This window comes from Trachinotus anak, unplaced genomic scaffold, assembly GCF_046630095.1.
Source record: "Trachinotus anak isolate AG129_WGS33_773 ecotype Australia unplaced genomic scaffold, CSIRO_AGI_Tana_v1 ptg000019l, whole genome shotgun sequence".
Lineage (NCBI taxonomy): Eukaryota > Metazoa > Chordata > Actinopteri > Carangiformes > Carangidae > Trachinotus > Trachinotus anak.
This window is the reverse complement of record NW_027273870.1, coordinates 16,273,271-16,537,697: the sequence shown is the minus strand read 5'-3', so window position 1 is coordinate 16,537,697 and position 264,427 is coordinate 16,273,271. Positions and strand designations below refer to the sequence as shown.

General features: G+C 40.2%; 19 protein-coding genes, 1 long non-coding RNA gene and 1 other non-coding gene across 48 annotated transcripts; 8 read left to right on the top strand and 13 right to left on the bottom strand.

Annotated features, from left to right (window-relative positions):
* Positions 1-11,136: 11,136 nt before the first annotated feature.
* LOC139636601 (D(1B) dopamine receptor-like) lies at positions 11,137-12,788 on the bottom strand. Its single transcript, XM_071504817.1, has 2 exons — positions 12,169-12,788; positions 11,137-12,081 (listed from the first exon to the last, which is right to left on the bottom strand). Exons 1-2 carry the CDS (start codon positions 12,670-12,672, stop codon positions 11,524-11,526), a joined length of 1,062 nt encoding a protein of 353 aa, XP_071360918.1. The 5' UTR covers positions 12,673-12,788; the 3' UTR covers positions 11,137-11,523.
* Positions 12,789-14,137: 1,349 nt separating this feature from the next.
* On the bottom strand, positions 14,138-16,518 carry LOC139636389 (glutamine synthetase-like). Its single transcript, XM_071504442.1, has 5 exons — positions 16,367-16,518; positions 16,102-16,248; positions 15,801-15,922; positions 14,735-14,934; positions 14,138-14,629 (listed from the first exon to the last, which is right to left on the bottom strand). The coding sequence occupies exons 1-5, from the start codon at positions 16,443-16,445 to the stop codon at positions 14,296-14,298; spliced, it is 882 nt and encodes a 293-aa protein (XP_071360543.1). The 5' UTR covers positions 16,446-16,518; the 3' UTR covers positions 14,138-14,295.
* Positions 16,519-18,506: 1,988 nt separating this feature from the next.
* Positions 18,507-20,673, bottom strand: LOC139636058 (GTPase IMAP family member 4-like). Its single transcript, XM_071503731.1, has 2 exons — positions 20,631-20,673; positions 18,507-20,524 (listed from the first exon to the last, which is right to left on the bottom strand). The coding sequence occupies exons 1-2, from the start codon at positions 20,671-20,673 to the stop codon at positions 18,927-18,929; spliced, it is 1,641 nt and encodes a 546-aa protein (XP_071359832.1). The 3' UTR covers positions 18,507-18,926.
* Positions 20,674-22,759: 2,086 nt separating this feature from the next.
* chrna9a (cholinergic receptor, nicotinic, alpha 9a) lies at positions 22,760-29,156 on the bottom strand. 2 transcript variants are annotated; one of them, XR_011694493.1, is made up of 8 exons: positions 28,320-29,156; positions 27,977-28,122; positions 26,417-26,571; positions 26,070-26,250; positions 25,146-25,497; positions 23,969-24,579; positions 23,517-23,852; positions 22,760-23,358 (listed from the first exon to the last, which is right to left on the bottom strand). XR_011694493.1 is itself a non-coding variant. In XM_071505406.1 (7 exons), exons 1-7 carry the CDS (start codon positions 28,363-28,365, stop codon positions 23,682-23,684), a joined length of 1,662 nt encoding a protein of 553 aa, XP_071361507.1. In that variant the 5' UTR covers positions 28,366-29,156; the 3' UTR covers positions 22,760-23,681. The 2 variants fall into 2 exon arrangements, 1 of the variants encoding a protein (XP_071361507.1); XM_071505406.1 differs by having other exon boundaries at positions 22,760-23,852.
* A 4,285-nt stretch (positions 29,157-33,441) lies between these two features.
* On the bottom strand, positions 33,442-37,901 carry rhoh (ras homolog family member H). 2 transcript variants are annotated; one of them, XM_071504320.1, is made up of 2 exons: positions 37,762-37,901; positions 33,442-36,494 (listed from the first exon to the last, which is right to left on the bottom strand). In XM_071504320.1, the coding sequence occupies exon 2, from the start codon at positions 35,987-35,989 to the stop codon at positions 35,402-35,404; it is 588 nt and encodes a 195-aa protein (XP_071360421.1). In that variant the 5' UTR covers positions 35,990-36,494; positions 37,762-37,901; the 3' UTR covers positions 33,442-35,401. The 2 variants fall into 2 exon arrangements, with proteins under 2 accessions (XP_071360421.1, XP_071360420.1); XM_071504319.1 differs by having other exon boundaries at positions 33,442-36,491.
* A 1,360-nt stretch (positions 37,902-39,261) lies between these two features.
* n4bp2 (NEDD4 binding protein 2) lies at positions 39,262-51,049 on the bottom strand. Its single transcript, XM_071504318.1, has 16 exons — positions 50,581-51,049; positions 48,905-49,940; positions 48,585-48,709; positions 48,302-48,390; positions 47,824-47,900; positions 47,539-47,679; positions 44,329-47,069; positions 43,777-43,862; positions 43,591-43,636; positions 43,050-43,267; positions 42,810-42,934; positions 42,413-42,539; positions 41,993-42,169; positions 41,565-41,733; positions 40,635-40,758; positions 39,262-40,547 (listed from the first exon to the last, which is right to left on the bottom strand). Exons 1-16 carry the CDS (start codon positions 50,831-50,833, stop codon positions 40,502-40,504), a joined length of 5,580 nt encoding a protein of 1,859 aa, XP_071360419.1. The 5' UTR covers positions 50,834-51,049; the 3' UTR covers positions 39,262-40,501.
* Positions 51,050-52,710: 1,661 nt separating this feature from the next.
* Positions 52,711-78,411, top strand: pds5a (PDS5 cohesin associated factor A). Of its 12 annotated transcripts, none has more exons than XM_071505312.1 (34): positions 52,711-52,846; positions 53,765-53,917; positions 61,731-61,934; positions 62,540-62,626; positions 63,123-63,220; positions 63,911-64,037; positions 65,658-65,738; positions 65,929-66,069; positions 66,283-66,398; positions 67,065-67,159; positions 67,295-67,440; positions 67,813-67,964; positions 68,335-68,448; positions 68,887-68,968; positions 69,087-69,135; positions 69,289-69,428; positions 70,118-70,233; positions 70,801-70,906; positions 71,128-71,288; positions 71,609-71,732; positions 71,928-72,086; positions 72,297-72,365; positions 72,580-72,716; positions 73,063-73,186; positions 73,321-73,525; positions 74,012-74,126; positions 74,318-74,450; positions 74,770-74,889; positions 75,113-75,175; positions 75,561-75,712; positions 75,800-75,887; positions 75,986-76,245; positions 76,474-76,789; positions 77,214-77,438. In XM_071505312.1, exons 2-34 carry the CDS (start codon positions 53,804-53,806, stop codon positions 77,250-77,252), a joined length of 4,233 nt encoding a protein of 1,410 aa, XP_071361413.1. In that variant the 5' UTR covers positions 52,711-52,846; positions 53,765-53,803; the 3' UTR covers positions 77,253-77,438. The 12 variants fall into 12 exon arrangements, with proteins under 12 accessions (XP_071361413.1, XP_071361411.1, XP_071361412.1 ...); XM_071505310.1 differs by having other exon boundaries at positions 75,558-75,712; XM_071505311.1 differs by having other exon boundaries at positions 75,110-75,175.
* Positions 78,412-79,189: 778 nt separating this feature from the next.
* On the bottom strand, positions 79,190-84,592 carry ube2kb (ubiquitin-conjugating enzyme E2Kb (UBC1 homolog, yeast)). Its single transcript, XM_071505320.1, has 7 exons — positions 84,268-84,592; positions 83,283-83,376; positions 83,121-83,179; positions 82,031-82,113; positions 81,835-81,934; positions 81,451-81,579; positions 79,190-80,904 (listed from the first exon to the last, which is right to left on the bottom strand). The coding sequence occupies exons 1-7, from the start codon at positions 84,328-84,330 to the stop codon at positions 80,830-80,832; spliced, it is 603 nt and encodes a 200-aa protein (XP_071361421.1). The 5' UTR covers positions 84,331-84,592; the 3' UTR covers positions 79,190-80,829.
* smim14 (small integral membrane protein 14) lies at positions 84,020-91,980 on the top strand. 3 transcript variants are annotated; one of them, XM_071505323.1, is made up of 5 exons: positions 84,020-84,156; positions 89,600-89,698; positions 90,631-90,679; positions 90,838-90,992; positions 91,671-91,980. In XM_071505323.1, exons 2-5 carry the CDS (start codon positions 89,624-89,626, stop codon positions 91,707-91,709), a joined length of 318 nt encoding a protein of 105 aa, XP_071361424.1. In that variant the 5' UTR covers positions 84,020-84,156; positions 89,600-89,623; the 3' UTR covers positions 91,710-91,980. The 3 variants fall into 3 exon arrangements, with proteins under 3 accessions (XP_071361424.1, XP_071361422.1, XP_071361423.1); XM_071505321.1 differs by lacking the exon at positions 84,020-84,156 and adding an exon at positions 87,254-87,422; XM_071505322.1 differs by lacking the exon at positions 84,020-84,156 and having other exon boundaries at positions 89,495-89,698.
* A 3,569-nt stretch (positions 91,981-95,549) lies between these two features.
* On the top strand, positions 95,550-102,051 carry map9 (microtubule-associated protein 9). The gene is made up of 13 exons (XM_071505319.1): positions 95,550-95,892; positions 96,029-96,119; positions 97,826-98,353; positions 98,445-98,638; positions 98,726-98,834; positions 98,927-98,994; positions 99,111-99,184; positions 99,286-99,448; positions 100,235-100,321; positions 100,438-100,599; positions 100,696-100,841; positions 101,404-101,539; positions 101,787-102,051. The coding sequence occupies exons 1-13, from the start codon at positions 95,821-95,823 to the stop codon at positions 101,904-101,906; spliced, it is 1,950 nt and encodes a 649-aa protein (XP_071361420.1). The 5' UTR covers positions 95,550-95,820; the 3' UTR covers positions 101,907-102,051.
* Positions 102,052-103,475: 1,424 nt separating this feature from the next.
* Positions 103,476-110,088, top strand: ugdh (UDP-glucose 6-dehydrogenase). The gene is made up of 12 exons (XM_071503533.1): positions 103,476-103,671; positions 105,298-105,459; positions 105,949-106,050; positions 106,164-106,364; positions 106,439-106,636; positions 107,171-107,318; positions 107,419-107,513; positions 107,609-107,739; positions 108,061-108,200; positions 109,063-109,154; positions 109,258-109,368; positions 109,507-110,088. Exons 2-12 carry the CDS (start codon positions 105,298-105,300, stop codon positions 109,615-109,617), a joined length of 1,491 nt encoding a protein of 496 aa, XP_071359634.1. The 5' UTR covers positions 103,476-103,671; the 3' UTR covers positions 109,618-110,088.
* rpl9 (ribosomal protein L9) lies at positions 105,196-123,519 on the top strand. 3 transcript variants are annotated; one of them, XM_071503537.1, is made up of 8 exons: positions 105,196-105,206; positions 118,331-118,377; positions 118,506-118,621; positions 119,277-119,372; positions 119,594-119,726; positions 120,510-120,590; positions 122,305-122,430; positions 123,359-123,519. In XM_071503537.1, exons 2-7 carry the CDS (start codon positions 118,332-118,334, stop codon positions 122,409-122,411), a joined length of 579 nt encoding a protein of 192 aa, XP_071359638.1. In that variant the 5' UTR covers positions 105,196-105,206; position 118,331; the 3' UTR covers positions 122,412-122,430; positions 123,359-123,519. The 3 variants fall into 3 exon arrangements, with proteins under 3 accessions (XP_071359638.1, XP_071359636.1, XP_071359637.1); XM_071503535.1 differs by lacking the exon at positions 105,196-105,206 and adding an exon at positions 117,684-117,707; XM_071503536.1 differs by lacking the exon at positions 105,196-105,206 and adding an exon at positions 117,715-117,792.
* Positions 110,149-117,035, bottom strand: lias (lipoic acid synthetase). Its single transcript, XM_071503534.1, has 11 exons — positions 116,875-117,035; positions 116,439-116,614; positions 115,267-115,360; positions 114,460-114,540; positions 114,151-114,307; positions 113,787-113,844; positions 113,563-113,691; positions 112,600-112,745; positions 112,438-112,508; positions 112,232-112,343; positions 110,149-111,119 (listed from the first exon to the last, which is right to left on the bottom strand). Exons 1-11 carry the CDS (start codon positions 116,956-116,958, stop codon positions 111,058-111,060), a joined length of 1,170 nt encoding a protein of 389 aa, XP_071359635.1. The 5' UTR covers positions 116,959-117,035; the 3' UTR covers positions 110,149-111,057.
* A 4,758-nt stretch (positions 123,520-128,277) lies between the features above and the next one.
* rfc1 (replication factor C (activator 1) 1) lies at positions 128,278-141,564 on the top strand. The gene is made up of 23 exons (XM_071504327.1): positions 128,278-128,448; positions 128,760-128,897; positions 129,536-129,611; positions 130,165-130,278; positions 130,710-131,005; positions 131,175-131,249; positions 131,847-131,924; positions 132,008-132,370; positions 132,538-132,651; positions 132,758-132,937; positions 133,739-133,843; positions 134,172-134,583; positions 134,709-134,821; positions 134,976-135,090; positions 135,960-136,048; positions 136,425-136,562; positions 136,879-136,974; positions 137,076-137,329; positions 137,434-137,551; positions 139,281-139,426; positions 139,546-139,759; positions 140,660-140,863; positions 140,952-141,564. Exons 1-23 carry the CDS (start codon positions 128,293-128,295, stop codon positions 141,039-141,041), a joined length of 3,684 nt encoding a protein of 1,227 aa, XP_071360428.1. The 5' UTR covers positions 128,278-128,292; the 3' UTR covers positions 141,042-141,564.
* Positions 141,565-142,649: 1,085 nt separating this feature from the next.
* Positions 142,650-157,987, bottom strand: LOC139636335 (WD repeat-containing protein 19-like). Of its 2 annotated transcripts, none has more exons than XM_071504325.1 (36): positions 157,865-157,987; positions 156,804-156,895; positions 156,648-156,713; positions 156,401-156,526; positions 156,065-156,180; positions 155,841-155,956; positions 155,559-155,639; positions 155,061-155,173; positions 154,794-154,967; positions 154,635-154,705; positions 154,369-154,541; positions 153,690-153,810; positions 153,441-153,547; positions 153,203-153,319; positions 151,022-151,177; positions 150,124-150,271; positions 149,573-149,783; positions 148,921-149,080; positions 148,687-148,797; positions 147,983-148,092; positions 147,843-147,900; positions 147,373-147,519; positions 147,156-147,238; positions 146,963-147,046; positions 146,729-146,875; positions 146,523-146,647; positions 146,258-146,367; positions 146,051-146,119; positions 145,834-145,911; positions 145,112-145,208; positions 144,874-144,998; positions 144,494-144,575; positions 144,223-144,373; positions 143,926-144,049; positions 143,725-143,801; positions 142,650-143,060 (listed from the first exon to the last, which is right to left on the bottom strand). In XM_071504325.1, exons 1-36 carry the CDS (start codon positions 157,871-157,873, stop codon positions 142,946-142,948), a joined length of 4,050 nt encoding a protein of 1,349 aa, XP_071360426.1. In that variant the 5' UTR covers positions 157,874-157,987; the 3' UTR covers positions 142,650-142,945. The 2 variants fall into 2 exon arrangements, with proteins under 2 accessions (XP_071360426.1, XP_071360427.1); XM_071504326.1 differs by lacking the exon at positions 157,865-157,987 and adding an exon at positions 157,512-157,538.
* A 5,771-nt stretch (positions 157,988-163,758) lies between these two features.
* klhl5 (kelch-like family member 5) lies at positions 163,759-214,628 on the bottom strand. Of its 9 annotated transcripts, none has more exons than XR_011694273.1 (14): positions 191,325-192,195; positions 186,587-186,775; positions 180,951-181,087; positions 179,764-179,960; positions 177,877-178,089; positions 173,433-173,619; positions 172,988-173,212; positions 172,220-172,295; positions 171,602-171,688; positions 170,099-170,173; positions 169,584-169,721; positions 168,572-168,743; positions 164,553-166,260; positions 163,759-164,522 (listed from the first exon to the last, which is right to left on the bottom strand). XR_011694273.1 is itself a non-coding variant. In XM_071503116.1 (14 exons), exons 1-14 carry the CDS (start codon positions 214,552-214,554, stop codon positions 166,183-166,185), a joined length of 1,881 nt encoding a protein of 626 aa, XP_071359217.1. In that variant the 5' UTR covers positions 214,555-214,628; the 3' UTR covers positions 163,759-166,182. The 9 variants fall into 9 exon arrangements, 4 of the variants coding, with proteins under 4 accessions (XP_071359217.1, XP_071359218.1, XP_071359215.1 ...); XR_011694274.1 differs by having other exon boundaries at positions 164,557-166,260; XM_071503116.1 differs by lacking the exon at positions 191,325-192,195 and adding exons at positions 211,566-211,629; positions 214,512-214,628 and having other exon boundaries at positions 163,759-166,260.
* Positions 214,629-214,796: 168 nt separating this feature from the next.
* Positions 214,797-222,726, top strand: LOC139635724 (uncharacterized). The gene is made up of 10 exons (XM_071503120.1): positions 214,797-214,937; positions 215,573-215,869; positions 218,356-218,676; positions 219,609-219,719; positions 219,800-219,850; positions 220,422-220,457; positions 220,541-220,579; positions 220,669-220,701; positions 220,845-220,889; positions 222,584-222,726. The coding sequence occupies exons 1-10, from the start codon at positions 214,850-214,852 to the stop codon at positions 222,664-222,666; spliced, it is 1,104 nt and encodes a 367-aa protein (XP_071359221.1). The 5' UTR covers positions 214,797-214,849; the 3' UTR covers positions 222,667-222,726.
* Positions 217,652-222,577, bottom strand: LOC139635725 (uncharacterized). The gene is made up of 4 exons (XR_011694278.1): positions 221,719-222,577; positions 221,561-221,620; positions 218,573-218,738; positions 217,652-218,472 (listed from the first exon to the last, which is right to left on the bottom strand). It is a non-coding gene; the product is annotated as an uncharacterized lncRNA (long non-coding RNA).
* A 2-nt stretch (positions 222,727-222,728) lies between the features above and the next one.
* Positions 222,729-235,634, bottom strand: fam114a1 (family with sequence similarity 114 member A1). 2 transcript variants are annotated; one of them, XM_071503118.1, is made up of 13 exons: positions 235,482-235,634; positions 233,013-233,348; positions 232,410-232,494; positions 232,043-232,272; positions 230,654-230,788; positions 230,294-230,446; positions 230,028-230,214; positions 228,285-228,370; positions 226,895-227,110; positions 226,604-226,743; positions 226,437-226,509; positions 224,915-224,968; positions 222,729-224,247 (listed from the first exon to the last, which is right to left on the bottom strand). In XM_071503118.1, the coding sequence occupies exons 1-13, from the start codon at positions 235,617-235,619 to the stop codon at positions 224,122-224,124; spliced, it is 1,959 nt and encodes a 652-aa protein (XP_071359219.1). In that variant the 5' UTR covers positions 235,620-235,634; the 3' UTR covers positions 222,729-224,121. The 2 variants fall into 2 exon arrangements, with proteins under 2 accessions (XP_071359219.1, XP_071359220.1); XM_071503119.1 differs by having other exon boundaries at positions 230,067-230,214.
* Positions 235,635-236,539: 905 nt separating this feature from the next.
* trnap-agg (transfer RNA proline (anticodon AGG)) lies at positions 236,540-236,611 on the top strand. Its single transcript has one exon. It is a non-coding gene; the product is annotated as a tRNA-Pro (tRNA).
* Positions 236,612-237,736: 1,125 nt separating this feature from the next.
* On the bottom strand, positions 237,737-253,975 carry klf3 (Kruppel like factor 3 (basic)). The gene is made up of 6 exons (XM_071504323.1): positions 253,703-253,975; positions 245,492-245,552; positions 244,454-245,000; positions 243,351-243,498; positions 240,035-240,201; positions 237,737-239,927 (listed from the first exon to the last, which is right to left on the bottom strand). The coding sequence occupies exons 2-6, from the start codon at positions 245,531-245,533 to the stop codon at positions 239,746-239,748; spliced, it is 1,086 nt and encodes a 361-aa protein (XP_071360424.1). The 5' UTR covers positions 245,534-245,552; positions 253,703-253,975; the 3' UTR covers positions 237,737-239,745.
* Positions 253,976-264,427: the final 10,452 nt, after the last annotated feature.

The window sequence follows — 264,427 nt, the reverse complement described above, 5'->3', positions numbered from 1 at the left end:
GTGTTAGAGTAACATTTCCTAAAGGTCACAGTACTCAGCGGTTCCAGGAAATTATGGTGGGAAAGTTCAAATCCACTGAGAGAGAGAGACTAACATATTGTTCATTTAGTCTTTTCATGGGAATCATTTACAATTTAAAATATACATGTATATTTTTTTATTATTATTTTGTGTTGGTGCTCAATCTTAAATAACAAACTATATTTATGTAAATCTATACCCAAAATAATAAAAATGTATCATTTTCAGGATAAATGTACATGAAAAAGCCTCTAAAACTTAGACCATTGTGGACAACTAAAGCCATATTTCAAAGCATTTAAATATGTTTTCACTATATAAAAAAGTCATTGGTCTTGGTAGAAACATCATCATGCCTAGCTGATATTTAATAACAACCTATAATAGATGGACGTGCCCCTAATATTATGGACAAAACTTGCTGTACTGTAAATCCTAAAATTATTTTGAAACGGAAAAAAACTGTAGTGAACACACAAGCCTTTTTATTTCAGGCTTGCCCAGCGAAGTTCAGATCTTTGTGGGTCACTCACAGAAGAGATCAGAGGTCAGACAGCCACAGTCCACATGCAGGAGATAACTATACTCTCAGCTAAGATACCATTCAACAAACAGTCCTTTCAGAGGTTAAGATGGCGACCAGGAACTGCAACATCCCAGGTCCATGTCTGGCCAGAGACCGGTTTTACCCCTCTGTCTTCCACATTTCATACCATCTTTCTATTGTCCTCAAAAATACATAGAAAAACTAAACCCTCTAACAACCCCAGTATTTTATGTGACTATGCAGTTCAATGATGCCACCTGCTGTTGTGCATCTTAATTACAAATGACACTTTCATTGTAATATCACTTCAGTTCTTTATGATCAACCACAAAGGCAGAAGCCAATTTCTCTGTAGCATGCTGTAATAAAGAACCACCCAAGTAAACCTGAACTGGTATCTAGATGGCTACAACTGGGATCCCTGAGTAGACTGTCATGATGTTTAGTGTAAACTACATGTTAATAAATAAACCTCTCAGTGGTAGAACAGTAAAGCAGCACCATCAGTCATCTCCTTGGAGGCACTCCAGCCTTGTGACCTTTGCATCCAGTTGGCTTGACCCCAGAGCAGATAGCCATGACTACAAATTTTAACTCTGAATATGATGACACCTGGTGAAATTCCAGTTTCAGAAAAAAAAAAAACATAATAACATCTTCAGAACTACCTTGATAACAACAGAATGAATTTTAGTTTTGCTGATATTGTTGCATCTTCCAATAATAAATTCACCTGTTTCATCTTCTAATCTAATCTGGATTTGCAGTAAATTTATATACAGTATAAATGTCTTCGAAAATGTAATTCATAATTACATATTAATGGCCCCAGGCACCAATCCAATTGATATCCACATCCATTCATGATGCTGAAAACCTTTTATTATCTCCATTTCCCTCTTGCCACATTTTACCTCTTGAATTGGGTCCATAAACAGAAGGTTTCTGGTAGACTCTGTCTCCATGGTCATACACAATGGGAATAGCTGACCTCTGTTGCTGCACGAGCCAACATTGTGTCTCACTGGATATTGCTGGAGGAATGTATGGATTATTGTTATTCCGTACCTTATACTGTATATGTGTTAATTAAGTTATGCAACTAAGTTACCCTGAAGCGCTGAAAGAGGTTCCCCCTGTACAGACAGAGAAAGCAGTTGTCATTGTGGTAGCAGAGAATGGCCACCAGCTTCCAGTGGGAAGTTGTTGGGAACGTGCCACACAGACATTTCTTCTGCTACTATATCATAGTAACCTGGATTCTGTAAAAGTACACACACCATTGCCATGACTTTAACTGTGATTTAGATCACAGTTCAGTCAATGACCCAAACAGGCAGCGCTCAATTTTCCATCTTGAGACTTGTTATAAAATAAAATGATAATCATCATTTGAGCAATAAAAAGTATGCAGTTCTTCTTACTACCCGCTGCCAACTTTAGGGAAGTTATCAAAGGCTCTGCGTATCCACGCAGGAAAGAGCTGGGCACTGACCAAGCACAGTATGTTTGTTTGTATGTTGTTTTCTGCCCAGCTATTGACTTATGATCACAAAAAGTTTTTTCTTTTTTGATCTGTAGGCATTGCAGGGGTGTTAAGAGAAGAAAATGATTACTCTTGCAAAGTACCTTGCATCTACAGTACCTGCAGATAGATTAAAGGCTGAATTTCTTTCTCAGTGAAAGCATGGAGCCAAAACTGCTCTGGCTTTACCAATGTTAAACTTTGCCACCGCTTGGCTCCAAACCAGTAGCAGTAGTCAGCTGGCAAGTTATTTAGCTGGAAACTGGTTTTCGGTCCAGCTCTGCTGAGAAAGAGGAGTCCAAGCAGCATTGAGTTCCTGGCTTTTCAGCACTAGCTTAAGCTTATCTAGACATTTTTTACTGACAAACTGTAGTTCACGTATTTTTTACTGTGGCCTCAAAAAGCAGACGGTACCTTGTCACTCAGACACATGATAGAGATATACTTCTCAAAACCACTTCACCCACAGGTTACCCACAAGGCCCCTGCCCCTAAAGGGGAAAGCTGGGTCGGTAACACCGAGATGGAGAAGCGTACCAGCTGCTAAAGGGCTCTAGCTTAACTTAGAAGTGGCTTTCTTCTCCTCCATGTGTAAATAACTTGATGGCTTCATTGTGTTACATATCTGTTTTCATTAGTGGCCGGCTACAGAAGGCATGATGATGTAGCTAACTTGCTGTTACCAATGTCATGAATGTGTTTGGGAAAATGTTGCTATCGCTGGCTGTCAGCACTGCTATCGTGGGCTAATGGTTGTGTGCTAGATTGTTTTTATTGGCTCCCTTGTCCACAGGGCAACTTTATTCAGTGTTGTGTGTCAACCTAGTCAAGCTCTCACTAACGATATACCAGGCCTTGGTAGTTGAGTAAGAAGTGAGGTGTAAGTTATTTATTCACCGGTGTTTCTTGAGAATGATACTGTAGATAGTTTTCAGAATTTCATTTCATTTCATTACAGAAAAAACTATGGCAGTGAAAACAGTGAATAATCAATATGAACCAATGAAAACGCATTCCAACACATTGAGAAAGACATTAAACACATTAAGAAAAATATTTATCCTGCCTCAGTAACCGGTCTCTGATCTGGGTGAGGCCAGAGATTCTCATCAACATTACACACAGTAAGGCAGTCGGGGAAAGAAACCCTTGTATGCCTTATCCACACGTAATATCTGTCACCGTTATATCTGAACAATTCTCCTCCATGGCCTGGAGGAGGTGAACGCAGATTTAGGGGTCTCGGTCAATGACCAGTCTGACCAACAGTGATAGACGTTCTTCTCCCTTCCTGTCTTTTTCTTTTGATAATATAAATCCTGCTTTATCAACAAAGGTCACACAGTTCACAAGTCTACTCTAAAACAAGAAAACCTGAACAAAGTTTAGATGTTAAAAAAAATATTTCATCCTTAGTGTTACCTCAATAGTATAGCAAAATGTAACCCTGTGGTAAAATCTGTCCTGGGTTAGAAGATGTTTGCTTTGCAGTTGGAAAAAATATTTTGAAGTAGTGGTCATGTGACACAGCAAAGTTTACAGTTTAAGCCAGGCTGACAGCAAGACCTAAACACTGAAAGTGCCTGCCATTGGTTGTTAACATCAACTTCAGTTTGTTATTTTACTGTTGCCAGATTTTGGACTCCTTGGTGGGATGCTACTGTGTCCAGTGTTGGAGAGTAATGAACAACATGTAATTAAACTAGTAGTTTAACTGCATTTTGTAGTAGCCTGCTGGTAATTCAGCTCCATTCGTATGTGCATAGTGATTCAGGTAGTTAAGTTGAGGTTTTGTTTTTTTTTTTTTTGGTTGTTAACTACAGAAACTACAAACAATTTGGGGCCATAAAAGGAAAGGAATGATTTTTTTTTTATTTTACCACACACTAGATCATTGTGTAGTGCATGTGCAAAATCCAAGGGCTGGCGTTGCTCAGTGGTCACACAGTTACAACGTCATCATAGATAAACCTCCTGAATCTAAGCCTGAGAAAGAATCACCATGGCCATACTAAAGCAATTATTGTTTACGAAACCAAAACCAACATTTCTTCCACTTTCCCATGAATAGTGAAGTATATTTTGGTTTATGTATGACCCATGAACAAGTAGGCAATTTTTGCAATAAATTCAATCGGACATTTTGAAATACTTTTTCTAAGTAGTGTTAGCTGACCAAACTACATTTCTCCCTAGCGAAGCTTTGCTGTCGTTCAGCTTCTTCTAGTGTGAAGTAATTGGTAACTTGCAAAGCTATGCTTTCAAAGGAGCTTCCACAGCATTGGCTCTGATGTGATTCAGTGTGAGTTCAGTCGTGACTCTGTGTCAAAGTTTGTGACAAATCTTATACTCTTTGACTGAGACACTGTTTTATTGATTTAGTCAAGGCTGCACAGTCACATTCTTTGCAGTTTTGTTTTCTCAAAAGGTGCACTTGCAAACACACAGGTTTTTGTGTTGTTGAACTTTATTGACCTAAATCCTCTAATACAACTTAAAGCATGTAATATCTAACCTTTGCCACTAGATTTCACTGTCCTCTTTAACATAACTGGTACTTTAACATAACCATTTTCTGACCAGTAAGAAACAAACCATGATAACTCTTTTCCTCTCTGTCTCCTTTACCACTCTGATCTATTTTTAGAGGGTAGAGGGACACTGAGAGTGGAGTGGCAGGCTTTCTGACGCCTCACACTAATAATTCAGCTGCTTCATGCAGCAGCAGGAATGAAAACCAGCTGCCAGCTGTGCTCTCCCAGGAGAACCAGCCACATGTGCCCATCTGATGGAATATTCACTTCTTATTAATAAAGTATTTTGATAATTAACTGTAACTTTTTCTTGCCCTTTCACATGTGTTTCTCCACCTCTTTTTTCAGAGCTACTTATTTACGCTCAGTTTTGTCTTTGCCTTACCCCATGTAGATGTTTTTCCAATGATGGTTGTTTCGTCCATGCATATGTTAATATAAAATGGATCTGTCCAGGCCTACAATGTGTTTGTTATTTTGAAACAACAAAACTTTAGCTGATTTGTCTATACATTTGTATTTTGTAGCTGTTTTAAGGTTGATTAGAGCTCTGAAGTCTGCCAAGTAGAGTATCTTGAAGTCAAAGCTACAAAGTTTCTTGGAGTCAAATTTTAAACCCTGCTTTTTTAGTGGATGAGAGCCATGAATATCGATGTCCATAAAAGCAGACACTGGGTTTGAAAGGGTTAATTACTGTGTAACTTTTTTTGTCTTATTTTATATTTAACTGTAGCCTTTGTATGAACCTGCCTTTCCTCTGACCCTAAAAATCTCCATATTTCACTTTTGAATTCTCATGTATCCTCTGTCCTCTTTTATAGTTCGCAGTCTCTCTAACACACATACACACACTCACTCACTCACACACTCTGTCTCTCTCCCACCTCTCATCTTTCCTTTCTCAGTCTTGTCCGGTTTGCTCATCTTATCTGACCTAATTCATTTTTCTGCCAGAAATAATTCCGATTCATTGACTTGAATACACAGACTCATATATAAAACATACAACACAAAGTGTTCAATTATCTGACATGCTCTTACTGTTCCTAAACATAAAGGATATAAAGGATTTCATCATTTATATAAGAGGAGTAAATCTGTGTATAAATGTTCATATATCTGCAGTAATGCTGAGACCAGGGATGTCTCCCTCTGGAGAACCAGGATTATTGCACGAAACACAGCAATGACCTGATCCCATGTCCCCAAAGAGACCAGAGGGGATTATAAGGTCTTTCAGATGGAAAGATTTCACAAACTGGATCAAAGGAGAAAAGACAGTCTGTGTGAAGTAAAGCAAATACATTTGCCAATATCTATGTGTACTGTATATCATATAAACGTACATTCACACCCATTACAATACCTACAAGGATATATGTTCTTTAAACAACCTTTATATTTGTTCAGTCAAATTACCCTTTCCAAAATCTGTCTTTCCAGTCTCATTGAAAAGGTAGGAAGAACCATTCTGCGCTTTGTAAACCTATAAACTAATCAGATTTTCCAGTGATTCGCTTTTATATACAACAAACAATTAAAGTGCCTGATGTGTTGATATTACTTTACCCTGTATTCATATGAACGTACATGAATGTACAGAAACATTTTTCGCTAAAGCAGCTTTTTCCAAATTCCAATGGGTCTATAAGATGAATAGGTTATGTGCAGTCACAAGATAAAAAGAAGAAAATATATTATTCTGCAACAAGAAATTGTATTAATTTTTTTTTGTTTGTTTTCATCTCTTTAGCTTTGTAACAGGCTTTCAAGTGAGACGATTAGAGAAGTTTAGAGGGGAAAAATGAGTCATCTCACAACTCATTATACAACCTGTGAGGGGACACTGCTTCATGTTAAGAGGACGGGAAGTTTGGGAAACACTGCCCTGAAAAATGGAAAAACAAATCAGAGGGTCATCAAGATGAGAACAATAACAGTCTGCAACAGAAAGTTAATTATTTCCCCTATTACTCCCCTATTCTTGCTTTTTTTATGCCTCCATGCTGGAGACAGCCAGAGCCGGAGGCATATTGTTTTTGGGTTGTCCGTTCATCCCATTCTAATCGACACAATATCTCAGTAACGCCTCAACAGAACTTCTTCAAATTTGACACAAATGTTCATTTGGATGCAAGGATGAAATGATTAGATTTTGGTGGTCAAAGGTCAGGTGCTATGTGAGGTCAGTGTTACCTCACATCACACTTATTAGACATTACTCAAGACTTCAGAAAGCCATTATGACGAAATTTCACATGAATGGTTAATCTTTTACAAAGTATATGACTCTGGATAAACAGGGACATAATCTGAAATTAAAGTCTGATTCATGGAGGCATATAACCACAAGGCGTTAATTCTAGTTGCTTGTGAAACATTGGATAGTTTCACTACCTCAGGTCTCCAAAAATCATTCAAACAATGCAGTCTGAAGAGCAAATATCCTGAGTTCAAAGTCTTTGGCTGACCTGCTCACAAATCATTGACCTTTAACCTGTGACGAGGGGTCACAACTAGCTGGCACTTCAAGGATCACAAGCCAGAAAGACTGTTGTTAAATAAACCTATAATGTAAAAAAAAAAAAAATAGACACACTAAAGTGTGACATAGTTTACTCCTCATGATTCTGTCCTGTCAAGAAAAACAACAGCATCATCCATGTATGAAAATGCCTAAAAATGTCCTATGATAAAAATTTACTGCATAAGAACATCTTTGCTAGATGACTGCTGTCTGAGGAGCCAGAGTGGAAGTAGTGTGACTTTGTTATAAACAGGTGGGTGAATGGATGTAAAGTTGAGGTTATTTTAACCCAAAATATGATGTTTCTCTAACACTTACGAAGCTGCTTTTGTTCCTAAACAGTGTCAGACCAGAAAAACAGTCATATAAATAATTTCTGTATCTGTGATTTGTAATGATTTTGGGAGGCACTGATATCAGATCAGAACACGATGTGTTTTGTCATAGTCATATTTTGTCATTTACTGTATATAGGAGGACATCTTTTCCCATTATGTATACAATTGGTTTGTTCTGTCACTGAACTACATAAATAAGCCACAAGTCCTCCAAATGAATGACAACATATGCAAGCATTTTCTGATCTATCACTAGGATGACATTAAAAACTAAACTGTTGACTGATCTTACAATGCTATGGTTAGAGTTTGGTTTAAGTTAGGGAAGCATCATGGTTTGTGTTAAAATAACAAATTCGTTCAGGTTAGGGAACAACCATGGTCACGATTAAAAGAAACCAATGTTGACTGCTGGCGTTAAATAAACAGCATTCTGCAACTTTTGGTTGATATATCTAACCTGAAACAACTGATACTTTTGTTTCTCTTGGCATACAGTCTCTCAAATAGGTTATCATACACTCCAAACATGTGGTGTGATGATGACTTTTTTTCTGCTATTGTTGACTGTTGGTCTTGTTAAAATGGTATGAATATATAAAAACTTTTCTTGAAAGTCTGTGTATGCTGAGGCCTCACAGCAGTAGTTACAGTACCTTTGTAAAAATGTGTTTCTCCACCTGAAGTATACACATCAACAGCTCTTTCTGAAACTCCATCTCTCTCTCTCTGTGTTACCTACAGCCTTGAGGGCTCATTTGACTCTCACACATTCAGCAGACACAGCTTCCCTGGGAGACACATTAATGCAGTGAGCTCCTTTTGGACGACATGAGAATGAAATGGAAACAGAAGGAAATAAAGGAAGTCATTAGTCAGTCAACATTAATATATGTAATCACTTTTTCATTCCTGAGAGAAAGAACCCCTGCACACTTCTCTCTGAACTGCGCTCCAGTCAGGCCTGTAATGACTTTCCTCACTCAGTAAGCTACATGCAACTTCTGCAAATGGGAGACACATTTTAAAAAATTCATTTGACCTCTGTTTTATTAATCTTCTTTGGTATGGTGACTGTTCTTACATACAGTTGGAGACGCCTACAGCTGATGGATGTTCTATGTAGGTTACAAGCCCATTACACAGCGGATACCATAAGGCTGCACACACACTTCCCATCTGGAAACAGTTATACAGTATATTGAACCATCTCTGTGTCTTCTGACTGTCTAATGAGAATAACACAGACACAAACATGTTATCACTGGTGCCTAATATAGATCATACATGTGTTAACTGTATACGTTTACAGTGAAAATGGAAATGAGGACTTTTTATTTTTTCTCTGCACTGATCCTTAATAAGTGTAATTTAAGGAAATAGTTTGATATTTTGGGAATATGATTATTTGTTTTCTTGCCAAGAGTTAGATGGTAACAAAACACCACTAAACAACCTCTAAAGTTTCTCTAATTAATAGAACGTGGAGTCTCTGCCAATTGCTTGGCAAGTGCTCTTAATAGCTGCGCACCTAACCCCCTGTAAAGCCAAAAATGATATAATGAATGGATGAATTTTGTGCAGAGCCATGATAACTATTTCTCCCTGCTTCCTGTGTTTGTGCTAGGCTAATTATTGTACAGATATGATATTGGTATCAAGCTTCTCAACTAATTCTTCTGCTTCTGAAAATCTATGCAAAGAAGGGCGTTATGGGTAACAATAGTGGCTCTTAGAGGAGCCAAAGCACACACCTCCCAAATCTCATAAACACACTGTGCAGACCTGTGTGTTAAACAAGCTCATTGTTTGATTCAACTCCTGTCAAAAGATGGGATCAAAACGCAGATGATGTAATTGTATGTAGTTGGTTTATGCTGAAAGAAGCAGTGATGTGAACATATGTAAATGATGCCTGTGTATGTTTGCATAGGTGTAGCCTGGACACGTATAATTCTAATTTTACTCTTGGCATCAAAGCAAATAAGCGTAGTTTCCTGCTTTCTCTGCTGTGTGGTTACTTGCCTGGAGCGGGTGGTGGTTCTGGTGGTAATGGTCGCTTGCCAAGAGCTTCAACCATTGTTGAGTTAACAAGACCAGATTTTAGAATACGCCCTCTGATCAGCATTACTACTGAGGACAGACTGAATGCTCGGTGACTTTTAATGGTAGGGCAGGGTTAGGGTAGGGCTAGTTAGCATGCTAACATCAGAAGAAGGAAAGAAGAGATAGAAATGGAAGCAAAATAAGAGTTAACATTGGTGTTGCTCTCCAACACTGGAGACAGCTCTTGGTCTGTAAAGGAATTAAGTTTGATGCTTACTCGCAACGTTTTAGCACCTTTTTAAAAGTGAAGCTACAGCTAGTAGCTTTTCAGCTTAGCAGCTATGACAACGACAGTCTTGCTCTGTCCAAAGGTAACAAAATCTGCCTGCAGATTATAATTAGGACATTGTATCTTGTTTGAACAAAAAACAAAGTGTAAAAATGGCAATTTGCTGCTTTACTGGGGGTTATATGCCAAACTAATTCCTTACCTTCAACAGAGCCAGGCTAGCTGTGTCCCCTTTTTCCATACTTTACACTAAACTAAGATAGCCAGCTGCCAGCTGTAGCTTCATATTTAGCATATAGGAATGAAAGGAACATCAGTCTTCTCATCTAACTCTCAACAAAAACGCAAAAAAAGTGTATTTACCAAAAGACCGATTTATCTCAGTCTTAATGTAATCACAACCACCAACAAAATATTCTGCAGCTCAGGATGAGCTCATAATTCTTCTTGACTCCATTAAGGCTTGTGGCTCCTTGAGGTTATAACACACTTTAACGCTTTCATTTTTAACACTAACAAGGAGGTCTCATTAAACAACAATGAACAGATGTTAATCTGTAGAAAGTTCGTCAAAGAGCAGGATATGAGGCTGCGTATCTGGTCCCTGTTTCTGCATCAGCCCCACTGAATAATCACATCCTGTGTTTTTGAGGGTTGTCACCATAAAAGCTTCTGTGTTCTCACTGGTCAGGGCATCTTTCACAGGAACAACCTTTACAAATTATTCATGTTTGTTTCTTTCAGGAGATAGAGGGGGGGGGAAGCAGAGTGCACACTGCATTTACCAAGATGCACAGCTGACGGGTGCTAATGTGAGTTACTTACATAATCCCATTTCTAGAGATTCAGAGAAATCCTGACCTCTGGTAACTCTCTCTCTCTCTCTATGGGAAAGAGAGAGTGAAGCGCACAGTTTGGCCTTTAATGGCTGCACTGCAAAATCCCCATCCTCACTGGCAGATCTAAAGTTCAGTGCTTTTCGTGTAAAAATGAGATCATTTCATTTGCTTGGTGTTAAATTTCATCTGAGAGTTTTCGTTAAATTACTTTAGCAATGTGAATTTAGGGTGTTTTATCAACCATGTACAACAGCTATACTAATCTAACACAGAGTGAGAAAACTGTACACTTGCCCCAGCTCGCTTGAAGACCATATAGGCGTCTGCCTGATTCTCAGATAAGTAGCACATACAGGAAAAGTGAAGGTGCTCTTCCCCTTGATTTAACTGAGGCTACAGAAAAATAATTGTAAAACCTGCAAAATCTTAATGGCTGTGGGGCCATTTACCCAGATCTCATCTGTCCATCTTCTAAGGAAAAAGAGAGGTAGTCCTCACTGAATATTTCAAACTCCGAATAAATAATAATGCACATTTGTAGGGTAAGCAAAAATGAAGTTATAAAAATAAAAAAGGAACTCTCAGCTCCACCTACAATTATCCCAAATTATGGCTATGCTCATGAAAACACATCCTCAAGAGAGAAAGGGGCATTATGTGTTTTTCATATGCAATGTAAAATATAAATAATAGGTGTTATTTCAGGAGACCTAAGGTGGAGCTGTCATTTTTGTCTGTATTGCCTTTTATTTTTTTAGCCCCTGAACTACACCCGAGGGTTGGATGTGCACACTGTCCACCTTCTTTGCGTATTTGACCTGCTCCCCTTCTCATATGGAAGTCCTAAATTGTGTCCCTTATATCGGTATCTGTGTCAGTCTGTCTTTGTCCTTGCTTTCCTCAGTGTCCGTCACCTGCTCCGAGGTTGTCCCTCTGTGGTAACACACAGTCACCGTGGTGTTCCCGCTGTCCTGACTTCCCCTGGTGTTCATGGCGCAAGAGACGCCCAGCTTCACATTCAGCGGGCTCTCTTGCCTCAGGTTCCCGGCCTCGTTGCTCGCCACCACCGTCTCCACCGCTGCGCTCACAGCGGCCCAGCAGCCTCGTCCGCGGCAGCGCAACAGGCGCAGAAAGGCGTCTCTAAAATCCGCGTTAAACGCGTAGATGACCGGGTTTAGGGATGAATTGCTCCAGCCGATCCACACGAAGACATCGAAGGTTTTTTCACTGACGCAGTGAGGGCCCCTCTGCGCCCCCGGGGCCTCTGGTCCAGGACAGAAGGGCAGAGCGCAGTTCAGGATAAAGAATGGCAACCAGCAGCAGACAAAAACACCCATGATGATGCTCAGAGTTTTGAGGACTTTTGTCTCTTTTCTGATGGAGACTTTGAGCTCCCGGTGTGACTGATTAGAGCCCTGAGAAACGGAATGTAGACCCATAGGAGACTGGTATGAGTTGGCACTGATTTCCGTGCACAGGTGAGGGAACAGTTCAGGGCTTACATCCGACCGGCAACTCTGTGCGTGCTCCGCCGCACGCTCCAGGGAGGATATCATCCGGATCTGTATCTGGGCTATCCGGTAGATGCGGGTGTATGTGACAATCATGATAGCCACAGGGATGTAGAAGCTGATGAGGGAGGAGGAGATGGCATACGTGCGGCTCAGGCTGGAGTCACAGCTTCCATCAATGCTCTTACCGTCGAGCGCCAAATCCCCCCCAGTCGGGTCACCGATCTCCGCCCTGTGCCAGTTCAGCTGCACGGGAACGAAGGAGATGACGACGGACACCGTCCAGGTCACGCCGATCATCACAGAAGCCACTTTCTTGTTCATGCTCCTCTCGTAGCGGAAAGGGCTGGAGATGGCCCAGTATCTGTCCACACTTATGACGCACAGGTTGAGGATGGAGGCCGTGGAGCACATGATGTCGCAGGCCAGCCAGGTCTTACAGAACCCTCCAAACGGCCAGAAACCGGCCACTTCGGCCACAGCCTTCCACGGCATCACAAGCACGGCGACCAGGAGGTCTGACAGAGCCAGGGACACGATGAAGATGTTGGTCACTTTGGCGCGCAGGTGCCGGTAGCGATAAACGGCTGCGCACACAGTGAAGTTGCCTAAAAGCGTCCAAATGATAAGCAGCGCCAGGACACAGCCCGTGAGAGCTCGGTGTGCCGGTAACTCCTCCCGGCTGCCGGCTCCTACCAGTGCCACGCCGGTTGTGTTATTCATCGCCTGGTCCTGCGCTCGACCATAAGTCAAACTGAAAGGACAAGAATTCCACCCATTCCTGCCATTAACAAAAAAAAAAAAAATACAAGAGGCTGAATAGCGTGGACCGCGCGTCCTGACTGCTCCGTGCTACCGCCCTGAGTGCAGAGCAGATTTACTGGGGACCACATGCACCGCCAGCTGCTGCTCACGGCTGACAACACAGCGCAGAGACGCACAGGGCAGAGAGAAGTTCGCCATCTGCGAGGAGGCAAACGTGTCAAGCCATGATCTCTGTATTAATTTACTTTCATTCTGCATTACTGTTTTATGTTCCCTCTCTCATCCCGATGTTTTTGTCCCATTTCTCCTAATTCCCACTCTGCACGGGAATAGACATGCCATTAGTGGTTCTGTTGCAATTGCGGACTGACTTGCTCTAAGTGAGAAAGTGCTGTTAACACAGCGACATCCCAGTACAATAATGAGTCAATTTCATTAATACTGGATGTTCAGAGCAAAGTTACAAGGTACTTTACATTTCAGCACTTTAATTAAATAATAAAGTTAAGTACAAGTGGGCCTACTGAAAAAGAAACAATAAAAGATGATAGAAAGGGCAAATAAAGCAAATAATACTTAAGGGAAACATTGGACAGAATAAGAAAAAAAAAAAGGGAGGGCAAAAATAAATACAATCTACCCCTATATCTAAAATTAACTGAATATAAATGGCACATTCTGTGTAGCAGTGTCTGACAAAAAGTCTATATTTCATGTGATTCCTTGAACTTAGCTTGACTTAATACTGGACAGGGTATTGGACTCTGATAATGCCACTTTTGCATTATAATCTGCTTGTCATACACGGTTTTGTATGTCTAACTTTCTAACTTCTATAATTGCAATTTTCTAAACTTAAATTTGAATGCATCATCCATCCATCCTTTCTTGAGCACATAATATGCCACAGGTCTTTCTTGTTATTGATTATAGTATGGCTTCATATGTGTGCACAATCATCCAGGATGATTTCGTTTGAGACGTTTGTTTGCTTCATTGCCACTAAATCCATATATCACATCTACAACAGTTCATCAGGATTACTGCCAGAAATACAGATGTAGTAAGGCACGTGTGTTTGCTCTTACTTTGCATTCTCAAGTTGCTTTGGGGTGTACAAATAAACTTGACTAGACCCAGTGTATTTGTGGAAAAAACAGGTCTGATGTTGGCTTAATTTATAATTCATTCTGTTTTTAATTTTTTACTTCATTCATGCAACACAAACTTTCTGCATTTGAACTTGCAAATGTGTCAGATTTCTTTAAAATTTCACAAGGGCACTTAACTACATGCCTGTGTGTTTAATGCATTATTGCACTTTGTGGTGTCTTGGATGCCTTTTCTCCCTTTTCAGGAAGGCACGGTCTCCTTTTCCTCATCATCATCATCTTCTCCAGTGGCTCCCAGCAGACAGGTCTCAACCAGGGCCCTTATCACTGTGTAGGGGTCACAGTTGGCAGAAGGGCGTCTGTCCTCAAGGTACCCGCAGCCCTTGCGGCTGACATGGCCAGGGATGCGAACGCTAACATTACGACTGGCTGTGGCTGTGGAGAAGACATGAAAACTGGAGGTGCAGCGGTGGCTCATGAGGCGAACCATGTTGTCAGCGCCACCATGTGGATCGTAGACACGGAGGTGCTGAGCATGACGCTCGCTCAGTCTTCCGATCGCTTCTTCTATGTACCTGTAACATCCCAGAGAAGAGAATCTATGTATGCATGTATTTCTATTTTTATTTTTTATTATTTGCATGTCTGTGAGAGTGTGTGACTCAGTGTTTTAAAGTTACTTAAGTCCCCCTTCGCTCCTCATCTCCTTGGTGCTGAAGTTGATGTGACAGCCTGATGTGTTAATGTTTCCCTCAATGGGTTTAGCATCCAAGGAGGCAACAACCCCCAGGTCTTCACAAACTCGATGTAGAATGTAGCGGGCCATCCACAGATGATCCCCCATTTCAGTCCCCTCACATGGGCCAACCTGGAACTCCCACTGCAAAGGACACATCTGAGGATTTGTAATTACACTGTCCATCACTGTGGTTTCACCTATAATCAGACAACAGTGTACTGGAGTGTAAATTGTGTGATGCCTTGAAATAATGTTTTTATTTATTTATGTACTTGGCATTTTTTTTCTCTTCATTTGACCCCTGAAAGTGTAGATACAGACAGGGAACATGGGGGTAGGGAAATTGTGCTGTTTTTGAGCTGCAGCAGGTAGCTATTTTCAGTGTTAAAAGATGCAAAAACTCACTGTTCAGTACCTGTGCAGACAGACACAGCTGAAAATAGTGGAGCATTCAGATATTTCCCTCAGGAGTTGGTAGACACCAAAAACAGAGTTAAGCGAGAATGTGTAATGGACTGCTGGTTGTGCAAGGATGCAAACATGGAGTCATGTTTCACTTTTTACCTCTGTTTTGGTCTCTACCAAATAGTGAATGTAATATCTGGCTTGTTCTCCACTATGTTCAGCAGCTAGTTGCCAAAATTTGTTTGTATGCAGTTTGGTGCACCACAGCTTTTTGACTAAAAAAGGTACCTGTAGCACCTAGAAAATAGGATGATTAGAGTAACAAGATAGACTCAAAACAGTAAAGTTGTGAACTTCAAAACCATAACAATGAATAGGGAGATGCTAAAAACAGCAGAGTGGGGTGATTATCTCAGTGGACCCATATTCACAAGCAGACCTCATTCTCATAAAAAATATTGATAGTGCAGCTTTACATATAAAAAAAAGTAGTAAAATATCTTCTAACAAATTAATTTTGCTATTATCAAATATAGGCCCTGGGCTTACTTAATATATGACAATATCATCATATAAAAACGAGTCAGACAACCTGTTCATACCTGGGAGGCTAATTGTTCTGCATTGGTGCCATCGATCTTTACACCAGCATATAGGCAGGCTCTGTAGTGAGAGATACTAATGTCTCTTCCATACACTTTGTTAATGCCCACAGCACAAGACACTGAGAGTAGAACCAACACAAAACAAGATTTGATGAAGAAACAATTGCAATTAAAAAGCACCATAAGAATTTGAACCATTACCGCTAATACTGCATTATAAACTGTAAAAATTCATTTATAACACTCTCAGCATACAATATGTTTTTCTAGTTCAAATCCATTATATTTTCAATCACACCTGCTGTTAGTGGAGGTCCCTGAGGGGGCCAACCAAAGGGCTTTCCATCCAAACCAAAGAGCATGTACTCCTGCTCCACCCCAAACCAGGGCTGAAACTGTTTCACCTTTTCCATGACACGAACACACTGTGAACGCTGATTCCCTTCTGTGTTAAAAAGTGAAACACAAGGCTCAAACACAACATGAGCAGCACACTAAACTATCAGCTTCATTTCTGTTCTGCTCAAACTATACATAGCTGAAACTTTTGAGTGATTTCTTACCTATGGGAACGTGTTTGCCATCAAACACTTCACACAGCACCAGTTTATTGGGGTCAAGAGTGAAAGGATCTCGAAACATTCTGACCGGGACCAAAGTGACTTCAGTGAAATCCACAGACCAGATACAATTCCACTCTGGTATATCTGTCAATGATGAACATTTTGAAAATAACAGTTAACATGTAGACACATAAAACAGAATAACAGTTAACATGTAGTCAGGCAGCCTATTTATAAACTGTGCAAGACATTGCAACCCAAAGTCCTTTAAAAAATGACTACAGGGACTACTAATTGAAAAGTGTCCATTCTTCCACCTTACCTCTGATTCCAACTGGCTCATTGTTCAGGGTCCTGGTTTTACATTTTAGATTTTCTTTATTTTCATCAATCCATACATATGTGACCAGGCACTCTGCACCATTGGCAAGCGACAGATAGTGCTTCCTTGCTATCTTCTGAAGACCGAGGCTCTCGGAGAGGACAGACATGATGATTTTCTTTGAAAACAGCACTACTGCTTACCAGTACATATGTTGCTAATGCACTTTGGCTCCTTCCAAAATATCTAGCTATTCAAAAACATATAAACCTGCTCAACAGCCCTCCTATCTAAATATTGCTGTTGGGCCCCATTTTATTTACCCAGGTGTGTCCATCTTCTTCCTGCCAATGGAAAAGAGATGTAGTCCTCACACTGAATTTTGCAAACTCCCAATAAATTTCCTTAAATTTTCTTTTGTCTGTGTGGCCATGAGGATACAAGGGCATTAGAGTATAGTAGAGGCCTTTCCTTAGTATCCAACACCTGCTCTGAGTTTGTCCCTCTGTGGTAACTCACATTCACCGCGTTGTGTTAATCCACTGGTGTTCAAGGTGACTCTTTGCTCACTATCACCACGGCACAGCAGCACGACAGACACAGAAAGGCATCCCGAAATTAAAAACACATTAAATGACAGGGTTGATGGATGAATTGCTACGAAAAGAGATCAAAGCGTTTTTCGCCGATGCAGTGAGGACCCTGCTGGGCAACCCGGGCCCCTGGTCCAGGTCAGAAGGACAGAGTGCTTTTTTGGATAAGGCATGGCAATGATGCCGCTCAGCATTTTGAGAACTTTTGTTTCTTTTTCTGACCGAGACTTTGAGTGCCTGGTGTGATTGGTTGGAGCGTTGAGAGTCCCTCCCCCATTTCTCTTCTCTAAACCTAACCATGAGTCCAGTTCTGTTAGGGATTTCTTCTTGGTAATGGGGAGTTTTTCCTCTTCCCATAGTCACAACGCGCTTGCTTATGGCAGGAACTGTTGTTTTGGGTCTATGATATTGTGAGGGGTTGACCTTACTCTGTAAAATGTCCTAAGATTAAGAATGTTATGATTCAGCACTTTTAAATAAAATTGAATTGAAGTGAATTGCTATTTCCCTCAGTTGGTAGAGTTGGCAGGAGCTAAAAACAGAGCTAAAAGAGAGTAAATATTGGATTTACATTTTCCCCAAAGCACCTGTACAGATCAAAGTAGAGGCATCATATGCTTATTTGGGGTCAAATGACAGACTAGTACCAGTAACTTGTTGTAACGTGAGTCTCGCCATCACAGAGTCTTGCAAGACAAGCAGCAGAGACTCCACAAGCCACCTCTGGAACAGAGCGGGGCCGGTTTCCCTCTGTTTCTAGTGTTTCTGCTAAGCTAAGCTAACCAGCTGCTAGCTGTAGCTTTATATTTATCGTACATGAGGGTTGGTATCAATCTTCCCATCTAACTCATGACAGGAACACAAAAAAGCATATTTTACAAATTGTCAAACTATTCCTTAAGTTGTTGTGTTACCTAGTACAGTATGTTGTGATATGACTGCGTCGCCCCTCCTCTACCTGCTGCCTTTAAGCGGTATTGTTTAGACAACATACTGCCGTGACAGTGCACTCCATATTTAATACCCCTGCTTTCAGAGCTCTCGCTCTCCCTCTGTCTCTCTTACAAACACACACACACACACACACACACACACACACACACACACACTGAAATACACACAGGGCACTGCTGTGGATAAAAGCAGACTTTCTGGCCGGGAACATAACCAGATGGCGCTGCTGAAGTTGGAGCATCGGTGAGGAACACTGAAATAGCACTCAAGCAATATTTGATCTTTATTAATGGCAACAGGGTTTTGTTTGAATACAGATTTAGATGATGGAGACAGAGACAGACAGTCTGAAGCAGAGGGCGGGAGCTGATAATCAGATTATCTCCATCCTTTTTGAGAATTTGTACTATTTTTGTGCATTTAGGACACGCTGGAATTACATCCATTTGTTGAAATTGAAATAGCTTTCACGTGGACATTAATTTCCTTTCTTCTCCTAACTGTGAATTAATGATTATATCAAATAATAACGATAATTAAAAAGTCACGACATATTTTGCCATTACATTCCTGAAACATGACAAGTAATTAAGGTCACAGCACAAGCATGTGTGAAAAAGACAGTTATAACAAGTTTATTTTTCCTGATAGTAAATGTAAAATAAAAAATAGACTAGAAATGTCCATGCTGTCACTGTATACAACAGGGAGCTCCGATAGTTTCCAAAGCTGCGTTCAGCCCCACCAGTCCCATCTCTTGCGCATATCCAGCCACAGTTGTCACTATGCTGTGTTTCTCTGCAGACCTCATCTTGGTCGTTTCCGAACACGTCTTGTCGCACTGCTTTTTCAACGTGGTGATTTCTCTGTCGCACTTTTCTCTCTCCCTGCGTTGGTTCTCCACCAGCTGTCTCTTGAGGCTTTCCTCTCTTGCTTTCTGTTGCTCTATCTTCAGTTGGAGGTCTTTTAGCTCCTGCCTCAGGGCCTCCGTTCTCCTCTTCTCTGCTCTCTGATTCTCCATTTGTATGTCCCTTTCTCTCTGATTCTCATCCCTCTCACGTCTGAGCATGTCCTCCATCTGCTTTTTCCTCTCCTCCTCCCTCCTGCTCTGCTCCTCCAAGAGTTTATCCAGCTCTTTCTGCAAAGCGTCTCTCTTCATCTCCTCCCTCTGCCTGATGGCCTGCTCCTTCTGTATTTGCTGAAGTTCCCTCTCTCTCTCTTTCTTCTGGTTTTCCACTTGATCCTTTTGCATCTTCGCCTCCATTGCTCTTCTTCTTTTCTCCTCAGACTCAGCCTGCTCCTCCAACATTTTAGTAACTTTGTCAAGCTTTTCTTGAAGCGCTTCCCTCTTCTCCTCCTCCTCTCTATGTATCTCCATCACTCTCACCATCTCTTGTATCTTCCGCTCCTTCTCCTTCTTGTCATTCTCTTCCATCTGATGTTTAAGGGCCTCCTCTCGAAATCTTGCCACTTTCTCCTCATTCTGCTTCTCTAGCTCCAGTTTTTTCTTCAGCTCCTCCATCTCCATCTTGCTTTTTTGCTGAACAGTCTCCAGCTCTTTTTCATACCACTCTTTTATTGCAGCCTCCTGCTTCTTTTTTAACAGCTCCTCCTTCTCATTCAGAAGCCTCCTCTCCTCCTGCAGCTCCTGAGCCAGATCCTCCTCTGCTTTCTGGAGAATCTTGCTGGTGTAGTAGCGTCCTTCGTTACCCTGAATTGTGCTGTCCATGAGGGCAAGCAGCTCAGACACCTGCTCCTTGTTCTTGGAGCTATAGTTGCTGAAGACACAGTACCTGCCCCCACATTCTGCTATCAGCTCCGCCAGATCCCTGCACTCGTCTATCAGACACTGCTTCACAGACGTCCCTTCCTCCAGATGGTCTCCATGGGTAAAAACCACCACTGAGAACCTCAAAGCTTGAGAGCCCATCGCTCGCTTGATCTGCCGCACTGCCTCCTTCTCCTCCTGAGTGAACCTCCCAATCTGAACAACAAGGAGGAACACATGGGGCCCTGGGTACAGGAGGCTTACACTCCTCCTTAACTCATTCTGCACCTCCTGTGGAGTCTGATGAGTGTCCAGCAGCCCTGGGGTGTCCAGGAGTGTCAGGTGTCGCCCACGAACGTCTCCACTGGCCCTGCGACAACGCTGAGTACCGGAGGAGCTGCTGACCTTTGAGTCAAAGACCTTACGCCCCAAGATGGAGTTGGCAGTGGAGCTTTTCCCGCTGCCAGTCTTCCCAAGCAAAACTAGTCTAATCTCAGTGAAGGAGGGAGATGGCCTCCTGCCTGAAGAGACAAGAAAAGAGAAAGGCTAGGTTGTATTGGAAAGAAAAAGAAAGAAAGAAAGAAAGAAAGAAAGAAAGAAAGAAAGGACATATAAGTCATAACTTACCTGCACAGCTGATGGAAGACAGCTGCTTGCTAATAGATGACATGTTGTTTCTGCTCACTATCTTCCACAAACTAAGAACAGATGAGAGCGGTGCATCTCTATATATATCCCAACATTGTGTTTCTGCCCCTATGACACATCAGTCCCCTCTGAACTCTAACCGTCGTCATCTCTTGTTTGTAATGTCAGTCTGGAGAAAGCGTGGCCCAATAGTCTGTCTCTGTAACACTCAGCACAGCAGACCTTATCTTATATACGCTCCAGCACGGGGGCATTGTCCAGCAAAGTCAAAGATCCAAGCCTGAGACTTAGGAGGGGGGGTTATATAAATAAGTTGGGGCCAATGTGATCAACGTCCAACAGACTGGTCATTTGATTGTTGTGTTGCTTTATCTTAAAAGCAGATTAGTTGCTGTTTACAAACTACCAGGAATCAATAAACGAGCCACTTTCCTGTCAGCGTTGAGTCATTTCATCCAGAATTTAGAGAAACTTTCAAATGAATGTAAGGATTTGTAGGTGTACTTTCATGTCTTCTCACCGGGTACTTTTTTAACTTAAGTGGCATCAGATTTCACGCAGCTCCCACTGAAGACATGAGATGCATTTCTTTCACATAAGCAGTGCCCTTCCAAAACCTGTAAATAGACTTTCAAGTGTGAAGTTGGTGGCATCCCCGCTTTAAACCAGGAGTTAATACAGGGGTGTGTACTGCTGTGCATTTGTTTACAAATTCCACTAGATGGAGGCAGAGCTTAGTCCACCTGATGTGACAAGTCAGACAAACTATTGACAGTTCTTTTCATGGCTTGGCACTGACATTACAGACAGCCTGGTGTCAACACTTTGGTACCACAAGGACAAAGTGACTAAAGATCATGAGAGTGACTTTTAAATGGATTCCACTTTCTTTAAAGATTGTGTTAGTATTTATTCTGTTTTTCGGGGACTTTATGAATTTAATCTATTTGAATTCTGTCTGAAGAAAGCTATTCAGTGAATGTAGGAGGGTATCTATTTGTAGTCTGTAAATGGGAACAACCATTTATAGAAATATAAATAATGATGTGAGCTTCAGCTTGAGCCTGGAACATCAATGTATCTGTTATTTATCACATTATAAATAATCATGAAAGCAGTAAGATTTTATTTACTGTAACAGGCTTTGGAATTTTTATTTAATTTGCATAATCATTTTTGCATCACATTCTGCCTGTTTATTGTTTCAAATCATAGTCAGAATATACTTCACTTGTGGGGGGAAATAATGTCGCACTGATTTCGCACTGGAAATATTATGTTAAAGCAATGAACCTAACAAACTCTGTCCTGAGTTAATGTGTTAATGTAGTTAATGTATCTTTGAAATCAGTTTTTGAAATATATAGCTGCCTTTGGCCCTTTAGGAGGATGAGCTGATGACCTACAGATTCTGTCTTTTATGTCCTTTGGTGTCATTGAGTCATTTCTGATATAATTTGAGTCATTTCTGATTATATGTACTTACATCTTCATTTCGTTACGCATGGATTTCATTCATTCATGCATTCATTCATTCATTTATGCATGCATTCCTTCAGTCATTTATACCATCATCTATTAATTTATTCAGTCATTCAGTAGTGGAGTACCATGTTGCATATCTGCCCTCTAGAGGCTATTTTGGTAATGGACACAAAACCAGCTTCATTCATTCGCCTGCACTTGGGGATATATACTCACTTATACTCCTTTGCCAGTTTGCTGGGTACATCTAGTTCAAACTGATGCAGTCTAGTACAGTAGTCCTACAATAACTCACAATGCACCTCAACAGCACCACAAACTACAACCTCCAAAGTGACCATAGAGTCAAATCAACACCTTTCTAAAGGGCATTAGTTACAGCTAGGTGTACCTAATAAACTGGCAACTGGCATGCACAAGTCTTAATAATCATTAAAACTGGATATTTGTTCATCTTTCTAATCAAATCAGGGGAAATGACACCCTGTAAAAAAAATATGTTTTTGCAGAAAAAAGTATGAAGCAATGAAATAACATTGTATATGCAAAAAATAAAAATAAAAATTTTCAAAATGTGTACATACATTGTGTAAAACGAATTATGTTTGTACTACGACACAAACTGCTGGAACAATGAGTAAAATCTGTTTTAATAACAAGGTATCAAAGGTTTATTTTTTACTGGACCAATAACCAAAGTGTCAACAGGTAGTCAACAGGGAAAACTGACCACCCTTCAATCTCTTGAGGTAAGCTCCAAGGTCCGAATGTTGTATTAAAAAGTGACAAAAGAAAAGTAAACATTCATCCTTTCACTTAAAGTCTCGAATTCAAGTATTCATAACTTATGTAAACTGATCTCTGACATCTAAAAAACACACTTCACCTGTTTCTCCTGGCTTCAGTGTCTTAACCTTAAACTCATCTCGACCAGTGACAATCATTATGAGGACATGTGTGATTCACCATATACTGTAGTTACTGCCTATTTTTAATCGCGCATAAGGCTGTTTCATAGGTATTTAAGGTTATTCTGCTGACCGACTCTGGACAACAGCATCATCTGGTTGCTTAAAATGTAATGCAAGTAATGTAATGCCTATAGCTGGATGTCTGGCTGTTAGTTCATCAATAATGGAGAGCCCCTGCATGTTCAAGGCGAGGTCTAGATTGTCTTACCGCTCCACTGCTCTGTGACACATGCAAGCACACCTGACGTTAACTAACCGAGAGGCTTTGATGAATTCCATTGAGTGTGTGTGTGTGTGTGTGTGTGTGTGTGTGTGTGTGTGGTTAAATGGACGATTTGTGTGCAGTGACCTTGTGTTCTTTATGTCACAGCAAAAAAAAACAACAACAATTAACCCCACACAAACCGACACACACACCACACAATACTGACGTATCAAATGTCTCCTTGTGGACAAAACTGTTTTGATTCATCTGATGTCGCATTAAAGTAGAAATGAGGCGACTCTGCAGAGTAACACGGCAGTGATGGAGGATGAATGTTACAGTGGGGGTGAAAAGATGAGGAGGAAGCTGTCAGGAGGCCTTGGCGATAATGAGAATGCTCATGAGGAAGACCATGACGAAGAAGATCCACATGAAAAACCTATCCATCACCTTGGCAACCTTCTTCCACTCTGCTGCCTTGACACACGTAGCTCTCTGCTCGCGGAAGCAGTTGGCGATGTACTGGATATTCTTCACCACCTGAAGAAGAGACAGATAGTTAAACTAAAGCAAGCACTTAAAGAAACTTTAGAAGAGGAACAGTAATCAGGTAAGTGGGTAAAGTGAGTAAAGGAAGAAACAGCGTGGTGATGCACCTGTTTATGTTGGAGGCAGGGGCAGCAGCAGGGGCAGGCTGGGACTTGATGTTTCTCTGTGGGATAGAGGAGCTGTTCCTTCGGCCCACCATTGAGATGCTGGAGGTGTTGTGCATGAGGAGGGGCCTGGTAGTCCAGTTCATCCCGCCTGATGTGGTGGTAGTGTTGTGTGGGCTCTCGCTTTGCCTCACCCCTCTCCAGTCTGGAAGCGTGGCTGTTATGGTTGTTAAAATGATGATTCCTGCTGTTGGCAGTGCCGTTCGCCTGGCTTTTGTGATGCTTGTTGCTATGGTGCACGCTGTGGCCGTTACTGTACTTGTACGGGTCACTGTCGTGATGGTAGATGCTGTCGTGAAAATGGTCACCGTGGTAGCAGCCCTTATCGCTCATGGGTTCCTCGGGGTACAGCGGGGTCTTCTCGCTCTCTGGTGTAGTGCAGTTCTCCCCCACCTCGTAGACGAAGAAGATTTTGGACATGTAGTCGATGATGAGCACCTTAGCCCAGTGAGGGACTGGCTTGGCCTCAGCACCACAGAAATGAATATTCATGATGAAGATGGTGAGAGAGGTGGAGGCTGTGATCATAGTCATGGTGGCTATATAGTATTTCCCTTGGGAGGAAAACGGAGAAAAGGACAATCTTATGAAGGGGGAACATCTACACAGAAATGCTAATATGTAGAACACAGGGTTGCACATTTACATACAACTTCCTCACTTCATCAGCAGTGATCTGGAAATGTATTGTCCCATTGATATCATGATTCAAAGACATATCCACCTATCTTAACCTGCCTATTTAGAGGTTTTGTCTCAAAATTGCATAACTGAGCTTTAAATCGAAGCCGATTTCCACAGAAATTCTGACTCACTGAATCAAAATGACAACATTATGAGATCTATCCATTATGGCAATTACAGGCAATTTGGAGTCACCAGTTAACCTAACCTCCATGTTTTCCATTAAACCGGAGCACCCAGAGAAAAGCTGCAGGTACAGAGAGAACATGTAAACGCTGCACCACCTTGCTGCCCAACATTATGAGATATTAAGTCAAAATTGTGTCAACGTCCTGACCCTGTATCACATAATTTTTTTAAAAACTTTTCATCCATTTAATTCTCTGCCCGGTGGAAATTGGCTTTTATAGTTTCAATAGTGTAAAATAATTCAAACCTATATAGGGCATGCTTTCTGCAGGAGGCATGCTCTCAGCCACCAGCAACTGGAACACGGTCAGCGCCAGAAGCACCGTGACCCCGAGAGAAACCTTCTCCCCGGAGTCAGCCGGCAGGTAGAAACCCAGCGGGGCAAGAAATGAGATGAGGAAGCAGGGCAGGAGCAGGTTGAAGATGTAGAAAGAGGAGCGGCGCTTCAGGAGCAGAGTGTAGGTGATTTCAGTGTAAGGGTCGGAGCAGCATCCATACATCATGACATTTCTCACTGCGGGCATGCCATGGCACTCCCACTCCACATTCTCCACAAAGTCAGACAGGTCTCCGCTGTCCATGCCCAAACTGATGTCCACCTGTGCAGAGGACACGCAGACAGTAAAGGTTGTTGGTATAATACAGATGCAAACATGCCATGTGGACCAAAACCAACAATGCTGAATGATGAATATTTTTTAAATCTGAAATATTGTACATATTGTTTAAAATAAGGAATTATAAGAAAAATATTGAAGAGACTATAGCGGACAAGAGGATGGTGCTTGCCCTGTACTGATGCCCAGGCCTAATAGAGAAACAGGCACTGTACCTACTACATAAGCAAGTTAGAGAACATGGAAACCAAGACATAGATAAGAAAAATATGCTAATCAGACAAAAGCTCTTTCTCTGTAATCTTATTTGCATATTTGCGCCTTAAGATGTTGTTTCACTCAAATTATAAAATATAACATATTGAAAAAGTGAGAGGTTTTTTTGTCATTTGGCCAATCCTTTACCGCTTCCTTGTTACACTATTGCTTTTCTTGAAAATCCTTCTTGAAACTTAAAAGCACCCAAGTATTTACCAGTTTTTCAGAGTAGCATATGTGTTTAAATACTGGACATACAAATGCATGGCAGAGAAGTAGAAACAGTTAATACGTACCTGGTTGCCATTGTAGGTCCAGGAACCAAAGGTGAGGTTGCACTGCTGCCAGTCAAAGGGGAAGTAAGAGACGTCCACCACACATGTGCTCTTTGTGATGGCGGGAGAGTCCCAGATGATCTCTCCGTTATAACGCAGCTTTACATTAGTACTAGATGCACCTGATGACTCCTCATCTGCCCTGCATGGGCATCAAGTGGAAAGTACACATTTGTACATGCTTACACTCAACACTGCTCTCACTTTATTTTACTTTCATTTACTCTCTCTCTCTCTCACTCTCTCTCTCTCAGTTTCTGTCTTTCTTTTCTTTGTTCCCTGTTTTGTATCTGTCTCTTGTTACTGACTTGTTGTAGAGGACGATGTCTGGCTTCCAAACCAGGTCGCTGGGGATATTGATCATCTCTAGGTCGTCATACTCCTCCTTCTCCCACTTCAGGTAGGCATCATACCAGACCTGCCTGATCCACAGGTATGTTGTTAGAACCTGGTTCCTCTCATCCTGCACACACACACACACGCACAAACAGAAACATTCACAGATGGAGATCCGGTTGTAACATGAAAAAAAAAAAGGTCGAACCCCTGAATGTGATGAAGACAGACGAAATGTCCAAGAGGTTTACAGAGGTGTAAGTTAAACTTGCAGGTGGTTACTGAACATCATTTCCAGTGCAGTGCTATTTAGTGCTGACCTCTGGTGGTCTCTACAGGAACAGTAGATTAAGTGGCTGTCTGCCTTGATGTCTAACAAAACAGGCTATAGAGTTGCATAATGTGAAGTGAGGCACACAGTGTTTTTGAAGCTTCACCTACAGAATATTAGACACGAAAATCATTCGCTGGATCAGTTTTGACCTTTTCTTTTTTATATATTTCTTTAGAAAGTTCCCTGCCTTTATGAAAGTGCAATACTTGATTATTTTAATACTTTGATACTTGCTTTTCTTGGACATAGAGCTGCAATTAGCTATACCTAGAGTCTGATGTTAAATGACAATCTAGCGGCATTTGTAGAAATGTGTAGATTCATTTACATGTTTATTACTTACTTACTGTTTTTTGTCCTCCCTATTTACATACATGAGGGGTGGGCAGGATATTAGAAACACCCTCTGAATATAATGCAACACTATCACTATGACCTATATTCTTTGTCAAAAAAAAGCTGAACAGTGTAGGCATTATAAAAGTCGACTTTAGGGCAGAACAAGTGTATTGAATTGCATTAGACTGTACAACAACTAAGCGGACACTGAGTGTATATGCCTAATATACGTGATTCTTTGATACATCCTGGAAGGAAATAGCTATATCTATCTCTACTGTTTGGGAGCTTCTTCACCTCAGAACGATTCCTTACTTTATGATAAATCTTTCCTGATTGTTTATTTATCTGAATTACTTTCATTCTTATTTTCACTCTTACTCTTATGATAATTCTTCATAGCACGCGGGCCTTTTTAGCACAGCCACAAGAATATGCCTGTCTGCATTTTATTTCACATAGTAAACGAGCATGTAACAAATACAACCTTTAAAAGAGCCATGAGTAACAACCGATCTTGATCTCTGTCTTCATAATCACCTTCATCATTTGGCAAATTGAGGTTTATCGTCTTAAAATATGAAACAAATATATTTGGCTGATTCCTCTGGTAGTTTTTACACTGTATGTAATTATTTCACAAAATATAATCTATTTTTTCCACGTAACGTTAATGGTGTAGCCATGAAACATATGCTGTCTTGGATTTGAATATAGTTTCCTATAACTTTAATGAAATGTTGACAAGAGAAGATATAGAATATATATAGGTTAAATTGGTTGTATCTGTGGCTGGGGTGTGCAGTTGCAGTTGTATCTCCAAATCTATGTTGGGTATTTGAGTTTCCTCTCTACTCACCATATCTTTGATCTGTGACAGTGTGATCTGTAGCGAGACATTAAGGGCTTTGTCTGTGTCCTCCACAGGTCTCAGAGCGTTGGAGTAGTCCTCCATCAGGTCATTCAGAAGTTTGCGGGCAAAATGACCCTGGGCACCATGGGACACTGAGCACAACAGAGGGTGGGTACAACACACAAAGAGGAAAGAATAGGTCACAACAGACAGAGAAAAAGGTGAGGACAAAGCAAAGAGACAAGCAAAGTAGCAGATAAACAAGGCAGAGTAGGCTGTAAAGAGACAAAACAAACTCATAGAGTCATAAAGTCATGAAAATAAAACTGATCCATCATGCAGAACCGACCTTGCACCAAAAGGCTGATCCAAACCATCAGCGCTGCCTTCTTCATCTTCAACCAGTCACAAGCCAAGGGATTAATTATTCAGCAAAGCACTCTCTGAGACAGCCTGGGTCCAAATTCAGAGCGTCACTCTACCCTGATCTCCATGTTCCCCTGCTCAGGCAGAGCGAGCCGAGACCACAGAAAATTCTCGAAATCTTACATCCTGTCAGAAGCTCTGAATGCTTCACTGGTTGTTAGTCGCAGGTCGCCTCTGTCACTGTCTCTGTGTGTGATCGCTGCTCTGGAACAGGACCTGGGGGCTATCATTCACACACACACGCACGCACACACACACACACGCACACACATACAGGTACACTGCAGTATCACATAGCACACAGGCAATTGGTGAAATGTGACACCTGCAGCCTTATCCACTTGTGTACATGACCACAACCAGGTGTACGACACACAGGCACACACACGCAAACGTACACACTGAACCTTACTGCATTACACAGCTAATGACATGTGTCAGTTGCACACATACAGTGACACTTTCTTACCCATGCTCAGGTCATTCAAGATGAATACACTCACACATGTCAGTGACGATGTGACACATGTCATACATGCTGCATGGCATGAACTTAACACAGATCCAGGATCAGGTTTCCCCCCTGTAAAAAGGAATCTTTAACATAAGGTCAGTAAAGCTGTACACTGGCTGTAGATCAGTGATAAGAGTAGATTTCATCCTCTCTTTGTCTGTAGTTGTTATAGAGATCAGTAACCAGAGATTGACACCAAATAATTGACCTTTGTAATATTGCCCAGCAGTCATAACATATTTAAGGTTTAGAAGTATCTTAACATGGTGATATCCCCTGTCTGTCTTTAAGAATCTCTTCCATCCACACTACTACATTTTAGTTTTAAAACTAATACGCAAAAGTGATGCATTTTAAAACTAAAACGTAGTAGCGTGGATGTTGCCTGCTCTCCTAAAACCTCAAACATGACTAACTAGCACTTATGACGCACTGTCATAAAATGCATAAAAAATCTAAATCAAATCATGAATAATACTACTAAAGTACTACTAAAAGCTAATACTAAGGAGAAAAAGAAGAAGAAAATATTTAAGAGTATCACTATCGGAGGAAAATGTAGAAATGCGCACGTGCAAACCCTTAAGCCTCCATCCACCAAGAGAAAAAGACGTGCAGGGAGAGGAATGGATGTGGGTGAAGTTAATTAGCTATAAAAATGAGAGGGAAGCAGTTAGTGTACATCCAATAATTATTTATAAAAAAATATTGCATTTAGAAAAGCAGGCAAGTAAACCAAAAGGTTTTCGACTCTCCCTTCCCTCAACAAGTACTGTCATGACAAATTTGCCTCAAGGGGCTTACCAATCTGTACAGCATTACGACACCCTCTGTCCTTAGACCCTCGAATCGAAGCTCAGAGCATGCGGTGGAGTATAAGGTGTAAGGAGATCAGAAAGACGAAAAAAATCATTTAGAATTTTGTATGTTATTAGAAGCACCTTAAAAGTCTGATCTGATATGGAAAGGGAGCCTATGAGAGGAAGCTAAAACTGGTGTAATGTGGTCAAATTTTCTGGACTTAATGTGCTAATCAAAACGGTGATTTGCTTGTGTGTATTTTGCAGCACATGTGTTGTAAAATTTATGAAGATGTTTTTTTAATTTGCTTGTGTTTTGTCTATTTGCATGTGCTTTCTCAAGTTGCAGTGCGCCGAGTTCTGTCGGCCAACTTTAAGTTTTAGAATCTGTATAGAATGTGGATACATAGAAATAGTATTCATCTTTAAATTGAAATAAATGCACGTATAAATATGAAATATATCTTCAGAGGCCAGAGAAATACTATTGTTGTCACTGATGATTTAGAGTAGAATTTGGACATGATTTATAATGTATGTCTTTAACATGAGGACCAAGACAGTTGTACTAAAAACCTGAAAAACAAAAAACTTTGCTCATGTTCAGTAGTCTTTTTTTTTTTTTTTTTTTTTATCATGATCTAAGTTGCATCAGAAGTGGGATTAAACCACTTCAAAAGGAGCAGATGGTGTCCTCGTAGTTTACAGTAAATTTACAGTTTTGTCTCATAAAGTTACTGTTTCAGTAAGAAATGTTAACTGACATTGTTCCACTTATTCTGCAGAGTAAGGCACATGTGATGTGATGTGTTAATGTGTCACTGAGTTTCTGTGGTACTGAGCTCGCATAGGACAGGTGTTTCCTGTGCATGTGTGTGTGTGTGTAGTGTGTGTGTGTAGTGTGTGTGTGTGTGTGTGTGTGTGTGTGAGGGAAGAAAGTGAGAAATAGTTTCATTGTACAAGTGTAAGAGATGAAGATGAGTTTTTGTAAACCATGGTTTGTTTTTGGGCTTTTTGTAAATCTGTTTGAAGGGTTCAATATGTGTTGGTGGTGTGTGTGTGTCTGTGTGTGTTTGTGTGTGTGTGTGTGTGCGTGTGTGTATGTGAGTGCGAAAGAGAGAGAGAGAGAAAGAGAGACAGATAATGTGTTTATATGCTAAATACTGAAAAACAATATAATGTATGCTCCGTACAAACTGTGAGCTTGTGATTAATAATGATGGCACGGATCTGTGGTGTGTGTCTGTGTGTGTGTGTGTGTGTGTGTGTGCTAAGGAAGTGTGTTTGTGTAGTCCCATGATTGCCACCCTCCCACAATGATCAGTAATGTCTGCTGAACATTGATCGCCTGTAGTATAGAAGTCATTTTACCTATACTGTAGTTATCTTGAGCAGGGTGAGCAACACGAGTGCGGTTGACTTGACAGTTGGAGGACAAGTCTGGTGATATTCTATATTTTTCTTATGGTCATCAAATTCTGTGAAAACAAACAAAACCAACAATGAACGGATCCTACCAACAAGTGTTGTCTGTGTTGCCTGATGTATCTTATTCCTCTTTGCCATAGAGCCCCATTGTTTTGTAGAAACTATTAAAAATACATCAGTTAGCCACACTGTTGCACTAAGTCACGTGTTCCTTTTTGCCACGTTACAGCAGGGAAAGCACACGTTAATAATATGATAAATAGACAAATTCATGGGATTCAGTCATGGTTTACTTGGACTCTTGAACAGAACAAAGCCATCATCAGTGTTATTAATAACAAGTCGAAATGCCTGCTGTTAAAAAAAAAAAAAAAAAAAAAAAAAAGGCCCTATGCAGGGAACTCTGCAAGTGTAGCCTGAGTGACACAAACTAAAACTAAAAGTACTACGAGAAGAAACAACACCTTGTTGGTTCTGCTAATCTCCTGTGGTGTCCTTTGACGTCAGGCAATCATATCATATTGAAATACTGGCAATGCTAAAATTAGCACTGCTGTTTTGGTAATAAGATAATCCATGTGTAAAGATGTACATGCAACACAGACTAGTCGGTAAGTTCTTGTTGCCACTGTTGTGGAGAGGCAGACATGTTTACCGATTATAGCAGGGAAAGCACAGGTGCAGCGGGGAACATTGACGATGGCTCTCTTCAGTTTAGCTGTAGCAGTGAAAACCAAGTCAGTGATCCAGCCTGCACCAGTGCCAGAGCCTTGAATGAACAACGCGTTCACCAAAAGCGGCCATTAATAATGTTATTAGTCAGACCTGTGCCTCCTCTGCTACAGCGTGTCAAAATGTCTGCTGTGAAAAAAAGTATTTACCACCTCATCAACCAGCTCAACGCATCAGGGGCCCTTGAGAAGTGAGTGCAACCACTACAACACTGACTGTGAGGTGGCTCTGTGGTGTATACCTTTGTCTACCCGCTATGCAGTGTGTGTGTGTGTGTGTGTGTGTGAAAGAGAGAGAGCAAGCGAGGGGGATAAGGCATTGTGGTAGTTGTGGGAGAGAGCACAACGACAGACGAATGATTGGACCACAGCAGGCAGTCAAACATGCTGAAGTTCTAAATCAAAACTTAAATTTGATCTTTTACCTTTGGTTTCTTGAACAAGAGAGCTGTTTTGCAAGTAAATTTGTACATATTCAGGATGTCCAATTTCTTGCCTTGTGTGTCTGGTGATACAGTCCTTCGAGCCCTAAACCAACAACTTATAAGAGAATAATAATTTGAGGTTAATGATAGTAAAATCAAAAGTGTTTAAGTTTATTTCTCTTAATACATTTTTTTCATGTAATACTACATCAAGTAATAATTGTTCATAATCTGTTCAGGTGATCTGAGTGCCCTGTGTATGTGATATACATATACATGTATGTGAGTGAATACACATCTAAGTGTACGCGTACATGCGTATGTATGCGTATTGCTGTGTGTGTGTTTGCACAATTGTACAATGATTGTATAATGTACATGTTTGTGTGTGTGCTGGGATGTGGTTAGGTGTTTTTCAGCATATCCTTGAAAAGCCTGTGCTGCACGTCTCATCCTCAGCAGCTCTAAACACCACGAGACAGATATGTAGAGGAAGAGCGGGAGAAAGCACGTGGGGAAAGGAACAGCTTCTCAGAGCTTTTTTTTCTTCTGGTTGTTTGCTGTTCCTGGTCCTCTTTTTTTACACTTTCATTATCTTTGTGTAGTGCAGAGTTTTCTAAAACAATCCTTAATTCCTCACGTTGTGCTCTGACATGCATGCTCAAATGCTCGTACAATGCACATACAATGCAAACTGACACGCAAAGTACATATATTTGAAAGTAAAAGGCTGTTAAGTATTGGAGTCTCTTATTATCTGGACTGGGTCTCTGGGGATAGATTGTGTAATGTGTTGTCAGTCAGTCCTAAAATGCTTTAAGGCAAATTTCTTAATTTGGACTAAATAATTAAAACTGACTTGATTAGGATAGATACAAAGGTTTAAAGTCTCATCTGTGATCTGAAAATCACTTTACATCTCCACCCCTTATCACTTTATGTGTGTGTATGAGATCAAGACCAAGCTGTCTCTTGAAATCCTCATGAAATGACCTTCATAAAAAAGAAACAAAGATCATTTTATTCATCTATGTATACAACCATTTAATTTTTTCATTTTTCATGGTTCATTCTTTGCCACTCATCTCTCGGAGTTAAGCTTTTATAAATACTGTATCACAGACATACAACACACATGTCTGAAAGCAATGTTTGATGGCTTTATGCAATTTTATTTCACCCTACCATTTTTCAAGAAATAGCCTGGAACGATCTAGTCAAAGTCAATTTTCTTGCAGCTTTAACACCTCCAAAAAATCAGTTTGAATCATATGTATAATTTAAATTAACTGTATATAAACATACAATGTAATGTGTTTTCTAATACAGATTTCATACTATAGGCTTGGCAGATGGTAACAAAAATACTCCATTCTGTATATGTTTTGTATAAAACATATATGAGATAAACATGTATCACATTAAGTATGTACATCAGACATATAGTATAATAAAATCTGTTGAAATTTGCCATGAAAGTATAAGACAATAACCACAAAGTAGACCATTTGTTCACATACAAAGTGTATAAATAGGGGGAAATCAATGGGAAAAATGACTGGATACATTTCAAAAACCATGTTTTAGATGTTTTGCTCTCCTCTTATATTCAGTCGTCATTAACGATAGACGGTAAAATTAGTCGTTCCAGTAAAAAATAACGATAGGGACAGTTTACAAGATACACAGGTAGCAGGTCATGCCTTAATACTTTTTCTTATATATTTTAAAGGAGGTATACAGTTTGATAAAAAAAAAAAAAAAAATCAATGCACAAAAATGTTAAATGTCAAAATTTCATATGTTGATGTCTAATGTCCCTTTGTTTTATTTTAGAACATGTTTTAAATGTATGGTTTTCCTAGGAATATAAAATTAATTTAGTCAATTATACCATTACATTACAGAATTTTTGGTTCATTACCTCCACCAAGAAGGTCATGTTTTTGACCAGTTTTGTTTATTTGTCAGTAGAATTACACAAAAATAACCAATTTGCACCAAACTTGGTGTAGGGATGGTGAGTTATCATTACTCTTTTTCATGACTTTTTTTTCTGTTGTAGCCTATGATGTTTGACATTGGCCTGGGCAGAGGCCTGCACTATACTGAGCGCATTCTGTAGTTTCCAGTCATGTAAGAGTTCATTTCAATAGAACTGATGTCTGACTAAACATTTCAAACAAAACAAATACAGGTATCTTTTAAACACACACATACATACATACATACATCTAATTGATCTATTAACAGTCATTGCTAGTCATGTCTAGTATGAAAGGAAAATATAAAGAACATGCTGTATGTCGAGCCCGATACAGCAAAATTGTCCCTTTGAGATCTCGGAGCGGACGTCCACATTATCTTATTCCTAAAAGTTGACAAATATCAGCGCATACACACCCCTATTTACTGATTCAGCTAATAAAAGGTTTTAGGAGCATATGACTAGAGTTGTCTTCATTTGATGCAAATGTGCAAATCACACTATAAAAGCTCCATGCAACTGTTACATACAATACTTGGTTGTATAATTTTATTTGTGATAGTAAAGGCACTTGTTATGTTTATGCTGCAATTTAAAAGTTCATTGTTGATGCAGTCCCAAACTTATATATTAATATACTTTCCTCTCTGCATCAGTTATTTGTAAAATAATTAGAAAAAGAATTTGCTGAGTATGTCACCATTAAAGCTTTACATGGTTTAATTTAGGTAAAAGTCTTAAGAAACTCCTCTGATGGGCTATTTGAAATACCTCCATGTAATGTCATGTGGTTCACTTAAAAAAGCAGATCAGAAGAATCAAAGATAAACTCTTTTCTTTACACAGCTTGCAGGATCAAACAAAAGTATAACTTCCATCTGTACATTTGCATGTGGGTGTAATAGGTCTGTGATGAAGTCAATGTATTCTCTTTTTTAAACATGGGTTAAATTGAGTCTTGGGTCGGGGGCCAGGTAGGACACCCTGTTAGTGAAAAAGAACCCAACATATGTGACAGGAACCCAACTTTGGCTTGTATCTTTACAAGCCTTGACTGAGTTTGAACAGCACACTAGCATGCATTATTGGACAAGTCAATCCACCAGGTCAAGGTCGTAGGTCAAAAGACTTTGCACTGGTTTATACTGAACATGCGTCTCCTGGATTGCTTCCTAGCCTGGTTAACGGCTGTCCGCACGGCGTACTCAAACACCTGTTGCACGCCTCGGTTGCTTAAGGAGGAGCACTCCAGATAGCCTTTAGCGTGGATGTCATGAGCCAAACGTCTCCCCTCTGCTGCTGTGATGCAGTTGCCCCGATGTGCCCCCATCTCCCGCAGGTCTGTCTGAGTGGCCACAACCAGCACTGGAATCCTGGGCAGGTTCTCTCGAACCTCAGCAATCCACTTGTGCTGGACGTTGGCAAGGGAGCTTGGGTTGGCCACAGAGTAGCAAATAAGGACGACGTCGGCCTGCTGGTACGATCGCGGTCGGATTTGTCTAAAGTTGTCATTACCTGCCGTGTCCCACAACCCCAGGCTGATCTGAACCCCATCCATGTACACCTCCACCCCTGTGTTGTCAAACACTGTGGGCTTATAGGTGTCTGGGAAGGTCTCTGAGGTGAAGCGGACCAGCAAGGCTGTCTTGCCGACCGCACTGTCCCCAACTAGGACGCACTTCACCGACATCTCTGTTAGGCCGTTCATGGTTACCAATGGTAATCTCACTCCTCTAGATGTTTGTTGTTCTTTTGAAATAGTCTTAGAGGTGGTTTTTCTGTGACTTGTTGATTCACAAGGTAGTCAAGACCAGTAATCACTCTGGTTGTAATCGTGTGTGCCGTACTTCCGTGTGCAGGTTGCAGTTTTCATAGCAGACAATTTGCAGCGCTGCCTTGTGGTAATTCCATTCCCAGAGATTTCAGTGCTCACTTATCTCGTTAAACTGACCTATGACATCTCTGTTTTCTGAGCAAACATCTCTCATACACCTTACCCTAACCCTAGGTTTGTACAGTCTGCAGTCCTCCAGCTGTGAGCTTTATATATCCTTCACATAACCTCTTCGTTCTTTATGCCCTCTCGGCTTGCTGCACTTCCGGTTGATCTCTGCAGCGTGGTGGTCAGGTTCTGTTCTTTCTCTCTGATGATCTTGAAGACCATCATTCTGTCCAGACAGGTCTAACCTCTCAGCACTGAAGAGGGAAATCTACTGAGGCACAGAGATGAAGGGACGTTATGAACATGAGGTATCAGTAAACACTTTAAGTCGTCTTAAAAGGACAGAACGGTTGGACAGTGAAATCCTTCAGCAAATTCTTCATTTCACTGAACCCTTATTTCTACGTGTCTCCAGACAGTCAACAGATTTTTTTCCTACAACATGAGGCCTACTGTGGCAGATGACAGCAGCACAGCTCTCAATACAGTTCATATTGTGCGACAAATCAGAAATATCTGCTTAAACAATATAGATGTAGTCAACTGTTAGAGTACTGCATGTGGCAGATGGCATCAGCGTTTCATTTTCTAACAGCAAAAACCTATATTCACAGAGAAATATAAGAGAACAAAGCATTAGATATATGACAAAGTACTGATTAAATACGGAAGTAAAGATTCGTATGATTGGGTGTGACCCAGAATTCACAGCTTGGTTCTGAAGACATTAACAGATGCTCTGTAACGACACATATTTGTGTGTTGTATTATCAAGCTCTTACATATAACATGTCTGCCTCCCACAACTTTAATATATATAGTCTACCTTATGAAGAACCAGTCCTGATTCTGCAGTTTACACCATCAATGAACATCTGATAATGGATGAAGATTTCTCCATGTGTTATTGTTTGAAACGGTGACACAAATAAATCTTGATGGCTCATATTGCTATGATAAACCAAATTCTACTCGTGGTTTCGTATCATTTTCTGACAGTTTGACAATTGTATTAACGGAGACAATAAGTCATAACCTCAAAACCACCTGCCATTTCACACACAGTCATCTAAATGGAAAGACCCCTGTAAAATAGCTGGATGGGACATTTTAATCATTGGTTTTTCCACATCTGACCTTTCTAAATTATGTCACAAGAAGAAGCCTTAGTTCTATATTCTCACTTTACCATCTAAATAAACTAAGAAAATAAGGATCAAATCCTTAGTTCGACTGGTTTAACTATTAAAGTCGTCACTTGGGCCTACAAATCACACGTTTATCTTGTAGTTGACAATGAAATGTCATTTCACACATTCATAATTATGTTTTTATACTAACGAGAGAGTAAGAATATATCCTTTAGATCACACTTGCGCATTTTAAAGTTTTAATTTTGAAACATGTTTAGGTGTTTGCCCATATCGTGTCTTATTCTTATTACACATTTTCAACGAGTATAAAACAGAAAGGAATAGTAACCAAGCGGTAACACCCTGTAGTATCTTACAAAGAAAGAAAGAAAGAAAAAAAATTACCTTTCTTGTCCTCCTCAGTCTTGAACGGGCGGATGCTGACTGCCGCTTCTGAAGACTTCACGGCGGCGACACAAACAGCCTTCAAACCCCACTGACGGTGCGTTATGAACTACAACCCGCTGAACCGGAGACCCCGGGACGCCGGAGCTACCGCAGGTTATCCACGAACTGGACCAGCACACACACAGGCGAAATATCTGGGCACCTGCCCGACAGCGCCGAAGTTGCGTCAAGTAGAGGAGGGAAGTGAGAAAAAAAAAAACGAGGGCAAAGGCGAGTGCAACGCATCCGCTTGTTGAAAGTGTGGAGGTGTGACTGACTGAGGCTTCAGCTCGCCTCCCCCACAGCAGCTGTGCTTTAAACTATGGCTGGTTTTTTTTTTTTTTTTTGGTTTTTTTTCCTGTTGTGCATCTGTACCATTTGGTTTGCAGCTTTTACGCAGCTGCGCAAGTAAAGGATTTACAGTTATCTTTTAATGCGCTTGTCACTTTTAAAAACTCACTCGGCAAACTTCATGGTAAGCGTTCTGATAAAGGAAACTCTCTTACGCCGATGAGACTGGCGTCAAAACAGGTCTTGATCTAATGTCTACTCTGACACAGCTTCGACACTGGCGACAAAGTGGGACCGGGGATATTATGTCGAGTGGGACGTTCAAGGATCAGAAACTACTAAAAGCAGCGAATTAAATGGCCTACAACAGTGATAATGATTGTTCCGTTTATTTTTTAATAATTTATGTAAATATTTAACTGTACAAATATATATAAGAAATATATGTGAAAAAATATTACATGTATATGTGTATACATTTCTTTCTAACAAATATCTTCATCTAATTTACAGTAATAATCAGAGGGGAAAATTATTCCCTAAGTTTATCAAAGTATCTTGCAGGAAAAGGTCAGGGGCAGTTATCCACCTGCTGAAGCTCAGTCAATGGGTGATGCAGCAGGACAGTGAGCCTAAACACTAAAACTAAGTAAATCTATTATAGAATTACTTCAAAGAAAGAAAATCTACCAAATTTTGAATTACTTTTTACCTTTTACTTTCCATTTCTATCCAACGCTTGTGTTGACTCATGAATCATGACTCAAGGTAGAAGTTGAAATAGAAAGCAAGATTGTTAATAGGATCAATTCTGCTTTTCCTCTTTTATCAGCATCATTACCACTTTAAAGGCATAATATACTATGGGATATCACAAACTGGCAGCTCTTTTGATACATAGACCAATATTAAATGTCTGAATCTAGTTATCAGTGTTTTGTGATGGTTTGTTTTTTTAATAACACAGCACTAACACAGGCTTGTATTTTTCCATTATAATCAGTTGACAGATACAAACATTCTCAATTTCATGTAGAGTCCAAACTCTTCGGTTATGCGAATGAATAAAACTGTAATTGATATGGTCTAAATCAGATCAGTCCTAAATGACTATTAAAGCTGCATTCCCTCAAGAGAAATACGAATGTAAAGCCACACAACCACGCGTTTAACCGTAAACAAATATAATTTTATTCCACAGTGTAATATTCTCTGTAAAACCATTTGAACAAATGAATAAAAAATACAATATTCTCTTTATAATTCATGTGTTCACAATATTATGTACAATAGGTAAAATCTGTCAACACTGTTGTAGTACCTTTGTGAAAAACATTCCACAGATAGAAAAACAGAAGCGATTTTAAACCTACAAAATTAGTGTAGCTAACTGATTAATACAACTGCTACAAAGTTTTGGCACAACATGTTAAAGAAAAGCTAACAGGAAATGATCAATTGTCATCTTAAATAAAATTAAATTCAACGGTGTTGAATCTTTACCTGAGTTTGAATATGAATAAATTAGCAGCTAATCTTGGCCTGGACTTACGTTAAAGTACGTGAACAGTTGCAGTTTATGCTGCAGAGGCAGCTGCTAAGACAAAATGATTCCTGCAGAACGTACAGTGGAGATTGTTCAAACTATTTAATGATTTAATGTCGAGCATGATGCACTGTAATGGAATAACCAAGGGAAAAAACTTCCTTCTAAGCATTTGAACTTGTTATAACATCTCAGAGGACAGAATGTGACTATTGTGCTCAGTAAATGTAAAATTTGCACCAAATACAATGCTTGAGCTGTATTTCAAAAAGAGTGTCTTATTATTTAAAAACCGAGAACAACCTCCACGAAGTAAGATTGTGATCATGATTCAAATAAAGTTTCATAAAATACTTACATTATGTCTCAAACATGACTCCAAATTAGTAAATGTTTAAACTAGTAAAGAACACCTTATCCAACATGGAGCCTTCCAAACAGGAATTTTTTGTATTCTTTAAAAGGCATTAAGGCAAACAGAAGCAAAATACAGCTTACTATAAAACATTTTAAATATAAAATATACAGTACATACATTCTTTACAGATGCATAGAAATACCTTATTTGTCTTTCATGCCAACTATTCTGATTATCATCTGAATTTAGGTTAAGATCTTAACTAAAATTAACCTCAATTTAACCAAGATTAAGATAAAATTTCTGATGGCTAAATGACTGATGGAGAACAAGTGGATGAGCATAAAAAAGTACGAGACCTGAATGTCAGAAGTAAGAAACAAGCAGGCTGAGTGTATCATACTGTATATACTGTGATAACTGTATATGTGGATGAGATAAAGAGAGAGAGTGTGTTGTCCTCCATAGCTGCTTTAGTTTCAATCCTATAAACCAGGTTCCTTTCACTTCAAAGAGACCAACACGAGACCTGGCTTTGGCTCAGTGAACCTGAGAGATAAAGAGATAGAAGAAAAGGTGGGTGACAATGAACACGACTGTGTGTGTGTGTGTGTGTGTGTGTGTGTGTGTGTGTACCTGTAGTGTTTGTTACTGAGGTAGTCTATAACGGCGGGGCGGATGCGGGCCACGCCCCCCTGACTGTGGTTCCCTCTTCCTGTGATGACGGAGAGCTGAGGTCGACAAAGACCCTGCTCATACTCTATACAGAAAAGAGACCAAAGAAGAACAAAACACACACAGAAACACAGAAGAGTTAACAGGAGGGTACATGCAAACTGTGAAAGTGGTGCTTGCTGGCTATCCTGATTGTACATATGGTTCAGATGATCAATATCTTCTGTCTCTCTGGAGGAAGCCTTGGAAAGTTTGACAATATAACCCTAATGATGTGTAGGATCAAGCCTTTCTGGAGCTTGATCCATACTAAGGATGAGACATCTGGAAAAAGTGACCCAAGATGCCAGTGTCTCTCCAATCTTCCCTTTTTTGTACACACAAGTCAGTATCAGACATGGAATACTAACATTGCTTTTTCATCTCTCTGTTTAAGTGATGGCTTTTTGTCATTCAGACATAAGGGGCTGTTACGTTAATAGTTAATAAGCTTCATGGCTTGACTCAGACATGAATGATAGCACATTTATGGAAAGAGAAACAATCCTCGTGCAGTATTTGGCACCTGGTGCATGAGAGGGAGCAGAAGAGAGAGAGATGAGATGAAGATTGAGATAATAAATGTTTTACAGTGATCGTGGTGATGCACATTTACTCTCATCTCGCTGCATATTTTCCTTTGTGCTGCAGCAGCCTTCAGCTTAATCTGATGAAATCTAACTGTTGCAGAAATGTAACTAAGTCCAACTAAATAAGATCAATGTCTTGACTTTTACGTAAAGTGACCACAGTGCTTGCTGAGAGCGACATGTTTAATTGCCATCAGATTAACATAAGAGGTGCAAGTCTGGAAGCGACTATCCTGAGTGTATACAGTACATTGTCACATACCCGTGATTTTGTCCTGTAAGACCTCGGCCAGGTGCTCCAGGGCTTCATCCACATGCAGCCCATGGAGGTCCAGAATATTCTGGGGCAGTAGCGACGAGTTAACCCTCTCGAAAATCTGAACCGCTGCACGGTGATTAGCCTCACGCATTCGCTGGCCGTGCATGTGTCCCTAAGAAAAGAGTTGATGCAAATCATTTTACTCTTCAGAGGAGCATTTATCACCATGAATAAATGAAAAGCTACAAATTCAAAACAAACAAGGAGGAAATGTGAATAACAAAGTGAGAGATGTTACCTCTAATACAAAAATCTTTCACATAAAAACTTAATATAACACTTAAAAAAAAACTCACAGCGCTTCACAGATGAAAATAGAGCTGGCATGGAAACAAAATATTGGAGTAAAACATTCTGCTTCAGCCACTTGCCTGCTGTGCGTAAAATGAAGCCACTTCTTTGCGTCCTTGCTTGTAGGCCTCAGCAGCCTTGGCAAAACTCTCCAGCTGTCGGCTCCTCTGCAGGCTGGCCTCGGCCCGGAAGTCATCATATTCTGGGTCCTCAACATCCTGATAGTCAGGTATGGATGACTCTAGGGCCTTCTGCCTCTGACAAATTAAAAGGACAGGGTGACAGTGACTCCTAATTAAGGGTGGAATGTAATAAATAACTTGTATATTGTGGTCTCTCTCTTGTTTGTAGTGATTTATTTATTTGAAAAATACTATTCTGCTGAAGGGGAAAAATGGAGTAAACTCCAGCTTACAGATGAAAATATAAAATAATTATTGCACACGTAAATGTGTTCTGTTCCACTGTTTGTTTCTCTCTGTGCCTGTGTTTGTAAATACCTTTTCCCTCTCCTTGCTGCCTGCTCTGTGGTGGTCAGACCGAGGGGCCTCTGGGGCCACAACCGTCTTGACAGGTTCCTCGTCCAGTAAGGAGTGAAGAAACAGCTCAGTCTGGGTCAGGCTGTAACTGCACAAGTGTGAGCCCACAGAAATTAGTCTGGTGCAAAAATGGTTCTTATCACTGAAGACAATGGTCTTTTAACCTGCTATTAAAAGAACAGAAACTGACTTCAGAGCATTTTAGAGCCTGTTGCATTAATTATCTTAGAATGGCAAATGACCTATTAAATGTATTTTATTTCTGTTGCATCCAGATTAATCCACTACTTCTCTTGTGAGTAAATGAGGGTGAAGAGTGTCAGACAGAAACAGCCTTAAAGATATGCTTGTGTCTTACTTGTGGTCTCTGAGAATGTCCTGGAGGAAATGTCTGTCAATGGTGGGGAAGAGGGAGAACAGTTGCTTCTCTTTCAACACGGTGGCTCCATCTCGCCGGTCGAGGTCTGCACGACTTTGTCTGGTCTGAAACAAAGAGGGTTGGAAAGTGGTTAGGATGAGGGTAACAGAGAACAACCCAGGATAATATGATACAGGATGCTTGTGTAACATCTGCAGATACAGTAGATTTGTGCGACACCTTTTGCACGTTCTCCTGCAAAGCCTGCTCCTCTTTTATAATATCTCTAAGAGAGACATGTGGACGAGACACGTTCCAGTGGTCCATGAATGGAATATGACCACGGGCCTCTGGTTGGCTGTCCACTGACGTGTAACCATCTGCACTAATGAGGAAATGTGGCGTTCGCTCTTGTGGCCCAGGTTTGGTCGCCTGTGATTCCCCCCAGTGTGATGAACCTAAACATCCAAAGCCAACATTTAATGGTTGTGAAACAAAACAGTTATGTCTGAAAAATGTTGTTCCCCAAACTAATCTCACAAATTCATACTTTATTTACTTTACATATTGTTTGATTGGGACAATATAGGCCACACTTTCACATGGGATTACTGGTTAGGCAGCCGTATGGATAAGAGATTTTAGGGCTGTGTGTTTGTAATGTATATGCATGTATTGCACTATTAATCATATACAGAGTAAAATGCTGCTGTTACGATTCCATGTTGCTCTGTGAATTTTAAGTTTGTGTTTTTTAGTGTGTGTGACTGTATGAACTTACTTTCTTGAAGCAACTGGAAGGAAAGATTTGCTTGTCTCTGCCTTTCCTGTAATATACCATTTGCAGTCAGATTAAGCAGCAAAGACCCATTAAAGGTCACATACAGTGAATCAGAGTATCAGAGTGGATTAAGGGTTGATGAACTGATCCTGTTAAAATATCTCTGACGAATGTTAAAGAACTCGCCTGGATTGTTTCCTTCCACTTCTGGTGGAGCAGTTTAGCCAGGTTCAGGTCCATCTGTACTGCGTAGTCATCAGAGGAGCATGTGCCTGAATACAGTGAACCAGAGAGAACAGATACATCAGTTCAGAGGAGCAGAGTACAAAGACCATTATTGTTATTGGTTCAGGAAGTGACTAATGTACACCAGTATGTTTCAAGTGCTTGTCAGATCATCTGACAGTGTACTTTTGGAGATATCTGACACCTATGCCCATGTTATGCAGCAGCTGATCAATTGTGTGGAGCTGTGAAAGACTTTGAAGCTCTCACACAACTACTTTCATCGTTTTTGGTGTGTACAGCCTGTAAAGGAGACACTGTCCCAAAGTGTGTGCCATTACCCCAATTTGGACAAAAACCACATCTCATCCCCTTTCCATTTGTGACCTATCAGATTAGGTATACAGCACACTTCATTTCAAGCATATTAACACCTTGAGGCTTGCATATTCGTTTGAACATTAAGTGTACTGCTTACAGAGATTATCAGCGTGATACCTGTGTGTTAGTTACCTGGGTCTATTCCCACAGGGCCAAACAGTTCAGTGAGCTGTAGCGCCAGCTCAGTGGGTAGTTTCAGCTCCACACTCTGAATGTCCAGGTGTCCGCTCCTTCTCTCCTCCATGTGCCTCCTTTCAGTCCTCCTCTCCTTCCTCCGTTTCTCCTCTATCTCTAGCTCCCTTAGCTCAGCCTGGAGCAGCCGGTGAACCTCGTCCATGCTGGCAATCTCATCCTCGATCTCAGTCCTTGACTCTTCAATTATCACTCCGTCATCTAAGAACCCACCCCAAGCACCACCTTCTAGGTCAGGTTCTGATATGACTTTGTCTTCAGTGTCATCTCTTTCTTGTGTTGCTGTAGGCAGACTTTGTTCTGTTCGAGGGTTTTTTTCAGAGTCTGAGGTTGTATCAGGATGATCCTTGTTTCCAACTGGAGCAGCTACATCTTGAAAACTTGGCAAGTCAGTATTGCTGGAGCTCTCATTTGACTCACTAACTGTCCCAGTGATTGACTTCTGAGTTGCCTCCTCAAACCCAGCTGGCCCTCCCTTTGGCAAATCTTCAGAGTGGCTCTCATCTAACACATTAGGACACAAGCTGGTTTCTACAACCTCGCCTGAAGTTCCACACAGACTGGATGTGTTCTGGTCACCTTCACCCCCAGCACCATCCTTGTCTTTTTCCTCCTCACTCTCCTCCTCACCATCCTCATCTTTAAAGAACCTCTCTCCAGAGTCCAGCAGCAGGTTGGTTGTCCATTCTAGGTCCTGATTGCATTTGTCATACAGATCTTCTAACATATCAAAACTAACTAGTTTAAAATGACGGCTGAGAATGCACAAGCTCTCAAGTCGGTCTTGAGTTTCCCCAAGCTCCTTTTCCTCCACCTGGGTGCCTTTCTCATGCACCACACGGTAGGGAACCTCTTTGTGGCCAGAAGGGTGAACTGCAACCGCTGCAGACACTGCAGAGGACAGCTCCGGCACAAAGCGAGACGAGTCGCCATACAGGACTGTGAAGTCACTGGAGTGGCTGCAGGCAGTGACAACGGTATCACCTGGGCTGTCTTGACGACTGAGGCGCCAAAGAAGGGCAAAGTCTTGAGGTTCTGTCTGGGTGAAGCAGCATGTGTTTACCAGAGAAGGAGGGGGAGAAGGAGGCTGCAGGTGTGCCTCAGATTTGGACTCGGGGAACAGGTCAACATTCGGTTTAAAATTAAGACTGGTGCTACTGTTAAAGCTAGGTTCGACATCTGTGTTAAAACTACTCTGACTACTGTCTATGTTTTCAACTGTGGTATTTGGGGATTCAAGAGTATTCCGTGAAGAACCAGGGCAGTTTTGAGTGAAGGTAAGGGCTAGCTTGCACTGCTTCCCTGATCTGCGACCCTGACGCTGCTTTCTCTCCTGACTGCCTCCACTGAAAGCACTGCCCTCTGCTTCCACAGAGCCCTCACACATAGGACTCTGACACACCTCACTAACGTGGCTGCCATCAGCTTCAGTTCTAGTGTCTTTGCCATCCTCTGCGCAGCTATTAGTGTCCATATCACCAGGCTCTGTACCAACCTCCCCTTCAATACTGTGGCTTCCTGACCCATCATGCCATATACTTGTCTCTTCAGTGTTGGAGACACCTAGTGAATCAGCAGTGATATCTGAGAGATGATTTGTACTGTTGGTTGTTTCTCTGCCAATTTCTGTTGCACTACTTGCTTCATTCTCAGTTTTAAGTTCCTCCCAGTTATCAATTTTGGACTCCTTGTCCCTACAAGAGTCAGCTGCCTTCCAGTCTAGCACACAGTCAGGTAATTCACCTCTGCTATTGTTCACCCTGTTCATGTTTTGCTCTCTCTCTTCATTGTTAGATTTACTGCTACAGGATTCCTCAGTCCTGGCACCTGTCTCCTCTTCTTTCAGTAATTCGTCTCCAGAGTTAGGGGAAAGGGAGGAAGAACGGGAAGAACCGGTTTGAATGGCACCTACACCTGTCTGAATGAGATCAAGAACCTTCTGAAACTCTGTTACATCAGGTCCAGGCTGCACTTTCATTTCATTTTTTTCAACTTCTTGAGACACACCTTCATCTTCCTTTCCATTCCTTTCTTTATGCCTTTCTCTTCTCCTCACCTGTCGCTGCTGGAGGGACCCTTCAGAAGGCCAGTCCCCTACAAAATCCAACATTTGAGGCATTCCTTTTTCTTCATCATCCCTCACTACGTCAACCCTTTGTGCTTCCTCCTCCTTTGTTCTTTCTTTCTCCTTTGCCTCGCTCTCTGATTGGTTAGCATCTTTCACCAGATCTGCGGGCTCCATCCTGTCAAAATCTGATCTCCTGCTTGGCCTTTCTCTCCTTGCCCTCTGTCTGATAGACTCAGAGAAAGCCACAGGTATTTCATCCCCACGGTGATCTTCCTTCATCACCGATTCTACAATACAGTCTGGGATTCTCTGATCTCCTTCTGAATGATTCAGCTGTAACTGAGCATCCAACTCAGAATCTAACTCCCCTAAATCCATGTCATCATCCCCATCGGAAATTTCAGGGTTCTCCGTGGGACTTCCAGTGGGCTGGAAATTGAGTGACTCAGTAGATTTGTGGGTGCCGTCTTCTAGCTTTCCCTCCTCACTAGAATGACCAATAGACGACACGTCAGGGAGAGAGGAAAACAGCTGAGGGCGGGATTTCTTACATTCCTCAGTTAATCCAGGCTGCTCTACCAGATCAGGACAAGGTGTTTCAGAGGAGACCAGCCTAGAGAAAAAAAGTATTATTGGTACAGATACAATAATCAAGCAGAGCTGTGCAATATGTAGGTTTATAGTGGACAATAATTTCATAGAAATATGTAATGGTATTGGAACAGATAAACATTATCATACATCAAGGAAATTAGATATTTTCAGAATTATTGGTCATTACATGTGTATTAATGATCACTTTTACTATGAAATTAAAATCAATAATGTAAAGATCAAATAATAGTACTATGTGCATTTCTGAAAACATCTGTGATAACAGAATGGAGCAGAATTCTCTCAATTAATGTTTACAAAAATGATTTTCACTAAGTCTACAGTGTGACAAAAGAGCTCTATTCTGCAGAGGTAAAAATGTAAGAGGAAAGATATTTTAAAATATGACACAATAAACTTTACACGTTTTACATGAATACAATTTGACATGGACCTTGTCAAGACAAGTGTTTGTTAGTTAAACTTACTGAGAGCTCCTGTTCTCCAGAAGGAGGCGCTGTTTTCTCTCAGGCATGTGTGAAGCCATAATAGACTGAACTGTGACGAAGCGCTCGTATCCATTAAGCATGCGGCGGATTATTTCCCCTGGCACATTATGTGTTGTGCGTCTGCATGTGCACATAGACACACAGAAACAAATAGATTAAAGACACAAAACTGGAATATATAAAGTTTAGGTTCTAAACAAAAAAATTGTTTATTTAATATTTTAGATTAAAAACAGATACTACTATGATTGCTCTCGCTCTCACCTCTCCAGTTCCCTGGGCTTGTTCTTCCACCAAGTGTCTGGCTCTCGGAACAGCACTTTATATCCATGTTTCAGCGCCTAGAACAGATATGACGACCAATCATTTTTTGCAATTCATAACAAAGTTATGTGAACAATGTCCAGTAAAATTCCTCAAAAGGCAAGTTATCATGAATAAGTATTATATTTTTCATTGAGATGATCATAAGGTAAATCTTCTTTTCTGCATCATGACCCTGCATGTTTTTGCCAGAGCCCCCTGTGTTGGCACTCTTACATTGCCAGAGAGGTTCTGTTAAATCAATGAGAAGGCTGTGTTTTTTCACGCAGGGCTTATGTCCGTCTGAGTGCTGCCAAACCCATTTCCAGTATCATAAATTTGATAGATTAGCTCTTCTCCAGAGCAATTAGTTCAACAGCAAAATTGGTCACAAGAGATTTGTTACTGTACTGGATGAATTACTGGCAAGCTGACTGACCTGAACCACATAAGGTTTCATCTCCCAGCCCTGCATGTTGGTATTGTCAATGATGATGGGGTTAGTGCCCCTCTCAAAAGCTTCCTTGGCTATGGGATAACATTTGCATAAGAGACAACACAAGAGACAAACAGAATTTGTTGTTTTAGTACAGTTTAGTTTGGATGGAAACAATAGCAATCAATTACAGAGATAACAAATCAAAAACAAAGAGGTTGCACAGCAATGTTTACTTGCTACTGCTGCATGTGAGTGTGTGCGTGTATGTGAGTGTATTATTAACCTCGTTTGTGATTCCACTCATGGGCCTCCCCCAGAGCCGTGGGGTCAAACTGATATTCTCCGTTGCGAGTGAAATAGTCATCAGTACTCAGTATAACTCCACCTGGGTTATGTTCTAAAAAAGCTCTATGGGGAGAGAGACACACACAAAGACAAGTTTCAAGTGATGGATCATAGGTTGTGATTGCTGACGTATAGGTAACTGACACACAACCAAGTCTCCATTCTGCTGGCTGCAGACACCACTGCAAACTATATTTCTAAAGAACAGCCATAACTAGAAAGCATAGTGTATTGCTATTTAGATTATCCCAACCTTACCTTGCCAAAGTTGACTTGCCAGATCCTGGAGCACCACGTAGCAGCACGAGCACCTTCCCTTCCAAACGAAGCCTGCTGGACCTGGCAGGAAACTGTGGAGCAGCAGGCAGGGCCCAGGACTTTGGGATAGTTGCGGAAGGTTTGAGAGGTGCTTGACTGACAGGAGCGTGACTCAGCCAAGGAGAGGGATGCCTGGGTTGGCTGGGCCAGATGGGAGGCGTTTGAGCCACAGGGGTAATGAAGACTGGCCCCTGGTTTCCATGGATACGGGGAGAAAACACCGGTGCCTCCAGATTCCAGGGTGCTGACAGGTAGCTAAGCGGTTCCTGATTCAACATGCTCACCTTAGATCTCGCTCCTCCAACTATCGCATCAGAGGGCATGACTCCAGCCTGTTCTGAAAGACTGTGTGACGGGTCTTTCTTTTTATACACCTGGAAAGCCGAGGGACGTCCTGAAGCTGCCAGGTCCAAAGGAGGTTTCGGCTTGTCTGCAGGTGTCTCTGTCAACAGATGTGCGAAATCCCCTACTGACTGCTGCCCCTCAGAAGTCTCATCATCCCAAGAGCTGAGCTGGTCGAGTGGAGAGGAGGCTCCAGACATATGCTCTACCAAGTGCTCCCCTGGGCATGCTTGCTCAGCAGAAGCCCCTGTAGATCCAGGCTTCAAACTGGACTGAAGTAGCTCAGGAAGGGGCTGCTTTTGAAATGGCGGTGGAGGGAAAGAGGAGAAGGATGCACCAGTAGATAAATACTGGCTGCTGTGTTCCTCTTCCTTAACATCTTTCTGTGTGGTCAGTGTCTCTAGCTCCTGATCAACTAACAGGTCCAGCTCTTCGGTCAGGAGGGTGGTGGAGTGAGGAGAGGGGGGCCGCTGTGATGGTTTGGAGGTATTTGAGTCTGGTCTAGGTTCAGAAAAGTGTTGCGGGCTGAGCAAGGCTGCAGCAGTGCGCTCAAAGCCAGAAACAGGAGAGGGAATAGGGGCTACAACTTCAGCAGCCACAGACAGCTCCAGGAGGGAGTCCATTGCATTTTCAACTAAAACACAAAAGCACCGAGAAAAAGAAGAGAGTGAGATTCAATTTTATGATATTTAACTTTTACAAAATTTGCTGTACTTGCAGTATCAACGTCCAACTATGATGAATACTTTTTAAACATGCCATTACAGTGTCTTTAAGGACAAGGTTAATACATCATTCATTTAAAGACAGAAGATTGAAGCTTATTTTATATTTCTCTCTTGAGAAATATTCACTCACGACTCAGTTTCAGATGACCTTGCTTGGTCTTGTTCACTATTTTGTATTTTTCCTGATTAGAGAGGCACTTGGTGGCACTTATATATGTCTACATGAATTAACTTTAAATCATAGATACAGTACACAATATCTGTTATTTAAACATACTGGGAATGCGGGGACTGGCATTTTCATAGCTGATCCAAACACGCACAACAGGTATAAGAAAATGAGCGATTTGGTGCAGTTCTAAAGGACTGCAGATACTGTCAATAATACACATGGGACCTCCACTGTGAGGTAATCTCGTGGTGAAATGCTTCAACTGTCAGAGAGTCACTGCTAACAAGCTACCCAGCTAACCGGCTAGCCAAGTCAAAGCATTCCCTAGAGTCCCACGGCAGTTTGGACAACCTGGTTTCCGTGTTTTGTGGTACCTTTAAAATCACACTCAGACAGCACGATGTATATAACTTCGGGGTCCAGGTGCGAGAACATCTCCTGCATGCTTTTAACGATATTCTCCTTGGCTGAGCTGGAGAGCGGGTCACTGGATGGAAAGTCGTTCGCCACGGCACCGTGAAATCCCTGAGGTGGTCGGTAACCCGCGTTGTGGCCGAGGCTTCCCCCCTCTGACGGTCCACCGGGGACTCTGGCCGGGCTTTGGCCGTTTTTCTTTCTCCGAGGCATTCTGTGGCCCAGGTGTCACCGCCGGTTGCTATCATTAGCGGCTACACGGAGCTAACTAAGCAGCCCAGGAGCTACAAAAGGGTGTCCCGGAGCTGATAACATGCTACTGTAGTATCGGTTAGAGTTGTGAAAGTACAGCAACTCAAGGTTATGATATATAACAGCACTCCAAGTGGTGAAAATACATTTGAAACACAAACTGTGCAAACTCCAACACGAACTCGTAACACCGGAAATCGTGGTGATTTCAAAATAAAAGACATGGTCGCTGGATTTCAAAATAAAAGACATGGTCGCTGGATTTTCTGAACAATGACTGAGCTGTCGAAGATTAAACAATGTAACATATGAAATAAAAAATATTCCAAAAATTTGTCTTGGAGGCTTGATCCTCACCGTGAACACGTATGTACATGTAGAGTTTCACATCCAGAAGGCTGTTTTCACACTGATCTGCTGAAGAGAGAAAGTGTTTTTGTGCTCACCCTAAATCTCATGAGTTTAGGCATGTATTCACAAACATGGTTTTGTGACATAACTATCTTTGAAGTCGATCCTGGTCTAAAATGCAGCTTATAACACTAGTTTGAAGTGGAAACTTGAAGCTTCCAATGCACAAACTTATGAGTCAAGTAAGAGGAATGTTACATCTAACAAATAAAAGTTCTAAAATTAATATCTGCATATTCATATATTGTGGATTTGGAAACATGCACAAATTATTATTCAAAGAATATTTTTACATGTCTCAAGAAACATGCCTGGGGGAAATCTAAATAAAGGCAACAGTGAAGAAATACTCTTTCTACTGTACTATGAGCAAAATGTATCAAAAGTATCAAAAGTAAAACTACTTATGGCACCTGTTTTTTTGAACATACATTTTTTAACTTGATCATATACAATTATACTGCATTATTATAGTGATACATCAACATATAAGCAGTATTTTAATACTGTAGTTGGTCGAAGTAGAGGTAATTTTAACTACTTTATGCATTGTCGGATTGTTTGATTATAACAATATATTTTACAATGTGATCATATTGTACTTAAGAGGCATTTACAGTACTGGAGTAAATGTACTTGGTTAGGTCCTTGTGAATAGCTTGCAGTAAAGTTTTTGTCAAATACTACTTCAACATTGAGAAACAATTTTGTGATTTAAAATGGAATATATAGCACACATATAACTGTACCTCTTTGAAATTACAAATATAGATATGACATATACTGTGATGCCTCACCTCAGCCATATCTTATTTTCTTTCTTTCTTTCTTTTCTAATTTTGTCCCTGATTTTGGGAACTTAGTCCATTTTTCAGGTCAAGTAAAGCCTATTATCACTGCCGCGTATAATCAAATGCACACTATATCATATATGATATGATATAATGAAAAAAAAAGATAAAATAGCAGTTAGTCCCCTTGCAGAAAATCAACTTATTACAACAAAAGTAGACTGTTTTAAAGTTTAATCACTTTTTTCCAATTGTTATTTACCAATTGACCACTAGGTGTCACTACTCTCACCAATTTACCATTTCATCTCGAAAGTTAAGGTGCTCAATTTGTTGCTGTCGCTAGTAGCTCTAGTATTAGCAGTGGTGAGTAGTGACAAGAAATAGCAATGTCAGTAAAAGGATGGGTAGCAGAAATAAATGTTGGAAGACTCACTTTAGCCCTAATATATAATCTTGCAGTGGCAACAACTACTACAATCGTGGTGATGATAAAAATGATGATTAATATTAGTAGTGGGGCGGGGTTTGACAGGGTGATGATTTAGGAAATTAACCCCATATGTTGGTGAAGAAACAGAAAGTCAAGGGAGGCTGTTTGTGCTTGACTCCCGCCATGTATTTGGTGGTGCAGTACTCGTGTGGGACCGAGGGGGGCGCTCTGCACCCAGCCTTCACACAGACAGCACTGACTGAACGGACAGGGAGCTTTGTGCCGAAAACTAAACCCAACCTGTGTCAGACTAATGAATTAAAACGGCCCACTTGAGAGGTAAATACTAACGAGGAATCGCTTGGCAAACATCCTGGGGGTTTTAGCCTTAGTTGTATATTTGAAAACAGATGCATTTCGCATTTGTTGGGGTGTTCAAAATCCTTCGTGGGGGCAAGTTAGTGGTGAGATAGGAGGGCTCAGGGCGACGGTAGCAGCAGCCCTTCTTCGCCTGTGAACTAGCGGCAGTACGGAGCGATGCGTTGAAGTTGAAAAAAGACAGTAACAAGTAAATAAGCTTCATTTTTAAACTTCACAAAGTAGTTGCATTTGTCGGAAACCACAGGAACTGATCACGAGCAAGGCTGTTTGAGGCAGAGATGATTAGGTACTTCACTTCCTCTGTGATTGTCTGTAGCTGGAGATGTGATGGGTACCTGAGTAGTTTGCGGCCTAGGCTAACTAGTTAGCTTGAACGGCTAACGTGTATTAGCCGCTCGCTGCTAACACGACTTCCTTCCCGCAAAATGCTAGCCGCTAGCCAATGATGTTTGCACTGCAACTAGCTAGCTCGTTTGATAACCTGTATGACAGTAGCCACACACTAGCGGGTCCCCTGCTGTTTTTAAAGTGGGTTTCCAACAACTAAGTAGTTTAATAGCTGTAAGGTTACCGAAATAGCAGTTAAGCTAGTTTCTGTAGCTGTACGGTGTTTGGTGAGAAATTTACGGAAAATATGGAGCTGATGTTTAGCCGGGGCATTTTAGCATGCAAGCTAATAATATGCACAGTGCTGGTTTAATGTTGGCTTTCTGTTTGAAAAGTTCTCAGGATTAGGATATTGTTAAATATATACGCACGGTTTTGTCAATTTAAACTGGGAAAATGGATGATTAGCAAATGAGAATGATGCTTTAAATGAGGTTTTTGTAAGTGCGGTAGCATGGTTGTGTTGAACTTTTGTTTTCTGACCCATAGAGGCCAGTAGAAGACCGTGTGGATCATACATCAACAAGCATGGAGTTCCCGCAACAGCAGAAACCGGCGGGGGAAGGAAAGATCGTCTATCCTCCAGGAGTGAAAGAGATCACGGACAAAATCAGCAACGATGAGGTGGTCAAACGATTGAAGGTATGCTGATGAGGTTTCTTAGTGCCAAGATACGTTTGCTGCAAGTCCTATCCTCATGTATCAGTGTCCAGCCCTTGGCACAATACCAAAGCCCGTCTAACTTTGTAAACTACTGGATATTAAGTAATAAGTGGGCTCTCACTTATGGCAGGCTATTTTCCCAATCCTCTGTCCTTTCTCATTCTGTACCACAACACTCATCATCATGTCATCATAGAGTATTATGATGATGTTGAACTTCAGTGTGACATAATACAAAACAGAAGATAGTGCTGTTCAGAAGTGCTGAAGGCTCCAACTTTTCCAACCCTTCATCCTATCCCCTTAAGCTTGGAAAAATGGGATGATCCCAAAATGTGAACACAAGAAAAACAAACATTACATACTGAAGATATTTTTACTGCAGGGGAACAAAACAGTGACTCATGTTTAAGGGAGACTGAAGAAAACAGCTGCAGTAATGGAACAGATAATTCCGTTGACCTTTTTGAATATCAGTAAGACTCAAGTAGTCAGAGGGGGACTAAGTGCAGTATACCAGGATGTTCAATATTAAAACGTACAAAATTTGCATTATATTATAAGCGAGTGCCCTCAAATTTGAATCTAAACTTGCAAAAGCAAAGTGGAGATATGCAAAACATTTAAGAGCCACTGATCTATTTGTCAGTTTTGTAGCAATTTTGGAGGTAGCTTTATTCCATACCTGAGTTTACTTTAAGGTAAGATTGGTTATAATTGGATTTTGTCAGATTTGTCATAAGGCAAGATATATAGATAATGCAATCTTGATCTCAACCATACCAGTCTATACCATGTCACCACTTATTTGAATCTGCAATGGCTACTTATTTACTCTCTTTTAAGCTCTGTTTTTGGTCTCTACCAACTCTTGAGGAAAATATCAGGCTTTTAAATGATGAATGGTCCACCGTGTTCATCAGCTAGTCATTACTGAGTCTGTCTTCTGTTTGGCTGCAGCCTGCTGTGTCTGGAAATGACACTATTCGAGCAAGGGGAACTGTTGAGTTCAGTGATAATTCTCTGTAGGTTCATCACTACCAACGACTCCTTTCAAAATGTTTTCGCCCTGTCATCATTGTTTTTATAGAAGTATTGATTAAAGCCACTTCAGACGCAGGGTTTAAACTTTCTTATATTTCATGCCGATATTGAGGGTTTGAAGTTTGAATGGTACTTCAACCCTCACAGCAGTTTCAAAGTTGGTGTGTGCACTGCTGTGTTTATGAGATCCTGTGACACTTCTTAATCACATTAGATTGTTTACTACACCAATACAGAAATGTTTCTTTACATGCTGGAACTGTTTTTATAGTGTACCATAGCAACCATAAAGTATACAATCCTTGGTCTTAACACAATGGACAAATATGCTAAATAGCACGTTGTTGACTATTGTTGTTTATGTATATGTTTACAGATATATTAAATCTCTGCTGTGTGTTGTTTGAAAGTTAAAAAGGCTGGTACTAACAACGTGCAGTAATCTAGCTGATCATTTTGTGGAAGGGACGCAAGTTTTGTGTTGTACAGCCAGCAGAGCAAATAGTGAGTAGACAGCTTATTTGATCAGGTTAATGACCCAGTTATTTTAATCTACAGTCAGCCTCTAATATAAGTCCTTCTATAGTTTAGTCAAATGCCTAACTTCATTGCCACGTCACATTGCATGTTTTCATTTCTGAGAGTTTGTTTAGCACAGAATATATATCTTAGCTGCTTTGTTGTCAGTGTATTTGTAGGCATAGGTTTTGCACCTCAATGTCTGTTTTGTAGAGACTGTCCATCGATTATGGGCCTCACCCTGTCCTGTGTTGTGTTGGCCTTGTTCCTGGATTCCCTGCATTAAGTTAAGGAAGAATTATATGGAGTCTCGGACTTGCATTGTTATTTAAAAAAACATTGCTTTGACTTTTCCTTGGCTGTCATTGGATGTACCACTCTCATTTATCTTTTAGACATAGCTATTCACTTTATGTGCTGCAATGTGTAGAGTTGTGTTTCCCTCAGAATTAGATTGTATTTGTGGTGGTAGCTGACCACCAAATGAATTATTGAATAATACTGTATGAATGGTGCTTGGCTGCAAATATTTTAATTGCCAAGTACTTTGTTACAAATAAATTATGAACAGTATATACTGCTCTGTTTATTCACATTGTGTCAAACAAATAACAACCCTCAATGCCTCAGATTGGGTTAGTGAGTGTTAGTTACATATTGTGAGTGGCCTGTGAACTCCCGGCACACACATGCAGCACACTCTTCACCCCTCGATTGACAGGCACATAGAGAGGGCCGGTAAAGAAATAGAGAGGGATGGTAGGAACTATATGGATTTTTTTCAGAGTCCACCAGCCCACTGATGTGGCTGGATTTTGGATTTTTTGCTCCCAATGGCCAGCCCAACAATGAGAGACGGTTTTGTTGCCAATGTGGTGGTATTGAAAGGGCATTGCGTGGCTCAGGTCTGTTTAGCTAGTTAGTTCTTAGTGTGTGTTTATATGCTAGTTATAATGTTGTCATCATGGTTGTCCAAAGTATAAATCTACCATGTTGCTGTATTCTGCAGACACAAGATCTATTGCATGTCTGTCTGTCCTGGAAGGGATTTCTCCTCTGCTCTTGAGGTTTCTACTTATTTTTTTCCCCTGTTAAAGGGGTTATTTTGGAGAGTTTTTCCTTAACCAATTCAAGGGTTTAAGGACAGAGGGTGCTGTATGCTGAACAGAGTTTTAAGCCCCCTGGCAAATTTGGGATTTTAGAGATATTAGGCCATATAAATAAAATTGACCTTTTTAGTGTCTGTTGTGGTGGCAATTTCTGTTCAATAAAGCACAAAGTCAATACTTGTCTTTCTGCTAGCTTAATTCAGCATCTGCAGATAGACTCACTGCGCGTATGAGGTGCACGAGTGTCAGTCCTTTCTACTTTGAGGGTTACATTATCAGAACAGCATGTTCTATGGTGTCATGTCTTTTGTACGGAAACCAACATCACAGAGGATAATACAGAGTTTATCTTGTCTCTGAACATTGATTAATATTTTATTGCAGAAAGTAGTAGTATTGAAAGTTACATGTGTGCTTGGTATGCATTAGCTTTGGGAACCAAATGGCTTTTAATACCATTTGATAATATGCACCCCTCATGGCCACTTTAGGAACATTTTACCTACTCAGCCCAAGTCAAACACTGCCAACTGTCTGATTATTAATGTTGATGACTTGATTGGTCTAAGAGATTAGTGGGTCCACCCACCTACTCTTAATGACACAGGAATAGGGGTGGTGGAAAATTGATTCACTGAAGAATTGCAATTATTATACTCTATGATTCAGAATTGATTCACAAATGCTACAAATCTATTTTTGTATGTCATTAATAACATAATGTTGATGGAATGAAACAAGCAAAACCCTCCCATGACGGCACAGTGCTGCACCCACACGGTTTGTAGCAAACACATACTGGAAGTATCTTGTAGTTTGACTTAATAATTGGCTTTGCAAAAAGAAGGTGGCGTATTTTGTGAATACTTTGTACCTCATCACCCAGATATTAGCAAAGTGGAGCACTGAACTCAAAGTAGCAAGCAAGTAGGCTAAGTAACACACACTGCCACACTTTGATTGTGATAACTGAATCTACAGCCAATTTCATTTGAAAAGCTACAGATGGGGACCTTCATCAAGAACGAAAGCTTAACTGCCATTTAAGTTTCATTTTGCATTTCTCTGGAGTTCTTGGATGTAGTGTCCACCTATTGAATCGAGAATCAACTTTGAATGCATTCTCAACACAACAAATCAGAATTTAGTCGAAATGTATTTTTATCGTTTATTGTTGCAGGAACGGCGCACAATTAAAAGTAATTGTACCAGTGTTACCTAGCAGCTAATTTGCATTCCCTGGGCAGAGATCACCACCACTATTTGAAATTCACTGATGATTATGCACCTAAACATCTAGTTCCTCTTAATAATGCAATGAATACAGATTATGAATATCATTTCAATTCTTCGGATAATAATCTGAATGACTCTCTGTATATTTGTTGTGGGTCATGGATCATGACAGAAGTGTATAGAGAGTAACACAGTCATTTCTACCCTAAATTCAAATAATGTAATTGTGAAGATTGTTTCAGGCATTTACACAGATATGAGCTGTTAACATCATGCTATCATCAGACCTCACATTATTGGTGAAATAGGCCAAATAAGGATGTTTATAGTTTTGAAGGGGTAACAGCTGAGCCTACCCAGTGGCAAAGTATTTTTTACCAGCAAAGACTGGTCATGCTCTCTTTGATTTATCAAAGAAAACCTCTGTTTACAGGGAAAGAAGGGAGGATGCAGAACCAGGACACAACATCCGCTTGATCTGACTGTGTATCATAGAGATGGCTGTTTCAAGCCACATTTTTTCTCAGGGGGAAAAACAAAAAAAAACGGTTTCTGTAGCTTTCAGTATTTTGAGAAACACCCCCACCTGTGCCCCACATAACCCCCTGTTAGTTAATTAGTGAGCTGTAGAGGTACTGGTAGGAATATTTTGTAACTTTTTAAATAAAGCCAGAATAGTGGTTTCCCCCTCTTCTTGGTCTTAATGCTAAGCCAAGCTAAACTGCCACTGGCTGTGGCTTCATATCTACTGTACAGACATGAAAGTGGTATCAATCTTTTCATCTAACTCTGGGAGAGAAACCTAATAAAGGTATTTCACACACACACATGTTGAAATATTTCCTGAAGACTATAATTTGTGTGGAAAGATGCTCCTTTAACATACAACTTAATTCAGTTTCATATTATTGTAGATACTTTCATTGTACATTATAGTGATTGCATTAACAAAACAGTGTGTTTGTTGGTATGTTTTTTTGCTCTGTGTACCAGTTACACAATGAAATACAATCCAGGAGGAGTGAGTAATAGATCAGTTTATATTAAGGGGAACACATTTCCAATTCTGAAAAGTTAGTTGACAGGAAAAACACTAATACATGGTTTACAACATAGCCGGACAGATACAGGAATTTTGAATTTGGAACCAGTTCTCAACGGAAACCAGTTCTTGATTACCATCACTATTAGCAGGAAGGGAAGTTCAGAGGTCAACTTATCACAGATCCTGATATTTTTGCAATATGCAAATACCAGCCAATTCTGGAAAGTTATCACAATAACCATTTTATCCTCTGTGTTGATGATTGCGTGGTAAACAGAAAAATTGCCCTGTGCATTAACCAAAGTAATCTACCAGGAATACTTGCTTGCATGTATTCAATTAGCCCACAAGCAGCATTACCAGATACAACACTACATTGCATAGTGGCAAGATTTGAGCCAGGTCTTGCTCTTTGCCAGAAAACTGTGTTGTTTTGCCCTGGCCCGCTGTGCTAACGCTCCACTGTGCTGGTCATGTAGAAATGATTGAGGGACTGCATTTTTTTCCCCATGTCTGTTTAAACACAGCCAAAAGGTTCAATACCGTTGCTAACCTGTTTGAAAGACATCAAGGAGGGGAGGGGTATGTTTTTGACTCCACCCTGTGGAAGGAAATGGTTGTCGCTTTACAGTTTATCAGATGCTATCAGAGCTGCTTGCATGAATTACATGATTAAATTGTGGGTTCATTTCAGTTTAACATTTTGCAGAAACAGCACAACTGTTAAGGAGTCCCAGTCTTTGCATTGAAAACGTGTCACTCATGTTTTCAGACAAAGCTAAAATTCTGTCCAAATAAACAACAATAATTTAAGTGTTCAGAGACAAACACATACTATGCAGGTCACCAGGCCCGCACACTCGTCTTTGTGTAGAGTCCTCACCGGCTGGGTTGTGACTGTTTCTGATAAGGCCAGCAGAGGGTTGGAGAGAGAGAGAGAGAGAGAGAGTGTAGGAGTGAGTGTGGTGCTCTGCAGGTTGCTGTTGCCCATCCCCCACCCCAGCTGGCTGCCTGGCTGTTCAGTGAGCTCCACTGCTCTGCTTCATACACACACACACACTCTCGTAGAGGAAATGGCAGGTTAAAGCACAGCGTCCTAGTTCCTATCCATAAGAATGTTTAAGATTGGTGTGCATACAAGCTCCTCATATACAAGCATTCATGTTTACCAGGAAAAAAATGTCTGTCTATTTAACCTTTGTTATGAGATAATTGAAATAGGAAAAGGCAAATTAAATGTCAACCCCCATAATACACTGTTAAAATCTTTTATTTAGGTGATTTAGTGTTCTAAAAGTCAAAGCTCTCTGTGATATAGCAAGTGGAAAGTGTTCCTTACTTGGGATGTCATGTGAACCGATACTTTGGTACCAAGTTGATGGCAAATTTCTGAAAAAAGTTATGGTGCTTGTTTTCTGCAGTATTGAAGGTACTGAAGATGTTGCTTACTGGAGATGTAATTCTTCTGGTACTGTCAAAGGCAATATAATAACTATCATTGTTCTAGACTGACATCAAACTTGAGGAGAAGATGAAGGTAGGCACAGAAAACAAAAAACAACATGTGGAATGGCAATGGCAAGTGCAGGTGCATCACCAGGTCCGCTGTGGCATATGGGGGGGAAAAAACACGCCAAGACTGGTGTATGAAGATGTTTTGTATTTGATGTGGTTTTCCATCAGGCAAAAGTTGCGGAGAGTACCTGGTACTTGTTTTTTTGTGTCAACTGCGCTGAGGCTCCAAGTGAGCTGAGGCCATACCAAAAGGAGGTACAGATGTTTCTCTGTTTGGTATCCTTTTGATATCCTTCATTGGTCATGTGGGTGTGTTGTGTTGAAGATGATGAAAGGTTTGTGCATTGTCGCTATGATAATGAGTTTGCATTGAGAGGGTATATTATATGCAGTGGAAAAACCAAGTACCTGGTACCAAAAGTGAGTAGAGTAGAGTTGAGTTGGTATCATGCAGTGATTGGAAAAACACTAATACATGGTTTACAATGTAGCTGGACGGTTGCAGGAGTTTTGAGTTTATAACTGGTTCTAAACTGAAATCAATTCTCGATTCCCATCCCTTATAGCGGGAAGTTCAGGAGCAAACTTGTCACTGATCCCGATATTTTTGCAATACACAAATATCAGCCTGGCCAATTTATCTGTCCAGCATTCGTTGAAAATAATGTAATGATAAAGCTGTTGAGGTTTTTGTTTGTTTTTTTTTTTTATTGGTTCTAGTGGCTAAAATTGTAGTAAACTGAAGTCAGTTCAGAGCCTTTGTACTTCTCTCTTCACAGGCAATATACAAAACACTAAGTGGAGTTGAAATCTTGTGAGCTGAAGAAAAAGACCATCACCAAGAGTTCAAATGTCTCAGGAAGAATTTGTTTATTGTAAGCTTGGCGCCAAAGAGAAAGTGATGAGCAGTACAGAGCCAGCATGTGAATCAGAGTAGTGCCATGGCAATTTCTGACAATGTCTTGTCCAGCAGGGCATCTATAACCCGGATATCACATGCTATGTGTGTCTTGCCTTTTGTCCTTCTTCACTCATACTTGTCTGGAACTGGATTTGGGCAGTCTCCTCTAAGTTGTGCTTCTCCCTACATTCTTATCTATAAGACCTTGGTTACCATAACTATGGAGGATAAAGATGGGTAAAGAACAAGCTAAACATTGAATCATTGTCTGACAATGTGAGGTCATTATGATCTGAACGCTTGGGAGTGTTAGTGAGGCCTACAAAATAAGGAAAGAAGCCTAAAAGTGAGAAACTCATTTTAATTTGGGCCAATCAAGGTCCCTCCCATCTCACCCTCTTTTCTTGTTGGTCTGTTTCACAGATGGTGGTGAAGACCTACATGGACATGGATCAAGACTCTGAAGAGGAGAAGCAGCAGTATCTCAGCCTGGCACTTCACCTTGCCTCTGAGTTCTTCCTCAGGAACCCCAATAAAGATGTACGGCTACTGGTGGCCTGCTGTCTGGCTGACATCTTTAGGATCTATGCTCCCGAGGCTCCCTACACCTCCCATGACAAACTCAAGGTTAGGAACTGACCCTGGGCAACTGTATGACTAAGCCATAACCCCAAGGAAATAGTATTTTAAAAGAAGTCAAAGCTTTGCAGACTTGCTGATTACACCATTTGCAATAACAGCTGTCCTTTTTTATTTTATGAGCTGTAGTTATTTTACACTAAAATGAGCAAAATTAAATTCTTTGCAGCTGTTGTTTTTAATCTGAGTCACTCACACTATTCTGTTATGTTTGAAAATAATTTTACATAATATGGCCGGGAAGGAGGGCCCTGACTTCCTCTCTAAGTCATTAATCATCTTCAATTAAACAATATGTGCTTAGAACTGATTTTATTGTAACATTTTGGGCTGAACTTGTGACATTAAAACAATATTTACAAATGCATTAGGAGTTTGCAGCAGGATTAGCCTGTCAAGGTGCTATCCAGATTGAACAAGTGTTTCCTGCAAAACCATAGAGATCAGCTTTGTCTCTGCTTCCTCTGAACTAATCTGCTATGTCTTGAACTTGCAAGAAAACATCTTTTCTTTTTTGAGTTATCATCAATATTAACATCAAAACTGGTTAGCCGAATCACATGCTCAAGTGTTTTTTCTGTCTTTTTCTCCAGGACATCTTCCTGTTCATCACCAGACAGCTAAAGGGGCTAGAAGACACCAAGAGCCCTCAGTTCAACAGATACTTCTACCTGCTGGAGGTAAGGCGCTTATTTGGTTGAAAACATGAAGAGCTAAAGAGGGATGAGCTACTTGTGTTTAGAGCTGAAATGATTAGCTATTTAATTAGGTGAATAATCTGCAACTACTTTGACAGTCCATGAATTGTTTGTCATTTTTCAAACAAAAAATAATTTAATGCGAAAGGTTCTCACATTCCAGCTTCTCAAATGGCAGGATTTGCTGCTTCTATCTGTCATATAACAAAGTAGAGTGTATGTCTTTCAAGAAGTCACCTTGGGCTCTGTGAAGTTATCATTGGCAGTATTTGACAAGTTTTTGACATTTATAGGCCAAACAATTAATCAAATAATCAAAGAAAAAAATCTGCATATTCATCGCCAATGAAAATAATAATTAGTTGCTGTCCTACTTGTGTTTTATAGATTGGAGTTCAAAGAGAAAGTACACTGTTGAATTATTGGCTGTTGATGAAGGAATAACATTCCTGTGGATTTTTGTGATGCGTTTCTATAGAACCTGGCATGGGTGAAGTCATACAACATATGCTTTGAACTGGAGGACTGCAACGAGATCTTCATCCAGCTTTTCAAAACACTCTTCTCTGTCATCAAGTAAGGCCCTTGTTATTTGCTGCTGTGTCCTTTTGTGTTTTCCTCTTCATCTGGTCGCCCCTTACTCTGTCTTTTTACACTTCATATTAAAGTGTTTCACTTATTTAGAAACATGAGGATGTATTAGAGCTAGGTAATATAACTTAAAATGTATATCACAATTAATTGTCCTCACTAACAACACTAAACAATATATGGTTGTGTACACTGGTGCACAAGATTTGCCATTTAAGTATTATTTAAGTATTTGTTTGCTAAAATAGGAAAATCTAACTAAAATGTGCTGTATTTCACATGTGTTGCGACTATAAAAATCATTCATGTTCTCAATAGGCTTAAAACATTAATGGCTTCTGTTATTCCATCGGTGGGATGTTTTAGGGCATGGAGTGACATTATTTTAACAAATACTTGTATGATAGACTGCTGCATCTGAAATGACCTGCTCCAGCCGTAGCTGACCTATGTTATAGTGGACACGCATGGTTAATTACATCACTTAACCTTCAGTTATCATTAGAGCCGTTTTAATACCATGTGTAGGACGGGGTTATTATTGATAACTGTTCTTTATGTTCAATTTATCATTATTCTCTTTTTCCTTCATTGTAGTTCTTCCAGGTTTCATCAGGAACCACATAAGGGCAAAATGTCCATGTCTCAGTCTCTCCTGTCCATCTTTGTCCACAGTAACAGCCATAACCAGAAGGTTCAGATGCACATGATGGACCTGATGAGTTCTATCATCATGGAGGGAGATGGAGTCACACAGGAGCTGCTGGATACCATCCTCATCAACCTCATCCCTGCACACAAGGCAAGATACACACACATGCACACACACGTATATTATAATATACAGTGCATCCGGAAAGTATTCACAGCGCTTCACTTTTTCCACTTTTTGTTTTGTTATTCCAAAATGGATTAAATTCATTTTTTACCTCAAAATTCTACACACAATATCCTATAATGACAAAGTGAAAAAAATTTGCTTGAAATTATTGCAAATATATTAAAAATAAAAAACAGAAAAAAATCACATGTACATAAGTATTTACAGCCATTGCCATGACACCCAAAATTGAGCTCAGGTGGATCCTGTTTCCACTGATCATCCTTCAGATGTTTCTACAACTTGATTGGAGTCCACCTGTGGTAAATTCAATTTGGAAAGGCACACTCCTGTCTATATAAGGTCCCATAGTTGACAGTGCATGTCAGGGCACAAACCAAGCCATGATGCCATGGTGGTGGCAGCACCATGCTGTGGGGATGTTTTTCTGCAGCAGGAACTGAGAGACTTGTCAGGGTTGAGGGAAAGATGAATGCAGATGAATGTACAGAGACATCCTTGATGATAACCTGCTCCAGAGCGCTCTGGACCTCAGACTGGGGCGAAGGTTCATCTTCCAACAGGACAATGACCCCAAGCACATGGCCAAGATAACAAAGGAGTGGCTTCGGGACAACTCTGTGAATGTCCTCGAGTGGCCCAGCCAGAGCCCAGACTTGAACCTGATTGAACATCTCTGGAGAGATGTGAAAATGGCTGTGCACCGACGCTCCCCATCCAACCTGATGGAGCTTGAGAGGTTCTGCAAAGAATGGGAGAAACTGCCCAAAAATAATTGTGCCAAGCTTGTAACATCATACTCAAAAAGACTTGAGGCTGTAATTGCTGCCAAAGGCGCTTCAAGTATTGAGCAAAGGTTGTGAATACTTATGTACATGTTATATTTTAGTTTTTTATTTTTAATAAATTTGCAAAAGTTTCAAGCCAACTTTTTTCACTTTGTCATTATGGGGTATTGTGTGTAGAATTTTGAGGTAAAAAATGAATTCAATCCATTGTGGAATCAGGCTGTAACATAACAAAATGTGGAAAAAGTGAAGCGCTGTGAATACTTTCTGGATGCACTGTAATTTACTTGTATTAATTTTGCATTGTTTAGAGTAATTTTTTTATGCCTTTTTGATTTTCAAAATAAAATCAGGGTATTTATTTTGAATATTACAGAATAGGTGAAAATTGGAAAGTAAAATATCACATAACGGAATTAAAATCAGATCATAAAATTATGATGTTCAGCGCACAAGATCATTTTATTATTTCTTTAAATACTATGTGTGAAAATCAACAACTTGTATGAGATATCTTTCCATTTTTCTCTTTGCTTTCTGTTGATAGAAACCTACTCTAAGATGAGGACCCCATGACTCTAAACTTTAATGAATAGTGTATTTTTGGAGCAAGAAACACAGCTGTGTTTAGAAAAATGACAACAATGAGCGTTACGTTTTTTTCAACTGCTGTCAGCTGACATCATATTTGACACTAAACAAAAGCTGTGTGATGTTCAGTGAACCTGTGAATGTTTGGGTAAAATGTGGATAATTTAACAAACTAATCAGTGTTTAACTTTCCTTGGAACAGAATTTGAACAAGCAAGCGTACGATCTTGCCAAGACTCTGCTTAAGAGGACCGTCCAGACCATAGAGACGTGCATCGCAAATGTGAGTAGCATCCTGCAGTCCATTATGTTTATTTTCCCTTCACGTCTCAGTTATCTATTCTCAGTTTGACTGGGTTTTTTTTATTCTTGTCCTCAGAATCTGTCGACATAAATTTCTTTCTGTATCTGCCTTATGTCTTGTTAGACTAAGTCTTTATCTCATACACTCTGTTTTTCTTTTCCTTCCTCAGTTCTTCAATCAGGTTTTAGTGATGGGCAAGTCATCAGTCAGTGACCTATCAGAGCACGTCTTTGACCTTATCCAGGAACTGTTTGCCATCGACCCTATGCTGCTTACCTCTGTCATGCCACAGCTGGAGTTCAAACTTAAGGTAAACACACACACACACACACACACACGGTTGAGTCCTAATAGTACACATAATATCAGACCAGATCTGAGCACAAGATGGAGATGGTTCACAGTTTTTCACCGTTTTGTTTGTATTAAGAGTGTAACCATGAACAAAATTAATATTGGTTTAAATAGGAGCTCAAAAAATGTTCAACCTGTTACAAGAGAATTTTATGTGTTGTGTTTTCAGAGCAATGATGGTGAGGAGCGTCTAGCTGTTGTACGGTTGCTAGCTAAGTTGTTTGGGGCCAAAGACTCAGAGCTGGCCTCACAGAACAGACCACTGTGGCAGTGCTTCTTAGGGCGGTGAGTTACACATACACACATATAGTGATACTTTAATCTGATCCAGTTCAATCAGGACAAACAAATATAAAGAAAAGTGAGTTCATACACACTTTCCCATTCAGTTTTTTTCCATAAACACCCCATCATTATTATTTTCAAGGGTTGGTAAACTCATGGAGCCAGGGTAGAAAAATCCCCCCATGGAGTCTTGGTATCTTGAGATGATTTACTAAGTCAGGAGACACCTTTTTTAAGGTGGCTTAAGAGGTGGATGGTGTGTAGTGAAGTACTTAAATTTTCAATGGAAAAATAAGCGCAGGAGTCAGATCTGAATTTAATATCATTTGAGGGACAAAAGTTGGTGAAAATCACAACAGAAATCCCGGTGAAGAAAAGTTTTAATTTCTGTCAGTCAACCAAACAAGACGATTGCCTAATTGAGCATTGGTTGAGGTAAATCATAGGAACTCTCATAATCTCTTGACTGAGTTAATAGTGCAAGGAATGTGCATATTCAATAAGAGAGCAAGCAAATGAAGTGAATGAGTAGTTTCCTTGGTAAAACAGTTGTTTAGTTTTTTTTGCATTTCATCCATCAATCACTTTCTCCTTCACTTGCTTTATCAAAGTATGATATATAACCCAGTTGAATTTATTTAATCTGAAACTGATGGTTTTCTCCAGGTTCAATGACATCCACGTTCCAGTGAGGCTAGAGTGTGTAAAGTTTGCCAGCCACTGCCTCATGAACCACCCAGACCTGGCCAGAGACCTGACAGGTGTGCTTGTGTTTTTGTTTCTCTGACTCAGTGTGCCTTCTTCACTCCTCTCTTCTCTTTAATTCAGCCCTTTCTTTCACATCATTCTCTGAACAATAGTGTTATTACATGTCTTTCTCTCCTTTATCCAATCAGAGTATTTGAAGGTGCGTTCCCATGACCCAGAGGAAGCCATCCGTCATGATGTCATAGTCACCATCATTAACGCCGGGAAGAAAGACCTCAACTTGGTCAATGACCAGCTGTTGGGCTTCGTACGGGAAAGGACTTTGGACAAGAGGGTGAGACAAATGTGCACTCACATATGGTGCATCAGTGGTGCAGATATTGTTATAGCCATGTAGGAAATTATTCAGATGGTATTTTAGGTATTAGTAACGCAGTTAATAAATATTATGTTGCCTAATTCTGATTATCAGCAGTCATGGGCCTTGGAGACATTGGAAAAAAAAATTCTTTAAGCACATCTCACCCACATTATCATGTACATTCTCATTAAATTCTGCTTTGGTCTGAGTACAAACACTACAGGAATTTCCCCCAACACCAGATTACTTCTTTGATAAAACAAGACAAGTAAATTGACTTTCGGCATCTAAATTTAATACTGCCCTCCCTGATCTGTTTTTCCCCTGTTCTCCCTCCTCATATAGTGGCGTGTGCGCAAGGAGGCCATGATGGGCCTGGCTCAGCTTTATAAGAAATACTGTCTGCACCATGAGGCTGGGAAGGAGTCTGCCCAGAAGATCAGTTGGATCAAAGACAAGCTGCTGCACATATACTATCAGAACAGCATTGATGACAAGTGAGAACAGTCATACTGTACAAATCAGCTCAACTGCATGTATACATGGATGATTTAATGCTGCAAAGAACAACACAGCCTATGTCCAGCATGCAATTTGTGGCTGTTGCCATGAGAAACGGCTTTAACTTTTAGGGATCAGCCGACAGAATCTGATGTGTAGTAGATTTTCTTTTTCTGTGAGCGGCCAGTGGGAAAGATACAAGGAGTTGCAGTAGATCAGTTAAGACTAGTGACACAGACTCAGATCTTTATTGATCTTCATAAATTACAAGTTTATTTGTGCAATGAAATTAATATGGACTCCTTACTAGTTTCATTCTCTCTGTTTTCACATAACTCGCAGTGAACTCTCTCCTCCTTTTTACAGGTTATTAGTAGAGAAGATCTTTGCCCAGTACATGGTCCCTCACAGTCTTGACACAGAGGAGAAGATGAAGTGTCTGTACTACCTGTACGCCTGCCTGGACACAAATGCTGTCAAGTCAGTAAACCTGCTATATTGACACCTTTCAGCACACACGCAGCCACACATTTTAGATTGTACACAGTAATTATGGCCTGTTTGTCTTAATGTATGTTTGCTATAAACATTATTGATTTTTTTTTTTTTATAAAATACACAATGGCAGCAAACCCAACCCAGTTTCTATATTACAATATATTATTACTATAATACAATTCACTGTTGCTGATCAATTGCACCAATCACCAGAAAAAATTCCTTGTATGTGAAAACATACTTGGCAATAAAACTGATTCTGATTCTGATTCTGATATACAGCATGAAATCAAACATCACACTAATGTGTCAACCAAGTACATATCCCAAGGACTGCATATCAATTGCTCCCTGTATTTTTGACACATCTCCTCTCACTTATTTCTCCTCTGTCTTTTTGTAATTGATCTTTGCTTTCAGGGCTCTGAATGAGATGTGGAAGTGTCAGAACATGCTCAGAGGCCTCGTCAAAGAGCTGCTGGACCTGCACAAGCTGCCAGTGGTGCGCTGACACATGCACACAATTACACACAAAACTGACCATCTCCTCCATGTGTTTTTAGGCTAATTTCTCTACATATCCATGACTTGTTTCTCTCTCTCTCTCTTTCCTTTGGTAGTCTGAGTCCAATAACACAGCCATGTTTGGAAAGCTGATGAGTATTGCCAGTAAGTTGGAAACCCACTAACACAAACAGCATTTCAACTCTTGCACTGAGTCACTTTTTTCAATTGGAAAAGGTACATTTTTCCCAATAATGTGTGTGGCATTCTAATAATTTAATCTTAACGCTTAATCCTAACTCTGCTTGGTGTTTCCAGAGAACCTGCCAGATGCAGGAAAGGCCCAGGACTTCATGAAAAAGTTCAATCAGGTTCTCGGAGAGGACGAGAAGCTCAGGGTCCAGCTGGAGATGCTCATCAGTCCGACCTGCTCCTGCAAACAGGCTGAGATCTGTGTGGTGAGAGGATACTGAACACTCTTCGATCTAGCATATACACACTCACAGACTGACTGCCAGTGTTATGCCTCTTTTTGGCACATATGCACAAGTGTTAACATTGCACACACATCAACCGCAAAAACATGATTAGGCTCAATGGTGTGAGTTTGTTTTTGAGCCCCAGTTGGAAATTAATCACTGCAGCTTTAAATCCCAGGAGACTATGTGGTTGCTCAGAGAAAGAGGGAAGTTGTGTTATAGACTGAAAATAGTTCATTCTTTCTCTGTTTTCAAGTTGTGGTCACATAGACACTACCATTCAAACTTATGTAAGTTTTTAAGTGTCTAAAAGTAGAGCATTTATTCACGAATGATCAATACTTAATCGCTGGTTCATGATGACAAAGCAAATCTTGCAGCATCTTATTTTTGTTTTTATTCTTATGTTAATCGACTCTCACATTATTATTGTGAATGACTTGGTGAGATCAGCTCTCATGGCGAAGTGGGTTGATCTTAAACTATGTACAGAGATACAATAACAGATGTACCTGTTGTGTTTAAATTTTAGTTAGATTAATATGAAACTGCATTATGATCAAAAGGGAAGGTTGTCCCACATGTAGGAATAAAACCCTGATGCAGATACACAAGCACAAATCCATGAATGTTGGCATTAACAGTCTTGCTATTTGTACTTTGTGCAGAGGGAGATCACTCGGAAGTTGACGTTCCCCAAACAGCCCACCAACCCCTTCCTGGAGATGGTCAAGTTCCTGCTGGAGCGTATCGCTCCTGTCCACATCGACTCTGAGGCCATCAGGTCTTAAAAATTCATAATACATTCAACACAACAAATATTTTGGTTCGGTTTTATTCTCTAAATTTCTCAAGTTCAAGTCTAAATTCTAATCCCAATTAAATTGATTGCGGTAAATTTGGATTATAATTGAAAGTCATGAGGTTGCAATTGTGAATCCTGTTTCATTAGATTTGACTGGCTTTTTGTACAATACACCAAAACACAGGACAACCACGAGTGTGTGTTCCCCTGTCTCTGATAAAGTGCCTCATGTACTCCTGTCTGTGCTATTGTGTAATACCATTACCAGGCTTTTCTCATTCACTGAGACACCTGGTGGGGGTGAGGTGTAACTGCAGGCCTCAGTCAGGGCACATATTAACCCTTTCTGCTTTATGGAAAAACACCATAAGAGAGGAAGCACTGGAACTGATTAATTTTAGTAGATAAGTTACGCAGCACAATACTTTTTTTAATGTTTAATTCTTGCTATGATGTTGTCCCAGGAGAACTAAAAGTGCTTTATTTTGTCTGAAAACACGCAGGTTTAGATAAGGTTAACTTAAGGATGGTAATTTTTTGTTTTAGTGCTCTGGTGAAGCTGCTTAACAAGTCCATTGAAGGCACAGCTGATGATGATGAGGAGGGTGTTACCCCTGATACAGCCATCCGCTCAGGCCTGGAGCTACTCAAGGTACATGACATGGACCAAGCACGGTGGTTTCAAGTCTGCAAAAGTTCATTTTCATATTGCAAAGTGCATGATTTGTAGTAAATAGGGTGGCTTTTAACATAAAGGAAACACTGCCACTGTCTTCTTAAGGCTTGAGTATATATTTCTAGGTAAGTAATATTAATATCTAATTAATGAATTTAAGAAAGTAAATTATGTCCACCCTATTTCATTCCTTCTAGGTCCTGTCATTCACCCACCCCACAGCGTTCCACTCAGCAGAGACCTACGAGTCTCTGCTCCAGTGTTTGAAGATGGAGGATGACAAAGTGGCAGAGGCAGCCATCCAGATTTTCAGAAACACTGGGCAAAAAATCGAGACGGAATTACAACAGATAAGATCGTAAGAGAAATGAATATGAAGTGAATTCTTAATTGATTAATTCAGCCTGTACGTTGCACCTGTGTTGAACATCTTTCCAGGGCAGTAGTTTATATACAGTAAAGTTTAATCAGACTCAGTCTAAAAAGGTTTCTTCTTTTTGATCTATGAAGGAGTCAGTCTTTGTTACTACAGACGAGGGGAATTGTGCTTAAATGTTGAAACTGCACAATAAAGGCAAGCTGGCCTGAATGACTGCATCCACACCAGTCCACATGGAGACTGAATAAAAGGAAGAGTTTACTTTGTGTAAGTCCTGTAATATCTGCTCTGTCCATCAGGACCCTGATTCCCATCCTGCATCAGAAAGCTAAGCGCGGCACACCACACCAGGCCAAGCAGGCCGTCCACTGTATCCATGCCATCTTTAACAACAAGGAAGTGCAGCTGGCACAGATTTTTGAGGTGGGAGACCATTTCCTAACTTACTGAACCTGCAAGGATCCACCTTGTGTTACAGATGGAAGAGTATTTTTATTTATGTCCGCTTGCATTGCACATTTTGTTCTCTCCTATTTTTCCACTGTGTATATCATTATTTATTGCAGAGACATTTTTTTTGTTCAGATGGCCTTACTATGTGTTTTGCTTCACCTCCAGCCTCTGTCACGCAGTCTGAATGCAGACGTCCCGGAACAGCTCATCACTCCCCTTGTGTCATTGGGCCACATCTCCATGCTGGCCCCAGATCAGTTTGCCTCACCAATGAAGTCCATTGTGGCTAACTTCATCGTGAAGGACTTGCTAATGAATGACAGAGTATGAGTAGATCAAACTATACACTTAAACAGACACATGATACCAAGCATATATAACTACACACTTTGTATTGTTTTGTATTTTCATAGCATTGTCACGGAGATTGTTTATAAATTATGACTTCTAACCAACATGCCCAGTCATGAATAAACACAGGATTGTTGTCATTGGGTAGCATGTGTATAAGCAAAGATCCCTTTGTCTCTCCAGTCAGTGGGAAACAAGAATGGCAAGCTGTGGACCACTGATGAGGAAGTCTCACCTGAGGTTCTAGCTAAGGTAAGAGGCAGGCACTGCTGGGATTTATTTCACTTAAGTCCAATCACATTATTCTTTTTTACTTCATGAATGCACATCCACAACCACAAAGATTTCCATTTTGTGTGGTGGTGTTTTTTTAAAAAAAAAAAAAAAAAAAAAAAAAAGGGACAGTCAATTGCAAAAGATCAAGGCCCCCACTTTCTCTAATTATATGCTCTTCCTGTTCCCACAGGTGCAGGCCATCAAGCTGTTGGTGCGTTGGTTACTAGGAATGAAGAACAACCAATCCAAGTCCGCAAACTCCACCCTGCGCCTGCTGTCAGCCATGCTGGTCAGCGAGGGAGACCTCACAGAGCAGAAGAAGATCAGGTAGCTGTGGGGTTGAGGGTCACTGTGCTGGGTCAGAGTAGAGCTGTTAGAGCAATGAGGGTATGTGGGAGAGTTCAAAAACAGCAAACTTTAGATGCAGGTCTCAGTGTGTGACTATGATCCTACGCAACAATAGTTTTAATTCTTCTAAAAAAATGGAGCTGTAGGAGTTATACTACAGCCAACAGCTCCTTAGGAAAAAAACAAGCTAATGTCCATAAAGCTTATTGATTTATTACAAATTCCAATTTAAATTAATGGAACACATTTGCAAGTTACAAATGTATTTTAATTTTTACATTTTTGTTTTCTTTTTCCCCCTTGTTTTTTTCCTTCCTCCTTGCAGTAAATCAGACATGTCTCGTCTGAGGCTGGCTGCAGGTGGAGCCATAATGAAGTTGGCCCAGGAGCCCTGTTACCATGACATCATCACACCTGAACAGTTTCAGCTCTGCGGCCTTGTTATCAATGTCAGTCTCACCTTAACATCCTTTTTTTCCAGGCCTAATGAGAAGAAAACTTTTCCATTAGTCAGTACAAAAAAAAAAATCTTTACTTTAATTGAGTTTGTTTTAACCCTGAGTTTCTTCCCTCCTGCGTACAGGATGAGTGCTACCAGGTTCGTCAGATCTTTGCTCAGAAGTTGCACCTGGCTCTTGTCAAACTGCTGCTGCCCCTGGAGTACCTGGCTGTCTTCGCCCTGTGTGCCAAGGACCCAGTGAAGGAGCGCCGCGCCCACGCCCGACAGTGCCTCCTCAAAAACATCTCCGTCCGCAGAGAGTACATCAAACAAAACCCACTCGCTCAGGGTCGGTGTTCATCCTGAAACTTCATTTGCTCCATGATTACACATGGCAGCTCTTGTCAGTTCAGAGAGCATAACATAAGATAGGAGAACACAACATATCTCAAGTTTTTCACATGGTCTTTATTGGACACCAGTAAAGACTAGGAAAGAAACAGTTACTGGTGCTAATTCTCCAGTCAGAGATCATTAAACCACCGCAGGAGAAGAATTCACAGTGAGATGATGTAATTAAAAGAGCATCAGTCAAACCTAAATTGAAAAAAAAAAATGATGTGGAAAGTATGATGGAAGTATGGCATTTAAATTTATTTCATGTATGTCATTTTAATACGCTAAGTTAGGTTTGTTAAGGTTTATATCACAAAGTATAGGACAAACTACTTTTTATTCCTAAAGGCGTTGGCATGTCACATTCAGACACATGAGGATGGCTGGATGGAAACACACTTATGAACATTAAAATTAGATATACTCTCTCTCCCCACAGAAAAACTTGTCTCCCTCCTTCCTGAGTATGTCGTTCCCTATATGATCCACCTGCTGGCTCATGACCCAGACTTCACAAAACCACATGAATATGAACAGCTCAAAGACATCAAAGAGTGAGTGTTCACATACATACACACACACTGTCCCTGACTCCCAAGATACAGCTTAGAATTTGTCTTGTAAGAGGTGTCCTCATTTTTCAATTTTAAAGAGAACATTTTATAGTCATAACGTTAAAAATCCACAAATAAAAATGATAGTGATTACATTGTGTTTATTATGTGTGTGTGCTTATGTTGTGTAGGTGCCTGTGGTTCATGCTGGAAGTGCTGATGACCAAGAATGAGAACAACAGTCATGCCTTTCTTAGAAAGATGGTAGAGAACATCAAACAGACAAAGGATGCACAGTGTCCTGATGATGCAAAGGCCAATGAGGTACACACACACACACACACACTTTTATTCATGAATAAGTTAAAACATAAAAGGGGATGAACTAACAAACCTGAAGCAGTGAAATAGAAATGGTTTTGTAAGTCTATTGAACAGACTTTCAGGTTGGCATACAATTAGATGCACATGTATAGAATATATGGTCAAGATGTAATTCATTTAAATAGTAACTGTGGTGCAACCATCAGGAAAATTGTGTCTGTTATGTTAATGGAAAAGTAGTATTTCTAAAAAGAAACGAAGCACAAACTATTGTAATCAGATTATCCTAACAGTGTTTCTGGTGTTGTTGTGGTTACAGAAACTGTATATTGTCTGTGATGTTGCTCTCTTCGTGATCGCCAACAAGAGCACTGCATGTCACCTGGACTCTCCGAAAGACCCCGTCTTACCTTCCAAGTTCTTCCTCATACAGGACAAGGCAATACACACACTCGAATATACACACCATCATATGTGTAGATACTGAATTCAATCTTGTGGGATCTTGTTTGTGGCTCTTCTCAAACAACACTTTCCACCACTCAGTGATGGATAAATACTGGACATACACTTTGAAGATTAAAAAAATTTAAAAATCATGACCTTTGTAGTTGATATATGTGGTTTATGCCAATCAAATTTTCTGTTACTTATTTCAGCAGGACTTCAAAAATGATAAAGAGTATCTGTTGGCAGATATGAGACAAATGCTGCTCACTGGGAAGGTAAATACAAAATACTTCATGCTTTCATAACCACTGTAAACAGTACCATACAGTCAGGTGAGTGCTGAGTATCAGAGTGTGTAATGCTTGATTATAAGACGTGTGTTTGTTTAACTGGGTGGAGGGCTGTAGCATAAAATGGCATCATCACCTTTTTAGCATGAATTAATTGGGAAACTGGAGTTCGTTATGATGTCGAGCTAAAAAAGGAAAACTACATCATTTTAAGTTTTCAACCATCCAAATGAAGATATTTGTATTCTGAGTATACAAGTATAACGCTTGAGTCTGACAGAGGGCCACATATAGGGCATTAATATAGACTCCAGTGATACATTGAAGCCTGATCACTACACCTCACTGCTCCTTTCTTTTCTTTAAGCAGCCTAAACCAGCTCCAGTGTTGGGAGCTGTGAACAAGCCTCTGACTGTACCAGGAAGACGGATCTTCACCAAGACCACCCCAGCCTCAGACACAGCCAGTAACACCAGCACCAACTCCTCTCCACTGAGCTCCTCAACCATCAACAAGAACAGGTAATCACACACTCGCTCCCATGTGCACATAGACTGAGAATAATGTATAACAACTGAGTGATTTTTAAAAAAAAATGTGTCTTGTAGTAACAGCAACGCAGCCACCGAGGCATCAGAGAGCCGAGCGCAGGAAAACAATGAGAACCCAGTGATCAAGATCGATGAGGTGAAGAAGGTAAGCTCAGAGAGGAGAAACAGATGTGAAGTGGAACTACACACACTCAAACTTAAAGCTGTGTTTTCTTGACTGGGCTTTCTGTTACTGTCTTTTAGGATGAGCCAAGTCTAAATATGACCCCTGATGCCGGGACAGAAGCGTCGCCTGTCAAGCGACGTGGCCGTCCACCGAAAACAGCTGCTGCTCCTGTAGCGGCTGAGAAAGAGGGAGCAGCGGCACCAACAGGAGGTGGAGCTGGCAGAGGCAGGAAGAGGGCAGCTGACTCCAACTCGTCTGCAGAGTCAATCACCATCAAGATGTCCAAACAGCAGTCGCAAAATGATGAGGGGACGAAGAGACAGATTGACTTACAGAGGTATGGAGCCAAGGAAAGAGAAAAGGCACAACAAAAAGTAAAGTAGTCATGTGGGCAGATAAATAATAAGCCAGAAGAAACTGATAGGCCAAAGGGAAAGGCTTCACAATGGTGCTTTTAACTTTTTAGTCCCAGTTTGTGTCTCTTAAACCAATAGATAATGAACATAACTTAATCCTGTTACACAGAAGTCCCACCATCCTTCAGATTTCAACTTTTTTTTCTCAGCAGGGGGCCGTTTGTGAGCAGAGAGAAGGAAAAAGTGAGGATGAGGGAGCCTGGAGAGGAGACAGGGAGAGCTGTAGGGACAGTTGTCGTCCTCCTAGGCAGTGAGGGGGAAACTGAGATAGAGCTAGAGTCTAGCCCAGAGGGCGTTATCTGTGACAGGAAGGACAAAGAGCGATACTCCCTCACACAAGGACAGACCAGCTGTGCAGCCATGGCCAACAGAAATAGCCAGGGAGATACCAAGTCCACAAGGAGGAGAGTTCTCTTTGGCAGGCAGGGAGAGAACAACAGTGGAGAGAAGGCAGGCGGACTGGCCGTGAGTTGGTTTCGTACAGGATGTCTCTAAACATGGCATGTCTCGCTACGGGGCCTTGCAGAATTTTCCAGCTCTTGTGTCTTGTATAAAACAAACAACCCACTGAACTACAATGAATTTGTGTTTCAGAGAAATAATTTACTATTTTGAGAAATACATTTAGTTGCTTTCTTCTGAGACTTAAATGAAGAGATATTTTTTTCATTGAGCTGGCACTGGGAGGTGATCAGATTAGCTTAGCATAGAAAACTGGAAACAGCTAGCCTGGCTCTGTGCAAAGTTCAAAAAGATACTTAACAGAACCTCAAAAGCTCATTAAGTTACACATTTATTTAGTTTGTTTAACCTGCAAACATTCTGCATGATATGGCATGGTATTTTAAATCACCAAGACTGACACTGAGTTCAAACTTTTGTCTTTCAGGTAAAGAGAAAACCTGTAAAGGTGAAATCCAGACTGTAGAGAATGGGCCAGATTCCTCCTCATAACCTTCCCAACCCTTCGCACATGCTCCTCTGACTCTTAAAGCTTTCCTGGACACATTATGGACCTTTCGTAAAACACACACATAAAGGATGCATATGCACACACACACACACACACACACACACACACACACACACACACACACACACACACATACACACATCCTAGAAGGTTTTAAACACCTTGTAGACATGATTTGAAGCTCATTGTATGTAGGTCTTACTCAAAAAACATGTTATTTTTTTCCTTTGTGTTTGTTGCTCTTTGCTTCTTTTGTGGAGCTGTTTTTAAGAAAAAAACAGGATGGACATTTTACAAACATTTTAATCTGATTATGATTGTTGCTTATTAAATTCCCTGGGAAAAATCCTACTGTATGTCTCCTGACCTCTTCCTCCTTGTGTCTTCTGTTGCACATTAGTTTTATTTGAGTTCACCCGTCTTACTTATAACACAGTTATATTTTGTAAATACCCATGTGCAACTTTACAGTTAAACTTTTTCAATATCCAAGACAGTTAAAAATTGCAGCAAATGGCTAAAATATGGGAACATCGATGCATTTAACAGATGTACCGACACCAAAATTTTATAAACTTTGGTATGTTTAGGTTTCTAACTTTGGTATGTTTAGGTGCTTTAGTTTGGTCATAGCGTTACAAGGCCAAGTAGAAACTCTCAGTGGCTTCTTAACTGCCACCTGTAATGCGTTTAAAGGCCTTTTGATTCATTTCCAGTGTGTTCATGGACAAATTTAAGCTGTCAAACTTTTCTGAATACTGTGTTCCAAGCTCTGTTTGCCTCCTCATCCCCTAGACTGGTCAGGGGCTCGGGCTGGGTTTGAATTACCTTTTTGTTTTTTTACTGCTGAAGTATGTAACAGTACTTTGGAATGCATAAATGATATATTGCTATACAAGTATGTGTTCAAGGTTTTTGTTCATCTTTTACAATTAAATATTTTTTGTACTTTTGTCAGTTTTCTGTTGGGTTAAAGCCTGGTGTTAGGCATTGAGTGAGTGGAAATCTTGCAGGTTGTGTTGATGACAACTTATTTTTGATGTAGTTAAAGTATGCCTATTCTCATGATCATATTTAATTTTTTTTTCCAGAAAATAAATGCTTTTAGATGTTATTGTGTAGCGCATTTGTCTTGATCACCATCCTTTGAAGTGCTGCACTTGTGGAAGTAAGAGACACAACACAGGCAAACGGTTTTTTCACTTTTTTTTAATCAAAGAAACATGACACTGTCACAATAAATAACCATGCTTTTTATACTGCTGATGCTTGCTTCCAAGGAAACAAAAGAGGAAAATAAGTCTCAATCCAAATGGAGAAACCGAGATGCAACAGCCCCGTTTTTTTTTTGTTTTTTTTTTTTTAATGCTTTGTCATCGTGCAATATTGTACATAGTGAGAACACCAGGAGGAGGGGGGGGGGCTCTTTACTTTTTTTGTCCTTTCTTTTTCTTACAAAATATAGATCCAGCCATCAATGGTGCACTCTAGTGATAACAAGACAGCTCATTATCAAGGACCTGACTATTTACAAGTAAAGGAGATCGTGTGTGCATTCTGTCCCGACTATGAACTTATTTTATTTGGCTCTGGCTGGAAACTCGTTCAATGTCAGCAGAGATGGTTGCATGATTACTCCATGTAGTACTGTAATATGCCACTGTGTTGGTAGGGACTGAGCTAGAGGGCAAGCAAAAGGAAGATTGTGTCTTTTTAAAGAAAAAAAGGCCATGTGTGAGGATGTACCAACACCCCACTTCTCTATATACTAAGCATTTCTTTACAGTTCATGTACCTCAAATCAGAATGTGTGAAAACACTGTACAGGCCTGCTACCTGCTTCATAGAATAGCAGAGGAGTTCCAGCCTCTTTAACGACTCAAAAGACATCATTCAAAGACAACCTCGATGAGCACTTTATTTGGCTGTATAGTAAAGCATGCCTGGGAATATAGGACGTCACCTATATTACCTGTATATATGGCCAAGGTTTTGATTGAGTACTGCTGCACTACTGCAGTGATAAAGCTTCCCCTCAGGACTGAGGGGGTGAGCAAATCCTTATCTGTGCCTATTGTTGAAAATGATTGCTCTGAAATGAGTACAAAAAAAAAAATAAATAAATAAAACCACTGCATTGCAAACTCAAATCCTTAATAACTTTTCAGAACCACTCATTTCTTCTTGAGGTGTGCCAGACATCTGTTCAGAGCAGAGGAGTAATTTTTCCAGCGAGATACTCGTAAAATCAACAGAAAAGGCTTTGGTTCCCTACTGATTTCACGCCAAACTGGGTGTGCTTGAGTGGTTTATCGAGCAGAAGTTCCAGGTGTCTCTTTCCACAGATTAGAAAGAGTCTTGCGAGCTCCACAAGTCTGAAGGGATGTTGAATCAAACAGACACCCCCATCACCACATCATTTAGCCAAACAAAATATAAAGGCAGCGTAGAACATGCAAGGACAATAAAAGACACACGAAAAGGTTGGATTGTGGTTTAGCAGAGAAGGTGGCATGTAATGACCTTCAGGGGCCAGAGCTGGCTGTCACCTCCTGTGCCATTAAGGCCAGGATGTTGGCTGTGCCACCTATAAACAACAACCTTAAAGAGACAACACAACAGGACATTCCCATCAGGAGGGGTTCTCATGGGTCACAAAAGCATAAAAAGATCTCCTCCATATTGTTGTAAACTAGGCATAGTTTATATTTAAAATAATTTGTTTTACAATGCCATGTAAGAAAAAAAGTATATCCCCATTGTATTTTCAAATTTACACGCATCTATTTACAGATAACCTTTTTCTTCTGTGTATGTGTGCAGATGTCTGAGGATGTCTGTGGGATCTTTTCTACTTTTACAGACAGAAAGAAAAGCATTTGTACATCCAAACCTCTGCAGATGATTGAAGCATCTCTGATTAACTGTTGAGGAAGAATCCGTGACACTGCTCATACAGGACACTATCCAGTCAAGTAAATGTAAATCCAGCCAGACCTTTTACAGTATTAAATGTCCATACGAGAGAGAATAATCTAACACAAGGTCCAACTTCCTGCTGAAAGAGTACATGGTGATGTGCTGTGAGAGCAGTATGCAGGATTTCCTTTCAAATTTTACCCTGGAAAATCCACCAGGCGTTGGCAGTTACGTTTGATTCTTTGCAATATTAAGGAACACGAATTTGTGAAAAAAGTTCCAGAGCCAATATGTTTAAAAGGCATGGAAGACAAGATGCATGGCTGAAAGTTTTCAGGGCTTATTACAAGGATACACTTTTTTGATTTTCTGAGACTCAGCAATAAGGGACATATGGGATCAGACAGGCCACAGTGTAGTGTGCATATTGGTGATTGTGGTGCTACCAGTGTTTAGTTTGTAGCAAATGAACGTTGTTATAAAAAGAAGACTCAGACTGCTGTGGTGGATGGGGTGTTGTCTGTGAAACAAAAGGCAAAGGCGGAATGTGCCGGGGAGGAGCTGATGCTGTGATGAAGGGAGTCGGTTTGGGATCCTCACACCTGGCTGGCTCTCAGTTACTGAGGAGCAGCTCTGTCGCCGTTTCCACATCCCAGGATTTTGAAGACAAGGCCGCTATTACTGCATTCTGTATGTGAGTGGAAAGACGAATAAAAAAATAATCGTAATCTGTCATTTGTAAATGTCAAGCTCGTAAAAACTGAAAGAACGACTTAAAGGAAATAAGTTGTATGTACTTACAAACACCAACTGTGAATCTTATGATACAAGTGAGAGAAACACTTGAAATGGTAATTAGGTCTGAATAAAATGGGCCTTGTTATGAGTACATCTTTTGATATTTACTTCAAGGAGCCTACACAATGCCTTTTCACTCTGACTAGCATGCTGTCAAATATGGCAGCAACTAACATTTATTTTTAGTAGTAGATTAGTCTATAAAATGTCAGAAAACTGTCGAAAAGAGTTTATCTTAAGTAGATAAAATCCAAGTCCAAAGTGACATCTGAACAAAGGGTCCAAAACCCCCAAATTTTCAGGTTTACTATCACAGAAGACGAAAATAAATAAATTGTTCAAATGATTCATCAGTTATCAAAACTGCTGCCAATTAATTTTCTGACAATCAACTGATCATTACGTCTCTACAATGAAAAAAGAATATGGTTCTGACCTTATCAAAGCCCATGGCACAGAGTTTGTCTATTTTACGTGTGTAGTCGGGACTGGAGACAGGAGCGCCAGCATAGACGTGAGACCACAGCCTCGCGGTCTGTTTGAACATTTCTGGGTTCTGCTTATACTGAGGATGCAGAGAGAGAGAGACCTCAGTAAGCATGGTTAAATTTTTTTTTTTTTTAAATCAGCAACAAGTGAAGGAACAGAGAGACAGACTGTGTGTTTAGATGCCTCTGACCGTTCACAGAACAACACTGACAAAAACATGACAGCACCAGACATTGTTGCAGGAATATGATCCTACCAAAAGTTCCTTTGTTGTACTCGGGCTGCGCTTGGCAGTATTACTGTATCAAACAACACAAAGTGTCTCTCTCACCTGGTTGGCTACTACTGCATCCTGTGGATCATCTGGTTCTGCTGCAGCAAGGAGAGCCTGTAGAGACAAGAGCACTGTCCGCAGTGTCATAGCTGCTGCCCTGGGTGACACAGATCAAAAGTTGGGTTTTTTTACTTGTCTAAATGCTGGAACACTGAGCACTATAGGTCAGAGGGTTCAAACATGTCTCACTCACCACTGGTCTTTTAAAATGTCCAGACATATTGCTCCTGTCACAGAACTTATATTAGGGTGCCAGATCTTAGTGATGAAACGTACCTAAGGAAGACAGATTTCAGAGGTTATGTAGAAACTAGGAGTGAGGCAACAGCAAAAAGGAAGCAAGTGTTGGTTACACCGGACACATTTACACATTTAAAGTATCGTCATTTGTCAGGTATTTCTTTCACTGGAGAAGACAGAAACAGACATTCTTCCCTGGTTATTTTATCCATAAACAGCTTCAATAGATTTTCAAGGAACTTTATTATATCTTTTGCATATATATTGCACTATAAAATATCAAATGCTGTCATAGAGGATTTCAGAATCCTGGTCTTCCAGCTTCCTGGATATATATATATATATATATATATATATATATATATATATATATATATATATATATATATATATATATATATATATATATATTTATATTTATATTTATTTTTTTTTTGCAGTGTCCAGGTTTATGTTCATCTATGTAGAGGTGTGTCTTTGATTCCTCAAGATCTCAAACACTATCTGTTCTGTCCCTTTTAAGTTATCGCTACAGTGAAGGATAAATCAGTTTATTTTTCTATTGCGAGGACTCTGATTGATTTGGCTTCTACATTTGATCACCAGTAATTCCCTAATACTGGAGAAAAAAATACTGTTTCGCCCCCACATTGTTAGTATCAGACTCTCATCTTTCATCGTAGCATGCAGATTCTCACTGTATAATATATTACTATAGTATTTCTTTTACCAACAAATTATTGTGTAACTTGAGTTAGAAACCTGTGCAAATGCCAGACAGTGATAAGAAACTTGAATAACATGTTTACAAGCCAGAGTATTCTGCTTTCTACCACAGTAATTCAATTGGCATATTTAGGTTTTTCAAAACCAGATTAAAATATCAAGGTTTATGAGACCAGAATATGATGTTTACTCCAAAACCATGATTCTAACAAGGACAACAGTGTGTGTAAAGGCAAGAGTGAGAGAAGGAGGCAAAGGATATACAGCAAGTACTCAAGTTTCACAGAGGACTACATGAAAGATACTGAAGCATATACCTTTGGTGGGTTAAAAGGATAGGTTTCTGGGATTTTTATTTCAAGCTGATACCTGCCACCTGGAAAAAGAAAGAAAAACAACAAAAATGTTTTATCATGAGAATTAATAACATTTAAATCTTGCTGCGAATATCTAAGCAAGCAAAAGGCATGTGGTAATACCTTCATATGGTGTGTCTGGAGGACCTGCTATCTCCCCCCTCAGCTCTGTGAAGTTCTCATCCACCAAATCTACTTTTATCTGGTTTTTACTTGTCTGTAAATTGGGACAAATGAGAGGGACACAATGACATACCCTGGTATTTATGAACTCACAGGTCTCAGCCTGTGTCCTGACATGTCTCTGTCAAGTATGAATTCACACACAAATGTGGAACTACAGACATGCTGGCTGTTAAAAGAAAAGTAATTGTCATGTTCTATATTAAAAAATAATAATAACAAAGTCTGTTTGCCACAGAGTTTCACAGAAAGCATTAGGACACTTGCGTTAGCAACAGAGATAGCTTGCTAGTAGAGCCAATCTAACAAAAGTTAACTACAAACCCATAATAACGAGGCTTGGCAGACAAAACACACACTTTGAATATCCACAACCCCTCCACGTTGAAACCAACAGCTGATTAATGTTTAATAAGTCTGTGAAGTTGGTAAACATTATAACACAACACCGCAAGCTAATGCTAACTGTGGAGGAGGTGTCAAAATAACGTTAGCAAGCTAAAGGCTGCTCAACCATGTTGACAGTAACTGAATTGACGTTAGTAAACAGATACCGTATCGTGGATGAGGCGTGTGCTGTGGCCCACATACGCCAGGTTTATTTTAGTTAAGTAATTAGCCAAAGGTATGCGGTATTGTATGTTAGACACAGAGGGCCTGTCAAATTGATCCCCGGTGTTTCCTGAACACACCCACCTGACATAACCGGAGAGCCTCGGCCAGATACTGATAATCAAGCTAAAGCTATAGCTGAAGTTCTCCTGCTGAGGCCTGACCTACTGCTACACAGGACTGGGACCCGACGTTAGCAAAGGTAATTCAGGTCTGCTGACACACTACATTGTAATAGAATTGAAACAATAAAAAAAAAAAAGACGGAGTTGCACTTCAGTAAAGAAAAAAAAAGCCTGTAACGTTACCGCACCTCTTCGCTTTTGAGAACTTCTTTGAACTCCCGCTTGATCCTTTGAACCGCGATGTTAGCCATGGCTGTGTCCGCTGCTGCTGCTGCCGCCGCTGCTGCCTGGAAGCGATAGACCCGGGGCCTCTCTCCCTGTGTTGTCTGTCTGTATGGGGACTGTGTGCGCGGTGCTTTCCACAGTTATGTAGCCCTCCTTTCACTTTCACCGTCTACTGCTTCTTTTCACTTCAGAGGCAGCTCACCGTTGCCGTCGGACTGCCTGCTGCCTGCCTGCCTGCCTGCCAGCGGACAGCGTCAGTCAGTCAGTCCAGAACATGCACACACAGTGCGGCTAAATACAGTACAAGCTGGAACTTTCATTAATGAACTCCGGGGGTAGAGTAACATGGGTGTATGTTCTTTTCAAACCTGCCCTCTGGACATTTTTCATCATGTGCTGAACACATCTGATTTCCAGCGCTGTTACCAGTCAGTATTTATAAATCTGACTGTGATCTCTTGTGGGTATTTTATTTATTGTTTTATGAATTAGAATTAGTGGCAAAAAATAAAATTTAGCAAAGGAAGATCACAGATTAGTACCACTCTCTGATAAGGCACAATTGATCAAATGGTTATAAGCTGTAATAAATGCTTTATTCACCGTTAATGCATCATTTACTTCTGCTTTATAGACCTGTTATAAACCATTGCTAAGGACAACTTTTGGGTTGCCAGATTGTGGAAAATCCTCCTCCAACATAGCACATGTCATTTTAGTTCTTTAATTCATTAGGGAGACGTTTCCAGTGGAAAATATGATACAACTACGCAACAAGATTATCTCCTCCTCGAGATGACACAGCATGATAATTCTGCTTACACATTAATGGATAAGTGATAATGATCCAATAATATTATATAATATGAAATATGAAATTGTGTAAACCATTTCTCACTTTACATGATATGGAAATGTTTATTGACCATCACATCCAATAGCATACTTTTGACGGACTGACAGACAGGCTGGTCAAAAGGCATGGCTACAGTTTAATGTAATTAACCTTCAGCAAAACAATCTAATTATATATTTGTATAATTGACAGTGATGGAGGATGTATTCTGATCATCAACTTGAGAAAAAAAAATAGCCATAGTACAATTAAAATACACAAACACACAAACTCTCTGCGATCTCATTGCTCATTGGCCTCCAGCTATGATGTCATCTTTTAATAAGATGTCTAAGGATGGCCATCTGTGAAGTGATTAACAGTCTTCCACTTGTGTTTTAGACCCTATCCCAACCGAGCTGTTTAAACCCTGCTACCATAGCCTCTCCCAAGAAACAATGAGAATAATAAACTCCTCTTTCTTCCCCATTGCTTTTAAAACATCAATGATCAAACCTTCCCGCAAGAAATCCAGTCAGGGCTACTCTGAGTAGAATAAGTGTAGACCCATTTCTAATCTCACCTTGCTTGATAATCTTTTAGAGAAACTAGTTTTTAACCAAACTTGATATTAAACCAATAACAACATTTTAGAAAAGCTCCAGTTCAATTGTCAAGCAAGCCACAGCACAGAGACTGCCCTACTGAAAGTTGTGAATGACCTAAGAATTACCATGGATTCTAACAATGTGTTTGTCCTCCTTGTTTTAGATCAGTGCTGCATTCCAAACTATGCACCATAAAATTTCAACTGATAGAACGGAGAAATTGGCAGGTCTCTCTGACCATGTTTTAGCTTGGTTTTACTCTTGTTTAACTGAAAAACTTTTTTACCAGTCTGGGTCTTTACATTTCAGAGACCCATAGTATTCAATATGGTTTTCCACAAGGAAGCATTCTCGGCCCAATATTGTTATTACTATGCTGCCACGTGGACACATTATTAACCATCACCATGACAATTACCATTTTCATGCCGATGATACACAATTGTTCATCTTTGTTTCCCCAAATCACCCCAGTCCACTGCTTGCTCGTTTGTTTTCACTGACATTAATATATGGATGGATAAATGGATTTTTTTTTTTTTTAAATTAAGGAAATAAATTATTTTTAATAGGAACAAAAGCAGCAATAGAAAATCTGTAATGCATGATATCTCAGAAAACAAAGCACAAATCACAAATTTGGGGGTGATCAGATCTTAACTCTGACTTGCATTTTGATAAAGTCATAAAACCAAAAAACCATCCTTTATTCATCTTCAAAATATTAGCAAAGTTAGATCTTCTTTTTTTTTTTTTAATGCTCATTCTTGCTTTTTACTGAATTACCTAAAAGAAAACAATCTTAACAAAATCAAAGAAAATAAATCACATTACACCTCTTCTTAAGACACTGCACTGGCTACATGTACCTTTTAGAATTGATTTTTAAAATTCTTTTACTTGTTTATAAATCTATGGTACATCCAGATCACTAAAGTCATCCTCTGCCTTTCTTTTAAATGTTCTGTTGTATGTTATGTGTTCCATAGAAATACCAGTGAAGCAGCTTTTTGTTTTTATGTGAAGCACTTTGTGCTACATGTTTGTATGTAAGTTGCTATATAAATAAAGTTGAGTTGGGTTGAGGTAAAAAAATAAATAAATAAAACAATGGTTCCTCTGATGGACTTTGAACACTTTTGGAAATTGGCTGCATGACATCTGAACCAAAGTTCATTTATAAACAGTTTATTAACATTTACAACCGCAGACTTAATTTTGTATAACCATTTATTAATTTATACATAGAGTTTGACTGGCTGTTTATATGAGTTCAGTTTCATTTTACCACCCTATATGTGGTTAAACTGCTGTACAGATGTTGGAACTCTTCATCTGCCTCTGTATGATGACAGACAGCTGGACTGTTTGTTTACAATGCAGACGTGACAATCGTTCCTTGCTGTGATTGGCCCAAAGGCCCGCTCGTCAAACTTCTGGCCCAACAAGAAACGTTTGACCCGCCCACCGCGGAAGGTCCCGGATGTGCGTCGTGAAGAATAGCTGGCTGGTTCACGTGTATTAAACAAAACACAGACGGTCGGTTGACATGTCTGAAATTTAACGGTGTCGGTGGAGAGTAGCAGTGCAGCAGCGGCGGCGGCGGCAGCAGCACCTCCACCTCCCGGGGCCCTTCAACGACAGGAGACGTTTACTGAACATCGACGAAGCTCGAGTGAGTGATTTGTGTTTCGGTGCCGCACGCTGTCACATCTGTCTCCAATCATATGTTCATGAGAAGGACATGGCTGTGAGTTTTCTCCGGGTGTATTAGCTAGGTTAGCAAGCAGCTAGTCCAGCGTTGGCGGAATCGGGTCGAGAGCAAGATGCTGAACTCGTGGGTTGGTTCGGGAAGAAGTGTTGGGGGCTGCCTTTGACTGGATTTCTGCAGGGTCGAGTTAAACTGGCCGCCTGGTTTGTTCGTCACTATAGAAATATGCAGGCGGCCACCCACGGAAAATATAACGTGTATATGCTCATATGGCAGCTGCAACTGTCTGTAACTGAGTCAAATGTGTGTAAGATAAACGCATGCATACTGTGTGTGTTTACATTTGAGCATTTTGGGGTCGAGCAGAGTGATCGATACTTAATCGTTCGACCACTGACCTTAGAAATGCACTGGTTAAATTGGTAGGCTTACATGATTTTTCATGTTATTGTTTCATCGTTCAGCTAGACAGTGGCCGGACCGATATAACAACCGATATTGGCATATTGTTGTGGGTACAAATGTTTACCAGAATATAACAAGAAGCTGCTAAACAAAAAAATGCTTAAGATATGTTTAAGGTTATGTAGAAACAGTGACTCACAACTGAACATAACTTTATTGTCAGTTCGTTAATATACAGACCTGTGCAAAGGTTTTAGGCACTATAAGTAAAGAGAAGACGCTTTCAAAAATATTGCTGTGGATAGTTAACTTCATACAAAGTGCAGTAAACAGAAAACCCTAAATTAAATCAATATTTTGTGTGAACACCTTTTCCTTTAAAACAGCAACAATTCTCCCAGGTACACTGGCACGCAGATACTTTTCAAAGGTGCTTGGCAGAGAGGTTATTCCAAACATCTCTGAGAACTCGCCACACCTCCTCTGTGACTTCACGGCTGTCTCAGTGTCTTCTGTCACTTCATGTGATCCCAGACCATCTGTTTCAGGACTCATTGTCCTTCTTGCGTCTGAAGATAGTTCTTTATAACTCTAGCTGTATGTTTGGGATCGTTGCTATAAATTTGGGACCAATTAGACGCTTCCCTGATGGAACTGTGTGATGGCTAAGACTGTAGACAGTACTGTACATTTTTCAATAAATGAGAAGAAACTGCAGAACAGAAATGCTAAAGATATGTTTAAGGTTATGTAGAATCAGTGAGTCAAGACAACTTTATTGTCAATCCATCCATATGTAAGGACACAGTACGGAAGACATTTAGTTTCTCCAGACAGAACAATGCATAAACCTGTTAATGTACAATATAGTTTGTAATAGAAACAGTTTATTTTTAAAAAGAAAATGTATTGCTCTGTATGTATCATGGTCACTATTCTTAAACAGCTCTTATGCTGGGTTGGAGTTATGATCATTTAGATTTTCTGACTTGTAGCAGTCATGTCAACTTTGAAGTTGTAATTATGACTGGGAAACAGATTTTTCTGAAAACTCAGACTTTAGTCCTATTTGGCACAGCCTAATACAGAAAAGCCAGAAAACAAGAAAAATGGATGCCTTACATGAGCCAAAGACTCCTGTTCACTGTATTCAAATTCATATTTGATGGATACAATTTTTTTTATATTATCAGTGCTCAGTATTTTAATCCTCACACGCCAACTTCATAATCATACAACCATCTGGATGATGTGAAGGCTTGCAAATGTGAAAATCTTTCCCATCTCTTCTATCCATCTCAGAGGATGTGAACACATCATTAGCCTATAATGGGACTCCTAACTAGTGTTATGTTGAAGGCAGGTATACAATAAAGGCATTTATGTATTTATTTCCTAGTTCTACTTTCAACTTTTAAGGTAGTCTCTATGAAATTACATTGCTGCAGAGCAAAAATGCAATGACGTTTCGTGTTACCTGGCAGTTTATGGTTGAGCTTGGCATGTCCTGTTACAGCTAGAAAACATAAATACAGAGAGAATTGTGACAGCCTTCATCTAGACTGCATGAGCTCACAGAATCTGCAGACTGTCCTAACTGAGCAGTCTCCTCCCCCTAATCTGCGTGTTCCTGTGAAACGACAATAGAGCACAGCACTGACAACAGGCAGCATTAGGTTTCTCTCACTTGTTCATGCACATCCTAGTTAAATACAGTACTTTTGTTTTGTTCCAAGGTGGACAACACTGTCTGTTGAGAGATGGCAGAGGGAGGCTTTGACCCCTGTGAGTGCATCTGCACCCAAGAGTATGCTATGAGGCGTCTCATCAACCTGGTAAGTACTGGAACTGAGGGGCTTTCACTGTGCCTTGAAATCTAGGTGACAGACTCCATTATGACATTATGAGTTGAGGTGCAGGGACAAGTCAAAGTTTTTCCAAGTTTGCAGCGTGAAGTGAAAATATCTCCTGCTGATGTCGAGTGAAGGAATCAAAGAGATTAACAACGGTGAGGTAAATGAAAGTATCTAGAGAAGCAGGGTAGAAGGAAATGAAAAGCCACCCAGTGACACTGAGCCAACATATCCTGGTTCCTGCTCAGTGTTTATCTTGAGAACCGATCAGCTCTGCCACGCAGGGACGTTTTCACTCTCTTGCACTGTCTGTCTGGTTTGCTCAATGCAAACCTGACAACAGACAGTGTTCTGGCTCCTCTTAATGAAAAGTGTGCTGTAAAAGATGAAGTAAAAACTGTTTCTGAGGGGTATTAAAGAGTACCGCTTGTAGTTAAGTTGTGTCACTGTTCATGTGACCTCATTGGCTCTTTGTGCACAGGTGTAACTTGCATGGCAAGCTGTAGTTGGCTCAGAGCTTGAAACCACCCTGGGGGTTGTCTGATTTGCTTACAGCAGGAAAGGGTGTTGTCCAAATAATGAAAGAATTTGCACAGCTTTTTTTTTCAGTCAGAAAGCTGCAGTATTAGAAAGCAGGCAAACCTCAGATGGTTGATTCGCACCATCCACATGTGAATGTGTGCCGTTGGGAACAGCTGTGAGTGGGTCATATGTTTGCATACCTGATGTAATGAGGAACTCGCAAAGTTTTATTAGCATTGTCTCTAACCATGTTTCTCTCCCCCCAAATGAGGGCAGTGGTAACCAGAGTAAATAATGCAGTCATTAAAGTCACAGAGTAGGAAAATGTATGACATTATATTTCCTTCTCTTCGCTCACATCTACTTTATTTCTTCCGTATTTTGTCTTTCAGCTGAGGCAATCTCAGTCCTACTGCACAGACACAGAGTGCCCTCAGGAATGTATGTATGACCACTTCTTCACGTAGCTCACGTTAGACCTTCTGTTTTTCATAACATGTGATAGCATGTGGAAGCATGGCCGCACTCAAACATGTTTTCAAATCAGAATTGTTAGTGTAGGTTATGTGTGTGACGTACAAAGATGTGCATGTGTTCAGTGCCAGGTCCTAGTGGGCAAGTGGGCGGAGGAGGTGACCTGACCCTCCCCATGGTTCTGATGGGATGGGTGGTGGTGGCTCTGGTCCTGTTCCTGCTGCGCCCCTCCAGTCTCAGGGGTCCCCGTCCCACAGGCAAACCCACTGGACCCCGCAATGTCAGTACTGACCACACATATTTTATATCACAAACAATGTCATCTCACATGTAGTCACTGCACTGTCTTGGTTTGCCTGGTCAAGAATCCCGTGGACAATGACTCACAATGTAAGAGAGAATGAGAATCTGCTTCTCATGAAACTGAATATGACATCATTTGTGGATTTAAAGAGTCCAAATGCAAATTCAATTTAATAAATACTAACACTGGGGAAAAAAAAGAAATGAAATGTATAAATTATATAATAGTATAATATTGAAGGCTGTTTGGTACTTAAATTGCTATATGCTAGTTATCATTTCTGTTCTGCAGTTATTTAGGCATTGACTACATTTATAGATCTTATATATAGTTATTTTGGCATACAAAAGCCTAAAAAGAGAAAAAAAACTTTGTGCACAGCGTGGACTTCACAGAATGCTAGTGCTGGCAAAAAAATAACTTTAGTATTTGAGTATTTTTCATCAGATGTTTTCCACGCTGTAAGTTACAGCTAGCACCAATTTTAAATGTAGTCGAGTATTTTACAGTTGCTTGTTTTACAGTTCCAGGTTGTGAGGTCATTATTTTTAAAGATGAGCAAAACAAGGAACCAGAAGCTATATGTTTATTCTGTGAGACAAAACTAGAGTTATATTTGTAACAGTGATAATATCTTCCTGTCTTGGGTTACAGAGCGATGGAAGAGAGCCCCCAGCTCCTCCTGTTGACTAGCAGCGGAGCCAGACTACCAGCACTCTTCCACCTGCTCTGACTGGAGCTGCACAGTTAGCTAGTAACTATGACCAAGACAGCATAACCTCCCTGTCAACCTTCATACATATATATTGTGCTTTTTTTCTTTTTCTAATAACACAGCATTGTTGGGTAGATCTGTCTTTGATTCTTCTTACTAGAGCCCAGCTGATGCTGGATTGATGAGGCCAATGCAGACATGATATTTGAGTGTTTCAAAATGTTCTTTTTTTTTTTTTTTTTTTTTTTTTTTTTTTTTTTTTTTTTTACACAAACACACAACATAAACAGTGGTGGCAGTTTTTGTAATAACCACAAACAAACATACATTAAAAAATCTCTGCCAACATATATGCTGATATAATGTACCTGTGATAAGGCCATTCGGGCCGGCAATATCGGCATGTTGATGCATCAGTTGGGCTTTACATTTTACTTCGCCACATCTTTAATCCAGAGGTGTGGCATCCTTCTGAGTCAGTTCCTTTTCTCAGCTCTGGTGCAGACAGATCTTCAGGGGCTCAGACATGAGTTCAAAATGAAAGAATGTGTCACATGGTCGAAGGAGAAGGGAGAGGGGCACCAGAGAATTTTTTTCAGGGCAGTTAAATTGTTGTTCTGGTTTTTGCTGAGTAATGAAGTGTGGCAGGTTCTTTAGACTCTTTGAAACATTCCTCTCTTTCCACTTTACAGTTACAACTCTTAACAGTGCCAGTAATGATGACATATCACATTTAATAGCATATTCAAACCAGCACAACGACTGACTTTAATAGATTTATTTGCTTAAATTGAAGTCTGAGTTAGTATTTCATGCACAATAAGATGGCATATTGATTTTAATGCGGTGGATTCATATTCTGTGTTTACATCCAGATTACATATTCTCCTGAGCCAGCAAATAGTCAGATCTCTCATATACTATAAACTATATTTCCAAGAGCATACTTGTCCCTTTATATTGATTTTGTTTTTTGGCCAAGTCAGAACATGTTTTGAACACAACAATGACCTTATAACGTTGATATGGCAAACAGTTGCTTATTTAAACATCCAGCAGTCACGGAGCAACATGAGCATTCATTCGGAGTCGTGTCTGTATCCACCTGATGAATATAAGTCCGATATTTACTTTTCTTTTCGCTCTGTTTTTGGTCTCTGTTAACCCCTGAGGGAAATATCGGGATCTTAGCTGCTAAATGCTCCACTGTATTCACCAGCCAAGTATCTAACTGGGTTAGTGCTGAGCAGGTAGTGCTCAGCGGGTTTTTAGAGCCTTTCTCTGAAAACAGCTGCCCAGTGTGTCTGAAAACACTGCGAGAGCGGTGAGGGTGTACCAAAACAATAAGGTTTTTAGCGAGACAGCTAAACAATGAGCTGAAACTTGCTATAAAACTCTGTAAATTTGGAGCTGCAGATTCAGGTGATAAATCTCTGTATGTTCATCACTACCAGCAACCCCTTTTACATAGTTTTCACATTGTTTTCACATTTCCGTTTGATACATTTTCATCCTGAAAATATGGATTATATCCACTTTAAATATCAGATGGTTTGGTTACTGTAGTATAAGTGATGAAGTGGGTAATTCATTTCCAATAGGTTATTGGTTATTGTATAAAATGTGAACAAAATATTTGATGCACAAAACAGATGACAATTCTTCCCCTCGGTCAAGAGTCTCTTTGAAAGATTATATGAAATAAACTCCAAGCAAACAGGGTTACATAGGTCTGGTCATTTTAAAACAGTATACTCAGCACAGACAATAAGTTTTAATCATTTTAAGATGATTGTGTGTACTGTAATTATTTTGTGATTGAAATTGTTATTGTATACTGACTTAGCAGTCGAGAATCATATTTTATTAGCACTTTTGTTGTGGTATGTTGATTCATTTGGATGGTGTGTTGATGTAGCTGTCTTAAAATGGTGGCCTCGTGGGGGTGAGGGCCTGTTCTTCTCTTGCTGAGAATCACAGCAGTCTGATTAATGGGAGCAATCCAAAGTTTATACTTCACAACTAATGTGTCAAACCAATGAAAAGGAAAGAAATGAAAAGGTGCATTTTCAAACATTGCCAGGGTAGTTTTATGGCTCTAGTTTCAGTACTGATAGAGAACAACATTTTGTGAAAGAACAGCAATATCTGAGGCCATTTTTATTTTAGGTTTACGTTGGGGAAAGGACGATGGAAACATCTGCAGTAAAAGTTTTATGATGTTTCCTTATGATTAGCACAAGATTTTCTCACATCTGCTTAATAAGTTATTGATTTTACATCTAAATAAGGTTACAGAAGGTGGTCCAGCTACATTAAATGTTGAAATGCAGTTAGAGAACAGATAAATGGAAACCCCAGTGGTGAAAGACGTTTGTGTGTACATGTGGATGGATATTTGTAACACAGTGCAACACCGCCACATACCACAGCCTCAGTTACAGAGGGGAATCACTCTGACACAATCTCAAGATAGAATTAGAAGATATTTTTCTGGTGACTGACTGTATTTTGTCAAGATCTTTGTCGTGCCCCTATGAAGGAAACATGGTTATTAAAGTGTATCTAGGTTTTGTGTTACTTTCTAAGGTATCTGTGATTTCAGATTTGATATAGTCTTACAATTGAAGAATATCTGCAACAGCTGTGTACTGAGTTCACACTAACTGTCTTCAGTGGCTGGCTACTCTTCATTTCCATATCAGCAAATGCCCTCTTCATTTTTTTTTTAATACATCTAGTAGACTTGCTTCGGATATGGCAGGGAGGAGATATAGGAAGAAAAATATTGGGCAAACCATAAGTAGTTGTAAATAATGAAGGGGAAGCCATACTAGATTGTAAAGATGAACAGCTGGACTATCTAGTACCACAGGAGACCTCGATTTACACTGTTACTGTTTAAGAGTAAAAGGGCTTCAACTATGCACTTTTCCAATAACAAAACAAAAAATAAAAAGAATTCAGTCTTACTTCCTGGCTGTGTTTGTGCTTGTTGGAACATTCCTCATTTCACTCATGCAGATATATACACACGCCTTCAGCGTTGTTAGTGAAAAAGCCAGCTCTTTTTCCAGCTCAAACTCAACACATACAGCTGCAGCAATGCCAACTGAGTGTTTTATTATTTGTCAAAGCAATATGCATGAAAGGTAACTAAGAATATTTACTAATGTTACTGTACTTACTGTAAGTACAGTTTTTCCATTTTAAGGCACTTTATACTTACTCCACCAGATTTTTAGGAAAATATACTTTTTAATCTACATTTATTTTAAAATGTAGCCTAAATATAGCCTGGCTTTGTTACACGTTGAACATATTGCCCAGCCACAACGTTGTGTGTATTTACACATGTATCAATATTAGCAATCCACTAATGCGGCACATAATAGTAGCACTGACATGGAGGGTACTTGTACACATTAGTGCGTGAATAATTATTACACAATACAATACAGTATTCTGAAATGAGCCATAATGCCTAATGAGTTATTTTACTTGTGGTACTTTGATCTATTTTGATGCTAATACTTTTGCTGAAGTAAACTCTTTTACACTGTATTTCTTCCGTGTGATATCGCTATTTTATTAAAATAGAAGATCTGAGTATTTCTTCCACCATTGATCCGGGGGCCAGATACATGTAAAGAAGCGAGTTTATAAACAATAAACAAAGCCCATTTACAGCGTATAAACCATTTATAAGTGGCCCCTTGTCGGAAAATGGCATGCCAAAATATAGCCGCACATACAAAAAATCAGTCGACTAAAGCCCAACTTGTTCTGGTATTGTTTGAGCATGCGCAGTGTGAAGCGGGTTTCCCTGGGTTACCATCAACAAGTTAGCTAGTCCTCTGTAGCTATGTCAGTGGGCCTTTAGATAACACCTTTTATGTAGCTGTATGGCGTGTTATAAACCAGACAACAATCATGTGGCAATCAGGATTTTGTACAATTGCACTATAGCCACAAAGGACGCACGGGAAGATCATTAGCTATCCACGCATTACAGTAAACTTAGCGAGCAGTAGCTAGCATGCTAATGTCAGTAAACGCAATCAGAGGGACGTGTTTACAGTGTTCAGGATGACAAGCCAGCAGTTCAACAAACTGGCTTACATGAAAAGCCCCAAAACATCGAAAAGAACAACATTTCAGGTAAGAAAAATGATCGTATGCGCTTTGGATATTCTACTAAAAGAGAAATGGAGAAGGTGGTGGATTAGTTAAGCCGACAGCCCTCTGAAGCTTTTTTTATGAGGTGTCATGTCAACCTGAAATGATGTCTTTGTAGGATGAACTTCAGGCTGCTGTCTCTGCCAGGGCAAGCAAAACGAAAACAGATCTCTACTCCTACTCCGATGACTTCAATGAGGACGACGATGGTAAGATGTCAGAGCATCAAAATATCTAGCTAACGCTGGATTGTACACAAGATCAAGATTCAGGGTTGTTTATTGTCTCTTCCTTTTAAGCAGCCCCCCCCCCGTGGGAAGGTTTGAGACACTAACACTAAAGTGAGGATGCTTTCAAAAATAATGCCATGAATAGTTATCTTCATACAAAGTGCAGTGCAGTACAATTAAATCAACATTTCATGTGATCGGCCTTTTCTTTTAAAACAGCACCAATTCCCCCTGGTGCGCTTGCAAACAGGTACTTTTCAAAGGTACTTGACAGGAAGGTTGTTCCAAACATCTTGGTGAACTTGCCACAGTTCCTCTGTGGATTTAGGCTGTCTCAAAATCTTCCGTCTCCCCAACTGACTCCATGATGTTGAGATCAGGGCGCTTTGGGGGCCAGACCATCTGTTTCTGGGCTCTTTGTTCTAGTCTTTGAAGATAGTTCTTTATTACCCTGGCTGCATGTTTTTGATTGTTGTCATGCTGCAGAATGAGTTTGGGTCCAATCAGATGCCTCCCTGATTGGATTGTGTGACGGATAAGACCCTAACCATCCGAAGTGTTTGCACAGTACTGCACAGTACTGTACATTGGCCAATCAATAACAAGAAACTGCAGCAAAAAACAAAAAGAAACATAGAAATTATGATATGGTAAGAGAATGACGTTAGAATATATAGCTAAAACTAATGGATGAATGGTTGAACAGTCCAGCCTCTGCCACATCAAGTGGTAGTAGTACAAATGCAAACTTGACTGAACTTGCTGAAAAAATTGACAAGTACTCCAACTCAGCGTTATTTTTCTTTATATATTGAAATAGCTTGTTCTATTTGACCAGCGGAGGACCAGAAAAGCGTCACCTCTCCATATATGATTCCCCAAGATGGGATGAAGGATATTTTAGGCATTTCTGCTCGAAAAATGAATAAAACAATTATTTGATTATCAAATCCTGCTCTTCACAGGAAAATGACAGATGGCAACAAGAATAGCAGCAGAACATCAGTAGAACAGACCATATGCCTAAAGCAGGCACCATTACTGTACTCCATCTATCCGGGTTTGTATTCCAATGTCAAGGTTTGAACACCTTAAGCTTAAATTTTGAGGAGGAAAGTAGAAGTACTCATTTGACTGAGAAATCTTAGCCCAGTGTCATATACGTCTGTAGTTTTCATCCACATCTGTCAGTCTTGCTCAGTTGACCAGCAACCACCTGCTTTAGGAGGGAAGTTGTGATGCGGTTGAAAGCTCCAGAAATAACTAGCAATAGGACTTTAAGTTACAATTATCTTGTCTATTTATCTTAGGCTACAACTAACTGTTGTTTTAATTATCAATTAATCTGTCGATTACTTACTCCGTTAAAATGTCAAAAAATAGTCAAAGAGGCCTCTTAAAACTTTGCAGGGGCTAAGGAGGCGTCTTCAAGTGTCTTGTTTTGTCCAACCAACAGTCCAAAACCCAAAAATATCAATTTTATAGTTAATAATGTATAATAAAGAAAAGCATAAAATCTTCACATTTGAGAAGCTGCAACCACCAAATGTTGATGTTTTCTCTGTAAAGCTGACTAAAACTGTCATCAAAATAGTTGTAGATTAATTTTCTATTGATCAATTGTTGCACATCTACATCTGTTTTGTCATTTAATAAATTTCGAATTACATTTCTACATTTCACAGATTTTTTGAATGAACTCCTCAAATCAAGAAAAAAGAGAACCGATGCTTTTAAGGCAGGGAAGAGTAAAGCCAAAATCAACGACTTTCAACTTTCAGATGATGAAGGCAAACACGAGAGAACAAAGAAAGTTTCATTCCTGAAAACCCAAAGAATCCGCTCTCCCTTGGAAGACACAACAGCATCAGAGTCACGTGAAAACGAGCCACCAGACTCCTCCATTGTTGGACACAACAATAATAACAGCTCATTTTCCTCACAACACTCCACAAATGTCAGTGAAGATGACACAGAGTTTAAAAACAGTGTTGTGGAGTCTGTCGATCCCCAAATTACAAGAGAGAGCTCAAGTAAATCTCTGTCATACCAAACCTCGGATGATACCCTTCTGGACATGCCTTTGCCTTTACCATCTGACAGCAGTGTGGTGGAAACTCCAGGTCCTGAGGAGAAGAGCAACCCTGTTATGGAAGAAAGCTCTCAGACTCCACATCTATCAGGATCTGACCTCAACCACATGCCAGCAGCGGGTCTGTTTACACTGTTTTACAACTATCTCTTACTATCAATGCCAATTTTGTATATCATGTACATATATTTCCACAACTGTTATTATTTCAGACAGTGCTACTGAGAGGGAGCCACCCAGACCCAAACCAAGACAACGGACTCTGGGATTGAGCCTTCACGCTGCAGAGAAGCTGGCTGAAGAAACTGAGTCTCAGGACCTCAGCAGGCCCCAGACTTCCTCTGCATCCATTCCCCTCTCCGCTGACACATCCAGCAACACTGCCATGAGGAGCTACAGTCCACAAGTATGTGTCATTGCTTGATTATTCTGCATTTTCAGTTTCAGAACGGTTCTCTAATAAGAGCACGTTTGTTGTGTTGTGTCATCGTAGTGGGCAGATGGGGATCACGCAGTTTCATACAGCCTCAGCAAATCCTCTACATTTAAAAGTGAGCAGTCACAGCTCTTCTCCAAGTCCACAGTTGATTCTGGATCCAGAGGTAATAATTGGCCTGTTCAACACAATAACCTTATTTTTTTAAGTTGTATTTTTAACTGATTAATCTTCTTGATATATAATTTCTCATTTTAGATGACTTCATTTCTGATGACGGCAAAGAGCATGGGACAAAGTACTCTACGTCATTTGAAGAATTTCATGTAAGACATTCTTCAAAGTGCCCTTTGCCCTTTTAGTTAGCCTCATATTACATGGACTATGTCTCTTATTCTTATTATTTTCAGTTTCATAAAATCTGTTCATTGTTTTCATTCAGGAAAGCTCAGGAGATCACTCAGATCATTCTGTTGCTCAACTCTCCCACACCCAGGAAAAGTCATTTGACACCAGGTAGGTCATTCTCTCCAAGCTCGACCAATAGGTACCAAGATCATCATGGATCAATCACGATAATAACTTGAATGGCCATAATTTTACTTTATTTAAATTAGGACTTCAAGCTCTCAGTCAAAGACCACCCACAGATCTCAGAGTGCATGCTCCAGAAAAGTGGAATCAAAGTATTTGGGAACTCTCAAAGTTCTGGACTGTAAAGTGTCACTACAAGAGTCTCAGCCACACGCAGCAGATTCACTCAGAGCGGCCATTTACCAGGTCAGTGTGATAACAAGCCAGTGTTTTCTTTTCTAGTTGTATGTTGGATGTAAACAATGTGAAGGAGCAAAGCATACATAAGAGTTCAGACTGCTGTGGTTGAAAATCTAGACCGCGTGTTTTCTGTGTTTTATGTTTTATGGTGCAGAACATTGCACAATCAGTGTGTCATCTTTTATATATATATATATATATATATATATATATATATATATATGTATATATATTTATGTATGTATGTATGTATGTATGTATGTGTATATATATATATATGTATATATATGTGTATATATATATATATATATGTATATATATGTGTATATATATATATATATATGTATGTATATATATATATATATATGTATGTATATATATATATATATATATATATATATATATATATATATATATATATATATATATATGTATGTATATAGTGTATACTGTATTTCTTTGCAAGTAGACTGTAATTTCTGCTATCCAAGGATTTGATCCATTTATAATTTCTATTTTATCACATTTATTATTACATTACTCTCAGGTAACAGGTACAGAATTTGGCTTTGAAATATTGTACTTTACCTGATATAATGAAATGAAAAAATAAAGGGAACATTTACCAGTCTTGCAAGTCCAGGGAGGCAGAAATCAAAGTTACAGTTTTTGGACTCCTGGACAAGAAAGATGTGTACGAGTTTTGCACACTGATTATTTATGTCAATAGAGGGCATCCCAGTATCTACACTGCATTCTCAGTCAACAAAAATCACTGTCTACTCTTACCAGGAATGGCTTAAAAAGAAAAAGGAAAAGTCAAGAGAGAACATGCAACTGAAGAAGAAAGAGGAAATGCTCAAAGAAAAAAAGAAAAGGGTGAATAATCTGTTTTGTGGACAGAAATTACGGTACAACATATCTAAAGATTACAAGGCACACATGGTTATTAGAGATATATGCATACTCCTCACCAACTTTCTGAAAACAAACAGGAAGAAGAAGCGAAAAAGGAAGATGCTGTTGCATCATATGAGGCTTGGAAAGAAAAGAAAGCAGAAACTCTCAAAGCAAAAGCCAAAGAAAAGCAAGATATGCTGAGAAAAGAACAGAGAGCGATTGAAGATAAAGAAGAAAAAAGACAGTCTGCTAAACAGGTATATCGCTGATCTATTCTGCATTACTCTGAAAGATATCACAAGCCTTTCTGTGTGTCGGAGGAAAGTTTATTGATAACTTAATTACCATTACAGGTGTTTGAAAAATGGAAACATGAGAACGATCATCTACTCAAAGAGAAGTTAAGAAAACAAAGAGAAGCTGAGAATAAACTGAAGCTAAAAGAGCAAGAAAAAGAGGAAGAAAGAAAGAAAGAGAGCAAATCTGCTTTTTCAGACTGGTGAGTGTAAATCATTGACTTTGTCATTTATTATTTATATATTTCTCTTATTTAAAGAATGATGAAATATTCAGTCTTTTTATAGCAATATAGCACTTTTGCATTGACGTCTACTGATAGAAGGGTTCATGTCTGTTGCAGTTCTGGCCAGAGGTGTGTGTTGTTCAAAGTAATTTCAAAAGAAAAAGGCCCTAAAGAAGCAAGCACCTGCTGAAATGTTTTAACTGTAAAGCCAAACCAGTCTCACAGCTGCAGCACCATTAGGTGCAACTTTTGGTTAGAAGTCACTGTCATTTTGTTGTAATGCTGACATGCATGCATCACATCGCTTTATTAATCTTGGTTTTAAACATTTTACTGGGCTCTGAAAGTAAACATTCCAGCTCTCACAGGGTCAAAAATAGTGCTGTTCCATCACACTCAAATCTGTTTGGGTATGAAAATTATCAGCCACTAGATGGCAGCCATGTGTCATCAACAAATCTCTATAATAAAAACAAGAACGGTGAAGTGGTCCTCTTCAAAAACGAATAACTATTACCTTTTTCTTTAAATGATTAAGGTGTGAAAAGAAGAAAGATGATCTCCACGAAAAAGCCATGAGGGAGTGCAAAGAAATCAAAAATAAAGCAGAGGAGGAAGGATACATGAAAGAAGAGAGAGATAAAATGGCCTTGGAAATGTATGAAAACTGGCTGGTAAGTGTAATTACATGGGATACCATTGATTAAGGGCACCCAAGGTGCCGCTGCTTGCTTATTTGTTTTTGAGGCAGATGGTTTCATAAGCAGTCACCACTAGCCTGCAGTGTTACCTCTTGAGGGTGATTCCTTACATAATGCTGACAGTTTTCTTAGATCTGCCAGTACTCAGAGGTGCTTGTGGTGGTGGTGTATGGAACTGTTTCTAGTTCTTATTATCTTATTATTTTATTTTTCCCTTCAGGCAAGAAAAGATCTAGAACAGAAGAGAAAGAGAGAAGAAAGACGGATAAAAGCGATACTCGGAGACAGTCCACCTCCACCATGGAGCCCTCCTAATAAAACTATACCGTTTCGGAAATAACATTTGAAATGTAACATGGCATCTCTTGAATATCTGCAGGTGCTGTGTTATATTCTTCTTCTTATTATTATCATTATTAGTTACAGCAGTTATAGTTATATATATAATAATATTATATATATAACTATATAATATTCAAAAGTCTGCATTTAAATATAGTTGACAGTTGTCATTTTATATTTTTGTCAGGGTTTTGTATTCACCAGCAGATCTAGTGCAAGGTTATATTTTTTGTATTTTATATTTATATGTTTTTTGATGAAATGTTACAATATTTTTTAGAAAGGTGGAGAAATTTTATGTATGTGACAAGGTGACATATCAATATGAAAGGAAACCTAATGTGATTGTTTGCAATAACACAACTCTTTTTACAAATGTGTTGGTCTTTTATTACCATGTTGCACATGAGTAAGTTAAGCAGCAATAAGAAAACACTGATGTAAAAGGTCCGCTGATTTCTCTGATAATGCTTGATGATGAGCTGTTGTTTACTTTAGGATTAAAAAAAAAAAGTCTTTAATAATGTATAAGGTGACGCAACAATACAATAAACAAAATGCCTGACTCTTAGCATGGAGTTGACACTTTAAACAAGTCTCAATAGAAAGAAGTATTTTGGGTTTACAACTTAAACACAGTGAATCCTAATAGTCTTAAGGAATGAGCAGGGCAGGGTATTTGTTCATGACCTCCTTTCAAGTCTGCTCCTATTCTCTTATCTGGCAAAAGACTCCCACAAAACTTGGAAATGTTCACATCTGTGCCAGTTCTGTTTGACTCAGATGAAAACAATGCATGTTGAAATGTAAGACACTTGTGTTGTTTTTTTTTTAAAAAGTAGAAAGATAACTGAATATTAAGCCCTATGTTATTAATATCAGCTTTCATGTGGAGTTGCCATCTTTGCTGCTACAACAGCGCCTCCTCTGCTGAGAAGACAGAATTCCTAAGTCATTGAAATAGTTTATCAGAGGCAAATATGAGGCCTCAACCAGCCAAATTAGTTTAATCAAGAAAATATGTGTCAAAGTTCGAGCCTTTCTTGTGTAAAATGCCCTTTTTTTTGTTGCTGTTCCTCCAGTGTAGCGCAACAGGGAAACACGGGGGAATTTTTTAACTAAAAAGAACCGGGACTGGGAACAAGGGCTAGGGAATTTTGTTCACTGTCACTCACATAGAAATCACAGTACTGAGAAACCCGTCCATGGCCAGGATGAACAGGGGGGAAGATTACAGCAGGCAAAACCTATTTCATTATTCATACGGGCAGCTGACCATTGTTTTAGGACAGACTAGAAAAAACTGAATCTTCGATCTTATAGATGGCATGGGACATAATCAGAAGGTGGGGGGGGGGGGACATTATAACAGTACATTATAACAGTAATGGAGGAAGGATTTATCGCAGAACCGCGTTTAGCTAGCTGTATCTCATAAAACTACTACTAGCAATTTTATTATTTATAAGTCAGAATAATTATTTGCTTTTACTTTGAAAATATCACGCCGGAAGCACCTCTGCCGCGGTGTTATGAAGAATGTAGTTAGCCCTGACAAAAGTGCCTCAGTGTGGAGGGAGGTGGTGCTTTAAAAAGTTATAAGAAGAGTTAGTTGCTCTTTGGCTCTTCCAGCTTAAAGACATTTACCGTGTGGAACAGAACAGCTGCTCCGGAGTCCACGTCTGTCTCGGCAAGGCACACTGAGGAGAGGAGAAAACATAACCTGCGCTTTTCTGAAGTTACCAATTGTCGAGTTGGCAGAGGTAATGTAACGTTAGCTAACGGTTGCTAGCTAAGTCAGCTAGCTGATTCAACATAGACGTCCATTCATTTGTTTCATGTGTTGAGCTCCTTTACTCCGCGTCAAGAAAAAGGGGGTAAGCTAGCTTAATTATGATCCTGTTCATGTTTAATGTCACTCCGCAGGCGGTGACACTCGCTCTGTAGCACAGCAAACGTTAACTAGCTGAAAGGTAAATGGGATAAAAGGTCGTTCCTCATCTGTGCTAGACGTGGCTGAGCTGCAATGAAAGGCTCTTTATCTTCTACCAGGCTGTAACGGTGCGACTGGTACTATGTAGCACTGGTCAGCGATTACACATGGACAGGTCGAAAGGAAAATCACAGCGTTATAAAGACACCAAGCTCAATTTTTATGGTAGAGCTTTGCTTGTTGTAGTAATTCAGCTCTCTGTAGCTTAAATTCATTAAGTTTAGACATCTGTTAGCAGTGAAATACACTCTGTTGGCAGTTTATTAGGGATACTTAGCTAAAAGCAATGTAGAATAATACAGCAGTCCTGCAATAAATCCTACCATCATGAAGATTGTGATGTAAGAGGAAGAGAAGGAGTGTTGATCCGACTTTATGGTCAATTTTGGAGTCTGTCCTTTGTGGTGCATTCGAAGTGTTACATTAACACATGTTTCTATTATTTTGTCCGCCCTATTTATGTCAATGAGTGTATGCTAAATAACAGAAACACCTCTCTGAATAATGTAATCATGCTGCTGAACACAGCCTCCACAATAATCACAAAGTTTAACCAATGTTTCTGTGAAACAGTCTCAACACAAACTGAATAATGTAGGACAATGAACTGCCAACTGGTTGTGTATGGACAGAATGGACACACGCTGTACAGTGCGGCGGAGAGCTGTAACTAATCAATGTTTCAATATCAATCAATGAACAAATTGTTTTCATAATCACAAATTCCTAAAGCCCAAGGTGATGTGTTTAAATTGCTTTTGATCAACCAACAAAAACCTAAAGATATTAAGTTACCTGTCACATAAGATACATAAAAGACTGATTGTAAAAGCTGTAAAGTCTTGGCAAGTTAATTGGTGAACCATGTTAACTGATTAGAGCAGAACTATTCAAAATGGAAACTGTTGAAACCAAGCCAACTTTTCTGATGCATGCTTGCCTTTAGAAGTAGATCAGCCCATGGAGGTGGAGGTTAAATTGTTAAAAGCCAATTAATCAATTATAGTTACCCAACAGAAGATGAATCTTTTGGACAACAGATTTATCATTTGTGTCATTTTTGAGTGACATGTCAAACATTCTCTAGTTTCAACTTCTCAAATGTGAGAATTTGCTGGTTTTCTTTGATATATCATTGTAAATTGAAAACCTTTGGTTTTTGGACAAAAGAAGTAACTTGTGGAGGTCGCCTAAGCTTTTTTCATTATTTCCGATGAAAAAAATGATCAAAAAAAACAATTAGAAGATTAATGGGTGATGAATGTAATCATTAGTTGTGGTTCTTGTAAAATGTAGGTACTCGTGGTTTTTACCAAAAAACAGAAAAATTCTTTATTAAAACATTTATCTTGTTTCTAATGTGTTATGTTATTTTTTTATCCTGTCTTTATGTCAGATGTTTCAGATAAAAAGAATCTGTTGCATTGGTGCTGGATATGTAGGAGGCCCAACATGCAGTGTGATCGCCCAGATGTGTCCAGAGATCACAGTGACTGTCGTGGATGTCAATGAGTCCCGCATCAAAGCTTGGAACTCAGACACTCTGCCCATATATGAGGTAGCATTTAAATGTTATTCAAAAAAATCTGAGCCATGGGTATTATAACAGGATTAAGTGTGTAATTAATTGTAAAACTGTAACAAGATGTGAGTCATAATTTATTAGGAGCAGTGCCATGTGTGTTTTTTTTACCTACATTCTTATCTCACCTTTGAGATTTCTGGATCTTTTAAAGAGCTGTTGTTTCATGAGTTGAGGCTTTGCCTAGACGTTGCTAGGCAAAGCCAGTGTTTTTGTACAATATTACTCCATCATGGGCTAAAATGAAACATAAATTAGTTCCAGATTGTGTTGTAACTTCTCTACGTCAACCTTAACCACAAGGTATTACATCATCATGAATGACTAGTGTAAATTACAGTTCAGGACGAGTCACTGTGAACTTTTTTTTTAACTTGTAACCACTTGTGCCATGTTTTTTCCACGTTTCTACATATTCACTGACACACCCTCCATGTCTTGTTTTCCCACTTCCCCCCACTTCAGCCGGGTCTGAAAGAGGTGGTTGAATCATGCAGAGGGAGAAATTTGTTTTTCTCTACGGACATAGACTCAGCCATCAAGGAAGCTGACCTCGTCTTTATCTCTGTGAGTTCATTGCTTCCCCCTGACAACACACGCCAATACTGTTTCCGCTGTTTGGACAACTAATGAAATAAATCTGACATTTCTAACACACCATGGTTGCACGTGCTCCACAGGTGAACACCCCAACAAAGACCTATGGGATGGGGAAGGGTCGTGCGGCTGACCTCAAGTTCATCGAGGCATGTGCTCGGCGGATTGTGGAGATGTCTGATGGCTACAAGATTGTCACAGAGAAGAGCACAGTCCCAGTTCGAGCTGCTGAGAGCATTCGGCGGATATTTGATGCCAACACCAAGCCCAGCCTCAACCTACAAGTGTGTAATTTGACACATACAAAACTCTCTGAGATCTGTTGTTGCACATTTCTAAAATCATGTCCCTGCTTTAGGTGTTGTCCAACCCAGAGTTCCTTGCAGAGGGGACGGCGGTGAGGGATTTAAAGGAACCAGACCGTGTCCTGATTGGTGGAGATGAAACAGCTGAAGGCCAAAGAGCAATCAGAGCTCTGTGTGCCGTCTATGAACACTGGGTTCCCAAAGCACGAATCATCACCACTAACACATGGTCGTCTGAGCTGTCCAAACTGGTGAGTGTAGGACTGCAACTAATGATTATTTTATCAGTTATCAGATAATTGTCTCCATTACTCGGTGAATCTTTTTGTCAGTGAAGTCAGTTTAACTGAAAAATGCTCGTTCTAGTTTCTCAGACCCCAAGATGTCTGTTTTAAATTGCTTGTTTTATCCTAACAACTGTGCATAACTCAAAGATATTCAGCTTACTATCATATATGATTGTGGTTGCAAATAATCTGCCATCTGATGTGAACCCATCAAATGCTTGAAAAATATCAATTTTCAGAATAACTGGTAGTTAATTTTCTTTCAAACAACTTATTGACTAAGTGTTGCAGCTCTATATATGACAAAGGAAAGTGTCAAATACTCACATTTTTGCTTGAAGAATGACTGAAACAATGAATCGGTTGTTTTGATGGTTGACTTTTTTTCCTGTTGATTACTTGCCTGACCGTTGCAGCTCTAAACAAATGTTCCTTTGAGCGGACTTTTGTATTTTTTCGTTGTACAATCTAAAAAAAACATGGTGTCTGTGCGTGTAGGCAGCCAATGCATTCCTGGCACAGCGAATCAGCAGCATCAACAGTATCAGTGCTCTGTGTGAGGCCACCGGAGCTGACGTGGAGGAGGTTGCCAAGGCGATTGGCATGGACCAGAGAATAGGCAGCAAGTTTCTCAAAGCCAGCGTAGGTGAGAGACATGGCCATAAGCTGGTTAAAGCGAACTTCTGTGTAAAGAGATGGGTACATTTTTGTCTTTCATATCTGTGCCTCTGTAACACCCTGACCAGGTTTTGGTGGAAGCTGTTTCCAGAAGGACGTGCTGAATCTGGTGTATCTGTGTGAAGCCCTCAACCTTCCCGAGGTTGCTTCCTACTGGCAGCAGGTGATACACAGCCTAGCACCTCACTTTTAACTTTTCTGGAGGTGTTTTCTCTCTGTATTCACCTTATTCTCAATGTCTGTCTTTATTTTTCTCAGGTGATAGACATGAATGAGTACCAGAGGCGGCGGTTTGCCTGCAGGATTATTGATTGCCTCTTCAACACTGTTACTGGCAAAAAGATTGCTCTTCTTGGTTTCTCCTTCAAAAAAGATACAGGTGACACAAGGTGAGTCTCTCCTCATGTTGTTTGTTTTTTATATTTCCCTCTCACACCCTTGTAGATGTATGTTATCTTTGAGTTATTTGGTTTTCTCTGATATTTCTTTCCTATCAACTTTGTCTGTTTAAACATTAACTTATTAGCATTGTTTTTATGAAAAGCCTCAATCAACCCCTGTGTATAGCCTTTGTACATACAAAACATGCAGAGTCACTGTTGATCATACTTTAATCCGCACGCACACCTGCCAGTATACTGTGGTGAACTATGGCCCTGGTCAACTTTACACACACCGTACTAGAGCTTGTGCTTGTGTCGCAACTCCAGGGAGTCGTCCAGTATCTACATCTCTAAGTATCTGATGGACGAGGGAGCCAAGCTGTTCATCTACGACCCCAAAGTTCTTAAAGAACAAATCATTCATGACCTCTCCCAGCCCAACATCTCAGAGGACAACCCAGAAAGAGGTGTGTTTGTGTTTATTGTTTTAATACAGCTCTGAAAAGGCTTGTAAAACCCTTCTGGTAATAATTTTCTGTCTTTATTACATAAGATAGAGCAGAATGTTAAAGGAGGTGAGAGAAGAGAAAAAGAGGGGATGCAACATAGGCTGGACTTGCATGGTGTCTTACAGTGTCTTCAATCCCTAGGTCACTTCTAGTCCCATCCCCACCACCAGCTTGCAGCATGTTGTGTTTTCAATCTTTGGGGTCTCCAGGAAAATAGTTTCATAACTACCACAAATTAAAAGACATAAAAAATAACCAATATCACCCTTTGCCATATCACACATATTCAGCAACCAAATTCTTCAAATTGGTTCACAATAAGAGTATATTATATAGAAATTAAAGTCAAATATGAAATGTGTGAATCAACCTCAAAATACCCTGTTCAGCTTAGAGAGAGTATGGGTTGTTATGGATAAGCATGCATAGCTACAGGTGATTGGTTGACTGACAAAAGAGCCATTGTTATTTATTTGGTAATTGTCAATTGTTTCAGTCACTTTAACCAAAAATGCTGAAAAAACAGTTTGTCAAATGCTGAGTATTTGCTGGGCTTTTGAGCCTTCTGTGACGCTAAATTCAGTGTCTTTGGTTTAGGCTTTTTTTTTTACTATTTTTCTATTTTATAGACCCAATGACCTAACATGAATAAAAATATGCAACAACCTTAGATGTAACTTATCTTGATTGATTAACTTTATGGTTACACATTATCATTGGTACTATATTTTAACAAGAAATTCCAGAAATTGAAATCAGCTTATAGATGTGATGTTCAGAATTCAAATATTTCAGTCATTTATTTTGGATATTTTCGTAGTGTCGGAGCTGGTGACTGTAACCTCAGACCCTTATGAGGCTTGCCAGAGTGCACATGCTCTGGTCATCTGCACTGAATGGGACATGTTTAAGGTCAGAATATCACTTTTTTTTTTCTCCATCTTATAAACTGCTTCATCTTGGAGGAATCTGTGAGCATAAAGTTTAAACTGATACCCCCTTAATTCCACCATAGGAACTGGACTATGAGAAGATCTACAAGAAAATGCTGAAGCCAGCCTTTATATTTGATGGTCGCAGAGTGCTGGACCACCTCCACCCTCACCTCCAGAACATCGGCTTCCAGGTAGGACAGAAAACACACCTCACACATGCACTTCTCATTTAAAAAAAAAAAAGAAAAGAAAAAAAGTCAGCTGATGAGCTGACTCCCACAAGTAACATCTATCAATCAGCTTATTTTTCTGCCTTTTTCTCTCCGCAGATCGAGACCATCGGTAAGAAGGTGACGGCGACAAGAATCCCCTACACCCCGGCAGCTGTTTGTCCTCGCATCAGTGCCACTGAACCTCCCACCAAGAAAGCCAAAGTCTAAACCTCACCCCACCCCCTCAGCAGTCACACACAACACATTCCCCTCTCAGCCTTTTTGTTGGTTCATTGTTGGTGAACTGTAAGTACACGCCTACTGCTCAAGGGGAGGATGTTTTTTAAGCCTTCAGTATGAAATTGTGTGGAAGAAATTTTGTGATAAATCATTCCAGACACAAACGGTTAATTTTATACATTTCCTATTAAATAGCATTTATCAACCAAACATTTCAGATGCAGTTACTGTGTCCACAGTCTGTTGTTGTCAGTTTTAAAGGAACACTATTAGTGTGAGTCTACTTTCTTACAGTATTTACTATATAATCAATTATTATTGCTAAATTGCAAATTTTTATACTATATTTTAAAATATTTTTATAAATCATCTTACTGTATGTTAATCAGTATGTGTCCTCTATATCAGTGACTGTTTACTAAAGGGGCCAATGCAATAAAATGTGATGTGTGTCCTTAATTTGTGCCTGTTTACTTTTTCTACACTGAAAAAAAAAAGTGACACAGAAGTGAAAACAAGTGAATGTAGACTGAGGAGTTTTAATTCTTTAAATATAAATGCACATTTTAAAGATTTGTTTTGTCTTCACAGTCAGTTTGCAAAATAAACATACATCTCTGTTGTCCAGGAGTAAAATTAAAATTTTAGTACATTGGAAAAAGCACTGTTTGAGCCCTAATTGCTGCTTATTTAGATACAGAGGCATCAAGAGTCCCTCTTTTGATACTGTGTACCTGACAAAAGGCCAATTGTTCTTTTTCTAGTGTAATAAAATATAAGTTTTAAAGAGTCCTTGCAGGCATAATGTAATTTTACCTCGGAGTTGCTGCAAGAACCCTCAGACCAACAACAAAAAAAAACCTCTTGCTTGATTAAATCATTGGTCCTGAAACGGCAGACATCAAAGCACTAATAAACAGTTCGCTGTGAAAGGTCAGTAGCTCATTAGCTGAAGTCCAGGGCCCCTGAGGGGAGGGAGCTGGTGGTGAATGTGATTTAGGGGCCCCTGAGGTGCAGAGATGGCAAATTACAGCTACTGCTCACACCAGGTTGTATTTTCTCCTGGCAGGGTCACATGGACAGAGAATGCACCCAGGTTATCTACATATCTGCAGGCATCTCACTGCTCTTTGCTCTCTTTGATCTCCTCCTTAAATGTACTGTTGACCTCTGGGTTGCCACAGGTGGACCGTACCAAGTCTTGTTAATGTCACTGCTCTACCCTTATTTACTGCCACCTGCCTTTTTTTTTTTTTTTATTGCACAGGTTGTTACTACTCATTATGATAGATGCGTTTCCTGTGCTATGGTTTACAACAATGTGCTGTGGTGCTGCAAGTATAAAGCTGATTTTGTAACTGTAAATGTGTGTAGTTAATGGTATATATAAACGTAATATGCAGGGCAGACTGAAGAAGCTGCTGGTTTTCATTCTGCTACAGTGACTTCTGCTTTTCTCTTCTTCAGTAGATTCTTCAGGAAGAACTCACCTGTAAAAAGAGAAAAAAAAAACATGAAAAAGATGTACTCGTTCCTTATCGACTCTTATTCTGCTTTTTAGTTTTACATTATCCTTATGTCCTCATCACACCTCGACTTTGTAAGGATGTAAAGGGGCAGTTTGACCACTTAATGCGAGTGTTGTCATATATATAGAGATATATAGAGACTATTTTATAATTATTATTTAGTGCAATAATTACTTCCCAAAGACACCACAACGTCTATGCCTCTTATCCCCATTCCCCCCGTACGTCCCTGCATCACCTTTCAAAATAAAAGAGAAGATTTACCTCATATAAAAAGATGTACAAACTTACACCTCTTGTATTGTGCACCCTCTTCTCTACATCCACAAAACAAATGAAAGTCTTGATTATCAGACCCCAGTGTGTACTCCCAATTCTCAGTGTATAATGTTTCTTTTTCTTACCTCATCTTAATTTCACTAAATTAACTGGATTCCCAACCCTGTTGTTTTTAGCAGCTTGTCTCTGAGATTTCTGATGCTGCCACAGTACAATGAACATCAATGGATTTATATTTGAAGTGCTCAAAGCATTGAAGCATCACATTAAAAAAAATTAACAACTGCATGTACTTGCAGGAACAATCTCTTCATTACTATGATAATGCACAAACCTTACTGTGAAATATTTTTCATCTGAACAACTTGCTTTGCAGAAATAATCTTTAAATATCGCTGTGGATTATCCAGTCACGTAGAGTCTTTTTGGAAAGACATTTCTGTCAATGCTTTCACTGCTGTTAGGAGCATAAAGTAAACTACTCTATTCACATACATTCAATTATTGTGGCTGAAAAAAAAAAAAACTTGAAAACCTGAGCAAAAACACCCAAACTATCTGCACATGTAGATACTACTGTACATTAAGAAAGAAAAATATTTTTGTTCCAGTTTGGGTGAATTGACCCTTTAAGCTGCTTCTGTACTCTTAGTCATGGGTTTCAGCTCACAATATAAAATATCCTGTGATTGCAGAATAAAGTAGATATTAAATAAGGCAGTCCTATATGTCACTGGACTGGACTCTCTTTAACTTGCGCGTGTATGATGTGCGTGCTATGTAAAGTCTCTCACCAGCTTTGTAGGAGGATCGCACCAGTGGCCCGCTGGCTGTGTAAACAAAGCCCATATCATTCCCAACTTTCTCCCAGTGGGCGAACCTCTCTGGAGTGATGTATTCTTCCACCTAAACCCAAACACATGTTGACATTTTACCCATGGTGCTTTCTCCCTGCTGCTGGAGTAAATTGAGAATCCCATACAGAGTATAATGACCTTACCTTCAGGTGGCGTTTAGTGGGCTGCATGTACTGCCCAAGTGTTAGACAGTCCACCGCTGCCTCTCGCAGCTCTGCAACATCAGCACAACAGTGTGACCAGGAAATCGTTGTTTACATCAGAATGCGTGTCTGTGTGTGTGTGTAACTAATGAGCGTACGTACCGGTCAAGGTGTCGAGTATCTGTTGGTCAGTCTCCCCCAGTCCCAGCATGATGGAAGTCTTGGTGAGCACAGTGGGTTTGACCTTTTTAGCGTGCTTCAGGACACTCAGAGACTGGTCAAAGTTCGCTCTGGGGTCACGCACATGCCTGGAAACAGATGGGACAGAGAAACATCCTGAGCCATTAAAATACATTATCAAAAAGGTAAATATACTGTATACCCCTACTCTGAAAAACATATACCAAGTTATCAAACCCCCACAGTGCGTGTTCCCCGTGATTACAATTCTGCAGTTCATCTAGTATTTATGATAACAGCAGGGAAATGGCTCTTTTGTGTCACCTGCTGGCCATTGTGTGCACTACCATCTCTGTGACTGATGTCCCTCTTGTGGCAGATCTGTAACCAACACTATGCAACTTTTTATTTATACACTTAGACTAAGACAACTACACAAAAGTCTCAACTTAAACTTAAACAATTGGAATGTGAGACCTTGAAAGGTCCAGTTCACATACAATGAGAATGGACTTTTCATCAAAGTAGGAAACATCTCGTGTCCAATAGTTAAACATTTGAAATGAATATTTACATATTCATAAATTCTAGATATTACAGTGAGGGAAAAATAGCAGATCAAATTTTAATTATTTTTTTTTTTTTTATAATTTACTCAACCTTTTGTGGAAAAACATATCAGACACAATTATTCTAATCTAAGCACTGTTTTTATCTTTCTTGAAACATCTCTGGAGGACACCAAAAGACTCATTATTCTCATGTTCTCATTATTCAAATGAATTTGATTCATTTCACTAAAATCAGACTGAAGAGCTGATGGATTTAAGATTTACATTAAGGCTTTAATCACATATTAGATTCTTAGCTTCTAACTCTGTGCATTTATCATATCATAAAAACACAGGAACTACAAGCTGGTAAAATACAGAAGCGATATGTTACCTTTGCAGCTCACGCACTGTCTCCACGTTGTGGGCATACACATCTAACCCCGACAGAGCGATCTTCTCTACAGCTGACAGGTCACCACGAAAATCAGGGGTCAAACATTCAACCAGGATCTGAGAATTTCTGGATGAAGATGACAACGGTGGTAATTTATTCATTTTTGCACAAATATCAAGATACAAATGCCCAATAAATTCAAAAGAGATGGGTGATTTTACCTCTCCTTCAGGTTAGAGACAGTTTTAGCAAAGTGCTCTGCCCCTCCATCAGCAATATCTGCACAAACAGGAAAAAGTTGCATTACAACAGGCAATTATTGTTATTATTTTGAGTTTGTGGATTTCTATTTTTTGGAAACCAGAAAGAACCTCAGATTCCATCCTGATCAAGATATTGTATGTAGAAAAAAAAATAGGGAAATAAAGCATGGTGTGCCAGACAGGACTGATGCTCTGAGTTTACTTTGCTAAGAAAAACCCAGAATACATAATATATTACATCAGCTACGTATGATGTAAAGTAGCAGTAACTGTAGGTAAGAGTTCAGTAGATACACTGATGCAGGAGATCAGAGGTCATTACCATCTCTGTCCACTGAGGTGAGAACCACGTAGTCCAGCCCCCAGGCAGCGATGGCCTTGGCTGTATTGTAGGGCTCGTTTGGGTCCAGAGGTGGGGGTTTACGGGCCGTCTTCACCGAGCAGAACCTGCATCCACGGGTACATGTGTCTCCCATCAACTATATATACACAGAGAGAGAGAGAGAGAGAGAGAGAAAATACAGGAAATTATATCAAAGTGATCCTTTGTTGAAACTCTGAAGGCTCTTTCTGTAACTGGTAGTGAATTCAGCTGCACATCAAGAGTCACAGTCACAGACTAGAAACTGACCATGATGGTGGCTGTGGCTGTGGCGTACTCTCCGCCTCCCCAGCATTCCCCAATGTTTGGACACCTGGCCTCCTCACACACCTGAGGAAACGGACATAGACACATGTCTTCAAATGACCAAGAACTGAATTTTTCAGTTTTCACCAATGACCAATTTAATACAGCAGAGAATGTCATTCATACTCTTTTCACAGCCATACCAGTCGAAGAATGACAAAACAAATAATAAGGTCTACAATTGTTCACCTTTTTATTGTTATTTCCCTGTTCTGTCTACCATAAGGAACAACCCCAGGAGCCTAAGGGATGAACGGCCCCTGGGCTGAAGTGGCAGTTAGTATTTCTTGTTTGAAAGTCACAGAGGTTAACTAAAAGACTACAAACACAGACAAAACTATAAATGAGAGACTCAAAACGACCACACAGATGTAAAACGACAGCAAACGACACACAAAACAACTTCAAAACCCATGTTTCCAGACCTGCAGATACCCTGTGGACCTCAGTGTCAGAACTATAAATTTTATATTGAGACATTTTATATGTTGATAAATTGTAAAACGCTTATGCTTTTCAATTTTGATAAGTATATCACAAACTGTTAACTGTATTTTAAAGGCAAGTAGGTTTGTCACAGTAACACTTATGCAGTGCTAATGGGAATCACCTAACCTCTCGCACTCCAAGGTCACATTTGACCCGCCTCAATATCTCTGTGCGCAGCATTAGTTGTATTTATTTCCAAGCGAGCTCAGCTGGGGGCCTTGACAACGCTGACATTTGTGCGCTCACAGACATGAAACTTACTGTGTGCAGGTTGAGGTCTCTCAGCGTGTTCTTCAGCCTGTTGTAGTTCTTTCCAATGGGGATCTCTGTCTTGAGCCACGGAGGAAGCCGTAGCCTGAAATCACAGCACAGCCGGTCACAAAATGTGCAAGAGTGGTCTCGTCTCAGTGTAGGTGTGGACGATATCTGCTATCATAGTATATGTCACTAAGCATTGTGATAGAGTGACTTTTGTGGAAATTCAACTGAAAAAAATATTTAAGGATAAAATAACCAGATGGGAATGTCACCTGAAAAATCACCATGTAAATCAATGAGGATTTTTTTTTAAATACTGATTCAAAAATCTTTTGTATCCATACTGCCATGCAGCAGTCCTACTGAAACATTAAAATAGTAACAAAGATGCTCTAGAAACAAGATGCCACAGGGTGAGAAAACAAGCATGACATCTACTCTCTCTCATGAAAACAATGACAATCTCTTTAAAGCAAAACCTCAAAACTACATTTCACTTTAACAAACAGATGCTAGAGATCCTCTGTCATGTGTAGTGCAAATCGAATACATAACTTGCATTGGATTTCATCACCCGAATACAGAACACATCCGCTAGTTTAACTGCCCTTCATTCAAAAGTCCCTTAAAAAAATTGATTTTTTTTATATATTCAAAAATGTTAACACTTAATTAGACTTTACCTATAAATCTGGTATAAACATGAATGAATATGCAGTATATAAACATATTTCTCACTGTTTGTCTTTTTTTACTAATACTAATATTTCTTATCTTTATATTATTGTTCTGCATGCTAATAAATGATTGCATTAATCTACTGTTATATTCTGTTTTAGGGTGACTTCGTAACATCTGTCCTGTTGAAAAATATTCTCTGGAACATTTACAGTAACCTTTATTAATGAGCACTGTCTCTGTTAAATAAACTACTAAATAAATAAATAAATGAGGATCTGGGCTGCCACAAATAATTTCTCTAAAAACTTATGACTTCAAGGACACTTAACCTTCATGTTAATTCAGCTCAAGGCAGCCTAGGAAAAGGTTTTGTCTGATCTGGTCTTTGAACCCTTCTGATAACAAACACACCACACTTTCCAGAGAGTTTTCTTGAACCTGCAAGAGCTGGAAATCCCAGCTTTCTCTCAGCCGCGGTGTCTCTGCCGTCTTACCTCTCTCCTTTCTGTCTCTTCAGGTTGCCTCTGTATTCAACCCATTTGCTTTTCTCAGACAGTTCCCCTGAAATAAAGTCTTGCAGATCAGGCCCGTCGTCGCTCAGAAGCTCCTTCTTTCTGTCAGCCCGGTCTGGGGAGGACCTGGCCACAGTTGTCAGACTGCTGGTATAAATCTGGAGAGACAGGACCAGGGGGGTTAGTTGAGGGACCTCTGCTTCACTGAGTCTCATCACACAATCACACACTGTCGTGGTGTTGACGGCCACTGATTTTTGTTATAAACACTCACTACAGCTGAGTTGCAAAACATACACCCCTGCAGGTTGTACTTCCAGGCCTGTGACACAGGCTTCACCACCGACGGCTCCCGTTAACAGACCACCCACACCGTCACTGTTCGTGAACTGGGTAGTATCCGAGTGGAAATACTCACATGTGGGATGCATCTGGGACTCAGCCACAGGTGGCTTGTGGAGAAACGACCGGCAACACAACAACTTTGTTTGAGCAACGCCATGACTTTAGTTAGCAGGTGACTGTCATTAGCCACAAATCCTCGACAAGCGGCTGCTTTGGTCTGGTGCTACATTCACGTGATGTCGGCAGAGTGGGACAATATGAAACCCTCCCGGCTCACCTCGTAAAATCTGGTGAAATCTGGTTACTTGGTGTGGCGGAATCGATGTCAGTACCGATATCGATACGTTTAACCAAAACAGCAGCATAAAAGTTGCACAAAAAATTGTAGGTGACAGATTAAACAAGAAAACGTATGGTAGTCTAACAATTGAAAGTGGTTATTTGGCCGAATTAGTCATATCAATGATAATATTGAATTACATATCAATATAACTGCCAGCAAGGGTGGCTTTAGAGCTATTTCACTAACCGTTTAATTGCACTCCTGTGGTTTATTTCACAGACTGAGGGAGCAGTGGCAATTTCAGGATTCCTCCGATGAGAGTGAAGTTGGTTTTTCCCACTCAATTTGCAGTTAGTCTGAGATGGCCTGAACGCCGCACAGCTGAGCGGAAGAAAATTTAGATAATAACTAGAACTAAATACACGATGTCTCTATTTTTATTTGGCTCCCCGTTTTACTGCTAAAACGTTTGGCTACACTTTTGACAGGAGTATTATATATCCTTACTCCGACAATTCGTGATCGGCAATAAGATCGTCTGGTAATGCCTGATGACGACACGTACGTGCTCTACAACAACGTCGTGACGTCCTTCCTTCTTCCTTTCCTCTGCTACCGGCGAGGTGAGGATATCCAAGAAATTATCTGTGGGCTTTTATCTAACTCCATCTGTGGCAATTAAACATGTTTTTGCTGAAATTCTAAATCGTAAGACACGGGGAGCTTTGTGTTTCACGACACATGCTGCATTTCGGCTGTAGTTTAGGTTTGTGAGGAAATATATTAGTTGTTTTTCCCGCTGTCTGGTACAGGCCCGACGCTGCTGAGGGCCTCGGCGCCCTGATCAATATTATTTATAATAGATGACCCTCGGGTGGCTGCAGTTTGTACTACGGTCCATTAACGTGTTTGGGGAGTTTAATTTTTTTTTTGCAGTAACCACACTTGTGAAACACTGGTCTGACTGCCTTATGTAGCTCCACGTTAGCATCAGCGCTAGTTGAGATATGCCAGTGTGGCTGTGGCTGTGACACCGAGCACATTTCAATCAGAAATTGGTGTAAACATGAGGCCACACTTCATATACCAACTATTAGGGGTCTAGCATACCTCTCCACACATGCGTAACCTGGCTGCACACTTTTAACTGGATCTTAAACATTATAGTTAGTAAGATGTAGTTGTCACATGTGAAGTGTGTGAACGGGCTTCAGAGCATTAAACGTCCTGTGTTGTCTCTTTACAGAATGAAGACCATTCTCAGCAGTCAGACTGTCGACATCCCCGACAATGGTAAGACACTGATGATCTCTACAGAGTGTTGGGATGATGCGAAGGCTCTGTTTATAATCTTTTATTTGTATGAAGAGTGGCTTCTTATTCATTGTGTGTTTTCTTATTGCTGCTGTGTGGCGGTGCAGTCGAGGTGAGGTTGAAGGGCCGGACAGTGATTGTCAAGGGGCCTCGTGGCAAACTCGTCAGGGAGTTCAACCACATCAACCTGGAGCTCAGCCTGCTGGGCAAGAAACAGAAAAAGGTAAGGAGGACCAAGAACGGATTTCATGACATGAGGCGTAACACGGTGTAAAACACTGCACTTGAGATGAAATGATGTGAAAGGAATCCCTCATAGTGACGAATCATCGCCTGAATCACCATCTCGCCTCAGCTTCACAGAGCTTTATAGTGATTTTCAGGTCATTGTTTAGTTGTCGGGCTTGCAGCTTTACTGATTTGTTTCGCTCTTACCGCTCTCAGCTTCGTTTTCAGACGGAGCAGAGAGTTATTTCAGTGTAAAAGCCACTGTACACTATCTGTTCAGCACCAAAAGACACGGATTAGCTGCTGAACACGGCGTGTTCACAGCCAGATGTCTCTCTCTGGAGTTGGTAGAGACCTAAAACAGTTGAGTGAATATTGGACTTAAATTGGCCAAGTGCTCAGAAACAGTGTGTTCACAGTGTGCATCATAACATCTCAGATGTTGCTGTCATCCTCAAAATGTTAGTGGTTTTACACAGAAAATAGAAATTAAAATTTAAAAAAAGCTTTTTTGCTTGACAAATGATTGATTAAATTATTTTATGAAATTGTTGCCAATGAGTTTCCTGTTAATCTGTTAATTGACTAACAGATGAATTGTGTAAGCACTAGTACGTTTTAGTGAAGAGTCCCTGTGGTGTCCTCCTCAGCTTCGTGTGGATAAATGGTGGGGTAACAGGAAGGAGCTGGCCACAGTGCGCACCATCTGCAGCCACGTCCAGAACATGATCAAGGGAGTCACTTTGGTGAGATTTCAGTGCAACTTGTCTGATGGAGTCTTGACTGTGCCCAGTGTCATACTGGTATAATAAGCTCTGAGCTTTGATGGTGGAGTCGGTATAATTTTGTTGTCAGTATTTCTGTTGTGTAGTTGTAAAGCCACATGTTCGCCTTTGTTGGAGAACAATTTGTTTTGTTAGCCTTTACAGTCCGGCTCAGTGGCTCCTTCTCTTCTGTCTGACTGCAGGGTTTCCGGTACAAAATGCGTTCTGTGTACGCCCATTTCCCCATTAACGTCGTCATCCAGGAGAATGGCACTCTGGTGGAGATCAGGAACTTCCTGGGAGAGAAGTACATCCGCCGTGTCAGAATGAGGGCTGGTGAGTCTGGTTTGTAGTTTTGACAAGGACACATCTGTAAGGTCTGATTTTTCTTAGATGTGGCATAATTGGGGATGTAAATTTGACTTAATCTTTTGTTCATCAATAATTTGATTGTTGCAGAATTAAATACTTGACAAATCAGGTAATTAAAGCAAATTAGATTTAGAAATTAAAGCATGGCTGCTCACTGATTTGCAACACTGCCCACAAATATTTGATAAAATCGTCATACTGAAGTGGTAGCTGACTTTTTTTTTTTTTTTTTTTTTTTAGAACCAGTGCAGCCAAATGTAAACGGTAGAATCAGTCTTGGTTGTCTTGGGACATTTTGCCACTTCACTGAACCTGAGCTGTGAGTGGTAAAACATGTTTCGCTGCTGACCTCCCATATAAACAAGTAGTATAGACAGATGTCTCTGGTGCACAGATTACCCGTCACGTGTAAACAGCCGTTTCTGACCACTCAAGAAATATTTTGTAAAGCAGTCAATTTCTTTATTTTAAGACAAAGAATGAACTTACAGTGTAGTGGAGTGACTGAATATGCCGTTCACTAACTGGATTTAAGTTACTCTCTAAATTCTTATCATTCCTGTGTGGTGTCTGTGGCTCAGATTTTAGGGTTAGAGCCTTAGTGCATCCTGTCCACATGTTGAGGTGTCTTTTAGCAACTCATTGATTTGTTCTCGGGTTGAAAGGTGCGTGGTATAAGTCCATTGCAGCACTTCCTATATTTGATGTGATCGTGTGTGACCATGGTGTCTCCTGTCTGTCTCTCAGGTGTGGTCTGCTCAGTCTCAGCTGCCCAGAAGGACGAGCTGGTGCTGGAGGGCAACGACGTTGAGCTGGTGTCAAACTCATGTACGTTGTTCACCTTTTTTCCTCAGCAGCTGTTCCACATGGCACAGTAGTATCTCTGCACATTAGAACAAGAATAATTTGCATCTCTACCCCCTGGTGACATCCTTCCTGATATTTGAGTCCACAGAGTCTTACTTTACTCATCTTAATAAAATGCTGCAGATTAATTATCAATGTTCTTCAAGCAGGATACCTGATGTAATCGCTTCAGTTCAGGCAGCTTGATGTAGAATACTACGTCTATCAAATGAGATCACAGGAAATCTGTTGGTGGCATGTGATTGGCAGAGTGATTTCACATCATTTCTGTGGTGTAGTAATTGATCCCGTCAGATGCTGTATATATGTATAGCCTTCCCTCCTCCTGTTTTGCAGAATAGATTATTCCCCTGAACTGTCCCCTGAGTTTGACTTTTCAGCTATTATACAGCAGGAGCTTATTACTTTTCCTGACAAAATAGAGTAATCTTTATCCAACCGCAGAAGTGCACTGATTTCATTTTTTAAAAATAATTAATAACATGAAAAATGTTGCTGTAGAAAATTGCAGTCTGTTCTTTGCGTGCAGTAAAGTTTATCAGTGAATTCCAGCAGGATTAGTATTCATCAAAGTGTTGACTGATTGCAAATATGCCCAAAGTCAATGGTTCCCAAACGGTTCTGGCATATGACTGTTAATAATAAAGTCAATCAACTTATGACTCTTTGTCAAAGGTCATACATGAGCTGTAGTTGTAAACACTTCAAGAAAAAGTGGTTTGAATCATGTTAAGAGCCTTGAACAGACAAAATGAATTATTCACTAGGCAAAAGTAAAGATAAATGTCTAAAAAATTAACCAAACAAATTTGACTTGGTTAAATTGTTTATCATCTCACAATGCCTCACATCTATCTTGCAGCCCCTTTGAGGATGGGATCCTGAATCCCTGGTTGAAATACTGAATGCAGTTATCAGTGATGAATCATGTCCATTTATTGTCTACATTGGAACATATTGTTTTAAAAAAAACACCATCAGTGGGCACCAGTTCAGTTTTTCTTGCCTAGTCAGGAACATTTCCTTGTATAAATCCAACACCTTCATTCTGACAAGTGATGTAGATGTTGAAATGAACCCACTCCCTCCACCCTCTCCCTCCATGCCCACTGGTATACAGTATAGTGCTGTTTGTAAATAGGACCGTGACACATTTCTTTGCTGTTGGCTCTGTACTCCAGCACATTGAACTTGAAATAAAACAGTTGTTTTGTGGTTCAAGTGCTAGCTTTCAGCTTTATAGGTGCTGTAGGTCAAAAGAGTAGGAGAATGCAACAGCACAATGATTCTAAACAAAGACACTAAGACCAAACTTCAGTGTCACCTGTGTGCATTTCATTTGCTGAAGCCCTTGGAACAAGCAGTGGCTGTCCTGTAGAAGCCTGTTAGAGCATCACCAGGAAAGAAACTGAGAACTGATTCTAAGATATTACACATGATGATAAACTTGTATTAGTTATTCCCTCTGAATGAACAGCCTCCCAGCTGAATCTTGAACCTTAAAGCTGTTTCATTTCTAACAGTGCACTGGATAACGGAGCCTAAACAACCAGACTGCCACCAAGTACCTCCTGACTGCATTGTGTCTCTCCTCCACTTGTCCCCTCAACCCTCCCCTGTAATTATTGTGATCCCTGTGTTGTGTTGTGCTCATCGCCCCTTCTCTCTGTTCCAGCTGCTCTGATCCAGCAGGCCACCACAGTCAAAAATAAGGATATCAGAAAGTTCTTGGACGGTATTTACGTGTCTGAGAAGGGAACAGTAGTGGAACCGGATCAGTAAAAGTTCTGCAGTCGTAGAGGTTAGATAATGCCGTCGAATCCTCCCTTGTGGCCTCCAGGGGAGCCCTCCTCTTTTTTTTTTTTTTTTTTTTTTTGCATGTTCCTCACAGTCTCTTTGTTAAAGCATGTTTCTTTTCTTTCTCGTCTGTTTCCAGAGATGTCTGCAATGTCAAGTTTTTATGTAAAGTTGTTGTGACTAAGTACTTGGTTTTTCAAAGAAACTTTTTATTTTAATGTTGTTTGGGCAGAGCAATGTGATTTTAAAAACAATATGTTGATGCAGTTTTCCGTAGTCTGTTAATCTTACAATTTAAAAAAAATAAAAAATAATAATAATAATAATTTGGTCAGAAATTGACATTATTTTTTATAATTTCCCAAAGCCAAAGATGTCAAAACAAATTTTTGAACAACCATCAATCCAAAAGTCAAAGATGATTAGTTGGTTCATATTACAAAGAAAAGTGTTAAAACCTCACATTTGAGAAACAAGAACCAGCAAATGTTTAGCATTTGGTTGAACAATTGGTGTTATTTCTGTTGGATGGAATTTTAAAATTTACTAATCATTTCAGCTGTTACACAAGGTAGCAGCTGTAGGTGAAGAAATTTAAGTGCAGTTAACTCTTTAATCTTTTATTATTGTATTCTGCGCATGTACTTAAAGTGCGATTGCAAATGTTGACCTATTGCAAAGTATGCATTTGTGTCATACCTCATTGTTTTTGACATTTAGTTCATCAACCACAGCATGCATCTAAAATCTAACTTAATAAATTAAATTGATTTTTCCTAAAGAAACGATCTCTGTAATAGTGCTTATCTCATATAGCCTGTCAGGCTTTGGTAAATTTTGCATATTGTGGTAATACAACCTTTTCATTAAACCACCTACCTGTTAGCTACATGTGATTTATTTCTCTCACACTTGGCTATTATGTTTTTCAGCGGCCTTGATCCAACAGGCCACCACGGTCAGAAAGAAGGACATCAGGAAGTTCCTGGATGGCATCTACATCAGCGAGAAGACCACTGTGGTGGAGCCAGAAGCCGAATAAATGTTCACCATGTTCTCTTATGACCAATAAATTACCAACTTTTCCAATTAATCTCTTGTCTGGTTGTTCTTCACTTTTATTTTACTCGCTCAGCTGTGTGTCAGAGTGGGTTTAGTTTTGCAAGAACAACTGTGACATCAAACCAAAACTATTAATAGGAAAAATTGTTAAAATGTGAACAACGGACATTTGAATCTGCAGCCAAAAATCACAGTTTAGGGTAACTGAACCTGTTGATTCACTGATGCTTACATATGTAGTTTTTTAGACTAGAATAAACTGAAAAATTCATACAACTTTGGTCATTTACTTTCCTAATAGTATCTTTCACCCAAATGTAAAACAATATAACTGGCAATTTTTCAAACCAAATGAGATTTAGTTGAACCTTCAGTCAGATTTAAATCCCTCTAATCCCAGTGTCCCCTCTCTTCTGCCTGTTATTTTGAGGTTATGTCCGCAAGGATGATTTTACAGGTTTTTTGTTTTTTGCTTTAGAAATGGCAACGTTGGTCAGTTCATCAGCTGCCAACCACTTTAGTCCAGGCTGAACTATATCAACAAGTAGTAAATGAATTGACATGAAACAATTGTGGCCCTCAGGTGGTCATTCTAGTTACTTTGATGGTCCCCAGACTTTTCTTCCAGCACCACTGCAAGGTTCACATTTTGGTTTTGAATGTCTTGGCTGCCATTGGACAGGTTGCCATTACATTCACATGATGTTCATGTTCCTCTCGGGATGATTTTTATCTAGCACGTCATCACGTCAAAATTTGAAAATGTCCAATATTTTACTTCATGACAAAACACCTGGTACATTTGAGTATGGTAAACATTTCACCTGCTATACATTAGCATATTAACTCTGTCGTTGTGACCATCTTAGCATGAAATGTCATGTCATTGAAAAGTAAGAAAAGTAGTTTAATGAATGTCTCGGTGTCAGCTCAGGAATCATCAGGTGTCATGGTCCCAGCATCTGCATCTCAGACTTTACCACCTTTAAACACCAAACACACAGGAGTCAGTCAACATAACACCAACCAACACACTGAAGCTATGTAATGAGGCCACGGTCACATGATGAATGAATTCACTTGTAGGAATTCACTGCCATCGCACATCAAATCAAATGCATCGATCTACACTTTAATTCCCATTTTCTTATTGATACTATTCTGCATCTCTAGCTAACATAAATTACAAAAATCATGAATAATTTACAGTTAGTTTAAAATGTTCCAACACTTATTTTACAGGGTAAATTCAATGTAAAGCATCGAATGATGGGCTACATCTTTAACTATGACTAATGCAGTATTTATTTCATAGTATAACAACCCTATTTTTAATGCTATATCAGCCGGATTAGAAGGATCTGCAGTAAATGTAACATATGATAGTTCAATTCATAATTCATAAATTATTTGTATGCTACTGCACAGTTTATTCCAATAATCAGTATCTCCAATGAAAATGTGAATAGAGCTAACAACATTAGTCTCTGAGATTACATTTCCTTAAAAATGGAAGAGCATGGTGTTTAATTAGTCCCAAAAGTTGCACACATAAAAACCACGCAGAAGATCACAAACTATACTGCTGACTTGTCTACCTATAACAGATAAATTGTGTAAACTCAGCTTGATATTACCCAAATCCCCCACCATAACAGGGGGAACACATCCTGACAGCTGGGGATGTTGCTGTCAGATACCGTTCCCCCTGAGTTTAATACGATGGGAAGATCACAAATCTGTCAAATTCAAACTGCTGACGACCTACAACAGGTAAGTTGTGTAAATTTCAGCCTGATATAACAGTGGGCGGTGAGAGTCAAAGAGCAGGTACTGGTCTGTGTGGGTGGGTTTCCCGTATATTCGAATGTGGAGGCTCCTGCCGTCTTCAATGTGTTTGGCACAGTTTTAAAAAGGCAAGCTGTGTCTGACTTCCTCTTGTTTAAACATGATGTTACAGTCAACTGAGTTGATATGTTGTGTGAAGGCTTTCACTTCCTGAGTTTTAATTTTCACCCATGTGTCGTCCACAAATCTGGACCAGAGGCTCAGTGCTGTTCCTCTGAAAGAGTTAAGGCCTTGGTTTCTACTTCTTCAGTATACAGGTTTACCACAATGGGATATACTGGCGAACCCATAGCACTGTAGGACCCCCCCCCCCCCCCCCCCCCCCGGAAATAGGTGGTATTTAGGCAGAAGTCCGGCAGTTTGCAGATCTGGTATGGGTTGAGGTTGGTTCTATTGTGAAGGGTGTTGTCGTGTAGCAGGTTTTGCCTTACGGTTTCCACCACCTTCGTAGCTGGTATGTATGCAAACAAGTTTTGTGTGCAGGCTGTTGCCAATAAACTTTGAAGTTGAGTGAGTGAAATGAGATTTACAGTGCAGGCGATTCACGAGGCAGTGGAGCTCAGTTTCTCTCAGTGTACTTCATCTCACTTTCTCTGTTCCACCAGTGCCATCTTGCTCACGATTCTCACCATGATAGCTTTGTGTGTGTGCTCCATGCTTTACATGATCTTGCACTCGCTGAGTGACGAGCCAAAAGTGGTGTACTCCTGCAGCTCTGAGCATGAAGCTGATCTGTGTTAGTTAAGATCAAAGTAGACTTTTCTGGATGGGTGCATCCTTGAGAGTGGAGTGTGACATTTCAGTGTTATCAAATGATTACAGGTCTTTCTGTAAGTCGCTTTGGATAAAAGCGTCTGCTAAATGACTAAATGTAAATGTAAATTTGTTTTCTGATCACTGAAGTGAAGAATGGATGATTACTTCATCCTTTTTGTGTCTCTTTCTGTCTGTTTCTACCCAGCTGACAGAAGAAGAGTGCGATTTCTACTCTTCATCTGGCACTCATGCCCACCGACCATCATGTTTGGACACTGAGTTGGAATGACTCAATGCTCTGCTACAGAATAAGATTGGCGAGTCAATCCTCGGAAAGGCAAGAAAACACAATATTTTGGATTATTTTCATAATAATCAGCTAACTGAGTCTTAACTTGTCTTGTGCAATTTTAAATCCATCTGTTGCTGCAACTCATTGGTTTCTAAGACAATAGTTTTTTGTGTTGAATATATTCTGGATTTCCTTCCAGGTCCACCTGGCGATGGTTTGGTACCATGAGGCGGGTTGTTTCTGCGAGAATGATGAGCAGTGGGATCAGGACTTCGCCATGTTCCACCCGGAGAGAGGAGCCCTGTGTGGGGATCTGGAGGCTACTGTTGCCTTTGGACAGTGCTTCCTGTAGCTGCCTCCTCACATACGGCCAGACATGGAGACAATTATCTTCTGCTGGCTGCTGAGGCTGGTGACAGATCTTCTATGATTATAGTGGACAGAGCCTGTGATACGGGAGTCAATCCACTAGCTGACAGATCAGCGAAGGTTGTTTTGAGTTAAAACAATTAGTCCTGGTCCAGTAGCAATGATATTACTGCCCCTGTGTGGGGTTTTTAGGACATGGTTAATTTGAAGCTGAAGCATTCTTCTTAGTGTTTCTGTTTTTGTTAAATGTAGATTTGTGAAATCTTGCTTTTACCTTTAACCAAAAAGCAGGATTGGGAAGAAGCAATTTGCTGGTACGACAGTGCATTGAACATGACAGACTGTGACCAGGGGGGAGAGTTTGATGGGACGCAGGATTAGCCCCGCTACTTGCTGCACCCAGTGTGGGTTCGGGAGGCAGACACCCTCTCTACCTTTAAGATCAGGCTTAAAACTGTCCTCTTTGATAAAGCTTATAGTTAGGGCTGGCTCGGGTATGTCCTGAACCATCCCTTATTTATCCTGCTATAGAGCTAGACTGGATTCCCATGATGCATTGGTCTCTCTCTCTCTCTCTCTCTCTCTCTCTCTCTCTCTCTCTCAACTACTTTATGCCATTAACTTTGTTTTTTTTTTCTCTCCTGTAGTTTGTGCTTCTCATTGGCTCCAATGTTAAATGAATACTGAGGAAAACAGGGAGAGGGGCATTTTCAATATCACTGCACCTCCCACATTTTTGACACCACAGACAAATATCTAATATTGTTGCATTCAACTGTATTATTTTAAAGGCTGCTGTTGAACTGTATTGCAATACAGAGAGGTGTGCAGTTCAACAGCAGCACGGACTGCATCCTTTAAATGATCTCAAAGCTAAATCAATACCTTTTTAACAGTTTCAACAAAAACTGAACATTGGAACCTTCATGAATGAGGATTTATTGCAGGACTGTTGTATTAAACTGACTTAGTGTAGGTGTTCCTAATAAACTGTCAACCACACTGTATGTAGGTATTTACTATTTATATTGGTTTTGTAAAGTATGCTGCTTGGAATTATTAAGTGTGTTTAAGAATGATGATGCCTGTTCATTTGAAACTGTTTAATAAAGATTTTTTTTTTAAAATATATAATATATATATATATATATATATATATATATATATATATATATATATATATATATATATATATATATAATATCTCTTCTAACTATCGATATTCTAAGTAACTGAAGATTAAACTCTACACAGCGTTGACTCGTACCTTTGCAAACGCACAGTGAATCATTATCTTTTTTAATTTCTTAATTTCGCTGTATGAGATAATATTGATGCTGACTTTTCTCCTCTTTCTCTTAAGATTAAACAATTGATGCATATATTAACTGACGCAGTCCAAGAAATTAAATGACTTTGTAAATTTATTGGTAAATTTATTGGGACACATGACAATGACATTCACTGATCTAGAGATTCCTTGTTTTGTTTATTTTATTTTATTTTATTTTATAAAAAAAAAACCAAAACACACGCTGAATGACGCACACGACGCACACCGACCAGCTCCCGGTTGTTCGTCATCTCCAGGCGACCACAGAGTCCCGCTTCGCGCCAAGCGGCTGCAGACAGGCTCCTCTGACTTTTCTGATAAATAACCTGAAACTAAAACTGCGAGAAAACGTCTTCACAATGGTACGTTACGGATTTTAAAATGTGTCATCGCTCTGACGGTGAGCCGTACATGTAAGGAGGGTGGTTAAATAAAGTGAAAACGATGCTGCGCAATGTTAGCTGCAGCTAAAGAGGATAAACTTAAGAACCTGTTTTTAAGTTTATCCAGGAACACATCATGACCGTTTTCCTTCGTGATATCCTTGATATTTTGCGTGATGTTTAGCTCATTTAAATGCTGCATGTTTTCCCTCCACAAAAGCATGGATGTAGTTAGCTGTGTGCTTGATTTCATGATGACTGTATCATTCATGTTGTCTGTGTGCACACAGGACATCAGGCGGTACTTTGGGTCGACTGCCGGGAAGGCTGCGGTGCAGAAACCAGCCCCAAATGGAAATGGAAAGAAGAACAGCAAGCCCCTGTCTCCAGACGAGGGGGTGAAACAGAAAAAGAAAGAGACCAACAAGGCAAGAAAATAATATTGACTTATGACGCTTCCACAAATGTATGTTATGCAGATCAGGTCCAGATTTGAGCATGAAGAAGTCTTAGTGTAGTGGTTTTTGATCCTGACCTGGTCTGATGTGAAAAAGCTGTAAAATTGTGTTTTCCCGAATATTTGTTCCACAAATCTGAAAATGTCTTTTATAGACTTGTTATCTTGTCTTGGAGAATCTAAACCAGATTTATCAAATGAAGCAGTTTTTAATTTGGATCTGGTCTGATATGTTTTCCAAATGGAACAAAATCACACATCTGAAACAGCTTTAAACAGTTACTGGAGTCTACTTGTTTTTCACGTCCAGGTCTAAAGTGTAAATGTAGGTTTTTTTTTTTGGTTTTTTTTTAAAGCAAGACGAGGTCTGTTGTTATTAAAACTTGAACTAGGATTTGTAAGAAAATTTCACAACAATAGGTGGGTAAAAAAAATAAAACAAAAATAGAATCCGCGCCTCCATATGGTTTTTAGTGTCCTTTGACTTTCCCATTAACTCCAACATCATGAGTTAACTTCTGCATCATTATCTTCTGCCTTCCTTTATATTAATGATTCCTCTGTGCCATTGTTGTATTCATCAGGGCTAATTTTGGTTTATGTTTTTAGGTCAAAAGCTCCAAAACTGAGGAGAAACACAAGGATAGTGAGAAAAAACGAAAGAAGCGTGCAGTCATCGAGTCAGGTAAGAAAGACTTTGAGCTGCTACAAGATTCTCCTTAGGACTGCCACTAACGATTATTTTCCTTATCAAATTATCCTCTTTTTATTTCTCACAGCCAAGGTGAAGTATTCACATGGCTCGTGTTTGACCTGCAGCTGAAATGATTAGCTGATTAGTCGATCTACAAGAAAATGGTTGGAAATTACTTTGATAACTGATTAATCCATAAAATATATTTTATGCAAAAATTGCCAAAAAAAAATGCTGTTTTCATCCTCTCAAAGATAAATTCCTGCTACATTACAGATCATCATCTTTACATTGTAAAAATGATCAAGGAGATGTATCATTTCTAGCTTGTTTAGAATTATAACCTGGGAAACAAGTTAAAAAATTATCTTGTTGCACAGCAATAGGGTTTTTTTAAAATTGTCAGGGATTTGTTCTTAAAGAAAAAACTGCAAATGTAGCCCACATAGTGGACTATTTTTTTCATCGGCATTGATTTACACCGGCATCAGCTTGATACTTTGCTTGTCTTTTCTTCACCACATGTCTTTGTTTTTCTGTCCAGACTCGGAGGAGGAGCCAGTGAGGAAGTCAAAGAAATCCCCCAAAGAGAAGCAGAAGGCCAGGAAGACATCACCACCTCCCAAAAAAGATCCTGTGCAGTATGTCTCAGAAACAGGTGATGGCTTATCATAATACTTCAGACATACTGTACCTGCTGGCGCTGTTGTGATTAATTCTCATATTTTCCTGGCTAAGAATAAATTAAAACGTATCTTCTCAAATACATCTGCACTCAAGGTTTTCCTGTCCTCGTAATGGATATTTAGGTAATTAGTTGTCAAATCCACCATCTTATTTGTAGAGCACATACAAAGATAAAACATGTTAATGAGTTTATAAAGACATTTCAAACAGCTTTTAAAAACTGAACATAAGTCATCGAAGAACTGTAATGAACAAAATAAAATCATTCATATAGTCATGTTAAAAACTGGGGAGACTCGAGCATTTGTAATTAGAGGAATCCATTTTTAAGTTGAGGAATGATGTTTCGTGAATTTAGAAAAAGTTATGTTTTAATAGGATATTTCTCTTTTTCGATTGTAGACTCAGACAGTGAAGACTTTCAATCCTTGAAGAAGGTTTCCAAGACCAAACAGAATGACAAGTCCAAACCGGCAAAGTCAGATGCAGGAAGTCCTCACTCAGGGACCAAGCTTCCTGTCAAGCCCTCCTCCACACAGGGGAAAACTGGGGTGAAGACTCCTCCCAAGCCTGTCACCCCTAAGTCGGCCCCGCCTCCTCAGCCCAAAAAAACCCCTACCTCAGTATTTGACTACTTCGGCAGTGGGACTGTCCAGCGCTCAGACAAGAAGCTGGTAGCCAGCACCAAACGGAAGGCTGTGAGTACTGACAAATGATTCTTCTCATGCACTGCTTTTATATGACTCTCTCTGAATCTTACCCACTGATCCCTTCATTGAGTCGTTTTTGTCAGTCTCTCATTACTGTTTCACAACAAATGATCATTTTACAACAAACTGACTTTGTAAAAACTCATCTCCTCCACAGCCAACTCAGGATGCAGATGATCTGATCAGTGATGAGGAAATTGCCAGACAGCTGCAGATGGAAGAGGACATGGAGGTAGGCTGATCGACATAACAGCTGGTCGTTCATTAAGCCAGTAATCAGAGCTGAAACGAGCAGTCAATTAATCAAGAAGTGGACTGTCAGGAAATTAATCTGCAACTGTTCTCACGATCAATTCATCTTTTCAAATCATTTTTTATGTAAAAATGTGAGAATTTAATGCTTTTTTCTTTTTCGACTGTTAATTGTTTAAAAAAGCAACTTGATGAAGTCACTTTGGACAAATTTTCATAATTTTATAGACAGAAAGAATTATCTGAAAAAAATATTTTGCAAATTATTTAATAATAATAATAATCGATAGTGAAAAGAAGTCCTGTGTCTTACCCATTGTGCTTGCCTGTTGGAGTATGAGGGCTGATGGAGTCATTGTTTCCCAAGCCTGAGAATGTTTGTGAAAGTTTACAAGGTGTATGAATCATTGGGAGAAATCCTCAAATCCAAAATAAAGATATAATGTTAAATACTTGAAAGTAAAAATCTGAAGAATGTGATTGTTAAGTTAAAACTTCTTACTTCCGCTGCTACTCGTAGTTGAACTTGGCCTCTGCTTATCCTTTCTCATGCCTTTGTTTTCTTCCTATCACGCAGCTGGAAAAGCAGGTCCATGAGGACGAGGAGTTCGCTAGAACATTGGCCATGTTGGATGAGGAGCCACAGGCAAAGAAGGTAATGAACACATTGATAGAAAGGCACACTCACTACTGATGTTAGTGGTTGTTAGATACAAACTTGTGTGTGTCCTCATCCAGGCTCGTAAAGGCTCTGATGAAAAACAAGCACCTGCCACAATTCCCAAAAAGAACTGCACAGACTCTGCTGCTGGCAGCACGAGCAGCCCATCGAAGACCAACCGCAGCGTGTCGGAGGATGTGATCAGTCCGTCTCCTAAGAAGAACCGTACCCCTGTCAAAGCTAGTTCCAAACTGGCCATGATGAAGAAAAAGGATGAAGAGAAAGATGTAGGGTCAAAGAGCAAAACCCCCATTTCTCCCACAAAAATGAAAACCTCTCCCAGAAAGGAGCCCCTCACTTCATCGAGCTCAGACATGAAGTTCACACCCAAAACAGGAACGACACCCACTGCACTTAAAACTTCTCCCAAGAAACCAGAGGTGAGCTTTGCAGATCCCTTATCTGTCAACTGAAATTTATCAAATGTATCATGTAACTGTATCATATCCAGATCATAATGGACATAATCTATCAATAAATGAAATGTATTTGTCCCCAAAGGCCAATTGGCTGTGCAGCACTGAAATACATCTTTGTCTCTCATCAGAGCACAAGCACGAGTCCTGATGACGCTGAGAAGAAGAAAGTCAACTCTTCAGCTTACAGGAACTTCCTCAACAGAGATGGACCGCGAGCTCTGGGCTCCAAGGAAATCCCACAGGTAACAACACACACATCAGCCTTCACACACTTGCGGAAGAAGAGCTGCTGATCACCATCTCTGTCTTGGTTTTAATCTCTGACTGTGTGCTGCATGTGTTTTCCAGGGAGCAGAGAACTGTTTGGAGGGCTGTGTGTTTGTGTTGACGGGGGTCCTGGAGTCCATAGAGAGAGATGAAGCCAAAGCCCTCATCGAGCGTTACGGAGGCAAGGTGACAGGCAACGTCAGCAAAAAGACCACCTACCTGGTGCAGGGCAGGGACAGCGGAGTCTCGAAGCTGGAGAAGGTGACCAACCTGGCTTCAACAAACAAATGAATTTCCTGATGAAACTGTGTGTAATAGCTGCGAGCACTGTTACTGACTGGCGTGATTGTGTATGCCTGCACGCCGATGAGGCATTATGTTTTCAGGTTTTCTGTCGGTACATACTGTACGTCCCATTCTCTTGAACTCGATATCTCAGGAACACCTTTAGGGAATTTCTAACAAATTTTAAATTTGGCACAAACATTCACGTGGACTTAAAGTTGAACTGATTAGATTTTGGTGGTGCTGAGGACTGATTATTTTTGAAATTTGAATCTAGTTTTTCCTGAACACAAGTGATGTGTTTGTAAATATAGTGAATGGGTACGGGATTGTTTTTAAAACTGAAAAGCTCAAAGCAGTTATTAATTTTGAAATGTTGTGATAACAGTCCCAAAAGAATTATAGCACAGTCTGATACATCAATCACCTTGGTGGCATTGAAACTGTGGCGAAGCTGCATATGAAAAAACATGGTTTTCATTACTAGAACGTTAGTGTGCAAATATACGCAAATTCTGTTAAAATGAATTAACAAATATTTTATATAGCATCAATGTTCCCAGACAATAAAATGATAGAAATATACAAGCAGCAGCAATCACACCAATTTGAGACTTTGTTTCCTTTTCCTATCTCTTTCCTGTACTATTTCCCTGTATAAGATATGATAGCCTTTATTAGTCCCACAGTGGGGAAATTCACAATTATATTTGAATTCTGTCCTCCAAATACACGGTTACAGCTTGTCTTCATACTCTGTTGTCTTGCTCTGCTCAGGCGGAGAGTTTTGGCACCAAGATCCTGGACGAGGATGGTCTGTTGGAGCTGATCAGAACCAAACCAGGAAAGAAGTCCAAGTATGAGATTGCTGCAGAGGCAGAGGTCAGCACTCTACTGAAATATAGTATATCATGCTGTTTATAGAGTCATTTCATTTGTGGTGTCAAACGGTGTTATGGTCAAACTTAAAACAGAATTAGTCATCCCTTTTTCCAGCCAAAACATTTAGAACTTTTTGCTTGAAAAATGACTGAAACAATTATTATTATTATTATTATTATTATTATGGAAACAGTTGTTTTGATTATGTTATTATCATTTTTCTGTGATTTTATTAAATTATTTTAGCTCTACATGCAAGGATGGATTTTATTTGGACATGCTGTAACTGTTTTGGGATGTTTTCTTTTTTCCCACCTCTGTTAATTAGAGCAAAGCCTCAAAGACCAGGACTCCGCCCAGTCAGACTTCAAAGAGTACCCCCAAATCCCAGAAGATCTCTCCCTCCAAGGGTAATTCCAGGTCCCCTCACACCCCGAGCCCGTCAAAGACCGGCCTGGCACAAGGTCGCGGTAGCAGGACTCGAGCTGGCGGCACTCCACCTGGGAGAGGCTCAGGTCACACGGCCCGGAGGGAGCTCGGCCTTTCCTCCTCCACCTGTTCATCAACCTCCCCATCAACGACTGGGGAGGATGCCAGTCTGCTATGGGTGGACAAGTACCGCCCACGCTCTCTGAAGACTGTGATTGGCCAGCAGGGTGACCAAAGCTGTGCCAATAAGCTGCTGCGCTGGCTGCAGAACTGGCACAAAAACCAGAGCGGCCCTGCTTCCAAACCAGCAGGTAGCAGACAGTTCAGCTTGTTTGCATCAGTTATACAAACTAAAAACCAAAGCTCCCTTTGTTTTGGTGAAAAATGTACCTGTGCTGAAGACTATGTGCTTTGTGCTATTTTTTATGTACATTAGCAAGGTTTGGTAAGTTTGGAGGAGGAAAAGATGATGGATCAGGATATAAAGCAGCTCTGCTCTCTGGACCTCCGGGGGTTGGGAAGACCACCACTGCTGCCCTGGTCTGTGAGGTCAGTCTGAAAACAGGCATATTTATGGGCTTTTGAAGTATTTCTGCGACCACGACTCCGAGCTGGGTCAAATAATGTTTTAAACTTGGAAATTTTTTGCTCTGATCTCAGCCTTCTTTTCACTGTGTCTGTGTGCCTCCTTGTGTGTCTGCAGGAGTTGGGCTTCAGCTACGTGGAGATGAACGCCAGTTGTACTCGCAGCAAAAACAGCCTGAAGGAAGTCGTCGCAGAGTCACTTAACAACACTAGTATCGAGAACTTCTACAAAGGTCGACCTTCTCTCTGTATTTCTCATGTCTTTTTTTCACATTTCAAACTACATCAGCCTTTATAGATACACATACAAATGACCAGCTATGTTTTCAAAAGACAGTATGGATGAAAACATGTTTATGTTTGAAGTGGACACAAATTGTGCAGGAAACAAATATTGACTCATAAACATTTTAATGTCAAAATCAATGTATTATCTGTCAATTTTTCATTAAGCTATCCTACTCTACATAGCCATATTGTTTGTGCTTGTTTCACAAGAAAAAAAAATTAATTGAAACATTTTTATTGTGAAGCAGCGTCATGTAGTCTTTGTGTTTGATATGATCGCACACTAAACATTGCAACAGAAACCTGCTGGCTGCTACTCCTGCACAGCATCGTCTTGTCCCTGTGATGCATTGTGCTATTTCCCTCAAGTTTTTTAAAGAGGAAAAATAACAACCTCCCATGAATTATAGTTAGGTCCCAGCTACGTTTATGCTTACAAGTATAAAAAAAATCAGTGGTCTATTATGTGTTAAAGACAAAGAGCAACCAAGAATATTTCTGAAATGGAAGGTCTTCAAAAAGAGTGTGATTATAGTGGCTTGTTGCATTAAATAAAAGGAGTCTGATTTCTGCAAGAGGAGGTGTTACTTTAAACTGACAGTACCTTAATATAGCACAGCACATTTACTGTTTTAGTGTTTCAATCTGCTGAGAAAGTGTAAACATTTGCAGAAATTTGTCTTATTCATATCTTTGTTTTTTTTCCTGCAGAGGTTAAATTCCTTTCTCCTTGAGAATTAACGTAACATGTAATTCATCCAGAAGTGAAGTGCACACTGTGTGGTGTATGTAACTGTTGGTGTGTGCTTTGCAGGCACGTCTCAGACAGTGAGCAGTAAACACGTCCTGATCATGGACGAGGTTGATGGCATGGCTGGTAATGAGGATCGTGGAGGAATCCAGGTACATTTTCTCTAATAGTCAGACCAGAATTTTGTGGAAGTTAGAGGGGTGGTTGATCTTATTCAATCTAACAAAAGATTAGAAAAACAGATTAGAAATAGATAAGAAAAATCTTATCCAGATGTTGCAGTCCAGTGCACCTGCAGAAACAGTAATCAGCATGTTTCATTTAAGTTACCTGTGTTTAGTTTGAAATAATTACTTTCTCCAAACAGAAAACCACTAACATTAGGACACCATCAGCCTGAATGATGAAGTGACACAAAATAGAAATTCAGTCTGATCCGTCCACTCCAACTGTCCTTTAGATTCACTGGTTATTGGTTCCTTCACCACATGTTCTCGATACTGATCTCTGATCTCCTGCCTCCTGTAGGAGATGATCGGCCTGATCAGAAGTTCAAAGATTCCCATCATCTGCATGTGCAACGATCGTAACCACCAGAAGATACGGTCACTGGCCAACTACTGCTTCGATCTGCGCTTCCAGAGGCCGCGAGTGGAACAGATAAAGGTACGTACAAACACACACACACACAGGCACACACATTCTGTCCAATATCAGTCAATTCAGCTAAAATGCTGAAAACCTTGATACAGACACTGAGTGAATCCAACGAGTGCATTTAATGACAGGTGAGCAATTGGATAACAGCATAAAACAGGCTATAGAATAATAATGTTAATGGGTTGTGAAGATGGATGCAGACAGTTGAGATCAGGTGTCCCCTGACACTTTGATGTTTGCTTGATAGAGAGTAAGTGCTGTGTGTGCTGTTACTTTTGAATATTTTTAAGTAAGCTTTTAAATGTAAATATCTACTCTTCAGGGAGCCATGATGTCCCTCGCTTTCAAAGAGGGAATCAAGATCCCACCCCCAGCTCTTAACGAAATTATCCTCGCTTCCAATCAGGATGTCCGACAGGTAAAGAAGACAAAGTATCATAAAAGTCCATTTATACCAAGGTTACGTCCTCATTCCTGAGTCTGCTTTTTTTTTCACCATGCTGGCTGTTTTTTCTCCAGGTGATACACAACCTGAGCATGTGGTCGGCTAAAGACAAGGTGATGACGTACGACCAGTGCAAGTCTGACGCAGCCAGCGCCCGCAAGGACATGAAACTGGGGCCGTTTGACGTTTGCAGGAAGGTGTTTACTATGGGGGAGGAGACTGCCCACATGAGCCTCATCGACAAGTCTGGCCTCTTCTTCCACGACTACTCGCTAGCACCGCTTTTCGTCCAAGAGAACTACCTGCACGTTCGTCCAGCTGCTGCTGGGTGAGAAAGGCTAGCTGTTTCCATCTTCGATGAATTATCAGTTCACAAAATATTGAACTATTCCTTTAATATTCCTGTATTTTCTTGTCTGTCTCTTGGCATAGGGGAGATCTGAAGTCCCACCTGGTCTTACTCAGCAAGACAGCGGACTCCATCTCTGAAGGAGACCTGGTGGACAGACGGATCCGCTCTGGGCAGAACTGGTCACTGCTGCCTACCCAGGTAGCACACACACACTATTGTTGTGCAGTTAGTAGCCAAAGTAATAGTGTTTTCATTCTTTGATTCACTGTAGTGGAGAGCGACTGTGGCAGTGAGCAGAACAGCAGCTTCAGTCCTGCGGCCCGGGCCACATATTTCTGTCAGAACCTGACCTGAGTCTGAAAGAGTAGTAACCGAGTCTGACCCAAAACCCGATTGGTACTCTCTTTATGTCCTAACCAAGGACCACTTAATCATTAAAATAATACTCACTGACCACCTAACTCCCCAAATGCCCCCAAAACCCACAGCGCCTACTACTTTAATAGTATTATGACGAGTGTGTGCAGAATGAATGTCACCTGCCACAGAGTTTTAATTATCAACCATCTGCATCAAGTCGTTACACTTTGCCTGCTCTGTGTCTGTTGTGTTGGAGGTTTCACTTGATTCTCTTTTTAATGACCCATTCTTAAGCCACCAGTCCATGATCTTGTCTGTTGTTTGTGTTTGATAGTTAACAGGCTGCTTATAACTGGTGCAATTTAGCACAGTCCCAGGGCAGGCTAACCGTAGCTATGTGAGAAGGCAGTGTTGCAAAACAGTTGGCTGCTTTGCTGTGTTGTTGGACTTCAGTGCAACCAATATAAAAAAAAAAGTTTGAAATTACATATGAGTTGATTTAATATTGAGAACAACACTTGCTACTCTACTCGCTAATAGGCTGTGTGGTTACTCACAGACAGTTTGAGAAACACTAGATGTCACTCACGGATCACTCTTTGAGAAAGGATGGTGTATGCTGACACACTGAGTTGTTACCATGGTCACAGCTTGTCTGTTTATGCTGATTACAGGAGTGGGCACCTTGTATATGACCATCAAAAGGACAATGAGACTGAACCTGAACACCATTTCTAAGTTTTCATCTAAACCCATTGGACCCCATCGGGCTCTGTTCAGAGACCCATCCTTTAACACAGGATGGATTAAGGCACAACTCTGAGTGTAGCTCTCAGAGCCCGAAACACGGCCACTGTAGCTACACATGTAAAACATGATATAATAGACTTGAAGTGTAAAAAATATGCCTGGGGTCCAAACTATGTCCATATTGCACGAGTGAAACTCGAGCTATTGCACAGCCTGTGTAGACAGCCGCATTGATTACAAACAGGCATGAAATAGAAGACTGAATAATGTGGTTGAAAAGCTCCTGACATGTCTTGACCCATTAAGATCTGATGCAACGTACACGTTTATCTTGCCAAGCTGACCAGTCACGGTTCTCCATGTGGTATCTGCATGGCCGCCGTAGCCCTGAAGAGCAGGTTCTGTTTTGCGGTCCATATAACCTGTAGCTGTTTGCATATATGTTGCATGTTGACATGCGACATGTCATGTTTGACACAGTCAACCAACCAAAGAACCAGATATAGGCTCTTTATGTATAGCATGCTCTCTAAGGACAGGTTGCTGTATTATAATCTTTGCAGTTTTTTAACCAGTGTGAGGCTGACATGTGAGGTTTGGCATTTACTTGTTGGAAAATGGCTTTTTTTTTTTTTTTTTTTTTAAACAAACACTGAAAGAAATTATAACTTTTCTTATTGTGAACACACACATTTACCTTATCACGAGCTTATTCTTGCAATGACCAGATGACCTTGCAGTAACATTTAAACAGACACAAGCTCATGTGTTGGGACACCAGAGCTTCATCACTGTGCTGGTCTGTGTGTGTTCGTAGGCCATCTATGCCAGTGTGTTACCAGGCGAGCTCATGAGAGGCTACATGAGTCAGTTCCCCACATTCCCCAGCTGGCTCGGCAAGAATTCCTCCACCAGTAAACATTCCCGTATCGTACAGGAGCTGGCCTCACACATGAGTTTAAAGTGAGTAAAAGCTGGACCACTGTTTTTTTTTTTTTTTTCTTTTTTTTTCTTTTCGTAACTGTTTATACATCATCAATAACAAAATCACACTAAGTGTTTTACTTGTTTGGCTCCTGCAGGACGTTGAGCAGCAGACGGGCGGTGAACCTGGACTACCTGCACTACCTGCGGCAGGCGCTGCTGAGCCCACTTCAGAGGCACGGAGCAGAGGGCGCCGGTCAAGCTGTGCAGCTGCTGGACGACTACCAGCTGATCAAGGAGGATGTGGACAGCATCATGGAGATCAGTGTATGGGGTGGACAGCCTGACCCCTACTCCAGACTGGACTCTAAGGTCAGTACAAGGTCGTGGGGTGGGGGGGTATTCTGGGGATTGGATTGGAGACAGTGATTGAAAATGAAATGCAAGAAATGACAACAGAGTTAGTTCAGGCTGTTCTGATTGGCTGGCAGTACAGCTGCAGCAATTTGTGGACTAATTGATTACTGTTTTGATAATTGAATAATCATTATAGTCATTTTTTTTAAACAAATGTTTGGAATCTGCTTTTTTCAATTTGTCAGATGTGAGGATTTGATATTTTTCTTTGACATATATGATAATAAACTGAATATCTCTATGTTCTGCTGGTCAGACAAAACAAGACCTTTGAAGAGATCACCATGGGCTGTGGAGAATCATAACGAGCGTTTGTCACTATCTTCTGAAATTTTTTTTTAGACAGAACAATTCTTCAGTTTATCAAAAAAGCAGATTAACGGGGCGACTCGATAGCTGAATGGTTAGGACGCATACCAGATGAGCGCAAAAGTCACCAGTTCGACTCCCAACCGGCCCGACTCTTTCCTGCATGTCATTCCCCTCTCTCTGCCCCTTTCCTGTAAGTCTCCACTGTCCTACCAAATAAAGGCACAAAAGCCCAAAAAAATAAAAACCCAGGATATGACAGTGAACAGCTGCATGTGTCGCAAAGTAAGATGCAGTGTGATTCCACTGACACTGACATGCTGATTTTCAGTGTAGCACTCCTCTTTGTGTTGTAGAATTCATATTCATGTCGCTTGACCCACATGTCTGATGATTATGTTTTCAATCATCTGCCTTCAACAGATCCCACGGCTTCTAATGTACTTAAAAACATAAAATACACTGTTTTTGTCTTTTCCCAGGTCGATCCTAAGTATGTCAAACAAACAGTGAATTCTGACATCTGTGTTGTCATTGTGCTCCCAGGTGAAGGCAGCTTTCACGCGCGCGTACAACAAAGAAGTTCACCTGACGCCGTACTCCTTGCAAGCTGTGACAAAGGGCCGCCGTGGTGGTGGTGGTGGTGGTGGAGGTGGTGGGGAGTCAGAGCTGGGAGGAGAGGACATGGACAATGAAGTTCAGGAGTCTGATGATGAAAAGGAGGGTCTCAAAGCTGACGCTATGATCAAAGTAAGAGCATTCAACCTGCGATAAGCATGCAATGTCTTTGTTATCTTTCTCTGTTTATATCTCGTCTGTCTCTTGTCACTCCCTGCAGCAGAAGAAGGCCAAGGCCACCAAGGAGTCAAAGACAGAGAAGAAGGAAAACTCTGGGAAGGGCAAGGGGAAAGGCAAAGCCAAGAAATGACCAGGGGAGAAAAACAAACTGTCCCCGTCTGCCTCCAACTGCCCCCACAGACTGTAATATTTTTCTCTGCACTTACAATGATCCTCTAATGAGCATCAGAACGTAGTGAAACTGGCCTTAAACTCTGCAGGTAACTCATCTGTCCCTCAGCCAAAATACTCGTCTCTCACCACACTGGCTGAGAAACGTCCTTCCTGTTTTTATCAACTTCCTGTTGTGTTTCCATCAGAGCATCTTCATACAAATGATGCATATTATCTGCTCGTTCCACCCATTACCATCATGTCTGTACACCTCTGTAGTAACACGCATCTCATCAGGAGCGTTGTGCATTTCATGTCATTGGTTTCTGGTCCAGGTGTCAAGGCTGTAAATAATGTGACTGATGTAAAAGACTGTTACCTTTTGCTACGACGACAGTACAGTAATACTCTTGCTTTTGGTCTGCGGTTAGCACTGATGACCCTGTAAATGTTGATTTTGTAAAGATTTCATGAGGATTAATAGAGAAATATGTCGCTCATGAGTGTCAGTGCTTGTTTTTCTTTTTCTCCAAATGAGAGAAAGCAGTGATGTTTCAGAAAGTTTTTATAAAGTGGTTTCAGATTTGTTTTTTTAAATTAGAATTCGATGTTTAGCTCACACATTTATTTTGAAAAATCCAGCCAGTCAGAAAAAACAATTTGCAGACTGCAGCAAAACAAATCTAGAACTATCACTAAATAATAGATTACCAGATAAAATCTTTCAGTCGATTCACTGTCTTCATCAGCAGATGGAGTTCCCCAGTTGTCACGGAAATGTTCTTTCAAACTTTAAACCAGCACGGACGAGGGGTCCTTAAACTTACCAGAAAAACAGACATTTTAACATCTACAATTCTATGACAACTTAGTCCCAGGAAGATTGTGTGACATTTTAGCTCCACAATGGCTAATTAATGGCTCTGTGGTGGTAAAGTAAACTACACCACGTCACTACAGTAAGAGCAAAAAGGTGTAAGACTGGTTCTTGAGATGAGTGCATGAAAGTGAAAAGCAACAAAACAATAACAGTAAACAAGTTAAGAAACATCAGACTGCTTGATAGTACATGTGCCAAAAACCCTGAAGAGAAGAACTAAGGTTGTAATGAAGGAAAAACAAAGTAAGAATGTGTCTCAAAAGACCCAAAAGTTATATTTAGATGAGTCTTCAATGCAACAAAAGCTGACAAACCACTTCAGATGAATCATGTTTGGAGCTGAGACTGATGAACCCAACAGCCTTTATCAGCATTTTCACACTGCGTAGAGTTGAAACAATAATTCGACAGAAAATGAATTCCTCAGCAATTTCTATTTCAAAAGTTTTCAGCCTCTAAAATGTTAATATTTGTTTCCTTAGTCGTCTGCCATAGTAAATTGAATATTGTTGCTCAGGTAAAATAAGACATTTAAATATGTCAGCTTGGGCTTTAGGAATGTATGATAGCCATTTTATGCTTTTTTTTTCATGTCATAGTCCAACTGATTAATTGAAAAAAAAGGCAAATCCTTTGCTGTTAGTTGCAGAACTGACTGACAAAGTTAAAACTGAAAAAAGGTTTATCATTCTAATATTACAAATATCAACCAGTACAGAATTATCTCTTTATTCATGATACATCGTCAGCCACTCAGTTTACAATGATTATTCAAAAGCCAAGTGAGCTAAAAAAAAAAAAGTTGAATTTTTACAAATATGAATAGAGAATATTGTAAAAGCGTAACAAAAAGATTTTATTATACATAATTGCACCTAAATATACATATATTTTTAAATTTGCTTTATGTATTATTTGGTTGATATCAAATGTCTGTTATGTCATACAGAACTATCCATCCAAAATACATAATTTATGTATTTAAAAAAAAAAAAAAATCTTCACTGATCCAGTTCATCAGTCTGCAGGTATTTGGAACAATCAGAGATCTTCTTCACCTGGTTGACACTCAGAGTCTCAGAACACATGGGACACACTGTCTCTGTCTCCAGCAAACTGAAAAAACAGTTCAGAGTAGATTTGTCAATGTGACAATGAAGAAGACAAAGAAGAGACTCACCTGCTTATACTGAAACAGTGTGATGTTTAAGGAAATATACTAACCACGGAGAGTTAAGAAGATTGGTACAACCTTTACATCTGAATGGTAAGCCTAAAGCAGCAGCCAGGAGATGCTTAGATTAGCCTATCTTAGCATAATGACTGTAAACGGGGAAATTGCTGGCATGGCTCTGTCCAACGGTGTATGGAAATTTTTTTTTCTTACTCTCTGCAAATAAGCATATTTACCAAAATGCCAAGCTAGTCCTTTCATTTGGAGTATAATAGGTGTGTTAAACCAGCCACTGCTACTGTCAGATTTGATCAACCAAATTTGACACTTCCAAAATTTCTTTTGATAAAAATGCTCTGAATTAAGTGCCTAAACCTCTGTATTTTACAGTACAATGGTATTGTTAGATGAGTATATTAATATGTCATTATGTATGTGTACAATAATATATCCCGTCCACAGTCTAAGATGTATGCGCAGCAGGAGGTAGAAAATTCATTTTCATATAACACACTGCTGTGTCTATAATTGAATTTGTTATAGGTTCGCCCAACTACCTGGAAACCACAAGTGGTGTATGTTAAAGCATTCTTGTGTGTCACTTACAGAGTGAACTGTGAGTAGAGGGCAGGAAATTCACAGTGAGGACACACAGACCAGTCTTCTTTCAACATATGACGACCCTGAGAAAAATTAAAAGGAATCAAAGATCAAATGATAAAAATGATTTTAAAAAAGTGTAGTGCTGACTTTTTTTTTTTTTTTTAAACCACATTCAAGTCTTAAAGTGTAATCTGGTGTTTGCACCGTGGCAATGCAGTAGGGCAGGTTGTTCTTGCACGAAATACACAGCAGTTCATTCTGTGGTAGCTGGAAGCCACAGAAGGGACATGGAGTGGTTTCCTCCTCTAGCTCCGATGTATCTGGACGTCTGTGGGGCGAACACATGGAGTGAAGACAAGGATTTAGAAGCAGTGTAGGGCAGGTAGGTGAAAAGTACACAAATGGATATGGAGGGAGGTCAGGAAGAGCGGGAGAGGGAGCCAGAAAAATTTTAGCACGGGGCAAAATTGTGGAGAAAAGATGTGGATATTTGTCACCCACCGAACCATAGCCTCAATCTTCTTCCTGTACTTTGGGTCGATCTTGTTTCGGTATTCTGGTCTCATCAGCATGGCACCAAAGCTGAAGGCCGAGTTCTTCAGTCCGGCACGGTGGCATTCAATGACCGCTGACGTCAGAATAGGAACAACATCTGCACACCCACACACACACAGATCAGGCTTCTAGTGGACATTTCTTAAGATGCACACACTTGTGTGTACTTCACAACTGATTACTGTTGGGAAGAGGTGATTTATCTGTGTTGACTCACGTGCAGGAAACTTGCTGATATTGTTGCTGACACGAATGAGCATGCGCGCTCCTTTCAGGTGGTCTCCTCTCTTCACATGGACCTACGTAAAAAACACAGCACACAAAGTCGCACCACTCTCACATATGTAATATGTGATTTTAAAATTAAGATGGAGAACAATTGTCATTTAAAATTTAAACTGACAGCCCATAATGCTTGAGAAACCCTTTAACAACATTGCAGCTACTTTAAGACATCAGTATCATTGTTTTGTTGCACTAGTCCAGTCGCCAGCATCAGTCTGACTGATGGCTTCATGTTGATAATTACAAGATAATTATAGATGACAAATGTCATTTCTTTTATGTAGGACTTCTATTGCTGATAGCTGTTCTGACCTTCACCAGCAGGTAGGAGTGGAGGATCATCAGATTGGTGGCCATCTCAGCAGGGATCTTAATCTTTTGGGCCTGAAGCTCTGTGTACATGCTGAACAGCACATCGTGGGCATTACGGTAGTTCCCTGTAGGAGCAACAGACACACTCAAAAAAAATACATGGGCAAGAAAAACGTGATTGCAGATGTATCACTTGCGTCATGTAGTTGAAAGTGCTACAGAGTTTGAATGTTTGTACCTGCACACTGCTCCTCTCTGGCGATGATGATGGCGGTGCGAGCAGCCTCCCTGTACTGCTGCAGTGCCATATAAAGACGGAAGAGGTACTTGGCATCCTGGGAAGAGGATCAACGACAACAACATTTTACAACAACATTTTAGACGACCGTGTCACTGTCACTCTCTCAGGGCCAGATTCACATACATGAATGCATGAGGTAAAACAGTGCTGCTGCTTTGTTCACTTTCTGCTTATGATCTATGTCTAATTAGTGTCTGATTTAAGGCAACAGGTAATGACACACTGTGGGACTAGTGATCCTGTAGTGTTTTCTGCAAGTCGGGAGTGTAAATTGCAGCTCTGTGTCTGAAATTGGAAAAAAATCTGTTCTAACTTTGGCAGAAAACTGTGTTGATTTATGACACCATTGCTCAGAGCATGAAACTTTCAGGGCCTTTAAATGCATATTTAGAGTACAAAACTTAAGTGATAATATGCAAATAATAGTTCAGTCATCTAACAAATACAACCAACTGTTCCTATTCCTTCCCTTTGGGGAATATAGGCCACTCGCTGAGACACTACACAAGCACCAGACAAGGAGGAGAGACAGCGAGAGGGAGACTAAGTGATAAATACACCAAAAAATAAACGTATAAATAAATCACGTAGCAAGGAAAGTCACAGTCAGTGAGCTGAATGAAAGAGAGAAGGCTCCAATGTTCCAGTATACTGATTACCTTGGGCATACCGTCACTCTCCCCCATCAGGTAATCTATCAGCTGACCGGTCAAAGAGCTGTCTTTGGCCTGACCCACCTGGAGTATACACACACACACACACACACACACACACACACACACACACACACACACACACACACAGAAAACACTTAAGTTAATGCCCTTTTCATTTTCTATATGCACAGTCCCATTCAGTTTAACACACAGCTCTCACCGTCTCAATAGCCATCTCGACTGCCAGGTTGTCATCTGTGTTGGGACACTTCAGGAAGTGTTTCAAGGCCTGAGAGATGGAAAGAAAGAAATGAACTGTCAAAGAGAGTCAGTGTCTCAGTCATTAACTATTGAATCAGACAAATGATAAAATTCACAGAAAATGACTGTTGAGTGAATAAATAAACTAATAACAGAGAGCTCTTACTCTGCTGTACTGTCCACACTTCTGGAAGAATTTGCCAGCCTGCAGGTGTTTCTTCTCTCCCTCAAAGTACAGAGCAATGCTCTGGTAATCCTCCTGTGTCGCCTCAGAGCCTGATGAACACACACAAAGGCAGTTATGCAATTAACATTCAACTTATAGACCATTTATTTGGAATTACACTGATAGAAAACATCTCAGCCACTAGCAAATAGTGTTTATATGTGTCTGTAGGATCTATTGCACACATATTCCCACACAGACTGACCGATGATGTCTGCATAGACCTCCATCTGTCCATGCTGCTGTGCCAGCTGGAAAGCTTCATCGTTGCACTGAGACAGAACCAGGAAGTGGATGGCTGAGCCGTAGTCGTTCAACCGCAGAAAGAATCTGAGACACACAAACATATGCTTAAATATATATAACAGAAACTGTGTTCTGTGTGTATGCCTGTGCTCTCCTTTGTGCTACCTAGCAACCATCTTCGCTCCATCGATGCTCTGTGTCTCCCTGACGATGCGAACAGCATCCTCAGGGTTGTTCAGGTGGTCCAGCTGCACTCGGATCACGTTGTCCCAGTCTTTTGCGCTCTCATAGGCCTGTGCTGCATCCTTATACCTGGTGAACACAGCACACAATACATCAGCTTCTCTCTCAATGATTTAACTTTCTTCAATGGCGACCCGTTCAGAGTAGCGACCTTACTTGCCATCCGCCTCTTTGGCCTTGGCATACTGCAGGTGGATCTTGGGAGAGGAAACGTGTGGGAGCAGCTCTCCAACCTTCGCCCTGTGTATGGAGTAAAATAACATAAATAAAATAGAATAACATAGAATAGCACAAAGGAAGAGAGAAACTTGCAGGTCTGTGTGTTGGTGTATCTTCGAGTTTGCCTCACCAGTTCTTGCAACGAATGTAGACTGACGCAGCCTTGTCATAATACTGCCCTTTCTCATAGAGCTGAGCAGCTTCAGAGAATTGCTGTGAGAAAAAAAACAAAACAAAAAAAAAACAAAGAAAAAGATACTTGAAGCACTGCTCAAGAAACGCACTGTATAAAACACATAGATAAACACATAAGATGAATGAGAAGAAAGATGAAGCTGTCTCTCTACCTTCATGCTCTCCAGTATTGCTCCACATTCCTTCTTGAGGACTCTGCTTGGGTGCTGAATAGCCTGGGCGGCTCCTCTCCTGATGTCACCCATCCTGATGGACATCCTGGCTACACCTGCTTGACACGCCTCGTCATGCTCCTGGAACTGCACAGCAAAGGAAAGACAGTTGAAGGTGAGGGCAATCAAGGGAGGAAACTGCAAAGTAAGTAAAAGCTATTTAATTTTCATCACCTTTGATCTGCTTTCTACAAATCCACAAATCCTAAGAAGCGAATCTGAAAGGCTGATACACAGCAAATCTAGATACTTGATAGGACTAGTGTTCTTTGTCCTACAGCTGCAGGGTGTATGAAAACTAACTTTCAAAACACTAACTATCATAGTATCGGTCCAAAAATGAACATTTATTAACTTCTTGTTATTATTATTGCTGACAGATGAGCTCAAATGCAGTATATTGCACTTACTTTATTATTGTGTGTCATGCCTTTTTCATAATGTGCCAGTGCATTCACATAGTCTCCACTACAAAGAGAGAAAAAGAGGTTTAGATAGATGAAGTCTACTGAATGGTATATGTGTGTGTATGCTGTGTGTAAACACTTACATAAACTCCAGGTGAACAGCATATTCTTTGGATATAAAAGGAATCTGATCTTCAGCTAGCCTCTTCGCTAACATAAGAGCGCTGTCCCAGTGCAACAGGTCTCTTCTCATCTAAAACACACACACACACACACACACACACACACACACACACACACACACACACACACACACACACACACACACAAAATATGACATTAACAATGTTTAGCTTACATTTCATACACACAATTGTTCCCAACCTTTTCCTACTCAGGGCCCACAAGAAAATCTCAGAAATACTGGCGGCCCACATTCAACCCCATAACAATATGGAGGCCAAATAATGTGTTCTAAGAGCCCTTTTTATTTAAATGGTAACTATGGAACATTCAGAACTGAACTGAAAGCAGGGGAAACATATAGGAAGGAGGGCTGGTGGTGGTGCGGATGTTCCATGTTTATTCCCCATCTGTCTCTTTATTCTCTTTCCTTTTTATTCCTTCTGTTGCTGTATCAATTTTGGTACTCCAGTTATTGCCATGGATGTAATCTTTTATCTTGCAATCAGACTGAGATTGCAAGTAAGTATACGATGTGGTCCAGCAGCAAAGTGGTCCAACTTTGCAAATTATTTGTCAGTGAATTTGCAATTCCTTAGTTGGTAATCACATTTTATCACAGGAGATACCCAAATAAAGCACAAGAAGTCAGACACACACACACCTCCAGGGCAGTGACTGGGCAGTTTGAGGACAGATAGAGGTCCTGAGCCAGGTTGTAGTCACCTAGAAACATGGCCAAATGTCCTGCCAGTAAATTCATGTCCTCTGTACCCTGGACAGAGAGAGACACCAAGAGAAACAGATAAGGAGAGAGGAAGAATGTGGTGTCAAAATAGACAGAAACATTGTCTTTTATGGGGAGTGTGTAACATATAAACCATTCTGTGTTTTGTACCTGGATGCTCTGCAGTGAGAGGACCATGCCCACATTGCCACTCATACGGTAGACCTGGATAGCCAGATCGACCTCCATGTGGACCAGACAGGCTTTGCCTAATTCTGCCCAGTCTGCCTCAGTGCCTGCAGACTTGCAAAGAGCCAAGGCTTCATGGAACCTGGAAAGGAATACACACACACACACGCGCACACACACACGCACAGACACACACACAAACACACACACACAAAGTGAAATTTTGTTCCTATTCTCACTGACCTAACCCAAAGAGAAAAAGACAATGAAACCGAATCCAAAAACAAAATTACTAAAAACTATTTATTACTTTTGTTTATATATATTTTATATATGGCATTGGTGCTAAAATGTCTAAAATTAAGTTTGACATAATATACTTTAATAATTGCAGTCTTGTTTTTTTCTCCAATTACATACAGTATATCAAAAGTTTGTAGGCAGACATATTCTTCTCAACACATTACAGCTGAATTTGTTCTTTGATGATTCAGTAATTGGAAGTGATCAGATGAATGTCCACTTACACAACAACATTAACACCACAAGCAACATTACTGTTATTGTGGGTAACAAAGTATTTGAAAATTCTTCCTTAACAGCAACTAATAAAACTGAGCCAGACTGAACTGACCTTTTGAGCATGAGTGCCTGGGTGAGATGCTTGCTGAGCCCGGCCGCTGAATCTGTTGATGTGCTGGTCGAGTGCTGGAGGAAGGAGTGTGTGCTCAGAGCCACTTCGCTGGTCTTGCCACTCGCCCTCTGACAAGTCAGTTCCCCATTGTACAAAAGCAAAGGCTTCTGTGAGAAGAGCGTGGTGCTCCCCACCAACACCACTCGGGGGCCTGGGCACACAGAGTGAGAGAGGTGTTAATAAAGTCTAAAAGATCATCCCTGTTATTTCTCTCCTACTTTTACATCACAGGATTATTATAACAGTATTTTACAGATTTTTGCACTCTGTACTGTTATATGTTAGTTTTTTATTTTATTTACATTTTTAAATTTATGATGTTGCACTAATTGTAAGCCCCTATGAATGGGACAGTGGGAAAAGAAAAATCTGAGGGACCAGTACTCTCTATTTAATATGAGGTAAATGTTGGAGAATTAAAAGTGTGTAAGTGTATATTTAAGTGTGTAAGTGTGTGTGTGAGTGTGTGTTATGCTGTGGCAACCCCCTACCATATATGGTGGTTTTATGCAGGGCATAGGTGTAGGCCTTGTCATTGTCATAAGCAACAAACACTCCTCTGTCAGCATGCCAGTTGTCCCACAGCACTCCTGTGATGGTGGGAGAGAAGTTTGGGAGCTCAAAGGAGGCATCTGTTGTCTGGATTGGATGGAGAGAGACACACACACACACACACACACAAAGATTAGTTGTTTTGGTCATGGTCAAATTAGTCAGGTGGTTTGCGCTTATTCTCAAAGTGAGACTTTGGCCTTAACATGGTGATATGCTGACATTACTATTTGCTTTGACCAGTTTTGGATTAGTAAGTGTTTTTGTAAATACAACCTGTGGTTTGAGGAACATATCAGATGATTTTCTGCAGACTTTGTTAATATTAATTACTTGTTACCCTAGATCCCTTTACCATCTATGTAGGAGACTCATTGTGTCAAAACAAAAATGCTCTACCTGCTAAATTCTTGCTAGTCATACTACACAAGAGCAGACCACAAACGTGCATGAGAAATAATCAGAAAGGGAGAAAACAGGTCATGGCAAAGGTTAGGAGTGGGTATCTTACTCAGGAGGTTCTAATGACTTGGACCATACTTTAAACAGTTGCAGCACATCACAACAACACATAATATCAGTTTACTTAAATTCTGCATCATTTTTTTTTAGTTTTCAATTGTTTCTCTTATATCTTAATAGCTTGTCATGATACATTCTAAATTGTGTTTTTATCTTAATGCCATGAACTATTTATTGCATCTTTTCTTACTTTTCTTATTTTTTCGTCATTGGATGCTCAATTACTTGGTTTTATTACCATCCAAAGCTAACTGTGTGTACTGTATTTTCAGCCATGTATATTCATAGGTGCACCAAGTAACCATATGTACTGACATTTGCAGGGGAGAGCAGGAAGCCACTGTTCTTGTCATCGATGAAGACCAGCCGTGTGCCATTTATGTCAGGGAACACTCTCCTCACACCAACTGGGTGGCTGTAGCTGCTCACAGTCTCCCAGTCCTCCACAAAGACACATACCACATTACCTGACTGAGAAAAAGACAGAAAGACAAAAGCATCCATTGAAAAAAGTGACAATTACAAACGCGCAGCCATCAAAAACAGTAGTAGGCAGGGATAAAGGGAGATGGGAAAGATAATGGAAAGAGAACAAATGGAAGACCACAAAAGATTGAAGAGGCAGAGTTTGGGGAAAACAAGAAAGAGGGAAAAATTAAGGAGAGGTAAGAGGAAAGGACCAGGATTAGTCTTTGTCTTTGAGAATCCACAAAACTGAAACATGTAATAACTAGAATCACTGCCTCGTGTTTGTATACCTCTGTCGACCTGTCAAGTTGCAGTTTACATCCATATCTGACCAGAACCATATAATACTGTAGTGAAGACATAGACAGAATTTGATCATTTGAGCGCCTTGTCCTGTCCCATCTCAAATCCATCACTGACCCACTCCTGGACCCCCTGCAGTTCGCCTACAGAGCCAACAGGTCTGTAGACGACGCCGTCAACATGGCTCTCCACTTCATCCTCCAGCACCTGGACTCCTCAGGGACCTATGCCAGGATCCTGTTTGTGGACTTCAGCTCTGCCTTCAACACCATCATCCCGGCTCTGCTGCAGGACAAGCTCTCCCAGCTGAGCGTGCCTGACTCCACCTGCAGGTGGATCACCAACTTCCTGTCTGACAGGAGGCAGCACGTGAAGCTAGGAAAGCACGTGTCTGACTCCCAGACCATCAGCACTGGATCCCCGCAAGGCTGCGTTCTTTCTCCTCTGCTCTTCTCCCTGTACACCAACACCTGCACCTCCAGCCATCAGTCTGTCAAGCTCCTGAAGTTTGCAGACGACACCACTCTCATTGGACTCATCTCTGATGGCGATGAGTCTGCCTACAGGTGGGAGACTGACCGTCTGGTGACCTGGTGCAGGCAGAACAACCTAGAGCTAAACGCTCTGAAGACAGTGGAAATGATAGTGGACTTCAGGAAGAGCCCAGCCCCACCCACCCCCATCTCCCTGTGTGACTCCCCCGTGGCTACCGTGGAGCATTTTCGCTTCTTGGGAACCACCATCACACAGGATCTCAAATGGGAGCTAAACATCAGCTCCCTCATCAAAAAAGCTCAGCAGAGGATGTATTTCCTGAGGCAATTGAAGAAGTTCAACCTGCCAAGGACTATGATGGTGAACTTCTACACCTCCATCATTGAGTCCATCCTCACCTCCTCCATCACCATCTGGTACGCTGCTGCCACGGAGAGGGACAATAACAGACTGCAGCGTATCATCCACTCTGCTGAGAAGGTGATTGGCTGCAATCTTCCGTCCCTCCAGGACCTGTACGCCTCAAGGACTCTGAGGCGTGCAGGGAAGATTGTAGCTGACTCCTCCCACCCTGGACACAAACTCTTTGTGACACTCCCCTCTGGCAGGAGGCTGCGGTCCTTCAGGACCAAAACCTCTCGCCACAAAAATAGCTTCTTCCCATCTGCTATTAGCCTCATCAACAAGGCTAGAGAGCCCCACTGTTGCTGATCAATTGCACCAATCACCAGAAAAAATTCCTTGTATGTGAAAACATACTTGGCAATAAAACTGATTCTGATTCTGATTCTGATTTAATAAAAGCTGTTAAGTGTATTTTGTCATAATTAGCACATGAATTCTTGAGTTATGGCCAAAAATGTGTTTTGTGAGGTCACAAAGTCTTTGATCTTAAAACATTTTGCCTCTGGCCACAGCTGATACCAGTGTGGAGGCATACTGTAAAAACACAGAATTTTCAGAGATTGTTGTCAATAACTGTCTTCAGTTTGGTGATAAAGGGTAGAAGAAACTGAGATGAGATGACTGACAACTCAAAATTCCCTGATCTTTGATGTTGAAACCTGCAACTTACAGTTTTAATACATAACAAATATAGGAAAGGAACATTCTGATTCAGAAATGATATCTGAATGAAAGAAACAGTCAGGCTTCCATTCATCTTCTGCGGAGCAGCTTCACTATGTACTAAGAGTGGGCTGACTGCAGTGAGGATGTGCTGAGTCTTACATCAGTGCCGTAGTACAGGAAGTCAGCGGTGAGAGCGTGGCAAAGGATGCGACCTTTTCTGTCATCATCTGGAAACAACTTCATCTGTTTCTTCTCCTCATGGTCTCTGCCTTCGATCTAAAACACACACAAACAGACTTGTAGTACAGTATATACATGCTAAACAATAACAATAAAGGGAGAAGCCTGGTCATTGATAATTTATTGGTCAATAAAAACAAGACACCAGATGACTCACCATGTGCAGCTGCACTTTTCCCTCAAAGAGCGCTGCTGCGTAGTCTGAGTTAAGGGACATGCTGGCTATGGTCCCCAAATACTCAATATCTTTTAGCTTGTGAAAACCTGAGTGATACACCGGAACACTTCTGTAAAACTTATGTGCAGACATTTACATGACTTTATTAATTCCACACACACAACATAACACATCACACACACACACACACACACACACACACACACACACACACACACACACACACACCAGGTTCTTGGTCTACCAATGCGTAGAACCAGGCTCTGTTGTTCATCCCCACAGCCACGTGGTACGGTCCCACTGCAATGAAAGTCGGCTCTACTTCCAATTCTATGGTCACAGGGGTTTCCTGAAAAACGCAGTGCATCAGAGAGAGATTTAACATTGAATCTAGTCAGCCCTAATTTCCCCCAGCAACCAGCCCAGTCTTACATACGTTATCATGTCATTTTAATCACTAATAATATTTAATCATACTCACATCAGCCTAGACCCTGAGCTCACTTATTGTTGTCCAAATACATTTCATGGTCCAATAATAGGCCACAGTGACATGTGCATTCCACTCCTCAGCTGCTCCTCAATTAAATCTTATCCAGTTTTTACAAAATTGGTACACAACATATTTCTATGACAACTCAAAAAGTAATGCATTTGTCTGTTGATATTCCATAGGATTTAGGTATTCTCCATATTCTAGCCAACATCAGCAAATCAGCATGATTGTCTATCAGTGTTGAAAACATCTAAACCTTTTGCTGTTGTTAAAAATAATTTGACAGGTTGTGCATCCTTGGCAGAGGTTTTGCATATTTATTCTTGTTATAATAGTGAATGCATTTATTCCCTCCCTACAAAAATGTGTTTGAGATGTATAATGCGCCAGTATGTGTGTGTGTGTCCTCACCCCTTCCACCTGGTTGGAGATGGTGACCTCCAGCAGGGAGGTGAGGTAGGCCAGCCGGGTACCAAAGCTGTCACAGAGGAGAGGCAGCTTGGTAAGGAAGACATGGAGCGTCCCTCTCTGTGTGGAAACAGCCAACAGCTGGCCGTCATCTGACCAGCTCAGCTGGTCCAGACCTGGAGGAAGAGAGAATGTGGGAGGCAGTTGAAGGAGAAGTAGGTGGTGCGTTCAAGCCCTCTGACAGTTTGGCTGGAAAAGATGTCTCTCACCTTTAGTCTCATCTTCCAACCGAAATATATTGCTGATATCTTTAAGCTCAGACAGCTCGTGGATCTTTATGCTGCAACAAAAAACACCTGGCTTTAGTTTTTAAAGCTAACAAAGAAAACAGAATGAAGGTGCTGTCTCTTTTGAAAGCCTGTGTGTACCTGTTGTCCCCACAGGAGGCAGCCTTGTTTAATGCTGTTGAGATGGCCACACTGTTAAGACTATCTTTATGGTTGTGAGCCTGGTAGAGCTCCTCCCCAATCTCCCTGATGTGAGTGGAAATAACCACAAAGTATCCATGGGAGAAGCCAATTAGTATATACCCATCACCGTACCTGGAAGTGACAGACAGGGAGAGAGCCGTAATTTAATATGTGAGTCCATAATTCAATATCTGAGCTTGGTTGTGTGCCTGAATGTGAGAGTACCAGCGATAGGACACAATGTTTCCATAGCGTCGCTGAAAGGTCAGTTCTATCCGGTTGTCAGGGTCGTTGACATTGAAAAGCATCAGTATCTTCTTGTCCACAGACACACTCACCTGAAGGGTCAATAGTTACAGGAAGGTAAACATGCGCAAAGACATAACTACATCCCGCATCTTCACCTTTATCTTTCACTTCCAGTTCAAACTGATAATACGTATGCTGAATTACTTTGTTTTACCCATAGAGTTACTGTTTTATCTGCGTTGAGAATCTTCATTGCGCAGTGTTTTGCAAACCACAGGTAAGTTCAAACAGTTAATTTATGCAGGCTTTACATTTGTGTAAAATTTGAACAGATTTAACAGGTTTTCACAATGAAAGTACATAGCCAGCTGTGAATATTTTGGCCTGGTATGACAAATGCAAACAGGCAACACTACTAGAATTATAAGAAAAATGTGGATAATGAAAGTTAATAAAAAACTGCAGAAATCTTACAGTGCTCTCTCCTTGCGCAGACCTTTCATCTGTCTTCATCACTGAAAAGTAAATTTCAGCAGGCTCACCGCGAAGCGCTGTCTAGCAAGAGAACAGAAAGATAAACTGGATCCATTTTCCATCTTTTTCTTTTCTCTTACTCTTCTTCCACTACTTAGTGATCCTGTGCCATTCAGATATCAGCATTGACTAACGGCTATAATCTGTTAACACAGTTTCATGGCTGAGGTCATGACAAACATATTTGTGCTTCTGTGTGGTAATTTACTCATGTGCGAATACCTGTCTGATAGTGTCCCCTTCATGATTGCTGATGCTCACTGTACTGTCATCACTTCCCAGAGCCAGTAGATTTTGAGTACTCCAGCATCCACAGGTGATCTTTTTGGTGTGCTTACCTAGCATGCATGGAAAGAGAGGGACAAAAAAATCAACACAACAGAAGTCACTAGAGACTAACAAAACAGTAAAAAAGTCTCTGTCCAGTTGTGTTGTGTGTGTATTACCCAGTACAGGGATCTTGCGTGAAGTCTGCTGATTGTAGATTAACAGGTTTCCTTTGACTGTCCCAACTGCCAACAGCGGGCCAGTTTTTGACCACAAGATGAAGGACATCTGATCCCTGTCGTAACAAATGATGATGATTAGCAATAATTTCTTTTCTATAATCATCCATCAAAACACAGGGAGCTGCTCGGTTTGAGCCTCATGGGCTGGAATCATAAATGCACCAACACTAACATTAGATACTGAGCTTGAAGCAGAGTATGTCAATCAGAATCAGAGAATTTTCCCAATGCTAACTTCTCCCTCTTTGTAAATGTGATGCATGCATGTCACACCTCATGCCACTGTCTATCTGGGATGTTTTATTGACACTGGCATCCCAGAGGTAGATGGAGCTGGATTTTGCAGCTATCACAGCCAAAATGTCTCCATCCTTATCCCAGTCCATACCCACACAGCGCCTAAAGGAAGTAGGAGGAAGAAGACCAAGTGGAATGGAACTTACTGTAAAATACTTTGCAACAGCAAGAGGTAATCATCTAAACCTTTTTGATAAGACAATAAAGATGTTCTCACACTTACCCTGGAAGGTTGAGCTCAGTCCACTTGTGTCCATGTCGATCAAATATTTTCACTGAGTTGTCTTGTCTGTTTTAGAAATATAATGCATATCATCATGCATATTTCTTTTACATGTTTTCATAGGGTTACACTCTCTACCACAATGGTTTTACTCACCCTGCAACAGCGATATAGTTACCAAGAGATTTCTGCCACTTATACAGTAGGCTTGAACCCGCCCAGGCTTTGTCAGCAAGAATGAAAACATTCTGTGGACACAAAGATCACTTTTAAACTATATTTTATAGTTTAGTTTCCTCAGGAGGAATACAAATAACATAAGTTCCAAACTGAATAACAGTTTTCTCTCATCCTAACCCAAAGGATTAAACAATGTTAGATTTCACAGACTGGCTGCTCTTGGTCGTGTCATTAAAAACTCCCATTTATTTCAGCATTTTGGATAAACCCAAAGCAATGTTTATGTAATATTTCTGCTCAAAAAAATACAATGTGGGAAAATAAAGAATTGGCGTGCACGAACACAAATATTGTTTTACCGGGACTCAATAGAAAGAATTAGAATTAGAATTAAAGGAAATTAATTCTTGTTTACTTTTTTATGCTGATTCTGACCTTGTTATTTGTGAATTTGCTTACTTTACAACATTTGAGTATTCTTGATGTCTTACTTTTCATTTTATATCATTTATGAAGTTGAATTCGGTTAAATGGGCTTAGATTTGACCCAAAACGTGAAACAAAAGTTGTTTAAAATGTCACACGGACAAATGGCATACAGCTTCCACGGTTAACACTATCTGTAAATAATGCAGAGTAACACTTTGACAAACTGTTTTACGATGTTTCTGCCTATTAGCTCACCAAACAGTACGTTTTTTTCTGTTGTCTTTATAACATGCAGCGTCGTGTTGAAAGGCTTGTCCTGACATTTGTAAAAACTGTAAAATACATCTAGAAACGCAATTCGTTAGTTGTCTTTGGCTAACGGTATAGCCAACAAAATATCAGGCTTAGCTAATTAACGTTAGCTACACACTACCGCTACCAAATTAACGTTACCGTTCCATTAGCTACTAGCCTGGTTTCGAGGAGTTGACAGGCTAATCAATGCTACCTTGAACAAGTAGCTGATTACGTTGATCCATCTAACTCAAAATCGAAATCGTAAAACCAGAAGTAATGCTGTTATTTCCAGTTCTTTCGCTTGTACTAACCTTCATCATGGTGACACTTAGTACATAATTTAAACTTTAAATCGATCTCTTCTTTTCAGAGCATCTCCGTGATAACTGCTGTGTGTATCCCACAATGCTTCACTCTGAAGCGTCTGCAGGAGCGATGTCATAGCAACAGTCATCAGCCAATGAGGAGCCGCAAAAGCAAAGCTTAGTGATCTTTTTTTTTTTTTAGGGTAATTTCTGATCAATGGGTCTTACTTAAGTTGCAAAATTGGACACTGAAGAAAACAAAATGCCAAAAAATAGATAAAACGTGGTCAAGATCTTCTTCTACGTCGTGAAATTAACCCCAGGGTTGCCAATAATTTTGAGTGCAGGCCCTTGTCTTCCTTCAGTGGCAGCTCTGAATAGAGAAATATGTAAACTTTATAAGAATTACTGACAACAAGGTGACGATAGATTTAATTGCAGATGTGGGCATTTTACAGGGTTAGGCAATGCAACAAAATCTGACTTTGATCTGATACCATGTAATACCATGGCCAGGATCACCGATATCAATCCCAATAATACAGATGATGACAGTAAGATAAGTAACTATCATGTAAAAAAGAGAAATATGTATTCATTTATAAGGCGAATACATTATTAATAGGCTAATTCTGAATATATTTTATGATCATCACCCAGTGATTTGCCAAGCGTAAATATGTTATGGTAAAATGGTAAATAACAAATCTTCAGTATTTGAATTCTCTGCACTAAAGAGGTAATCACTGCATACATGCATTCAACAGCAGCAGAGATGCAAAAACTACAGCAGTAAGAAGAGAGTTCATACAGGATGTGATCTGAGGTGATGAATCCACTTTGGTTTGTATCAAGCCTATTGACACAGATATTACAAGTAAGTACTCAAAACAAGACTTCATATCAATTGCATCAATAGTTTGGGCATTGATCTGCCCAACCCTAGCACATAAGCAATGTAAGCAACCATTATTATATTCATATAGTCAGAGAGAACATCTTCTGCAGCTACAGTGTACAAAACTAATTGCAGCTTTGAGTTTCGATACACAAATACACAGGTGAAATGTGTTTTTAATCTTGTCAAGAAACTGCTGATAATACTTCGTATATTGTGTCTTAAGTCTGTTTTGACATTTGGTCAGGAGCTTGGTAGAGTAACCTGAAAGACAACAATAAATTAACAAGATAAAAATATAATAATAAATGAACATAAAAGGCTAGGTTGTTGATGAGCAGCAATCCAAACCTTTTTTTTTAATAGGAACCATATCTGCAGCAATGTAATACAGTCAGTCTAAATGTTTTCTTTCTCTCATGTACATTGTTAGCAATGGCATCTGTGATTGTGACATTTTGGCAGATATACCCATCTTTTGATGGATGACCCATGTCACAGGAAGGAAAGCAAAGGTGTAAATAGCAAAACTATAATTATGAGTGAATTCCATTTAGCTGCTTCAATTTCAGGTCCTGGTGTTGTGCACGCTGGCTCACTGTGACACTATAAAACATGTATCTTATTAGTATGTTATTATACATGTGCGCTGGTATCTGCTCTGAAAAAGGCCTGTAGTTATATTTTCCTCATGAACACTGTCAGAACATCATGTAGATTTAAGATTTACAAGGACAGAATCTTCCATTTCAATTAAGGTGAGCAGGTTGTGGAGCTGAAACAACAGATGTTTGAGAGTCTCTCAGTGTTTCCCTCTCTCTTTAGAAAAGCTGTTCAAGAACAACATACACTATAAAGTGAGCCTGGAGGTATTACACTGTGTACATAATGTCTGAGTGTGCAAACATCTGTGTTTGTTGTGGAGATATGTTGCTTTATGCACACAGTGTAACAGCCTGAGCACTGATTTGAGCTCTGCATCTGGTCCCAGTGCTCTTGATTGGAGTCTGTACAGTAAACAACTGCAGTAAACTGGGGAAGCAGGTCGTTATAGTCCAGACATTTGTTCGATGGTTTATGGAGTCCAACACAGAAAATAATGGGACTGATATTTTATTTTGTCAAGGGAATTTCATCTGCACTGTTGCTCAGCTCAGTTTATGTATACGAATCCCTCCTGACACATTGGTCCAGGTGGAGCTTGTTAACATCCTCAGGCTGCAGTGCTGAGATAAATGTTGTAACTGTGTAAAGTCCCTGTGGCCATTTCTCATGGCCAGAGGTGATATAGATTGGAAAACTCAGCAACTAATATATTAGTTCCATGACATATTGTGGTGCTGTTTCTTATTTGCAGGTAAAGAAAACAAAACAAACGAGACTGGATTCCTGACTTCTCTGATGTCGAGTACAGAACAGGCAGTAGAAGCAACTAGATGTCACATGTTTTAGACTGTGATTTGCTGGCTGTAGGAGACAGGAGTTGTTCATTAAACCTAGATGACGCACAGAAGCTATATGTCATTATCTTTTACAAGGCTGCAGGGACAGCTTATACAAAACACACGGCACTGCACACAGTACAAACTCTAAAATCTTCACACCTATTAAACTGAATTTGTACCTGCTTGTAAAATAAAGCATGTCTGGTCTTTCTGGGTTTACTAGCTCCCAAGAACTTTGCTTTGCAAATCATAACCAGAATAAAATCCTGCTTCATAGTTTCTCTATAATATTATTCTCTCCATCTTTATACATCTATCTTTGGAAATGACACGGTTCCAAGACACAGCTTCTCGTGGCTAATGTTTACCATACACACATTTATTTTATACACAGTTGTTGCGTGAAAACTGCGAATGGTGATCTGGCTGGCTCAGATAAAAGTAGAATTTGACAGTTTCACACTGTACAGCCAACATGATTATACATTACAATAATCAAGATCATATTTCTATCCAAAAGACACACATTTTGTGTTACTGTGATTTCCAGTCTCCTGGTGGTGGATTTGTACCAGTAATTTCAAATGTGGCTATTTGTGGTTCCCACAGTTTGGGCTAACGCAAACACACAAAGTAATACCTTTTTCAAGCTATGTGTTCTTTGTTTTGTTACATGTCACTTGTTTTCAAATCTGAAAACACATTGTTAGCACTTTGTTACTGATCATGTAAAAAGAATGACAAGGCTTAAATGGCAGTTAGGACACAGAGATAGGGACATATGGGGAAATAAACAAATGAGTTTACATCACAATATCACTGTAAATTTCATTGTGCTTCCACCACAGATCCAGTGGGCGGCAGCCTTGTACAATGGTTGTGACTTTCTTTTCCACAGTAGCAGTTTTCTCAACATCTGCCCAGTCCTGACTTATTTTTTCTGTTGTCCTATAAGCAATCAGTGATGCTCTTTCAAAGAAGGCAAACAGCATTTTCAGCCTTTGTGACTCAACAGTGAACAGGCTGTTCATCACAAATAAATCAAGGTCAGCTGCTCCTTCTCTTGAGTTTATTCATTATTGACGAAAGGCAGGGGAAAACACAGCACACGGTGACACAGCACCTTCTGTTCTTTCTCATATATTGATGGAAGGATGACAGGTTATTTTTCCTGTACAAACCTGTGAACTGGGAAGAAATGCCAGCTGTGTGACACAGATACTCCTCACTGTGCTCTGGCATGCCTTGGCAGAATACACCCTGCCGACTCAGACCTCATTAAGATGCACTGAAGGGAGCAGCTGTATGATTTCCAAGCAAAATGGTAAAATTAGAGCACAGAGATGAAAAAAAAAAAAAAAAACTGATGAAAAATGAATGTTCTGAAATGTTTTTGCCAGTGAGACAATAAAACCCAAGAGAGTAGAGCGGCTGAATGTTTTTGCAGTGGCACATTTTTTTATGAAGTACTATATTTCTCAGTAACGAAGAAGAAATAGAATCAGTTTAATGCAATTCACTTGTAATCCTGCAATGAATCATGGAAAGTCTGTGATTCCCTGCCCCTGTAAACACTTGAGGTCAAACCTCATGTGCCAGAGGAAATTAGCTTCTGATTTTTTTTTTTTCTGTTGACTTGTCGTCTGCTTGAAAAAGAAAAAAAAACTCCCATAGGAAAATATTTCTGTCCCATGGGGAGGAAATCTTTATACTGACCTCAGCCAAGGAGGTTTTCAGCTGGACGATGTTAAAAGTACTGGAGGTAGAAGGATGGAGCATGGGCCACAGAAACACCATTTAAATTCTGGGGCAGATCTGGACTCTCTGACTGTCCTTGTAGTTATATCTGATCCTGTTTGGTCAGTCCCAAATTTGATAGGATATTTTGTCCTATTGTATTAAAGGACTAGATTTTCTTGATTATGGCAGTGCTGTGGGACATAACTCTTGTAAGATTCAGATAAGGATTGGTTAATTCCTGTAGGACTGCTGGCTATTCCTACAGGACAATCTAATTTTTTGATAAAGTGAATAAACAAGATCTAAACTTTCATGTAAATCTGTGTGCCACATCCTTTGATAAACTTTGATAAAGAAGTTCTGTTCTGTACAAACCATTAATTACTTATTGCTGCACAAATTTCAAAGAAAGCATATTGCAGGCATTGGTCGATCAACAAATCACTGTTACTAGTCTTTAATACTTCGTAACAATTCTAAAACAGTCCAACCTGGACAGTCTATCGCCCCAAGATGACAGGTTGTCCTGACTGTGTTGGACTGGACAGAGGTACAGGTGATAAAAGGTTTTGATTTTTAACTACACATGTCTGTGATGAGAATTACCATAACAACATTAATACTACTTGGCAAAACAAACTCACCACAAGGTACATAGATACATTTAGGAGCTTTTGATCATTTCACAAAATCTTCTTCAGCAGATGGAGTTTGTCCATTTGTCATTGAACTGTAGATATTCAAATTTAATCTGCTAAAGGAAGATTGTGTGAGATTTTAAAGACTACATGGAAATTACAGTGAGAGTACTTCAAATTCAAGTATTTCCAAGACTTTAAATCAACAGCTATTCTCAGATGACAGTGTTAATACAACAAAGTGGAATTATGTATTTTCTCTCAAAGGTGAGATATAGCCCTCAGAAAAATAAGACAAAACTCTTGAAAAGACGTTTTCCTTTTATTTTGCCTGAAGCTATAAGATTGAAAAAGAAAACAAATCATCTTATTCTATATGTATTCTGTATCATTGCCTTCCAGCTGTTCACTGAAGCAATATAATGTTTATACTGTGTGACATATTGAAACCCAAGACTCCATGACTCTCGTGGCGGCAGCATTCAGTCAAATGAGGAATATTCATAAAGTCCCATCTCCCCAAATATGTCGAGCTGCATTTGTTTGCAGGTTACTTCTACATTTAGATGTTGAGCATGTGGAGTCAGACAGTCCAGCACTTTCTGTGTCCCACTTGTTCCTGTCAAGCGTTAATGCACTCAGGTGCTGTTAAGGCGGCAAGACAAGGTCGCGGGTGTCATTTCTCAGTGCCACCGGGAGCTGGTTATGATTTAAACCTTCCTCTGCAATAAATAACAGAGTGAATACGTTGGCTACTGGCTGCTGTCCCGGGGTTAAAGTATCTGCAAATTACGAGCAGGCCTCTTCCTTACACACTTGTTTCAGTTGGTGAACACTCCAACCTGCTGCAGTGTCTCTGGCTCAGGCTGCAGCTTTTAAGTTAGAGCACCTACACTCAAAAGTAATGAGGATTCATATTAACCTCCAGGCCTAGGAAATGGATTCAGAACAGAAACCTTTGAGCTGCAATGGCCATAGCTAGGGCTGCTCTGATGGGGATGCTGTTAGAGATAAGAGCCGCATATAAACATACAAATTTACACAATAACGGCATTTTTAGTGAGTGTGACAAATGTAAATGGCTTGCAAAAACATCTGCTCCATAAACATGATTTAGCTGATATTGTTAAACTGTCGTGCATTAGCATTTAACACAGGGGAAAAAAACAGAAACAAAGGTTAAATCACATCTGGACTTTAATGTATAAAAGACCAATAACATCATTTTACAGCAGCATATATTGTACATACATAATTTATATTGTAAAAGAGGAGGTGAAACATTCTGGTACAAAAAGAGGAGATGAGCAGCTGTACCATTTCTCACCAACCCTCTATTTATTACACCTCTTCTTCATTTGAATTCATGGTACAAAAAGAAACACACCATTACACATGATATATTTAGTGGCCACTGTATAATATACAACATAACATACAGATTTTACATTTAATTATGTACATAATATACTTGAATATATACCTTGATTTGGAATGTCTTCACTTTTAACCTCTGACTGAAATCCAACTCTGACAACATCTACAGAGTGGAGGTGACACACTTCTTCTGCTGTGATCTTAAGAGAATTACTCTCTAAATAAACAGTGGGCAGGTCTGAAGGGGGGGGGAATAGAATAATGCAGCACTGCATTAGGCTTGAATAAACATCAGCTCAGCTGTGGGGGACTGCTAGCCTGCCCCGTCTCTGCTTTTTAGATGTCATGCCGGCAAATTTGGGAGGCTTTTCAATTTTCACTGACTCCTGGGGCACTTGGCTTTCAGCTGTGTGGTGAAAGTGTGTGTGTGTGTGTGTGTGTGTGTGTGTATGTCTGCATGTGTATGTGTGTGAAGTGCATCCTGGGGGCTACATTAGCTCTAGATCTGTCAGTTCAGACAGGATGCCTGCTTTGCCTCTCAGTGTCAGGAGTTAGCTTTCTGTACACTAGACACACACAGACAGACACAAACAGACACACACACACACACACACACACACACACACACACACACACACACACAAACTGAGCTTAATAGCCGACACAAATGACATGTACAGCATGAAGCTTCTGTCAGAATCTTTGTATTCTAGACATTTCTTGTCATGTAAGTTCACTTAAACAAGTCCACAAATATGAACACATGAGGTCGTTTCACAGGATTCATTTTCCACTCATGTCTCGTGCTTTGTCTGCAGTTGTGTCAAATCTAATAACACTTTGAACTCGACATCAAACAAAATTTCGGCACCGGCTGAATCAACATTATTAAATTCATGCTCTCATTATATTGTCTGTTGTTCATTTTGTCAGGGCATCCAATTCTGCTCTAAAATGTAGTGGTGCGTGTATTTGTTTGTGCTTGAGTGTGTGTGTGTGTGTGTGTCTGTGTGTGTGTGTGTGTGTGCAGTGATGAAATGGGAAAATGGGGATGAGGAGAAAGCAGCAGGGAATTGAAGATGTGGAGAGGGGAAGGGGGAAGATTCTCATTTGAGATAAAAATATACTCCCTGCAATCTCTGAACACCCAAACACATGTACACATACACACACACACACACACTGAAGAAACATCTACGGCAGAGACAAAGTAGGTAGCTGGCAGACAGAAAAGATCACCTGACCCTGTATATAATCAATCTGTAGATAGCTGACCATGTGCTCACTATTTTTAATCAAGACTATAAACCCAATAAGAAATTTTAATGGACCTCAATTATGTGAAAAAATGCAGAACCACAGTCAGAAAACCAAAATAAAAAGCAAAAAGTTGGATAATTAGTCAGTGTAGCTGGTAAAAAAGCTACAATAAGTCACATATCAGAGCATACTGTATGCTTCAGATGTAAGATGATGCAACATGGAAGACATACACACAGAACTATTACATAAACCATAATGATATGTTTTTGGCTCACAGTTCCTTACAGTATAGCTGTTTATAAGGTTGTGCTGATTATGTCAAAAGTCTTTCTTTTATCTGTCAGTGGGGAAGAGAGGGAAAGAAAAAGTAGGGGGGGCACTCGCCAACTGCAGCATAAAAATAATACAGAATATATTAAAATAGCATCAATACAGACAATCAGATACTGTTAGGAAAACCAAGAGCATAAAATGATGAGACATTGCAACATGTTCTCTGTCTCTTTCACCTTTCTGTCAGCAGGACTGAAAGCTGAAAGCAACCACGTAGGTTTGTGTGTGTGTGTGTGTGTGTGTGTGTGTGTGTCCAACCTTGTCTACAGGAGCAAAATAATAGGCAAGGAAAAAAAAGCTGTGAGACAGCTGTTCTGCCATACTCAGATAAACACTGCAGATTCCTCTTCAATGTGGGTGTCATTGGCAGTTCACTTCTTTGGCAGAAGTTACCAGGATGTTCAAATATGAAACCACGACTTAACCCTAACCTCAACCAAAACAGTAAAATGAATGATTGGCAGTCTTTAAGGAGAGAAAAGCTTGACCTTGTCGAAGTGTAAAACCTGAAGAGTGTCAGCCTCTTTTTCCCCCCTGCTGTAGCCCGATGGATCTCTTGGTGTAAGTCACCATGTAAGTGGTGACAAAGAGGAGGGACTCTGAGCCACATCAGGCGCAGTCCACCAAATATCAACTGTTTGTGTTTGTGTTTCCAAGTCTGATGGCCACCACACATGCTCCTGCCCTGCCCAGACACAGAGGTGCTACCTGAAAGAAGAAAAAAGATAACAAAAGAGTGTCAGTCGAAGCTGGATATTACCAGGGCTACGGAAAACTGTCTAAACCTATTAACTAATGCTTCTTCTTGCACTGAAGGATTATATTGAAGATAGGAAACTTCTACAATATTTGTGGTAATGATATCTCTTTAAATTACTGTCAATTATAATTAGTGCTCGTCTTGCCTCTGAAAACAAACAAAAAAAAAAACGGAATTTTAATGTCATCTTGGACAACCTAAGTCTCGTCAAATCAATTCCAATGTCTGCTTTCCACCGCCTGAAAAACATAGCTCAGAGGATTTCCATCCAGGCAGAATTAAGAGAAACTAACTCATGCTTTCATTTCTAGTAGGTTACTGTGACAGTCTCTCAGCTGCTGCTAAAGAACAAAGACCAAGAAAAGTGAACACACCACACCAGTTCTCAGGTCTCTTCACTGTCTACCAGTGTGTCACAAAACAGAGTTTAAATTGCTATATTGAAATATTGTTGTTGTGTTAAATTGTTATTATGTTTTAAATGCATTATGTGAAGCACAGTGAATTGTCTTTGTGTATGAGATGTGCCATACAAATAAGTGTGCCTTGCCTCATTGCCTGAAAAATTGCCATTTTGGAAATACAATACTATGAAGGAGCATGTCGATATTCTGACAGCTGGAGGTTATTGTAGTTTGTCCTGCTAATTTGGGTCAATTACCAACAGTCAGCAGCTGCAGCAGAGGTGGTTGTGACACAGCTTGTGGAGGAAATGTGGCAAAATGAAGCAATTTGATACTAGCAGCACCGCAGCCTGAAAATGTAGGCGCTAAACCAAAATGCTGCTAATATAATGAACGGGACCTCGTGATAGTTTTTACTTTGGTTCAAGTGACTCAATGTGGGTTCAGTGTGTAATTTTATAGAGTAGTGTAAACTAACGGCAACCTGTGCCACACAGACTGTCAGAACTACAACAACAGAAGAGAGTGGTGGAGGAGATCAGCAAGGTGAACCTGAAGGCAACTGAGGCCTCCTAACGAATTGCACCAGACACTGTATGTATGGTTTTATAGTAGTAGTGTAGTAGTATGGCAGCAGTATGGTGTGATAGGGAGGGGTATGAGAGGGAAGGGGTTGCTGAGGTGAGGGATGAGGACCCCAAAACTTTGGAAATATCTGATCTATGCCAGTGGCTCCCAGCCTCTTTGGCTTGTGGACCCCTAAAACAAAACTGTCTAGTTGTGACCCCTCATCACAAGGCTGCTAATGTTCAGAAAGTGTAGCAGAAATATGTTACTCCTGCTTTGCATCATTTTGTGACCCCTCAGATTTATCTTGCCACCTCTTGGAGGGGGTTGAGAATCATGCCCTGTAAGACTTAATTATGTGTAATCTTGTCAAATTGACAACATTGTGAATCAGTTCACAGATACCAATGTGAACCAAAATGTAATTCATAGAAGAGGTACTGAATTCTTTTTGCTCTAAGTGAAGCGTGTCTCGTGTCTTGTGAGGTTGTAAGCCCTGTTTTGTTTTGTAGCCACGGCTTCTACACAGACCGTTCGAGCTGTCAGCCACCTAATTTTAAACATAAAGTCACCACCCATGTTGTGTCTCGGAAACAAAAAAAGATTGACAGATTTGTGCTAAAGCAAGCAGGCGGAGTGATGCCACTTAGACAGCATAGACAACATATCTGTTTGTTTGTTTGTTTCAGTTTTTGACAATGAACAAAGGACACATTTAATGGTCTCAACATGTCCCTTCACATCTCAGTTTGTCCTCATCCCTCTGTGCAAGTTTGAACATTCTCTGTATTCTGTATCCGCCCACCTACACCCCTCTTGTTCTCAGCATGGTGCATTTCTGTGAAATGGCAGATTTCCAGCGACTCTGGTTGGAAATCCTCTGAGGCTATGCAGGAGATGGGGTATAATCTGAAGTGTGATAGACTTCAGCTGAATGAGATGAAGATTTGAAACAGTCCCCTCTATCTCCTACTGCTGCAGCAACAAGGACAATATTTGCATGAGGAAAACACACATTTACATAACAATGAAAACATGCAAGGTCAAACTGTGACTGTGTGTTTATAGAACAATTTTATTACCGTACATCATGATTTATTTATTAATAATATGTATTATTTGTTTATACTAAACTAAAGTATGAGTGTTCATATGAGTGCATACATTTAAATCCGTTATACCATATATAATCTGCAGGTGTGTGTGAACTATATATAAAGCTTATAAAGCTACACATACACATATGTGTGTGTCTGTGTGTGCTATTGCACATTGTTTTAGTGTTTACCTGTGTCCACTCATTTGTCTGAGGGTCATAAGCTTCTACAGTATTGAGATACACCTGACCGTCATAACCGCCCACAGCATAGAGACGGTCGCCAAGGAGACAAACACCAACGGCATCTCTGCTGATGCTCATAGGGGCTACTGCCGTCCACACATCTGTTTGAGGGTCATACCTGTACACAAACACCATACACACAAACATTTACACATTATGTGATTAATTCAAATTAATCCTGTTTATTCTTCTTCATGGCAAACAACATCTGGGCGCAGTAACCAGGGTGCTGGATGCATGGACTGTTTGTCAGGATAGTAGTCAATAGTTGACCCACATAACTCCCTCAAAAACAGCAAACCATTCTCTGTTTGAGTACTAGTTAAACACACAACATACAGCATGTTAATAAGCCAGCTTTAGAGGTAGAAGTTGGTGCATTTTTGGACTTAGCTAGTTGTTTCCATTCTTAATGCTAAGCTAAGGTAACCATGTCCTGACTCCAGCTCAGCACTTAACAAACTTACAGTGTGGTATTGATCTTCTTATCCAACTCTCGGCAAGAAAGCGAGTAAGCATATTTTACAAAGTGCTGAACTATTCTTTTGAACTTTGGTGACCCCCAAGTGGTAATGTCAAAAATGACTGTGGCAAACAGCAACATTCGCTGCTAACCCCCCTACCCACAGGTTTAAAAGCATTGTATAGACTGCACCAGTTTTTACCATGCTTGACGAACTTTTATACAAATAAACTCTTCTTTAATCATTAGAAGGTCATAATCTAATCACTCAGATTTTATACATAGGGACTTTGAAAACAGAAACAGCCATCACATAAAAGACATATTAACATATTAACTGACCGAATCACACAAAAATCCTATGTATATTTTTACATCACACAGTAAATTGTGCGCTGTGAATTTCACATTTTAAACAACAATATGTATGATACATCTGTTACACCTCCTTCATCAAATGGCAATAAACACATACACACATAAATGTTGACTCACCTCTCCACACAGTCACTTAACCGAGATGCCAGGGATGAGGCCGGAGCATCATGTCCTCCAATGGCGTACAAGAAGCCATGCCATGTGGCCACACCCACACCTCCACGTCTTTTAGCCATAGGAGCACAACCACTCCACCTGTAGATGGAGGTTGGTACCATCAGAAAAGAGAAGAGAATTTTCACACTGAGTCCAACGACAAGAAAACCTGACAAATAAGCCAACTCAAAATACCCCAAAATTAGCTTCTATTTTCTTGAAGGAGATTATTTTCCAGGACCCAGTGAGAACCTCCTCCCAGCTGCTGCAGTGGAGACTATAATGAGTGCACTTGATAAACAGGAGTTGTTTGAATGTGGTCTTTTCTAATGTCCCGTGAGGGTTAGCTGTCTCCTTTGATCTGTGGGTAAATAACCTTAAAAGCACAGAGGTGCTTCACAAGAAAGAACAGCAGACAGGAAATAAAGCAGGAGACAGCAATTAATTCTGGTCAAATGAAGTCCCTTGTCTCCGACCTGTTGGTGTGGGGGTCGAAACACTCCACTGAACGCAGGCAGGATGAGCCATCACGACCCCCTACTGCATACAACCTGAGGAAGACAGAAGACAGTGTTATCTCTATGGACACACACACACACACACACACACACACACACACACACACACACACACACACACACACACAAAAACACCTGCCACACAAGACACCACACACATTTCTGGAGTCCCTTTTCAATTTAGTGACACTTACACAGATGGAACAAAGATGTGTTTGTGTGCGGATATGTGTGTGTGTGTGTGTGTGTGTGTGTGTGTGTTGTCCAGGTTTTTGGGGGACAAAGTGTGGTGAGCAAAATCAATCAGCCAACACGCTTGGGGCATCACAACCCCAAGCAGTCACTCAGTGTGTGTGTGTGTGTGTGTGTGTGTGTGTGTACACGCATCCATGGATATGGAGTTAGGAGGGTGAAGACAGAACCAGTCGAGCAAGTAATGAGCTCCATCAGGCAAAGCACCCAGAGAATACACAACACATACATGCACACCCACAAACACACACAGCCACGCACACACATGACTGTTGGGCATGGATAACACAAACCAGGTTTTTCTGTATTAATTAGCATCTATAAAGCATTTGCTCTGCAGTGTCTCTCTAAGGCACCAAAATGATAAAAACAACGGTTCTATATTACGATTTTAATAACTTCTACTGTCAGCTGCAAGAGAATTCTGGGGCAAATAAGGAGATTCAAAATCCCACTATTAATACACACAGTAAGCCATTTATTAGGTACACCAAACTAAAGCTAATGTAGTCCTGCAATAAATGCTCCTTCGTCAAGCTTATACTATTTAGTATTATTGAAATTGTTTTAGAGAGGTGTTGATTTCACTGTATAACTGTGGATGTTGCAGGTTTTAGTGCTGTTCAGCAGTATTACTGCATCATACAAAGAGGTGTCTATAATCTAGCCAACCTCCTTTGATATTGGACAGACAAAATATTTTAAACACCTGATAGTATACTGCAGTACAAGTCAACATTCATCTTAAACAATTTCAGGACAAACTGAACATAATAATCTTCATGAAGGGAGGATTTAATATGAGACTGCTGCACTAAACTGCATTAGTTTAAGTTATATGCACTGGATTTTGCCAAATGATTTGCTATGGGCAATGTACTATAGACTCAAGGTTGCACAGAATCTATATTGGTACAGTTATACAGTAAAATTATGCTTTGTCTTGAGTCTAAGAACAGTGAATGTTATGTGATTTCTGGTAAAATATATCTGTAACATTAATTTGATCAATTAATTTGGAAGATGCTTTTGTCCAGAGCGGCTCATGGTAAATGGATTCAGCATCCATAGGAACAGGAGCAAGACGTCATAAAAACACTAAAGGGTGCATTTTCGGTGCCACAGGCCATGCACCAATATTTAATCTTTAACTTGGATGTAGTGTAGATTTATGAAACTATATGTGTGTAAATATGTGTGCTCACTTACTTGCCATTGAGTACAGCTACTCCCACAGTGCTTCTGGGTGTAGCCATACTTGCAACAAAGCTCCACTGCCGGGCTTGGGGGTCCCACCTAGTAGACGGGGTATAAAACAATTTTTCAATCTTGCTGTGGAGTAGAACTGCAACAATTAGCCTAGTAATCAATAAGTAAATCAACAGCAACTATTTTGATAATTGATTAATTTTTCTGGGTAAATATTTAAGAAAGAAAATGCCAAATGTATCTGGATCCAGCTTCTCAAATATGAATATTTTTTAGTTTCCTTAGTTTACTGCAAATGTAAACTGAATATCTTGGATCTTTTGTCTGTTGGTCGGACCACCTTGGACTCTGGGAAACTGGGACAAGCATTTTCAGTATTTTCTGTCATTATATAAACTAACTGATTAATTGAGAAAGGCAATGACAGATTAATCAATAATAAAAATAATCATTAGTTTAAGCCCTGTTATTGAGCATGGCTAACCTGAACCGCTACAGATTTTCCAATAAATAGTGAAACACACTATGCAGTGCAGTTCAGAGGTTGCATTTTCTCAGCTACACCATTTAATAAAAATGGTGTCCCTGTGTCTGCAGCTGCATGAAATATCTTCTCACCTTTCCACTGTGCTGAGGTAGCTCCAGCCGTCATGTCCTCCTACGGCGTACATGGGCCCCTCCAGGACAGCTACACCTGCAATATGCAACCGCATGTGCATGATTAAGTCATGGCAGCTTACTAAAACAATATCAGCTTGGACATGCTTAGGATAAGGGGTGTGGGTTTTTATTGTGTGTGCAGCCACACCCCAGGAATTAAGCGTGCAGAGTTAGCAGCATGTTGACACTTCCATACTCAAGGGATTTATTTGCCAGAACATCTGTGCTGCCAGATGTGTGTTTGAATCCCTGCCTCCCTACACACTCATGCACACATTTATTTAAAACCAGCACAGCACGCCTTGTCAAATGTTGTCATTGCAATAGAAGGCTTGCACAATGAGTGGGCAGACTGTCCTTCATACAAGATACACAGGTTAAATCCACTCTGCTGAAGTGTCCTTGAGCATGACATTGAATCACTTATCATCTGCTGGTGAGGTGCTGTTCTGTTGCTGAAAATTACATCTAAACTCTTTGTGAAGAAAACATTTTTCAGCAAGAATCAATAAAATATCACAAATACTCAAGTAGGTGAGTATTTGTCTCCAAAATTGATGATGACATGCTCTAAATTCAAATACCTTAATTAATCCTCTAACAAATAACTTCCCTATTACCAGCCAGTATTGAAACTAAAGACTAATTGAATAAATTTGGGGCTGACCTTTCCAAACCAATTTTACTTTGTATGTAAATCACATTTGTTCTAACCAAGGTGCTCACCTAAGCCATGCCTGTGTGTGGACATGGGAGGCATGACACTCCAGGTTTTGCTGTGCGGGTTGTAACACTCCACAGTGTTGAGGGTCTTGAGTCCATCTCGTCCTCCCACCACATACAGACGGCCGTCGAGGACGGCTACACCAAACTGTAGTCTCCGTCCACTCATGGTGGCTACCTGCCTCCATGTGTCCCGACGCAGACAGTACTGCTCAATACTGGTAGCACCTGGAAAACATATAAACACGTAAAACGAGGGGGATTATACTGCTCTCTAATTTACAGGTGGAGATTCAACTATATGGTAAATCTGGAGGCTGGTTTAATTGTGTGTTGAAATCACACCTCAATAGACCTTCATGAAAAGGGACTTTTTTTATTAGACTGCATTAGGTTTAGCTAGGTGTACCTAATAAACTGGATATGTAGTGTTGAGTGACTGTTCTACCTTTTGTGGCGTCCATGCCACCCACAGCGAACATGGCCCCTACGGTAGCTTTGCGAGGACGGGTGCGAGGGCTCTGCAGCAGGGGCCGGCGCTGGGGCAAGAGGTGGTACTTCATCCCCTCCATCAGCAGCCGCTGGCACTCCACACTGTCCCGGAGCAGAGGGTTGGACTCTAGGTCTGCCAGGAACTAAACACACACATATATAAGAAACATGCACATGAACAGGGACACGTGACAACTGCTGTCAACGAGCAGCTGAAACAAATGCAGGGTACGTGTACAGCAGGTGTAGGCCAGTGTGGGTTACGACATTATCACTGATTGTGGAGGTCTGAGGGTCGAAGGAAAGCTGTTCTCTCATAGATTGAGAGATTAGATCAGATCAGATTAGCAGCCATTAGTGTTCACACACACACACACACACACACACACACACACACACACACACACACACACACACACACACACACAGCACGTGCACACGGATCATCTGACACACTAGAAAACTAATCAAACCTGAACATCTCATCAGTTTTCTAGTCCATACCCTCTAACCTCATCTATGAGCACATACACAAACACTCACACATACAAACACACATATACATAGCAATAGCTATAAAGCTCTTTAATCCACCATGGGCATTATTCCTTAAAATATATCCACAGGAAATCAGTGCCTGTGAGAGAGGCAGGGTGGTGACAAGCAAGTTTTCCCTGAAGGCAGAAAGGCAAGAATTGCATGATTTACATTTAGATAGGTGTGTGTTTGTGAGTGTTTGCGTACAATAGATGAAAAGCAGAGGTTCCAGAGAGACCTGATTTCCTTTTTTTTTTTTTTTTTTTTTAATAAAAGTCATTTGAAGTTTCCCAACTGTGTCTACACCTGCATCTATGTGTGTGATGTAGTCAGTGGGAATGTTCAGAAATGGCTTCTAAGATTTAGTCACAGAGGACGAGTATCATAAAGGAGATATGACAAAAAAAAGAAAGAAGCTATTGTAAAAAGTTATTTTTATACTCTAATTTCTATCTGTGCTGTCCCCTATAATTCCCATCCCACCACAAAAAAGAAAGATTTGGCCCAAATAATTCAACTTGGTCACTGAATGTAAAATCAATTTTCTCAGCCAGACGTGGAGAGCGTAAAGCAAGCATGCTAAATGGATAAGCAGCTTACACACCAGGGTGAGCCCACACTTTCATTGCGTACAATCACTGAGGGACAAATTAGGGTGAACCCTATTTCAGCATTCATTTGTGTGTGTGTGTGTGTGTGTGTGTGAGCGATAAAGACGGACAGAGATAGAAAATTGTGTTTGTCCTCTCCTGTGCTATTTATCCATCACGCTGTGATGATTGAATGTGGAGGGTGAGATAAGACCGAGTCCTGCAGGCGTCTCATCCTCTTCTCTCCGTCCTCTCTTTAGCTCACAGGGGATGGTGGGACAGTTGTGTTACCTACTCTGTTTCAGCTTACACTTGACACAAGAGGCAGAAATGGTTCTTGTCCACTTATAACATACACCCACTGCCATGCACATAGAAACATACCTTACTCCCCTCCCATTTCCCTTACAAGACATGCTCTTACTAGCATCTCTCCCTCTAGACTTTGCATCCTCCACTACACACACACATAACACAATAGAGCTGAAAATATCAGTCAATTAATCAGTAAACTGATCTGAAAAAAATGTGCATCTGCAAATATTTTGAAAATCACTTTTAAGTCATTTTAGATGCAATGTCTCTTGGCTGGTCAACCACTGTGCTCCAGACTGAAACAAATACTGAAACAAATTATCTAAAAATAGTCACAATCACCAGAGGATGAATCCTCATGACTTTCCTCTAACACCACCATGAGACTTATGTTTGTAGTTTGGAGTGAAATATCTTGGCAAATTTGGCACACACATTCATGGTACTCAGAGAATGAAGCCTAATAACAACCGTAATATCAGTTTTTGGGTTTTTTTTTTTATTTGTCCAATTCTTTCCTATCAGGCTCAGCTGAGTTTAGTGCTAATTACCAAATGTCAGCATTCTAACATGCAAAACTAAAATAATTAAAATGATGACTGTTGTACATGAACATTATACCAGCTAAAATGGGCACATTAGCATTGTCATTGTAAGGAGTGAGCAAGCATTTGAAAAAAAAGTACTTTAAAAATTTTTTGTCTTAAACTTGTTTCATTCTTGAATCAACTTTTTCTGTCAGTTTTTCTGCAAACGAGTGTGACATTATAATTGCCTAGAGAGAGACTGTCCGAAAACGTGCTGTTATTCAAGCGATTATTGTGTTTTGTTACTCTCCATGATGCCCAGCTTTGCACTGCCTGTAAGTGTGGCTGACGGGAAAAACTACAAACACACTGGATTTCTGGTGCGGTTGGACATGGACAACATGTCGCACAAACTAGCTCTTTTGTAGCAAAATTCTGCCCTCACAACGCTGTTTATATACATAGATTGGTGCCCATTGTCCAAATTGCGGATGCTCTTCCAAGAAGATCAGACCAAGTGTGTGTGTCTGTGTTTCTCTGTGTGTAAGACAGTGGTAATGGGTAGCAGGGATTAGAGGTATTAATCTGGTGAATTGACATCCATTTGATGAGTAATCACAAAGTGCCCCAGATAGAGAACTGACTAATTGGTTGATGAATATTGATTGGTTGTCTGTGTGAGGTTTAGACGTCAGTTTATTGGCATGTCACAGCTCATGAGGTTACTGAATGTTAATTCATTTGTCAGTTAAGCATTGTGGCTGCTGCTGGAGGTGGGGTGGGGGGGGATGATACATTGTTAAAAGATGGATAAACCCTTAGCTCTGGATCTTTTGCTTTTGCTCTCTCTCTCTCCTCTGTTGCTCTTCCGCTGCTGTTCCTCTCTGCCATCCATCTTCTTCCTGATTACATGTAACAGCTACTTGTGATTTCAGCTGACCAGGGAAAAGTCATATATCTGAGGTGTTCATGCTGCATAGAGCAAAAACAGGATGTATAGATGTAGGCAGAGAAGATGGAAAGAGCAAGGAAGGGGCCACAAAGTGAGCTTTATCTCTAAACTTTCGTTATATATAGTGAGGAAAATGACTGATGAGGGAGATGAAGAGAACAGATAATTTAGCTGCAGTTAAGAGACATATCACACTTAATTAAGGTTTAAAATGTGTGCATGAATGTGCGTTTGTGTGTGTGTATGTATCTAAAGCCTGAGGCAGTAACTGCAGTTCTCCCTAGCATATGAACTTCTCTGCATCACATTACCAGTCAGATACTCTGCTTCACTTGCTAGAAAGAGGAGAGAGAGGAGAAGGAAGAGCGTGGAGATACATGCACACACACACACACACTCAGATACACACATGCACACACAGACACACACAGAACAAACACAAGCACACACCTGACAGAGTAATGGTTGTGATCTACAGTTAGCGTAATGGCTATAGTCTCTCTAATTGCCTAAAGAGGATAGTGAGACGGAGGATAGTGAGACAGATTGGAGCCAGGAAGAGGGAGAGAAGAGGAGCGAGGGGGAGAGAGAGAGTACAAGACAAATTTGAAAATGGAAACCAGCCAGCAGATCATCGGGAGGAAAACTGACACAAACTCTTGATTCGTACTTTGCTGCGACAGATGTGAGAACATGAGCAACTCTGACAAAGCTCCAACATCAGTTAGTGTATGTGGTATCGTTCTAGTTTCAAAATGTGTTGATTGATGCCACACACAAGAAAAATGGACGACGCCCTCATGAGCACAGTATATACATAAATAATGTACACTTGCAAATGTAATTAATCTCTTCAATGTTTGCTTCTAAGCAATGTATACATTCATTATTACCAATTAATGAGAGTAGCTGATAATGTAGTGACAAATAAAACAGCACACAATCTTTTTAGATTATACATAAATTTTGATATTATAGTTATTCATTAATGTATTTATCACCAATTTCACAAATTGTTTTTAATCTTATAGCCTTGGAATGTTTTCAGATTTTTGCTTCACAGTTTCTTTTTCTCTCTATTTACTGTGTGTATATCAGCTAGTCTTGGTGATGAGCTGCCGATTTCTATTTGCTCTTACATGGATAAATAAAGTTACATTGAATTGAAGTTTCAGAAGTTATTACTATCTTCTCATTATCAATAAAGATGCCTTGGAGCAAAACAGGTAATTAACTAACAATCCAGTTACAGTACTGACAGTGGTGATGTTTGTTTGTCAATGTCATTTTAAAACTCAATGTTTCAAATCCTGTCCTCTTGTTGCCTGCATAAAAATGAGTTTACAGATTATAAATTTGAGAAAAAGAGAGAGATCAGATAGATCCACTGAGTTCAGATTTCATTATCAGAAGATTAAAAGGTGATTATTAAATAATTATTAAAAAAGCTATAATATGTTACGTGACAACAGTTCTCACCTGTGGCTGCAGCAGTGGCAGTCGGATGTGAGCCAGCAGCAAAGGCAGGTGGCGTTGCCTGTTGGCAACGTCATGACGAACCCATGTTAGCAAAGAGGTTACTACGGTTTCCTCGTCGGGCACGTTGATGTCATCAGAAGTGAGCAGCCTCTCCATCTCCTCCACTGGGAGCAGCAAGAACTCCTGACCTCCCACCACCTCTAAAAAGTGATCCTGGTGGACAGAGAGAGAGTAAAACAGAGCAATGGATGAAATCACTGTGAGAGTAGAGAAGTAAAGACAGATTCGTTTTTTTAAAGTAAGAATGGATGAATAATGTATTGCACAAGAAATAGGGGAATGAGAAATGGAAAAAAAACAATAGGGAGGTTTGGAGTGGAGAAGGAGATCAAGGGTTGGAGGGAGGCAAGGAAAGGGGAAAAAGAAGGGAAATGAGGGCTTGAGAAAGGTCAGAGAGATGGATTAGAAAAGCTGGAGAAAAAAAGGGTGAGATGAGTCAAATGATATAATATGGGGGGGTTGAGAAGTAGAGAGAAAAACTGAAACTAACAATCATTTTCATTATTGTTATTATTATCTCCTTTAATCATTTAATTGTTTGGCCTTTAAAATAATCAAAAAATAACAACCATTCTTAAAGCCTAGCCTTGTCCTAAAGCACAAGGCGACATCTTCAAAGTGCTGTTTTTGTCTGACAAATAGTCTAAAACCCAAGGAGACATACCTAACAATCACAAAAGACAGTCCTCACAATTAAGAAGAAGGGTCTTGTGTATTTTTTGTTTGGAAAATGTCTTGGAAATTGTTGCAGGTTAATTTTTTTGTCAGTTTCTGCTCTAGTAAGTGAATTTGGATAGAATACAGGGGTAGAAACAAAAATTAGATACTTCATTGTATAGGCCAGCACAGAAACACCAGTTGTGGTACATGCCCACAGTGATAGCCCACATTATGTTTAGTAATTGTGTGTAACTGTGTAAACAATGACAATAAGGAAGGCAGTGACAATGGTAATGATGGTTGTTGTCGTTGTTCTGTAACTGTATAGTTTCCCATAGCTATGACTGGCATTATTTCTCATTTGTGTGTGTCTGTTCATTTATTTTGTGGGAAGTATTGTTTATGGGAAAGTTAGAAAAGGGGAATAAAAACATGTACATGTAACTTGCTTCCCACATAAACAAAACCTTTAAAATAAAGAGAATTGAAAACACTCTAGACTTCTCTCTACCAAGTCAGTCTTTTGTGTAGCTCTGTAATAATCCTGAGTTTTTGTGTGTGTGGGAAAATGTGCGCGCAAATGAGTTACAGACACAGGCAGACAGTCACACCCAGATAAAGGCACCTCAACGACATAATTACCCCAGATTAAAGTTGAACAATAATCCACTTAGTGAGAGAGAAAGAGAGGAGCAGTGATGCTGACAGACACATGCACACAGAGGGAGGCTGGGTGAAGTGAAAGGCATGTAAAGACAGGAGAGAGCAAGAAAAGAAAAATAATAATCAAGTCGAAGGAGCTATTTCATCGTCACCATGGCAACCCTTTGCTGAAAACAGCTATCGTGGCGGTAATGGTGTGTGATGCGTTGTGAACAAGGAACCAATTTGTTACCAAAAATAACATCAAGGCTGGAAAATGACCAAAATCTGACTGGGGAAAGCTGTATAGAGGTAGAGAGAAATAGTTGTGAAAGGGAAAGGTGAAAAAAAAACAAATATTATTATTACATTTAGCTCTTAGACCCTAAATATCACCTATACTCTACCTGTATCTACAGTACATCATTTTCAGATCTATATTTCCCCATACTACTGTTTCATTCATTTTCTTGTGCTGGCTCTACAAGCACTGGAGGTATAGCTATAAACCGCCCATGTACCTACCATGGTATAGGCGTGGGCGGCCCTCTGCAGGTCATGGCAGCCCTGAGCGTCGGCGTAGGAGCGGATGCCCAGACAGTTGGAGGGGTGGAGCTGCTTCATGAGGAAGGAGCAGCAGGCCTGAACCACAGACGACAGCTGCAGCAGGCAAGAGGCTGACAGCAGAGACTCAATGGTGTCCTCCCTCAACTCGAGACGGCCTGGACAAGATAGAGAGAGAGAGAGAGAGAGAGAGAGAGAGAGAGGGAGAGAGAGAGAGAGAGAGAGAGAGAGAGAGAGAGAGAGAGAGAGAGAGAGAGAGAGGGGATGGGAGGGAAGATAAAGATTAAGAAAAAACAAGATATCACAAATGGTCTAAGATTCATTTTTTTAAGATCACCAGTAACAATGTCTTCAATTCATGCAAATGGTCACAAAAATCCATACATTTTACACAACTGAGACCAAAACTCAGCTACATCTCAGTCAGTGTTTTTTTTTAATTCAACAACAAAGTCACTGATAATTTTCTTTTCATCAAAAAAAATCCTATGAAAAGACCAAAACCAATAATGTGTTAGTCAGTTTCTCAATACTTTCAGCCTTTCTACCCTGTTTGTTGCACTGAGCCCCAGGCTAATTAATTCCCAGTGAGGATGAAAATCTTTAAAAATGACTCACAAATATATAGTTTCATTTTTCAAAAGGCAGGGCAAACATTACTCAAACAGGATTAATTTCTTGGCGACTAGTTTCAGCAGTGGATTTATGCACATTTGGTGACCTAAGTGACTATTTACTTAGGTCACCGTCCTGCTGCAGGACGTTGTGTGGGGAATCAGCTACAGTGCTACACTGCCCATGTTCTTAGTAATGACAGAACATATCACCCAGGTCCATGGCACAGAGGACTGATCTGTATCAGGGTTTGGCTATACAGTACTTTGTTGTTTTTTGTCCTTTCTTGAGATTTGCTAACAATTAGAAATATCAATGTCTTGTTAAATCCAAAATCTTGTAAATGAATAAACATTATACATCTCAGTGCATAATGGCTGTTACTTCTGAAGTAAAGTACAACAACTAGCACTGACAGACTACTTATATCACAACTTGGCTGCATCAGTATATCACAGAATGTAATATTTTCTAGAGAAAGAGAAGGGCCTGACAGTGTGTACTTTGCTAATAAGGCAGATATGTGTATATACCTGTATATGCATACTGCACCAGTACCCACAATGCATCAGGGTCTACTCCCTCCATCTTCACCTCATCCTGCTTAGCCTCCCTCACATCACTGGTGAACATGGCGGCAAAGTAGTCGGATACGGATGAGAGGACCAGCCTGTGAGGGGACAGGGTGTCAGCCATCAGTCAGAGAGGATGCACAGCTGTAATGGAGGAACAGAGCACTCTGACCTTGGTGACAGGACGAGTCTGGACTGTCAGGGAAAAGATGCAGAACAGAGATGGAAAGGGCAGCCCGGACACAATGACACAACTAGACAACGCACAACATTCATCCCGTATCATCTTATTTGTCCGTTGTTCAGATAGCTTTGGTAACCCCCTTCTCCCACACCATTCCAACATCAGATAGGACCATTTCTGTAATTTCCTAAAAATGACGATCACCAGATTGGTGACGTGAGATAGGAGCTTAAGATTGAACCTCTCTCTAGCTCTTTTTCTGCATTTCTTGCACAACTCTTTGTGCCACTTTTTGAACAATGGAAGGCAAGACTATGAATGTCTTCCTGGAAAGACTGAAAAGGTACACATCACCCCCCCTCTTTATGACAGCTAGCTTTTCACTCCACCTTACAATGTGGTCAGACAGCACTTATTATAGTTCTAGTAGTAACTACTAGAATGTGTGAAAGTCTACGGCTGCATGACTTAAGGTCACAACAGGTGTGTGTTTTCTACTATAATCTACCAACAAACATCAGCAAGAGTGGAAAGTCAGCACCACCAACGTGGGCTTATGAGGTAGGAGTGCTGCATCATGAGATTCAAGAAGGCTGGAAAGTATCTGGTAAGTGTCAAAGGTTACCACAACAGACTAATTAGAATAATGTTTCGTCACGTAGGTGTGACATTTTCCACTCATTTATACAAGAGTGAACAAAGAATTTTTTTTTCTTATCTGGCTTCTATTCTAAACCACTGACAGATTTAAACTCAAGCCCCTTAAGACCCCTTCACATTAATGTGATGACAATTTAACATGTCAGCCTCTTGAATGAATAAGCACCTTGGTCACGTTTACATCAAGGTCACAACTGCAATCTTACTCAGTTGGACCATATAACATTTCCCTAACATTTGCAGCACAGCACAAGTTTGAATAAAATGTACGTAATTATAATGAAGTAATTATTACAGCAGTAGAGGTTAAAAAAAAAACAAACATGTTTGCACTCTAGACAGGATTAAATTGCTCATTAGTGCATGTAATATTGAAGTCACCTGACTTCCCCTAAAGAAACAAATCCCGTCAGAATGGGACTCTCACCATCTATATTCCTCTCTGAAAAGATATTATTAGAGGTAGAGGAAAGCTATGCAAACAACAGCTTTGCATAAGCCTTGGGCATCTCCAGATGTGTGTACACACTGAGCATATTGAGGATAAAGAGCCTGATTGCTAATTATTGTTTCCCACAGCCTAAAGACATGTAATCATATGGATTGATTTATTTGGCCAACAGTCCAAACCCTAAATATAATCAGTGAAAATAAATTAAATGATTATTAAAATAGTTGCACATTTATTTTTCTGTCTATTGTTACAACTCCAGTCTTAACATACTGATATTCTCTGAAAATGTTATATATCTTACGAGTGGCAAAAGAATAAAAGAAATAACACTAGGCCAAGGTGCCCAAAGGTTAGTACTCTGCGCATTTCATCCTTTAACTCTGCAGATGATCTAGAGATGTCATGTGTCCTGTGTTAGGAGTGTTTTTACTAATCTGCACTTTTTTCATGTCTTTAATTACATGACTTGTTAGTTAGATTTTTTTCACAGAATTCACAGAAATGTCCACACAAAACAATATAAAAGGAAGACACAGTCCCAGTCAGATCAAGCCCTGGCATGCTCTATAAAAGAGCAAAAGCCAGTTCCTGCAGCCAGACAGGAGATTATTCAATTTGCATGTGTCAGTCACAGCAGCTGAGCTCATGGGGGAGGACAGACAAAAAAGAAAGAAAAAGAGAGAAAGAGAGAGAGAGAGAGAGAGAGAGAGAGCGAGAGAGAGGGAGAGAGAAAGAGAGAGAGAGGGGAATGGAGTAATGGAGAGTGAGGCAGATGAAGGACAGAGAGGTTTTATTTTAAGGTCACTTGTTACTTAATTCTCCGCCACAGCGGCCCATTACCCTTTCATGTCACCATGAAGTTAATCACACACACATAAACATCGAGGTATTAAAAGAAGTCAGAAAGTAACTGTTTTTAAATATCTTATATGGAGTATTCTTCATTCATTGCACTTGCAGATGTCTTTGTAAATGACTGTCTGAAGGATATATCGTCCTTCACATGACTGCAGGGTTCAGTATTTTTGATGTCCAGTCCCAAATATGGCCTATAAGTAAACTGAACAGGCTCAAGCTCACATTAAAGCTCTGTTTAATGCCCATATTAATAGACTTTATATGTTCTTTCTGCTGAGTTTCTGCTTTCACTGTTTGTATGGCCTTGTATGGCCTTCTCTTGTACGTGGACTTGAATATGTGTGTGTGTGTGTGTGTGTGTGTGTACTGAATATGTATGAGTTATGTACACGTGTATAATCTCATTACTGAGTGTGACACCGGGACCTTGATAGATAGCCTGAGGCATGGATGAGCTGTATGAGTGTGTGTGTGTGTGTTTTACAGAGAAAGATGTCAAAGATGTGTTGCTGTGAGAAAGTCACAGAGCATACAGCAGTGGGTTATTTACACACAAATGTGCTGAAGACAGAGACAAAGCAGACAGTGTGTCACACCATAATGGAAAGAGCTGAGAGAAGACAAAATGCCAGAGTGAGGAGAGCAGGAAACAGATGAGATGGACTCAGGAAAGGAGGGCAAGAGCTGGAAACTGAACACTGTGTCTGTTTGAGTATGGATGTGCTGCTTGGTACATAGATACAACAGTGGAAAAAACAGAGAGAGGAAAAACAACAGGAGGGCTAGTTGGAGAGACTTACTTCACTATTCTGACTTCAACAGAGCTATAGGAGATGTACATTTTTAGTCATGCTAATGGCGTGGCTGCAACATGGCAACATGTTGGTCTGTCAGTTAGTCGTTCCACCCCTTTGGTCCAGACTGAAATATCTTAACAAACAAAACTGTGTTGGATGGATTGCCAAGGGATGAATCTAATGAGTTTGGTAATCCGCTGACTTTTCATCTAACACCATCAGCAGCTCACAGTCACAATCAAAAAACAACAACTACACGAGCAGTTCTCTCCAATCGTCACATACTAGTGGCTGTTTTCAGTTCTCCATCCTCAGGCGGCAGTAATGAGCCTATTAGTGCATAACAACGAGGCGAAGAAGACTTGCGCTGTACAAGAAAACTTCTTATGCTTTATTTATGCTTTATCACTATTTATAAGGAGTAAAACTCTACCTTCACTGCAGAGCAGCGCTCAGCTGTTTCCCTGAGTTTCTATGGGGCCCTCTGGGACTGGCTCTCATGCAGTGGACTGGACTGTCCAGAATAAGGCTAGCATCACTGTAGCCTCTTAGTTTTGTTGTACTAAAATGGACCATAGTATGCACTTAATGGGTCCCAGAAGCATATCTATTGATCTACAATAATGGCACATAGAAGTTTCTGAATGAATATTAACTATAATCATTGAAGGTAGTGCTCTTACAGAGGTTTCCAGATGGGGTCACAAAAATAGATTGGCAAGATAATGTATTTTTATAGGGCACAGCCCCGGAGACAAAAAGGTATAATTGTGCACTACTTTTTAAAAGTACATATAGAGCCCGAGTTTTGCTCAAAGTGTGCTGCTTGTAACAAGAAATAAACAGCTATACTATACACACAATACAAGTGGCCTATTCAGCATGTGCAGTGCATTTGTTTGGGTGTACATGTAAGACGGAGAGAGACGGAGAGCAAGAAGGTGTATGTTTTGTTCCCAGAAAAGCACTTTTATCCTACACATACAATAAATCAATTCCAAACAAAACAAGCACTTTCAAGCAAAGATGTCTTACTCTCACCCTCTTGCCAGCACACACAAACACACACTTAACACACATCCACACAACTTCAGACATCGACACACTCTTTCACATCCACCATTAGGATTCTCATACAGCAGCGTCTTTTGTTTGTCACCATCTGTGCCTGGAGGACTAAATCAAATGAGGCAGAAGAGGAAGGCAGTGAGAGAAAAGGAGTCTTTCTGCTGGTGGAGGGCCGCTCTTCTGTCTCATCCCTGTGCAGATGGACCCTGCTGCTGCACCAGTGGCCACATGCCCAGAGAGCAACAGCGACAGAGCAGAGTGTAGTGGGGGGCTATGAGGTGGATGACAGACACAAGTGTGTGTGTGTGTGTGTGTGTGTGTGTGTTTGATGCATGATTCAGAGGGTAACTTGACTATGTGTGATACAGAGAGACTACAAAAATAGAAAGGGACTTTTATGAGCGTGACTGTGGTTTTGTTGCTTATGTGAATCTTTCTTTCCAAACAGCACGCTGTGTGTGTAGTATGTGTCATCACCTGTGTGTGTCTGTGTATGTTAACTATATTGAGATGTTGTGGCATATGTGCAAGCACTTCATGCAAGAGTTGGTGCTAATGCTTCCGCATGTGTGAGCAGAGTAAAAACTTTGATGTATATGTTTGATTTAAAGCTGCCACTGATGGTTATTTTCATTATTGATTTATCTGCTGATGACTTTTCTAAATAATCGATTTATATACAGTTTATTTAATCATCAAATAGTCAAAAATGCCCATTATTTCTTGCCTGTCCCAACGTGTTATCTTGTCCAACACTAGGAACACAAAGATACAATTTGAAATGATATGAAAGAGACAAAGGCAGCAAATCTTTATATTGAAGAAGCTGAAATCAGCACGTTTGGTATTTTTCCTTGAAAAGTGACTGAAACTATTAATTATCAAAAACAGTTACAGATTAATTTTATGGTAATTAACAATTCCATGAATTGACTGATTGTTCCAGCTCTAGATGGATTTATGTTTCAGGGTGCATTTGCATGTTTTCATCAGTACCTTCTACATAATGTAAACATGTGTGTGTTAACATTTACAGTGTGTATGCCTCATAGGGTGCACAGCAAGTATAGGCAGTCCGCAACATAGTAGCATCTGCCCTAAAGCAACACATCTTTACAATATGATGTAGTTAAAAACGGCTGTTTGAACCTGCCTTCATTTCCACAAAGCATGCAAAAAGCCGCTTTGGTTGATTGTTGATGTCAGCTAACCTTTCATTCTGCCACTATAACAAAGGTATTAAGCAGGTTTACATACTGAAATTATGAGTTAATTAATTGAGAAAACGAATCAACTACAATTTTGATAAATTAATTAATGCATTTAGCAAGTCATTAGCAACCAAAAGTGGCAAACACTAGCTGGTTGCATCTTCTTAGATGTGAGGATCTGATACTTTTTTCTGTTTTATATCATTGAAAACTGAAAATCTTTGTGTTTTAGATTGTACAAAACCAGCAACATGAAGACATCACTGATAATAAAAGTAACCATAAGTTGCCACCCTTATCATTTGCATCTATTCAATGTCAGTCTTTGCTGAATGTGTAACATAACAGCATCTCTTTGCTCCTACCTGTGTGCAGGTATCCGCCTGTCTCCAGCCACCAGTATGACATCACACAGCTGGCGGCTCCTCAGGTAGCCCTCCATCTTACGGAAGGTGAGATCAGCGTGGGACAGAGCAGTGAACATAGACTCCTCTGGACATGCACATGGCTCCATCGACATGCATGAGGATAGTGTGGCACTGCTGTTAGACGTCCTGTATGCACACAGACACACACAGACAAAGACAAGCATTCACACAAACACACACAAAGACATGGACAACCAGAGACAAAGACAAGGAGAAAGAAGCTTTGAGTGCATGTGTTAATGCTGATTCTCTTATGTTCAAGACAAAGAGACAGATGTGTGGAGAGAGCTATACCAGCTGCTCCATGTCTTCCATGTGCCATCATTTTCTTTGTACCATTCCCTCACACATATTCGCTCTCCCCTTCACTTTTTAACAGGGTTACAGTATGTCGCCAGGAGCAGACAAAAGCTCTTTAATGGTCCAATTACTAGGAGTAAATGGCCAGATAAATTTAGCCCACTTAAAAGAGACGCTGCCAATTAAATAGCTGTGGGAGCTGAGCCCATAGGATATGCAGTAATTTACTCTGCTCCCTGATGGCAACCAGTTTCCTTGTATCTATACCAACAACGGGAAATGAAGCAGGGTTTTGAGCCAGGAAGGCTTCAACATTCGTTATTCACTGGTGGAAGTGTTGAAGCCCAGGGCTGTTACGTCTTATTCTTCCAGTCAGAGCTGATGAAGAGAGTGTGTGTGTGTGTGTGAGAGAGAGAGAGAGAGAGAGATGGAGAGAGAGTTGGTGTGTGCATGTGCTCGTCAAAGTATACCTACCCTGTGAATCATCATCCATCACGGCTCCCAAACCAGCATTTAATTTATGAGAGCCGGAGCTGTGACTTCCATTTTCTAATTTAACAGTAGAAGTGGCAGGACTAGCCCTCCAGCACAAAGAGATAAGAAAAGGAGTGATACTCCACGGAAGATATCACTTCAGTGCTACAGTTAAAGAGAAATTGTCTCCTCTGATTTATAATTTCTGTCCATGTTTGCAATTTAGTTGCACAATACTGTTTTCCTGTTTCTCCATATTGTTGTAACTTTAACATTTCTGTCTACTCTGCATATGTGACATTTCCAGTTAATGGGTTTTGCTGTGGAATTTTTCCTTTTGGTTTAATGAATATTTTTGGATGGAGCACATAACTACATGTAATGTGAAAGGAGTTGCTTGTAGTGACAAATCCACAGAAAATTATCCTCCAACTCTGCAGAGCTTCATAGCATCTTTTAGATTTTCCCACTGACATCTTTATGGTTTTGGTTAACTCTCAACACTCTCATTAGCATTGTTTGAAAAAGAATGCCCTAAAAACTCACTATACACTGCCCTGCCCAGCATCAAACACAAGACAAACAGGTAGAGACTAGCTGGTGAACATAGTGGAACACTTAGCAATTGAAGAGCCAGATATTTCCCTCAGGTGTTGGTGAAGACCAAAAACAGAGATAAAAGAAGAATGAAACCTGGACTAATATTTGCCCGGTGGCCATAAAGATGATTCCAAATGAATGATAATGTTGCCCTGTGTCTTCTGGATGTGTAAAAAGGTCACTATTTGCTAACAAATTTGCCATATCAACTTAAACGGTGATAATATATGTTGTTTGCAGCTGCAGTTGTCAACTAATAATTTATTGCATGTTTAAAGCTCTCTGAGTCACTTGAATTTAAAAGTAATCTCAGACACTGTTAACAAAAGTTACAAAAAGTATCATGCACACAAATTGGCTCGTGTGTGTTGCTGCTGCTGCCTATCTGCTCCAGCAGGAGTCATCTTCACTCTGCTCCTCTTCATCTGTCTTCTGACTAATCTCATCCATCACTCAATTCATTCCACCTCATCCCACCATCCCAACATCTATCTTTGCCTCCGTTTTCTCTCTTCCCCATCCCGCTCTTACCCTCCAAGGAGGCTTTTTGGCTAGCTCTCCTGTCCTCTTGTATGTGTGTGTGTGAGTGTGTATGTAGATGAATGGTGTGGCTAAATACTGCCAGAGGAGATGGCTTTGAAGTGGGGGGAACGTTGCCTTCCAGTCCCCTTAATTGAGCCTGGCAGGCACTCAACGTGGTCAGAGAGGGAGAAATGGACAGAGAGAGAGAGAGAGAGAGAGAGAGAGAGAGAGAGAGAGAGAGAGAGAGAGAGAGAGAGAGAGAGAGAGAGAGGGGAGAAAGAAAGAGTGTGTCTAGGGCAAATCAACACCATGCAGCCAGATTTTTTAAACCCCTGCACCAGGCAAGGACATTCACACAACTGTCATTGAGTGTCTCTCTCCCTGCGTCTCTCTCTCTCTCTCACACACACACACACACACACACACACACACACACACACACACACACACACACACACACACACACACACACACACCCTCCCTTGTGATTAACTATCTATCCTGATTAGCCTGTAGGCTAACAGCTAATGCAAATGAAACTTAGTTCTGTAAGCTGATAGACGATGTGATCATACAGCCACGTTGCCTGCCTGGTCACATGTTACACCCTCCGTGACACACATACAAATGCTTTTGGTTCCCCCATACATTAGCAGGGAAAGAAGAGAGGGCAGATGAATGGACGAGGTGAACGTGGCACAGAAGGAGAGAGAGGGTGAGTACGGGAGGCACACCAGGATTAAAAGGGGGGAGGAAGGGGAGCTGGGTGGGGTGAGAAAGGAGAGGAGGAGATGAGCGGAGCCGAGTCGAGCCTTCAGCCACTCTGGGATTCAGTATGCGTCCCTTCCTGTGATCCCATTTGGGATTCTGCCACCCGTGTTCTTGGAGTATCATACTGTACACAGCAGCTTTCAGAGGGAGATGATGAATAGCAGCACACACATGCACATCACAAAACTTACATGCACAGAGTGCATGAACATGTATGCTGCAGGAACTAATCTCTGTGTTGATATGGCAACCATAACATGTGAAAGGACATGGTCATATCCATGCACATGTATAATACATAATCCAAATCTTTTCAGACTCCCATCATAATTTCTTCTGTGCTTATGCTAATGAGGCAGATGTGTGTATGTGTGTGTTACTATAAAGTCATTTTCTGTGTAAGTGCTGTGACATCAAGCCTTGCATAACAATAGATATTTTCACACAAATGCACACATTTGCAGTGAAAACAAATGGGTTGTAGAATAAAAATCTTCAGACATTAATCCATAAAAAAAAAATACATCTGCGTTTGTGCATGGAGAAAGCTGTTTTAATATGTGAGTGTGTGTGTGTGTGTGCTAGTCCTATGAATCATTTATATTTTCTGATGCATGTCTTGGGAACGCAGAGTATGAGAGGAGGCTTTCAGATGCATCATTATGCCAGGATAGTAAACACACACACACACACACACACACACACACACACACACACACACACACACACACACAGTATATGTCTTCCTTTACCTCCTCCCATTTACTGCTGCATCATAATGAAAAATCATAAATCCAGATGTGCTTAAGAGGAGTTATAATGCCCTGAATGCTTTGTTTTGCCGTCTCCATGGCAACTATTAATTTAAAGCCTTTTAACACTGCTACAGCTGGATGGCCACGCCAATGCAACACACGCCATCATGCATGTGCACACAAACTTGCAGAGCTCTAAGGACTGTGAGTAAAAGCTGGAGAGTCAGTCAGTGAAAACAAAACAATATAAATGTCAAGTACACTATACAGCAACATGCGGGGCTCAGCCCTAGAGTCATATTGTTAATTTGACTCTGAAAATCCCATATTCGCAAGAGTGTACCATTTGTGTTTTGTGTGTGTGTACTCAACAGACACTGGTTGGTGAAGCCTCATTAGGAGGCTGAGGGGAAAAAAATCAGTGGACCACATGCCGTCCCAAAGGTACTCAGCCATCATTTTCTCTCTCCCACTCCCTCATTCTGTCTGTCTGCATGTAATGTGTGGCCCTCCACTACTGCATACTGTCTAAACAGCCTCTTGCTTGGTAAATCCCTCTTGGTAAATCACTTTTTCCTTTATAGTCAGCAGGAGCACATTCAAAGTTTCCACCTGTCCTCTATTTGCACCAGTGATGCACCAACTATTTCATTATTAATTAATCCGCAGATTATTCTGTCAATTAATCACTTTTGAAAATAGTGAAAGTCTGCTATAATTCCCCAAAGCCCAAGAAAACGTAACCAAATGTCTTGCTTTATGTGACCAGCAATCCAAAACCCACAAAAATCTTCAGAATCAGTTGTACCAAAGCATCAAATCATCACATTTGAGAAGCTTTAGACAGTGAATGTTTGGAAATTGTGCTTGAAAATTGACTAAAACGATTAATAGCATATCGAAATGGTTGTTGATTATTAATTTGTTTCATTATTAATTATTATATTATGATTATTTAGTAGATTATTGATTAATTTATGGGGCTGACTAGTTGATTAGTCAACTAATTGTTGCAGCTCTAATGAGGATTATGATAACAGCAAAGTGACAATCTAGAACAAGATGATTAAATGTAACAGCAGAATGATTCATCAAATTATACAGAACTCAATTACTTTTCTCCAAATAACTAACAACTAAGAAGTTTTTCACTTGCACAAAGGTTTTGAGGTGTTTTGTGAATCTAAAAATCTCACCCATGAACTTTTAACTAAAAAGTCCCAAAATCAAACCACCCAAACCTCAGATCCTACCTGCAGGAGCTGGAGTCTGTTTCTGGGTGGTTGATTTCCTCGGCGCCCCCCACTGCCGCTGCCGCCGCCGCCTCCTCCTCCTCTACCCCGACATGAGCAGAGGGCTCGGGTACCAGCTGGGGCACCGGGGCCTCGCCAGGGTGCTCCATGCTGGTCACCGGGCGAGAGCGACGATGCGGCGGCGGGGAGATCCACGACAGCGCTGCGGCGGAGCTCCGGCACTCTGGCTGGCTGAAGGAGCGGGGACAGGAGCTCCCCGTCGCTCCAACTGCCGCTCCTCCCAGCCCGCCCCGACTCCCCGCCGGATCGGCAAACTTTCTGTTGCTGCCGCTGCCGTTACACAGGTTAGACCCAGCGCTGCCGCTGGCTACAAGACCGCCGTGACCCCCCGCGCTGTGGTTTACGTCGGTTGAATTCGAGTTGCCGGAGCCGCTAACTGACGGTCCGTCTCCGGAGCTGCCGCCCGCTCTCCTCCCGGCGAAGTAGTCTCCTATCGGAGGGGAGTGAGGCGGAGGGACCGCGGGGTGACCGAACCACCTCCATCGGATCCTGAGGATCTGCTTCACATCGAACTCCTTCCGCGAAGAAGAGCCCGAGCCGCTACTCGACATTCCAGGGCTCGACACGAGGAAATGGCCGTTAAAGCTCTACGCTGTTGGCGCGTCTCTACTGGCAACCGCCCGCCCGTTACCGCGACTGGAGGGAGCGAGCGGAACATAGCGTAGTATATGGAGAGAGAGAGAGAGAGAGAGAGAGAGAGAGAGAGAGAGGGAGGTCTCCACAGAGTTTTAACATCGGTGCCAAAGCTTTTTCATACACAAACGAAAACCACAAATATTTGATACAAGGACAAATTCATGTCACTGTCCTGCCAAATGATGATTTTTTTTTTTTTTTTTTTTTTTTTAAGCAGAGATGAGTGATGGCTGTTGTTGTTATCATCATTACTCAACAGGCTAGACAATCAATCAATATTCTTACTAGCAGATGTCTTTGCGCATCAGTCTGTATGTGTGTGTGACAGAGAGTGTTGTTTGGGGTTGGATGTGATGAGTCGATCAGTAGATTAACAGAAAATAAATGGCCAACAAGGCTGCAACATAGGCTGGGGGAATATGCCCAGGGGCCCCAGACCTCCAGGGGGCCAAACAGCCCTATACATTGATTGTGGGCCAGGTATAAGAGAGCTGTTTGGTTTTCTGATGCTCTGTGAGGCTGTCATCTATAGTATGTAGTGTCCACTTGCAGATACAGGCGCCAAACTGCATGTTTTTGACACAGCACCGTCAAACATGTCAATCGTGGGGTGACTGCAGCTAACAATTTTCATTATCACTTAATCTGTGGAAATGGTTGTTAGTTTCAGCACTAGTTGTAGGCGATTACTCATATTCAGGACATAAATTTGTTCACAGTCACATTATTGTGACACATTATTATTCACCTCAAAAAGAGCATGTCCACGTGAAACTTTAGGTTTAGGACTGCATGAAGCAGATCAGGTAAGGTTATGGTAATAATAATAATAATAATGCCAATGCAATTTCCTGATTAAGGACAAAAACACTTTTGCGTGTGTATGTGTGTGTATATGTGCGTGTATGTGCATGCACGTGTGCCAGAGTGGGTGAAGGTTTGTGAGGGTACAGCGATCATTACATGTTGAACAAAGACTCTGAAATGTAATGAGGCAATGGACACATCCTCTTTATCATCTTCATTTCCACCCTGTCTGATCACTGCCTCCTCTTTGATTCTCTCCATGTGAGTCGTCCCCCCACCCCACCCCCCCAGTCTTATTGCCTCCAAACAGTCACACTTTGTTTAGACGCCTGGCTGCAATAAACAGATGTGTGGATTTGTTGTTTGAATCACCACAGCAAGGGACCTGAGTGTCCTTGAAAATGAAATTTCTCTTGTGTTCCTCCCACCATCACATACACATGCCCACACACACACACACACACACATGCACACACTTACACCTCCTTCTCTTGCTCTTTTGTGCCATCTTCTTCTTTCCCTGTTTCTCCATGAACCATTTCATTTCTCTGCTCTACCCATTGCTACACTTCTTTCCCATACACCTATCCCCCTCTTCCCTCTCTTGCATCCATCTGCAATGCAGCAGCTATTCATAGACAATAATGATCAGTGGGAGTGGGTCCTGTGGGAGCCATCCCATCCACATGCCTGGGGCACCCAGCAGACCAGCAGCAGACCTTCCGCTGTAACCCCAGGATGACCACAGTATGTGCCGGGGCCATGGAGCCAGAAGACAGTGTGTTCTGGGTGGAGGCCCACCAACAGGACGGGAAGGATGCTTTAGGAGCTCCACTCTAGCAAAAATCAATACATCAAACACCCGAGGTCAGTTTATGAATTACACAGATGGGAGATGTGTAACTCATAAATTGGCTCTGCAGAGGAACAGCCAGGCTCACACACTCATTTTTTCCATAAATAAATGACCGAACGGAGCAGACGAATAAGGCTGATTTAACTTCTGCCGCTTTTGTTTGCCAGAGTCTTAGAAACAGAGGGCTTTTCTTCAGTTTCAGGATGTAGTGATGGCTGAGTGCAGGACCACCCCGCTGCTCTATCTGATCAATACTACAGAGTCAATACACACACACACACAGGCATGTAAACACACACACACAAGCTGAGGCTGAGCCTGAGAGGAGGCAGGAAAACAAGCAGCAGTAATATTAAGGCAACGAAATAACAAAGGACCAAAGCAGAGGAGTCGGGAACAAGATTACACAGTGAACCTGATTAGACACACATCCAGCTGTGTTTAATGATTTGTATATTTTTTAAATCTAAACTCCAGCTAATTAAAATTAATAAACTTGTTAGAGACATTCTGCCTCACCACAAGCGGACTTTGTTACCACCTACATGGCAACTGTGCAGACCATCACAACACAACAAAACATGTTATTTTTCACATCCAAGAAGATTTTCAATCAGGAGGCGTTAACACTCAAGGTGTACTTTATGTCGTATGGTTAAAATCTTATCTGACAAAGTTAGGTCTGACAGAAATATTTTGGATAAACTGTCTTGAAACACCTCAGGGTTTGGGCTTGAATGAGGAGTTTGGCTTGTATGTTATGCTTTTTATCTGATATATTCTTCTATTGGAACTGTGATGGTTCTGCAACACTACGCTGGACTACAAAAATCCTCCTGTGTGAGCTTGTTTCTGGGACACACGGATGTTTTGCATTGGGGATAATTACCTAGATCTATATACACCTAAGTGTTCTTGCATTCTGTTATTATACCCTCATGCTGAGATTACTGCAATGGTTCTCTCCTAACCGCTATAAATCACTAAACAATTCACTGACTACAGACTGTACAGAGTGCAGCAGCCAGACTACTAACAAAAACTTAGAAAAGAGCTCATATTACTCCCCTCTTAATGTCTTTACATTGGCTACTAGTTTATGACAGAATCAATTTTAAGATTTTGCTCATTACTTTTAAAGCACTTCATGGCCTGGCTCCAAACTATATCTCTGAATTACTGCATTTGTATCAACCTGGACGCAGTCTTAGGTCCTCGGGCAGGAACCTTTTGCCAGTTCCCATGTCGAGAGGTAAGACTAAACGGGGACAGAGTTTGTTCTAGAACAACCTGGCCGATGAACGCAGAATTGCAAAATCAGCATTTTATTTTAAATGCTTTAAGTTTTTGAATAAATTGTTTGTCCTCTTTTATAGTGGTTCTGCACAATCCGTTTTTATTGCAATCTCTTTTTATTAGGCTACCTTGTTCAATTTAGGCGAATATGTCTGGATGTGTGTATGCAGGTTGGTTTATGTGTGAAATACATGTGTAGCATATTTTATGCTTTTTGTTTACCATATTGTCCTTGTAAAGCGCTTTGTAATCTCTGTTTGACACTTGCTATATAAATAAACTTTATTTTTACTATATTTATTATGCCTGAATAAGGTCCATGATCAAAAACTTGTGAATGTATTAAAATAAACTGTAGTGACACTAATGTGCAGAAATGTTAAAACTTAAATACTTTTCTGTGCATAAACTCTGCATCTGCATCAACTTGATCACGTTCCTTACTGCTGGTGGGTCCCTACCTAACAAGTGGTTATGCGTCCACATCCAGCTGCCTCATGTGGAAAGAGGATGGATTTAACATTTCCCTCATGTGCTGTTTATATCTCATTGCCCCTGTATTGAGAGGTTACCTGGATAACTTCATAATCCTGCTTTTTAAATTTCCTCCCAGAGAAGTTCTTCCTCCTACAGCGCCCTGCACACAACTTTAACACAACTAAAGACCCAGAGAGTAAACCAGCGCATTTCTGCAACACTCAAGGACGGAAATGCCGTCCTGTTACTGGGGGAGGCTGCGAATGGGGCTCTGAGGGGGAATGAAGCTGAGGAATGACGGACCATTCAGCTCTAGTCTCCTCCAGTTGGATCTAATCATTGGTCACTTGGCAGGAGCCTCCTTGAGCCGCCTACTGTTATTGGTCTCCTGGCTGTGGTAGTCCGAGGCAATCACTCAAAACTCTCTGGCACCGCTTTATGGCTCTGCAGCACTTTGGACACACACACCCACACACACACACACACACACATAAACAGAGACACACACCCAAGAAAATGACACCATGAAATCCCATTCACACACACTTCACACTCAATAATCATCCTGTTTATGTGCATTCACACATGCAAGCATGCATGCACACACAAGCACACATACACACACACAAATGGCACCATGCAATCCCATTTACACACACTTTGTACTCTATAAGCATTCAGCTACAGACACACACACACAAATACAAATACAGAGCCAAATAAAAACAGGTAGCAGTCATCTGGGGAGAGCTGTCATAAAAGATTTTATGGGGCTAGAAAGTGAAACATTATCTGTCTGGCCCGGCTGTGATGATCAGCTCATCTCTCATGACTTATGTTCATCCTCCAATGGCCTTCTTCCAATTTCGGCCTCTTCCTCACTATCCCTGTGTCTCTATCTTAATGTCCTTCCTCTTCCTCCTTTCTTCTTCTTACTTCTTCTTCTTACTTTCTTTTTCTTCCCTACACAGTGCTCACTTCTGAAAACCTCCTCTTCCCTTCGTTTCCTCCCCACCCTCACTCTCCCCTATTCTCCCTCAGTCTCCTTCCCAGCCTCAATTTCCTTCTCCCCATCCCTGCTATTATACTTTGGCACACAAGGAATGCGTGTGTTTGGGTGTGTGTCTGCATGTGTGTATGTGTGTGTAATTGTGGGTCTGCGGCAGAGATTCCCTGAGGTGGAGACCTGCAGGGACGAAGCTGCAAGAGCCATTGTTTTATATAGGCTCACAGTCATACACACATCATTACTTGTGTGTAAATGCCCGCATATGCCTGCACCCGCACACACACACACACACACACACACACACACACACACACACACACACACACACAGAGAAAGCTCATAAAACTATGAACCATGTACCTACTATACATTCTGCATGCATATACATAAAAACACACGGAAGCACTTTGATTCAAGTCACGGCCCCAACATCACACACAGACAAAAGAAGTCACACACACACACGCACACACACTGTGTCTGTTGTGTAATCTGAGTGTTGGTTGGTACTGTAGCTGCAGGCGAGTCCGTCCTTGAGACTCAGAGCAGGCTCAGACTGGCCAAGCAAATAATTACCTCTCCACATTGACACACCAGCTCTGCCCAACACATGAATGAGAGGGAGACAGTGCGTGTGTGTGTATGTGTATACGTGTGTTTGTGATTAAATATTATTATTAAACAGAAAATGAATTTTACACTGCCAAGAAGGCTTGCTGTGTGGAACGGGACCCGCGGTGTGAGTGTGCATGATTACTTGTACATCTATTTTTGTGAGGACCAGTTTGAGTTTTAAACAGTGAGGACATTTTTTGCAAAGTGGGGACATTTTGGCCGGTCCTCTCTTTGAAACAGTCCTTCAAAGAGCTGCTTGAGAGTTAAGACTTGGATTCGGATCCAAGGGGTTAGGAGCTAGGGAATTCATTCTGGGCAATGAGGGTCCTCACAAATACAGAAGTACAAACACATGTGTGTGTCCAATTTGAATAAAACGCAGACCACCTTCAGCTGGTAATTTCCCTCTTATCCTCCATCACATCAGTCGATAGCAGAACCACACAGATCAAGGATGGTATTCCTTGCGGTCTGTGCGTGTGTGTGTGTTTGTGTGTGTGTGTGTGTGTGTGTGTGTGTGCAGAGCTCTATCTGCATTCAGGGAGTGTGTGTTTTAGCTCCAGACGGACTACGCTGTCCCAGTTTTCCGAGAGGTAACTGATAGGAGAGATGAAAGAATGAAAGAAACTCAACATCAAGCCATCAGCAAATTTAGATTCCTCACTTTGCTGCTCCTCCCCCACCTTGTATTTTCATATTCTTTCATCACATGCACGTGTTATAGGACAGAACGCACCCTGTAAAGTTCATGTGGGGGATTCAATCTTGCAACAATAAGAGCAAATAGTGCATCCGCTCACTAATGAGTGGAGCGGCTCGCCCATTTCTTTAACGTCTCCTCTCTGCTCCTCTTTTGATCACCTCCTGTATTAACCTCCTCCATACATTTATTAATTTTCTCCTCCCTTTATGTCCCATCCATTACCCTTGTTCTCTCATTTCTTTTCTATCCTCCCCCTCTAAGAGATGGATCTACTATGCGAGAAAAGGTCAGCATTAATTATGTGTGTCTTGTGTGTGCGACTAGCAGACAGTTTTGAGTGCAGATACAGTAGATTGTAATGAGTGGGAGGAAGAGAAAGGCGGACTGACAGAGAAAGAGGCAGAGAGAAGGAGAAATAAAGCCTGTGATCTGGGAGATGGGAGCACAGTGGGCAAGGATCAGAACACCCAAACTACCCACAATTACATCCATGCCTTGCACTGACAGGGGGAGGCACATGCACACATACACGTACACACATGAACACACACACACAAACTCTTTCTATCTGATCTTATACTGAAGCAGAACCCTTCCATTCTGCTTCCCCTTCACATAGCAAGACTGTGACACACTTTTACTGCCATGTTTTATTCAACACAAATGTAGAGAGAGAAAGATGATATTGAGTGTTAGTGTGTGTGTGTGTGTGTGTGCGTGTGTGTGTGTGTGTGTGTGTATTTAAGTGATTGTGTATTGTATGGAACTGTTTTGCAACTAGGTCTGGGAGGCAGAGAACACACACATAACAAACACACACTCACACTCACACACACTCATATGCACACAAGGCTTTGGACTACCCATGTGTGAACCAAACTGTCCAATTACTTTGATCCATGCCTGTTGCTGTGGGAAGAATAAATAGTTTCTCCCTTTTTGCCTTAAAGCACATCACCTGGGTGCACACACACACACACACACACACACACACACACACACACACACACACACACACAAACTAACATACACAAACATACCATAATGGCTATGTGTTGGCGTGCCAACTCTGGTTCCTCTAATTGCCCGTGAGGATGGAGAGAAGAAAAAAAAAAAAAAAAAACAAGGCACGGAGAGAGAATGCAAACTGCCAAATTTAACCACATTTGTTGAGCTGTGCATCTGTTTGGCAACTCCAGAGCATGAGGAGGAGGAGGATGATGATGATGATGATGGGAGCAGCCCCAGCTGAAAAGCAATGGTTTCTGGCTCTCATCCAATCTAATCAAACTCCTTGTTATATCAGGGCCTGCCCAAACACTCATCCACATACGCGTCTTTTGCGAGAAGAGGCAGCCATTGATCTGTCGTGGCCCCACATTTGGCCTTGGTGTGCGTGCCTGTTCACCTCTGACATTACATTCTGCTGCTGCAGGACAAACAGAAGTTTATGAGCAGGTGTTATGAGATTATATGGCCCTGACAAATCACACTGCGCCCTGCAGCAACAGCAAATAGAACAATGGCAACCTGAGTCTATCCTACAACATCTATGCAGCATGAAAACCATGCTTAGTCCCCTACTAGTTCCCAAAATATGAAATACAGCACTGAATCAGGATGTTCTGGTGCTAAACCATGTGCATCTCTGTCCCAACTGCAGCCTGTCCAAAATGTAGCACAGAGATGATATCTCTCCTTTACTTGTCTCCCCTCATCTGTTACCATGTGAAAAATCAAATACATTTTTGAGATTCTTTTATAGTAGATTTGCACAATCTCGCAGTGTCATTGCTGCTTTCAGACTGTGGAACCGTTTACTCCTCACTGTCAGGTCCTCTCCGTCTATTGCCATGTTGAAATTCTAGACATATCTTTTGACAACTGCTTTTGAATCACACAGGTGTTGGTATAACTTGCTAGCTTTTACTTTGTCTGTTTCATTTTTTTATTTCAATTATCTTAATGTATTTTTAAATTGTCATATTGGGTTTTATAAATTGACTAATATTCACTCCCCTCTCAGCACTGTCCTGGTTTCCCCTAACTCCTAGGAAAAATATCTGGCTCTTAAACCACTAAATTCTTCAATATGTTCATCAGCTAGTTGCTAACTTTGTCTGTCTTCTATTTAGGTTTTTTTTTAAGGTTTTTTTTCGCTGAATATAGTTGCTGGACATTGACAACAGCAGTGAGATGGAACCAAAACATGATTGGTTGAAATTGCAGGCCATAAAAAACAAAAATATAAGCTTCAAGATGTTCCGTAGATCTGAGAGGAGCAGTATTTGGATCACAATTCTCTGTGGGTTTGTCACTACAAGTGATACCATTCACATTACACACAATCATCTGATCCATTGTTAATATAAAGTACTGGGTAGAGCAACTTTAAAGATCAAAGTCATGCTGTGGAGGAGAAGAGAAATTAAAAGGACTAAACTAGCTTCCATTAGCATAAAAGATGGTGCAACAGTATTTTAAGGAACAGCAGTGTAGAGTTATGCTAAGTAGGTGTTGGTTGATAGATTTAACAGACACATAAACACAGATAAACAAAGCACGCTAATAATCAACCCACTGCTTTTCTGTAGTCAGTGTTTCTCACAACACGAATCCCATATTTACATAAATCATGTGTCTGCCTGCAGAATGACACAAACGATCACTAATCCTTCTGTCTGTGGGTGTGTTTGTGTGCGCACACATGCACATGGTTGTTTGCCTCTGTTAAAATCGCTGAGGCATGAAGTTTGCAGCTGCACACAACAGGAGATAATACACGTCCTGCATTATTGATGGGAATGAAAACAACTCTATTTTTTCTTTCTGCTCTCTTTCTCTGTCGGAAATTTGTCCCTCCTCCTCTCTCTCTTTCTTTCTCTCCGCCCTCACCCATTTGGCAGTTTAACAACTCTCTAACGACAGCAACACTCAACTGGTCCCTCTTTGGTTTGGTTTTGCAAGCTTACACACATACTGTACGCACACACAGACGCACACACAGCAAAAATAATCTCTATTCTTAGGTATAAAGCAGGTGTGGGTTTGCTTTGGCACGATGCACTCAGGTCTTAGTGTAGGACAGGTGGCAGGCGGGAGGATAGCAAAGTGCTTGCTGTGCAATTCATCGTCCCTCTACCTCTGTCACCCCCCCCCCCCTTCTGTCCCTTTAATTCTCCATAGCTCTTTTTCCCATTTCCCTACTGACATTCTTCCTCCATTTCTGTCCATGATAACAAACCACACTTTTCTTTGTGTTATTTTCCCCCCTCTGCTTTTCCCCTCCATGCTACAGTGCCTTCTTCTTTTCCTGTTCATCCTCCTCCTAAATGGACAGGCTGCTGAGTGAGGAGAGGAAGTAGAAAACACGAGGGAGAGAGATGGAAAGAGAGAGAGAGTATTTATGGCCAAAGAAAGAGCAGGCCTTAATAATTTACTCTGTCCTGAAGCCACAAGCCAATCACAGCCCATCGCTCCCATAGAAATGAGAGAGAGAGTGTCACAAGTAGTGAGAGAGAGAGGCTGCTATGTTGGTACTGACAGTCCCTCGATACTGCAATAAATTATTTGAGGTGACACATTGGCCTAAAAGCTTTGAAACATTCTCTATCAAATGAAAACTGAGGCATCAATTAAAGTAAAGTAGAAATGAACAAGAATTTCATACATTAATTGACACACATGTGAGCTCTGTGGCAAAACCAGTGTGTGAGTTTGAGGTTTTTCACAGCTATTTTTGAGAATCTCTCTGAATAATGTGAAACATTTATAACAAGGATGATGGTCAACTTGATTTGGATGTCAGAGACATCGTAAATCTCTTGTTCAGGAAGCTGTTTTACACAGTGGCAGAGAGAGCTCAGCACACAGCAACCTCAAACTGCATTAACTGATTTTTCTGGCCAGTTGGGGGCAGCAGAATAAAAGACTGACAATTATCACCATATTAAGTTTTTTTTTTTATACATCTAGCAGACATAGAGCAACATAAGCATCCATTTGTGATTTTTGGCATCCGATTAATCTAAGTCCAACATAAACTTCTTTTAGCTCTATTTTGGTCTCCATCAGCTCCTTAGGAAAATATTGGGCAGTTTAGCTGCCAAATGCTCCACTGTGTTCACCAACTATAGTTGGTAAGTATTAAGTGCATTGTTAAGGATAGAAGAAGCTTGTCATGGTGGTTATACGTTAATAGAACAATTGTGGTCATAGTTAAAAGGAACACTGAATGTCAGTTTGAAATGGGCAACAGTGGTCTCCACTGTTAAAGCCCAATGTTCGACCTATCCATCCACCCCAATTGCTTCCCTATATTGATTTTGCCCCTATAAAGTCACCTTACTTCCTCCTTTGCTCCTGTCATAATTACTACAACCAACACAACCTACAACTTTGTCATTTTAACATAATCATGTTTTGGCATTTGTTGAAAATACTGATGCTGTTTCACATGAATGCTAGATGTCGCTTGATAATAAAACACAACTATGGGTAGTAAAAAGGTTCTTGTTCAAATGTGAGGTTGTTGGTTTTTTTATATATAAATGTGAGGATAGTCTTAGATATCTATGAGTTACATCCATGTAGCTTGTTTTTTTTTTTTTTTTGTCTTGTCCTGTTATTCACTAGGAGGCTACTGTAGTTTAGCCACTGTGTTTGTTTGCTTTCATTCAGTGTGATTGAGAGCAGTCGTCACAGTGAGCAGAGGGTTTGCAGTGAGTGGAGATGACTTTGCTAGATGTCTGTTACTGAAAAATGGCAGATTACTGAGCCTTTGTCTTCACTATCACTATCAACATCTCTGCTTGAAACGTACAGTAGGAGAAAAAATAGGCAATCAATCATAGTTCATATGGTCCTGATGTGGTTCATCTGTTAACACCATAGATCATAACATATAGTTTTGAGATCACTTACAGCATAGCTTAGGTGTCTATGTGCATAGGCTCTGGTGTTATGCTGTAATTCCTTAATATACTATTATAAATCAAGCCTAAAAGTTGAAAGCCATAAAAACAAAACACTGAGCTGAAAGACACTACAAAGCTCCACTGAGCTGAAGGGAACTGCAGAGTTGAGTGATCATCATGGGCCCATCACATTTTTCACATAACACATAATCATTTAATCCACTGTTAATATAAAAATGTTAAATTGCACAACTTTAGGTTGTGTAGAGCTCTCTTTGAAATGTTATTTTGCCATATTGAACATCTGTGGTAGGCATATGATTGCAGTGGCTTTTCTATTTATTTACAATCATGCTGGAGGCTTGCACAATACTTAACCATAATGGATACATGTCTCAGCCCACCTTAACCTAACATTTATTTTGTCTAAAATGGACAGACACCTAATCTGTGCTCAAGGCAGTTGCAGTGAAAACAATTATGGAAACCAGTTTTCCCCTCAATTACCCAAACATTCTGCAATCAACTCCACATTTTTTCCCCAGTACTCTCTGGTTCATTGTGCTCCCGCATGTGTGAAAGAAATAGATAGTGCCTGTGAAGCATTTTTAGCCTTTGAATGAGGCAGGGCTTTGTCCAGGAAGCTCTAGGATTGGTTGGTTGGAGGAAGGTCACCTTACCACCCCACTGACCATTGATCCATAAACCTATGAGACAACAGAGTCACAGAGGGGAGGGAATGGGTTGGACAGACGCAAAAATGAAAAGAATGAAAGAGGTAAAGGAATAGAATTAAAAGGTGATCAATGAATACTAAAATCGTGGTTACAGACGTACTGTAGTGCAATTCCGGCTTCATCTGTACCCAAACGTCATCTCAGTCTCAAACCAGTCACGGCCCATGAGTCACCTAGTCGATACCTGACAAAATCTGGATCAATTCTTCACTTAGTGATGGTGTTTCAAAGTGATGCCTCTGTATTTATTTATTTTTCTTTATTTTGCTAAAAAAAAAAAAGAAGACAGAGGTGGATGAGAAAAGGAGAAGTGGTACATAAGGTGGCCCCTCCCTGCGCACTTTCAGCACTGTTTATGAGTGTATCTTTGATTACCTATAGTCACTTTCACTGCTGTAACCTGCATAACCAGGGAGGCAGGGATTTTTGCTATCATACCCAAAAAAGCTATCTATCTGCAAATGCAAAACACTGTCTCAAACAGGCTTTCAGACATTCCAGATACAAAGTGTAAAGGCTTAGTTGTAAGTTTTTTTTCCAGTGACTATCTGTATATGAAGAGAAAAATTCTCAATAGACCAAAACAACTAAATGTAGTAAAGTACGGGCTGGAACAGAAACAGACAATTGTAGAAGAATAGTAGCAGTACTGGAAAAGACAGACTGACAGGAAAGTAGAAACACAAACAAAATAAAATAACTCCTGGAATTCACTAGCAATCAAAACAGCTAAAGGAAAATTGTGGTATTTTTAAAACTGGGTCTGATTCTGCACTTGGCAAACAGAGATTTGGAGAAGTCCAGCAAGACAACATCTATCAGTGCAATCGGTATGAGCCTCCTAAAATCTTCCAGTAAACTTGACTTACATACATAATTTCAAACACTCAAAATAAGCACTGAGAGTGGACCCCTGAATTAGTAATTGCAACTGTCTGCATAGGGATCTATGTACTAACGGGGCAACCTGCCAGCTAACTAAGCTGCACATTGATCTGCAAACACTAGTTTGTTTACCTGTGTGGATGAAGAAATAGCAAGCGAGACAAGGTTTGTTTAAGTCTCTGTCTTCTAAAGAAATAAAGAAACTTAAGTGCAACTGTCCTGTGAACTTACGCGGTTACAAGATAGGCAATTCAAACGCAGAGAGAAAGACAAAGAATCAGAATCAGCTTAACTGGCCAAGTATGTGTAAACAAAAAAAATCTGACTCTGGGTTTTTGTTGCTCTCAGTGCACTTACACACAATTCCAAGAACAGTTTTATGACAGAAGAAGACATACAACTACAAAACCCAGACAAAGCTGAAAGAAGATAGTTATACACATTTAACTATTGTGTGCATACAATCAGATAAAAAAATATTTGTATATATAAATACAGTTTATTCATAAAAGCAACAATGAACAACAACATACATCTACATTCAAGTCAAATGTATGAGCGATTTGTATACAAGAATGTAGTGCAGAGTGCAAAGAGTGCTGAAATAAATAGTGAATGAGTAATGTAATGACAGTGATGATATATATGTATTTATTCAATTGTAAACTAATATGATTTGTAATTTGTAGATAAAGTAGATGTTTTAGTGTTACAGGGTTATTGCACAGACACTATAGTCTGTGATCCATCTATAGTTCATTTTCCAAAATGAAGGCAGAGGCAGAAAAGCAGAAGTGTATCTGTAAAGTGTATAAAGTGTATCTGAGGAGCTTCTGAAGCCTTGCACTTTTTTAGCCCGATGTTCTTGGGGCCTGAGTTTGCAATTGCTGAATTTCTGCAGCAGCGGTGGCGAGAGCAAAGTTAGCAAGCCTCATAGTCAGAATGGTGTGTTCGAGGGTGGTTTCTTAAATGTACTTTGAATTAATTCCCCTGTGTAGGTCACTTTCATTTAAAACCTTTTAAACTGTGGATGGTGGGCCATCTGCATTCAAATAGCCAAAAGTAAGTTCCTGGTTAATTGCAGGATAAAAAGAACATGGCAGGATGAAACAGATTTAGAATAAGAATGAGTGGATGAAGGTTGTGTTAATGATGAGGAGCAGAGGAGGAACAGGCAGGAGGCCTTGTTGGACAGAGTGACTAAGCATTAATCAGCAGTAGGTGGGATAATTACTGGAGGGGGGGCATTTAGAGGACGCTGATACTGCAGCTTATCAACTCGTAACTGGTCCTCAGTACTTCATATTTTAGCACAAGGGAGCTTTTAGCATGCACGGGGTTTATTGAGAGGGTGAGAGACTGAATGAAATCAAAGGATGACAGTGGAGAGCATTTAGGATACGTGTGTGTGTGTCTGGAGATCGGTGATAAAATGTTAATCAAACTGTAATGGCTTAAATGTTCTCACTGATGTATGATTATCATTATCCATGCCAAAAACTATTACAATTAACAGTGTAGAACTAACCTACCTCCGCTGAATAACAGGATTTTTTTTTTTTATATCTAAAGCACAAAACTAAATTTCACAGAAAGTCAGTGTCACTGAAATGTCAAATCTACCAACCAAAACATCTGCTTGCTCCGTTTCTGGAAAACTCATGAATAGCATTATCCTAAAATAAAATTCCTAAAATAAAATTTGCCCTCATGCATGAGAAACTGTGTGTGTGTGTGTGTGTGTGTTTTTGTCATTGAACAAGCTGTGCTACAAGACGTGACAGGAATAGTCAGCTCTAGAAATAACACGCTATTTACAAACCAGGCAGAGAAAGAGAGTCAGAGAAATTGTGTTCATCTTTTAGTTAGCTCTTACAGCACATGCTTGAAAAGCTCTATAAATAGCAGGGTCATCGTGGCACAAATAATACCTACACTCACACACAAATATAAATTCCTCTATAAAACCAGTGGCAAGGCACATTACTAAAACATTGGTAGTTCATCTTCACTCACTAACAATGACTCATTTCAGGCCGTAGAGGAATTTGAGCACAAACATGATGCTACAGAAATACTTTGAAGCTCAATACAAAATAATGACGTCACACGGCAGTAAAGTCAATGAAACTTAAGACTCATTAAACATAATTTCACTAAATTAGCGCAAACCTAAACTTTAACAGACTGTGACAATATAATCTCAACTCAGAAGGCCATTGAATAGTTTTCAGCTGCATCTTAAGGTCTGCATCTGCTGATGATACTGACTCAGGTGTTAACAAATTTCTCAGATTTGTTCATTGTTCAGCGAGTTCTGGTGTTGTGCCAGCTGCCAGCTGTTTTCATCAGTGGAAGACACGGTCGACTGGTCCAAGCTCAGTTGGCGTGATTAAGAACTGGGGTGTCATCTTCTTAGTATTTTTTTTAGCTGATTTTATGTCATCATTAGAGAGATGACATCACGGAGGTGACATCAGAAAGACGACAGGGAGCAACACACAACAGAGATCGTCAGCCAGACTCGACCTGGAGACATCATGGCCACGCTGTCACCTCCGAGGCCATGGGAACGCCCTTGCTACTTGGCTACATCCATGACAACGGACAGAAAAATGGTGTAGAAGTGTAGATGAGATCAATGCAGCTGTAGAAGTTGTTGTAAGTCTATTGCATGAAATTACTGTTACTGTTAAACTGAAATATTTTGTGTTAATTGAAAATGATGCTGTCAGGGTGGACAAGAGTTCATAATCCTTGTCCATTGTAACCTTATTCTTGTAATTGCATTCTGTGTCTGTCTTTTACAGAAAACTGGCTGCTTTTCTCCTTGGATGTGAAGTGGAAATATTACAGACTATCATTCTGGACGAGCAGTAAAGACTTTTGGATTGACTGTTGCAAGGAGAGATCGACTGTCTGGTCTTAACAACTGATGTGGGTATATGTTGTGCCTATTTATCATGCATTTTATTGTGCTGTTATGTTAATGTGTTTTTATTGTGTTTTTATTGTTTGTATGACACATTTTTATTGTGCATTTTTATTGCAACCCTGCCTTCAAGCTTGCTTTTCCTTTCAGGACAATAAAAGTTGATGGTGCACGATGGTGCAAACCAATAAAGCACTTAAAGTAGAAAGTGTTAATACTAAGTCATATCTACAATAACAGATTTTTTTTTTGAGAATTTTTGTGCAGTTCCCTTTAAAAAAAAAGTAAAACTATGACCAAAATTGTGATTTCGCAAACAACATTTTTACCCAGCAGCCACTGCACAGAAGCACAACCACTCATTTGTTCAGTACAGGCACACTTGAAAAAAGGTGCAATCGGAGCACATTGATTTTTCCTCATGTTAAAAAGCTTTTATTGACATGGCATTTGCTCACCAGAAAAGGTTATGGCAGAGGAGGGAAGAGAGTCAGGGAGAAGGTGAAACATAAAGCGATACAAAAGAGATGCAGCACCGTGATGGTTCGGAGCTTCCTGTAAATTCACCCCACTTTAGCCCACTTTAGTGTGTGCGTGTGCTTTCCTTTGAAAGTGCAGTATGGCCTCGCCTCACATATTCTCTCTCTCTCTCTCTCTCTCACACACACACACACACACACGCACACAAACAAACAAACATGAAAAGATGTGGCTAACTATGGCAACCTTGAGATTCTGAGAGAGAAGGCAAGAGAGGCTAAATAACAGTGAGGAAGGGAAGAGAAAGTGTCGAGGTCATACTGCACTCAGAGCACAAACAGATACTGTAAAACACTCTGGCAGATAAGAGGCATGAGCACGATAAGGCTGGAAACCTTCATCACCTTTAAAGATTCGCTCGTAATGATAATCTCTTTGTGAAACATCGTAACTTCTACGTAAAGAATCATAAAAACTTCACAGTGGCTTTGTCTCTGGAGAGCTAAATGAAGCCAGTGCTGACACAGCGCTAAATCACTGTGCTCTCCCCTCTCCTCTTCCTCCTCCTCCTCCTCCTCCTCCTCCTCTGTTTTTAAATGGAAAAACATGCTCACTACTCATACCTCACCTCCCATTATTGCTCTCCTATTTTTCTCTTTAACTTGTTTGCCATTTTCCAAGCACTGCTCATCATTTCAAAATAATGTAGTCAATGCAGACTTAACGAGCCTACCGGGGGCTCCATTTAAACATGCACATGCTTTTCACGCAAAATGCTTGGAAAAGAGAAAATAAAACCCGCAAGAACAGATTTTTTTAGGCCATTTGACATATCTTCATTTTTTAAGTTGATATGGCAAACAGGTTTGCAAACAGTTGCCGATTTACACATGTTACAGACAGGGAGCAACATTATTATTCATTTGAGTCGTGTTTCTGGCAATGTGGCAGATGTATGTCCAATATTCACCCTCTTTTGGCTCTGTTTTTGGTTTCTATCAACATTCATTACAACAAGCCACATTGTTTTCACGTTGTAATTTAATAAATTGTTATAGCCACTTTCTTTCTTATTTTACATTTAGGTCATATCAGGTCAATAGCTAAAGCTAAAGCCTATTCATTTGTATGCAAACATGGTTGTCGATCAGACTAAACAAATGGTAATTATCTGTAGGAGAGGTCTCTTTTTGTCTGTAACATCCATGTTACAGCGACTTTAGGCTGTACTTCCAATTGCAAAATGTACAAGAGGTTCTGAAACAGCTCCAAAAAGGAAAACTGGAGTGGTGCACGACATCCAAACATTAGGGAAGACTATCATTGACCAAAAGAGCGACATTGCCATCCCTACAGCCAACAGCGCTTTCATGTCTAAAACGTTATCCGAGGTAAGGCAAGCTGTGTTCTCCTGAGATACGAGATGCTAGATGAGAGGCAGAGATGAAAATTTGACACAGTTAATATATGAAGATGCAGGCAGAGGGGGATTCAGAATGGTTATGTTTCCTGTCTCATTAGCATGCTGAATTTCATTCGGCGGTATGACTGATGCAAAATCTAAAATGCAATGTGATCCTAGCAAGTTTAAATCAAATAAGGTAACTTAGAGGGTAAATGCACAATGACAAATAACAGACAGGTTGCAGCTAATAGCATAACGAAAGGCACACTGCCAAAACAATGGCAGTAAAACTAACAAACTAATATACAGAGCCCAATTAGCCACTAAATATAAAACACAGTAAACAAATCAATTAATGAATTAAACATTAATTACGTTAAGTGATCCGTGTGAAAACGTGGTGAATAGAATAGACCATAAATCTGAGACAAATCTAAAAAAATTATGTCAAAAATACAACATATATTTGAGAAGATCAGCCATTGTCACATGTCATCCACTTGTCAGCTGTTTTCCTGGCTGTGTGCATAAAAGAGAAACTGTTCTGACATCCGTAACCAGCCATGCAACGCACTATTTACATGACTAAAAACACCAAATAGTGGCGGATCTTCAAACTCAAGTAGAGGTTTAACTCTCCTGTCGATCTTTTCTCCGTTTCTAAGGAAACAAATAGGAGATGGTAGAAGGTATACATAATGAGAGAGAATTACAAATCACTCTTGCGCCCATTTAAAGCAGATCCAAGGATTAAGTTCAGACATCACAGTGAGGACATGATGGGAAGATCAAATGTACAACATCTAATGCCTGAAATACAACCATAACCTGCGCTGAGCCTGTGGAGCGCAGCCTGTTCTTAAATATTCTCTCTTGTACCTAAATCCCTAATCTCTTCATGCTGTTACATTCAGTCTCCAAACTCTCTGCATGAGATTCTGCAGTGGTGCAGGGCTCCAGAAATAACCCACATACAGTATCCCTCAAGTGATTTCTGTCCGAGGCGACACGGCAGACAGTCAGCATGTACAGTATTTCAGGATGTGCGGTTAATGTTCAGCAAATTACTGAGTGTTGAAGTGCTGATAATGACGCCCGTCTTCTCATTGTTTTGCTCACATGCACGTAGAAAAACACACAGCGGTCAGCATTTGCACTGCCCTGTTGTGTTCATCATTAGAGTCTGCTGTGTTACAAGTGATGGATATGCACAGTTCGCTACAGATACTTCAGACACATTACAAATCACCTGTTTGATTGAGTCTAATGATTCAAATGGTGTGAAGGTGTCCCAAAACTAAGCAGAGTTGCTTTAAATGAAGCTCCAGCAGTGATGATAAAATAGCGATAACTTTTGCTATTCTTACTGTCTCTGCTGGAGAGTTGCAAAACGACCTGCGGCTGTTCAAAGTAATGGTCATGGAGCCATTGAGATCAAAGGATATATCTTGGGAGCTTGAATGTGCTCAGTGAATTTCATAGCAATCCACTACTGATTTTATCATTTTGTGTAGAAAGAAACATTTGGGTGCACAGCGGCACTAGAGGAAAGGCAAAAAATTCCACCTACCAGCACCTCTGAAGCTCAATTATCAATATATTAACTATATCTTTTAGTTTAATTAGTACAACAGCCCAGATGTGATCATTTGTGATTTAACTTGTACAGATGAACAAAATGAGATATTATGTATAAACTAGTGTGCTTTAGAGGAGCTGGTAGGCAGACTTATTATTTTTTTTTATTTTTTTACTTTAAAGCCAGGCTAACTCTTCCGCCCTATTTTCACTCTTTATGCTAAGCTAAGCTGACTGACTGGCTATTGCTTCACATTTAATGGAGAGCGTGGTATTGACCTTCAAAGCAAACAATTCCTTTCAGGAAAGTCTGTGTAGAACCAAAGTGTTGGTCAAGGGGAAATTAGATAAAAGACAATGGTGTCGTCATCCACACAAAATCTGATAGCAATCTGGTCACTGCTTGTCAAGATATCTTGCTCTGAAAGGACAGACAGACTGACCCTGACAAGACAGCTGACATCCCCATACTTAGCTGCTGCTACTGCTGCAGGAAAAAAAAGCACTACAACGGGGAGTATAACATTCAGAATCCCGTGTGTTTGAACACCTGGTTCTGCTCTTAGAATCCTATTCTCTCCAGGCATCTTCAGCCCGGCCTCGAATCTTCCAAGTCCATCTGCTGGCGTTTCCACCCAATCAACCCTGGTTATGATTTATTACATTTCTGGCAAACTGACAACAGGGACGTTTGGCAGTGAAGGGGAATCTTACCTTGGAGTCACACTGTGCGGGACTAAAAGAAGGGTTTATCTTCCTGTTAATGCTGGGGTGTTAGTTAACCACAGCAGGCCCACACAACAGTTCACTAGTCACGCACACAAACACAACAAAGAGGCCAGTCCATACCTGTGGTGTTCTAACCAGGTTTCAAGGAGACTGGAGGATCCTGGAGGCGTTTCCAGCTGGTCCCCTGAAAAATGGGGAAGACTCAATTTCACTATAACTAGAGCTGACTCAACATAGACCATTTTGATCAGATGTTTCATTCTCCTCTGTTACCTCCCAACTCTGTTTTTACCATCTCAGTGGAGTCCTGCAGCTGTACGATATTAAACAGAGCATAAATATACAGAGAAGGGTAAAACTTCAGTCTGTCTACATTTTTTATACATTCAACCAAAGATTTTCATGATGAAGGATGAAGTGAAAATCATGCAAATGTGGATATAGTTTGATTTACAGAAAAAAAAAATCTTTCAGGAAGATGAGAGACATACAGAATTATACACAATAACAACCTTTATCAAATAATCTGCAGTGGCTGAAGTGCAGAGCCACTTGTTCAAATCATTATTAATCAAAATAACCTGTTGGGATGGGGGTGTGATAGTCAGCAGAGCTCCCTTGAATAAATGTTGCAGTAATGTAAAATTTGGATGAGGCTTTATATTACAGGTCTGCAATTTCAAAAATGATTCCCTTAAAAGAAAAGCTCAATTTAAAGCGATGAAGAAAATATATTGTTTATTTACCTGCACTGAATAACACTGAACTGCTTGGCTATGAACACATTTCAATTTTTTTTCAACCTTTGTAAGCTGCTTTAAAAAAGAAGAAAAAGAAAAAACCTCAAAGGCCTTTGATTGATGCGTCCTTACTCCAACTTCTTCTTATTCATAAACAATATGTTCTTGTCTGATTTCAACTTTATTTATTTATAGGCTTTTTTTAATCATATTTTTGTAAACTGCAAAGCATTTTCCCAGTGGTTTTGAAAAGTTCTCACTCACTATAAACTGAAGATAATTGGAGATTAATGAATGAATGAATGAATTAATTGTGAGTATACCAGTTGCATGTTCTCTCTATCCTCCCTGTAATTATAACCAACCATTTTTTTTTGCTAGGATAATTATTATCCTTTGCTAGGATAAAATTACAGACCCATAAAATAAAACAGATAAGGTAATGTTTTGGCTTGTGTGTATTCAAGACCAGAACACTGAACACAAAGCTACATTAGCTGAAAGGTACATTAGCTGGTCTTGCTCAAGGACACTTCATCAGGGTAGACAGTTGCTGACAGAAACATCCGCACACATACGCACGCACACGCACACACACACACACACACACACACACACACACACACACACACACACACACAAACACACACACACAAAGGTAGAATAGTGATAAACACATTTTAGCCATTCATTCTAAACATTTGGAAAAGCCTGATGTGTTGAGCTGCTTTGATTTGACCTAAAAGCACAGAAAGTGATTTCTGTATTTTTTAGGTTTGGCTGCTTCCATCCCTTCTGTAAGCTGGCGACTGAGAATGGCAAGCTGCTGTGAAGTGGAGATAAGGCTCCACCTGCCAGCCATGCCTATCACCATGTTTGTGTGTTTGAGTATGTGTTTGTCTGAGCTTCTGAGCGTGTTTGCCTGTGTGTGCCGGTCCCAGACCTGCCAAGATAAGTGGTTCTCAAGAACCCAACCATAAAATCTGAGCTACACTAAACACCCAGCAGAGATCAAGTCAGATGGAACAAGAAAAATACATATTATTTTCAGAAGAAAGTAGAATAAGAAAAGATGAACAGAGAGGTCATTCCTCTCCAGCAGCAATAGAAACACCCAGCAGCTCTCCACTGTGTGCTGATTAATTAAAGGAGTGAAACTGTGCTCAGTGGAAGGCCGGTTCTGCAAAGATGAAAACCACCACCCAAGCTCTCATTATTTACATATTATCTCAAGATAATGAGTAGCTGTCTCATCATTATAACTTTGAGTCAGAATTATGACATTGACCTTTAACCTATGACTTAATATCTGATATCTATAGTTTAGTATCTCATAATTGTGTGGAAACCTACTCATAATATCTTAAAATTATATATCAAATCTAAGTATAATATATATACATATCATATATATATACATTTGCTATAATTATATTCTCCTACTTATGACTGATTATTTGATATGTATGATTTACTGTACTATCTTGTAGTATTCCCAAAATTATGAGATATTACCAAATAATTGAGACATAATTATGAGAAACTTTCTCATAGTATCTCCAAATTTTAATGTAGTATCTAATAATTTAGTAGCGCATAATCATGGGAAACCTTCGTACAATTGAGCTAAGATAGTATGAGGTAGTACCTAAGATACAAAGTCATAATTATGACAAATTGAGATTATCTCATAAGTATGAGAATTTTTCTATTCATGATTTTGTATGTGATCTATTATTCATCTAGTTTCTGTTATTTATCATCTAGTATCAAACCTTTTCATAATTATAGTTTTGGGTCTCATAATTATGACTAAGAATCATATAATTATGAGTAGTTTAATCATAAAGGAAAATTAACAAATTATTCCATAATTATGAAAAAGTTATTAGAATTATGACTTAGTATCTCAATATTAAAACACTGATCACTGTCACTTAGTGTGTTGTGTTAGTGTTACTATTTAGTATCTCATGATTATGACTGAACAGTAACTGAGACATATACATGAAAAAAGTTCCTCATAATGATGATAAAAACTGATGAGAAAAAAATGAAGATTGTTGGGAGTTTGTTTCTCTCCTCATGTGAACATCAGCAGCTGACACAGTGGGCACATGTTCTTAATTCTCCTCTTTTGACATTTGTTTCTTTCTCTGTTTTACACTGACAAAGAAAGACATAATTGTATCTCTCGTTACAGAAACACTCCACACGTACACAACACATGATCATCTATGTTTGTGTTGCGGTTCACACAGGACCTAAACTCGAACGGCATCTCTTACACAAACACCCGAACAGACACGAAAACGTTTCTACTTACATGCTGCTGATAGGAACTCTTTGTTGTTGGTGCAGCTCTCCATTTCTCACTCTTTCTGAGAAAATGACAGGAAGTGTAATAGGAAGTGCAGTGTTGACTCGCCTTGTGTTGCGTGAATGTGTCTCGTTGCGTCGTCGCCTGCCTCTACATGAATTATGAGCAATATTCTCAGGGCTTCTCAAAAGTCTACCAAAGGCTACTCTGATGGGCAGTGATGGAGTATGAATGGATGTGTTTGTTTCAGAGTAGGGTGTAGACACCACAAGCCACAAGTCATGCCTGTGATGTTATGTAGATGTGTGTGTCCGTATATGAGTGTGTGATCTTATGGTGCAACTATGTCAAGAGCAGCACTGACTAAGCTGTTCGTCCTCGTGATCCTCACCTTCATCATCTGCCTCCCAGAATTCTTCACATCGTACAGAGGTGGGTCATCCAAAACAGCTTCCGATAGAGGTCCATTCACTCTGTCTCTGTTTATTTGTGTCTATGTCCACTTGTGGACTATGTCCTCACTATCAGCTCACAGTCTTTTGATTCATTGAAAATGAAGAGCTGTTTTCTTTATGTTTTGTTCAAACGTTATGTTAAAGTTCTTGCAAAAGCCAACCTTTAAAAAGAACTAAACTTTATTTTCTTGAGTCACTTTGTCTTGTTTCTTCCTCTCACTCTGATTCGACCTGTGTCTGTTTTTTTTCGTTTTGTTTCTGAGATAAAAATCAGACACAAATATAGCTCCATACAACATGGAGTGACAGCAGCTTTGAAAATGTCTCCGTATTGTGTTGCCTTGAAAAGCTTGTTCTCTTTTTGAGAGCAACATGCTTCAGCCTTTGTACTCGTGCACGTGTTTGCCTTCAATGGTTTTGCTTTTTGTCTCTCTCTCTCTCTGCCTTCCCTTTTCTGTCTCTGTCCGTCAGATGTAAACTGGAGGCAACAACTTCCATTTTGAGATCTTGCTCTGATTTCTGACTTGAGAACCTTTTGTTGTTTTTCCACTTAAAGTCTGCTCTCACTGAGAAATCTGACTTTTTTCTTGTTCGTTCTCTTTATCCTTTTAGTATCAAAAGTTAACTTCCACTGTCTGCCCTACCGACCCTGCGAACGAGACAATCAGGTGGAGAAGAAGGAGGACAGGAAGATAGGAGATGCTGAAATTAAGAAAAAGGATATATGCTACCCTTCTCAGACTGCAGAACGAGAAAAGTGGCAGCAGGCCTGCACACAAGGGAATCAAAGCAACATGACAGATCCGGCATCAGACTCTGAGGGAGATGGCGATGATTCAGAAAAGAGCTGGTTTATGTGTCAAACAGATATGGACATGGCAGAATTACACAACAACATCTCGTCTTCAGGTATTGAACAGCCAATGTTAAAGATAAGTTGTTGTTGTTTTAAGTGATACTGGTGGGATGGTTCTATGGATGGAAAGGTTGGTCTGTTGTCCAGCCCATTAGTTCAGTCCAGACTGAAATATCTGAACAAATTTGAACACCAAATTCTGAAACAACCAATTTCGTACAGACACTCAAGGTCCCCAGGTAATGAATCCTAAAAACATTTATGTTCTCAGGATAAATCGTGACAACTTTTGTGATCCCTTTACTTTTCATCTAGCAACATCATCAGGTCAAAATTTAAATTTGTCCACTACCTTGGTTTATTATTATATACTTGCAAAACTAATGACATTTCCATTAACCAATGGCTGGATCAATTTTGGTTACAGTTCCTGATCTGACAAAAAAACTCACATTCACATTCAACCAATAATCACCAGCAGCAGATTAGATCAGCTGAAGCTAACTTAAAACCTAAGATAACAGGTTTGTGTGTGGTTGCTGTGCTATCTGCAGCTTGTGTCTTTTTTCAGCTAAAGATAGTTTCTTTGGTGAAAAGACACACTATACCCTGTAACACTACTGTGCAACTGCAAGTGAACTGTGTATTTTTATACTTCAACAGAGTGGTGACTATTCTCTTGAGAAATAATGCTGTTCACCTCACATCACCTCATCACACAGCTTTGAATCATATCTTATCGACGTGAACATCTCATCAGATTCATAGCTCTGACGCAGGACCTTTGGTATTTAGAGTCATGTAGTTGGTGAAGTACAGCAGACTATAGCTGTTAATTGAATGTTTAAGACACATTTAATTATGTATCAGTATCATTATTGCCTTGTTCTTCAATGAAAAGCTGGTGGCGATCAGCTGCCAATTCTCTGAACCTCCCAGTGACAACCAGTCTGTGCTGGTTAAGGGCATACCACTTTCCATTTTGCTTTCATGCTCTTTTCTGCTTCCTCTGATCAGTACCTCACCACATCCCTCACTCAGCCCTCCAGCTCAGTGCAAGGCTCTGAAATGGTAAGGTATCTTCGTCTATCCAGGGCTCCTAAGGCAAAGGATACATCTTTTTAACAATATACACTACCTCCTTGGGTCCAATTATCTGCTCACATAGCTTTTCATATCACTGCTATGCAGACAACACCCAACTATACCTGTCGTTCCCACCAGACAACCACATTGTCTCTACACGGAGCACTTACTATGCACTTTTGGTGCACTTCTTTACTTGTTATCCTTGAACTTATTAAATAGATGTTGTATGTCAGACTCAAACCACCACAGCAACTGTCAAACATCTGAAATAACTTTGTCCAGCCAAAACTTACAAACCAACACAAAGATATCTTACACAGTGTGTCAGTAAGCATAGAAGAAATAACCATCAAGAAAAGACGACAATTCATTATAGGTCTACACAGTATAAATGCATAGATGACAGCACCTGATCACACAGTCACTGCATTTATAGAATTTACCATTCATCATCAGTGACAGCGTTCTCTATTTAGTATAGCCAATCCTGCATGTTGGCCTCATTTGATGAACTTGAAGCATGCTGTGTCTAATGTGTCACTTCAGCAGTAAATTCATCCCGTTCTCTTCTATCCTTCCTCTTCTGAGCACTGCTTGTTTGTTTGAAATGTTGAGAAAAAAGAAAACTAACATTTACTCATGCAAATTATCAAAAATGACAGGGTGCAAGCTCATTGGTCGGATTAGGATTTTCCAGCAGGCCCTACTTTTTAAGTTTTGAGAAGAAATTAACCAAATTAAATAAGTGGTGGGTAGACATAATATTTATTTTTCATAAAACATATGGTTTTGGGAAATTTCAATAACGGAAATAAAAATATACAAGACTATGACTCAAATCCGTAAGTGTGATAGAGCCCCTGACAGTTACTGGACCCCAGTGCAGGTAGTATGATGTACCATAAATACAAATGCCGTTGACTTCCATAAAATCTGTAACTACACTGAATTCACCTATGAAAAGGAAGATGATAACGGATCATTAATTCACAGCTCAATATTTAAAAGCAAGTTTAAAACCTATAAATCAAAACTAACATAAAGAAAATAATAACAATGATAAAACTGTATTAATAGTAATAAGTACCTAATTTAGGAAACTTTTACATTGCAATTTACCAAAGCCATTCTTTGTTAATAATTGTATTTTTTCCCCAGAATATCATGATAATCAATAATAGTCATTTCATTTCAGAATCAAGATTGTTACCTCATTGTTCCTGCAACATTACCCAGTAATAATAATACACTGTAGTTATTAAATATGTGTTCCATCATGAAAAAATATTGCAGTGTAATATATTTCTAAGAAATTTGACTCTTTCCCTTATACTTATATATAATGTAGGTACCAAATAAGTATTCCATTATTATCCTGTATGCACTGAATAATTACACAGTAAATTGTAGACTGCAATCTAAAACATTACCTTATATTCTGTCTATCTAGCCACAACTGTAAAGGTACATCTGGAAGTGGCAGTGGAGCTGCAGCTCGGTGATGCTGAGACCCTGAATCTCACCTTGTATGGCCACAGTAATCACAGCTCCTTAGACCTCCACCCACCTGAGGACCAGGAGGAAAAGGAGCAGGAAGAAGAGGAGGATAAGAATAAGGTTGATGAAGGACAGAAGGCATTTTACTGCTGTCTCCCTGTCCTGCCCACCTCAGAGTCAGCCAATCAAAGCCGCTGTCTCCTTTGGCTCGCCAATCAAACAGTTTCGACTGCAACAGCAAAGGAAAAGCTGCCATGGAAACGGACACAGAGAGGTTGGTGTCAGGATGAGAGAGTGGAGCCTTTTTGTTCCCCATGTGGTCAGTGTGACTTCACTCTAAGATTGGAGAGGAGAGGAGACAATAAGAGACGAGGAAACAGGCCACTCAGTTTTCATTTGGGTGAAAGTGATTCAGTTTCATTCAAACCCACAGTGGAGTCGTTTTTTTTTTCAATAGAGCAAATCTCTCTCCATTCTTCCTCTGGACTCCAATTTCAGCTTTGTTTCTCTGTGTACTGTATGATCCGTCACACTTTCTGAGAGTTACAGTACATCTTAATCTACTGTATTTCCAAAGCTGTATTGATTTTGGCTTTGTTCTCTCTCCAGTCGCCTCTCCAACACTCCTCTATGCTTAAAGCTATGACTAAGTCATATTTTCCAGTGAACACAACGAAAGCTGGAAATCCATCTCACCTCATTTTTTCTGCATCATCTCCACCACACTTTTCCATTTGCTCCCTTTCCTTTTCTGTTCTTATTTGTCAGCACTTATTCTTCTCTCCTGCTATTATTTCTCTTTTCTCCCATTTCGGTCTCTTGTTTATTGCTTTATGTACAGTGTCCTGTACTTACTTTTCTTAGTGCTGAAAGAAGCACTTGATCAATTGATTAACAATTTTTTATAATCAATTGATTGCTAAAGTCACTTTTCAAGCAAAACTGCCCAACATTTGCTGGTTCAAGCTTCTCAAATGTGAGGATTTTGTTTGATATAACTGTAAATTAATATCTTTGGGTTTGGGACCAGACATAACAGAATTAGAATATTCAAGCTCCTTTTGAGCTCTGGATAATTGTGAGACATTTTTACAGTTTTCTCACATTGTATAGGATAAATGATAAATCGTGTACATCAAAATCAATAATGCAAATTGCTGCTGCAGCACCAAAATCTGTCTCTTATAATCCCTCTCTATCCTCCAGATGAGTGGTGGTGCGTATTCAGGGTGCTCTGGCTGGCCCTGCTGTGTTTGGTGCTCCTGACTATAGTTACAACTGTGCTCGGGCAAATCTACTTGGAGAAAAGCTCATGCAGTAAGACACAGAGAAACATGATACTTGGTTGGTTTGATCTTAGAAAGTTGACCTGAAAATGTTTTTATGTTCTTTGTCAGAAAAACCCAAGAAGCACTCTGTTTACAACTTGACTGGTCGGCAGCTAAATGGTAAATTTTCAGAGTTTTAATTTCTTAAATACACCTCTCTCCTCTACTTTACACTTCCTTTCCTTATGCCCCTCTTTTAACAGTGTGTGTACACATCTTACAGATCCGGAGTCACACATTCTCACTTCTCCCTCACAGTCCCTGTACTCAAGTTATTCTTACTCTCCATTACCCAACAGCAAATTATGTCAAAAAGTGAAACTACATTTGAGTTTAGGGAAAAAGGTAAATTGACTATCTTCTATTGCAGCAGTCTTTCGGGATCTAGATTAAAAAACATCCTTCTGTTTATTTTGATGTATATACAAACACATTTGTGATGGTCATATCAACCATGTATTACTCTATCAGAGCATATTGTGTTCATCTGAAAATCACCTCACTTTTCAGCATAAAGCAGACAAGACCTCAAAGACAGTTAGCAAGATAGACTGGATCTCTACAACCTGTTTTCTCAAAATTAATAGGAAACTAGGCAGATTTTATTTTTTAAGCAATGGTAGTATACCTTTTTCTATGATATAATGAAGATGTCTGATATATTACATGTTTCTGATGGTGTTTCCACCAGATGGAAAGAAGCACACAGAAATCATCACTCCCAAAGGTAACTAACTTTGGTAAATTGCACAATAATACTCAATAAACATATAGTGGAAGAGTTTATAATAACCTGTTTTTGTCCAATAGGGACAGCCCTTCACTTTTATCGGTCCCAGCTTTGGTCAGGTCAGTTCTCAAATGTATACATATAGTTTGGAAGAACATTATTTGATCTGTTGTTTCAATCCTTTGCTTCATTTTTTTTCAACGGAAAGAACTGTCACCCATTGAAGAAGCTGACTCTGAAGGTAGGGAATCACACACACACACACACACACACACACACACCACACAAACACTTTAACAGATTCGGATAAATGAACTAGATCACATGCAGATAAAATTCTTTCTGTGAGTTTGTATGTTAATAGTCTTCATGTGCATTTTTCAGAGAACATAGAAACGCTGGATGGAAATGTTGACCACTGCTATACCGGTAAACCCCCTTCTACAACAGTCATATGAGCTGAAAGAGGCTACTTGGAGTGTATTTTTGTTTCCATTGAGGACCACAGTGAGAAAACTCTACAGTGTTAGAAGAAGTATTCAGATTTTTTTTTTTTTTACTACGCTACAGAGCAGAAATACTTTGGCACAAGTTAAAGCCTTGCATTCAGCTGTGACCAAGCAATATTCAGATACAGGAGATCCACAGGAAAGTACAACCAGAGGCTGCGATAAATAGTTACAATACATACATCATTCAAATAATAAATAATGTGGTGCTAGACTGGATCCTCAGGGAAGTTAGTGCAGAGAAATGCCAAAAAGAGGCATTTGTCACAAAGTTTAACGGCACATAAATGACATTCAATTTTAATCCAAAACACCACTCCAAAACTACCCACATGTAGCAAGCTATACGGTGAGTCAATCCACACAACAAAGCATGCATTTGACAGAGCTGCTCTAATTTTCAGCACCTCTTAACACTGCTAAAAGACCCACGAGAAAAAACAAAACTAGAATAAAATACAAAAAAGGCTCATACACAGTAAAAAAATACACTACAGTCTAATGATTAACCTGTGTAGAACTGAAAGAAGAGAAACATTACAACAAACATTTAATAAGTATATGCAATGTCAGACATAAAGCAGCATCTACCTTGCTGGACTGGACAACACATTCCCTCCAGTCAGAGACAAGCAGGTGATTGGAATCTATCTAATATAAATGAACATTCACAGTTAATATTATAGCCAAGTGCAACGTTTATTGGTTCTACAGCTTAATGCTTGTAAACATAATTAAAAGGAGCCTACCAGATCGAACACAAAACAAAACAAAAGCTGGCCTCAGATGTTGTCTTGCAGGTGTGTCTCAAAACAGGAAGTACAACTCAGGTGACCTACCCGCCCCTTTTTATAGACTTTGCCCTTTGCCTGGGTCCTAGTGCTAGATTCTGTGACCTTCCCTTAGTAAAAATACAAAAGCATTAGCATCAAAATACACTTAGATTACCAAAAGTAAACATATTCATCATGAAGATAATAATAATAATAATAATAATAATATTACTACAATTACTACTGCTATTACCACTACTAATAATAATGATAATTATATGCTGTACGTTAAATCACTGGATTATAATTATTGATTTACCAGTGTGTGGGTATTACTTTCATGTTGCAGCAGGTAAAGGGGCTGCCGCTTTTAACTACTTCATATACTGCTGAGTCGTCTATAAAACTGCATTTTATTATATAGTATTATATTTTGTATTAATAATTTAAAGCTACAAAGTAACTGGTAACTAAGTCTAAAATACAATGGAGTAAAAAGTACAATGTTTGACTGTGAAATATAGAGGAGCAGAGGTATAACGTAACAACTGAAATACAGTATTTGAGTAGATGGACTTAGTTACTTTCCACCATGATACTTTTCATCCAGTGCTTCCATCCTCACTTTTTGATGATACTGTATCTGGTCCCTGCTTTAGCGTTATCGAGAAACTTAAGCACTTATTCCGTTGTTAAAAGGTTATTTGCATGGTTATTTCTGAATTCATTTAATGTAGTCGGCGATCTAAAGTTTAGAGTTAAGATATATCATCACCTGGTCTTTTTCAACATGATCTAAATGCAGTCTGTTTAATTCCTTTTCTATCTCGTCTATCTTTAGCGAATCTGTATCATCGTGGTCATCCGTCCACCTCGTCAGAGGAGCAGCCAGAGGAAAGGAGCACAGAAATGGAATCAAAGTGAAAATGACTGCTTAATATACTGGCCACCTTTATGTTGAAAATAAAAACATCCGAGACACAAGATGATGCTTAAACCTTATTTATTTTCAACATGTCATCCTCAAACAGTCTTAGGGCATTTTATTAGAGGGCAGTCAAAACACATTAGTGAACTGTCCAAAGTGAAATAAATGACTTTGCTCCCACACATTTCCCATTTTGTATTACAAATCATTTTGTATTCTAAGGCAGAAGCATAGCTGATAAACAGCCTTACCCCATCTGGCTCTAGCTGAGAGGAGCCAAAACATTATGATAGGACTGACTAATATTTTCTTTTCTTAATAACTTTCTTGCCTATATCAGTGTATTTCTAAAGATGGGCAAGAGAGAGGTCTAAATAACTGCGGGCTGGAAGCTAAGAGTCAATTTAACACTGGATATTTAAAAAAAGAGATGCACTGTGAGCACCTCAGGATTGCTGCTGAAACTCCACAGGTAGCCAAATGTAAAATGGTTGATATATTTACCTCTGAGGATCAAGTGGTGTATAAATCTAGAGATCCTGGCAATACAATATTAAAGCCTTTATTCAAGAGGGCAAGAAAAAAATTAAAAGACACTACATATTTTAGCTAATGCCTTCTTCAAGGTGGGAAAATAAGCTTATCTGCTTTTTCCCAAAATATATCAAACTACTCTTATCAGTGTAGCAGCACAACTAAACAAAATCAGAGATGAATTCATTTACACTACATCGTCAGTGTACATAAGAGAAGGAGGCAGACTATATGTTTGCTAATTCAAAGTTTGAAGATCCAATTTTTCAGTCAAATCAAACTTGATAAGAGTGAAATATAAGGTAGTGTTGCTTCATATAATTTAACGTAAAAAAAAACAAAAAAAAACATCACTATGTATCATCACTAATACTGGCATTTTTTCTCAATCCAGATTAAAACAATTCAGCAAAACAGACATTTCACTAGTGTTATTCAAAGTTCTTTCTGTTAAAATAACATAGAGTGCAAAGAAAGCTTAATATACATTAATGTAGAGTCCCTTCAACACAATCAGTTATTATGGTTTTTCTTTTGGTTCAGTATTTTGGAGATCGTAGAGAAACATCTCTGTTTGTCGGACAGAATGAGTCACGGCTAAAACCAAGTCAGAACATTTGGTTCCTCAAAGCAAAATATTAACTGCAAAAACAGAGACAAAATAACATTCAGAGATACAAGGTGGGGGAAACTCACACACAACCTGCATGTGGCTCATTTCCACATGTATCTGTTCATTAAATTGTTATCTTAAAGATTATATTCTGCATATCTAAACAACATCTTCTGCCTGTTGCTGTGGCACTTAACATAGATATAAGCATGTAATCTGGAATAATCTAATCTCTGTACTCACTGTACAACAATAGATATATTAAGACAAGCGGGTGAGCAGGTGGCACGTGTGTGTGTGTGTGTTAGTGCTGTGTCTGTGCTGCTTGCTCTGTGGTGGGCCGGCAGTGTTGGCTCTGGATGTGGGAGATCTGCAGGACGGGAAGCAGCAGCTGAAATGCATTCTGAATGTAGTTGGTACTGTTGGAGCCCTGCAGACAGGAAACCAATGACGGTCATCATCATCATCATCATCATCATCATTATCATCATCATTTCCCAGATGGAAAAATGAAAAATGAATTCAGTTATTTGCAGTTGAAATTATTTTAGAATTTATTATGTGTAGCCTAAATATATTGCACATGGTATCAACCAAACTGTGGGAATATATAAAGAATAGAACAGAACAGAATAGAATAGAATAAAATAAAATATAATGTATTCCCCACCAAAGCAGAAAATTGTCTCATCACAGCACATATGCAGCAAAAGAACATACTGTATACAAAATGTAATATATAAAACAAATACAATAACAAAACATAATCAAAGTACAACATACTGTATACTGGTAAAGAATAATGATTTTTAATAAAAGCATAAAGCATTTAAACATCAAATAAAATTCTGTGTAGCAATTCTATTTCAAATCTATTTTCCCTTCATTTATTCAACTATGTATTAAAAAATCGTGTACAGGTCTCACCTCCTTCTCCATTAACAAGTCGAATGTGATCCATTATCACACCAGTCGCAATGATCATCAGCACATTTCTAACAGTTATCATCAGACTGAGACTGCTGCGTCATTAGTTTCATTCATCACAAACTGATATATACATATATGGGGTAAGGCAAAAAATCTGTGTATCTCACCTCTAGCAGCACTCTGTCTACCAGTGGATTCAAATCCTCTGCTTTCCTCTGGCCCTGAGAGAGAGAAAATGAGAGATTTGAGACAGGAAGAAGCAGTGAAAATGAATAGGCCTACTGTAATGGGAAACACACACCAGAAACTATAAACATTAAAGGAAAAGGCAGACGATATTTTTGATTTTCCTTACTGTCGACAAATTTCAGGTAAGAACTGACAAGTGTAACATAAAGTAGCAGGTAGCTTATTCCCTCATTATATTCCAAAAACACATAAATGAGCCAGACTGTTTCACTGAGAGACATTTTGCTTTGTTGCATATTGCTGGAAGATGGAGGAGAACCTCTTTCTACCATGACATTTTCAGTCATTACCATAGAAGACTATCCTGTTGCTATTTCACCAGCCAAAAAGGTACTCAGGTATGAAATGTGAAAAAGGGCAACAATGGCTGATTTAAAGGGAAGAGACTTTCCTATTTAACCAGTGCATTTCAGGCTTTTCTTCACAGTGCTTTACAGAGTGGGTAAAAACCATATACACAAGAGGGTTGGATCTTTGTTAGTGAAGATAGATGGTCAGCTTCTAAAGGATGCTGCAACACAGAAACTTGCAACACAAAATTGTATTACCCTCATTACCACAGACATGTCACTCTCGCACACACTGGACTGCTGTGTAAATAATCACTAGTGTATCAAATGTATATTAACCTGCAGATGAAAATGTCCCTAACGAGTGCATTATTACTCCTGTTCTAATTTGCTAAAAAACTACAGGGTCTCGCTAGTTTAGGAAATTACAACAGCACCTTCATCTTATGTAATCTTACATCTTTTTCTGAGAAAAACAAAATATGTGGGTGGGGAATAGTTACATCTTCAAATTAAATCCTTCAGATTTGTTTGAATCACTCGAAAGTGTAGAGCTGTAGAGTGTCTACCTCCACCCGTAGCTCCCTCACCTGCATTGTCAGCTCAAGGAGGTGGAAGGGGAAGTTCATAAATTAGACCTTTACCACATTCTTTGGAAATGTTAACAAGGTTTTTTGCTGACTGAGATCCAAGCACAGACCTCCTACAAAAATGTTGCTTTGCCAGCTGCTATGACCCATGAGCTACTGGACAAGTGCAGCTTTATGTGATGTCATCAAAAAAAAAATCACATTTGATTGAATAAATGAATATAAATGCCCCTGAGTTTAAGGTGAGTCATGAAAAATATTTATATGTTTCACAGGGATAGAAACACTAACACTTGGATATGGGCAGCTTATTTCTATCTGCAGTATATATGGGTGATTTGTTTTTAAATATTTGTGTGTTTTCAGTATAACAGATGGGGTCAGGACTGGAAGCCTCAGTCAGGGCTGGGTACTGAAAGACAGGTTTGGATTTCCTGGGATTTGTTGAGAATAAGAACAAACAGAATAATAACAGCCTTATCCTTGAACATCCCACACTTTTACACACTTCAACACACTATTATTCACACACACACACAAGCACAGTCTCTCTCACCTACCCCAACCAGAAGCAGCGTATCAGAGAACTTCTTGGCCAAACACTCCACCTCCTTACACATGGCACATGTCAACCTGGGAATAAAAAATAAGTTGATTTAGCACACTTTCTTGTCTCAGTGTAGGGCTCCTCATACACACCCACACATATGTATGTATGCAAACAAACCTGGTGAGGATGTGTGCCTGGTCTCTGGCTGGTTTCTCTAACTCCTGGCCGTGGAGGATGAGCTCTGCCACCTTGTGGAGCTGCTCGATACTGCGAGCGGTCACTTCTGCCAGACTGCCTACTGATGATAGGTAGACAGCCTGGAGAATGGGAGATGGGCACACACACACACACACACAATCACAATCACAATCACAATCACTATATCTAATCAAATGCTGCGACAAAAGGAGTAGAAGATGTTTCAGTTAAAAAAAAACAAAACACAAACACAAACACTGTTGAGCTCACTTCTACAGATCTGGGGTCGTTCTCTTTCTCCTTCTTTTCTTCCTCTTCTCCCTTCATCTCCTCCACCTGCTCCTCTCCATCTTCCTTCCTCTCCTCCTTTTCGTTCTCTACAGACGAGGCCTCTCCTCCTGGCTGGTCCTGCGTTTCCCTGCCAACTGTCTCCGTAGTGACAGGCTGTTCCACCTCGTTCACCCAATCATGGGCCCTCATCCGAGCCTGGAGATGCATAATTACTACCCATCAGCACTGCATGGTGAGAGATCATCATCCTGATGTATGCTAATTATATGCGTCTACACGACTATATGCTAATGTAGGTTCTATATAAGTGAATTTGATTACGCAGTAGGACTTCAAAGGTGATAACTTTTATATTACTTCTAAGACCTCAGCAGGACAGTGTTTCTGTGTGTGTGTGTGTGTGTGTGTGTGTGTGTGTGTGTCTTTGTTTGTGTGTGTGTGTGTGTGTGTGTGTATGTGTGTGTATTTCTGGACATCTGTCGACAAAATTTTTTACCATGGGAAGAAAGCTGAAGAAAATTTCACAGGAAAGAAGGCGGGTGTTTCTAGGCTTAAATGAAGATTGAGTGGCCTGATAGGTTACTACGTTGGTCTGAGAAGATAAATAGGTTGTGAAGTTTTGGTATGACTATATTATCTACTTCAGTCACTAATTTCCCAGCGTTCTCAGAACTTATTGCAGTATCTGTAAATCATATGAAAAATAGCCAATAGTAGCATAGCAGTCTGGATTGTTGGTAGACTTTGAAGTATTTAATTACAAATAATGAATAAATGAATTCATAAATTGAAAAAAAGGCTGGTTTATCAGAACCAATAGGTGAATATAGAATGGCCTACTGGAGAATAGTTGTACTACGTGTTTTCATTTTGATGGATTTGCACTGAAGTTCAAACAGGTATATCCCTATTTTTAAAGTCTCAGCATAATGGATCCTGCTCTATGTATGAAGTATTTGATTACACCCCAGTGACTGATGGGATTGATATCTCTTCAGTTTTGTGATATAAGGATATAAATAATTTGATGTGCACAGTATAGATGCAATTGATGGGCCCCACCTGGGTTTCACACATTGACTGAATCAGGCTATGTGAATATTACTTGATAAAAACATAATGTTTGTTTAGGGAGCATCTGTTCAGTGTGCTGGTACCTTTTTGTCTTGAGATTGTGTTGACATTGCCTGTTGCCTACACAACTAATATCACAATGAGGCGTGCACAAGGCAACGTGTCCTTGTGAAGGACAGACTAACTGATAAAAAGTCGATGAATATCTTCACAAATGTTTGAAAATCACTGAGTTTGCCTGTGCACACTCATGACATTTTACGTGTGTGTGTGTGTGTGTGTGTGTGTGTCTGACCTTGTTGAGTTTGTCTGGCGTGGCAGCAATGTGAAGCTCGAACAGCAGCTCAGTGAGAACACTCACAAACTCCTCTCCATCAGCAACTGGCAGAAAAACACAAACACACATACACACACAGACACAAACACACACACACACACATACACACATGGAAAAACACTTGTCATGTTAGCATACTTCTACTCATACACCATATGTTAAAGCCATAGGTACATTAAGTGTAAAATGATAACAGATTTCTACCACATGCCATTATTGCTTTGATTTCCCCCGTGCTTAGTTTATAATATTTATAATATTTATAATATTTCTGTGTGGCTTCAGCTAACAGCACTACAGAGATTTCTGAATCTTGTTTTTGTGCTAAATTAATGCAAACTGCTGCATCTAAATTACAGTTAGAACACAATCATGCAGGTTTAATGTCTTGATCTGACAGATTGTTTCTGTCGTTTGTTTGTTTTTTGGTTTTTTGTGATCAGTGGTGTGATGTGAATGTGTCATTGGCCCCTGAACACCAACACTGGATCAGGCACTGTACTAAACCCACCAGGTAAAAGGAGACCTGCCGGCTTTGAACTCAACACCAACTGTGACATCGCCTGAAGCACCTGTCATGCAGTAAAAGTTTACATGTTGCTTTTTAAATGTAAAGTGACAAGTGGCGATGGAAACCAAACTTTTAGGTGACATGACATCCCCTCAATGCTGGATTTCACTTTGGTAGAAAATTTTCTGCTTCTTTAGCAGATGCCGGAGATCAGCAACTAAACGCCTCCAACACTGCCTCCCATAGGCATCCAAGGTTTTCCAGGCTTTTGCAAACAGGAAAAATAATTTGCGTATGCTCAGAGACTTAGAATGGGATTTCTTCCAACATAAGGAAAATGAGACGGGTCTTTTGGCATTTTTGACCTTGCTGTGGAAGAGGATATTTAACTTTAAGTTTCACTGTATAGTGCAACAGACAGGAAGTGACCAGTTAGAGTTATTGTTGTCATCATACAAGATTTCTGCTTCTCTCGTAACTCATTTTGTGGCTGTATTTATTCAGCAGCTCTGCATTCAGAACTTCAGAGTGGCTGGAACACTCACCATCTTGTCATATTTGCTTGAAATATGTTATTTTGACATATTGGGGGCACATATTGCAGTTTATAAATGAACCACTCCTGGATAATAATTTTCATTCCCTACAGTATCTGTGGTTAGGCAGGATTGTTGTGTTTTTTTGGCTCATAAGATGAGCAGGAGTTTGACTACAAGTGAGATTCTGAGACAGATGACTAGCAGCGCAGCTTACTACTTTCTTTCGAGTTTGTTGCGGCCTTTAAAAACCTGTGTACTGTTCAAACTGTCAACAAAGTCATGCATTGTCTCATCATTTTCTTCCTGTAAAACACTCCAATATAACTTTGTATCACTAGTGTTGATAGTTATAGAGAGTGGCAAGTTCTCCAAGATACTTGAAACAACCTACCTGCCAATCGTCTGCTCTGCTCACAATTACTGTAGCATGCGATTACACCATCATGTTGACAAAAACAATAAAGTCTGTAAAAGCTAAGAGCCCTGATATGGATAGACTGAAAGGAAAATTCAACCAAAGTGAAATCGAAACTTGTCTCCCTCTGCAAGAGTTTAAACAGGAAATGGAAATAAGGCCAACTGATCCTGGGTCAGTGTTCAGGGACCACCTCTTCCTCCAGCAGCACTGGTTGTTTGGTCTGGGTCACTCACACAGGGGGGTAGAAGAGTGTAATTGGGAACTTAGATCACCGTTATCCTTCGTCTGTCCTCCTTCTCCTTCTTCCTCTCCTTCCTCCTTCTCCTCCTCTTGCTTGATGAAAATATCTTTGATTAAAATCAGCTCCTTCTTCACCTCCTCCTGCTCCTCTTCCTCCAGGGATGACAGGAACGCTTGAACCTAAGAGGAGATATATGTAACTTAATGAACACTATTTTAAACCTACTGTGTTTCTATATTGCTCACACTGGCGCCTTACCTTGGCCTCACTTTCATTGGACAAGATCTCCAGGGCCTCGAGGTGTGACAAGCCCTGGTAGTCGTCAAACAGAATACCGTAGTGAGCTGTGGGTGCACTGATTGGCTGGTTGCTGAGACGTGCCCGCTCCTTCTCTTTGGCTTCCTTCAGCATCTGAATTATCACAGTAAAACCGTGATATAACACAGCTGCACAGCTTTCATTTAGAGAAATTACAGTCTGTGTATTTCCACTGAAAAGCACCAACTTATTCTGTCCACGCAGAAACACAATACACTAGTTTTATATTATTTATCTGATGGGAGGAGATGTATTGGTTTTCTGAGACAGTATGTGAGCTGTGTGTGAATGTCTGTATACCTGACTCAGTGATGCAGTCTTCTGCATCAGGGTCTTGGTCTTTTTGAAACCCGGGTCGCTCTCAGCAAGAACAGTCATGGTCTTTTTTCCAATGAACTCCAAGGCATCCAGACCTCCACTGATCACTGACTTACCCTTGGAGAGACAGGAATAAAGGGGCATACCGAAACAAAATGAATTACCAGAATTACTCCATTAACTATTTAATCACATTTTCACCGGTAAAAGTTAATGAAACTGATATGAAACTCAAAATAAAAAATAGATAAAAAGATATTTACGAACTCAAAAAATTGAGATAGTAAGTATTTTAAGCATAAATATTTGTATAATATTTTGGTTTTGCTATATTTTTGAAGTGAAAATTGAGCTACAGATGGTTTTACCTGATACTGATGTGGACTTGGGGACTACTGCTGTGTCTAAAATCACTCCCTTGTTTACTCACTCACTGCTTTCCATATAAGAGACGATCAGATAGTAATTTACTCTGTAGTGAGCAGCAAATTATGATTTTGTGTCATCAAGAGAGCGGTGCCCTCCAACTGCATACTTTTCTCTTCTATAAAGCACTTCATTGTGTGATTAGTAGAAATGAGTGTAACTACAGGTCATGGGCACCACTTTCCATCAAGAGAGTAAATTTCACACTCTGCATTAAGACAATGAAAGAAAATAGTAGACAGTAAATATAGTGCACTATAGTTAAAAAAATGAGTGATTTCTAACACAGCTTAAATTAATTTAGCTTAGATACTAGGTCAACATTTTGACATTTTTGTGATTTGATTGTGACGTTGTAAATCTGACATTATTCATTTCGTGGGTTTCTTTTGGCAGTTGCTGTCAGTTTACTGCTAACCAAGCGAACCACTACGCTAACTGTCGTAAGCTAATGTGTTGCTACATTACAACATTCAAGGAAACTGTTAATTTAATGTTGGGGTAACTGTTAATGCTCTTTGACTTGTGTGCGCTCCAGCATGAGGAACAATGCAAATAATTTTACAGCTAGTCAGTAGAACACTAATTCAGTTTGACATTGCCTTTGGTCAAAACTTTAGTTACAGTTTCTCTTCTTTTTCTTATTTCTATTCACTACTATTGAATTTATTCTTTTATCTAGTACTTTTTCCACATTTTTCCATTTTATCTAGTGAAAACTACAACGACAAATGGCATCTTCAACTTTTACCGGAAGCATTTTTAGCTCAAAGCATAGCTATGAGTCTACAAGTTTAGTAAGGACAGAAGAAGACCAAGAGAAAAGGGATCATATATATTATAAAGTTAAAGTTCTGAATTTGTAAGTATACAGTACACACTTGGTGTTTTTGTCACATGATTTTGTAGCTTCATGTGTGTGTGAGTGTGTGTGGATTCACTCACTGTGTTCTGCACAGCATGTGTGATTGTAGAGAAAACACCTCTGCTAGAAGCTGTTACACTCGGAGAAGAGGACTCTGCCGAACTGGACGAGTCAGCCTCTCCACTCTCTCCCCCTCCATCTCTCTTCACCTCCGCTCCATCCTCCTCTTCTCGCGCCTCCTCTCCAACCGAAGCCCTGTGGAGACGCAGAGCCTCTCCTGCCTTCACCTTAACTGAGGTCAGGCTATGACCTGCGCACAGACACACACACGCACAGTTAAAGATGCACAGAGAAGGGGAGAATGTGGAAGCTACAAGAAAGAAAAGGAAAAATGGATTGATGAGGAAATAAGAGATGGAGGAACAGAAATAAGAGCAGAAGACGTACCCACTGTGGAGGTGGCACTGCTCAGAAGAGATTTTCCCCATGAACCCCAACCTCCCCAGCCTTTGTCTTTCTCCTGAAGTGACCTCTGTCCACACAAACACACACACATATACATTACCATGTCAGTTAGAAAACATTACTCTTGCGTGCATGATTTGTAAAAGGACACAGAGATACTGCATTAGCTGCTAACTCGCAGTCAGTATTGTATCAAAGGTAGAATTCAATTTGAGCTGCAACTAAATACTATTTTCATTATTGATTAAACATATGGTCTATAAGATTTCTGAAAATAGTGACAAATGACAATTAAAATTCCCCAAAGCCCCAGTTACATCTTAAAATTGCCTGTTTATTTAAATCCACATTCTAATTTCTAAACATACTAAACTCTTACTATCACACGAAAAGGAAAAACAAATCCCCACAAACCAGAAGCTGAAACTGTTTTTTTTTTTTTTTTGGCATTTTTTCTTGAAAAATGATTAAATGATTAATTGATGATCAAAATAGTTCTTGACAATTCTTGAAGATTACAGTATGCACTGTATGTCAAGAAAATATGATAAAAACTCAACAAGTAGAGAAACTAGCGAAACAAACCTCCACATCCTCCTCTACAGCCTCTGTGTCTGGCTCCAGGCTCACTGGTTGGTCACATTCGATCACCTGACCCTCAACGGCATGCTCTGGTTGGTCAGTCGGGCCCTGTGAAGTGTCAGTCTTGGTGGTGGGGTCCTCTGCGGTCATTTCCTCAGGGGACTGTGGATGGGTGAAACTCTCAGGCATCAAAGGAGGCTGCAGAGAGGCTGAGGGCGGTGCAGGGGCTGCTAGGACATCCTCACAGGAGCTGGGTTCAGTGTGGGGGGGTTGGTCAGGCGGGTGGGTGATGTCTGCAGAGGGGTCTGCATCAGAGGGTGCAGCCTGGGACATGGTGATCTGGAAGAGGAGATATTTTTGTGGTTTTATTATTTATATTTATTACTTCTTCCCAACGTAACTAGCCTTTATGTGTACTGGCTGTATTTTAGTGTATGATGATAACCCAACACCTTACATTATTTTTCAATTGCCTTGGCTGAATATTTGTAACTGAATTTCAATTTGGGCTGCAACTGATGATTATTTGTCAGAAAATATTGAAAAATGGCCATCACATTTTTCCTACAAAAAACACAGATTTTCAGTTTACAATTATATAAAACATAGAAAATTTGCAGATTCTCATCCTGGGGAAGTAGGAAGCAGAGAATGTTAGATATTTTATTCTTGATAATCGACCTAAATGTTTAATTGATTGTCAAAATTGTTTGAGATTCACTTTTTGTCAGTCAACTACTCGATTAATTGACTGACTATTAGCTCTAATTTCAATGTGCAAAAATTGCCATCCTCAACATGAAAAACTGCAAAACACTAGATCACAGGCTTTAGACTGCAGACACCTTGTATTGGCACAAAGTTCAGATAAAATCACTAAATCAATTCAGCAAACATTTCTCATTATTCTAACAACATTACTCAGGGGACAAACACTGCAACAGAACTGTCACTTGCTTCACCTCCATTGCAATATATTTGTTTTGTTACCTTTACTGTCAAAATGTTGTAACATGCTTACTTTCTGTTCGTGTAGTGTAAAATGTGGTTTACCCTTTTTTATGCTAGCATTTCGATATTAGTTTGGCTCACTGTATATTCAAAGATTACAGCCGTTTAAAACATGTCTGATGACTAAAAATAAAAACTTTGTTGTAGACAGAAAACTGATGCAATGAATTACATTCACAGTCATTATTTAACAATGACTGTGTTGTTCTAAAATGCAGAAATGTACAATGTTGTGATGCTCTGCCTAGTTTGAGACTAGATTGTATTTTAAATGTTGCACGGTAAGTGGGATTAATAAGACATAAATTTGAAAAAAAAAAAAACCTTGAAACTGGTGTGAGAGAATCTTGCCAGGAAAATGGTTATGAAAGGATAGCCCAATTCTAAATGCGTGGATGGTAATTACAATGGATGTTTACAAAATGGAGACAATAACAGCATTTGTCAATCATAAATTGGAACAATCTATGGCAAAAAAATTGATTAACTGTGTAATACACTACAGGCCTGATTGTATTCTCACAAATCAATAACTTTGTTATATTGTTATATTTCTTTTCCGTATGGGTATACTTTGTTAAGAAGTATTCTGATACTTGAGACAAAGAAAAGTATATGTCATATACATTCAGTTTGAAATCTGAGATACATTGTATGGAAATATCTGATCAATGCTGGATGTCATTAAAAAAAATTACAAGATTAAAAAAAAAAAGAGAGAAACAAGTCAGAGAAATCGTAAAATGCTGTGCTCCACTGCACCACTGGTTGTCATATCATGTTCAGTGTCACCATCTACTGGTCGTTTGCTGTGCATGCTTTCATATGATTACTGTCATCCTCTTGTTTTCAATCACTTCTGAGTTTGTTTAAGGCTGTTTCCTGGCAGCAAATTGTCTTTTATCTCTGACAAAATGTATGCAAAAGATGGTAGATAAACATTCATCATTTGACAAATAAGAAAAGAGACATTACAACAACCTGGAAAACAAGTCAGAATAAGTATAATGTGACTATTTTCTTTTAATCTAGGGCAGAGTACTTAAAATGTTAGACTCAATGCAATAACTGTCCTAACAGCCTGTGGTGAAGTCTATCTGGTATACTGACTCATAAATACCCTAAATTAATTATATCAACCAATAAGAGCTTTTCCCACAAAGCTTCCTCTTCTTCTTTTAACACTTAGTTACAGCCTGACAACATACACAACAATTTACGGTAGACGGTCAACAAAGACCACTGTTCTATGGTGGTAAGTGATATGACAATTAAGCTATTATCCACAGGATTATTTTCATTTTAACGAGTTTCACAGACATATTCTCAGCACTGCAGCGTATTAATGAAAACTTCATCTCTAGCTAGTTGCAGGTTTGGGTCTTTCGGTTGTTGCAGCCAAAGAAAACTTACAAGGCTCAAGGACAGTTTTGTTTTTATGAAAGTGACAGTGCAACTCACCCGTTTGGTGCCAGCCAGCGGCTCCTCTTCCGCCCCGCCACGTCGGCAGGCCTGTAGGTGACTGCACCCAAGAGTAACACCCGGCAAGATGATTCCCTGCCTGTGGCCGACTGGGTCTGGACCCTGTGGTCTGGACATTTAGCCAACATACAGCAGCTAATTTAATTAAGGCTCTGCTATTGATTTAATATGAAACATGCCCCGCCACTGTACCGTTGACTTTACATATCTGGTTTTCATCCTTTATTGTTTTAATTATGAATGTTATTATCATGATCTGCCACTTAACTGACTTCAGGTCATTGTGTTCTATCATTTAAGAATATTATGTGGTAAGGGTGCAAATACACACCTCGTTTTTGTGGATAGGTCTGTTTTCATGTCTGTTTTCTGTCATGTACATATGGAAAATAAAACCTATATTGTATTATTTTGTATATACACCTATCTTTTTATTGATATTTTGCATTCATAACCTGAATCTGCAAAGTTACTAAAGTTCGTGAAGCCTGTGAATTGACGTGTGTAGAAGTATAAAGAAGCAGAACCTGGAAGTACTCAAATAATGTACAAGCACCTCTGAATTATACTTAAATGCAGTTTAACTGTGTAAATAATGAGCAGATACTTTCCCTTCAGTTTCACTCTCATTGCATATCTAAAATGCTTGTTGTACACAAATTCCTTAGATTAGGAGAACAATCATCGGAATTCAAACACGAGATGCTTCATTAATGTTTATGATCAGAATCAAGTTGCAACTCAACGTACAAACTCAACTCAACATATAAACGTTAAAAGCGGTGTGTCCGCGGTCCAGCCTCTTGGAGGATTGAGACGAAAACGTAAGTGAGCAGGAGTGAATCATCTCGCTTCATCTGGAAACTAGTGCTTGAATATGAAATACAGTAAATCAGGCTCTGAGTCGTTGCATGACGGGTCAAAGGGCTCGACGACAGTTCGCGGAGTATATAACTGTCGAAAAACATTTACAAAGTACACAATAGATCGGGAATTATCATATATCTAATATGCTGTATTCATATACCGTGCACATCGGCTCGTTGGTCTAGGGGTATGATTCTCGCTTAGGGTGCGAGAGGTCCCGGGTTCAAATCCCGGACGAGCCCGCTTTTTGCCATTTGCACCCAGTGATGAGGCACCGATGAAACAGGTCAAATGACTGCGGAATGACACATACGTAAAGCCTAGTAATGCTCACACCCAAAATGGGCTCACAGACACACGCACATTGAGGCCAGGACTGCTATCTAACGATAGTTTCTGAATAATAAGGAATCAACTCACGATCAATAATAGTTACGTGACCGTCAGTGAATGTGATGTCTTCAAAGACAACAACTAGTTATCTCATTGCTGTTTTTCCTGCTGTTTGTTGTACTCTAATTACTCAAAGTTGTAACGGTGAAGATTTATTTATCTATTTATCTTGTGTGTGTGTGTGTGTGCGTGTGTGTGTAGGAGAGGTGGAGGAAATATTAAGACAAAAAATAGCAATACCACCCTATAAAAATACTCAATTACAATTAGTCCCACATAAAATTGCAGAGGTATTAGCAGCAAAATGGATTTCAGGTATGCACAGTACTCATTATGCAAAATGGATCTTTTCAGAGTTTTGCATTTATGTATAGCCCATTGTTTGAATTATTATGATGATTACGATGATTATGATGTATTTACATGTAAATTCTTAAATTCTCTGAAAAATAACTAGCAACTATACCTGTAAAATAAATGTGGTGGAATAAAACATACAGTATTTCCTTCTGAAATAAAGTGAAGTAAAAGTATGAAATAGCATATAATGAAAACATTTAGGTAAAACACAAGTACCTCAAAATTTTGCTGAAGTACAGTACTTCACTAAATTACTGTCCATGACTGGTCTGTTGAAATCTATGAAATGTGCTAAACAGTAAGCAAACTTGTAATATTTATATTATATTATTAGCTCTGGTTAGCTCTTAAAATACATGAAGCTACACACCTACAATGCAAATCCCAAACACATTCAGTTCTGTAATGATATAAAACCACCAAAACTTCATATTTGAGATGCTAAAACCTGTGAATGTTTGGCATTTTGCTTGATAAATGATTTAAATGATTAAGAAAAGGTCAAAAGACAGTAGTTGTGAATTCATCATCTGTCAATCAACTCATTTTCCAACAAATTCAATAACTGTTTCAGTACAACCACACACTTACAGAATTAAAGACACAGCACTCTGTTATGCAAATATAGCCAATAAGTTTATTAAGTGGTATGAATATTCTGTTTTAAAATAAATGCAAAATTGCAGATAGACCTGTACAGTTATATATTCACAGTTTAACATGTTCCCTTTGAATAGCCAACATTTAGATTAAAAAGAAATAGAGTTTATTATAGACACAACTTTATAGAAATGTATAATATCCATTATTAATGAAAGTATCAAAATCATGCTTAATAAAAACCTTTAATTGCCCTTTCAGTCTAACAATCAATTATATATATATACATATATATATATATGTATAAATATGTGTGTGTTTATATTTATATATATATATATATATATATATTTCAACTTATATTTGCAGAGATACAAAAACATATACAAGCAAAAACTGCAAAGATTATCCAGAAGCAAATGCAGATCAGATGAGCCGCTACATTCGGAATGCATGTGTGTCTGTTTGTGTACTTGTGACTCAAAAAAGGTCCATACCTTCCTCTGGTATTACATGATTAGAAACTGACCCAAGATCAAACTGTCAAACTGACCAGCAGATCTATGAATAGAGCTTTGGGAATGTTGTAGAATGATTTTATATATTTGTATATAAAGTGCACATTAAAGATGTACAAAGACGCTATACACAAAACTATTTGTTCTCCAGAAAAAAAAACTCATGCTCTCTAAAGTGGTGACGGCATTTAAAAAAGATGATGGTGTTGCAGAAAATGATTTGCTATCTTACAACCTTTGATTGGAATTATATGGGTGTATTGCATATTTAACACTGTGGAATTAAATTGCATCTTCTTTTAAAATATCTTATTCAAGATATCCTTTAAAGTACGCTGGAATAAAACTCATCTGCTCCTGAAAAACAAAAATTAATGAGCAAATTTCCCTGCTTTTCACTTTGTATTTTTCCCATATAAAATCGTAATACAATGAAAAAAGGCTACCACGGTGTCACATCACAAACCAAACAATAGTTCATAGATACATAAACTGTGATATAAAACATTGGTAAGACACATTTCATTGCTTCTACCCCTATACCAACCAAGTGGTGTCTTTTCCTCACTGACACAATAATGCCCCTGTGCAGCAACTTTCACATTTTTCAATTAAAACATAAAAAAAGACTTCACTCTAACAATGAATGAGACCCACAGTCCCAGTTTTTTTCAACCCAAATACCAAAAGCACACAAGACCGAGGCTGAGCTGCTTTTATTAAGTGCATGTATTCTGCTGTGTGTGCTGTTATACATGTGCATGTTCTCTATGTATGCACAAGGGAAAGTGAGCATTAGCTACCTCTAGCTACCTTCATGATGTAAGCTGGTAGAGGCAGATGAGGTGTGTGGTGTTTTTTTGTGGTTGGTCCATGAAGGAGGAGTTAGCATTAGCGTTATGTCACAGGTAGCTGCGCTGATGAAAAAAGCTGAAGTATGTATGACACGATGCACAGTAGATGTGATATGATACATTCTGGAAAGTTTCACATTATATTGGCCTAGCTAGCAAGTGACATATGTGTGTGTGTGTGTGTGTGTGTGTGTCTAAGTCCACAATTCTTACTTGAATGCATGCAGAGAAACAATAGCTGATGTTGCACAAAGAAGCTTGAGCACGCCGTGTGTCTTCAACAGAGCGGGTGACGATGCAGTTTGGTCCTGTGGCCACAAGAGGACGCTGTTCTCAGGCCAGCTGAGATGCTGCTGCCCCAAAGTGTCTGGACCCTCCATAGTTGATCAGAGGTCTGGTACAACACCTACATTTCTATTATAATGTCAAAATGAGCTACTGATAAAACTGATGGATGACACCAGCTCATTATTCAGGCTAATGAGGTGAAAACTTGCACCCTGAGGAACATTTCCCCACTCCCTGTCAGAGTCTCTATGTTTAAGCCCAGCTCTTTAAAAAACAAACAAAAAAAAAAACTCAAGTCAAAGTGGTACAGTCCGATGTTGAAACCATCGCCGAGTTTCTTTCAAGTTGCCCCCAAGCCCTGTCTCACACCAGGAGGTGGCGTTTCTTGTGCAAAGCCAGGTGGTCAGAGCGGGAGAAGCTGCGCTCACAGTCGGGACACTGGAACGGTTTGACCCCTGTGTGCTTGCGGAAGTGTCTCGTAAGCTCATCTGAACGGGCGAACTTCCACGTGCAGCCTTCCCACATACACTTGTAGGGTTTCTCACCTACACAGAGAGAAAAAAGAGGATGATCATTAAAAAGGTTTATAAAAGAGGTTTAGAGATGTGAACACAGGTGGGTAAAAACACAGGTTGTGTGTGAGGCCTCTCACCTGTGTGTGTCCTGCGGTGCGCTTTGAGGTGAGAGCTCTTGGTGTACACTTTGTTGCAGCCGGTGAAGTCGCAGCGGTGAATTCGTCGCTTTTTCAGCGAGTCAGGAGAGTCAGCAGGGAGAGGATGCTTTGTGCCAGAGTGTACTATTACTGATGGGTTGTTACCCCTAAGACAAACAGAAGAAAAACAAGATGTTCGAGTTAACTGCTGGTGACCGCTCCACCTGCCTTTGTCTGGTCTGATCAGGAGAGGGCGCTGGTGTCGTGTAACAACTGACCCTTTCATGATGTTGAAATCTAAATGCAAGTTTGATTTGGCGGCAGCTTCTCTCCAATGCAATAACAACTTCTACCAGTCAGGAAGTTGAAAAACACCTCCCGCCTTTTCCAGTTTGCCACGCCTAAGCTTTGTCCTGTCACCTCTCGCATTTTTGTTGTTGTCATTTAACCATTCAACAATTAATTCGCTGGAATTTCACTGGACGTTGAGCCGAAGGTCAGAAAACAATCTTTTTAGTCACACACCCAACTTCAATGAGCCCAAGCAGATTAGGTTTCTAATACTGCACTGTGTGTGCGTGTTTGAATACTTTGTGTAGTAAACAGGCTTAAGCTATTCTGTACAAAATTATAACATACAGTTCAACAAACAATAACAGAAAATTATTATTAAAAGAAAAGGAGAAAGAAATAGAGGACAAATGCGACATTTTAAAGTGTTTTACAGTCAAAAAAAGAAAACAGGAAAGAGTTGTCTTTCTACACTTAAAGAGTCATCAAAGTGTGTGTTTGTGTGTGTGTGTGTTATTGTGCATGCAAGTGTGTGTAAGTGGCAGTTGAGAGCAGGTGTCAAGTGTTGAAATATGAATCCCTCACAGATCAGTTCTGTGTAAAAGGAATGTGAAGAAAATCCCCTGCAAAAGAACACACATACACACACACACACACACACACACACACACACACACACAAAACACACACACACACACACACACACACAAAACACACACACAAAGGCCAACCCCATCATAATTATACAGACTGAGAAAACTTGACCTATTCACCATATACATACAGCATATTTGCATTGCCCATTTACGAGTGTGTTTTCAGAGGTGATGACAGATAAAGACATGACAACTTTTTTTCTCCAATTATCTCACAGATGGTACAGCAACAATGGCGGCCCGTGATGGCAACCGCCTTCACAACTACCGTAGAAGACAAGCAAGAACTAACAGGCAACCAACTTCCCCGACTCTTTCGTCTACGTCTGACCTGCTTTTCTTTCTTTGAGGGAAAAGCCGATGCTTTGCAGAAAGATGAAGGAGGTGAGGAGGAGGAGGAGGAGGTGGGAAGGAGAGGAGGAACAGGAAGGGAGGAGCGGAGGCAAGGGGAGAGCAACAAGGAATGGGAGATGGCGGACAATGAGCGCTAAAAAACACAGGAAGCTTCTAGCGCAGGAAGGAGGAGAAAGAAAGGAGAGATGGGAAAAGGAATGGAGGAGGTGACAAGAATGAGATGGCTGATATGAACTCTGCTGTGAGACGTGCAAACAAGATTGGAAATAAGAGAATAAAAGGCGTCACAGAGGAATGAAGGAATTTGACACACCCCACCATACAGTACAGGCAGTGTGTCCATATTGTTGTTGTTGTGTTACTGGTCCTGTTTTATCTCTGTTAATTAGAAACTTATCTCTGAGCTTCTTTTAAAGTTAAATTCTGCCTACCCACATTCCCACTGCAGGGAAAAAAAAGAGGAAGCAGAGCGTGGAGAGACTGTCTCATAACTGCCACCTTTGCACATTTTCTCAAAGAGTTTTTCAACACAGTGAAAACATCAGTAAAAATGTGTCGTCTACTGAATAAAGGCCAGTCATCAAATAGGACTGGGGTTCAAACCTAAGAATTTCTGGGCATTTTTGCATTCGTTAGATAGGAGACAGCAGCGAGTTGGCAGGAAATGGTATTTTACATGTACATAGGTTATATTTTTATACATTTGCTTCCCGACTTGCCGAGTTACCAATAACACTACACTTACTCTAAGTGAGTAAGATTTAGAAGTTATTATTGAGCACCTATGTGGATATTAGGGAACAAATTAAATCACTGACCAGTAATCAAATAATTCTTTGCATGAAAATAATTCACAAATCTAATAATTGACAAAATAATTTATGCACTTCCAAAAAGAAATGTGGGTGTTTGGGAGATCACATGCAACAAAGGTCCCTGAATGGACTTGAACTGGTGATGGCGGTGGGATGATACCAGGGACTCTAAGCAGCAAAGCAACGGTTGAAGGGAAGGTTACGGCATGATGTGTATGACGTAGATTCTATCTTGACACTTCCTGCATGTGCAGCCAAAGTGTCTACAAAAGCAAACCAGTCGTTCTCCCATAGTACATAGTTGGACTGCACCGGCACGAAGTCTAGAGACACAATCTACGCCATAAACATCATGCCATAGCCGTCCCTACAAACAGCCCTGCTTAAAGTCCCTATTATCGTTACATTAAGGCCATCAGGACACTGAGTACTGACCAAATCATATCTTAAATCATAGAATTTTATAGCTAAAAATGTTTTTATTTATTCAGAATTCGTCATGCTAAGACAAAGTGATACATTTGAGAAGGCCCTCTAACCCCCTTTAAACTGAAAACAGCCTTCAGCAATCCGGCGGAAACTATTCTCAAGAATTACTGTTGCATGAGAAGTTTAACTTTGCCCAAACAAGTTTTAGACACAAAAATCACATAGCTCCCCAGCATGAATGACAGTAAACAGAGAGAAAGATGAGCTCTATCATGTATTGGATTGTTCAAATGTGTGAGATTCAGATGACTTCATTTAAACTACTTATTTGAAGACACTCATCAAAATTGACAGCTGTGTATTTCTTTTCTTCCCGGTCAAAAACCTGTCCATCTTTTACAGTGCATATCATTTTGTTGTCTGAGTAAATTCTGTTGAGCACTCTTTATTGGTTATTTTTCCTTCATGAATTAGGTTCATTTAATTTTTATAAGCGCTCCACATGTTTCCTCCCAGCCTTGCCCGCCCCACAGTCTGAGAACCATTACACTATGGTAACAATACTAGCACTGTTTTGATATCAGGACCTAAATCCTGGAATCAAAAAATTTCAAATGATGCCCCACCCTTGTCTTGGGACTGCACCTGCAAAAAAAACCCTCTGACCGCCACTTTCATATAAAGTTAAAGGGGAAGCGCTGCAGCAGACAGCGAAACTTGTGACACTTTTTGTGCTTCTTTCAAAATCTGTATGAGTTTGTTGTTACTCACTCGTATTCGTGTGGTGTCCTGATGACGGATGATTTCATCTCATGGCTGCTGTGGTGGTCATGAGTGAGCTCAGGGCAAGGCTCTGTTTTGATTGGCTTGTGCAGGTCGTGGGCGTCGCCTCGCAACTCCAGGGGCTTTGTAGAGTGAACTGGGTAGATGTTAAACAATCAGCAGATGTGAGCTGGTCTGTATGGTCAGGAGTTATTCACATTAACATTCTGTTAATATCTTATATATAAAATTAGGATCAAATCTTCCAGACCACCCATCAGAATTTTAAGGTTCTTCCTTAACTAATTTTTTATTTACTATTATACTATTATCTATTACTTCTCTCCCAGATGTTAAGTATGTTTTTATAAGCCATGCTAGAGGTGTGGCTATAAGGATGGCAATGATGGTTAGTCCACCACTTTGGTCCAGAGTGAAATATTTCAGAACTACAGGATGGATTGCAATGGAAACCAGTACGGACATTTAATTTGCCCAAAGCCTTGGTTTATAATGTTAGCACTCAGCATTTAGCTCAAAGTACATTCCCACAGAGCTGCTAGCATGGCTGTAGACTCCTAGTCCTTTTCATTTTATTTATTTTACAAGAATAAATAACTTCAACTGTATCTGTCTCTATTACAGATTGAAGAGTAGAGGATGGTGACCTCTGCAAAGCTCAGTGACCTCCAGCTGACCACAGAAAACAGAAGCAAAAAAACATGGCTTCCCTAAGAAACGAGAATCTGCTGAAAATGCTATTCTGAGAACAGAGGAAATGAAAAGCACTTTTTCAGTTTCAGAAAAAGATATATGAAGAATAACATTTGATATACTGTATAATGGATACATTTTAATTGGATCCAGCACTTTCCAGACATTGGTGTCTTATAGATATAATCCTCGATTTACTTCCTGTTTTTTTATAGTTGTTTTTGTTCCACTTCATTCCGCTTTTAAGTTTCACTTAGTTTCATTACCTTTTTTGTAACTTAATAATTGTTTAGCAACATACACAGTGTGCCATGTTATTAGAGCTCAAATCAAAAGAATCTAAATTGAATTAATAGAAGAAGAAAGTGACCTGAGTAAAACAATAAATGAGGTCTCACCTGTCTTGTGCTCCCTGCTTCGAATATGGTCATTGTCACAGGCAACAGGTGGGCTCACCATTATCGGCTGGTGCAGGTGGAGAGGCGAGGGATAGAGGACAGAGAGAGGGACCATGACTGGAGACACCATAACCCCTGACCCCTGGATGACACCTGAGCCCGAGCTGATGAGAGGAGTCACCATAGTGGGGTACGGAAGCGAAGGAGTGGGCGGCGGGACAGCATGGGAGGGTGAAGAGCGCAGCTGGGAGTGTGGAGGGGAGCAGCGGGGGGAGGCGCGGCTCGCCATGCTGTAAGGCGAAGGCGGGGAGCTGCGCGAGGAGGCTGGGGAGGAGGCGGAGGAGCAGGGAGGGGAGGAGGAAGAGGAGCTGGAGGAGGAGGAGCGCTTGCTCAGTGACAGGTCCACTGGCTCGAGCTGGGTGTGCGTGGGGTTGCTGGGGGGGTGGGACTGGGCGAAGGTGTGCATGTGCGTGTGGTAGAGGGGGGCGGGATGGGGGAAGATCACTCTGTATGGCTCCGGGGTTTTCACTAACGAAGAGTAGAATGACTGTGAGCGAGAGAGAAAGAGAGGATACAGGAGAAGGAAGCAGCAAAGGAGGACAAAAGAGCAGGGAGTTAAAAATTTCCGCTCTGCATTCAATAACAGGGAAAACATGTTTCTGCCACACAAACACCTACAGCCAGCCAAAAAATTTTAAACCCATTTCTGTATGGGAGCAGATAACTGTAATGTCTCACAGTACAGTGCACTTGTGTGTGTGTTCATTAGCCTTCTGCCTGGCAGTGTGTACCCATTGTATGCAAATATGCACTGTACAGCAGCCTGTTTGTCCAGGAAGAGCTGGAATGTGGGAACCACTCTGTCTAGACACGTAGCAGGAGTGTGTGTAGGTGTATGAAGAGGTGCGTGTATGTGTGTGTATAGGTCAGAGATACTGTACGGCATCAAAAACATGCTCAGGCATGATGAGGGTGCTCAAAACACACACACACAAAAGCACCAAAACCTACATTTACACAAACACACACGTGCCTTACCGTCTCCATGTCTGTCTTCAGAGGGTAATCATACATCAGCATGGCTGCACAGGCCAGGCTCCTACAAAATAAAACACAAACACACAGAGACATTAATACACACAGTTAAAACATACAACACACATACAGGCTAAACTCACAATTTAATCTTTTCTTTTACTTTCTTCTTCAGTATGGTTCAACATGGAGACCAGTAATGGTCCGTAACCAGTCGTGGAGGAAATACTCATTAGTGAAGACAGCAGTACGACAATGAAAGAATACTCTACTGTAAGGGTCACAAGCTAAATCCAGGGCGTCGTGAGATGATTAATGATGTCAGAGCAAAGAAAACACTTAATTTTGCTTCATCAATTTGGATTCAGTTTTAAGACTTTTCCCTAGCTTTTTCCTTTTTTTGTGAAAAAAAAGTAGTTCAAATGAAGTCATCTGACGGGGGCTGAAGGGGCCTCAACTAGACACTGCTCTTTTTGTGAGGGTTCATTGGCCAAAAAGGTTGCGGACCATTGGTTTAATCTTTAATAAAGTGTTGTATTTGAGGTGTGTTTGTGTGCGTGTCTGTGTGTTAGAGCACACTCGACCTCACCTCCACTAAATCATGTCAGACAATAGCCATTACATTTTCTTTCTGTCAGATTTTACACATCTTCTTCTCCTGTGTACTTTCACAATCTCCACCAGAGGCTCTTCTCACTCTCCGTCATGCTAACAAACAAATCTTGTCAGTGTGACATTTTGTCAAACACCACTTAACGACGAGTGTGTTGTCTGAAAATTCCTGACACTTTCAAACAACGCTAGAGACAAATTTACGACGGGTCGTTTTACGAGAACACAGACGGTTCCAGGTGTGATGAGGCTAGAAACTGCCCAGTGTCAAAGACTAGACAGTGAAACCTCACAGACACACAGACACACGCGCACACACACACACACATACACACACACACACACACACACACCTACTGAGGGCTGTCAAGTGTTTGGATCAAAAGTGTGTGAGGTTTCAAAGGTTCCAGTTCCAGTTACCTTAGCTTTGACTAACCAGGTGCAGCTGAGATGACTCTGTGTTTGTGCCTAAATGAGTGTGTTTGTGTTTGTGTGTGCGCACGCGTGTGTGTGTGTGTGTGTGTATGTGTGAGATCACTGGAGCATTACAGCAACATGAACTGTCAAAGAATGTACCCTTAGGGAGTCTGTGTGTGTGTGTGTGTGTGTGTAACCGCCTGTGTTCTTGCCCATTTGTTAATAATTAAAGGCTAACTTTTCTCCAGACTGTGGACTTTAATCAGGTCACACACACACACACACACACACACGCACGCACACACACACCCGCACACACACGCGCAGACACACACACACACACACACACACACTCTGACACACACAGAGTCCAGCTGGGGAGCAGACCAATAGGAGAGCAGGATGCTTGCTTGCTGGTTCAGGAAGGGTGTGAACGTGACGACTAAAGCCTCACCCTTCGCCTGGCTCCAAAGAAACAAAGAGGCTGTAGGCAGGTGGGGAGTGTATGTGTGTGTATGTGTGAGTGTGCGCGCGCACGGGTGTGTACATGTGTCTTTGAGGGTGTGTTTTTTAATCTGGGTTTGTATTGTGTTGTAGTTCAACTGGAGGTCAAGCAGTTGTTCTATTGTGGTTGTGATCCACACACTGAGGTGACAATAAGAGCAGGCATGAAGCAGATCACGAAACAGGAAAAGGACAGAAGAAGAAACTTCTCAGCTTGTAAGTGAACAGTGTACAGTAAGTACAGTATACAGGTTTTTTCCCTACAGTAGCAAAAAATTCAGAAAAATCTGTGGCCATGGTGGAAAGCCCCAATCCTTGTCTCCATCCTCTGTTTGTATTTAAAAATGTCCCCTCAGCCTCTGAAGCAGAAAAGCAGGGAGGGAGGTACTATAAAAAAAAGGAGTAGAAAATATGCAAGACACATCTCTGACTCACAACTATTCATGTTCACAGACACAAAGTGTCATTGATACAATACACTAGAAAACAGGCCCACACAACAGAATTCAGTGTTGCGACATGATTCTTTTGATGAATCACAAATATGTCAGAAAATAATAAAAAAATGTGATGTCTTCAGACACTTCCCAAAAAAGTCCCCCTATTAAGCATTTATAAGCAATAAATTAAAATGTAATAAATGTCAAATAACACATTATAATGTAGCTCTAAGTAGATTCAGTGTTTATTAATGTATTTGTTAACATCTATAACTCTTATAACTCCTGTGAACACCCATAAGTGGAGGATGGTGAATGAACAGACATTGAATGACATGAATAACCATTGATTGAATGTGTACGTATAAATGCTACATGCCAACGAGAAGACTCAATGTGAAGTGTTTACAGATATTAAGTTTACATTGATATAAAAACAGAGAAAATCGGCAAATCTTCATATTCAATTATGAATCAATTATCGGAATTGATGGTGATAAATTGTCTGTCAGCTGACTAATAGTGTAATGGACAAATCATTTGGACAACACCATCGGCTCAAGCCACCTTTCAGCAAAAAAAAAAAAAAGTCATTTTGACCCTGCTTGTATGAATTTCCTTAGATAGTGCAGATTGCCACAGGGAAAATGACCAAACACTTCCCCTTCTGGAAAATCTGTAGCTTGATAAACGAAAACACTGTGACTTTGCAAGTTTATGAGTGACCTATAGGCCAGTTTCTTAGGGTGCTGCCCATCTACGACAACAGCTACAAAAACTCCCCTCACACACAAACACACACTTATTTACCTAGACACGAGTGACTCAGTGCTTCCTCTTACCTCTGAAAAACAATAAATGCAAATTATCTTGTCACTGCAGGGCTGGGCTCTGCTGGAGGGAGATTTAGAGTAACTTGTGTCTACCTGTGCATACATGAGTCATGTGTGTAGTGTTATGCGTACATGCATGAAGAAAATGACATAATTAGCTTTTTAGACCTCCCGTCATCTAAGTTCATCTCACAAAAACTGTAACAAAGCCCTACAGCACTCGCAGGGTACACTGAATTCCTAGACAGATATGCAGAAAAGGGAACATGCCATCCCCCCTCAAAGTTCACCTGTCATACATATCTCCCATCACTGGCCTGCTACCTACAGTTTAACAGGCTAAATGGGCTTGTCGTTGGTTTGGAGGACACACAGGGAAATTTGAGCAATGGTGAGAGAGATCTGGGTCACATAGCAGCAGCAGCAGCAGCAGCAGCAGCAGCAGCAGCAGCAAATAATTAATGTTGTTTGTTTTAATCAGAGTGGAGGTGTTTGCCAGGTGGTTGGGCCACACAGGGAAATGAACAGAGGAGAGCTATCAGCCAACATGTGACAACAGGATGGGTGAGCGGGGGAGACTATCCATGTGAAAAAATTCGAACTTTCCCTCGGGGTGGATCATAAAAGAATAAATACAATGAGCTGCAGAAAATTTAGACAATTGCAGGAAATAAGATTTATTTCAGCCGCACAGCATCATCTTCAGGACAACTCCAAAAAAACCATAAGGTCTTAGGAGATAAAGACAATCTGCAGCTGGAGCTTGTACGTTTGTGTCTGAATCTGCATTGCATTCAGAGCTGCAGTATTCATCGATTAGTTGCTCAGCAGAAAATTCATCTGATAATTGATTAATCATCATTTTACAACCAGAACCATGAAACACGCCCTAATTTAAGCTTCTCAAATCTGACAATTGTCTGCTTTTTTGTGTCTTATGTGATAATAAATTGATGGTAAATTGGGGAACTGATCTTTTGAAATGTTAGTTGCAGCCCTGGTTGCGCTGCTCCTCTGACTCAGTGAGTATTGTATTGGGTCAAACTGACCTCGTGGAGGACAACAACCACTTTCTGTGAGACAGAGATCAGACAGCTGTTGCACCTCTGCTTCATCAGAGCACTTAAAGGTTTACAGCTGAAAACCCTAAGAGCACAGTGCAGGCTGTGCAGTGAAGGAACCAGTGTGCACTGCACCTATTTGGTAAATAAGTCGCCCTACCTGGGTTGCTGAGGAGTATTTTCTCCCTGTGCACTACATGTGGGTGTGTGTTTGTGCATGTCGAGTGTGGTCTGCAAATATTGTCCTTCTAGGTCAGTAGAGCTACTGTGTACTCAACCCCAACCCACTCAGCAAACACTTCCTAGACTCTTCTCTCTCTCTCTCTCTCTCCACTTTGGACGCCAAATCTTCCTCTACACCTCTTCTTCACTCGCTCCTCAACAATCATTCAGGTCTCTACTACTGTATTTATCTGAACCACACACACCACACCGCACTCTTTTTCTCTCCTTCTCTATGAATGATATAAAACAACATGACTGAAGGGGAAAATATTGTGGCTTGGAGCCCCTGGCTACCGACTCAACCACACACTCACACACACACACGCACACACACACAGACTTACTTATACACACTCACAGCCGCACACCAAGTTTCTGCTAGCTCAACAGAATACACACACTAAATCACTAAAGGACTAAATTATTACAGACACGCACACATGCTTAAACATACACAGACACAAACGGGAATGCGCGCGCACACACACACACACACACACACACACACAGACACACACACTCTAATGGCAACAGGCTGGAGAAGATGAGATCACCAGAGAGACCAGAAACCTCCAGACAACAGCTTTGTCCAAGAACACGCCACAATAGACACACATGCAGACACACACACACTTAACACTTGCAGCCTTGAGATCCCTGCTCTCGACTCTTTCTTTTACTTTTTCTTTCTCACTCACCTCTTTTACCTCCTCAGTGCCACCTTATGTTGGTCCTCTGCTGTCTTACACCATGACTGTCATGTTGATAAATCCCCTGACTCAAACAGCACTCACGCCCTGACACACTTCACCACTTACAGAGCAGAATGTCATGTACATATTGCAGCTTGACTCACACTCTGTTACCTATTTGCACCCCTCAGGGAATGAGGTGGACAGTCTTAATTAAAATTAATCCTAACTTAATTTAAGATCCTATTACATGACTCATGATGGTGACAAGCTAATATTCCAGCGTTTAACTTTTCCTTTTTCTGAGCTCACTTCCAGTGTAGGTTCTAATTGCTTCACACTCCTTCTGTTGCCCTCGACCCATCCGAATTTACTCCTTCTATCAAGCTCTCACCCCCAAGTGTACCTCCCTACTCCCTCATTTCAACCCCTTACCTCACTTCCTACTCCAGACCCCCCTAATAACTCCTCACATGCTCTGACTTTGACTTCGCTCTCACTTTAAGACCCCTGCTGAAGCCCCCTATCCTCTCATTTTGACTTCCTATTCCCTCATCTGAGCTGCCTAGCCCACTCCTCTCGTGCTTTTACAACCCCCCAACACACACAAGCACACATACATATACAGGCACGTAGTCCCTCTCCAGCAGACTGTGGGGCTGCGGGCCTGTAGACCTCGGGGGGAAGCCAGAGGGGGCCATCAGAAGGGGGAGAGGAAACAGGATCCATCATCACACACACATTCACACACATGGATACACAAATTTTAAGACACACTGGAGTTGACATAAGGCTCAAACATTGACAAAGACACACACACACACACACACACACACACACACACACACACACACACACACACGTACATGCACCTCAAGCCGAACTTGTCAAAGAGAGCAGAGTTTTGAGGGTTTCCAGACAACTGAGGATGGAGGGAAGGAGAGAGAAGCAGCCAGGGAGAAAGAGAGAGAGAAGCGGAAGCCCTCAGAGTTTAGTCTGACTGTTATTATTTCCACACTGCGTGATGGGTCGGGGGGTGTAAAGAAGAGAAGGAGGAGGAGGAGGAGGAGTGAAGCCAAATGGGGGGTGCTGCTGCAGGGGGCCTGCGGTTTCCTGTCTGACCCCCCCCCCCCCCCACCCCCCCCACCCCCCACCCCCCACCACCACCACCACTAGCTCCCTCCAACACCCTGCACCTCCCTACCCGAAGAATGAGAGGACAGAAGGGGGAATAGAAGGAGAGAAAGGGCAAAGAAAACAGCCGCTCTGACCAAACTATGTCAAAATGGAAGTGGAAAGAACAAGGCAGAGACAGAAGCGGGGAAGAAAACGAAGTGGGTTTCAACCAAAATATGACAAAACTTCAATGGACCTCAAACATGGGGAGGAGGGTGGGGGGGGGGGGGGGGGGGGGGGGCAGAGCCACACAGTCACAGTGGCTCAATCCAGTGGTTTAAGAGCGGTAACAGACACACTGCACAAGGGTGCGTGTATGTGCTTTTACATGACTGTGTGAGAGCGTGCGTGTGCTGGCACGCATGTGAAGTTGTGTAACGGGTTTCAGCTTTTTAAATTTATGGCCGTCGGTGGACCACAGTGTCCTTATTTCCTTAACTTCTAATGGAGAATCACCGATGCCCCAGCATCCAGGAGTTTAATGTTTAGCCCTAATGTTGTCCAGGACATGCCCTTTGAGCAGTGTGTGAGTGAGTGTGTGTGTGTGTGTGCGTGTGTGTGTGTATGCACTCTTGCGCATTTTGTTCCACCAGATAACATCAGCATGTTGATTCAGGAAAAGAGGTGTAGGGGTGGGTGGGTTATTTGGGGCGTGTGTGTGTGTGTGTCCTGCCCTAATGAGAGATGAATAAATAAGAAATAAATCTATGGAAAAAAAAAGAGGTCAGCACATCTTTTTCTTCTTTTTTGAACTTTTATAGAGTGAGAGAAGGAAGAGTATAAAGTAAGACAGAGAGGCAGAGAGAGGGTAAGAGAGAGAGATCGCCCTCATTCCACCCATCCACCCCCCACATCCACATCCCTCTCTCCTCCCTTCTTTCTCCCTCTTTCTCTCTCACTCCAGGCTCTAAACAGGATAAGGGCTTCATATGCCAAGTGGAATGTGTGACGCAAGCCTCAGCCTTGAAACAAAGCACAGGAAACAGGGAGAGACAGAGACAGAGAAACACACACACACACACACACACACACACACACACACACAGAAAGAAATGTGTATTGTGTAAAGGATGTAGTGAAATGAGAGGACAGACAGAGAAGCTCAGGTGTGACTGAGGGTTTGAATCTTTCCATCTTTCTCTTTTCTCTCTCTCTCTCTCTCTCTCTCACACACACACACACACCTGTCAAATACACCCGTCTCAGTGTATCACACTGCACTCAGCTCTGACACCAACCGTCACTCTCACACCACTGCTCAGTTCTGCATCAGCATCAGATTCAGTCTTTACTGAGGCCTCGATCAAAACCTGAAGTACAAGCTGAAACAATTCGTCAATCGATCAATGAGTCCACTGACAGAAAACCTGCGACAATTTCGATGAATCCTTTCAGCTGTTTATTCTAGCAAAAATGACAAATACCCTACAGCCTGGTTCCAGCTTCTACAGTACAATGTATATAATTAGAAGATTCCATCATGTATATTTACATCATTTTAAACTGAATATCTTTACATTTTTGACCAAATAATACATGGAATGAGACACCTTGGGCTCTCACACCTTGTAATGGGCATTTTGAACTTCTGTCTGACATTTCATAAACTAAACATTACCTAAACTCTCATATATTATAATAGCCTTTTCATATATTATAATAAATATTTACATCTAAAGCAAACTGAGATCACATATCAAAAGTTAAATGTCAAAAACAGAAGCTACAGCTACAGAGGCTGATCATTCCAGCAGAGTCTCTCTTTCTCCCACGTAAACCCGCATTTGACCACTTTTTAATTCTAACTAATTAACAATAATGTTATGGCCTATATAAAGTTAAAACATGGAATTGTCTAATTGCTCGGTTATCAACCAGTGCGAAGATCATTAGGTCATCAGGTCAATTAATTTGAAAAGGCCGCAGATTTTCTCCAATTTTACCACAAGAAATAAACGACAATGTCGTTAACACACAAAAATACGAGCACTGTCCTGAAAACAACTCCGAGATTATCTCATTTAACCAGACCACCTCTCCGTCCCATAATAAAGTTTGCTTCAATACAACAGGTCAACTAACAAAAACACGTCAAACTTTTAAAAGACCAGGCAACACTTCCAGGCGTCCACCACACTACATCCGAGAGGAAATAAGAAGAGTGTGCCGGCGGGGTCACCGAATGAGCCCGCCCGGACAACACTGTCACGTCCCCCGCAGGAGCATTAGAGCCAGATCTCGGTGTCGGACTTACTTCTAGATGGAGGATACAGTCTGTTCCTGGAGGAGAGACGGTCTGTGAGGAAACTCAATCAGGCGGCCCCGCTGAAAAAGTGACGCAGGCGACGATCAGCCCTCCGCCGTGCCACTGACATCAGGCTCCGAGAAAACAAGACGCTCCGGTGATCGATGGCTCCACCAAACTTCCCTGAGTTACGAAACTCTCTCTCTCTCCCTCTCTCTCTCCCTCTCTCTCTCTCTCTCTCTCTCTCCGTGTGTGTGTGTGTGTGTGTGTGTGTGTCTCTCCGTTTCTGTCGTTTAGAAACTGCTTCTGTCACATGATCCACTGTCTGTTCTCCATGGGGTCGGGCCGCTGGGCGGGACCGGGGCGGGGTGGTCCAGTGTGTGTGTGTGTGTGTGTGTGTGTGTGTGTGTGTGTGTGTGTGTGTGTGTGTGCATGTTTTGCAATTTTCATTTCAAGTTTGGAGGGGACAACAACAGCAGCAGTGCGCTACTAATGGACCTGTTTGGTCCAGGCTATTGTGTTTTTTACAGATAGTCTACCTTTTTCTGATAAGGCACAGTTTATGAAGAGTTTATAAGCTGTTATTACTGGCTTTATTGCGGGTTTATACATAATCCACCAATGCTTTTTAGATCAGTTATTGGCTATAAGTAATTAAGAATTTTGGGTTGCTATGGTATTTGCATCCGTGCTGCTGTTGTGTGTGTGTGTGTGTGTGTGTGTGTAATTAGTTACTTTATTACTGGTTAGTTGCCAGGTTGTGGGAAATCCTCCTCCAGCATGGCACTTGTTTTTTTAGGTAGCTCTTTAATACATCAGTGAGACCCCTCTAACATTAACATATAGACAATGTTAATAATTATGGGGTTCTCACTTTGTAATAAGCCATCAGCAAAATTAAGTCAGCCTCATAGAAATGTAAATAAATCAATAATAAAGTGTTGTACGATAATATCAAGTCTGCAGCTGTAAACTTGATCAGATGTTCATAAAGGTCGGCCTGTTTTGGTCCAGATGTACTGCAGCTGACAGTTGGCTAACCCTAACCCAACCGGGCAACACAAAAGCAGTTCTTATCAATGGCTTTTAACTGATCTGTAAATCATTAATAAATTATTTATTAATTTATTAACCACTAATAAAGCAACTGATTACACACACACACACACACACACACACACACAACAGCAGGAGAGATGTAACTACCACAGGACAGAGACAGGTTTTCATGTCCTCATCTGATGGATCAATTTTTTGGTCTCACTCCTATGGTACATAAGAAGTACATAAGTATTATAAGCAAATTACAGTAAAAGTACTCATTAGGCAGGCAATACTGATGTATCTCTGAGCGTGGAAGGTGGAAACAACATTTCAATTTTAGGTGGGAGGTGGAGCTAATTTGCATTAATTAGCTGGATAGTTTGATATACTGTAGCCTATAGGATGGCATCATATTTTGTAAGCTCATCATACACTCAGTGGCCACTGTCTTAGGGACACCCATACAATGTATGACAGTCCAATACAACAGCCCTGCGATAAAATCTGTCTTTGCCAGGCTGGTAATGTTGGTTTTTGGTGTCACTGTCAGGAATCTGTAAATTAAATTATATGTTTATTGCTGAGGTCGTCATTAAAGGTGGTGTTTCACTGGACTTTTTTAAAAATTATTTTTCTGGCTTTTTTAGGCCTTTATTTATAGGTACAGTGAGAGAGACAGGAAAGTTGGGGAGAGAAAGAGAGGAGGGATGACACACAGCAAATGGCTGCGGGTCTGATTCGAATCCCGGGCCACTGTTATTAGGACCAAGCCTTAATGGTACGTACTCTACCAGGTGAGCCACCGAGGCGCCCCTGGACTCAACATTTTTTTCTTCCCAAATTACATTCATGACAGGGGCAGAATATTAGCAGCAACACTGAATGTTATGCAGTCCTGTTCATGATTACTTCAATACTAAAACACATTATCAAGCTAACATCTCTTTGACAACAAAAAATGAACATTGTAGTCATCATAAATATTGATTTTATGGCAGACGTTCACAATGGATTACAACAGACTGCACATGTTCCAACTTACTTAACTAGTAACTATATATTTAGTGGAGTAAAAACAACATTTAGCTTTTGGTATGCAGTAGAGTAGAAGTAGGAGGTGCTACTGCTTAAGTAAATGCACTGATTTACACAGTAATGGCAGTCGTATATAATTTTTAAAAAAGCCATGTTATTAAAAATAACTTATTTATAGCAAGTGGTGTCCACAAATGACATTGAGATCTAATGACATACATTATGGATAAGAGTTTGACTGAAAGCACTATATCTACAATTTGTGTGCTTCCTATGTTAATTACTCAAATTGGAAAACTTAGACCTGGTTAGACTGAATCAGGTGAAACAAACAAATTAGTAACCGAAATGTAGTTGTTGTGTGCAATAAAAAGCTTGACAAACAATATGGGACTGATTGTACCCCCCCCCCCCCCCCCCTCTCTCTCTCTCTCTCTCTATGTCTCTCTTTCTCCCTCTGTGCATGTGAGTGTGTGTAAGGATAAGAAGATCACCAGGGTGTGACAAGGGACAAACTCCCACAAGGAAATGCATTACTGTTAAAAGGGAAGGAAGACATAATTATAGGGCAAGGGGTGAAACAGTTTGTATAGTTTAATGTACAGCATTTTTCACTCATATCCACAGAATATACTTGTTTCTGATTGGCCGGTAGGTGTGCATTGAAAGCATATTTCAGCACACCTCAAACACAGTTCCTGTTGACAGCTTAACTACTGACCTAAATGTTTTTTTTAAACTACAGTCAACCACAGCGACAGCACTTATGTGTCACACTACATTTCCAGTTATAGATCCACTTTGACTCCATGTAAAGTAGAAGCGTTTATACTACTGCTGAACCCACTGAGAATCAACGTCTAACTCTACAGCTTATCCACATTGTAGCTCATTGTTTTGTGTGCGTATAGACGAAAAGCTAAGCATCTGACAAGTCAGCCCTGATCATATCGCTATCCCTAACATGAACGTTACAGTCAGTCAGGCATACATAAAATGTGTTATGATAAGCATGTTTCAAGTACACAGTCACCAGAGGAATGGGCAGTCTTGTTAACAAATGTTTAGGTGGTAGAAGGGAAGCAAGGTGAAGTATTGCCAGGTGCTGTTGGAGCTGGCTGTTGAAACATGAAAGTGGGTTGTTCTTTCATGAATGGCTTCTATATAAGTGTAGGTGTAAACCTTTCAAGTCTGAACATTCATCTGCTTCGGCTTATCAAGCTCTGCATGAGAAGTGGAGCGTGTTATGAGGTGACATATTACAGTGCAGGATGGGAGCATGGCGGAGGGCTGGTCAGGTCAGGTGAGTTGCTGTAATCATTTTTCTGTTTCAAAATGACTCAAGGAGAACTGGAGGTCCCAGACTCCACAGTACAATGCGAACCTGAAGACACTGAAGAGACATGCAGTAAAACTTTACATTAAATAAGTGTGTCCTTTTACTAAATTCATGTTCTGTACTGTAGGTCCTGTTTTCTAACTTTTCAACACTATGTCTTTGGGATTGGGTTGAACAATTTTTAATGTCCAACTTGAGATTTTGACAGAATTAAAATTTATCTTGGCCTCCTTGCAGGCATGCAGCTGGCCACCAATGTCATTAGACGTTGATATTTAGTTGAATCTAGTTTGTGACATCGGAGGACCAAAATTCAATGTCAGGACAACGTCTAATACCAACGTTAATTGGACACAGAATACTGATGAAAGGTGGTGTTGACATTATTTTGGTTTTAAGCTGTGTTGTTAAGTAACCAAAATCTAACATCTTCTAAACATCTCATGCCAGAACCATCATGACACATAAATTACCAACACTGTGGTCATGATCAAAACCCAACATCAGCTAAACGTCACAATGTCAATTACCCAGTGTTGGGTTCTGACGTCAACCAGATTTTTATTTTCAAACAAGTCATTTGAGTCCAGTGTCTTTCTGATGCTACATTGATGTCTGTTGTCTGCTGGGCCAAGCAAACATTTTTCTAAAATACCATCAGGGGTACCATTTCTGATTCAAATCTTTCTTTCTATCACAATGTCAAAATCAAAATTGAAATGATGATGTTGTGCTTTCATGGTATTTCATGGTTATGTTAGTTTTGCACATGTTGATATCAGACATCATATTTTCAAGTAGACACACAAACACACACACCAAAGGCATCCTGCAGACGTCGCCCTGTCTGCAGAATTTTAACTCTAAAAGTTTGGGATTAAAGCCAGAAAATTTCACAGTAAGAACATATCCAGCGAGTTAGAGCCCACCGGCCAAAGGTTAACATAAAGAACTTTAACTTTCCAGCACTCTGAGCTCAGCAGACCTAAAGGTCAGAGTTCATGTGCTGAAGTGTGAACACCGTCATGTACATGCACATGCAAACACACATACAGACTTCATGGTGAATTAAGTCATTAGGGTAACATGTTCTTAAAGTTGTGGGTTTCTTTTGTGAACAGTTTACAGAAGGTGTGAAAGGTCATAAACACTCACACATCAGCTTCTAACTCAGGCAGGGCCGTAGCTCTGAGGAAACTGAGAGTCCAAGCCTCATCATCACGCTCTACCACCTCTCTCTCTCTCGCTCTCTCTCTCTCTCTCTCTTCTTTGCTGCCATATCTGTACAAATAAAGAGATAGGGATAAAAGTGTTTGAATGTATTGGGCAAAAACCATGGAATCAGCGATACTCATTACATGCTAGTGTTTATGTAAACTCTCATGGCCTTTCGCCGCACCCCTGGAGGCTTGCGACCCCTTCCAGAAATTCCCAGAAAAATACTGAGAACATTGCTTCAGTGTCCTCAGTGGAAGTAGCTGCCTTGAGCCCAGGTCATATACTGTGGTGTTTAGCATAAAGAATGGGTTTAAGGCCTGGAGATAAATTTACATCCTAGAAAACTTCCTGTTTCAGAATATTTCAGTCTCCGAATTAAGAGCATCTAATAAAAAGCAGAGCAAAGGTCAGACACTGATAGCATCCTGTGCAAGTGATAATGAGGAGCGTTAGAAAATAAAATGCATCAGGAGAGACACGTATTTTGTCCTCAGCTGACTCCTACTCCCTGGTCTGACCTGTCAAGGGGCACACTGGTCTCACAGCAGTATTTCAGTATCAAAAGTAGGTGCAATTACAAGCAATAACTCATCACACGGGTATGACAAACAAATTTTGAAATCAGGAAATTACCGGATATATAACTCTATAAATTTCTTTCAGCTGTTAGCACCTCCTCCATTTCTTTTGTGCATTGCATGCTGGTTTGAGTGTACCTCATTTTGTCACTCATAAGGTGAACACAGTACATCAGTAAGTTGTATGGATTCTGCTTTGCGTCCAAGATAAATAAGGAGTCATCAGGCTGTGAGTGCTGACCTCTCACTGTGTTCACACAGATACAGTTTCACCGAAGTCATCCTCAGCGAGAAAGAGTTTCACAGAGTTTACATAGTCCATGAGGTTGTTTGTATGTGTGCATGCGAGTGCAGGCATTTAACTGAAGACACTTCATTGTGCAAACATAATGATGAATAGATTATCCAAAAGATTGTGGAGAATCATAAGACTTGGTTGCTCTTTGTCCCTGTGTGGGTGCGTGCATGTTCACCCTTCAGGATGTCATGTGTTTAGTTGTTTTAACATGACATCATTTTGTCTTCTGTTGAATAGTAGATATTACTTTTTTTTCTGTGGAACCACATACACAAAAATTGTTTCTGTTCCACATCATTTGGTGCGTCATGCTCAGCAATGAAAAGCAGTTTTAAACACGCTCAGGTTGGTTGTTGTTGTTATTATAGTGTCGAGTATATACTCTTCTAATGGTATGATTAGTATTATGGTTGCTTATTTTTGGATAATAATGACTGAGAGTGCTTCAGGAATGAGTCTGAAAACCAGGGAAAAAGTTAGCATTTTAACACTTCTGGGGGCCTTGTCCTGAGGTCAGTGGGTTTTTTGGGTGGGTTTTTGGTGAGATGACTGAAACAGGGTCTGTGGTTAACACAGGCTTAAGACAGTTTATTCTAAGACATAAAATACATCAGTAGATACCCACTGATTTCTAAAAGATTTTAGGTGTTTCTAAAAAATGGCTAAATGAGACTCTAGAGGTTGTTAGGGACAAAACAAAAACTGATCTACTCACCAGTCTGCCTTTACAGCTTTATTGCATTTATACTTGCACTCTTGAAAACAAGCTTACTAAGAGGTAAGTGCATTAGATCAAATTACAAGTTGGACGCTTAGCGGTGGTGATGTTGAAGTCATGTGACTGTGGTATAGGTCTTTTATTGCCTAACATTAGCTTTTTACTTCTGATGATTGTGTTGTCGCGTAAAAAATCCTTTTAATATGTGAAGAGTATCTTGCTGAACAAAACATGTTAGCAAAACATGTTTGTTTTTCACAGATCTTATTTTCTGCAATAATCCAAAAACCAGTGGAAAAATCCAATTGGCTTTTTGTTGAGGGAAGCAGGTTGATGCTAACTTTAACCAGGTTTGCCTACAAAAATGCATAAACTCTGCAGCACTCTATTCATTTTAAAACCTACAGAGACAGTAATAATGCTGATGAGCACAATGTTCTGTTATGGCACCTGGCGAGATGCTTGAATTATGGAATGTAATTAGTCTTTTCATTTCCAGGTCTCAAATATATGGTGTCTGCAACTTTTTTTTTTTTTTTTTACATGTCATTGAAGTAAATAAAAGTACTAGAGCAAAAATAATTTGTCTATTCACTGGTTAGTCAATTGGTATAAAATAAATGCAACAATTTTCATAACTGGTTAATCATTAAAACAGTTGAGCAAAAATGCAAGAATTTGTTGTTTATACTGTAGCTGTAGCCCTAAAAATTATGAAAAGTAAATTGGTCTATTTCTGTTGTAGTAAGACAGAGAATAGTTTGGTGCAATGTCAAAAATATAGTCACTGGTATAGAAACTGTACTTTGAGCTTAATGCTAATGTCAGCATGCTAACATGCTCACAGTGACAAAACATTGGACTTTGACTGAGGAGACTGATGTTCATTTCCTGTGTGAAACCAATTTAGTTTTTTTATCCATGAACTTTCCATATCTGTAACCACATGTTTATTAGTGGAACCATGACAGCAACGGTTCATTACGCCCACCGCTATAGGTTGTATCTGACGGTAGGGACGAACTACTTACACAGTTGTTTAGTTCTGAGGACTTAAACAATGTTTACAGTGTTCACCCTCATATTCATCAATTTCTTGTCCACTAATTAGCACTAAACATAAATTACAGCTGAGGCTAATGAGCATGCCATTAGTTTCACCCATATATAATCATAAACCAAAGGATTGCACAGATTAAACTTTTCCGGCATGAGGACTTGATCTTGTAACTTTAGAACAACATATCAACGCAATTTGATGGCTAAATTTAATTCAGTTTTATTTATATAGCAACTAATCGTAACAGACATTATCTCAAGACACTTCAAGTAAAGACCATCATGAGTAAGCACCTGGCGACAGTGGAGAGGAAAAACGTCTAACAGAACCAGACGCAGGATTGGCGTCTGTCTGCCTTGACCGGTTAGGTTGAGAGGAGAGAAATGGGGGAGAGAGGAGAAAGAGAGGGGAGAGGAAGGAGTAAAAACAGAAAATAACTTATATAATTACTGTAATAATAAGAGTGATAATGTATTGTTATTCTTACTCTTAGTTTTGCTGCTGTCATGTTTTTTTTTTAAATAAGTGATTCCATTGTTCACAGTTGCTCATGTTGACTGTCTCAACATTTCCTTATCAACCACAACAGTGATTTCTTCCAGTGAATTAGAACAGAAAGTGAAAGAAGAGTGTGTCTGTGAATGTGTGTGTGTGTGTGTGTGTGTGTGTGTGCGCGTGTGTGTGAGTGGGTGGGACGTGGTGTGGTTCTAGAGGGAGGAGCACAGTTTGTAAAAGCACATGCAGACATCCTTCGATACTGACACAGTGCAAATAATGAAATATGTCCCTGAGAGAAGAGGAGGTGTTGGGCAGGAGGCTGGGCTGCATGGGTGTGTGTGAGAGAAACAAATTCCAATTTCTTTTCCAGCAAATGTAAAATAGATGAAAGTTATGAAATTCTCATAAATATTCTTATTGCAATGAAAGAATAGTCTCTGTCGTCTCTCACCGTACACAAAACAGCCCGTATGAGGCTAAACTCCTTCAGCCTGTCCACTGTGACACAGTCAACAAATTTAACACTGAGGTGAACTATTTCCCAAAACAGTTGCTGATTCTTCATAATTCCTCATAGTTAGGACCCATTCAACCAGTTTGTTCAGGAACAGCCGGCAACTGTCGTCTGTCAGGGTCATAACTTAGTCAAAAAAAAAAACAAAAAAAAAACAACTTTATTCCTGCCACAGAGCACAGATGTACAGTAGATTATGAAACAACAGGACCCTGGGCACAGACAGGTAAAAGCCACGCCATCTCTCCTACATAACAGCCATAACAAGAGCCACAGGTTCTAAGATTCAGTCTCTGTGATCATTTTGAGTCTCTTTGTAGTTGTTTTCCGTCTCTTTTGGGTTGTTTTGTGTCTCTTTTTGGTTGTTTTGTGTTTTCTTGTGGTAATATTGCATCTCTTTGTAGTCACTGTGTGAGGCTCAGGACCAGGGATCCACTGCCATTTCGGGCCCCTGAACCTGTACCCAATGGGCCTGTTTAGTGATCCATCAATGAGTGGGACCATATTCAGACCAAAACTAGCCATGTGACAAACACAGGCCCCTTATTTGTTTGAATGAGATCACTGTGTTGAAACCCTAACCCTAACCAAAGGGGTAAAAAATTCAAAAAAGTTAAATATGGTTACATTTTTGCTTCAACACAATGTGACGTTTTCCAGCAAGGTGCTATGACAAATATGCACATAAATACACATTCCTGGTAAATATTACCTTAACCATTATACCTTCCAAGGGTTGTGAAATCCTCTCTCATAGTATGCCACTGTGCAACTTTTGGGAATCTGATAAGCCTTAAAGTCTGTTACTCATACTGGACTTCCTGGACTGTCGTTTATGGCCTCACTAATAGGACAACTTGAAACAACCAAACTGAGAATGTTTAAACATGATTAGAAAAAGTAGAGATAATGGCCCTTCCTGCTTGTGTTGCTGTCTTTGTTTTGGGCAGTTAAATGTGACAAATGGCCATAATGTGAGGACTTTTGTGTTCCTAGATGAAATGCAGAACTGCTGAACCTGCGATGGTATCTCAAATGTAAAACATGTCCAATATTTATTTTATTTTAAACTTTACCGCCCTAAAAGTCTGTGGAGGCGGAGATAGCATCTTAAATCCAGTCAGCCAGAACCACAACATTATCACAATCATCATGTCATGGTTAAATGTTCTGGGGAATGAAAATCATTTCAGTCAGAATAAAGGTACTCAAAGAGGCATCCTTGAACATAAAATGGAGATTGTGATTGACTTGGCACTGAATATGTTACATTTGAAAGCTCCTTATGACCTGCAGAATAAACGTTTCCAGATTTGTGACAATGGTGATAATGATGGCTTGAAAGTTGCAAATAATATTTTGAGTCTTTTATCTCACATGACAGAAACAGTTTTTATCCATCTTTTTATAAACTCTAACCCATTAAATTAGATTGCTTATTTGATTTTTTAAATTATTGATAAAATTTGCTGCCTTATGTAAATTCGGTTTGGAAAATTGTTCTCTAAATAGTGATCATTATTATTACTATTCATTATGTCAATGATGAGTGGGCACATTACACACAGCTGGTTTAGAGAATAAATTTCACGTTGTCACCTCAGCCATTAGGCTACTGTGTCTTGTTTGAACTTGTTTATGTTCTTTATTATTTATAGTTTTATACTTAAATTCTGTGTAGACTTTGTTTTGAAAATCTAATATAAATAAAGTGACCGTTATTATTAATCACGATGAGAGTAAGTTAAAAAGGAATTTTTGACAAAATACAGCTCGATTACTTGGCTGAAAATGGTGACACTACTCAGTATTAGTTGAACTTGACACAAGGAACTGCAGGAAAAAATAAGATTGTTTACAGATGAGACATTTTAGACATAAAGGCAGAAAGATGCACATACCCACACTGGGCTGGATCCACTTGTCAGAAAGCTTGACCCTGAGGTGAGGTCACACCCTGTGTAAGAAACCATCACATGCATGCTTCAAATACTCTCTTGCATTAGCTGGATTGTTCTTCGTTGGAGTGATGTTCGAGAAGGGTTACAGGTATATCTTGTTTGACTTCAAAGATCAGATCACGCCTAAATCTTCTTACTTTCATGCAACAGCAAGCATTTACTATTTTGTACTGTTGACCACAGAGATCAGTCAGTTAGAGGAGTCACAACAAAGCTGTCACTATCTTCTGTCAGAGACATCCAGACCATCCAAGTGCGTTACCATCAGATTCATGGCAAATCAGATCAACAGAAAAACACCAAGTCTCTATTATATGCTGCAAAATGCCAAGGTTAGAAATACAAAAACAACAGAAGTATGGGTTTTAGGCATTCCTATAATTCTTCAGGCTTTGCCTTGCATTACCTGCCTAACCAGCAATACAACTGTAGTGATGTGAAGGTGTTGGCGGCTGAAAGATAACCACTGCC

What these genes read in the sequence shown, in the direction of transcription:
- lias (XM_071503534.1), bottom strand. Translation starts at nt 116,958, where the DNA reads ATGGCGTTGCTCAAACAAAGTTGTTGTGTTGCCGGTCGTTTCTCCACA. An exon ending in GAGACCTCAACCTGCACACA is followed by an intron (nt 114,541 to 115,266) that starts GTAAGTTTCATG and finishes CCGTTTCCTCAG; the next exon opens with GTGTGTGAGGAGGCCAGGTG. An exon ending in GATACTCGACACCTTGACCG is followed by an intron (nt 112,509 to 112,599) that starts GTACGTACGCTC and finishes CTGATGTTGCAG; the next exon opens with AGCTGCGAGAGGCAGCGGTG.
- fam114a1 (XM_071503118.1), bottom strand. Translation starts at nt 235,619, where the DNA reads ATGTCCAGACCACAGGGTCCAGACCCAGTCGGCCACAGGCAGGGAATC. An exon ending in CTGTAGAGGAGGATGTGGAG is followed by an intron (nt 232,495 to 233,012) that starts GTTTGTTTCGCT and finishes TTGTGTGGACAG; the next exon opens with AGGTCACTTCAGGAGAAAGA. An exon ending in AGACTGCATCACTGAGTCAG is followed by an intron (nt 230,447 to 230,653) that starts GTATACAGACAT and finishes GTGATAATTCAG; the next exon opens with ATGCTGAAGGAAGCCAAAGA.
- ube2kb (XM_071505320.1), bottom strand. Translation starts at nt 84,330, where the DNA reads ATGGCTAACATCGCGGTTCAAAGGATCAAGCGGGAGTTCAAAGAAGTT. An exon ending in ATCCTTTTAACCCACCAAAG is followed by an intron (nt 82,114 to 83,120) that starts GTATATGCTTCA and finishes TGTCTTCCTTAG; the next exon opens with GTACGTTTCATCACTAAGAT. An exon ending in GTGCCATGGGCTTTGATAAG is followed by an intron (nt 80,905 to 81,450) that starts GTCAGAACCATA and finishes ACTCACATACAG; the next exon opens with AATGCAGTAATAGCGGCCTT.
- LOC139636389 (XM_071504442.1), bottom strand. Translation starts at nt 16,445, where the DNA reads ATGTTTCGAGATCCTTTCACTCTTGACCCCAATAAACTGGTGCTGTGT. An exon ending in TGGCAAACACGTTCCCATAG is followed by an intron (nt 16,249 to 16,366) that starts GTAAGAAATCAC and finishes TTTTTAACACAG; the next exon opens with AAGGGAATCAGCGTTCACAG. An exon ending in AGGAGCGAAGGGGGACTTAA is followed by an intron (nt 14,630 to 14,734) that starts GTAACTTTAAAA and finishes GGGATGTTACAG; the next exon opens with GTACATAGAAGAAGCGATCG.
- smim14 (XM_071505323.1), top strand. Translation starts at nt 89,624, where the DNA reads ATGGCAGAGGGAGGCTTTGACCCCTGTGAGTGCATCTGCACCCAAGAG. An exon ending in TGAGGCGTCTCATCAACCTG is followed by an intron (nt 89,699 to 90,630) that starts GTAAGTACTGGA and finishes TTTGTCTTTCAG; the next exon opens with CTGAGGCAATCTCAGTCCTA. An exon ending in AACCCACTGGACCCCGCAAT is followed by an intron (nt 90,993 to 91,670) that starts GTCAGTACTGAC and finishes CTTGGGTTACAG; the next exon opens with AGCGATGGAAGAGAGCCCCC.
- klf3 (XM_071504323.1), bottom strand. Translation starts at nt 245,533, where the DNA reads ATGCTGATGTATGATTACCCTCTGAAGACAGACATGGAGACG. An exon ending in TGAAGACAGACATGGAGACG is followed by an intron (nt 245,001 to 245,491) that starts GTAAGGCACGTG and finishes TCTCGCTCACAG; the next exon opens with TCATTCTACTCTTCGTTAGT. An exon ending in AGGACACCACACGAATACGA is followed by an intron (nt 240,202 to 243,350) that starts GTGAGTAACAAC and finishes TGTTTGTCTTAG; the next exon opens with GGGTAACAACCCATCAGTAA.
- klhl5 (XM_071503113.1), bottom strand. Translation starts at nt 191,935, where the DNA reads ATGTCGAGTAGCGGCTCGGGCTCTTCTTCGCGGAAGGAGTTCGATGTG. An exon ending in CCGCCCACGCCTATACCATG is followed by an intron (nt 178,090 to 179,763) that starts GTAGGTACATGG and finishes TCTGTCCACCAG; the next exon opens with GATCACTTTTTAGAGGTGGT. An exon ending in TACCTCAGCACAGTGGAAAG is followed by an intron (nt 171,689 to 172,219) that starts GTGAGAAGATAT and finishes CCCGTCTACTAG; the next exon opens with GTGGGACCCCCAAGCCCGGC.
- LOC139636601 (XM_071504817.1), bottom strand. Translation starts at nt 12,672, where the DNA reads ATGCCGTGGAAGGCTGTGGCCGAAGTGGCCGGTTTCTGGCCGTTTGGA. An exon ending in CACAGAGTTGCCGGTCGGAT is followed by an intron (nt 12,082 to 12,168) that starts GTAAGCCCTGAA and finishes TCCGTTTCTCAG; the next exon opens with GGCTCTAATCAGTCACACCG.
- rpl9 (XM_071503537.1), top strand. Translation starts at nt 118,332, where the DNA reads ATGAAGACCATTCTCAGCAGTCAGACTGTCGACATCCCCGACAATG. An exon ending in TGGGCAAGAAACAGAAAAAG is followed by an intron (nt 118,622 to 119,276) that starts GTAAGGAGGACC and finishes TGTCCTCCTCAG; the next exon opens with CTTCGTGTGGATAAATGGTG. An exon ending in CCGTGTCAGAATGAGGGCTG is followed by an intron (nt 119,727 to 120,509) that starts GTGAGTCTGGTT and finishes TCTGTCTCTCAG; the next exon opens with GTGTGGTCTGCTCAGTCTCA.
- LOC139635724 (XM_071503120.1), top strand. Translation starts at nt 214,850, where the DNA reads ATGTCAAGAGCAGCACTGACTAAGCTGTTCGTCCTCGTGATCCTCACC. An exon ending in TCGGTCCCAGCTTTGGTCAG is followed by an intron (nt 220,580 to 220,668) that starts GTCAGTTCTCAA and finishes TTCAACGGAAAG; the next exon opens with AACTGTCACCCATTGAAGAA. An exon ending in TGAAGAAGCTGACTCTGAAG is followed by an intron (nt 220,702 to 220,844) that starts GTAGGGAATCAC and finishes TGCATTTTTCAG; the next exon opens with AGAACATAGAAACGCTGGAT.
- ugdh (XM_071503533.1), top strand. Translation starts at nt 105,298, where the DNA reads ATGTTTCAGATAAAAAGAATCTGTTGCATTGGTGCTGGATATGTAGGA. An exon ending in AGCCCAGCCTCAACCTACAA is followed by an intron (nt 106,365 to 106,438) that starts GTGTGTAATTTG and finishes TCCCTGCTTTAG; the next exon opens with GTGTTGTCCAACCCAGAGTT. An exon ending in AGAGGACAACCCAGAAAGAG is followed by an intron (nt 108,201 to 109,062) that starts GTGTGTTTGTGT and finishes ATATTTTCGTAG; the next exon opens with TGTCGGAGCTGGTGACTGTA.
- pds5a (XM_071505306.1), top strand. Translation starts at nt 53,804, where the DNA reads ATGGAGTTCCCGCAACAGCAGAAACCGGCGGGGGAAGGAAAGATCGTC. An exon ending in GATACTTCTACCTGCTGGAG is followed by an intron (nt 62,627 to 63,122) that starts GTAAGGCGCTTA and finishes GCGTTTCTATAG; the next exon opens with AACCTGGCATGGGTGAAGTC. An exon ending in ACACTCTTCTCTGTCATCAA is followed by an intron (nt 63,221 to 63,910) that starts GTAAGGCCCTTG and finishes CTTTGTCCACAG; the next exon opens with TAACAGCCATAACCAGAAGG.
- LOC139636058 (XM_071503731.1), bottom strand. Translation starts at nt 20,673, where the DNA reads ATGTCATCTATTAGCAAGCAGCTGTCTTCCATCAGCTGTGCAG. An exon ending in GTCTTCCATCAGCTGTGCAG is followed by an intron (nt 20,525 to 20,630) that starts GTAAGTTATGAC and finishes TTGTCTCTTCAG; the next exon opens with GCAGGAGGCCATCTCCCTCC.
- chrna9a (XM_071505406.1), bottom strand. Translation starts at nt 28,365, where the DNA reads ATGAAGAAGGCAGCGCTGATGGTTTGGATCAGCCTTTTGGTGCAAG. An exon ending in GACATCGTCCTCTACAACAA is followed by an intron (nt 26,251 to 26,416) that starts GTCAGTAACAAG and finishes ATGCCCATGCAG; the next exon opens with GGCAGATGAGGAGTCATCAG. An exon ending in AGAAAGCATGCCCTATATAG is followed by an intron (nt 24,580 to 25,145) that starts GTTTGAATTATT and finishes TTTCCTCCCAAG; the next exon opens with GGAAATACTATATAGCCACC.
- rhoh (XM_071504320.1), bottom strand. Translation starts at nt 35,989, where the DNA reads ATGAACGGCCTAACAGAGATGTCGGTGAAGTGCGTCCTAGTTGGGGAC.
- LOC139636335 (XM_071504325.1), bottom strand. An exon ending in CAGGCACTCATGCTCAAAAG is followed by an intron (nt 149,081 to 149,572) that starts GTCAGTTCAGTC and finishes ATTCCTTTCCAG; the next exon opens with GTTCCATGAAGCCTTGGCTC. An exon ending in TATCAGCAAGTTTCCTGCAC is followed by an intron (nt 144,374 to 144,493) that starts GTGAGTCAACAC and finishes GTGGGTGTGCAG; the next exon opens with ATGTTGTTCCTATTCTGACG.
- map9 (XM_071505319.1), top strand. Translation starts at nt 95,821, where the DNA reads ATGACAAGCCAGCAGTTCAACAAACTGGCTTACATGAAAAGCCCCAAA. An exon ending in CGAAAAGAACAACATTTCAG is followed by an intron (nt 95,893 to 96,028) that starts GTAAGAAAAATG and finishes ATGTCTTTGTAG; the next exon opens with GATGAACTTCAGGCTGCTGT. An exon ending in AAATGTATGAAAACTGGCTG is followed by an intron (nt 101,540 to 101,786) that starts GTAAGTGTAATT and finishes TTTTCCCTTCAG; the next exon opens with GCAAGAAAAGATCTAGAACA.
- n4bp2 (XM_071504318.1), bottom strand. Translation starts at nt 50,833, where the DNA reads ATGCCTCGGAGAAAGAAAAACGGCCAAAGCCCGGCCAGAGTCCCCGGT. An exon ending in GACATTCTCAGAGACCACAA is followed by an intron (nt 42,540 to 42,809) that starts GTAAGACACAAG and finishes ACACTTGTGCAG; the next exon opens with TTACAGCCTGACCCAGACTG. An exon ending in CTTCATTTTACGCACAGCAG is followed by an intron (nt 41,734 to 41,992) that starts GCAAGTGGCTGA and finishes CTCTTTTCTTAG; the next exon opens with GGACACATGCACGGCCAGCG.
- rfc1 (XM_071504327.1), top strand. Translation starts at nt 128,293, where the DNA reads ATGACGCACACGACGCACACCGACCAGCTCCCGGTTGTTCGTCATCTC. An exon ending in CCAGCACCAAACGGAAGGCT is followed by an intron (nt 131,006 to 131,174) that starts GTGAGTACTGAC and finishes TCTCCTCCACAG; the next exon opens with CCAACTCAGGATGCAGATGA. An exon ending in GGTCACTGCTGCCTACCCAG is followed by an intron (nt 137,552 to 139,280) that starts GTAGCACACACA and finishes GTGTGTTCGTAG; the next exon opens with GCCATCTATGCCAGTGTGTT.